Raw genomic sequence first — 288,358 nt, 5'->3', positions numbered from 1 at the left:
AAAATGGGGGGCAGAATTCCCCCTGGAGGAATATGTAGCCAGGTAAACCAGGCCATCACGCACACCATAACTGCACCAGTGTCACACGGAGAGGCAGAGAATTTATGACTTGAATGGGATTACAATAAGCCCAGGTGTAGCTTAATACTGGTGTCCACACCTTAATCTTTTACACCTCTGCTTCTGTCCCCCTGCATCTTATCTTTTAAAGCAGAGGAGGCATTTCATGCAGAGGGGTTCATTAATGCAGAGGAAGTAAAAACCTGATAGAAGTCTTTGCAAAAGGGAGAAAATAGAAGATCAATATCTTCTGCTCTGTCAAACCTGTGTGCATGTTAGATGTGTGGTCATTGTGGTGTATCTCTACCCTGCAGCTGGGAGTGTGTCTATCCAGACTGGATAGACAGACACAGGATGGGGAGGATAAGTAGGAGCTTTCCCTGGGCCAGAGCCTGTTGCAGTCACAACCCCTGTGCTCAGAGGATTGTAGGGATAGCATCTTGTGTATGTGTCCCCCCTACTACCATCACCACAAGGAGATAAGTTCTACCCTACTGCTATCCCAAAAGATGGTGACGTTTGCAAGCACATTCCCCTTGCACGGTGGGGACATTCCTTTAGGAACACACCTTCCATGAGGAACACTGCTTCCATGAGCTCCCTTATGGGGGCAGGGTCTGCACAATCCCTAATGCAAATCAGTGCCCCTCTGACAAAATGCAAGTCCATGCCCCTCTGAGTCTGAAGCTCAGAGCTCATCTGGCTCAATAAAAATAGTCAAAGTGAAAAAGCAGGAGGACAGTTTCCAGATTGTTTAGAATGTGGATCAACACCACTATCAGACCATATGGAGCTGTGCTCTTACACACACACTTCACCCATTCTGAAGTCTATTTCAAGCAACATTGTACGTCACCTGTCAGAGTAAATGCAGAGTCAAATTGATTCACTTGAAGGGATAAATATAGTACAAGTTTTGGGCACTATCCAGTTTAAATGACATTGGTTTGATTAGAGAGACAAGATGGGTGAGGTAATATCTTTTATTGGACCAACTTCTGTTGATGAGAGAGACACATGGTCACACGGCTAAAGATAACCAAGCTGATTGTGATGTGTAGGTATCCATATAAATCTATATGTTGGTGTCATAAATACAAAGGGAAGGGTAAACACCTTTAAAATCCCTCCTGGCCAGAGAAAAAACCCTTTCACCTGAAAAGGGTTAAGAAGCTAGGATAACCTCGCTAGCACCTGACCAAAATGACCAATGAGGAGACAAGATACTTTCAAAAACTTAGAGGGAGGGAGAAACAAAGGGTCTGTCTGTCTGTGTGATGCTTTTGCTGGGGACAGAACAGGAATGGAGTCTTAAAACTTAGTAAGTAATCTAGCTAGATATGCGTTAGATTATGATTTCTTTAAATGGCTGAGAAATTAGACTGTGCTGAACAGAATGAATATTCTTGTCTTTTTGTCTTTCATGTAACTTAAGGTTTTGCCTAGAGGGATTCTCTATGTTTTGAATCTAATTACCCTGTAAGGTATTTGCCATCCTGATTTTACAGAGGTGATTCTTTTTACCTTTTCTTATATTAAAATTCTTCTTGTAAGAAATTGAATGCTTTTTTCATTCTTCTTAAGATCCAAGGGTTTGGGTCTGTGGTCACCTATGCAAATTGATGAGGATTTTTATCAAGCCTTCCCCAGGCAAGGGGGTGCAAGGTTTTGGTGAGGATTTTGGGGGGAAAAGACATTTCCAACGGACGTTTGGTGGTGGCAGTGGAAGTCCAAGGGCAAAGGGTAAAATAGTTTGTACCTTGGGGAAGTTTTAACCTAAACTCGTAAAAGTAAGCTTAGGAGGTTTTCATGCAGGTCCCCACATCTGTACCCTAGAGTTCAGAGTGGGGAAGGAACCTTGATATGGTGGCAGAGTGGTGGGATCAACTTGAAATCATTTTGAGATTTTTTTGAACCAGAAGCACAGATTTGAAAAGGAAATTTTTTTTTCCTTTGGGCTGCTGGAAAGCAGGTTAAACTGAAAACAGTTAGAGGGTTTTTTTTCTCTGCTTGGGGGCCAGATCAGAGACAAAAGGGAATTGCCTTTTGTGAGCTGGAGTTTTCTCTACCTAAAGGCAGGATAGTTAACTTCCTGCAGGAAAATTCACAAGTCTTCATAGACCTCAAGTTTTTTTTTTCCCCCCCTAATCGCAACTAGAGGGATTTTCTGCCTATTTCCCTGGAGCCAAAGGTGTTAATTTTTTTTTTTTTAGGATTTCTCTGTAGGTTGACAATCTCTATCAGAGAATATAGGTATATTCAGCACAGCAAAATTTTACAAGCCAAGTTTTTTTTGTTTGTTTTTGTTTTGGTTTTGGTTTTCTGTCTAACTCTCGGGTGTAAAGTTAGTTAAAAGCAGAGAGGTTAGGATGGCAGACTCCACGGTTCAACAAAAGCTGGAATTAGCCAAATTTGAGGCTGATGAAAAACAAAAGGAACATGAAAGACAGATAGAAATCCTGCAGAGAGAAATGGAGGCAAAGGACAAAAACAGGGAGGCAGCGAAAGAGGCAGAACAACACCAAGCGGCTGCCCACAGGAGAGCAATGGAGGCCAAGGACAAAGAACTGGAGGAGAAGGACAAAGAACTGGAGGAGAAGGACAAAGAACTGGAGGAGAAGGAAAAAGAGAGGAAGCACGCACTGGAGATGGAGAAGGCAAAGGCTCAGCAGAATATTCCAACAAACCCTAGCAATCCTTCTCCAGGTACCACTTCCCATCCCAGAAAGTTCCCCACCTACAAGGCAGGCGATGATACTGAGGCCTTCTTAGAAAACTTCGAAAGGGCCTGCCTTGGGTACAGCATCTCTACAGACCAATACATGGTGGAGCTGAGGCCACAGCTCACTGGACCCTTAGCTGAGGTGGCGGCTGAAATGCCTAAGGAACGCATGAACCAGCATGAACTGTTTAAAACCAAGGTGAGTGTCAGAATGGGGCTAACCCCCGAGCATTCCCGTTGGCGGTTCAGAGCTCTAAGGTGGAAACCAGATGTGTCATTTACCCGACATGCCTACCACATTGTGAAACATTGGGATGCCTGGATATCAGGAGCAAGTGTTAAATCTCCAGCAGATTTGCCCTTCCTAATGCAAATAGAGCAATTCTTAGAGGGTGTTCCTGAGAAAATAGAAAGATCATCCTAGATGGGAAGCCCAAAAATGTAATTGAGGTGGGGGAGATTGGAGCCAAATGGGTGGAGGTGGCAGAGAAGAAAAAAACTGGTCGCAGTTGGAGCAGATACCAGAAGGAACAACCTCAGGCCACACCCTACTACTGGGAGCCACCCAAAGCCCCATCTACCCCCCCAAGGAACCCTCCAGCCACCTTATTGTCCCGCCACACCATTCTCCAGCAACCCACCTCACCCCAGTGACCCATCAGCTGGACGATGTTTTAAATGTAACAAGCTGGGGCATGTGAAGGCAAACTGCCCCAAGAACCCCAACAGATTACAGTTCATTGCACCGGAATCACACCAGAGGTCCTCAGGCCCAGATATCTCCCAGATACCCTTGGAGCGGAGGGAAACTGAGTGTGGGCGGGAAGAAGGTCACTGCATAGAGGGACACCAGAGCACAGGTGTCTACTATCCATGTTTCCTTAGTGGACCCCAATTTAATCAACCCAGAGATCCAAGGGACGATTCAGCCCTTCAAGTCCAACTCTTTCAATTTGCCTACATCCAAGTTGCCTGTCAAGTACAAGGGCTGGTCAGGAACGTGGACTTTTGCAGTTTATGATAATTATCCCATCCCCATGCTGTTGGGGGAAGACTTGGCCAATCATGTGAAGTCAGCCAAGAATGGTCTGAATGGTCACCCGCAGCCAGACTGAACCAGCCATCACACCTAGCACTGTTCATAGAATCATAGAATCATAGAATCATAGAATATCAGGGTTGGAAGGGACCCCAGAAGGTCATCTAGTCCAACCCCCTGCTCAAAGCAGGACCAAGTCCCAGTTAAATCATCCCAGCTAGGGCTTTGTCAAGCCTGACCTTAAAAACCTCTAAGGAAGGAGATTCTACCACCTCCCTAGGTAACGCATTCCAGTGTTTCACCACCCTCTTAGTGAAAAAGTTTTTCCTAATATCCAATCTAAACCTCCCCCATTGCAACTTGAGACCATTACTCCTCGTTCTGTCATCTGCTACCATTGAGAACAGTCTAGAGCCATCCTCTTTGAAACCCCCTTTCAGGTAGTTGAAAGCAGCTATCAAATCCCCCCTCATTCTTCTCTTCTGCAGACTAAACAATCCCAGCTCCCTCAGCCTCTCCTCATAAGTCATGTGCTCTAGACCCCTAATCATTTTCGTTGCCCTTCGTTGTACTCTTTCCAATTTATCCACATCCTTCCTGTAGTGTGGGGCCCAAAACTGGACACAGTACTCCAGATGAGGCCTCACCAGTGTCGAATAGAGGGGAACGATCACGTCCCTCGATCTGCTCGCTATGCCCCTACTTATACAACCCAAAATGCCATTGGCCTTCTTGGCAACAAGGGCACACTGCTGACTCATATCCAGCTTCTCGTCCACTGTCACCCCTAGGTCCTTTTCCGCAGAACTGCTGCCGAGCCATTCGGTCCCTAGTCTGTAGCGGTGCATTGGATTCTTCCATCCTAAGTGCAGGACCCTGCATTTATCCTTATTGAACCTCATTAGATTTCTTTTGGCCCAATCCTCCAATTTGTCTAGGTCCTTCTGTATCCTATCCCTCCCCTCCAGCGTATCTACCACTCCTCCCAGTTTGGTATCATCCGCAAATTTGCTGAGAGTGCAATCCACACCATCCTCCAGATCATTTATGAAGATATTGAACAAAACGGGCCCCAGGACCGACCCCTGGGGCACTCCACTTGACACCGGCTGCCAACTAGACATGTTCTGGAAACTTCTACCAGGACCCGGTCAGAGGTGATGGACCCGGACCCCAGGCCAATGTCTGCAACAGCAGTCGTCGATCCAGTCCCAGAGACCCAGACAGAGCCAGTCCCAGAACTGGAACTGGCAGAACAACCAGCACCAGGCCCATTGCCAGCACTGAATCCAGTACTTGCAACCCCAACCCCAGAGGGCCCCACCGAACCTGAACAGGCAGCAACTGATAATCCTACACAAGAGGCTCAGCTGGAGCCTGAACCCCAACATAGTGCACCAGCGGAGAGCAGTTCACAGTCAACAGAAACAGCTCCATCCCCTACATCGCTTCCAGAGGGACCAAGCATAGGTCCACAATCCAATGAGGAACTGATGTCTCCAGTATCAAGGGAACAGTTCCAGGCTGAACAGGAAGTAGATGAAAGCCTCCAGAGAGCTTGGACGGTGGCACGGAGAAACTCACCGCCTCTCAGCTCTTCTAATCGATCCAGGTTTGTTGTAGAAAGAGGACTTTTATACAAAGAAACTCTTTCTGGTGGACACCAGGAAGACTGGCATCCTCAGAGACAGTTGGTAGTTCCAACTAAGTAGCAGGTCAAGCTCTTGAGCTTAGCCAATGATCATCCTAGGGGCCATGCTGGGGTGAACAGGACCAAAGACCAGTTGGGGAGGTCATTCCAATGGGAGGGAATGGGCAAGGATGTTTCTACCCATGTCCGGTCTTGTGAGGTATGCCAAAAAGTGGGAAAAACCCAAGACCAGGTCAAAGACCCTCTCCAGCCACTCCCCATCATTGAAGTTCCATTTCAGCCAGTAGCTGTAGATATTCTGGGTCCCTTTCCAAAAAAAGAGGAAAGCTGAAATACTGACTTTCATGGATTTTGCCACCCGATCGCCGGAAGCAGGAGCTCTAAGCAACACCAGGGCTAAAAGTGTGTGCCAGGCATTAGCAGACATTTTTGACAGGGTAGGTTGGCCCTCTGACATCCTCACAGATGCAGGAACTAATTTCCTGGCAGGAACTATGGAGAAACTTTAGGAAGCTTATGGGGTAAATCACTTGGTTGCCACTCCTTACCACCATCAAACAAATGGCAAGGTAGAGAAGTTTAATGGAACTTTGGGGGCCATGATACGTAAATTCATAAATGAGCACTCCAATAATTGGGACCTAGTGTTGCAGCAGTTGCCCTTTGCCTACAGAGCTGTACCATATCCCAGTTTAGGGTTTTCACCGTTTGGACTTGTATATGGCCATGAGGTTAAGGGGCCATTACAGTCGGTGAAGCAGCAATGGAAGGGATTTACGCCTTCTCCAGGAACTAACATTCTGGACTTTGTAACCAACCTACAAAATACCCTCCGAACCTCTCTAGCCCTTGCTAAAGAAAACCTACAGGATGCTCAAAAAGAGCAAAAAGCATGGTATGATAAACATGCCAGAGAGCGTTCCTTCAAAGTAGGAGACCAGGTCATGGTCTTAAAGGCGCTCCAGGCCCATAAAATGGAAGCATCGTGGGAAGGGCCATTCACAGTCCAGGAGCGCCTGGGAGCTGTTAATTACCTCATAGCATTCCCCACCTCCAACCAAAAGCCTAAGGTATACCATATTAATTCTCTAAAGCCCTTTTATTCCAGAGAATTAAAAGTTTGTCAGTTTACAGCCCAGGGAGGAGATGACGCTGAGTGGCCTGAAGGTGTCTACTATGAAGGGAAAAGTGCTGGTGGCGTGGAAGAAGTGAACCTCTCCATGACCCTCGTATGCAGCGACAGCAGATCCAGGAGCTGTGCACTAGCTATGTGCCAATGTTCTCAGCCACCCCAGGGCTGACTGAACGGGCATACCACTCCATTGACACAGGTCATGCTCACCCAATTAAAGTCCAACCTTACCGGGTGTCTCCCCAAGGTAAAACTGCTATAGATCGGGAGATCCAGAATATGTTACAGATGGGTGTAATCCGTCCCTCCCACAGTGCATGGGCATCTCCAGTGGTTCTAGTTCCCAAACCAGATGGAGAGATACGTTTTTGCGTGGACTACTGTAAGCTAAATGCTGTAACTTGCCCAGACAACTATCCAGTGTCACGCACAGATGAACTATTAGAGAAACTGGGACGGGCCCAGTTCATCTCTACCTTGGACTTAGCCAAGGGATACTGGCAGGTACCGCTAGATGAATCCGCCAAGGGAAGGTCAGCCTTCACCACACACGTCAGGCTGTATGAATTTAATGTACTCCCCTTCGGGCTGCTGAATGCACCCGCCACCTTCCAAAGACTTGTAGATGGTCTCCTAGTGGGATTAGGAGAATATGCAGTCGCCTACCTTGACGATGTGGCCATATTTTCGGATTCCTGGGCAGAACACCTGGAACATCTACAAAAAGTCTTTGAGCGCATAAGGGAGGCAGGACTAACTGTTAAGGCTAAGAAGTGTCAAACAGCCTAAACAGAGCGACTTACCTTGGACACCAGGTGGGTCAAGGAACTATCAACCCCCTACAGGCCAAAGTGGATGCTATCCAAAAGTGGCCTGTCCCAAAGTCAAAGAAACAGGTTCAATCCTTCTTAGGCTTGGCCGGTTATTACAGACGATTTGTATCGCAATACAACCAAATTGCCGCCCCTCTGACAGACCTAACCAAAAAGAAACAGCCAAATGCCATTCAGTGGACCGAAGAGTGTCAGAAGGCCTTTAACCAACTTAAAGCGACACTCATGTCTGACCCTGTACTAAGGGCCCCAAACTTTGACAAACCATTCCTGGTAACCACAGATGCGTCTGAGCATGGTGTGGGAGCAGTTTTAATGCAGGAAGGACCTGATCAAGAATTCCATCCTCTAGTGTTTCTCAGCAAAAAACTGTCTGAGAGGGAAAGCAACTGGTTAGTCAGTGAAAAAGAATGTTACGCCATTGTCTACACTCTGGAAAAGCTACGCCCACATGTTTGGGGACGGTGTTTCCACATGCAAACCGACCATGCTGCACTACAGTGGCTTCATACAACCACAGGAAATAACAAAAAAACTTATTCGGTGGAGTTTAGCTCTCCAAGATTTTGATTTTGACATCCAACACATCTCAGGAGCTTCTAACAAAGTGGCTGATGCACTCTCCTGTGAAAGTTTCCCAGAATCAACTGGTTAAAATCATCCTTGAGATGTGGAAAATATTGTTAGTCTTTATATACTTGGTAGTATATTTAGAGGTGCATATGTCTTATTAACTCTGTTTTTTCCTAGAGCTCCAGGAAGAAATCCCAGCCAGTGTTTCACCCTAGCTGTGATTGGGGGGGGGCGTGTCATAAAAATAAAGGGAAGGGTAAACACCTTTAAAATCCCTCCTGGCCAGAGAAAAAACCCTTTCACCTGAAAAGGGTTAAGAAGCTAGGATAACCTCGCTGGCACCTGACCACAATGACCAATGAGGAGACAAGATACTTTCAAAGCTGGAGGGAGAGAGAAACAAAGGGTCTGTCTGTCTGTGTGATGCTTTTGCCGGGGACAGATCAGGAATGGAGTCTTAGAATTTAGTAAGTAATCTAGCTAGATATGCGTTAGATTATGATTTCTTTAAATGGCTGAGAAATTAGACTGTGCTCAATAGAATGAATATTCTTGTCTTTGTGTCTTTCTTGTAACTTAAGGTTTTGCCTAGAGGGATTCTCTATGTTTTGAATCTAATTACCCTGTAAGGTATTTACCATCCTGATTTTACAGAGGTGATTCTTTTTAGCTTTTCTTATATTAAAATTCTTCTTGTAAGAAATTGAATGCTTTTTCCATTGTTCTTAAGATCCAAGGGTTTGGGTCTGTGGTCACCTATGCAAATTGCTGAGGATTTTTATCAAGCCTTCCCCAGGCAGGGGGGTGCAAGGTTTTGGTGAGGATTTTGGGGGGAAAAGACGTTTCCAAACAACTCTTTCTCAAAAAATAAACCTGGACGTTTGGTGGTGGCAGTGGAAGTCCAAGGGCAAAGGGTAAAATAGTTTGTACCTTGGGGAAGTTTTAACCTAAGCTCGTAAAAGTAAGCTTAGGAGGTTTTCATGCAGGTCCCCACATCTGTACCCTAGAGTTCAGAGTGGGGAAGGAACCTTGACAACTGGTAATCCAAACTTCACAAAGAGGCAGATCCTACCACAAAAATACAGGAGACCAGCATACAGTGAAACCTACACCTTCCTGCTCCCTTGCCTAGCTGCATGCCCCTTGTCCACCTCAATCCTTTGGTCACTCTGTGTCTCCTGGAAACAGTTGCAGGGACCAGATATTCTATTTAAGCAGCCTTTACTGCACTGTCCCCTTCTGCACGTACTGGCCTACTTCCTTGATCACTTAGAACCTGATCCAAAGCACACTAGGCTCAATAGAGGATACTTTCCATTGGCATCTTTGGGCCGTGGATCAGGCCTATAGCAACCAATTTGCAGCAGAGGCAGGCCTTCTCCACAAAAAAGCAGAGGAGTCTGAGGGACATTGACATGGTTGCATTTTATTTTTAATGAATGTTTTCTTTTTAAAGTGCTGTAGGCTGCACAATGACCTTCATTTTCATACAAAGTAAGAGTTATCAATAAAAGATTCCAGTTAAAAATAGAAAATCATTTTTGAATCTAAAACCTGTTCAGTTTCTCAGCTTCTGAGCGCTTTTCAACTTATTAAAGGGCTATGTTGCAGCAGAATCATAATGTCACTGTTAGGAATTCATGCTTAGGAAAGGTCTACTGTCTTACTAATCTAGCAGTGTAAGTAGATGTAGCACTAGCAGACTTTGTTTTTCCATTTCCCATGGTGGATGCTAAGGTTCTCTGCTCAGAAAAAAAATAATCTAGCTCCAAATGCTTTGTGATGCCCTGAAGGTATTGGTCATTAACTTAAAATGTACACCTAGTACAAGAGGCTCTTGTCGGCTTTGTAATATATTCTGCTCGTCAGAGATCTCCAAGGGAAATGAGATCTGCCTCTGTGTTAGAAGTGAAATTTTTTGGCAGCTGGTATATGAATATTCCTTAAAAATTCACATCATTTTTCCACCTTGCTTCCATGTCTAGCTGAGGTAAAAATATCTCTTTTGTCCTAACTGGATCAATATCTCTGTCACCTTATTTAACACTGTCACAAGGTGAGTATATGCCTATGCTGAAAGGGAATAAATATATGAGGCTACTGAAGGAGGAGATTCAAATATTCACAAGCTATGTCTGCGACAGGGAATTGAAGCACTGGTAGTTGAACCAGTGGGATAGCACCACTTTAAGTATCAATGGTGCAGTGTTTCCACATTAAACCAAAACAGCATTTCTAAGTTTTGCCCTGCCATCAATACTAGTGCAGTATTACACCATTTCAGTTGCATTGGTAAATGTGAAGTAGTCTTTCTTCCCAAACCTTCCACCTTTCCTCTTGCTCACAGTTAGCCACTCTGCCTACCCCTCAGGCCTATAACTTGTGAGTAACCTTTGACTCCTCTCCCTCCTTTCCCCTTCCTCATTCACGTAGTCATTAAATCCTGCTAGTTCTTCCTCTAGATCTCTAGAACCTGCCTTTTACTCTCCACTGCAACCACCAAGTTCTTGTCCAGGTGCTGGTTATGTCTGTGGTAGTCCACATGAATCTCTTCCTGGACTCACACATTGCCCTTTCAACCCCCCTTCAATCTATCCCATTTTGTCCCAAAAATAAAACTCTTTTATCCCGCCTAGCACTCGGCCCACGTCGGTCCACTCCACAAATCCCTCCCCTGGCATTCCACAGACAGCTCAGCAAAAAACCTGTGCAGAGGTGGGTAAAATAAAAAAAAGCAAATAAAATATTAAGATGTAGAAGAACCGAGATTGAAACATAACACTGGAAATATATGCCATTCTCTTCATAGCATTCTGCACCTGGAAACCTGTGTGGACTTCCGAGCACCCTTTCCCAGGAAAGAAACAGCAAAAAATGGGAGAGGTATACAAAGAGGCAGTGAAAATTAGAGATTTGGAACTTCATTGTGGGAGGGAGTGAAAAAACTGGAGTTGTTTTTTGTTAGAGAGGAGACATAAGACGGGATATAATAATTAATTAGGGTCAATCTACCCTCTTTCACAATACAAGATCATGGGGACAGTCAAAAAACAGAAATAAAAGGAACATTGATAAAAGGAAATCCCTCTTCACACAATGTATAATCAGCTTCTGGAACTCACTGTCACAAGATATTACTGAGACAAAGAGCTTAGCAGGATGTTTATGACTAGCTATTTATATGGAGAATTAACATCCACAGTTACATTAGACAGCATTTAACCATTTTTAGATGGACTATAAACTCTCATGGCTTTAGGGCATAACTCAGCCTCTAATTTATATGCCTGAGGAAGAGACTCTCTAAAAACAGATTATATGCTAAATATCCTTAGAAGGATTTCCTGCACCTTCCTCTGCAATGCCGGTACCAGCCATTGTAAGAAAAAGAATACTGGATTAGAGGCACCACTGGCCTGTTTTGATGGGTCTACAATCTGAGATGCCCCCTTGTTGCATAGCATGCCACTGCAGCCCCTGCCTCAGTTTTCTGGAATTAATTCAGTCACAGAAAAGGTCTTTGAAACAATATTCCCCCTCTTGTGGGGATCTAATTTATTCAATATCATTCAGCTACCAAAAAGGCCTCTTTCTGCTCACTCCTCAGGTTTATGATTCATAGTCCCCTAACTTGGGACTGGTGGCTTTAAGTTCTGACTTCCTTGGCCCATAACTCACCCCTCAAGTTTAGGGTCTCACAGTCTTCCTTCTTGGACTTGTGTTTCAAATCCTGGCCTGTAGACCAGGACTATAAACCCCTCAAGTTTCACAGCCCCCTGCTTCGAGCTGTGTCCCAGCAGAGTTCTCCCTCTCAAGAGCACCTTCTGCAGCTCTCTCCCTGACTGGACTTGGAGCCTACTTTACAGTCACCCGCCTAGTTAACTGATAAGTCTCTTGATACTCCCCAGATATGTCTAATAACCCCAAAAACCTGTCTGCACTGGCTGGGAGAGACAAGAGCCTTGCCTCTTCACACTACAAGGTTCCTCGTCACAGACCTCCAAAGGAACAGTGGTCTGGAACAGTAACTTAAGAAAAAAATCCAAACAAAATTAACAGAGCTAGCCAGACTCATTGTTCTATCCCATGGTTTTTCATTGCATCCAATCACAAGTGCTGCTGACTATCTTGATTTTTATTACAAGTTTCACAATATTAAGTGTTTTTCTTAAGACTCCAGCTCTGGGAGACAAAGAATAGATGAGAATCTTCTGTAATTAAAAAGAGGTTTCTAAGTCTTTGTGTTTGTGGAGAACAGTTTGAAAGTGAACCATAAAGGCTCAAAGCCAGAAGGTAAATAAAAAGAAATATATATTTTTAGCCTATCTCATGATTCTGGGGGACATGACACAGGAATTTTTGGTTAATTGGGGTTGACAGTGTTGCAATTCTCCTCCCCTCATTTGCACATAGTTTATATAGGGCCTGATCTGCAAATATATACTCTTGAATATAATACTATTGATTATTATATTATATTATTATACAGCAGCAAGGTTTTACACCCAGTAGGAGCAGCTGAATGACTGAGCCCTAAAGGTATGTGTGATAGGTTGGGCTTCAGAAACCCCCTTGGGACTGCCACCTGATGTGCTGAGACTACCTCTGAGCCAGTTTTCTTTGCAGCTTGGGACTTCAGTACCCTGTCTTGTTGAATTAGACATGCTAGCCTGCTACAAACAGACTCAGGTCTGAACCACGTCTCCCAGAAGCTGCAGGCTTAACTGAAAACAGCTTAAGAAGTGCTCCTGTCTCTAGCACCCAGACACCCAGTTCCCAATGGGATCCAAATCCCAAATAAATTCATTTTACTGTGGATAAAGCTTACACAGGGTAAACTCAAATTGTTTGCCCTCTATAACACTAATAGAGATATGCACAGCTGTTTGCTCCCCTAGGTATTAATTCTTGCTCTGGGTTAATTAATAAGCAAAAAGTGATTTTATTAAATATAAAATATAAAAAGTAGGATTTAAGTGGTTCCAAGTAATAACAGACAGAACAAAGTGAATTACCAAGCAAAATAAAACAAAAACATGCAAGTCTAGGCCTAATACAGTAGGAAACTAAATGCAGGTCAATCTCACCCTCAGAGATGTTCCAATAAGTTTCTTTCACAGACTAGACTCCTTCCTAGTCTGGGTCCAACAAACACTCACACCCCCATTGTTACTGTCCTTTGTTCCAGTTTCTTTCAAGCTATCTTTTGAGCCAGCTGAAGACAAAATGGAAGGGTTTTCAAGGCCTTTTATATTCTCTCTCTAGTGTGCGGAAACCCCTTTGTTCTCCTGTGCAAGATTACAGCCACAAGATGGAGTCTCTAGCCACCTGGGCAAGTCACATGTCTATGAATGATTCAGCTTTTTTCAGGCCAACGCCATTTTTTACATATTAGTTTGAATGTTCCCAGAAAAGCTCAGATGTGGATTGGAGTCCCCCAAAGTCAATTGTTAGTTAAGTACTCTCAATTACTTGAATAACCCCTTCACACTATGTTGACCAAGTCTGCCTTATGTGCTTCCTACAGCAAACACTTTAAATACAAGCATAGAGCCAACGCTCATAACTTCAGATATAATAATACGTGCATACAAATAGGATGACTATATTCAGTAGATCATAACCTTTGCAAAGATATGTTACATGGCACATCTAGCATAAAACATATTCCAGTTATGTCATATTTACACTCATACGCATATTTCTATAAAGCATTATGGGGTGAAACGTCACAGTATGTTACACTGCAGCTGGGACTATGCTTCCCATTTTGGGTAGACAGACATACACTAGCTCTGCTCAAGCTAGCATGATAAAAATTGCAGTGTAGTCAGGGATACCATGGATGGCAACTCAGACTAGGTGCCTGAGTACAACACCCCAGATATACATTCCGGAGGTTAACCCAAGCCACCACCCATGTGTCTGCTGGCCACCTGCCTATTTATAGCACGCAAGCTTGTGCAGACCTAGTCAGTGTCTGTCTACCCAAGCTGAGAAGCAGCTCTCAGCTGCAGTGTAGGCTTTACCTCAAAATACATCAGTCTAACAACAGGAACCGATAAAGGCGGATCAAAGTTTGGCTCTTTGGATTTTTTTAATGCTATGTTTAGATCTCTCCAAGTACTAACAAATTTTCCCATTTCCATACCTACAGGCATAGGGAGCTTTTGTTGTTGTTGAAATTGATCTAATGACTTGGAAACCTCATTTGGACTGTATTTTAACGATTCTGTGTATTTAAGGGCCCATTAAAATGTTAAAATTGTCATAAAACTTGTGAACACATGGTTACCACCATTATTTTCAAATAAATACATTTATGAAACTTTGATTCACAATTGCTTTACTTAGCTTCTGACAAATACCATAAAGCATATACTGACTGGAGGTACACAAAGTACAATATGTCCACATTACAATAAAGGATTTATGTACCAAAGAAACAGTTTGTAATGGAGTTGTCTTACAAGGAAAGAAAACTGATTTATGGGATGGCTTCTTTCAAAAAGAAAAAAAAGGATAATTGACATTATTATACAGATGACAAGTTGAGTTACTAATCAGAGTTCGTATAGGGAAAAGATAGTACGGCAGTTTGAAGCCAAGGTTATGGTTGCAGAAAACTTGTAATTAAGTAGAATTATGAATTTCACACCTGACAGAGAAACATTTAGCTCTATTCTAGGTTTGATATTCTTAGCTCTGTTCATAGATAAAAATATACTTTAAAAAAATTAAATACATAGAATCCTTAATTTCTTTTCTATTAATAGAGATGAATTTCAACAACGAAGTTTGGATCAGCATAAATGCAAAATTCAGTGTTGTTTTTATCTGGGTATTTGGTTCCACCCATTAGAAATAATAGCAGGCCATGAAGTTGAATCTGAATTGCATGCTATTCCATGTTTATATTAGGGTTTGAAACAATAAGATCATACACTATCAAAACTAATATTTTGGGAGAATTGCCCTATAACAAGAACTGCTTACAGGGAAAAACAGTAAAAAGTTCACAGGAATTTTTTTTTGCGATTTTTACTAGTTTTTGAAATTTAAAAAAAAATCTGAAGTTTTCATTGTCATGAAACGTCAACCAGTTCTACAAGTGGCTGAAATTGCTGAAGTTTTTTGACAACTTTTTTTGAGAGGATTGACTGGGTTTCTTTGATTGTTTTGCCCCAGGGGGGGAGTAGGGAGTGTTTTTTTGTCAAAAACTCAAAATTTAGGAAAATTTTGTTCAGTTTTATTAATAACAAAAGAGTTGTCTTGCCTGGATAGAGAGGCATATTATAATCATGCTGCAGCCCAGGTTGACAGTCACAGTGTTAATGTCACTCAACAGGAATCATTTTTAAACCTGATCTGAACTTGAGTGGAATTTCATTACAAGTGAAAGGAAATTACTCCATATTCCATATGCTGCAGAGACTGAGCTTGCTACCAGTCTGTTTCCAGATGCAGTTAAAGATGATTATTGTAATGCTTTTTATGGTTTGAGTCCTGATCATCTTTAAGCCTATGTAAACTACAAGCAGAACTGCATCCAGGGAACCCAGTTACAAACAAGTTGTCTCTTGATCCACTGACAATGTGGTTTAATTTGTCAAATGATTCCAATCCTGTTTCTGACCCTGGCTAAATCCCAGGACTTTCAAACCTTTCCTTTTTTTCAAAAACCATTGGCTAAGAGACATTTTCACAACTCATTTAATCATGCTCCTTGTCAGCCAGGTCAAGGTCCTGCACCATCTGCAGCAGGGATCCTTTCAAGACATCTCACCCCATTCCAGTACAAGATCTCTTATTTAAACAAATTCAATTTATTTTATGCTACCCATTAATTTACACTTTGCTAGATTTTGGTGCTGAAGATATAATACTGCCTTACAGAAGTTGCCATGGGGAAGCTGGAGGTTTTGACAGTCGGGCTATTTGCACCTGGGAAGACATGAGCATTTGGTGTCTTTTGGAACCCGTGTGGCATTCAAAGCTTTACGTACTGCAGAGAAAGGGATACCTCATCTCTTTGTCTCCCCATTTCAGGAACAGGCAGAGGAGACTTAAAAGATCTGAAAGGGGTAGAATTGAATTCTATGTTTTCCACTGCAGCACAACTTGAGAGCAACTAGCAACTCCATCTCACCCTATCCTGTCTGCCACTAGCAACAATAAAGATGGCACTTTTGTTTGATGTTTCTTCTAAAATGATCACAGTAAATAATCATCACAGATAATGTCTACATTTCAAGTAGCATCAAGTAGCATTAGGTTTCTGAATTAATATAAACAGGTCCTCTTAGAGCTGTTGTTTCTGGTTGTATGCTGGACTAGGAATAGGATACTTTATTGCTATATTTTTTTTTCATATTTTCAAGGGGTAGAGAGAATTTTAAAGGAAAGCTTAGCTCCTGGAGCACAACCATAGAAGATTAGGGTTGGAAGAGGCTCAGGTGGCCATCTAATCCAACCGCCTGCTCAAAGCAGGACCAACACCAACTAAATCACCCCAGCCAGGGTTTTGTCAAGCTGTGCCTTAAAAACCTCTAAGGATGGAGATTCCATCACCTCCCTAAGTAACCCATTCCAGTGCTTCACCACACTCCTAGTGAAATACTGTTTCCTAATATCCAACCTAGACCTCACCCACTGCATCTTGAGACTATTGCACCTTGTTCTGTCATCTGCCACCACTGAGAGCAGCTGAGCTCCGTCCTTTTTGGAACCCCACTTCAGGTAGTTGAAGACTACTATCAAATTCCCCCTCACTCTTCTCTTCTGCAGACTAAACAAGCCCAATTCCCTCAGCCTCTCCTTGTAAGTCATGTGCCCCAGCTCCCTGATCATTTTTGTTGCCCTCTGCTGGACTCTCTCCAATTTGTCCACATCCTTTCTGTAGTGGGGGGCCCAAAACTGGATGCAATACTCCAGGTGTGGCCTCACCAATGCCGAATAGAGGGAAATAATCACTTCCCTCAATCTGCTGGCAATGTTCCTACTAATGCAGCCCAATATGCCGTTAGCCTTCTTGGCAACAAAGGCACACTGCTGACTCATATCCAGCTTCTCATCCACTGTAATCTCCAGGTCCTTTTCTGAAGAACTACTGCTTAGCCAGTTGGTCCCCAGCTTATAGCAGTGCATGGAATTCTTCTGTCCTAAGAGCAGGACCCTGCACTTGTCCTTGTTGAACCTCATCAGATTTCTTTTGGCCCAATCCTCCAATTTGTCTAGATCACTCTGGACATCTATCTCTACCCTCCAGGGAATCTACATCTCCCCCCAGCTTACTGTCATCTGTGACCTTGCTGACGGTGCAATCCATCCCATCGTCCAGGTCATTAATAAAGATGTTGAACAAAACGAGCCCCAGGACCGACCTCTGGGGAACTCCGCTTGATACCGGCTTCCAACTAGACATCGAGCTGCCAACTAGACATATATGTAGCCATACACTCATATTGCACACAAGGGCCTGCCCATGCAACTGACAGGCTAGAAAAGAGCAGTCTGTCTCTGAGGCCCTAGATGTCTATTTGCAACTGGACCTGGCACATCTGTAACTGCACCCATGTCCTGCAAACTTGACAATGATATCCTACCAAGAGTACACAGATTGTATTGATGAATACCACCATCTCTGTGGCTGGCTTTGTATTCTTCACCAGGCTGGATGGCACAGTAGATTTTTTTTTAAATCCACTAACTTCATGGTTCAGTGTTTCCTAATTGCTTCTGCACACACTATGACATGTCATCCCCTCTGCTGAAGCATAGAATATTGTAGAACTATTTTGGTATCTATTTAGTGGGTTACTTGACAGCTACAAAGTTAAGCAACTGTTTTGTTTTCTCATGAGCAAAAAGAGCTGTCAGGGTGAGATATCTGTCCTATTGTTTAAGTGACAAAGGATAGAATTTTGCTCTTTTGTGTGTGTGTGTGTGTGTGTGGGTGTGTGTGTGTGTGTGTGTGTGTGTGGTACCTCTTGATCAAGTCTTCTTTACAGGGTTTGCAAATCCCAAGTAGATATTAACAGCAGTGAGAGTCATGCCATATTGATTATCAAGAAATGTGTTGCAAAATATGGTATGGGATGAATTCTCTAAGGATTTCCCAGTTCTTGAAAATATGCCAACAAAGCTACTACAAGGACAACTTCTTGTGATGCTGTAGTAAGAGAAATATATGTTCCAACTGTTGTATCAACAGCTACCATGCTTATAAAGAAATACTTGTGAAGGCTGATTTCTAATACAAGTGTATAGTAAAAGAAACAATGCCTTTAGCAGCTCACCACATGATGCTGACACAGCCATAAGTGAGAACAGTAAGATCTAATGGGATATTTCTGATCATGTTAATAGAGGGGCGTAAACATATGACTACATGGAAGTGACACAAATTAGTAAACCCTAATTATTCCATATATGCTTATTGCTTCCTTAGATTTCATCATCTGATAATCTCTGACAATAACTAGTTTTTATCCATAGGTGGTTTGTACCAATTTCATTCTGATGGGTGCAAAAAACTTTACCATTTTCTTTTTATACTTAATTCCTCACATCTGTTTCTCTTTAGAATCTTTGTGCAATAAAATTGCCTGCAGAGTGTTTGCCTTGTATTCTCCCATACCCAGCATGTCCTCAGTCCTGGTACAACGGTTTAGGAAATACAATTAAACAAAGCTGACCTGTTCTCAAAAATATATTATTTCATTATGATACTGCCTATAGAGCCAAAGAATTTAACATATAAGGAGAGAAAAAAGGTATAAAAAAAGAAAAATGGAAACAGGTGAAAAGGAGAGTTGTTTGGTCCAAATAGTAGCAGTCTCTAACAGGGATGGCCAGAAACAAGAACTCCATTTCTTGAAAAATGTTGAGGTTTTACTACAGCTCACCAGAAAACAAGACTCAGACTTTAAGGACAGAAGAGACCATCATGATCATCTAGTCTGATCTCCTGCACATCCAGGCCATAGAATCTCAGCCACCCACTCCTGCAATAGGCCCACAACCTCTGTCTGAGCTACTGAAGTCCTCAAAGCTTCATTTAAAGACTTCAAATCACAGAGAATCCACCAAGAATTACAATTGCATAAAGATTTTTGAGGTTTCAATATTTGGCTTTGTTCCGCATTGGGACAAAGCTCAGACCTTTTAAACTTTTTCATGAAAAAAAGGACATGGAGGTGAGCAAATAGCCTACTGGTTAGGATACCTATCTAGAATGTAGAGGACCTGTGTTCAAGTCCCTGAGGCAACACTCTGGTTTTGATCACAAATTTCATCAACCAACATTTTGTCAAAACTGAAATGTTTCCTGAAATGTGTTGATTTTGACAAATTGACATTTTCTAAGAAAAAACATTTTGTTTCACCCCCGGTCTAGTCACTGCCAAGTGATTTGTAGGTATCAGGGCAGAGGGATTTAGGATGACAGTGTTGTAGTTTTCCAGATTTTTTATAGGGTGCTTCCCGATGCATAAGGGGCAGTGTTGGAGAAAGCATGAATGTGCCTCAGGGAAAGCTGAATTAATAGGCAATGAAGACTGGCATCATAATTGGTCTGGCATAATATGGTTTCCTTCAGATTGAAAATGACTCAGCATCTACAGCTCATTTGTTTGTGCATGAAGAAATCCCTTAAAAGCGAGAGAGTTTCCTTTGTATTTCTTACCTCCTTGTTTGTAATTTAAAATGAAACAGTTTGCTAATCTACCTTCACAGATGGGATGTCAAAACAGTCTCACAAGATCATTTTTAGACAACTCTCCTTGAAGTTTTCTGTTTTATCCAGTATATTAGAGAAACATAGTACTCTGTTCCTGACTGTTAGGAGATCTGAGGGACATAATGCACATCCAGGAAAACATTTAGAGCCATTGCACAAAAGTGACTATATTAATATTATGTATCTGTACTGTAGTAGCAATCAAAAGCATCAATCAGGATCTGGGCCCCATTGTGCTACAACTACACAAACTCATAGGAAGACGCAGACCCTGCCGCAATGAGCTTATAGCCTAACAGGAAACTACAACAACCCCTCTTTTTCCTCTCCCTCTTCCACCACTAGTTCCACCTTTGCCATAGTCTGACTCCGTTTCCCTACTTCTAATTACTCTTCCTCCCTTGCCTCCCTTCCCTCTATTTACAAACATAGTCTTGTTGTCTGAATGCTGTTTCTGAAAATAAAATATCTCCTTTGTAAGACCTATCACTAACTTCCATGCTGTCTGTAAAGTGCTATAATTTGCTACACATTCACACTGCCTAGAATTCTAGATCCAAATTCAGAAGTCTCCCTCTGCTTGGTGTTTGGAAAAGGATGTCAGCACTAAATCATTAAACTGACAATCCACTAAAGAAAATACTGCAATTTAAACAAGCAACTGAGCATCTTGTAGCGCTGATCCTGGGACAAAGGCCAGTTTTCTTCACTCCACCAGCTCTAAAGAGCCCTAGGATCACAGGTCCAACCTCTGAAGGAGCATCCCTGTATTGCAGATGTCTCATGTGGCAGAGAAGCAGCAACAGCTTCTTCCCCTTCTACTCAGCTGCTGGTGTAGGGGCTGTTAGCTGTAGGGAAAGGAGTATTTCAAAGGAAGGGAGTATAGCTGTTGCTCCCTTATGCTCAAGTGACCAGTGGAGACTATATGGCCTCTTAGGGCTGTCAGCAACTGGCACAGACAGTAGGCTACTGTAAACTGACTTAGAGGACTGAACTGGTTCAGACTGGCTCCAGGATGAGAAAATACAAAGGACACCTTTGCAACCCTTACTATATCAGCTGCCCCTCAGCCACAACTGAGAATCTGGCCCAGCACATTTATTCTAAGGACAAACAGACAATGTTTATCTAACATTCAAAATTACTCAAGTTACAATATTTGGATCCATTACCTTTACTGGGTGAATATTCATTTTTTTTTTACAATAGAATTAAAGCTCATACCAAACATGTAGTTTATCCAATAGGTTGTAATGGCTTCAAAGTGAAGTACAAAGTACAGTTTAACAGACTAAACAACACGCAGACTGATCAAATACATATAGCACAGGTATCAATATACAGTACATATGTATAATATGGGAAAATATTGCTTGTCAAAATACCTAAATACATATTTACACAAATCTAAATGGTGTTTGCCTAAGAGTTTGAAACAGCGCCCATATTACCACAGTATTTTTATATCGGTTTATGCCCAGAATTAATTTAAAAATACATACCCCAACACAACTAATAACGAAGTTGGTGATAAATTATTCCCAAACAAAAACCTTCATTAAAATGGAGTTAATGTTGGATTTCTTTTAATTTTACACACACACACACACACACACACACACACACACACACACACACACACACACACACACACACACAGAGTATAATTAAAAAGAACCCCCATTACTACCTTGTACCTTAAACTAAATGTTTGATTGTCTGGAAATTTAGATTCAAATTCCATAAACACTGTCCACATTCCAACCTTCCACACATATAGTACAGAATGTAACTACTTACTTCGTGAACTTTAGGTCTGTTCTCTTGCCAGGCAATATTCAGCACAGCCAATACCTCTGCTCTCCTTTTCCACCCCATGTAGATTTTTGAATGTTCTAAAGCAGTGGTTCCCAAACTTGTTCCACCGCTTGTGCAGGGAAAGCCTCTGGCAGGCCAGGCCAGGCCAGTTTGTTTACCTGCCGCATCCGCAGGTTCGGCCGATCGCAGCTCCCAGTGGCGGTTCGCTGCTCCAGGCCAATGGGAGCTGCTGGAAGCGGTGGCCAGTACATCCCTTGGCCCACACTGCTTGGCCAGTACGTCCCTTGGCCAGCAGCTCCCATTGGCCTGGAGCAGCAAACCGCAACTACTGGGAGCCACGATCGATAGCACCTGTGGACACGGCAGGTAAACAAACCGGCCTGGCCCACCAGGGGCTTTCCCTGCACAAGTGGCAGAACAAGTTTGGGAACCACTGCTCTAAAGTATATCAGCAGACACAAGCGGAAGAAGACAACCCTCTGTTTGTTCATTTTATAGGGCAGACGGGGTGCAGGCAGATCTCTGACGAAAATATGGAGTGTATTGTCTGCACTTCATAATGGGACGGTAATGTGTACATTGTATGGAAAGGTTTTAGAGTAGCAGCCGTGTTAGTCTGTATTCGCAAAAAGAAAAGGAGTACCTGTGGCACCTTAGAGACTAACAAATTTATTTGAGCATAAGCTTTCGTGAGCTACAGCTCACTTCATCAGATGCATTTGGTGGAAAATACAGAGGGGAGATTTATATACACACACAGAACATGAAACAATGGGTTTTATCATACACACTGTAAGGAGAGTGATCACTTAAGATGAGCCATCACCAGCAGCAGGGCGGGGAAAGGAGGAAAACCTTTCATGGTGACAAGCAAGGTAGGCTATTTCCAGCAGTTAACAAGAACATCTATTTCCCCATGTTATTTCTCCCCCCTCCCACCCCCCACTGTTCCTCAGATGTTCTTGTTAACTGCTGGAAATAGCCTACCTTGCTTGTCACTATGAAAGGTTTTCCTCCTTCCCCCCCCCCCCCCCCCCGCTGCTGGTGATGGCTCATCTTAAGTGATCACTCTCCTTACAGTGTGTATGATAAAACCCATTGTTTCATGTTCTCTGTGTGTGTATATAAATCTCCCCTCTGTATTTTCCACCAAATGCATCTGATGAAGTGAGCTGTAGCTCACGAAAGCTTATGCTCAAATAAATTTGTTAGTCTCTAAGGTGCCACAAGTACTCCTTTTCTTATTGTATGGAAAGTACAGTGACATCTGTAGCCTGTAGTATGATAGTGAATGGATAGAAGACATAATCTTTAGCCTTGTATGTAGAAAGTGAGTTGCAAGAAATCTCTAGAGCTTAGAAGTAGGTGTAGGCTAGTGGGTTGGAAGGTTGGGTCTCATTTTCATAAATGTTAGTTTATTCATATGTTGGTTTCTACTAAAATCTAAAGTTTCCACAGGGAAAGATCTGATCACCATGGGCAGAGGTAAAAGGGAGAGAATGGGTGGTCTTACACTATAGAGATCACCACACACAGTCTACCTCATGGAAATATGAATATATCAACAATCTAACCCAACCCTCATTCCAATTCTATCCCTAACACTAAAGCCAACAACTTTAACCCTCTGACTCAACTACCACCATCTTTAACTTCAACAACTCCAGGTCTGCCCTTAACTCTAATCAAACCCTATCCCAATCCCAATTATAATTATATCCATAAGTCTAAGTTTCAACCTAACCCAAACCCTGATACCATGTAGACACGAATGTTAAAATTATACCAACACTAAACTAACTTTACCTTTGCCATAACCCCTAACCCTAAGACTATCTAACCTTGGCCCTAAGTATTACAACTTTAGAAGCTTTTTACATCACTGACTACAAGTGAAAGTGCAATATGTGAGCTCTTCCCTTTCACCTCCAAGAAGTAGCAGAGAGGCCTCAGAATCCCCACCACCAGCACCACCACCACCTATTTTGAATAAAAGTGATGTGTGATCCATATGCAGGAAGCAGTCAGGGTAAAGATGCATAGATGGATGGACTGTGTTTGGAGTTCAACTCATAACAGGGTAGTGTGTGGGAAGATAAAGTGAGCTTTCTAGCCTGTATAGAAAGGGTCCGAAGAGTAGCTTGTGTTCTGAAGCTAATAGTGGACTGGTGGGTCAGGGAGGGTGCTATATCTGAATGCTATGTGGAGAGCAAGAAACAAGATATGATATATGGTGTGACAAAGTTCCAAGCCTGTAATTGTGGGTCCCATGTTTCCTGGAGGATCCAGGGGCCTCAGAAACTCACTACAGCCCCAATGTAACCTTTCTTTCACAGTGTAGTGGCCAGAGGCACAGCCTATTGAGTTAATTTCATCAAAGGCCAGTATGGGAGATCAAAAGGGGAAATACTCCACAGTCTTTGTTGCTCCGTAGTGCTCAGTAGGCACAGTTCACCATCCTGAATGGACCGAGTCTTGCTTCCCTTCTCAAGGGGATCTCTGTTGAATATGGGTGGGGGGGAGAACCCAGGCCCACCCTCTACTCTGGGTTCCAGCCCAGGGACCCTAAGGGTAGCAGCTGTTGGTGGCTTTCCCTCCACTGCTAAATACTGCTTTGATTCCTGGGCCACTTCCCCCATGGTCCCCTCTTCCTAGCTTCACCCTTACCTCAGGATACAGCAATACTTACTTACTCTTCCTCTTCCTCTTCCTCTTCCTCTTCCTCTTCCTCTTCCTCTTCCTCTTCCTCTTCCTCTTCCTCTTCCTCTTCCTCTTCCTCTTCCTCTTCCTCTTCCTCTTCCTCCTTTCACCTGGGCTCTCCCAAGGAGAACTGGAAAGGAGAGCTTTTAAGCAGTCTGAATGAGACCTTGATTGGTTTCACCTGTCTCCATTAGCCTAATGACCTTGATTGGTTAATTGACATCAGGTGTCTTGATTGGCCTGGAGTAGCCTTTGTTTGGCTATCCAGGGAACAGGGACCTGCTCATCCTGAGGCTGATATACCTGCCTTCCACCACTCTCTTATGGATATCAAGAGTATTAGGTGAAAAGGCAGGGTCTCCATTTTGAATATGGGAAGTAGGATAAGATACTGGTATGTATTTTAAAGAAGCCTTATTGAGGGCGCAGGAACAAACCATCTCGAAGTGCAGAAAGAATAGCAAATATGGCAGGTGACCAGCTTAGCTTAACAGTGAAATCTTTGGTGAGCTTAAACTCAAAAAGGAAGCTTACAAGAAGTGGAAATTTGGACAGATGACTAGGGAGAAGTATAACAATATTGCTAGAGCATGCAGGGGTGTAATCAGGAAGGCCAAGGCAAAATTGGAGTTGCAGCTAGCAAGGGATGTGAAAGAAAATAACAAGGGGGATTTCTACAGTCATGTTAGCAACAAGAAGAAGGTCAGGGAAAGTGTAGGACCCTTACTCAATGGGGGAGCCAACCTAGTGACAGATGATGTGGAAAAAGCTGAAGTACTCAAAGCTTTTTTTGCCTCGGTCTTCATAGACAATGTCAGCTCTCAGACTTCTGCACTGGACAACACAGCATGGGGAGGAGATGAGCAGCCCTCAGTGGTGAAAGAACAGGTTAAGGACTATTTAGAAAAGCTGGACGTGCACAAGTCCATGGGTCCAAATCTAATGCATCTGAGAGTGCTGAGGGAGTTGGCTGATGTGATTGGAGAATTATTGGCCATTATCTTTGAAAATTCGTGACAATTGAGGGAGGTCCTGGATGATTGGAAAAAGGCAAATATAGTGCCCATATTTTAAAAAGGGAAGAAAGACAACCTGGGGAACTAAAGACCAGTCAGCCTCACTGCAGTCCCTTGCAAAATCATGGAGCAGGTCCTCAAAGAATCCATTTTGAAGCACTTGAAGGAGAGGAAGGTGATCAGGAACAGTCAACATGGATTCACCAAGGGCAAGTCATGCCTGACCAACCTGATTGCCTTCTATGATGAGATAACTGGCTCTGTGGATATGGGGAAAGTGGTGGATGTGTTATATCTTGACTTTAGCAAAGCTTTTGATACGGTCTCCCATAGCATTCTTGCCAGCAAGTTAAAAAAGTATGGATTGGATGAATGGACTATAAAGTGGATAGAAAGCTGGCTAGATTGTCAGGCTCAATGGGTAGTGATCAACAGCTCGATGTCTAGTTGGAAGCTGGTATCAAGCAGAGTGCCCCAGGGGTCGGTCCTGGAACTGGGTTCATTCAACATCTTTATTAATGATCTGGACGATGGGGTAGATTGCACCCTCAGCAAGTTCACAGATGACACTAAGATGGGGGGAAAGGTAGATACGCTGGAGGGTAGAGATAGATGTTCAGAGTGACCTAGACAGATTGGAGGATTGGGCCAAAAGAAATCTGATGAGGTTCAACAAGAACAAGAGCAGAGTCCTGCACTTAGGACGGAAGAATCCCATGCACCACTACAGACTAGGGACTGAATGGCTAGGCAGCAGTTCTGCAGAAAAGGACCTGGGGATTACAGTAGACGAGAAACTGGATATGAGTCAGCAGTGTGCACTTGTTGTCAAGAAGGCTAACGGCATATTGGGCTGCATTAGTAGGAGCATTGCAAGCAGATTGAGGGAAGTGATTAATCCCCTCTATTCGGCACTGGTGAGGCCACATCTGGAGTATTGCATCCAGTTTTTGGTCCCCCATTACAGAAAGGATATGGACAAATTGGAGAGAGTCCAGCAGAGGGCAACGAAAATGATCGAGAGCTGGGGCACATGATTTACGAGGAGAGGCTGAGGGAATTGGGCTTATTTAGTCTGCAGAAGAGAAGAGTGAGGGGCAATTTGATAGCAGCCTTCAACTACCTGAAGTGGGGTCCAAAGAGGATGGAGCTCAGCTGTTCTCAGTGGTGGTAGATGACAGAACAAGGAACAATGGTCTCAAGATGCAGTGGGTGAGGTCTAGGTTGGATATTAGGAAACAGTATTTCACTAGGAGGATGGTGAAGCACTGGAATGGGTTACTTAGGGAGGTGATGGAATCTCCATCCTTAGAGGTTTTTAAGGCCAGGCTTGACAAAGCCGTGGCTGGGATGATTTAGTTGGTGTTGGTCCTGCTTTGAGTTGGGGATTGGACTAGATGACCTCCTTAGGTCCCTTCCAACCCTAATATTCTATGATTCTAGGATTAAACCCTTAATGAATGGGTGGACATGATGATGGTTAGTACTGTGCTCATTACATTGTGGCTGAATTCAGAGACCAGTATGTAGAGTGTGGTAAGAGATACTGGGTGTCAGTAGCCAGGTTTTGAAGATGGTTGCTAAGCAAGTATTCAGGATCAGAGCTAAAATTGTTTATAGAACCCTATATAGCCTGAATTTCAAATGTTTTGTTTTTTCTAACTATGAGGTGTGTTTTTGCCCTTTATATGTATATTTTAAGTCTTATTGCTTAGTTCAAATCTTTTATTTGAAAATTTCTTGCAAATATTTTTAATGAACCAAATTAATGCATTTCTATTTCCTCTTTTAATTTGAATTCCTCTTTCATTTTAATTTATTTATAATTTATTGTCATCGTCTGCTTTTGTGGCTGTGGAGCTTGTAAACACTGCATGAATGATGAAAAAACTTATAAATAGAACTGGGTGCAGTTTTTCAGATGAATACTATAATCGCCATTAAAATGCAGTTTGGGTCAACCCAAAGCTATTCACAAATTTGATATGAATTTGCCAAACAGTTTTGACCAAAAATATGTGGGGGCTTGGTCAGGCGGGACCAAGGCTATGTCAACTCTACTGCGGTAAGTCAACCTACGCTACGCAACTTCAGCTATGTGAATAATGTAGCTGGAGTCGACGTACCTTAGGTCGAGTTACCACAGGGTCTACATTGCAGGGGTCGATGGGAGAAACTTATCTTACTCTTCTCATCGAGGGTAGAGTATAGGGGTCAACTGAAGAGCAATCTGCTGTCGATTTGGTGGGTCTTCACTAGGCCCACTAAATCGACCGCCGGTTGATCGATCTCAGAGTGTGGATCTCAGAGTGTGGATCTGAGCGGCTGTAGTGTAGATGTAGCCTTAGATATCATTTTGGCAGTAGCAGCATGCCCTAACCACCAGATTATAGAGTCATTTTCACTCTTTCCCTGGTCAACGACTATGCATTGTCATTCAGAACGACAATCCATAGTTATATATAATGATCCACATTCAAGTCCCCACTCCAATAACTGTTTATAAAAAGTGGAACATCTTCAACAGGACTGATTTAGAGAGTCCTGCCCCAGAGCCCTGTACTAGTAGCCCAGTGGTTAAGGCCCCCTCCTGCAATTTGAAAGACCCAAATTCAAATCCCTTCTGTGCATCAGGCAGAAGGGGAAATTAAACCCACATCTCCCACATCCTTTGTGTGCTCTACTCACTGGGATATAGGTAATTAGGGAGGCCACTGCTATCTAGCCCTTACAAATGCTTGAAAAAAATCAGTGTTGGGTCAAACAAAACCAGATTTTTTTCCAGTTCAGTTCACAGGTTTTGGATTCAGTTTGACATGAACAGATTTTTCTTTTCTTTTCTTTTCTTTTTTTTTTTTTTTTGGAACTGCCACAAGCTGAAGAAATCAGTAATAATATTATAATAATATTAATCAGTGCCTCACAGAGCTCTGAAGTTCATCTTTTCATTGGGTCAAAATCTTCAGTCATTAGGCAAAACTCTCATTGATTTCATATTTTAAATATATGCAATGAACTGTTCACAAATAATTGGCAGACCAGGAATTCTTGGTAGAAATTCATGAACAATTTCAAACACGCACACACTATTCACAATTTGTGAATTGAAAGAAAATGAGATTTGTTAAATAAACTTAAAGATCGTTCATTCAGCCAGAGTTTAAATGATTGTTTTCCCTCAAAAAATCTGCCAAACACATGATTTTCAAAAGTGACTAGTGAACTTGGGTGCCCAATAAGACACCTTAACAAGGGCTAAATTTCAGCAGGTGGTTACCGAGCACCTTCTAAAAAAGGAATCTTTAGAGAGTATTTAGAATGGGTCAACCAAAAATGGAAGGACTCAATCACTAGTCACTTCTGAAAATCTTGGCTCTGTCAAGAACCCAAGTACTATGCGACTCCCATAATTCCTCTGCAGTATAACCTTGCACAGCAGCATTTTCCAGCTCTGCTATCTCACTTTGGCATTCCAAGAGTCTATTTTATATTTGTGACCTCAGTTTTGTTACTAAACAAATTGCACCAAAGATGAGTGATCTTAAATATATATGAAAATCCCCTCAACAAAATAACAGAGGTGAAAGCAAAAGTGGTATATAGGTATACAGTCATATGGTAGCATTACAGTTAAAGCTAGCATATTCTAGGCTTATAAAATTCAGTATCAACAAAGGGAATCTTGACAACATTATGTTATTAATATATTGTCATATACAATGACTCATCACTATTCCAAAATGTACATTGTAGTGTCACTTACTAAAGAGACTATCAGCTAGAAGTTGCTTTATTCAGTCTGACCATAACTTCAGTAATCATTCTTATTTTTATAAGCCAATGAGAATTGTGCAGACTGTTTTCTTCTGGGAGTACATTTTAGCATAACTGGTTATTTTACTGCTCACAGCGGACATTTTACCAGCCCACACACAAACCAGTATTTTCTGGAACAGGATGTCTTAATGTAAGGGATTGGGCTGCCTGATTCTCAGTCTGAGTTTATCTGAACTGTTTTAAAACTTGAATTTAAAGATGTGAAAAGCTTTTTAAAAGCAACTTAAATTCAGCATTCTAATAGGCTGAGTGTTTTAGGGAGTAACATGTATCAACAATACATTGCAGAGGGCAGCAACACAGGGCTTACCCCTGTGGCCTCAATCAGGTGCTGGAGGGAACATCTCTAGTGGATCAGAGTACTTTAATCTTCATCTTAATTTAATCTGCCAATGAGGGGTGTTAACCAGGAACAACTCTGTCTCCCCAGGTTCTTGATACCAAGCAGGGATTTTTAAAAGGCATCTCGTTCCATTGCCCCCTGCAGTCCCCATCACACCAGAACAGGGATCCATGGAGCTGTCATCCACCTGGACAACAGTGATTATCTCTACCTGCTCAGAATACCTCATGGCTGGGCCAACAGGCAGACAGACAGCTCCATCTAGTGTCTGCAGGATCTAAACTGGTCTCTAAATTTTCTTTGAGGAACATGGCATCCCCTTTTTTCAAGGAACTAATCAAACTAAGTTATTGCCTTTCTCAGTGACAAGATAACTGGCTCTGTGAATGAGGGGAAAGCAGTGGACGTGTTGTTCCTTGACTTTAGCAAAGCTTTTGACACGGTCTCCCACAGTATTCTTGCCAGCCATAAAGAATTATGGGCTGGATGAATGGACTATAAGGTGGACAGAAAGTTGGCTAGATTGTCGGGCTCAAAGGGTAGTGATCAATGGCTTCATGTCTAGTTGGCTGCCGGTATCAAGTGGAGTGCCCCAAGGGTCGGTCCTCGGGCCGGTTTTGTTCAATATCTTCATAAATGATTTGGAGGATGGTGTGGATTTCACCCTCAGCAAGTTTGCAGATGACACTAAACTGGGAGGAGAGGTAGATATGCTGGAGGGTAGGGATAGGATACAGAGGGCCCTAGACAAATTAGAGGATTGGTCCAAAAAAAATCTATGAGGTTCAACAAGGACAAGTGCAGAGTCCTGCACTTAGGATGGAAGAATCCCATGCACCACTACAGACTAGGGACTGAATGGCTAGGCAGCAGTTCTGCAGAAAAGGACCTAGGGGTTACAGTGGACGAGAAGCTGGGTATGAGTTAACAGTGTGCCCTTGTTGCCAAGAAGGCTAATGGCATTTTGGGATGTATAAGTAGGGGCATTTTCAGCAGATGGAGGGACGTGATCGTTCCTCTCTATTTGACATTGGTGAGGCCTCATCTGGAGTACTGTGTCCAGTTTTTGGCCCCACACTACAAGAAGGATGTGGAAAAATTGGAAAGAGTCCAGCGGAGGGCAACAAAAATGATTAGGGGACTGGAACAAATGACTTATGAGGAGAGGCTGAGGGAACTGGGATTGTTTAGTCTGCGGAAGAGAAGAATTAGGGGGGATTTGATAGCTGCTTTCAACTACCTCAAAGGGGGTTCCAAAGAGGATGGATCTAGACTGTTCTCAGTGGTAGCAGATGACAGAACAAGGAGTAATGGTCTCAAGTTGCAGTGGGGGAGGTTTAGGTTGGATATTAGGAAAACCTTTTTCACTAGGAGGGTGGTGAAACACTAAAATGTTACCTAGGGAGGTGATGGAATCTCCTTCCTTAGAAGTTTTTAAGGTCAGGATTGACAAAGCCCTGGCTGGGATGATTTAGTTGGGTATTGGTCCTGCTTTGAGCAGGGGGTTGGACTAGATGACCTCCTGAGGTCCCTTCCAACCTTGATATTCTATAATTCTATGATTCTATGATTCAAACAATCCTTAGTGTCCTCTGGAGCTATCAACACAGGGAGCATAGATGTTCCCTATACAGGTGAAAGTGAAATATTTAGGGTCTGATTCTCTGCTGCCTTGCACCTTGTGCAATGGTGTCATGTTACTCCTGGGCAAAATGAGCCACCAAATCAGAATGGTGGGTTTACCTTGCCAGGGGTAAATTGACTGTACAACAGGCAAGGAGGTAGAACTCAGGCGTCAAGAAATTTAGAAACAGGTTTCCATTTATTTAACGAATGACAGGTATAGGAGCTGTCCCCTCACTGCAAAGTAAAGCTCTCCAGTGCTGTTGAATACTACAATTCTAATGAGCTAATGAAAATGAAACATAGACTGTCGTGTGAAGAAGATTTGAGAATACAAAATCCTGTTTTATTATAACTCATACTCTGTACATTCATTACTTCTGTACTTTATTTGCCGAGTAAGAATAAAAAAATACTATAGCCTCATTGTAAAAAATACGATAGAACCTGCTGCATATTTCTGAACCTAAATGGTTATGCTTTTTAGACAGGTTAATTAAAAAGCATTATAATTATTATGCATCTCTAGTAATAAATTAGAAGCATTCTGAAAGTTCAGAAAAAGTAGTAATATTTATGGCATATGAATATTCAGGAAGGACAAGCAGGACAGAAAAGGTGGGGGAGTTGCATTGTATGTAAGAGAGCAGTATGACTGCTCAGAGCTCCAGTATGAAACTGCAGAAAAACCTGAGCATCTCTGGATTAAGTTTAGAAGTGTGAGCAACAAGGGTGATGTCGTGGTGGGAGTCTGCTATAGACCACCGAACCAGGGGGATGAGGTGGACAAGGCTTTCTTCTGGCAACTAACGGAAGTTACTAGATCGCAGGCCCTGGTTCTCATGGGAGACTTCAATCACCCTGATCTCTGCTGGGAGAGCAATACTGCGATGCACAGACAATCCAAGAAGTTTTTGGAAAGTGTAGGGGACAATTTCCTGGTGCAACTGCTGGAGGAACCAATTAGGGACAGAGCTCTTCTTGATCTGCTGCTCACAAACCGGGAAGAACTAGTAGGGGAGGCAAAAGTGGATGGGAACCTGGAAGGCAGTGACCATGAGATGGTCGAGTTCAGGATCCTGACACAAGGAAGAAAAGCGAGCAGCAGAATATGGGCCCTGGATTCAGAAAAGCAGACTTTGACTTCCTCAGGGAACTGATGGGCAGGATCCCCTGGGAGAATAACATGAGGGGGAAAGAAGTCCAGGAGAGCTGGCTGTTTTTTAAAAAATCCTTACTGAGGTTACAGTAGCAAGCCATCCCGATATGTAGAAAGAATAGTAAATATGGCAGGCGACCAGCTTGGCTTAACAGTGAAATCTTTGCTGATCTTAAACACAAAAAAGAAGCTTACAAGAAGTGGAAGACTGGACAAATGACCAGGGAGGAGTATAAAAATATTGCTCAGGCATGCAGGAGTGAAATCAGGAAGGCCAAATCACACTTGGAGTTGCAGCTAGCAAGAGATGTTAATAATAACAAGTATGGTTTCTTCAGGTATGTTAGGAACAAGAAGAAAGTCAAGGAAAGTGTGGGCCCCTTACTGAATGAGGGAGGCAACCTAGTGACAGAAGATGTGGAAAATGCTAATGTACTCAATGCTTTTTTTGCCTCTGTCTTCATGAACAAGGTCAGCTCCCAGACTGCTGCACTGGGCAGTACAGCATGGGGAGGAGCTGACCAGCCCTCTGTGGAGAAAGAAGTGGTTCGGGACTATTTAGAAAAGCTGGACGAGCACAAGTCCATGGGGCTGGATGCGCTGCATCCGAGAGTGCTAAAGGAGTTGGCGGATGTGATTGCAGAGCCATTGGTCATTATCTTTGAAAATTCATGACCATCGGGGGAGGTCCCAGACGACTGGGAAAAGGCTAATGTAGTACCCATCTTTTTACAAGGGAAGAAGGAGAATCCGGGGAACTACAGGCCAATCAGCCTGACCTCAGTCCCTGGAAAAACCATGGAGCAGGTCCTCAAGGATTCAATTCTGAAGCACTTAAAGGAAACGAAAGTGATCAGGAACAGTCAGCATGGATTCACCAAGGGCAACTCATGCCTGACTAATCTAATTGCCTTCTATGGTGAGATAACTGGCTCTGTGGATGAGGGGAAAGCAGTGGATGAGTTATTCCTTGACTTTAGCCAAGCTTTTGATACGGTCTCCCACAGTATTCTTGCCAGCAAGTATGGGCTGAATGAATGGCCTATAAGGTGAATAGAAAGCTGCCTGGATTGTCGGGCTCAGTAGGTAGTGATCAATGGCTCCATGTCTAATTGGCAGCCGGTATCAAACGGAGTGCCCCAGGGTCAGTCCTGGGGCTGGTTTTGTTCAATATCTTCATTAATGATCTGGAGGATGGCATGGACTGCTCTCTCAGCAAATCTGCTGATGACACTAAACTGGGTGGAGTCGTAGATATGCTGGAGGGTAGGGATAGAATACAGAGAGACCTAGACAAATTAGAGGACTGGGCCAAAAGAAATCTGATGAGGTTCAATAAGGACAAGTGCAGAGTCCTGCACTTAGGACGGAAGAATCCCATGCACCACTACAGACTAGGGACTGAATGGCTAGGCGGCATTTCTGCAGAAAAGGACCTGGGGTTATAGTGGATGAGAAGCTGGATATGAGTCAACAGTGTGTCCTTGTTGCCAAGAAGGCTAATGGCATTTTGGGATGTATAAGTAGGGGCATTGCCAGCAGATGGAGGGACGTGATCGTTCCCCTCTATTCGACATTGGTGAGGCCTCATCTGGAGTACTGTGTCCAGTTTTCAGCCCCACACTACAAGAAGGATGTGGAAAAATTGGAAAGAGTCCAGCATAGAGTCCAGGAGGGCAACAAAAATGATTAGGGGACTGGAACACATGACTTATGAGGAGAGGCTGAGGGAACTGGGATTGTTTAGTCTGCGGAAGAGAAGAATGAGGGGGGATTTGATAGCTGCTTTCAACTACCTGAAAGGGGGTTCCAAAGAGGATGGATTTAGACTGTTCTCTGTGATAGCAGATGACAGAACAAGGAGTAATGGTCTCAAGTTGCAGTGAGGGAGGTTAGGTTGGATATTAGGAAAAACTTGTTCACTAGGAGGGTGGTGAAGCACTGGAATGCATTACCTAGGGAGGTGGTGGAACCTCCTTCCTTTGAGGTTTTAAGGTCAGGCTTGACAAAGCCCTGGCTGGGATGATTTAGTTGAGGATTGGTCCTGCTTTGAGCAGGGGGATGATCCCCCTGAGGTCCCTTCCAAGCCTGATATTCTATGATTCTAACTACACTTGAACCTGAATATGGAATAAAGAGCATTTAAACAGCTGGAGTGAATTGTATACTTAAGAAACCGATACAAGCCTGATTAACTATTTTATGTTAGAATCTTAGAGTTATTGTAAAATATGCGTCCTTTTCTAGTTCTGATGTCTAATGAAATTCACATTTTGAGATATATTGGAGAATACTGGTGACCTACTTCAAACTCCTGTTTCTTGTTTTTCTGCTAAGTATTTCTAAAATTGAATATGTCAAGATGCTTCATAGTGATAATGAACAGGCTGAATAGATACATTCATTCACTGCTAGAAAAAAATCAATAATAGCAAAAAAAGTGTTTACTTACAGTACATTAATGAATTCTCAGTGCAAGCCAAAACAGACACATTATCATGATGCTGAGAATCTGAAAGCTCTGGCTTTGATTGCTGATTTCCAAAGTGTCAATGTGTGCTCTCAAGTGGGTTTATTTCTTTGTGAAAAAACACTACAGAAAACTGTTTAACAATAAAATCTGCCTCTTATATGAACATTATTATCAAATTCTCCAGTTATACTTGAAGGACGGATAGAAGTTCTACTTGCCATAAAACTCAACTATATATTGACAAATTAGATTAAGTGACAGGATCCAAGGTATAGCAAGAAATGGACCAGATTTTGAAAACCTATTTAACCCCATCAGGAGTTTCACATTATAATCTTCTGCCCTTTGACAGTTCAATTCAGTATGACATACAATAATGGTGAATGGGGAAATACTCTGAGTATGAGAATGATTTTTCCAGCAGACAGCAAAAACTACTAAAGGTCTTGAAGAAGAATACCAGTCTTTGGTCTATTACTGAAGTTATTACTGTAGGCCTGGTTGTGCACTGCAGTTTTACACTCATAAGTAGTTTCTGGATTAACATAGGAGATAACTCTGGATAAGGTTGATTTGCCGTGGCAAACTGTGTGTTAAAGTGAAATGGGTATAACGGATTTGTAATGGGAACAAGAGTACAGTACCCTAGAATCAGGGGTAACCTTCTCACACAGATTCTCCCTGCTACAATAGGAAGCTAAGAAACAGTTCTTCAGAAGCCTTCATTTCAAACAGGGAATGGATACAAACAATGATATACCATTTTAGTAAAAGTAACATGCCCTGCTGATAAGGAGCAGTGCTCTCACCTGATGACTGCACAAAGAAGCATTTTCTGTTTTCACATTGAAAGAGACCTGAGGCCCGATTCTAATCTCACCCAATAATAAGTATGAGCTACTCCACTGGTATCAGTAGAGCCACAGCAATGTAAATGCTGCCGAAAGTGAGGTAAGAATCAGGCCTCTGGTGTGCAAGAAGAATTTTCTTTATGTTTCAAAACAATTGCTATATAAGTCAGGTCTAGTGCACAGAAAAGTGCAAGATATACTTCACTAATAAAAATGGTTCAGTAAGTGGTGAGTCTTGCATGATTCCCTTCCATTGTGAAACCCACAGAAGGGCACTCTGGGGGAGGAAACCTCCAAGTATCCTCCTCAGCGTGCCATGCCTACCATCCCATCAGTGGGGTGTGGCGTATGGGCTTAGAAAAGACCACAGGGCTTTCCCTCATATCTGGATGTTCTCATGTCTGTGCAGCATCTCTCACTGCAGACAGACACCACTTCTATCCTCACCATTGTCCAATTCCACTGGAGTTGCACTGCCAGTGACCTCCTATGTCCACAATTGCCCCCCAAGATTCCCAAGGGAGAGGGGAGAGTAAGTAGAAAGGACTATGCAAAATGAGGCTGTTTTATCTTTTTCTGGATAAGCTCCATTCTTCCCTGGGGGAGCAGAGTAAAGGCAGAGACTGGGAGCAGCAGAGGGAAAAAAATCATTATGAAAGAAGTTTTCATTTTTTGCTTTTTCTCATTTATTAATCCACTGCACACTGAAAAAAGGGTTAGTGAAAGACTTGCGTTTTAAACTTTTTTTATTATTTAAAGTTGTGCTATCTGGGGCTGTTCTATTTAAGAACACTTCAATTTTACATTGTTAATACACAGTCAATTGTGTGTTAACATGTATTGAGGCAAACATTTCTGAGTTATGCAATATATAGCCTCTAAAAAAATGTATGGCCTGCCAAAGGGTTTTACAGGATTTTGTGGCCCTCTGCAATCTTGAAGTTGCCCATCTCTGCTACAGAGTGTGGTATAGGATCCTTGGGATCTGAAATCAGGGATATGGGGGTAGAAGAGGTCTGCATCCACAGCATTTAGGGAAGGGCGGGTATCACTATGAAGTCTGCTAAGCCCCATAAGAACAGCCATACTGGGTCAGACCAAAGGTCCATCTAGCCCAGTGTCCTGTCTTCTGACAGTGGCCAATGCCAGGTGCCCCAGAGGGATTAAACAGAACAGGTAATCATCAAGTGATCCATCCCGTCACCCATTCCCAGATAGCTCATGGACGGTCTCCTCTATGTGTGGATCTCGGGGGTCAGTATTCCTTCTAGAGTTAAGCCTAAACCAAAACGCCAGATCCAAACCCTGGATTCCCCCAGCATGTCACAGTGCTATGACCCACATGTGTTTGAGATCCACCACTGGAGCTGTTCCAGACTTACCCCAATGCAAAATCAGAACCAGGCTTAGCCTCACAGTTTCACATTAAAATTGTGTGTAATTATCACAGGTGCTACTACCATAGCACACCAAACCTCTAAGGTACCAGTAACGTGCCAGGAGTACCAGGGCTCAGAATCAAGCACTGAAGGAGCTTCCAGTACTAGGCCCTACAAGTACTGGCCCTAGTGGGTGGCAATAACAATGCAGACACGTGGCTAAATGAAGGGGTATTTTACCAGGGCTGTCAGGAAAGGGGAAGGTTGCAAATTCCTAAGGTGCATTGCAATTTAAGGTGATTGTGTTTGGTGCAATGTACAGCTGAAATTTAAGGTTAAACAATATCATTTTCTATTTGGGTCTTTACAGAAGGCTGTCCAGTAGGGTTGGGGGGTGCTATATTTGGCAAGCTGAAGCAGCAGTAAATTTTCCATCTATTTCTGCATCCCTCTCTAAGGTGCCACAAGTACTCCTTTTCTTTTTGCGGATACAGACTAACACGGCTGCTACTCTGAAACCTGCATCCCTCCTGTTTTTCTTTTTGCCACCATAATGGTGAAATTGTGGAAACCTAATTGGTTTCCATTTGCAAAAATATAATTTACAATAGAAAGGGAGGCTTGTCCAGTGGTTAGGGCACTATCCCAAAGTTCTGGAGACCTGGATTCAAGTTCTTGCTCTACTGCAGACTTCCTCTATGACCTTGAGCAAGTCTCAGTTCCCATTCTGCAAAATGGGGATAATAGCACTGCCCTACCTCACAGCAGTGTTGGTGAGGATAACTACATTAAAGATTGTGAGGTGCTCAGACCTGGTCATACAAGTACCTTAGAGAACTATTTTCCTGGAAAAGTTGTATTCTCTAAGTTACCAAAAACATGCAAAATTCAGTGGTGTATAATTCTATTATTAAGGTTCACAAACTAAGCAGGCATCTTCCCATGAAGCTTTATTCCCTAAACATTTTCTGACAAGTGGCTTAAAAGGCAGGGCAGATTACTACAATGCTGTTTACTAAACAAGGAAAAAGATTCTGAATTATGCGCTAGCTCAGAGCTGATGAGAATATGGTACTGTTGAAGTGTCAATGCTCAGAAGTATTTTTACAGGTAAAGCAGCACTGAATTTAAAAAAAAACAAAACCTTTGTCTTGTTATTGCGGATAGAGGATAGCAGAAGGAAGGAGTAAAGTTTCAAGCTATGAAACCTGTTGTTTCTAGTTGTAGCAGAGAAAGTTTCTGAATTATATTAGTGATATGGATTGAAACCCAGAGATAAGGGCCTCATTTTTCCCTCCCACTAGCAAGCAGAGAGGACATACATTGGGTGGGTCTGGAGACAGAGTGGTTCCAACTCTGCAGCATAATCAACCCTTTTCCCACACCTTGTGGAAGCTCCACAGCAGAAGCACTTTAGGAATCAGGATCCATGGGCTGTGACGGGATGGGCTGAGGAATGGTCACTACGAAGTACATTATCCCCAAGAGCCCACATGGATTCCCAGAGTGAAATAATACTGACTCCTTACGCTTTTTAATGCCATCTCCATGAGGTAGGGCGTATAATCCCAGCTTCACAGATGGGAAAGCTGAGGCAAAGTAAGGCTAAATCAAATATTTTCAAACCTGAATGCTGATAGTTGCTTAAATGGCACCTAACCAGAGTAGCCTAATTTTCAGAGATGCTACCCACCATTCCCACTGCAATCAATGAAGTTGTGGGTGCTCAGCAACTCTAGAAATCAGGCCACTTATTTGGGTGACTATATATGAATTTAAGTCCATAACTTTAGGCATCCACTGTGATACTCTGCATCCCAAAGCACCCCATATTTACCATGGTGATGTAATTATGATATTTTGTACAAAGTATGCCTTGTGAGGTATTATTCTAAAAGTCTTGATCTTCTAAACAATAATATCTCATTGGATTGTATGTGCTATCATTGTATGTGAAGTTACAAAATCTTGCTATGTGTGAGTTATTAAAGTATGATATGAGGTTGGAAACGCCCAAAACCAGCCTTTCAGGTACAACAATGGAGTAGCCAGTGTTAATTGCTGTCATCAACACCTATCCAGGGAAGAATCCACTAACACAAGAACTCTGTAAAGGACGTTTTCTCGGAGGGGGCACATAGGCAATGGAGAATGTTTGGTCAATGGGGATGGACTCCCCCATGTCATATGCATAAACTTTCCAGAAAGCTAGAAAAGACTATAAAAGGTGAGGAGTGACATCATCACTTGTCTTCACTCCCCTACAACTCAACACCTGAAAACTCTGGAAGGCAAAGGACTTTGAACGGGGGAGGGGAACACCAGGTTGCAAAGCAGATGCAGCCTGTGCCTCGAGAATCTGTAAGCCTGCTAGTATCATCAGTCAGGGTAAGATGTTGCTGATTCAAATCCTATCTAGTTTGTATGAGACTTAAATTGTGATTGTTTGATTTCCTAGGTAACCTACTTTGATCTCAGGTTTCAGAGTAGCAGCCGTGTTAGTCTGTATTCGCAAAAAGAAAAGGAGTACTTGTGGCACCTTAGAGACTAACAAATTTATTAGAGCATAAGCTTTCGTGAGCTACAGCTCACTTCATCGGATGCATCAGATGAAGTGAGCTGTAGCTCACGAAAGCTTATGCTCTAATAAATTTGTTAGTCTCTAAGGTGCCACAAGTACTCCTCTTCTTTCTACTTTGATCTGTTTGTTATCACTTAAAATCTATCTTTCTGTAGTTAATAAATCTGTTTTATGTTTTATCTTAACCAATGTGTTTTTGAGTGAAATGTTAGGGAATCTTAGCTCTGATAATGAAGGCTGTGCATATCTTCCCCATATTGAAGGGGGAGCAGACTAATTAATGAGCTTGCACCCTACAGATCACTATGCAGTGCAGGACGGTATAATTCTGAGTTTATATTCCAGTAGGGGAGCAAGGCTGGGGAGCCGGGAAACTGACTGATGCCTCCATCCCTGATCAATGGGTAATGCACTCAGATGGGTGTGTGGCACCGCCTGCTGTCATGCTGGGTGATAACTGGGCCTGGAGGGCTTTGTGTCATCAGCAGAGCAGAGTGAAAGGCCAACCCAGATGAATAGTTAGGGGGTATAGCTGCAACAGCTTCCAAGCTTCATGCCGGGGGAACATTCCATCACACCCACATTTGAATATTTTGACATAATTGACGTACCCAAGGTCACACAGAAAGCATATGAGGACTATAATCCAAGTCTGCTGGCTCCCAGTCCTATGCTTTAGCCACAAGTTCATGCTTCCTCTGAATGATTCCTACTGTGAGATGAATTAGAAGAAATGATTAGTCTGTATCCTTAAACCCATGCTCTCGTTGTTGTTTTTATTCTTATGCCAAGAGCCAATTCTAAAGAAGGAAAGGAAGACATTAGTAAGAGGGAACAACACATAAAAATTTGTTAAATTTTTATTTGCAAGTTATTATAATATGCAGAAAGGACATTTTTCTATAGTATCACCTTTCATTAATAAGGTGTTTTAATTCCTATTCTCTTCTGGGTTTGCTTGGAGACTATGTGTTTCTTTTTTATGTGTGTAATGCACTTATCTCTCATTGATGACTGTCTGACTTTTATGCTGCTGTAGGAAAATAATTTGATTAATGTAGACAGTGATAACTCCTTTGTTTCAGCCAATTAATGTTGTTTTGAAGGGGAGACACTGTTAGTTGGGACGTTATTTTTTTAAATGATCAGTACATAGTGTGCAAATGTATATGGATATAAAAATGTACACACTAGTTAAATCTCCACTGTTTGAGCTATAGGGGAACAAAACACTGGCTCTCATATTTTGCATTAATCAGGGAGTCTTTTATTCAGAGGAAAATGAATAACTATATTACTGGAATAAAACTGGTAGCTATACACCACTTAATAGCTTTATATTTAGGTGACATAATATTGTGTTTTATCTAATACAAACATTTCCCTACAATTATTATCTAAAGATTTGGGGAAAGTGTCTGGCTTTAAAATAAATTATGCCAAATCTCAAATGCTATAAATTAGCCAGAGACAAAGAAGTCACCCACTTTTTCTGGAGGGATAACAAATTCTATAAGGTACACAGGAATTCAAATCTCAGATACCAGATTAGGGTTGTCAACTCATTCTGTGAGAAGATTGGGTTCCATTTTTATACTATGACCCACCGGCCTGGTTAAAAGTTTAGGACTCCACAGAACCTTCAACCTACAGAGAAACTTGGACAGATGTCAGTGAGAGGGTCTCACCGAAATAAAGAATAACTATGCCCTTTACATAATAATTTAACCCAATCTGTGTTAGCATTAGTTAGCTATTGTTCAGTACCTGAGTGTCACAATCAGCACCACTCAGTGGGGATAACATGCTAATCATTAGGACCACTACTCTTTCTGCCATCTCTCATTCTCCTTACTCAGTTCTCCCCTCTTTCCAATCTTTTCCTCTGCCCTTTTTTCCCTGTAACAATTCCCAATTCGCATTCCTCATAGGCTTCATGCTCACCCCATCTCCATTCCCTCTGCTAAAATGATCACCCATGAATTAGTTAATGCTAACATTTTAAGTGCCATCATTATGCACTAGAGTCAACATCACAGAGACATCGATGTGTGCAGCTGGGCAGGGTATTTCACACCTCTCAGAGTTATTATCTGGTTGTTTGCAAATTCAAGAAGACAACGCTGCATTGGTTTACGCTCGTGCACATGTGGAAGGATATCTTTGCAACCATGAGAGCTAGAAACTTAATATTTTAAGATTCTGCAGTATCTGAGCATCCCTTGCAAGCCACCTAAATATATTGAGCAGGCAAGGTAACAGACATCTCTAGCATAAAGGATTTGTTTCTTATTTAAATGTCACACCTTTGCCTTCAGCAAATGAAGAGTTTTGGAGTGCTGGAGAAATATGCAATTTCTTAGTCAGGGAAAATACCAATGGTCAAAAGGAATATTTTACCTGGGATCTCTTTTTTTTAAAGTTTCTTATAATCATCCCAGACAAAACTTGAGCAAGTGTTAGAACATACATGGAATTACAAAAGACAAAGAGTGAGCGCAGCTACTTTATCAAGACCCACTCAGCACTATGGACAACCTGTCATGGTACTTATCCAAAGAGCCAGAAATAAGAAAATTGAAGTTATGTGAAAAGAGCTAGGTGGGAAACAGTTTTCTCATCCTATGAACACTTCAAAAGTTTGAACATTTTTCCCCATCTCGAATCATTACCAAAAAAAAAAATTATTCAGAATCTCAAAAATATTCATGAACCTAAAAAAAATTCAGTTTGTGTCAACGAAAATGTTTCATTTTGATAATTTCAAAACCTTTTGTTCTGATTTTGACTTTTCTTCTTTTTTAGCCTTTTTTGCACATTTGTGTAAATTTCACAATGAAAAATTTTCACAATGAAAAATTGCAAACCAGAAAACCATAATTTTTAATTTTGACTATTTCTAAACATTTTTCTCTACATTTTAAGTTCAAAAATTTGTTGAACTCAACTCTATTTCGTGATTAGTTTCAGCTTTTGACAAAAAAATTCATCCAAAAATTCCTGACCACCTCTAAATGTGAACATTTCTAAATCACCATTGAGTAATTAAAAATAAAATAAACAGAAATAGAGGTAAAATAATTTCCCATCACTAGTGACTCCTATTCTGAAAGAATTCAGACTAACTCAGATAATAAACTGGAAAATTTTAATGACCCACTATAAAAGGGTGCACACCACTTCCCTTTGGCTTCAGTGCCCTTGGCCCCACTCCTCAAAGACTCAGGGATGCTCCAAGCTGGTGCAACACCCATGCTCTTTATTTTGTGTCCGTTTCCCACCATTTACAGGCTATTTACATGGCTCGTCCCCACACCGGCCTGACGGTAGGCTCCTTCCTACCTCTGAGCCTGACCTTCCCCTCCTGGTCTCTATCCTGCTTCTTCCACTTCCTCCCAACCTTTTAGCTCCTGCTACTGAGGCTGGCAGATGTGGTCAGTTCCCAGGCAAGCACTGGCTATTTACCCAGCCCCAATCCATTCCCCCTGTGCCTAGTAGTGCCCTGCCACACACCTCCCCCTTAAGCAACCATCGGGAGGGGTCTGGTTCGGCCCCTTCTCCCCCTGCCCCCACAGTTACTTCGGGAAGGCCCACTACCCCCCACTGGAAGGTCCCAGGGGTCTTCCTCACGGGGTTTGTCCATCCCCCAGCCACAAAAGGCACACTGGGAAGGAGGTGGACTGCCTCACATATCTACAGCTACCCACTGGTCCTTGCACCAGTCGCAGCCTTTCAGGTGCTCTAACAGCTGCTTCCTCTTGTTCTCTGGACCTCACCCCAGCCACCCGGGGCCTCAGGCACAATTGTCTGGCCCAGGAAAGTCTGGCCCTCACCTCTTGGAGGTTCTACCTCCTGGCATTCCCTGGGGCTTTCCCCCCATTGTCCTCAGACCTCCTTCCCGCGGGTTTCGAAAGCGGGGCACTCCAATCCCTTGCTCTCTCCTGTCTTCACTTGGGCTTTGTTGTCTATGATTTTGCTTTGTCCTCGGGGACCTGGGTCCTCCCCCCTCACTGGGGCCAAGGGATGTAGGACTTTCCCCTCCCTTCAGTGGGATCTCCCCCTCTTCCTGCCGGACTGTCCCCTCCCATTGCCTCCTTTCCCCTTTGGGACGGGGTCCCAATCTGTCCCCAGGACAAAAAGGTATGGCAACTTCTCTACCACCCCTACCTGTTGCCAGGTAAACCAACCCCAGACCTCCAGGGACACCTGGGCCACAGGGCAGGGCCTCCAATCCCATAGATATTCTCGAGCCTCATTTGCATCCCAGGGAAAAATCATTATGGCTTCACCAACCCTCTTTAAATGAGGGTGCGGGCCGAGGCTGTGTCTACTAAGCCTCTCTGGGCTTAATTCCCTCCACTTTACATGGTACCAGTACATTCATCTGAGGCATAAAGGGTGAAATCCAGGTACTAGTTAGTGTTAAATTAATGGCAAAAATCCCATTGACCCTAGTCTAATAGGACAAGGATTTCACCCTAGGTCTTTCAACTTTTCTAGAAAAGGGTTTTATATAGGAAGCTAACTTGAATAACTCCTGATACTGTGGCCCTTACTCATGTTGAGTAGTATCTTATTCCACAAGTCATCCCATTGATTTCCGTGAAACTACTTGGGGAGTAAAGTACTATTAAATATGAACAAGGGTTATAGAATCTGTCTTACAAAAGCAATAGCTTCTAGACTGATAGGAAACAAAAGAATAATTAATGTATATCAGTATTTCTGATACTTCCTTGCTCGGGAAGTTGTCCATAATGATAGGATGGATAACAAGTTACACTGAGGAATAAGCTTTGATCTCAAGTATGATAAGAAAAAAATGCTTAATATACTATTCAATAGTACTTTATGTTGTATATGTGTAAACACAGGCATACATACACAAACTGGGTGGGGCTGTTAGAGCAGTGGTCCCCAAACTGTGGGGTGCGCCACAGTAGGGGGCATGGAGGAATGTTTGTGGAGGCGTTGCTGGACCTAGGCCAGCTCCCAAAGGGGGAAGGGAAGAAGCACCACTCAGCCCTGCTTTGCTCCTAGCTCTGCTCTACCTCTAGGACCAGCTGCAGCTCTTGGCCTCAGCCCCCAGCCCTGGCCTTGGCCCTGGGCTCTAAGCCTCAGGCCCTTGCTGTGGCCCTACTCCCAGCCCCAGATGCAGCTGTGGCCCCAGCTTCCAGTCCTAACAGGGCCCCAGCCACAGCTCTGGCCTTTGCCTCGGCCTCTGGCATCCAGCTCCGCTCCCAGCTGTGGCCCCAGCTCCCAACCCCAGTCATGGCTCCAATACCGGCCTGGCCCCTGACCGCAACTCCCAGGGGGCATGGACAGATTCCATTATGGTGGGTAAGGAGGGTGTGACAGAAAAAGTTTTGGAACCACTGTGTTAGAGAAACTGAAGGAAAGAACTGATTGGGACCTGCTCCAAAGCTCATTGAAACCAGTGGGAGAATTTACATTGACTTCAGTGGGCTATAAATAAGGTATGTTCAGGTATTAAAGAGAAGTAGGGTGCAATTTGTCACCAATATTTCAAATTGTTAGATATTTTATAACTAAATGATCTATTAATAATCCTTTAGGGGCTTCCTAGTAGAAATCGTCTAACTCAGGGAAATAGTTCTAGGCCCCTGTCAAGGTTCCTTCCCCACTCTGAACTCTAGGGTACAGATGTGGGGACCTGCATGAAAACCTCCTAAGCTTACTTTTACCAGCTTAGGTTAAAAACTTCCCAAAGTTACAAACTATTTTACCTTTTGCCCTTGGACTTCCACTGCCACCACCAAACGTTTAATTGGTTACTGGGAAAGAGTTGTTTGGAAACGTCTTTCCCCCCAAAATCCTCACCAAAACCTTGCACCGCCTTGCCTGGGGAAGGCTTGATAAAATCCTCACCAATTTGCATAGGTGACCACAGACCCAAACCCTTTGATCTTAAGAACAATGAAAAAAGCATTCAATTTCTTACAAGAAGAATTTTAATATAAGAAAAAGTAAAAAGAATCACCTCTGTAAAATCAGGATGGTAAATACCTTATAGGGTAATTAGATTCAAAACATAGAGAATCCCTCTAGGCAAAACCTTAAGTTACAAGAAAGACACAAAAACAAGAATATTCATTCTATTCAGCACAGTCTAATTTCGCAGCCATTTAAAGAAATCATAATCTAACGCATATCTAGCTAGATTACGTACTAAATTCTAAGACTCCATTCCTGTTCTGTCCCCAGCAAAAGCATCACACAGACAGACAGACCCTTTGTTTCTCCCTCCCTCTAAGTTTTTGAAAGTATCTTGTCTCCTCATTGGTCATTTTGGTTAGGTGCTAGCGAGGTTATCCTAGCTTCTTAACCCTTTACAGGTGAAAGGGTTTTTTCTCTGGCCAGGAGGGATTTTAAAGGTGTTTACCCTTCCCTTTATTTTTATGACAGCCCCAATCCAGCAAATCACTTAAGCATATGTATAACTTGGAGCTCACGGATAGCCCTATTAATTTCAACAATGGTATTGGTCCTTAAAGTTATACATGTGCTAACATGCTTTCTGGGATCAAGACCTTCCTCTCTGACCTGTTAGTAGTTACTAGATTCTTTTCTTTAGAAAAGAAAAAATTAATCCAAAATTAGAAGCGATGGCTCAAAAAACATGGAATGCTTCTGCTATGAAAAATTTATGTACCAAGTACTTATAAGCAAAATAGGCAAAGGGCAAATAGATACTCAAATATTTAGCTACCATTTACGTAGTATACTTTCCATTAAAAAAAAAACCCATTTGACAAGTTTCTTTGAAATCTGCTAATATTTATAAAGGTAGAAGTGTCTTTCAATTTTAAGAACATATCCAGAAATAATGTGCCATGGTTATGTGGGGAGGATCATCGTGTACAACATTTCTCTAAAGAAAAAGTGATATGTTCATTTTTGTGATAGTCTGTATTTTATCTCTGATGCCTGAATAATAGTGATTTATAAAACTGCTCAGACTTCTGAAATAAACAGTTATAAAATCATACATTTGGTTGTGTTCCTCTCCCTCCATATGTCAGATGTCTTCTAAGGCCCCAGTCCTATAAACATTTACGCACTTGAGTAATTTTACTAGTGTGAGTAGTCTCAATGAATAATTATGTGTGCGTGCCAAGGGTTCATCTACATGAGGAATCTGACCTGAAAAGCTATTCCAAAATAGCACCCTGTGTGGACATAAGTGTGACTTTATTCAAGAACAGAGTGTCCTCTCAGGGAGCTATCCTGGAATGGCTATTCAGGTCAAGTTCCCAAAGTGTTCACTGGATCAGGGCTCCTGGGGCCAGAGATAGCATAGCATCTTTGCATGTGTTTGTAAATTATCTTGCATAAAGGAATCCCAAATCTGATTATAATAGAAATATTAAATAATAATACTAGATGCAACCACATGAAATTTTAATCTGAAGGAAACAAATCAAGACCAACTTTTAAATGTAAACAAACAATATTCATTAAATGGTGTTTGATGTCAGTAACTTCCTAGCTCAAGATGCTGACTTGGGAAAGGTAACATATTTTTAAATGATTTTGAAGACAGAATCATTTGATTCTACCAAATATGAGTTATGCTCATAAATATGTTTATTTGAATTTATTGCACTGTACTCTAACAAAGGCAACTGCACATGGACAGCAGGAAAACAAAATTGTAAATTGTTAAATAAACCACAAGTGCAAGCAGAGCATCATCTGCTGACTAGTAGAAATGAAGCCAATTAAAATTCTGCTGATTTTCACAGGAATATCGTCTCATGTGACTGAACCCATAGAACATTTTTAAATGCAAATATTCATAATACATATATTAGAATACACAGTGAAATCCTCAGCATACAGTCCTACTAACATGGATATTACAGTTTAAAATAACTGGCCGATTTCATCAGAGAACATCCCTGTGTAAGGAAGAGATCCTGGTGGCATAAGACGGACAGAATGGCACTACACCATCCCCACCCTTTAGCAGCCCCAGCACAAGAAGACTAAATTCTGGACCTGAACTCAACACCTCTGCAAGGTCCAGCGATGCCTGGTTGAAAGCTTGATCCAGCAAGGTGCTGAGCATTGTGCACCCAACTCAGCAAAGCACATGCTTACCTTTAATCATGTGTGTAATCTGATGTCATGGGTACTATTTGCATGCTAAGTGCTTTGCTGGATCCGCTGTACAGTGTTCAGGTCCTTGCATGAGCAAGCCCAAGAAGAGCCCACAGGCTGCCAAGCCAGCTTAATAGACAGCTAAAGCTTTATTCTGCATACAGGAAAACAAAATCGGTAAGCAACATGATAACTTAATATTCTTCCAAGTTCCTCTAAATGTAAAACTTAGTTAATAGCAAAAGAAATTTACATAGAAAATATCTAAACCTTATCAAAATTTGCATTTGTTCTAACCACACATTTGAGCTACTGTATGTCATGTCAAGTTTTGTCAGCTGCACATCATCAGATAACCTACTCATTTCCAGAATAGAGATGTGACCAAGTTTCAAAACAAAGGCTTCTCTGAACAACAGGCATTAGCTGCTGACTCAAATAGAGCAAGAATTTGAGTGTCCCCAGCAAAGATTGCTCACACACAAAAAGTTCCAAAACCTGTTTTAAAAATTGCCAAAAATTATTATTTTGGGGTTATTTAAAAGTACAAAAAAGACAATCTTTATAAAATGCATTTCTCTAATCAGAATTCTGCAAAAAAGGTATCATATTTTAAAATGCTATGTCATATGGTGACAAATCTTGTCAGGTGATATCTGTCATGCGAATGCAAAGAGTTTTTACAGAGCACCAAAATTCACTGAGCTTGCTTTTCATGTTCTCTTTCATAACATCTTCTGTTACTTGTTTTTATTAAAAGTAAAAATTCCCAGTTAACTGTCCATTGTTCTTTCTCTCTCTCACACACACACATAAGGAACCATGGAAGGTGTAACATCAAGGGCTGTCTGGGATTTTACAATCATTGCTATCCTGCACACCATGGACACACAGAAAATCAGAACTGACATTTTAAAATGTGTATATTTCTTATTAGATACTTTGCTCCAAATACACTGATGCCTTGAGCAGAGAGGAAGAGAAAAGTCTCTTTTAGCTGCAACACTATTATGGCTTATGATATTCACACTTGAACAGGTCTGACATTCAATTTAGTAAGAGTATAGTGGTACAACTACAGTAGCCATTTTTAAAACCCTGTTGATATTCCCTCACCAAAGAGACAGTGTTACCTCAGTATTTCGCAATATTCTCTGTACTCTTCTGATAGACTATAGGAAATACCTTGATCACTGTAAAACAAAGTGGTCACATCATTACATTAACTAAGACAATCGGGAAGCTTTTAAGGATGACCTATGTACACACAACCCAGGACATTACAACAGATGTATCATCATCATCACAGCAAATCCTAAAGGAAAATAGCCTCCTTACAGATCAAGTGCCACTTGGATCACTCTCTGGTTAGGTCCTTAAGGTGGTCTGGCTGGATATTCAGTTTATGTCCATTCAGTTTATGATCTTCTTGTACCACCAAAGCTTTTGGTGACCACAAGATCACTGGCTGTGTAGCAACATTCCTTGGCAAACAAACTTCATAATTCTTTGGTCTTCCATCCTAATGATATGTCTGTACCAAGAAAGGTGCCAAAATCCATCCACTCCTGATGGAGGCAATTGCTAGGTCTGGCTATGAATAATCTTCAGTGTTGATCTTGTCCTGCTACTTAACATGTAACAGCTGACAAAGATGATGAGAATCAAAAACATCAATCTGCCACTCTTTGGCCTTCATTGTCTTTCACTGCCATACAGCAGAGATAATATAACAGTGGTATGTAGCAAGTTTGATGTCACAATATCCCCACAAAGTCACCAAAACATGGCACAGCTGCTGCTTTGTGAATGTCCACATCTTTCAAGGATCTTCCAGCACAATCAATCACACTTCCAAGTATCTGACAGTTGCCACCTGCTTGATGTCTCATCCAGACAGGTTAATACTAAACTGGTTGTAATCTGGAGCTGGAGGCTGCGTGATGGTAGTGCCAAATGACTCAATTTTGTTCAGATTAATAACCAGACCAATGCACGCTGCTTCTGGCATGACCCGATCAGCCATCAGCTGGAGACTGAGACAACAAGACAATATCATTGATGTATCTGAGATCTCACAGCAGAAGGTGTCCAGTTCAATGCCACCAAGAGCTGTCTCCTCAAGCTTATCCATCATCTAATCAATACAGATATTGAACAATGATGGTAACAGAACTCAGCTTGCTGTATTCCCACAGAAACAGGAAATCATGTTGCATATCTGCCATTGACTCAAACACAGCTTTCCATTCCATGATAGAACTCTTCTATCAATGACACTCTCTTCCCAGGGGCACCAAGTATCTTGTCAGATCCCTACAAACTTGCTCAATGCACTAAATCAAAGGCCTGATGGGAGACTATAAGAAGTACTGTATACAGAAGTGTAGAGGAAACATGATATCAAGTATGACAAAGTTCTGTTGGCAAATATGTCAATGAGAACCAGTGGTATGAAAAATCTTACTGTGAAACACCTTGTGTATGTGTGTATCACAACTGGGGCTGTCATTACATGCTGATATAACTCTACCCAATGTAATATATTGGAAAAGAGACAACTAAGGGGGGAAATGATTGAGGTCTATAAAATCATGACTGTTGTGAAGAAAGTAAACAAGGAAGCGTTATTTACTCCTTCTCATAACACAAGAACTGGGGGTCACCAAATGAAATTAATAGGCAGCAGGTTTAAAACAAACAAAAGGAAGTATTTTTTCACACAATGCACAGTCAACCTGTGGAAATCCTTGCCAGAGGATGTTATGAAGGCCAAGACTATAACAGGGTTCAAAAAAGAACTAGATAAGTTCATGGAGGATAGGTCCTTCAACGGCTATTAGCCAAGATGGGCAGGGATGCTGTCCCTAGCTTCTGTTTGCCAGAAGCTGGGAATGGGTGATAGGGGATGGATCCGTTGATGATTACCTATTCTGTTCATTCTGTCTGGGGCACCTGGCCTTGGCCACTGTCAGAAGACAGGATACTGGGCTATATGGACCTTTGGTCTGACCCAGTATGGCCGTTCTTATGTTCTTAATATACTGTTCAGATAATAAAATGTGGTATGATATAATTATTTCATACAGTTGTGAGTGGAAATTTTCAAATGAACAAAGGAAAAGTTTGGTACCTAGCTCCCACTGAAACCCGATGGATTGGGCACCTAGCTAACTCAAATTTTTGCCTTTGAAAATCCACTCCCAGAATGCATCATCACATTTTTGAGGAAAACTGGAATACCTGACAAGAATAGCCTGGGACCCAGTCTTCTCAGAGATTGCCTCTTCTCCTAGTTCCTGCTACAAAAGCGATGTGCCATGCTGTGTGTGTTCAAAGTGCCATGCATTAATCAAATATTAATAATGAATTAACCAACAGGTGCCAAAACACCACAATGATTACTTCATCAAGGACTTCTCTCCATCTGCCTTTCTGGGAAAGTTTTAATCAAACTGATCAACTTCCCCCAGTACTGTCTCTCGTAACAGGCTAACTCATAATGAAGAGCTAACAGATGTAATGTGGCAGTTCCACAGTCAGAAAATGAATGTGTTAAAACTTTTTATTTTTAATTATAGCTTTCAGGATACCACAAAAACTGAAGAAAAAAGAATCAGTGTTTTTCTTGCTTCTTATATCACACATGGAGTCTCAAAGTGAGACTTAAAAGAAAGAAAAATTGCAAATATTAAATGTGTGCATCCATTCTCTAAAGCCGCTTGTAATTCAGATATTTTCCAATCCCTGAAACTACAGGCAGTTCCCATTAGGTCTTGAGACAGATGGTAGCATGAAGAGGCAGGTAACATAAGATAAACAGCCATAACAGTCAGAACGCCACCTTGCAGCTTTGAAGACTCTTGCCACCCCAGCTCTTCTCATCAGTCACCTTGAGAAAAAGCAACAGTTAAAATATTTCTCTAGTTAATGAGAAAACTCTGCAGTGTTTCCAGAGGTCCCTTCTGAATGATCCAGTCCCTGCATTTTAATTTAGGTTTACAAGTTTCAGGTTTTAACAGAATGAACTATGCATAACAACACACTTCATAATACGAAATTGAAAGCCCTTGATACACTTGGTCTACTGAAGATTTTAATTCTAAATCCGGAACAAATAAAACCAAGTAAACACAGCAGGGCTTTAACCTCACTCTTCTAACATGCAATAATCTTATTTGGGAATGGGTTTTAGCACAGATATGGGAGAAGTTGTAACAACAAAATACATAAACTCTGACAGGAAAAGGAAGGTATTTACATTTCATTTTTCCATGTTTGTAATTAAACAATCCTTTTACAATTAACTGTGATTATCATCTAATCTACAGAAGACTCTTTCCATTACTGCATATAAACAGGGTTTTCACATTCCTTTGAAAACACTTATTGGAGTGTTAATTTGAAAATAATGGGCCATATTTTAAGGAGCAGACTGTAGCTCCTGCATAGCCATTAGGAGCTCATCAATGGACAAATTTTTGAGCCAGGAAAATCTACTGTCCCAGTTTGACATCTGGATCCTAGTCATAGTCTGAAGAGAACAAGAGACACTGCTGGGGGAAGGGGGGGGGATTCTGCGTGACTAGGCACCTGCAGAAAATGGCTGCCCCGCAGATTTCCTGTTTCCCTGCAGAAAATGGCAGGGAAGCCCCACGGGGGGGAATGCAGGGGTAGACCATGGGCGCAGTTTGGGGGGGCATTGCCCCCCTCCAAACAGAGGCGAGGCATGGGGGGATACACGGGATTACATGCCACTGCCCCCTCCCCCCATTCTGCAAGTGCAGACCTGCCCAGCTGAAGGAGGCTGTGTCTGGGCTCCGCTGACTGCAGCTGAACACCAGCTCCTGGGTCCTAGTGCCAGTCGGGCTCCCCTTCTGTGTGCAGGGAGCCTTCCTGTCTTCTGTTCCGTGCAACAGTGAGTGCCTGCGGTGGGGCTGGGTAAGGAGGGGTGGAAGAAATGCGGGAAGGGGGGGTGAGGGGAGAGGCAATGGGGAAGAAAGGGGAGGTGGAATAGAACGGGGGGGGGAATGTGGGAGTGAAGGGAGGGGGATGGAGAAGAAAAGGGGATTGGGGAATCATGGGGGGAAGCGAGAGCCCGGCATGTGGCATCCCCTCGGTAGCAGCTGGGGCTCCCCCATTAAGCAGACTCCTCTGATGAGCCCCACCCCCCCAGATCCCCTCCCCACTGATCCCCAACTAGCTGCACCTGGACCCCCACCCCATCAAGCCCCACTCCCCCAGCACCCAGACTCCCCTACTGAACGCCACACAGCCATCCTCTGCTGGCCCGAACCACCTGGACCAGGATCCCCTGCAGAGTCCCATTGCCCTGGAATCCCCCAACAAGCCTCTGTGCATCCAGATGCCCCACTGAGATGCCCGCACCCAGATTGACCCAAACAGAAACCTCTCACCCCACATCTGGATCCCCCCCCCACACTAAGCCCCTCCACACTTGGATCCTGCTGAGCTGAGCCTGCCCACCCACACCTGATGCACCTGGCGCAGAGGGCAGGGCCCCGGGGTGTTTCTGGGGCAGGTCCAGCCCCTGCACTGTGTCAGGGTCAGGTGCAGCCTCACTGCCGAATTCCTGTACCAGGGGCGGTGGGGGCTTCAGGGTGATCTCCCACCTCAATGCAGCCAGTGTCCTGTGCTCTCCACTGCCATGCTGGAGCCACATTTATTTTTTGACAAATAAAATTTGCAGAATTTTAAAATATTGTGCACATCATTTTTAATTTTTGGTTGCAGAATTTCCTCAGGAGTAAAAAGAGAGAAGCGGAGTATGAGCATTAAGACAGGTACATAGACATCAGAGGGTATCTGGTTAGCAATTCTCACTCTCTGAAGATAGTCCTCGTGGTTAAGCAATCTTTGGTAGCAGGATGGAACTTTTTGTAGTTAATGACCTGACATCTGAACAACTCGCTCTAGGAATTGGTGTGTAGTGCGTGTCATTTTACCTTTGTACGGCTGTTTCTTAAGTACTGCACCTGTAAATGGAAAGTGAGCTACTTCACCAGTCTGCACTGTCACTCCAAGTGCGTTAGATCAAGATGGCCATTGTTGCAACATGCTGTCTCACTGAGACTGTGTATCTCCTCTTTTCCTCCTCTGTTTCCTTTCATCTAAAGCAAGCTATCTACCCTGGGAGCTCCTTGTGGCTGGTTCCTGCTGGTCATTGTTTCTGTGGCTTCTCTGGCAGTTCTGGCTATTTCTTTGGAACCTAGATGCTCTCATCAGATAACCTTGTTTAGCAAAATCTCTGTGTGCCATTGGCTACTCTGCCTCTAGAGCAGCTGTCCTTCAATCATACTGGGCCTGATTCTCCATGGCTTTGCACTTTGTATAGTCACTCATACCTGGGCATAAAGAGTGTTCTTTATACCCACTTTACGCCAATGGAAATGACTAAGAGGCAGGGCTGGATTACCCAGTAGGAAGACTAAGCACATGCTTACGGCACCAGCAAAGCAGGAGGCACCAAAAAAAATGAGGTTTTTTTTTTAAACTTGTTAATTAAAAAAAAAAAGCATCGAAGTAGTCATCATGGGAAAAATCAGAACATTCCACTCCACTCCACTCCACACTCTTCCCCCGTTTTTATGTTCTCCTTTTATTACTTATCCCCACCTAAACCAGGGGGGCATCCTACTAACGTAGATCGAAATAATGTGAGGAAATCAGATCCTGTCATGTATTGCAATAAATTTGTTTTATTATTGATATATTCTTCAGAGTTATACGTACTTGATTCTTTTTTTCCCTTTCTTATATATATACTAAAATAGTGTACGTTGTGTAATTTGAAAAGGAGTACTTGTGGCACCTTAGAGACTAACAAATTTATTTGAGCATAAGCTTTCATGAGCTACAGCTCACTTCATCATCCGGATGATGAAGTGAGCTGTAGCTCATGAAAGCTTATGCTCAAATAAATTTGTTAGTCTCTAAGGTGCCACAAGTACTCCTTTTCTTTTTGCGAATACAGACTTACACGGCTGCTACTCTTAAACCTGTCGTGTAATTTGTTATCAAGGAATGCAAAAGAAGCTTTTAGAACAGAACAAATATGCCATATTCATACCATGTGCTGCACGCTCTCAATCTTGTTGGCCACAGTGCTGTTGATTGTTGTCCGGTGGCAGTATGTTTTTTTTCTCAACAGTCCAGTTACTTTATACATTTTTCTCTGCCTCAACACACCGATGGGCAGTTCTTAAAACATATTTGGGCAATGATCGTGTGTTGAAATCTCTTTCTAATACTCGCTGGGAGGCACATGCAGTGGCAACAAGTGCAGTTCTGGAGTCCTACTCAAAGATTGTGGATGCATTAGAAAGTATAGCTGAAGACAAAAGGGACAAAAGGAATCACAAAAGGGAGAAACAATACGAGAGGCAGAAAACATTGCAAACAATAAGCAAGAACTAGAGTTTGTATTCATGGTGACCATGTGGAATGAAATTTTACAACACTTTTATCACACAAGTCAAGCTCTCCAAGAAAAAGAATTGGATTTGAAAACATGTGCAGACCTCTGTCAATCATTAGCGGACCACTTACGCACTTTGAGGAATGATTTCAAAAGATTTGAAGACATATCAAAAGATATCTTGCCTGATAATAACTACAAAGAAGCCCAGTCCCACAAATGAAACAGGAAAAAACAAGCAAATGATAGCAGTGCAACAGAAACAGCATTGAATCCTAGAGACAAATTTCACATATCTACTTACTACGCTATAATTGATACACTTGAAGCTCATATGAAGAGGAGAGGTGAAGTGTACAAAGTAGTATCAAGTAGATTTTCTTTTCTAAACGATATGGACTTATCTGACGAACAATATTCACAAGGTTCCCAAAAGCTAGTTGATTCATACCCTGTTGACTTGAACATGAATCTCTGTGGAGAAGTATGGCAGTTCCACAGTTATATGCGCGCAAAGTTTAATGAAACAGGAAAAATGAAATTCAGTCACATTGTATTCCGTCTTTCAATATTGTGTCATGAAGATCAATGTGTATTTCCAAATGTAGAGATCGCACTATGTATTTTTCAAACATTGATGATTGCTAACTGGTCCGCAGAACGCTCTTTTTCTCAGCTGAAAAGAATGAAAAACCCTCAGAGAACAACAATGTGTCAGGACAGACTTGATTCACTTTCCCTATTGTGTATGGAAGCAGACATGCTTCATTGAGTCAGCTTCGATGAACTTATCCAGAATTTTGCAATCAGAAAATCTAGAAAGAAGCTATTTTAATTTCAGCATACATGTAAGTTTTGTGTCATTTTGAAAAATAAAATTTTATTTTACGGTATAGTATTGTTTTTATTTTTAATTACATATGGGGGGGCACCATAATCTTTTCACTGCTTAGGGCCTCTAAAGGTCTTAATCTGGCCCTGCTAAGAGGCAAGGGAATGGAGAATCAAGACCACTGTTCTGCAGCTTCCACTCTCCAAGTCTTAATCAAAGCATGCTGTAGTAGTTGTTCGAGTGATTTTTATTTGCTCTTTGAACTATTTCAAGATCAAGTACAGGAACAGATTTCCTATTTGTGTTTTCTGGCTACCTGTCATCCCTTCACACATGGGGTGCATGTCTTCAGACTGTCTTCCAAAGTTCACAAACATAGGGGAGTTCTGCTCTCTTACTCCTAATCCTGGAGCTCTTCTTTGTCTCTTTTTTAAATCATACCAAGATATCATCTGGCTCCAAATTAACCTGTTCATGAATTATATCGTCCTCACTCGGTTCTTTATATTCCAATGCAAGCTCTCTTACTCCTGTCTGTGACTGGGCGTCTGCCCCGCACTGGCCCTGATAGGGTTAAAACACAGCCTGGAGGGCTGCAAGGAAACACGCCCAAGGAAAGAGACTGACTTCCTAGAGGGCTGTAGAACTAGCACCGAGAACAGGGCTACTACAGCTTGCAGCCCTGAGGCCCTGGGAAGAGGGTGATGAAGCCAGAGGCAGGAGCCGAAGGTGCTGGAGCTGTGGGGAAATAGTCCAGGAAATTGAGACAGACTGGTGGAGAAAGAAAGGAGGGCCTGTTTTTACAGGGTTCCTGGGCTGGGACCCAGAGCATTGGGCAGGCCTGGGACCCCCAACACCACTCGCCACTGAATAAGCGGTCAGGCTATGGATTGCCAAGCCACTGTGAGAAGTGGCTAGACTGTTGTGGAAGGAGTCCCCTGGAAGTGGGGAACCTGGATTATGGCACAGCCCTCCAGCTGTGTCACGAAGCAGAGGCAATGAGACCAGATCTGCAGGCAGAGACAAGGATGGGGGAACCACCACCACCACCACACCTGCTGACCAGAGCTAATTCCCAAAACGGCCAGCAGGAGGCCTCAGTATGATGAATAATGCCATGACACTGTCCCTCTCTCTAACTTAAATGAATAACTACATTTCCAGCTTGTAGGCTTATTTACACCTAGGCACCCTGCACAGCACAAATTTCACCCATTGAAATCTAAATTCTCCTACCTTCATTCTCAACCTTGCAGTGCCTTTGTACCATTTGAGCAGATGCACTATTAGCTAAAAAGAACTGCAAGACTTTAGTGCAGATACTAAAATAAATGGGGAGGGGAAAAAAATCTGAGATTTGAAAATATATATCTAGCAAGCTGGTGATATACTGTATTAATGCACTGAAAACTGCAAAATATGTGACTTAAAAAACCCTGCAATGTGTTGTAATCAGAGAAAGAAAAAAAGGCAGCTCAAAAGTAATGCCCAACTGGCGCCCAGGGAACTGTGGGTGTAAAATTGATAAGTGTTTGAACACCATCTGCCAAGATATTAAAAATGCAATTCCAGACATAAAGGGAAGCATAACAAATTACAGAACCTTCTGAGAATAACTGTCCTGAAAGTCTAGTTTAAAAGCAGAAGAAAAAAATATTCACAAGTTGGGAAATGCATTTGATTGCTATAGATTGCGAGATTCCATTGCAAATGTGTATTTCTAAAAAATCAGTGCATGAATAAGAAAGCAAATTTCTATTTTTGAGAAGCACTATGATATTTGTTTTTTGAAATGCTGGTATTTGCCAGTAGGAGTAACTTATTATCATCTGATTAAAAAGAGTGGGGAACTCAGACATCATACAGTCAATATCCTGGTTTAGAAACGTGTTCAAGCAGCCACAACAAACTCTATTGGCCCCCTCCCTCAGGGGGTATGTTTCTATTCTGTACTTCATATAAATGGCCAGTGTACAGCACTGTAAGCACAACTGATTTGTATATGTCCCCTCCATACATTTTCTGATTCTTTTCTTCTTTTTATTTAAAATCCAGAAACATTCTAATTAGAGCCGTTGTCATGCGTGTGCTCAAAACAAAGGATAAAATGTAACTTGTACATCAAAGAGTCATAAGTAAAAAAACACCAATTGAGAGTCTTCCCTGCCTTGGGGTCACTTTGCATCACACCACCAACTCCAAGAAGCTCTTGAAGTTAGCATAGGCAGCCAAGAGAAATAAAACCAGCATAAGGAGATCTGCCAGTGGCATAAATCCCTCATAATAGCTCCTATATTGACCCCAGCAACTAAGCATAGGGGTGTGGCTGAGACGAAAAGGTTGCGGTCTGGGCTGCTCTGTGCCCAGCAAATTGGTGGCCACGGGACTGGTCTATGTCCAGATATGGGCTTAACGTGCAGCCAGGCAAGGACCAGGGAAGCACAAAGGTAGCTTACAGCCGCCTTTATACAGCCCACTGTCTTTGCTGAGTCATGCTGTACATTCAACAACCAGGATCCAAGCCAATATCATTATTAGGACTCTGTGTCTGTCACGGAGGTGGCGGAAGTCATGGATTCCATGACTTTCCACAACCTCTGACTTCTGCAGCAGCCAGTGTAGCTGAGATAAGAATTGCTATCCTTGATATTTCTAAGGTACAAAAAAATGAGAAGGAGGTATTTACCTTTCAATCTTCTTTATATAAAGTAGTGGAGGAAGAGAATGCGCACCACCCACTTTTAATCCAAGCTGTAGGTTAGCCACCTATAGCTCCTGCCTTTCACTTTGGAGAGTTCAAGAAAACATTGAGTTGTGTTTTAATGGTATTTTTATCCACCTTTCTCATCTCCAGCATGTGGTCACCCATTTACAGAACAGAATTACACAAGTTTCTGCATTAGTGTAAGACCAGACAGAAATCAGGAGAGAAATCATTTTTAAGGTGTCTTTTTAGGCTATGCTAACAAAGTAGCTTTGCAAGAAGCAATTGCTTGGAATGCCTGGAGCTTATAACAAACATGCATTGTGTGTCTGCACCCAACAGCCCTTTTACAAGAGCCAGTTGTAATCCCAGGGACCAAGTCTTTAACTCAGGTCCATCTGAACTGAGGAAAGAGATCAACATTTCATTGCATTGCAACTACAACAGCATGACAGAGCAAATTGCCCCTGGGAACAGAAGACCCCCATGGGCAGTTACGAAGGGCTTAAGATGGAAGCACATCAGTTATATTAAATCCCCTTCCCTAAAGCCTAATATAGCCCCATAGGAAAGGGGAGGAAAGCTGAGAAGAAACTAGCTATACAACGGACTCTATACAACAGAAGGAGAGACCTGGACATTCTTACCTTAGGGGAATGAGTTTCTAGTTGTCTAGAGCCAGCATTGCTTTTTTATGGCTAGACGACACATTTAGGAGTTATAGCCCTGATTTTTAAAGTATTTAGATATTGCTGTGCTCAGCATTGCAATGTCTAACTGATTTAGGAAATTAAGACTCATTTTCCAAAGTGCCTAAATCCCTTTTTGCAATGAGGCTGTCTTTTGTTTTGTGTTTATACAGCACCTATCACAATGGGGTCCTGGTCTGTGATCAGGGGACTTAGGTGCTATTATAATATATACTAGTTGTACATTGAATCCAAGTAGCTTGTGATCCTTGAAAACAAGCCTCCCTGTTGCAGTTATATGCTCTGTCATCTCCTCCCTATTATAAGCAGTAAATGCAGGATGGTTTTGCATCTAGCTGATATATCTACTTTCTGAAGTATTATTAAGGAGCTTCTCCTATTGTCTCCTTAATGAGTGATCCAGGAAGTAAGTTTGTTTCCACTCTTTTCCAGTCTGAGTGGAGCTGTATCAGCTGCAAAATGTAATTGCTCCTTGTAATATTATCTGGCATACATAGATCACCCTTAAAAAGTCAGTATCTACCTAACAGAGCTGTAGTTCACGAAAGCTTATGCTCTAATAAATTTGTTAGTCTCTAAAGTGCCACAAGTACTCCTTTTCTTTTTGCGAATACAGACTAACACGGCTGCTACTCTGAAACCTACCTAACAGTTATCACACAGAAGGATCTGAGATCACTTATTTCCTATTTTAAGAACATCGGGAAAACGTGATGGCTTAGGTAGCAGCGTGTTGTAATTGACAAACTTTGACTCTTTAATGGCAACCACTGCAGTTAGCTGCTATGAGATTTACTATTAAGTTGTATCTCATTGGTTTTGGCACAACACTTTTGACATGTAGTACCACCTGTATAACTCCTCTTCTCCATCTCTCCAACCCTCTCCAGACAATACCCACCAGTGTTAGCATCCCACTAGTTTCACTTATTCCCATTAGGTCCCACTTGTCATCATTTAGTGCCACTTACAGCGCATCTTGCTTATTGCCCCATCAGTCCTGCAAGTTTGTTTACACACCTCTTAATTTTTAACGTTCATCTTTCACTAAAGAACAGTTCCAACTTCTTCCCTTTAATTCACACTAGAACTATTTGCCAGGCATCCAAGCATTAAGAAAAACCTGCCCTTGAGTAAGTTTCTTTCCTAATTAAAAGCCTGTTGAATTAGACACAGCTGTTTTTGAACTTGGAGGCTGGTGTCCCCACTGCTTAAATGGAGATTATTGAGCCAAATCCTCAGCTGGTGTAAATTGTGTAGCTCCATTGAAGTTAATGAAGATTACAAATGCAAACAAATATTCTCATCAGAGAAGAGTAGCCCACGCTTTGTCAACTCTATACCAGCGTTTCTCAAATGCAGCCACTAGTGGATTTGTTTGTGGCCATGACAGCCTCCAAAGCATGGAGGAGAAGGGCAAAGCAGCGCCCCCTCCCTGCTGGTCCCAGCTGTTGCTCCTAAAGAGCAGTTACCAAGGGCAGCGATATGCGCTGCCTTAGAGTTTGTGCTGGCCAGAGGCAGTTCTTTTCAGTGGAGACAGCTGCAGTATTCAGTCCCCTGGGCAGCTCCCCTCACCTGCCCAGCCAGGGCATGGGGAGCCTGGGACCCCGCAGGTGGCTGGAGAGTTCCCAACCCACCGACTCTGGGGCAGGCTCTCATCATACCCCTAAAAAACAATAGATGCCTAAGGACCTTTGAAGATCCACTCCACAAACAATTAATAATAATATCTAGATAATAGTAATATCTTTCATCAGTGGATCTCAAAGTGCTTGTCAAAGCTCAGCATCATTTCTATTTTACAGTTGGAGAAACTGAGGCACAGAGGTGACCTGATAATCCAATTGCACATTCAAATTGTGTTCAAATGGCCAGGAAGATGCCTAACTGTGCACTAGCGCTTCCAATTACTCGATTGGTATGTGCAGCTGGGGTAACTGGGCATTCACATTAGTGGACCAATCCTTCAAACTCTCTACACTTGGATTTCCCATTGATTTTCATTGTAGTTTTGGGCATAAAAGCCTGGCAAGATCAGGTCCTAAGCATACAGTTGCACTCAGTTGCATAAATAGGGGAATCTCAAGTAGGAGCAGAGAGGTTATTTTACCTCTATATTTGGCAGTGGTATGACTGCTGCTGGAATACTGTGTCCAGGTTTGTTGCCCATAACTCAAGAAGGATGTTGGTAAATTGGAGAGGGCTCAGAGAAGAGCCACAAGGATCACAAAACCTGCCTTCTAGTGATAGATTCAAGGAGCTCAATCTGTTTATCTCAGCAAAGAGTAGATAAAGGAGTGGCTTGATTACAGTCTGTAAATATCTACATGAGGAACAACTATTTAATAATGGGCTTTTCAATCTAGCAGAGAAAGGTATAACATTAGCCATACAATAGCTGGAAGTTGAAGTGAGACAAATTCAAACTGGAAATAAGGGGTACATAGGTGCTGGAACTAGGGGTACATAGGTGCTGCTACATCCCTGGCTTGAAGTGGTTTCCAGCATATATAGGGTTTATAGTTTGGTTCAACGATTCTCAGCATCCCCACTATACAAATTGTTCCAGTACCCCGGAAGGTGTAAGTTAACCTTTGGAACAATTACCAAAGGTCATGGTGGAGTCTCCATCGCTGACAATTTTTCAAAAGAGATTTTTCTAAAAGATATGACCTAGGAATTATTTTGAGATGTGTTATGGCCTGTATTATACAGGAGGTAAAACTAGATGATCCCAATGGTCCCTTCTCGTCTTAGAATCTATGATATTCATGACTTTGCATGCAGTTATTTACTTGCCTTCTTAAGAATCTGTCCTCAGGTGTTTTGTTTTCATTCTTGTTTGGATTAAAAACTGTTCCCACGTTGGACATTGGCTGCCAGGAAAATGGCCATGGCGATGTGAGAAATCGTAGTTAAAATGTGTTGGGCACTGGTGGTGGTTCTGTTATATTTTTATTTTCATTTCTCTTTTACAGCAAGGATTTCAAAGGTTGTTTTGCCCCACGCTCAGGCCCTAACCCTGCAGTGAGATCCATGCAGGTGGATCCTCATGTCTATGTGGAGTCCCTTGGGTCCATTTGTGTGGCTCCAGTTGCAGGAATGGGACAGTATTTTTGAAAATGCGTAGTGTTGGCCTAACTCTTCTCCTACTGAAGTCAGTGGGAGCAAAGTTGGGGCAAATCTGAGCACCTTGAAAACCCCTTCCTTTATTGTTCTCTTCAGGTGACTTTAGGCCCATGTTAACCCATCTTTGCTCTGTTAGATAAATAACTCTTTGTTTCAAACATTACAAAACAAAGGAGTCCTCATTTGTAAATCTATCCTGTTACGTTATCACTACCACATTGATCTAAAATGGAAATTCTCTAAAACTAAATGCAAATTACAGATTAATACAGAGACTGATTCTTCATTGTGTTACTCCAGTTATACATCAGCACAGTTCCATTGAAATTGACTGAGTTACACCCATATAAAACAAGAGAAAAGCAGTGGTGAATCAGTCCCATAAAATATAAATTGTGTGCATGGGAGAAAGGCAATATTGTACTTTAAATTTTGGCTATTTGGCAATGAGTTCCTCTGAAACTATAGAGGGTGATTAATATTACATGATATTATACATAGCTCTTGTACAATACTTCTCATTAGTAGATCTCAAAGCACTTTACAGAAAAAGTGTATTGCGAAGTGTTTATATAGACAACTAATATTTATTTAAATGGAAGTCCTGCTAATTTCGGGCATGCCAAATGTGACATGAGATAGTTACTCTGCTATTGATATAAATCCTTCATTAGCCTATTGCTGTTTTTGCATAATTATGCATTTCATTTATAAAAATTATTTCATATAGACTACACCTGATGATCACCTTCTAAATATCTTGGTATTACTAATTTATTACAGAGTTTTATTTTTGTGCCAATAGAGGCAACCTTTCATTGGATTTAATACATAGATTGAGTAGTTATAATGTTAAGGATAGTATGTATATGTTGTTTAGTTCCCTTCATACATTTTCTGAACCAACACCCTTTTCCAACGTGTATATGTAAGTTTAAAGCCCACTATAGATTGTACTCAAAACTGCTAGGTAGACAAATGAGGATTTTTCCATCTAATTCTATCGAAAATGCCCCTCGGACATAATTAAATGTGCTCTCTCTCACTTGAAGCAAAATGAATAATTCATGGGGTTTAGGCATAATCAGGTTATGTGCTTTGTGAAATTCTCAGATGTGCAAAGGTTAATTCTTTTGTTTAAAAAAATAGCTCAGATGGTTCTATCCCCAACACAAAGATGCAGGTTGCCTAGGATACCATATTAAACAGGCAGAAAGGTTCAGGATGTGTAGACATCCCTTTACATGAAATCAAATACATTCCAATACTTATTTAATTCAATATGCTTATTTATATATAAAAAGACTTGTCTTTTATATAAAAATGCAGGTTGCCTAGGATACCATATTAAACAGGCAGAAAGGTTCAGGATGTGTAGACATCCCTTTACATGAAATCAAATACATTCCAATACTTATTTAATTCAATATGCTTATTTATATATAAAAAGACTTGTCTGATCAAGTCTTTTTTTAATTTTTCAGGAAAATAACAATACAAAAAGGGAGAGGAATGGGGAGACTAGAGCAGAATGAAGGTGAAGAAATGTAGCCACCCAAATAGACAGAGGGAGAAGAAAAGAGAAAAAGGTAAGACAAAGGAAAAAAGAATTAGATGCTTAGGAGGTATAAAGAAACCTTATGTAGACAAAGGTGAATTACACTGATCTGTCAGTACACATATATGTTACACATAAGGATTACAAGTTCTGATATCAATTTCCTTTTGCTGTGTATAGCCAGAAATGCCATCCAGATGTTTTCAAAATTCTGGAGTTTATTCTGCCATTTGTTGTAGGCTCGTCTCTCCTAAGCTGCCAGATCACACAGTTCAGTATATGAGCTCTCTCCATGTAGTGCTGCAGCAGCCACCTGTCACTGCAAAATCATTTCCTTGGCTATCAGAGAAGAATTGCCTCTCTTCCAAATCAAGTGGCCCTAGAGATCTAGATCCAGATTTTCAGCTGGAGTAAATCATATAGGGAGAAATTCTCTTCTGTTGCTCCAATCACTTTTGTGCTGCTCATGCCCTAATTGACCAGCAGAAAATTCCTCTGGCATAGGCATAGCCCCTACATCAATTGTTCCCTCATCCTGCTGTGGAGGGTTTGAGGGGGTGGGGTGAAGCATGCTGGCATTTGGCCAGCTCTTAAATGGTATATAGTTTCTTAGCGACTGTAATCAGTTGTCATAAATTAAAGCAGCCCCTATGCTGCTCTAATTTATGGCATCACCAGGGTAGTTTAAGAATCAGAGAGGCCTGTTATCTCCTCCACCTCCTTCTAGAACTGAATGTGTCTTGGCACAGCAGAGAGTCTTGAACATCTTTTGTTCCTTGCCTGTACTTATATCACTCTGCATTTGCTCTGTTTAAAATCTGTGACTCTGTAGCTCTTATTTACTCTAGAAAGCCTTTGGGGGCTAAAGTTTATATGAAGGAAGCAAAATAAATGTATTGTAGATAGTTGATGCATAAGAGTTGATTAGACTTACTCTCCTAATAAGAAAGTTTTCCAGAAGACACTCATCTAGTAACCTCCTATACTAGTGCTACTAGTGATTTAAGAGCATGAGTCCCATTGAAAAATGATTGGTTAAGCACCTGAGTGCTGATTCTTCTCCCATTAAAGTGAATGGGATGTGTGCCACTAAATTCAATGGGAGCTGCTGCAAGCTGTGAACATTTATTGTTTTATAATCTCAAAACTTCATTGCAAATATTTGGACTGAAGACAGAAAAAAACCCATCCTGCAACTGGATTTATGCGACTGGATCAGCAAGTATGGAGCTAACTGGGGCCCCAGTGAGGAAGAAAAAAAGCTATACCTTTTTTTAAAATTGAATTAAAATCCTTTTTGATTTGAGGGACTTTGCAAATGATTTTCCTTTTCCTACTAGTAAGCAGAATGAAGATGCACTAATGAATGGTATGATTCTGCACTCTTACTTTGAAAAAGTAGTATCTTGGGGATAACTCTTAGAGTAAAGCACTACCTAACGTGTAAGGATGGCAAAATCAGTAACAATTCTCAAAAGTAAAACTGTAGTCACTGGATTTGCTGGATTCTTGGAAATACATTTGCCTCCCAACATTTAGACACTGGGCTGGAAATGAGAGAAACTCCTGTGTAATGCTATGGGTTCAACCCTGCAAGGTGCTGGGTATCTTTAAATGTCCCCTGATTTAAATGGGCCCTATATTGTTCTCCTCATATTATTTATTTCTATCAGGTGTTATAGGATGCAAGTATCATTTAATTGCGTAACTGGAACTGTAAAGAGAGGCCATGATTGAGCACATGATTTTAGTCATCCACAATCTGACCAACAAGGAGGAACTGTTAGAGAATGTGAAGGTGAAAGGTAATTTGGGTGACAGTGATCACCCAAGGATTCTAAGGAAAGGAAGGATTGAGAGTAGCAGAATAAGGATAATGGACTTAAAAAATGCAGACTTTAACAAACTCAGAGAACGGATACGTAAGGTCCTTTGAGAAGAAAATCAAATGGAAAAGGGAGTTCAGGAGAGCTGACAGTTCCTCAAGGAGACAATATGCACAACTATGCAGAAAGGCACAACTGCAAACTATTCTGATATACACAGAAAGGACAGGAAGAATAGTAAAAGGCCAACATGGCTCCATCAGGAGCTCTTCTATGACCTGAAAATCAAAAGGGAATTCTACAAAAATGTGAACATGGTTAAATTGGTAAGGAGGAGTACAAAAGAACAGCACAAGTAATTAGGGACAAAATCAGAAAGGCTGAGGCAAAAAGTGAGTTATACATGGCAAGAGAAATAGGCAATAAGAAGAGATTCTATAAATACTTTAGGAGCAAGAGAAAAACAAAGGGAAGTGTAAGCACTCTACTTAGTGGAGAAGAAGAGCTAATAATGGATGGCAACAAGCAGGTTGAGCTGGTTAATGACTATTTTGTTTCAGTCTTCACTAAAATAGGTTAATGATGACAAGATACTCATCATAATTAATGACGACAACCAGGGGAAGGAATGCAAGTCAAAATAGAGAAAGGCCAGATTAAAGAATATTTAAATAAATTAGATGTATTCAAGTCAGCAGGGCCTGATTAAATTAATCCTAGAGTACATAAAGAACTAGCTGAAGCAATCTCAGAAATACAGGGAGGGGATGGGAGACTGGAGCTTCCCCTGGAGGGAATGGTCAGCCCTCCCCAACCTGAGATCCAGGTGCCAAGATGGAGAGATGCCCTTAACCCAGACTGAGTTCTAAGTGCAGAAGACAGGAATTTCTTCCTACAGATGAAGCCCTTGGAGGCGGAATAGAGGCGAGGCACTTGGAGGTGGAGGAGAGGAGAGAGGCTAAGCGCTCGGAGGTGGAAATGGAGGCGAAGCACTTAAAAGCAGAGACAGAGCTGTGGCACTTAGAGCTGGAAAGGGCTAAGCTGAGTCAGCCAGGTAGCCCTAACAGACCTCCTCCTCCAGGTACCACTCCCAATTCCAAAAAATTCCCCACATACAAGGTAGACAATGAAACAGAGGCCTTCTTAGAAAATTTTGAAAGGGCCTGCCTTGAGCACAACATCCCTACAGATCAATATATGGTGGAGCTGACAAAAGGCCAGAATTAGAATGGGACTAGCATCCGAGCTGCCCATCGGTGATTCAGAGCCCAAAGGTGGAACCCACACATGGCATTTCCCCGACACACCTACCACATAGTAAAAAATTGGGATGTCTGGATATCAGGAGCAAGTGTTTAAAACTCTGGAAGTTCTGTCTCTCTTAATGCAAATGGAGCAGTTCTTAGAGGGTGTTCCTGAGGAAATAGAAAGGTACATCCTAGATTAGAAGCCCAAAACTGTAATCCAGGTGGGGGAGATTGGAGCCAAATGGGTGGAGGTGATGGAGAAGAAGAAAGCTAGTAGCAGTTGTGGGGATTCCAGAAGGGGCAACCCGAGATGACACCCCACCATCGGGGTCAACCCAAGGCCCCACCTCACAAGGAGGAACCCTCCACACAGCCAGGGAGACCCCAGATGCCCTCTTGTCCCACCACCCTACTTTCCAACCACCCACCTCGCCCCAGCCCAGTCAGCTGGGCAGTGCTTTAAATGTAATGAGCTGGGGCATGTGAAGGCCAAGTGCGCCAAGAGCACCAGCTGACTGCAACTCATCACCCCAGGACCCCACCAAGAGCCTTCAAGCCCAGATGCCTCACAAATACCCCCAGAGCGAAGGGAAACTGTGAGTGTGGGTGGGAGGAAGATTAGTGCATGGAGAGACACTGGAGCACAGGTGTCAGCTATCTGCTAATCCTGGTGGACCCCAAATTCATCAACCTAGAGGCCCAAGTGAAAGTGCAATCCTTTAAGGACAACTCTTTTAACTTGCCTACAGCCAGGTTGCCTGTCCAGTACAAGGGCTGGTCAGGAATATGGACTTTTGCAGTCTATGATGATTATCCCTTCCCCATGCTGCTGGGAGAAGACTTATCCAACCGTATGAGGCTAACAAAAAGGGTGGGAATGGTCACCCGCAGCCAGGCTAAACAGGCCTCCACACTTAACTCCATTCCTGAGACTCCTAAAAGGACCCAGTCTGTGTCCCCTGATACTACAGGCCCGGGGACCCAGACAGAGGTGGTGGTGGAATCAGACCCCAGACCAGAGTCTATGGCAGCGGTTGTAAATCCAGTTCCTGGGACCCAGCCAGAACCAGCCCAAGGACTGGAACTGGCAAAGCAGTCAGCACCAGAGCCCATGCTTGCAAACCAACCAGAGTCAGGGGAGCCAGCACCAGAGGGCGCCACAGAGCCTACACCTGCAGCAGCAGCTAAACCAGCAAAAGAAGTTCAACCAGAGCCTGAAATACAACCCAGTGCACCAGTGGAGAGCAGTTCACAGTCAACGGAGACACCCCCATCACCTGCCTCGCTTCCAGTGGGACCAAGTCCAAGTCCACAACCCAGTGAGGAACTAATGTCTCCAGCATCAAGAGAGCAGTTCCAAGCAGAGCAGGAAGCAGATGAAAGCCTCAAGGGAGCTTGGACAGCGGCCAGAGCAATCCACTGCCTCTCAGCTTTTCTAATAGGTCCAGGTTTGTTGTAGAAAGAGGACTTTTTATACAAGGAAACCCTTTCTGGTGGGCACATGGAGGACTGGCATCCTCAAAGATAGTTGGCTGTTCCAACTAAGTACCGGGTAAAGCTCTTGAGCTTAGCCCACGATCACCCTAGTGGCCATGCTGAGGTGAATAGGACCAAAGACCGTTTGGGGAAGTCATTTCATTGGGAAGGAATGGGCAAGGATGTTTCTACCTATGTCTGGTCGTGTGAAGTGTGCCAGGGGGTGGGAAAGCCCCAAGACCAGGTCAAGGCCCATCTCTGGCCACTCCCCATAACTGAGATTCCATTTCAGCGAGTAGCTGTGGATAGTCTGGGTCATTTCCCTAAAAAGACACCCAGAGAAAAGCTGTACATAGTGATACTGACCTTCATGGATTTTGCCACCCGATGGCCAGAAGCAGTAGCTCGTAAAAAAAAAAAAAAAAAAAAAAGGTGGGGGCTAATACCATGAGCCAGGCATTGGAAGACGTTTTTGCCAGGGTAGGTTGGCCCTCTGACATCCTTATGGATTCGGGAACTAACTTCATGGCAGGGACTATGAAATGTTTTTGGGAAGCGCATGGGGTGAACCACTTGGCTGCCACCCCTTACCACCATCAAATGAATGGCCTAGTGGAGAAGTTTAATGGAATTTTGGCGGCCATGATATGTAAATTCATGAATACACACTCCAATGATTGGGACCTAGTGTTGCAGCAGTTTCTCTTTGCCTACAGGGCTGTACCACATCCCAGTTTGGGGTTTTCACCCTTTGAACTCGTTTATGGCCATGAAGTTAAGGGGCCATTACAGTTGGTGAAGCAGTGATGGGAGGGGGTTACATCTCCAGGAACTAACATTTTGACTTTGCAACCAACCTGCAAAACACCCTCAAGGACTCTCTGGCCCTTACTCGAGAAAACCTACAGGATGCTCAACAAGAGCAAAAGAGCATTCCTTCAGAGTAGGTGACCAAGTCATGGTCCTGAAAGTGCTCTAGGCCAATAAGATGGCAGTGTCATGGGAGGGGCCATTTATGGTCTGAGAATGCCTGGGAGCTGTTAATTACCTCATAACGTTCCCAGACCCTACCCTAAAACCTAAAGTATACTATGTTAATTCTCTAAAGCCCTTTTATACCCGAGAATCAAGGTTCTCCAGTTTACAGCCCAGGAGAGAGATTACACTAAGTGGCCTGAAGGAGTCTACTGTAAAGGAAAAAGCAATGCTAGCATAGAAGAGGTGAGCTTTTCCATAACCCTGGGGTGTAAGCAGCGACAGCAAATCCAGGAGCTGTGCACCAGCTTCGCACCAATGTTTTCAGCCACCCCAAGATGGACAAAATGGGTGTACCACTCCATTGACACAGGTGATGCTCGCCCAATTAGAGCCCAACCCTACTGGATGGCTCCTCAAGCCAAAACCGCGATAGAAAGGGAGATCAAAAACATGGGTGTAATCTGCCCTCTGAGAATGCATGGGCCTCTCCAGTGGTTCTGGTTCTGAAAGTAGATGGGAAAATCCACTTTTGTGTGGACTACCATAAGCTAAATGCTGTAATTTGCCCAGAGAACTATCCAATGCCATGCACTGATAAGCTATTGGAGAAACTGGGATGTGCCCGATTGATCTCCACCTTAGACTTAACTAAGGGGTACTGGCAAGTGCTGATAGATGATCCAGCCAAGGAAAGATCAGCCTTCATCACCCATGTAGTGCTGTATGCAGGGCCAGCTCCAGGCACCAGCAAAGGAAGCAGGTGCCTGGGGTGGCCAATAGAAAAGGGCAGGACTCTGGATCTTCAGCACGTCTGGGTCTTCGGCAGCAATTCGGCGGCGGGCCCTGAAGTCCCTCTCTTCCTCTTCAGTGGCACTTCGGCAGCAGCTCAACCAGGGCTTGAGTTGTTGTTTTTTTTCCTTTTCCGCTTGGGGCAGCAAAAAAACTGGAGCCAGCTGTATGAATTTAATGTGCTCCCTTTCGGACTGCAAAATGCACCCAGCACGTTCCAGAGGCTAGTAGGTAACCTTCTGGCTGGTTTTGGGGAATTTGCAGTCCCCTATCTTGATGATGTCGCCATATTCTCAGATTCATGGGCAGAACACCTGGAACACTTCCAAGTGGTCTTCCAGTGCATAAGGGAGACAGGATTAACCATTAAGGCCGAAAAATGTCAAATAGGCCTAAACAGGGTAACATACCTTGGACACCAGGTGGGTCAAGGAACTATCAACCCCCTACAGGCTAAAGTAAATGCTATCCAAAATTGCCCTGTCCCTAAGTCAAAGAAGTAGGTCTAATCCGTCTTGGGCTTGGCCGGGTATTACAGATGATTTGCACCACACTACAACCAAATTGCCACTCCTCTGACCAACCTAACCAGGAAAAAATAGCCAAATGCAGTTCAGTGGACTGAGAAGTGTCAGAAAGCCTTTAACCAGCTTAAGGGCCCCAGATTTCCACCAACCTTTCGTCATAACCACAGATGCATCTGAGTGTGGCATAGGAGCAGTTTTAATGCAGGAAGGACCAGATCAACAATTCCATCCTGTCGTGTTTCTCAGCAAAAAACTTTCTGAGAAGGAAAGCCATTGGTCAGTCTCAGAAAAAGAATGTTATGCCATCGTGTATGCTCTGGAGAAGCTATGCCCATACATTTGGGGATGGCATTTCCACCTGCAGACTGACCATGCTGAACTGAAGTGGCTTCACACACTAACAAAAAACTTCTTTGGTTGAGTTTATCTCTTCAAGACTTTGATTTTGAAATACAACACATTTCAGGAGCCTCTAACAAAGTGGTGGATGCACTCTCCCAGGAAGGTTTCCCTGAATCAGCCGAGTAAAAATGTCCCTGTATTCTAAATCATTGTAATCCTTAAAATGTGGAAAATACTGCTTAGTTCTTCATGTAATTAGTAGTAAAATCAGAGGTGCATGTAACTTATTAACTCTGTTTTCGTAAATCTCCAGGAAGAAATCCCAGCTGGTGTTAACCCGAACTGAACCAGGCTGGCCAACACAGTCTGTGATTTGAGGGGCATGTAATAAATGAAGGGGGGGAAGCTCCCTTTTATGGACCCAGCCAGCCAGTAATTATCAAATCCCTCTTAGTAGCTGTTCTCTAATTGCTCTACCTGTAAAGGGTTAAAAAGTCTCACTGCTACGCATAGGTAAAAGGAAGTGAGTGGGCACCTGGCCAAAAGAGTAGGTGGGAAGGCTAGAACTTTTAATAATTGAACAAAGACTCCCCTTTTGTCTGTCTGTCTGTTGTTCTTCCATGGAGAGGCAGACAGGGCAGCAACTATGCTGTAAGAAGCTTGGGGCCAGGTATGAAAAATCATCGGTATCGTACCTAGAAACTACTCATTTGAAATTCCAGATATGTAAATAGATTAGGAAATGTCTAGGAAGACACGATTTGTTTTAGCTCATTTTATTTCTTTATAGCCTGTGGACTCCTCTGTGCTAACCCCAGGTGCTTTTGTTTTGCTTGTAATCTTTAAGCTGGACCTCATGAAAGCTATTCTTGGTGCTTAATCCTTGTAATTGCTCTTTTAAAATCTAGCAATAGCCTGAGTTCTCAGATGTATTTTCTTTCTTTTTTTTATTAATAAAATTTACCTTTGATAAGAACAGAATTGGATTTTTGTGTCTTGAGCTTTGTGCACATGTTGTTTAATTAGTTGGTGGCAACAGCTGATTTCCCTTTTTTCTTTCTCAGCTCTTCCCTGGAGGGGGGTGAAAGGGCTTGAGGGTACCCCACAGGAAGGAATTCCCAAGTGTGCCTTCCTGAGCTCTCAGAGGGGTTCTGCACTTGGGTGGTTGCAGCATCTACCCATCCAAGGTCAGAGAAAAGCTGCAGTCTTGGAAGTTTAATACAAGCCTGGAGTGGCCAGTATTAATTTTTAAAATCCTTGTGTGCCCCCACCTTCTGCACTCGAAGTGCCAGAGTGGCAAATTAGCCTAACACCAATACTGTTAAAAGATTATAGCACCACACTATGGGCTGGTCCTGAGTGGGGCTGAGTATTTGTCAGTCTCACTGAAGTGAACAATTGCTATTCCTGTATTTTTGCTTGTATAAATGTTGACCTTGGTGAGACAATAGTTTGGCTCACAGCCTCTGAGAATCATATGATGTTAGGCAATTAATGCATTGTGCCTTCTGCTATACATTCCAGGAACTAGATCATTGAATTTTGTTGCATATCCTTTATATTGCAGCATTGCCTGTAGGCCTCAATCAGATCTGGCCCCCTTGGAGTAGGTGCTATATGACTGTTTAGCAAATGACAGTAGCTGCCCAAAGAGCTCACAGTCTAAAAGGCAAGAAATGACAAGTGAATTAAACAAACACGAGGGGCCAGGGAGAGAGGAAGGAGTGAGGATGATGGGACAACAAATAGATTCAAAATACTTTTTTATTTAAAAAGTATCATAACACTTTGAGGCACTGTGAAAATTAAAATTAAAGTAATTTTACAATGGATGAACAAGGCATACAGTAGGTGAATGAATTGCTGAAGGTCACCAACTGAATGTGTAGCAGAGTCAAGACTAGAACCCAGAAGTCCTAACTCCAGTCCCTTATGCTAACCCGTCACAATACCCTTCTGTTCAGTGACACCTAGAGAATGTGGAAATATTTGGAATTATTTTTAAAGAGCATGAACAATTTTTTCCATGTCTGTATGTTTGTGTCTAGATCTCCTATGTTACTTCTTCCCATAATTCCCCTGCAGAGCTGAGTGTGGTCCTTCAGAGTGTTTTTTCTCATTATTAATCATTTTCATATCTGAGCTGAAATATTATAGTTTAAGAGCCTGCTGCCTTACTGTTACTTACCACATTTTCATGAGTAACTGCATTTTTCTTCTGCCACAGCACTTGGTGATAATAAATAATATATAGAATACTTTGAGTTGTCAGGTATCCCAAAGCATTGTGAGAAATCGTTTACTGCTTTGTGTGTGCTCTATTATAGTTTTTTGTAGCAGAGGTGAAACAATAGGAAGGGCTGGAGAGCAAAACTTTATTTCCCATTACTTGTACATTGACTAACATTAGCATAATACTTTGAACAAAGGGTCGAAATTACAGCAAATAAAAATGCCATGTAATCAGTTAATGCAATCTTAGGCTGAGATGATAATAATTTGAAAGAATTCAAAGCCTCAAAATATTGCTTCCCTGCATTATCCTAGGCTTTCAAATCAGTAGACATGCACTACAAATGAGCACACAGGCAGGTAATTTCTTTTTAGCTTGCTCCTGGAGCGCAATGTTACATTTTCCTCTTTTATATCACATTCTTCTCTGTCGCGGAGGAGAAAGGATAGAGATTTTTGTAAAAACTTATGAAGCTTTAGTGTTACAGGGCAGGGGGAAGAATTATATGAACTTAAACTCCTCACTTGGAAGGGGGAAATAGATTGCAGTCTATTTCCCAACTTTTCAATTAGTAATTCAGAAAAGAATGTCAGAGTTACCACTGTTCCTAATTTTAGTGTATAGATTATGTCCAAAAAATACACTAAAAGAATATAAGGGTTGCGAAGTGGAGTACTCAATAGTTCAAAAATGCCAGAATTACTGATGCCCATGGAACCTTAATTTGACTTCCTTATAAGCATATGACAGTTCTTAGTTACATGATCATACTCTGATTTTTCCACAAGTCCTCTGACTTGTTCACTGAATGAGTATGTGATGGGCTATGTACCCCACAGTTAATGAAAGAGGTATACCAGAAACAGAGCAATTAGCAATTAGCCCACACCTGGATGTGGGCTGGGCCCCACTGAAGATGAAGCCCAACTGAGGGAGGAGCTGGGCGGTGAGCATTGAGGGAAGAGGCTGCAGGGAGAAAGGAAAAACACTGTTGTCCCTCTCTGTTTGGTAGAGAGTGAAGGAAAGGCCAATGTACAGTAAGCCTAGGGAGGAGATGTGTGTAAGGTCCTAAAGGAAAGCCAAGGTAGAAAGAAGTCCAAGAAGATGAGGAGTCTGAGGGAGCAGATTTAGATGCTTGCCCCAGCATCCCTGGACTGGAACCCACTAGAGGAAAGGCTGTGCTCCTCTGCTGGCCCACTGAAAACATGGTGTGGAAATACGTTGGTGCACGAGGGAGAAGGGCTGCTGAGTTTGGTGTTGGCACCCAAGGAGAAAGCCTTGGAAGTGTTGCTCCCCATAAGAGCACGAGGACAGTCCTTCAGGATCCAGGAAGGTGTGAAGAGTCTGGGTAGGGTCAAAGAGTTTTGTTTATCTGAGTTTAGTTTATTTGACTGTTTCCCTGGAAAGGGTGGGACTAAATGTGACCTGGCTAGAGGCTGAGTTACAAGAAGAGACAGACCACCACAGGGCTGGAGTGGCTGTTGGTAGGGGCAGTAGAGAAAGAGAGTGTGCTGTGCTGAGGCTGGCCGTGAGAGGCTGTGTCAGCAGTGAGTCTACTCATCTACAGAGTAGTTATTCAATATTTCCTATCCTCCTCATTCTGTCTGTGGTCCCAGGCCTCATTTATCTCACAGCATTCTCCCTATCGCATGAAAATAGATTAACTTCCCAGTGCCTATGATGTTCTGACTATAGACTCTGACTGCTCCACAAATATTAGTGAAGTTATGTTCACAACAACCCTGTGTGATTAGGTGGTGGTATTATTATTCCCATTTTACAGCTGGGAAACTGAGACACAGGAGGTTGGGATTCAGAAGGAGGACTAGAAGTCCACCCAGTGGACTTCTCAATCCAGTGTATAGGGAGTCTAGGCATTTAACTATGCATGGGGAGAGTTCGGCACCTAAAAATGGGATGTACGAAAGTCAGCACTCTGAGCAGGGAGCTGCCTACGCTAACTAGTAGGCAATGCTGAGGAGAGGGGTGTGGCCTAAAGCTCCCTTCCCTTTCAAAGGGATCTAGGTGCCTAACTCTAAATTTCCAGCTGCGAACCCTCTCATGCAGTTAGGTCCTTAGGCCATGTTAGTCCTTTTTCAAGAAAAACTGAGAAGGAGAAACCACCTCCCTTATAGCTCTCAGCACAATGGAGATCCGATGAAGTGAGCTGTAGCTCACGAAAGCTTATGCTCTAATAAATTTGTTAGTCTCTAAGGTGCCACAAGTACTCCTTTTCTTTTAGCACAATGGATGACACCCTCATCTAGCTCAATTCCCATATCTGCTTGCTGTGGAGAAGGAATTTGAACTTGGGGCTTCCACCTCTCCACTAAGCACGGGGCTATGTGGGTACTTTGGGGCAGAGCTCTCCCAAGATCTTTTAGTGAAGCTGTTCTGCTTTGTATAACTGTGTGTTGAGCCAGGGAGAGAAATAGAATGAATTTATAGTCCAGAAAAAAGTAGTGTATGATCATGTAACTAAAGACTATCATAACACACACCCACAAGGGAGTCAAATTAGAGATGCACTGCAACCCTATTTCTGGCATGTCCTAACTCGTGAGTGCTTTACTTTGCAACCTAGAAGTGCTTTTAACAGCTGTTTTTTATTCTGATGTAACTTTCTAACTTTTATATTTATTTTATTTTTATCACGTGAAATCATATTGACTTCCAGTTGAGGTAATCAGCTCTTTATATCTACAGTTCTTTATATCTACATCAGACCTCTGCCACTTGTGCTAATAGAGCAACTGGCAGCAGGAACAGGCTGGTTAGCCTCTGTGTAGACCATCCCGTAGAATAGGAGGAGGCACATAGTCTGCCAATAAAACAACAAGGAGTCCGGTGGCACCTTGAAGACTAACAGATTTATTTGGACATAAGCTTTCATGGGTAAAAAACCACGTCTTCAGATGCATGGAGTAAAAATTACAGATGCAGGCATCATATAATGACACATGAAGAGAAGGGAGTTACCTCACAAGTGGAGAACCAGTGTTGACAGGGCCAATTCCATCAGGGTGGATGTAGCCCACTCCCAATAATAGATGAGGAGGTGTCAATTCCAGGAGAGGCAAAGCTGCTTTTTTAATGAGCCAGGCACCCCCAGTCCCTATTCAAGCCCAAATTAATGGTATTAAATTTGCACATTAATTTTAGTTCTGCTGTTTCTCTTTGAAGTCTGTTTCTGACGTTTTTTTTGTCAAATATAGCTATTTTTAAATCTGTTATAGAATTTCCAGGAAGATTGAAGTGTTCTCCCACTGGCTTTTGTGTGTTACCATTCCTGATGTCCGATTTGTGTCCATTTATTCTTTTACATAGGGACTGTCCAGTTTGGCCAATGTACATGGCAGAGGGGCATTGCTGGCACATGATGGCATATATCACATTAGTAGACTTGCAGGTGAATGAACCTCTGATGGTGTGGCTGATGTGGTTGGGTCCTCTGATGGTGTCGCTAGAGTAGATATGGGAACAGAGTAGGCACTGGGTTTGTTACAGGGATTGGTTCCTGCGTTAGTGTTTTTGGTGTGTGGTAGCTGGTGAGTATTTGCTTCAGGTTGGCGGGGGCTGTCTGTAAGCGAGGACTGGCCTGCCTCACAAGGTCTATGAGAGTGAGGGATCATTTTCCAAGATAGGTTGTAGATCATTGATAATGTGCTGGAGAGGTTTTAGCTGGGGGCTGTATGTGATGGCCAGGGTGTTCTGTTATTTTCCTTGTTGGGACTGTCCTGTAGTAGGTGATTTCTGGGTACCCATCTCACTCTGTCATTTTGTTTCCTCACTTCCCCAGGTGGATATTGTAGTTTTAAGAATGCTTGATGAAGATCTTGTAGGTGTTTGTCTCTGTCTGAGGGATTGGAGCAAATTTGGTTGTATCTTAGGGCTTGGCTGTAGACAATGGATCGTGTGATGTGTCCTGGATGGAAGCTGGAGGCATGTAGGTAAGTATAGCGGTCAGTAGGTTTCCGGTATAGGGTTGTGTTTATGTGATCATCACTTATTTGCACTGTAGTGTCCAGGAAGTGGATCTCTTGTGTGGACTGGTCCAGGCTGAGGTTGATAGTGGGGTGGAAATAGAGGAATTCCACCTGTATTTCAACAAGGGCCTCCTTCCTGTGGGTCCATATGATGAAGCTGTCATCAATGTAGTGCAAGTAGAGGAGTGGCGCTAAGGCACCAGAGCTGAGGAAGCGTTGTTCTAAGTCAGCCATCAAAATGTTGGCATACTGTGGAGCCATGTGTGTACCCATAGCAGTGCCACTGACTTGAAGGTAAAAAGAAAAGGAGTACTTGTGGCACCTTAGAGACTAACAAATTTATTTGAGCATAAGCTTTTGTGAGCTGTAGCTCACGAAAGCTTATGCTCAAATAAATTTGTTAGTCTCTAAGGTGCCACAAGTACTCCTTTTCTTTTTGCGAATACAGACTAACACGGCTGCTACTCTGAAACCTGACTTGAAGGTATAAGTTGTCCCCAAATCTGAAATGGTTTTGGGTGAGGACAAAGTTCAGCCACCAGGTGTGCCATGGCCTCATCGGGGATACTGTTCTTGACAGCTTGTAGTCCATCCTTATGTGGAATATTGGTGTAAAGAGCTTCAACATCCATGGTGGCCAGGATTGTATTTTCAGGAAGATCACCAATGCATTGTAGTTTCCTCAGGAAGTCAGTGGTGTCTTGAAGATAGCTAGGAGTGCTGGTAGCGTAGGGTCTGAGAAGAGAGTCCAAATAGCCAGATAATCTTGCTATAAGAGTGCTGATGCCTGAGATGATGGGGCATCCAATAGGTGTCACAGCTATTTGTTAATGGTAGGGAACTCCCAGGTTCAATTCCAGGATCAGGAATGGAGTGTGTTCTAATGGTTATAGAACCTTGTACCCCAGCCTGCCCTTTCTCCTTCTCCTATCACTACACCCTGGGTCCTGCTTCTCTCCTTATCACTATCTGGTTCCTGCAACCTCCCCATCCATCCCCACCCCCAATTCCTCACCTCTCTGCATTCAAATCAGGCCTTTTTTCTCCTCTTTCTTGCAGCTTGGGTGCCAGCAGGGGGAATATTGAGTACAGGAGAGACAGCTTCTCTGCTCTCAGTTTCAGTGCCTAACACCGAAGTGGTCCCTGACTTCCACTAGGAGCAATTGCAAGTAAAGACCTGTTCCCTCCTTGTAGCCCTTCCACGAAGCATGAGTCGCTCTGTGGGGATTAGGCGCTCTGTGGGGATTGCTCAAGCAGAGACCAATTAGCATGTAGGAGCTGTGCAAAGGTGGTACTCTGTGCAGACGGAATCATAAGAGAATTTGTTGCCATACTCTAACAAGTCTCTACTGAGTATCTGCAAACTGAGGGTTTTTTACAAAGGCTTAAATTTGGACAGATTTTTATCAGATTATGCAACCAGGGGTGGGGTTGGGTCACTAGTGGTGGGCTGGAGAGTGAATTTGCCCTGGACTCACCTGTCAGAAGTGGCTCCTGTCCTGTGGTGCTACATTTGGCTCCTCACTCTAGGAGTTGTAACCCTGTACATGGAGTTGCAGCACCATTCAGGTTTGCCCTGGCTTCCCCTCTGTTGTGACTATATTTAATCTAGACCACATTTTTCTAGTTTGCTTTGAGACTGTCACATGAAAGTGTGCCAAAAGCCTTACTAAAATCAAGATATATCATATCTACAACTTCCTCCCTATTCTCTAGGCCAGTAACCCTGTCAAAGAAGAAAACTAGATTGGTTTGGCATTATCTGTTCTTGACAAATCCATGCTATTATTAAATCCCTATTATCCTCTAATTGCTTAATTTGTTCTGGAATCTTTCCAAGTATTGAAATTAGGTTGACTAGTGTATAATTCTGTGCGTTCTCTTGGTTCCCCTTTTAAAAGATAGATACTATATTTATTTCTCTCCAGTCCTCTGGGAACCCACCCATCCTCCATGAGTTCTCAAAGATAATTGCTGACATTTCTGCGATTGTTTCAGCTAGTTCCTTAAGTACGCCAGGGTGAAATTCATCAGACCCTACTGACTTAAATATTTAACATGTCCTTTCTCTAATCTGTCTTGCATTTCTAGATCCTGTTCATAATAATTGTGTTGAGTATTTGATCACAATTTACCTTTTTTAGTGAATGAAGACTGAAACACAATAGGCATTAATCACCTCAGCCTTCTTGATGCCATCCATTATTAGCTCCCCTTCCCCACTAAATAAAGGACTTACACTTTCTTTTGGTTTTCTCTTGCTCCTAATATATTTATAGAACATCTTCTTATTGCCTTTTGTGTCCCTTGCTAGAGGTAACTTGTTTTGTACCTTAGCCTTTCTGATTTTGTCCCTAAATGCTTGTGCTGTTCTTTTGTTTTCATCCTTAGCAATTTGTCCATGTTTCCACTTTTTGTAGGATTCCTTTTTAATTTGCATGTAATCAAAGATCTCCTGATGGAGCCATGTTGGTCTCTTACTATTTATCCTATCTTTTCTTAGCGGAGGGATAGTTTGCTGTTGTGTCTTTAATATTGTCTCTTTGAAAAACTGCCAGTTCTCCAGAACTCCTTTTTCACATAGTTTTTTTTTCCGTGGGACCTTACTTACCAGTTCTTCTTCAAGTAATGTCCCTATGGGTGTTCCACGGTAGGATGTGCATGCACCCACACACTCTTGATCGTTGATTTATGTCAGCAGTGTTTGTGGTCTGTCTGCAAACTATACAACCTTCTGTTCCAGACTGAGGGTATATAGAGACTAGCGAACCTGCTGCCACTCCAGTTCCTTCTCAGCCACGGGTGGCTTGAGATGGAGCAATTGCAGCATCTGCTGCTTCCTAGAAGCTTCTGCTGTTGCCTTTTGACTTTTATTTTTTTTTAATTTGTTTAAATTGTTTAATTTAATTTTGGCACACATTTATGCTTAAGACACCCCACCTCCCACCCCTCCACTCTCCAGCTGGGACCAGTTGCTTTACCCTTTTGCTCAGCAGCCTAGCTTCTGGGGTATGGCAAAGTTCCCAGGATTCAAAGCCTGCAAGACGTACCAGAAGCTTTTCCCACCAGAGTGACGGGCACTCCAGCTGTCTCCAGTGAAGACTCTTACGCCCCTGCCAAATGCAAGGTTTGCACAGGGTCTAAAAGCAGGTATCACAAGGAAAAAGAGGTGAGATTGAAGCTCCTCCTGATGGAGCACTCCCTAAGGTCCGTGGGAGCTGAGTCTCTCCCATTCCTCCTGAACTTTGGCCTCTTCCATTCAGCCCATCCCAGTGATGTAGGCTGCCTCAGAGATGAGGTGCTCTAAGAAAAAAAGACTCTAGAAGAAGGGGTCAGTCACCTTGTAGAGCTAACTCCACGGAGACCTCATGTCCTGAAATAGGTACCACTGAGGCTCTAAGAGACCCCAGCAACAAGGTGTCAGTACTGCCTATGAAGATATTCCGCCCTGATAAGTCTGCCAGTAAGCAGTGCCAAAGGCACCATCCACAGTATTGTCTACCTAGACTTCCAGGCATCTAGCTTATATTGCTCTGCTCTGCTCTGCATACTGACATCTTCTAGGGCTGATTGTTCCCTCTTTCTTCTTGGATCTTTATGGATAGCCAGCTGGATGTTCACCATCAGTTGACTTTGGAGGTTGGTCTGCTTGGTATACTGTCTCTTTTGTTTATTGGTCTATCTGCATTTTAACTATGGATTTAATCCCAGATGTTATACTGTTATCCCAATGCCACCTAATTAAGTAGTTGACCATTGTTTATATCATACTGTATCGTTATTTACAATTCTTGCTGGGCTTACAAGTCTTGCTGAGGCTTCTGTAAATCTCATTTTTTTTAAAGGTCCTTTGGCTGCTTTTAAAGGTCCACTCGATACTGCTGACAATGCTTTAAAGTCTGACCATTATTTCCCAGGAGGGGAACCAAATTCAAATCATAGAATCATAGAATATCAGGGTTGGAAGGGACCCCAGAAGGTCATCTAGTCCAACCCCCTGCTCAAAGCAGGACCAAGTCCCAGTTAAATCATCCCAGCTAGGGCTTTGTCAAGCCTGACCTTAAAAACCTCTAAGGAAGGAGATTCTACCACCTCCCTAGGTAACGCATTCCAGTGTTTCACCACCCTCTTAGTGAAAAAGTTTTTCCTAATATCCAATCTAAACCTCCCCCATTGCAACTTGAGACCATTACTCCTCGTTCTGTCATCTGCTACCATTGAGAACAGTCTAGAGCCATCCTCTTTGAAACCCCCTTTCAGGTAGTTGAAAGCAGCTATCAAATCCCCCCTCATTCTTCTCTTCTGCAGACTAAACAATCCCAGCTCCCTCAGCCTCTCCTCATAAGTCATGTGAAATGACCATTTCCAAACCCACTTTTATGGTTTTATTTGGGGTTAGTTTAAAAATGCTTTCTGGTATGGAAGCAGCTGAAAACTGCTAAAACTGCAATAATAACCTTGCTAATCTCAGGACACTTCTGTCATCTGGAGCAGAAGGGTAAAATTTTCAAAAACAGATTTTTAAAAAATTGAGACATAAGCTCCAATGACGTAGATACCTAAGTCCAGCATTCAGCTGCCACTGACATTCACAAAACCACTGCTAAGCTGCTGCCTAACCCTGTAGGTGCTTAAAGTCTCCTAGGTGCCTAAGTTTCTCCTGGTGTGCATGCGCAAAGCTTCCTAAATCCTGATCCCACCCCATCCCTAATGAGCTGCTTGGAGCCCTTGCTCATGCTTAGCCCCTGCTACTATTCTCAAAGTAGGCATTTTCTCACCTGTGGGACCCGATCTGGTAGCTGTGCTCAGAGCATGCCTCACCAGCACAAAAGACAGCGGGGGTGAGCAGGTCAGGCTAATAGTGTCTGTGTCCCACACAAAATACCCACTTGCCTAGTGGTTAAGGTATTCACCTGATATCTGGAAGGGCCAAAGTTGAATCCAGACTCTGCTTGCTTTGGAGTAGGGACTTCAACCTTTGTCTCCTACATTCCAGGAGTGTGCCCTAACCACCAGGCTATTGGGTCTGTTCAGGTGGGGCTTTTTCAATCTCTCCTGTTGAAGTTGTTTCATTATGTATAAATATTAATTGGAGCAGTGAGTTGAACCTGATGCTTCTACATGCTAGGTGAGTGTTCTAATCACTATGAGTCAGCCTCTTACTTTTTCTTTCTCTAGCCCAATGAATAATTAATACAAAGTGGAACAGCTCCAGCAGGAGAGATTTAAACCCCCATTCCCATTGTACCCAATAGCCTTGATGATTGGAGCATGTCCCTAGGATATGATAAGCGGAGTTCAAGTTTCTATGCTGAATCAAACAGAACAAGAATTTGAAAACCGGTCTCCCCTATGAGTGCAATAACCCCGTGGCTAGTGGCTATAACAGGGCATGGGGCTTCCTCTCTGCCTTTTTTTGCAAGAAAGCGCTGACCTTGACCAGGTGCCTAACTCCAGAAAAGGATTCGTGGCTTTTCATCCCAAGCATAGATAGACGCCTGATTGAAGGTGCCTAAGGTCCAGATCTGTGGGAATTAGGCACCTAAGTCCCACTAGGAGGCAAGCTAGTGACAGAGGATGTGGAAAAAGCTAATGTACTCAATGCTTTTTTTGCCTCTGTTTTCACTAACAAGGTCAGCTCCCAGACTGCTGTGCTGGGCAACACAAAATGGGGAAGAGATGGCCAGCCCTCTGTAGAGATAGAGGTGGTTAGGGACTATTTAGAAAAGCTGGACGTGCACAAGTCCATGGGGCCGGACGAATTGCATCCGAGAGTGCTGAAGGAATTGGCGGCTGTGATTGCAGAGCCCTTGGCCATTATCTTTGAAAACTCGTGGCGAACGGGGGAAGTCCCGGATGACTGGAAAAAGGCTAATGTAGTGCCCATCTTTAAAAAAGGGAAGAAGGAGGATCCTGGGAACTACAGGCCGGTCAGCCTCACCTCAGTCCCTGGAAAAATCATGGAGCAGGTCCTCAAAGAATCAATCCTGAAGCACTTAGAGGAGAGGAAAGTGATCAGGAACAGTCAGCATGGATTCACCAAGGGAAGGTCATGCCTGACTAATCTAATCGCCTTTTATGATGAGATTACTGGTTCTGTGGATGAAGGGAAAGCAGTGGATGTATTGTTTCTTGACTTTAGCAAAGCTTTTGACACGGTCTCCCACAGCATTCTTGTCAGCAAGTTAAGGAAGTATGGGCTGGATGAATGCACTATAAGGTGGGTAGAAAGCTGGCTAGATTGTCGGGCTCAACGGGTAGTGATCAATGGCTCCATGTCTAGTTGGCAGCCGGTGTCAAGTGGAGTGCCCCAGGGGTCGGTCCTGGGGCCCGTTTTGTTCAATATCTTCATAAATGATCTGGAGGATGGTGTGGATTGCACTCTCAGCAAATTTGCGGATGATACTAAACTGGGAGGAGTGGTAGATACGCTGGAGGGGAGGGATAGGATACAGAAGGACCTAGACAAATTGGAGGATTGGGCCAAAAGAAATCTAATGAGGTTCAATAAGGATAAATGCAGGGTCCTGCACTTAGGATGGAAGAATCCAATGCACCGCTACAGACTAGGGACCGAATGGCTCGGCAGCAGTTCTGCGGAAAAGGACCTAGGGGTGACAGTGGACGAGAAGCTGGATATGAGTCAGCAGTGTGCCCTTGTTGCCAAGAAGGCCAATGGCATTTTGGGATGTATAAGTAGGGGCATAGCGAGCAGATCGAGGGACGTGATCGTTCCCCTCTATTCGACACTGGTGAGGCCTCATCTGGAGTACTGTGTCCAGTTTTGGGCCCCACACTACAGGAAGGATGTGGATAAATTGGAAAGAGTACAACGAAGGGCAACGAAAATGATTAGGGGTCTAGAGCACATGACTTATGAGGAGAGGCTGAGGGAGCTGGGATTGTTTAGTCTGCAGAAGAGAAGAATGAGGGGGGATTTGATAGCTGCTTTCAACTACCTGAAAGGGGGTTTCAAAGAGGATGGCTCTAGACTGTTCTCAATGGTAGCAGATGACAGAACGAGGAGTAATGGTCTCAAGTTGCAATGGGGGAGGTTTAGATTGGATATTAGGAAAAACTTTTTCACTAAGAGGGTGGTGAAACACTGGAATGCGTTACCTAGGGAGGTGGTAGAATCTCCTTCCTTAGAGGTTTTTAAGGTCAGGCTTGACAAAGCCCTAGCTGGGATGATTTAACTGGGACTTGGTCCTGCTTTGAGCAGGGGGTTGGACTAGATGACCTTCTGGGGTCCCTTCCAACCCTGATATTCTATGATTCTATGATTCTATGATTCCCTCTGTAGACCTGGATTCTAAATCCTTCCCGTTTCCTTGACATTCACTGTTGGCTGGATTAGGTTGCTTCCTGCTCAGTTTGCTGGCTTGTGAGAATCCCTGTTAAGCACTCAACTCTCCCCACACACTGCACAAGGAGCTTGGGCGCCCAACTTGGGGCTGTGAATTCCAGGGAGTGACAGGGTGCCTGCAAGTTAGGCTGAATCTTGCAATGTAAAAGTGACTTAGGTGCTTTGGGAAGCTTTATCTGAAATCTCATGAATACAATTTGTCATATTTCAGTGCAATTGAACCTGAATTCTGAACCCTTTTGCCTGCACCTGCACTGAATCTGAACACCTCAACCTGCCGGTACTTCATATACTACTTCCTTGCCCTTTGAATGGGTCTCTGAATGGCAAAGTTTTAGGTGTGTTTTGGGGGTAGTACTATGTGGGGCTGTGCAGGAGATTTGGGTTCTCTTTCCCAGCCAGAATTTCTGGCTCCCCACTTCCACAACATTGTATTAGCTCCTGATTAAAGGACGTCATTGGGTCCAGAAGTCTCATCTCACTTGATTTTATACGACCTTTGAACCCAGACTGCCTGTAGCTTGTTTTAATCTTCCTTCAGTAAGTTTCAAAGATAATCCTAGTATGATTCTGAACATCAAAAAATATTCGTTGGGTGCATTTTATATTAAATAAAACATTTGTATGTGGCAATGTTCAGTTCCCCAGTATCTTATCCACGGAGGAAAGAGAGGATGGTTCATTGGGAGAATGAGTAAGACCATAGAAACAGGAAGAGATTTTGATAGCTTCAAAGTAAACATGTAAACAAAGTGTAAAGTGAATATAGCACTTTTCATAGTTTCCTTGCATTCTGTTTTACATGTTTGAATACTTGTTGGAAAAAATATTTTCTATGCAAAATGTCCTCCTACATGTTTATGTTTACAGTTTATTAAATATTGTAGCAGTAAGGACTTTACAGTTCTCTTTTACACTTACAATTTGATTTCCAGACAGTTGTGTGGAGGTACTGTAGGACTGATAACAGATGACTCTTTCAATTGGAATACAAATTTCTTTAGTCCATTTGCAGACTGCAATCCTTTTCATTAATATAACATTTTTCAACTTAGTAATATCATAGCTCAGAAATAAAACCTTTTGTTTTTCAGCAGCTGATAGATTTTTGGCCAGAGCTGGGACATATGTACGCAATGATATATAGCAAGGCGTGCAAGTAGAGATGATCAAATTTCGTAGGTCATCTGTGATCCAGATAAACACCAAGAAGAAAAAAAGATCTCTGTAGTATGCCTGGGATGGTTCCATTTAATTTCCACTAAGTCCATGTGGATCCTAGTGACATGAGAGAGGGAGAATCAATAGAATCAAAGATAAATGTAATACCATGGGACAACAACTAAAGACAGAGCCAATGCAAGCTAACTTCTTGGAAGTTACCAAGTATAGGTGAAGAACAGAGAAGGCTGCGACTAGAGACCACTCAATGGATTGGGATGGTATAGAACAGAGATTCTCACAACAAATCTTTTGGTGGCTTCAGAGTGCTGGCACCAACTCTTGCTGGTGGCCTCTCCTACAATTTTTCCTAAAATACTTAATTAACTGTAGGAAAAACAAATAAATAAGCACATATATGTAACCAAATCACTGTAATTCATGTATGTAGTAGGAAGGCAGTAGGAAGTAGAGCTTCCCATTCAGCGCATCCAGACTTCGTTCCTATTCTTGTGCTTGGAGTGTATCACAGAGCAGAAGCCCCTCACACTTGTGGGGAGCTGCCAAGCCCTGCAGCAGCCCAAAGCTGTGGTAGCCACAGCAACTGTAAACAGCCAATGCAGCCCCAGGTAGGGGAAGAGCCAACCTGTCTCTCTCTCCCTGCCTCCTGCAGCTCCGATGTGCCAATTCTATGTTTAAAAACTTCCCCTGTGCCTTTTTGCACACATGTCAGTTTTCAAAATCAGGCTAGGATTTTCAAAGCAGCATTAGGGAATCTGAAGACCAAATATACATGAAATTCAGTAGGAGCTGGGCACCTAGCTCTCAAGCTCTTTTGAATATCTCAGCTCTAATGACTGCAGTTCTATGATTCCAAAACACAATTTCACTCAGTGAAATTCATCTCAGCTTGGGAAACAAATGTTGTTCTATATTTGTTGCTAACCATAACTCTTGCCAGACCTCTGCATTCACTGAATGTCTGTGTTATCAGAAGGAAACAAAAATGTTAGGTTTCATTTTTAGGTTTCTGCTTGCCCTTTCAATGGCATCAGCAGAGCAGCTGTTTGTGTGTAAAGCTCACACACACATTTCTATAAATAGGATTTAGCTGGTATCCCCTGATGATTTTGAGCCAGATCAATACATGAAGAAAACTAGGATGCCTGAAACATAATGAAATGTTTAATATTCCCTCCACCAAGACTGGAAAAAATGAGTTAGTAACATGAATGACTATTAGATATGGGCCAAAGCTACAAAATTCAATCTGGGTAATGAATCCCCTACAAATTTTGGGGATGGGGCCCCATATTTAATAAATATATGAGGCAAAGATTTTTCTTATTGGTATAGATAAGACCACAATTTTAAGCATGGGAACCTGAAGCTTGGCAAAACTGAATCTTAAATCAAAGTGGCCTGAGGTCCAAAAGTGTTGCACACCCACAGATCCCAATGAAGTCAATGAGAATTTCAGGTGTTCAGCAACTTTAAAAAAATCATACCACTTTGCTTTAGGGCCTCAGTATTTAGGAGATTAATATTAGGCACCCAGGTTTGAACATTTTGGCCTAAGTAAACAGAGAGAAAATAATCCCCTCACAAGGGAAAATGAGAATGTAAAATGCAATGGAAAGAGGTGGCTTGATTTTCCTCTCATTTACCCTAGTGACTCCATGTGACAGAGTGCTGGGAATCAACAGCTAAGACAGCACTCTGATCACTTAAACACTAATTAATTCCCACAGGGTGGACTGACAGTATCCAATTAGCAGATTAGTATGGGCTGGGGAGGCCAGAGAGCTAATTAGCCCATTAACAGAAAGGGTAGAAGCAGGCACAGGAAAAAACACTGCTGGTGGTATACGGAGCCTTAATCAGACCATTTATTGGCTATGGCTGCCAAGTTTTTAGATCAGCATCAAAATCAGAACTTAAAAAAATTGATTTAAAACATGCCCAGGCACGACAAATTGTGTGCAGTTCATTTATTACAACACCTATATGTACAGTACAGATAGCTGCTAGTGACATGCCATTTACACTACGAATGAAACTACTGGACCTAACTTTCTAGACCAAAGTTAATTGGAACTGCAATGATGAAAGTACCAAAAAAATATAAGAGGATTGGTGGGAATTCAAGAGGTGAACTGTAGCACACAATGTGAGAACTCCACATGCTGTTTGAGTTAAAGTGTGGTTGAAGAAGTTGAAAGACAAGAAAGAGCTGAATTAGGTCAAAACTTTTAGTCTTGGGGAAATTATGGATGGAAAGTTGCATGTCGAAACATGTATTTAGAGTTATTCTATAAATTTAAAGGTAAAAAAGATACTAGGTATTAAAAAAGAAGTATGCTAGTATATAAATGAAAAGTGGAGTCGGTTTTGCCAAATATATAGAGATGGGTCCAAAAGAAAAAACAGGAAGACTAGGGACAGCATATTGTATACCAAAATTGAGAATTAGTACATCTAAGAGAATATCTGATTATGTAGCTGTCATGACAGCTGAACTAGTAGCAGTAATGCTAGCATTAAATTGAATCTGAGATGTCCACCCAGCAGTGACAGTCATTTTTTCAGATTCTATCTCAAGCCTTATGGTTATAAAAAAGGGTGTCTCAGAATGTAGAAGTCATTTAATCAATTAAATTGTATTTCTAATAACAGAGTTACTACAGATGAGGATACATGTCGCATTAGCTTGGATCCCAGTGCATTTGGGGATAACAGGGAATGAAATGACACGTAAAGCAGCTAAAAACACTGTGAGAAATGGAGGCTTTGATACAGAAATGCCCTTTTATTAACAAGAATTCAAAAGCCTTCTACAGATAGATTTAAAAGAGGAATGGCAAAAAAATTGATTTAACAGAAAAAAAGGAAGATTTTTTGAATTGTTCCCTAGAGTTGAGCATAACGACATACCTCATGGCCTGGAGAGGATTAATGAAGTGCTTTGTTTTAGAGTACTAACTGGCTTAAACAAAAACCTTTTTCAAATAACTAGCCACAAAGATGGACTCTGCACTCTGTAAGGTGGAAAAAACAATTGATCACCTTGATGGGAATGTAAGGGCTGTGATTAAAAAAAGGGAAAAGCTTTCTGAGGAATTCAAATGTCTTAAGGTAACAAAAATTACATTGAAATCATCAGGGCAAAAGGGTATTATTAAAAAGGCCTTGTTACATGTGAAAAGACACAGGGCAGAGCGAGAGGACATAAACCGCTACATATTGAGGAATTGTAGCTGGTGGCAGCTATAGACTATTCAGTCAAACCTACTTCAACACGAAAAAAAAAAAACAAGGCACAGGAAGGAAGTGATTGGGAGAGAGAGACTAGTGGACCCAGAACCCAGGCAGATCTCTGGGTGGAGAGCTCTCTTACCTCTCCTCTCCTCGGCAGAGGGCTGAGGAGAAACTCGTGCTGTAAATGATGTGTATATGGGTCAGTAGAAGTGATTGGATGAGCAATGGTCCATGGCGTTGTTTAAACTGAAAGGTCTCTGACTAGCCTGTGTAAACAAAGGAGAAGACAGGAGAGGGACTTTGCCCTACCGTACTCCAGTAGTCAGTAGATTTATACCAATATAAAGCAAATGTAAGAGAGAGGAGAATCAGACCCAGAGTGTGTACATCTGACTTCAAATCTGAAACAGATTAAAGTGTAAAAGGAGGAATAAATTCACAGAGGGGGCATGTTAGAGCTCAGCAGAAATAACCTTTGCAGTGGGGTCATATCTTACGCGGGGGTTAGGTTCTAAAGTCAGCGCAGAAGGCAAAAATCGCGTATAGTCAAAATTACCCTTGAAAATCCCTTAAATTGCCCATAAAGTACAGTATACCGGGTTGTATACACATGGTTTTGTGTATACAACCCTGTGCAGTAATATGTATAAATGTATATGTATACAGTAATGTATAGTATATAATAAAGAGTACATATGCAAAATATAATTTTACAGTACTGTATTTTTAATTACAGGCAGAGGTGAAAGTAAGCCAGTACGCCCCGGTACGGTGGTGTACCGGCAAGAGCCGGTGCGCCGTACCAGGCTGGATCAGCTTCCCCAGGCGCAATTTAAAGGGCCTGCGGCTCCCAGCAGTAGCTGGAGCCCCCAACCCTTTAAATTGCTTCCAGAGCCCCGCTGCCGGAGCCCTGGGGTAGCGGCAGTGTGGCTTGGGTGGCGATTTAAAGGGCCTGGGGCGGTAGTGGCAGCCGAGCCCTGGGCCCTTTAAATCGTCCCTGGAGTCCTGCTGCCACTTCCCCAGGGCTCCGGCGGCTCTGGGGGTTATTTAAAGGGTCCAAGGCGGTAGTGGCGGCCGGATCCCTGTCTCCGGAGCCCTGGGGAAGTGGCGGAGCTCCAGGGTCAATTTAAAGGGTTGGAGGATGGAGGAAGTATTGGGGGGGAAAAAGACGACTTCAACATCGTTATGCACAAACCGGAGTGCCGCAGGGTGGCCAGGAGCATTGTCTATGATCAGCATCACTTTAAAGTCAAGTCCTTTCTCTTTGAGGTACCGCTTGAGCTCCGGAATGAAAGGAACACTTGTTGAACCAATCCAGAAATAATGCTGCCGTCACCCAAGCCTTTTTATTTGTTTGCCAGAACACAGGCAGGAGATTTTTCTTCTTGTCTTTTAGGGCACAGGGATTTGCAGCCCTGTAGAGCAAGCCTGGCTTTATTAAATGCCCAGCCGCATTGCCACAAAACAACATAGTCACACGGTCTTTAGCTGCTTTGAAGCCAGGGGCTTGTCTTTCAGATTTCAAAATGTAAGTGCAGTTGGGCATTTTTTCCAGAAGAGCCCAGTCTCATCAGCATTAAAAATTTGTTCCAGAAGATAGCCCTTTTCTTCTATGATTTTCTTCAGTTGTTCCGGGTAGGCTTTTGCTGCCTCTTCATTAGCAGCTTCACCAGTAGTCTGCACATTTTTGAGGTTGAAGCAGTTCCTAAAACTGTTAAACCAAAACTGTGCATGCTATCAGCATATCCTACAAATATACAGATTGTTATTCTTAGGTAAAGAAAAGAAAGAGGGAGTTAATAGGTCTGTATTCCCCTCAAATACAGTTGCCCATCTGACTTTTTTTTTTTTGCTAAGCTTATAAACCAGAGAGAATAGAAACCATTTACCTCTGCCAGGAGCAGGAAGCAGTGGGAGTCTTGAGCAGGGAGGAACTGTAGGGTTTCTTTGCTGGCAGAAGCAGAAGCTTCGATTTCTTGTTGGCTGCTTTTCTATTCATCAATGTCGCTTCCTGACTGCCTAAGTATCTGACTGCTCAGGGTCAGAATTTGATTTTGTTGGGGAAAGTCAGCAGATTTTAGCTGACTTTAGCAGCATTATCTATCCCAGCCAGCTGTATCATGTTATCCACCCTGTAATTCAGCAGTGAATCTGCTTAGCCCTCATGCTGCATTCTGTTATGGAAGAGATCCTGACCCTCAGCTCTGTTTCAGTTACGGAATCCCATTTCCCAGGGCTTTGTTCAGTTTCTAAAGAGGCCAGCGTCCTCAAGAAAGAGCCCACAATGCACTGCTCTCGGGTTTGTTCTGTTCTGTGAGCTTAGAGCCCATTTCTTTCCTATGAATTTTTTTTCTGGACTTAGGAACTGCTTCCTCTAAATTTGGTCTCAAGGCAGTCAACATTTGGAGCCCCCACTCAACACAATGGCTGAAATCCTGGCTCAGTTGAAGTAAATGGCAAAACTCTCTTTGACCTTAATGGGGCTAGATTTTCCCTCAACTTCTCCTTGAGACTTAAGGGTTGGGGTGCACAAGATAGTGGGAAACAGAGTTGGTGCCCAGCCCTTATGCTACCAAGTGAGGTGTGAATGAAAGGCACTGTCAGTCTACTTTAAACACTGGAGAGTTTTGCTCTCCTATCCAAATGTTTGTGAGTGAGGATAGTTTCCCCATCCATTCCTCTGGGGGCTGCACAAGATTCACAAAATCTCTTCCTGAGGCTGTGGCTTTCTCCAGGGTAGAAACAGTGAGTTTAGGTGAGTCTGTGTGCTATTGTAGGGGACTTCTTCATGGGAAAGCAGGCCCATGAAAGAAGAGTGGGGAAATGGCATAGGCAGGAAGAGGAAAGGTAGGGGTGGAGAGGGGATGGGAAGATGTGTGGCAGGCTGTGGGCTTGGGAGAAGGGGTGGGGTGGGGCCTGGGGCAGAGCGAGGGCAGGGGCTTGGGGAAAGAGGATGGGTGGGGGCTGGGGCAGGGAGCGGGGTTAGCACCCCCGGACCTTGGAGGAAGCCAGTTCCTGTGATAGGCTGAGCAAGGATTGGAATGCTCCATAAGAAAATCCTCCTGAGAAAGGAGGATGCAGTCCATGGCACCCATGCTAGCGCTTGTTGCTTGTTGCTTTGCTTCTGTTTCCCACATGTTGGAAGCTAGAGCAGAAGAGCCTTTGCCTATCTGAGCAGAGACTAAGGCAACTGTGAGAACATGTGTAAACTAATCCATCACCAAATCCAGGTCAAAAATTAAGCTGTTGCTGAGCTCATGTGTGTCGGAAGTCAGCTAGGCAGGCCTCAGGAAGACAGCTGCTGAGGCTGTAAAAGCAAAAACTAAGAGTATGTCTACACTGCAAAGAAAAACCTGCAGCTGGCCTGTGCCAGCTGACTCAGGCTCATGGTGCTCAGGCTGGGGGGCTGGTTCATAGCTGTGTAGACTTCTGGGCTCAGGCTGGAGCCTGAACTCTGAGACCCTCCCACCCAGCAGGGTCCTAAAGCCCAAGGCCAGGCCTGAGCCCAGAAGTCCACTCAAAGATGAACCAGCATTTACAATGTTTGGACAACTGGGGAGGCAGGGTGGTTGTGATACTCCATGTGATACCCTGTATCCTATGTTCACCAATTTTATATGATTATTTGATATTTTGTACAAAGTATGCCTTGTGAGGTATCATTTGAAAACTCATAAACTGCTGAATATTATTATCCTATTGAAATGTATGTAACAACACTGCATGTTGTGAGATTTTGATATGTGAGTGTTACTGAAACATGTTGTAGTTCTGCGTAACGCCCACAAACCAATTTATCAGAGACAAAGACACCCTAGCATGCCAGCAAAGTGCTAAAGAGCCATTACCAGCTTAATCAGACATTCTCCAGCAGGAGGAGAGTTGCAAACAAGAAATTTACAATTCATTTGAACGGCAGTTTGCAGCTCATGTACACATGGAACCGCCTGCCCACATGACCCAGCAAGGATTTTTTCAGCACAAAGGGTTGAGGTATAAGAAGAGACAAAAATATGTCCCTAGCCACCTCTCTCTCCTTTCCACCTCTCTGCTCATGACAACAACAATTCTCAAAGAACTGAACAAAGAAGGGAGTGGTCCCAGGTTGGAAGGAGATGAAGCCTGTGAAATTTTACTACTGCTTACAGTGAGACCGATCCTTTGCTTTTAAATCTATTAGCTTGGGTAACATTTAGGAATTATCTTGTTTATCTTTTTATTTCTTTTGCAACCAGTCTTGACTTATATGCATGTATACTTGTAATCACTTAAAATCTATCTTTCTCTAGTTAATAAACTTGTTTTATTGTGTTTATCTAAATGTGTTCAATGTGTGTGTTTGAAGTGTTTAGGAAACCTCTACTTAGGACAAAAAGCCCAGTGCATAAATATTACCCATTGTTGGAATGCTGGACTATCTATCAGTTTATACTGTCCAGGAGATTACTGAGCAGTCTAAGATGAACATTTCTGGGAGCAAGGCTGGGACTGGGGAACTGTGGACGTAGTCCTGTATGTAATTCATTGATGGCTGGGCATAGCATTCATGTACTAAGTTGGGAGTGACCTTACATGCGGCTGGCTGTGAGTGAACAGAGCCTGGAGGGGTTTGCTGTTCACCAACAAAGCAGTGTAAAAGGTATCCCTGGCTGGAGAGCTAAAGGGACACAGCAGTCTGGATTGCACCCTGGGGAATGTCACAGTGGTCTAATGAGTAGGGCACTAGACCAGACTTCTGATGAACTGAGTTCTGTTCTGCCTGACCTGCTGTGTGACCCTGGATAAAAAAAGTCACTTAACCTCTGCTTTCACTCTCATGTTCTGTCTGTTTGGTTTATAGCTTCTTCTTGGATTATAACTTTCTCACTATAATAAAATAATAATAATACCTAGCTCTTCTATAGCACTTTGCATCAGCTGATGTTGAAGCATTTTACAAAGGGGTAGGTATTATTATCCCCACTTTACAGATGGGGACACAGAGGCACAGAGCAGTGAAGTGACTCATCAGTGGTCACCCAGCAGACCACTGACAGAGCCAGGAATAGAAGCCAATTCTCCTGAATCCCAGTCCAATGCTTTATCCATTAAATCAAATTGTCTCTGTGTTTTTACTGTGCCTAGTACAATTGGGCCTTAATATCAGTTGAGACTTACCTATAATGCAAATAAAAAATAACAATAAATGCTCTCCATGCAAACAGCTGCTTTGCTCTACTACACCTGATGTCCTATAAAGGACTAGAGGCAACACTTTCAGTCTTCAGTACCTAAAGCTATTGTAGACACACAAATCTACACTGAGGGTCTAACTGAGACTTTACCCCCATTGGTGAGCAGATACTCACCTGAATAATCCCATTGACTTCAATCACTGTTCACCAATGAGGGTAAAGAGATCACAATCCAGCCATTGGTTTCTCAATGAAATGGCCTCATTTTCAGAGTTGTTGAGTACCCACAGTTTCCAGTGAAACCAGTGGTTCTGAAAACCAGACCTTTTTTGTTATGGCATCTAATCATAAAGCCTAACTATAGGCACCTAAATGTGACCGTTTTGGCTTGAGTGAATACACACAATTCAGTAATTAGTTGCTTTATTCAGCGGTATATAAAATAAATTTAAACAAAAGTACAACTGTTAAAACCAGAAAGAGAATCTGAAACTTGCCTTCCTTTTTTTCTAATCTTTTTTTTTCATTACTCATGCCTTACATTTTATTTAAAATTAGAGTCTGCACTAATGCTTTCCCATAGATTGCCTTCTTGTAGTTTTTCCATTGCTAAACACGTTAAAAGGCTGGTATTTCATTTTAATACTTAATTGTGAAATATTAATGAGCCCTTGATGCATTCTTATGTAACTTCAGTATGTGGCTAGACCTTCTGCTTATAATCACAGCTATTTCAAACCGATCCATTGCAGAGGGTTGCGGGGGGGGGACAGTAAATGCATTATTTTCTGACATTAATTTCCTCACTAATATTGTGGGTCCCGAAATGAGACCAAAGATCAGTTTCAGACAGGCAGCCCCATCTACAAGTGCTACAGGTGAAAACAATTGCAGATGAATGTGGGCTGCTTTTAGGTTTATATCTCACACATTCCTTACTGATTGCAGCAATCCACAAGCTCTCAAAAACTGGGATAAGAGCTTTCAGATGCTAAGGCCAATACTGTAAGATTGGAAGTTGGCCTTGAGAGTTTCTTTGTAATGTTTCTTGGTCTTCCCCTAAAATGAGTTCCAATCTGCAATTCTCCATAAAAGACAGCCTTCAATATTCTACTGTTGGACATACGGACCACCTGGGTGTACAATCTCAGCTGTGCTCTCATATAAAAACTTCAATGCCTGTGATGTTGCTGCACTCAAGGACCTCAATGTTGGAACCGAATTATGCTCTTAAATTCCCATTATTCACCATAGACATTGTAGGTGGAATTGGTCCAGTTGGTTTTAAAATAACCCCATGCTTAAATGCTTTGCTGAATAGAGATGGAAGCATGCGCTGATATGTTTTTCTAAGTTGCAGCCATGGTGTTCATAGCTTTAGGCTTCGCCCTACAATCCTTCCAGTCTCAAAATTTCTATTGCAGTCAATGGGAGTCCCACATACAGGGGGTTTAGCTGATCAGGACCTAAAAGAGCCCTTGAGCAGCAAGTCAGGGTTTTCTCTTTAGGTGCAGCTGATAAAAGAGATTTTTTTAAAAGGAAAATTTCAAATGTTGCCTGATATTGTCGGATTTCTATTTCTGGTTTCAACATTCTAGGTAAGGTTGGCAATCGTGATTTGAAATAATAACCTATAACAGGAAGTCACATTTTGGAGCCTCCTCTATATTGAATCCAAACATCTTTCACCACCACATCATTTTCACCCCTTTATCATTTCCAGGGCTAAGTAATGCCACAGTTCTCTTGAAGGTAATTCACATGCTGCTCAGTTCATGTAGGTTTAATGAAATTTGAAACACAAACAGGGTGAAGTCCCCCCTTATACAGAGAACCAGCACAAGCTCTATGCACCACTCAAAACCATTTTTGAGGATTTATATAATATATGTGTAGTGATCACCATCTTGGATAATTCAAGCCTTTGAAACAGGACCTCCAGAGCTGAAAGCATGAACCTCTACAGTTCAAGCTAAAGAGCCAGCCAGGCTTTGTAGCCATAGCCTATAACAGATCCACATCATAAGAACATAAGAATGGCCATACTGGGTCAGACCAAAGGTCCATCGAGCCCAGTATCCTGTCTACCGACAGTGGCCAATGTCAGGTGCCCCAGAGGGAGTGAACTTAACAGGTAATGATTAAGTGATCTCTCTCCTGCCATCCAGCTCCACCCTCTGACAAACAGAGGCTAGGGACACCAATCCTTACCCATCCTGGCTAATAGCCATTAATGGACTTAACCTCCATGAATTTATCCAGTTCTCTCATCCTGTGCAGATTGTCAGACATAGCACACATTATCTCTGACCAGTAGGTTACACATGCAACTTGAAGAAGCCATTTGCACAGTGGTGAATTTCAGCCATGGAGAGGAGAGGAAATAGAGAGTTTAGCCTCTTTCTTCTCAGTGTTCCCATTCTTTATCCCCAATTACCCAGCAGAAGCAAAATACATCATTGTATCTGGTTGCATAGATTTTACTTCATTAGCCCAATAGCCCAGATTGCAGGCCCTAGGTTTCTGGAAAGATTTCACTTGGGTCTGTATCATGAAAGTGTAAATTGAAAAGCAACCCCTCTCTCCCATCATAGCAAAACAGTTGCTATCTTAACAAAATAATTTGATGATGGAACCTGTATTTACGTATATTGTGCAATATACTGTCAAATAATGCTTAATCTCCATGGTGTGCCTAATCAACCTTTCCTGTGGTGTGTGCTTGTTACCAATAGGAGGTTATCTGGCTCCCTCTGCTGTTAAAATATTTTGGATTTTTCCCCTTTTCATTCATATTTTATAAGGGAATTTTTTTCCAGTGTAGAACATACATTTATTAGTATTCTACTGGTCCACATAGTACCAAATATGGCCTTGAGCAGCCTGGATGCTATTGTATATTTATTGATTGTATATTTTCTTTCTGTTGGCAATTCCTGCTCCATTAAGTTAAAAAGCAAAAGCTTCCAGAAACACAGTGCCAGCAAATTTATGCATTAATTTGACAATCACTCCCTCCCCCAAATTCAGATCTTAAAGGCAGTCAAAACAAGTCAAGGTCTCAAGTCTTTTATATGACTCTGTACTTTGTAACTTAACTACTGTTGTGTGGTAGAAAATACAAGAATAGAATTTTCAAATTCACAATTCTGCTCTTAAGGACCTTGAAATCCTTTGTTTGCTATTGTCAGCAGGTATGCACAAAAACTTTGTTCTAACATCAATAAAAACCTTCAAAATTCATTTTCTTGCTGTCAATTTAGAAGCTTGATTAATTGCAGAGTAGCTCCAGAATCAGGCAACATGTTAGCATGCCGTTCAGACTAAAATATGTAGAACATCAGCCTATGGAATGTACGTACAATTCATTGATTCAGCAGTGATTAAGACTGGCTCCTTGCTATGGCTGTCAAGAATCCTGTGATTTCCTGAATTTAGAATACAGTAGACCCAAACACAGTCTCATTTTGCTAAATCCACAAATTTGATAGTTCTCATAAACGGTAGTCAGATGGACTAGCACGCACAACTGGACCTGTATGAAGCCCAGCAGAAGTCATATCCTTAGGGCATCTGTGTGCAGAATCAGAGCCTGAAACACTATGGCAAGAAACACTACAGAAAACCCTAGATACAAGTAGATTGGACAGAAAAAACTACAGCATCATACCACTTCTCAGCTAAGACTGAAATGCAGATAGTCATAGCAAGATCTCACACAATAAAGATTTTATAGAATAGACTACAGTACATTAATTATAATAAAAATACATTCAGCACTTATCAACTTGACACCTGGTCCCCTTTCTAGACTTGAAACCAAATATCAATACCTTAAATTTAAAAAAAGCCAAACTACCGTACAGTATTCTATAGTAAATCGACCAAAACATGGCAGTAACATTATTACGTGAGTGTAAGATACTAAAGAATATGTTGTTCTTCTTAGTATTTAATTGTATTGCAGTAGTACAGGAGGGATCACATACCCTTTGTGCTGTACTAATTCATAATTCAGACAACCTCTGCCCAAAGAGTTTACAATGCAAGCATAAGATGAAAGACAAGAAGTGGATGCAATAAAGAGACGAGGGAGCACAAGGTAACAGTGAGGCACTGATCAGTGAGATAAGCAGAGATGACAGTACACCAGCTGCCTAGCTATTAACTAGTGCTTTGAAGGCATCAAAGCAGAAGTGTATTTTAAGAAGAGGTTTGAAGGAGGACAGCATAGGAGCATTTTAGATTTTTATGGGGAGCTCCTCCAATTCATTGGGGGCAGTGTGGGAGAAAGAGCAAAGGTACCTGTGGGAAAATTTGATTAATGCATAACTAAGGTGAGCATCATTGGCAAAGCAGAGGCAGAGGTCAACAGCTCAATAGTGTTTAACAGTTGATAGGACTAAGCCATGAAAGTCTGTGAAAGTGAAGCCAAGTAGTTTCTGTTTGATGTGGTGAAGGGGGAGCAAGTAGACACAAATGGAGAAGTGATGTGGTTAGCCCAAGAAGACAATGTTGCAAGCATTTGACAGGTTTCAGAGTAGCAGCCGTGTTAGTCTGTATTCGCAAAAAGAAAAGGAGTACTTGTGGCACCTTAGAGACTAATACATTTGTTAGTCTCTAAGGTGCCACAAGTACTCCTTTTCTTTTTGCAAGCATTTGGTAACTATACTGAGCATAAGCAGTGGCAAATTATGTCTGCAGAGGCACATTTACAGCTGATCCAATTCATATGGAAGTTAATGGGAGTTTGCCCCGTGTTAGATAAGTAGAGCCCTGCAAATCTTAGAATCATAGAATATCAGGGTTGGAAGGGACCTCAGGAGGTCATCTAGTCCAACCCCCTGCTCAAAGCAGGACCAATCCCCAACTAAATCATCCCAGCCAGGGCTTTCTCAAGCCTGACCTTAAAAACTTCTAAGGAAGGAGAAGGTGGCTGCACCACCACCTCCCTAGGTAATGCATTCCAGTGTTTCACCATCCTCCTAGTGAAACAGTTTTTTCTAATATCCAGCCTAAACCTCCCCCACTGCAACTTGAGACCATTACTCCTCGTTCTGTCATCTGCTACCACTGAGAACAGTCTCAATACATCCTCTTTGGAACCCCCTTCAGGTAGTTGAAAGCAGCTATCAAATCCCTCCTCATTCTTCTCTTCCGCAGACTAAACAATCCCAGTTCCCTTAGCCTCTCCTCATAAGTCATGTGTTCCAGTCCCCTAATCATTTTTGTTGCCCTCTGCTGAACTCTCTCCAATTTGTCCACATCCTTTCTGTAGTGGGGGGCCCAAAACTGGATGCAATACTCCAGATGTGGCCTCACCAATGCCAAATAGAGGGGAATAATCACGTCCCTCGAGTTCCTGGCAATGCCCCTACTTATACATCCCAAAATGCCATTGGCCTTCTTGGCAACAAGGGCACACTGCTGACTCATATCCAGCTTCTTGTCCATTGTAACCCCTAGGTCCTTTTCTGCTGAACTCCTGCCTAGCCATTCGGTCCCTAGTCTGTAGCAGTGCATGGGATTCTTCTGTCCTAAGTGCAGGACTCTGCACTTGTCCTTGTTGAACCTCATCAGATTTCTGTTGGCCCAATCCTCTAATTTGTCTGCAAATATCCACTTTATATCCATGGATATCTGCAGACCTTGTTTGTGGATCAGGTGCAGATACAATTTTTTTTATCCATTCAGAACTCTATAGATAAGTTCCTTGAAGCTAGATGGCTTCCACAGCTATCTAGGGGTGAAATCCTCATACCTTGCACCAAGCCTGACTAAACAGACTTATGCACATATGGAAGAGTCCTTTAGAATTTAAGAATTATGAAACCAGAAGGGTTCTATAGAAATGTAATGCGGTTCTTTAGAAACTGCTTTGTTAACTTATCAATTCCTTATCTTTTCCTTAGATTACTTGAACCATTCTATAGAATTTATATAGCAGGGATATTGCTGCTGTGTAGAATTCTCTATTGAATTCTATAGGATGGTCCAAAGCACCTATCAAAAAGATATAATTTTCAGTTAAATTCTATAGGTTGTTTCCATAAGGGAAGGAGCCAGTCCATGAACACTATTTCAGTCTATAGGCTATAGTAATATTTATGATCCATTCTGCACCCCTCCCTTGAAGATTTGTGGCCTCTTTTAGGTGGTAGGATTTTCCCCCTCTATCTTAGCCTGATACTTGATGTGTTCTGTGACTGTTTAGTCATCAAAGGTCTTCTTTTACATTAGTTTCTCTGTTGTCAGATCAAGCCCTCAAAAGAGCAAGGAAATAACAAATCAGTAAAAAAGATTACAGTACCATTTCTTTTTTAAGGAATAGTGATTTTTGAAGCTAATTAGTCATTAATTTTCAATAATTTTCCAACAAGCCCTCAATTATATTACCAGTCAATAGCTGTTCTCAGCAAACTGCAGCCTTTCTTTTCCCTGATTAAATTTTGTTGAATGATACTTTTTCCATTAGAGAACAAAAAGAAAAGGAGTACTTGTGGCACCTTAGAGACTAACAAATTTATTAGAGCATAAGCTTTCGTGAGCTACAGCTCACTTCATCGGATGCATTTGTTTTCCACCAAATGTATCCGATGAAGTGAGCTGTAGCTCACGAAAGCTTATGCTCTAATAAATTTGTTAGTCTCTAAGGTGCCACAAGTACTCCTTTTCTTCTTGTCATTTGTCACTCATAAGCTCCATTTCCATCCCAAGATATAAAATGTGTACTTTCCCACCAGCAAATAATTATACAAAATGTAAAATATCTGAGAGGCAGGGAGATAAGACTCCAGCAATTTCAAAGAATGTGGTCCAGTTAAAGATCTTAGTGCCCTGATTTTGCCCTCATGTTCCAGATGATACAGATTGAACTAAGTAGGCAGACGCAGAGCAGGGAAGAGCTTTTTTTGTACTGTGCTCCTTCTACTCCCAAGGATTGTACAGATGTTTCAGCACAGAAACATCTGCATTTGACTTCATTTGATTAGAGCTCTGCAAGAATTAGGGGTAAAATGAGAGAAGTGAAGGAGGTACAGCAGAGAGCAGTCATTCTCCATGGCATGTTCCCTTGTGACTAAGTGAGACTTAATTATGCTGAAAAGCAGCATTACTCTATCTTTCTAGGTAATGTGTCTATACTGAGCTCATATCTGTGGCTTCAGGATTGATTTGGGTTAACCATGTCACTTAATTGATGTTAATCTTTGATTCCCTACCATCTATTTCATTTTTATTGTTAGTGTAGAAGCTGTGGCAGAGAAAAAAGTCTTGCATTTATGTCCTAAAGACTATAAGATTTCCATTCATTCTAATCTCCCGTGGAAGGACTGTGAGACAGCCACTGCAAAACTAAAGGTACAATCCTATCCCCATAGTGCATGAGGCCAAATCCACAGTCCTTACTTGGCCACAACTCCCAATGAAGTCAATGAGTAACACTTGAAGAATTAGCCCCCATGGGCTTGCCTCCTCTCTATGGGTCCAACTGAAGTTAATGAAGAGCCTCCCATTGAATTCAGTGGCGTAGGAGCCTAGAAGAAGTTACATATTTAACAGCCCCTGCACCCTAACAAGACCCCAGACTTCAGTTAAAATTCATAGTGTGCAACTTGAATGGCTACCAAGCCATTTCATTTTTATTACTGAACTAGTAACAGCACTTGTGTTCGTTTTTAAATGCGCTGCTGATGGCCTAACGACTTTTCCAGAGCAGGTCTGAAATGAAAAATACCATTGTCCATATTGATAACTAGGTAATAGTCACCCAAGATCTAAATAATCAGCTAGTGCCAGCAATGAGTCCTTGGAGGACAACAAATGAGAGAAAATGAAGATGCTAAACTCGTCAGGGCCTGATCAAGGCATCTCATCAGGGCCTGATCAAGGAACCTTGATATAGCATGACACAGGGCCCCTAGTGATTCTTCCCATTGCCATGCAACTTGGCCCCATGCCCACTTGGAATGGTGGCAGCGGGGGTCCCCCCACACACACTGCCCTCCCCTGCCAAACAAGCAGCTGCAGCTGGATGGCATCTCCCCTTCCCCCCAATTCTGCCTCCCAGGCGCAACAGCAGGGACTGCCTCCTCTCCGAACCAGCAGAGCTGGCCACAGGGATCCTCGTCCTAGGTCCAGTTAGGCAGGGGTTGCAACAGAGAAGCTCCCCATTAGTTATTCTAGTAGCCAGGGTATATCTGGTTGGGTGGATATTCCAGTCCTGCAGCACTCATTCCTCCTGCCACACAGCGACCACTGGGCCAGGGGAGGGCTGGTCGGTGCACTACAGAACAGTGAGCCCTGGAGTTAACACTCTAGTGGGATGCATGGGGCAGTTCCCCTCCCAGAGCTATTGTATCATTCTCTCTGCAGACCCAGGCAGCTGCATTGGTTACACTCTGGTCACATTGTCAAGCTTTTCTGTGATGGCTAGAAACTTATATATGGAAATACAAGTTGTGATTCTGATATAATCACATGACTTCAACGAGCTGGGGCCATGGGCATGGACCACTATTGCCCATGCCTTAACCCAGCCCTGGGGCTCTGGACAAGCCCATTTCTTTGTCCCTAAATATTCTGTTGACATGTTCAATTTGTTCAGCTTGGTGCATGGGCCAATGTCATTTGAATTTTTATACTTTTTTGTTTTTGCAGGCACAGAAATCAATCACATTTGACATCCCTGCTTCCAGCGCATAATGGAACTGCTACCAACACACTTTGAAAAGATACAATTTCTGCTGTAGAGGTTCTCCCCCTCCTCCTCCTCCTTCTTCTCCCCCCTCCACCCCCTTCCCAAGGCTGAATTATGTATAAAATATTTATGGTTACTCCTGTTGTAGTAAAACTGTTCTCATTGCAGTTTCCCTGCTAAGTAAAATTGCATTGTAAAAGGATGTGTCTGTAATTCTGAAGTTTCTGGTAGTTTGTGATGCAAATCATCTTTTTCAGTTAGTGAAGACTGTAAGAATAAAAGCACCAGCCAATTCTGAGGATCAATATTAATTTCAAGTGGAGTTGTTCTAAAGGAAATCAGTAGAAACAGATGTGACTTTTTATTGGCTCCACAGAGTTATCATTGTTTCTTGTGATTGGTGGGGGGGAAAGGGAGCTTGGGCTTTATTTGTATTTGCTGTCCATGGCTGCTTTTTTATGTAGCGTATATATTATGGTACATTTCTGTGCTTTTAGTTTCTGCATTGGTACTGCTTGGGTGCCTTTGTTGCTCTTTTAATAACGGGGAGGGGGGGAATCACACAGGAGAGTGAAGTGGTAGTGATACTGCCACATGATTATGCAGATTTGTACAAGCAACCTCAATTGTGGTATTTCCTAATATTTGAGTGCTTGATTTTGCAACCTTCAAGTTCTTTTAATTTAGGGTTCTTATTCTTGGGGCATTTCTTTTAACATAGTTTTTGCATGTGTTTTTAAAAAAGCAAACTGAAAATACAGAAATTCCATCTTTTGGCCTCATATTGACCTTTAGCTCCACTGCCCAAACTTCTGCCACTTAAGCTAATGGAAAAGGAGTACTTGTGGCACCTTAGAAACTAACAAATTTATTAGAGCATAAGTTCACAAAAGCTTCTGCTCTAATAAATTTGTTAGTCTCTAAGGTGCCACAAGTACTCCTTTTCTTTTTACGGATACAGGCTAACACGGCTGTTACTCTGAAACCTGTCATTAAACTAATGGAGTAACTGATAGCAGAAACAGGCAGTCATCTTCTGTGTAGCCCAGTAGTAAAGGGGGATGAGACGCATGTGTTGCCAGTAGGTTTTGCAGATATTTGCTGACAGCAGAGGACTGGTGAGACTTGGGAATCTTGGGTTCCATTCCAGGTTCTGGAATGGTGTGTGTGGTCTAGGGGGCACAGACTCTCATGCCTATCCCTCAAAGCATGACCCTTCTGCTCTGTCCCTCTCAATCTGTTCTTGTTTCAGATCTACCTCTTTCTCATCCCTGGCTCTTCATCTCAGTCCCATTGTCCTCATTTAGCCAGTGCCAGTCTCCACCCATCAGGCTTCTCATGCTAGTCTCAGTCTCCTTGCCCAGCAAGTCATAGTCTCACTCCTCTGGATTCCCATCACAGTCCCAGTCACCTAGCTCTACCATCTTCCAGAAGGGACCATCATGATCTTTTAATCTGAGCTGCATATTGCAGGCCACAGAACATCATCCTTCCCTCCTGTAGTAGGCCCATAACCTGTGCTAAGTTACTGAAGTCCTCAAATCTTAATGCAAAGACTTCAAGTCACAGAGAATCCACCACTTACTCTAGTTCAAACCAGCAAACCCATGCCCCGCCCTGCAGATAAAGGCAAACCTCCCCTAGGATCTTTGCTAATCTGACCTGGAGGAAAATTCGTTCCTGATCCCAAATATGGCAATCAGTTAGACCTTGAGTATGTGGGAAAGACATACCAGCCAGACACAGGGAAAAGAATATGCTGTAGTAACTCAGAGCTCTCCCCCACAAAAGTGTCCCATCTCTGGCCTTTGAAGATATTTGCTAATAGCAATTGTGGATGGGCCATATGCCATTGCAGGCAGTATCATCGTGCCATCCTCTCCATAATCTTATCAAGCTCAGTCTTAAAACAAGTTAAATTTTTGGCCCCACTACATCCCTTGGACTGCTGTTCAAGAACTTCACTCGTCTGATGGTTAGAAACCTTCATCTAATTTTAAACCTAAAATTATTAATGGCCAGTTTATATCAATTTGGTCTTGTGCCAGCATTGATCCTTAACTTAAATAACTCCTCTCTCACCTTGGTGTTTATCCCTCTGATGTATTTATAGAGAGCAATCATATCTCCCCTCATCCTTCATTTGGTTAGGTTAAACAAGCCAAGTTCTTTGAGTTTCCTCTTGTAAAATACATTTTCCATTCCTCTCATCATCGGTTGAATTAATCTTTCTTAAAGATGGGAGACCAGAACTCCACTCTGTATTCCAGATGAGGTCTCACCAGTGCCTTATATAATGGCAATAATACTTTATATCTACTGGAAATACCTTGCCTGATGCATCCTAGGATTGAATTAGCCTTTTTCATAGCTGCAATACATTGGTAGCTTATAGTCATCCTGTGATCATGTGATCAACAATACACCCAGATCTTTCTCCTCTTCTGTCACTTCCAACTGATAAATCCCCAGCTTATAGCAAAAATTCTTGGTGTCAGTCCCTAACTGCATGAGCTTGCACTTTGTACTATTAAATTTCATCCCATTTCTATTACTCCAGTTTTCAAGTTTTTCCAAATCTTGTATGATGGTCCAGTCCTCCTCCAAATCGGCAATACCTCTTAACTTTGTATCATTCACAAAAGTTATTAGCACACTCTCATTTTTGGTGTCAAGATCACTAATGAAAATGTTAAATAAGATTGGTGCTAAAATCAATCCTTGAGGAACTCCATTAGTAACCTCCCTCCACCCTGACAGTTCACTTTTCAACATGACTTGTTGTAGTCTCCCCTTTAAATAGTTCCTTGCCTATCTTTTGATTCTTGTATTAATCCCCATCTTCTCTATTTTCACTAATGATTTCCTGTGGTGAACTGTATCAAATTCTTTACTAGAATGCAGGTAGATTAGATCTACTGCATTTCCTTTGTCTGGAAAATCCCTGGTTCCTATTCCCAGTTTTTGTCCAGACAGGCCCAGTTCCTGCCCCGCCCCCTAGAACTCCTCATCAGATCTGCCGCCCTCCCCCCTTCCCAGGCCCCACTGGCTCTCAGTTCCAATCTCCTTGTCAAGACAGCCCCCATTCTACCTCAATGCCCAATCTATCTCCCACCACAACTCCCAGTCCCCTTCCACCAGAACCCCCAATCCCAATCCCCCCAGAAGACTCCTTGTCCCAGTGAAATCCCCTATCACTCCCATAAATCCAGCTTTTACCCCTCTGCATTCAACTCAAGCAACTTATTCCTCCAACCTGGCTGGGCCCAGCAGAGGGTCACTGAGAGCACAGCAGAGACAAACTGTCTAGACCAAGCCTGGCCCACAGCAACCCAGAGATACAATTGCATGGAAAATCCTGCTTAGTCCCAGGCTAGAGCATGCCCAATGCAGACAGAATCTTCAGAAAATTAAGCTGCTAAAATCTAAGGCGGCTCTATTGAGTATGTGCAAACTACCATTTGCAATGGCTTGTAACTTGGCCAAATTTGGGCAGATTTTCGTAGGGATGGCAAAAGGCTCATCCCTGACATAAAGACCATCCTTCTGCTACATTTCAAGACCCTGCTCCAAAGTATTGGGCACTAGAGATGTTCAAAGAAAAGGCCACCAGAATCTCACATGGGCAAAAAATATTTTTTCCTAACCTCATTCTTGAAAAAGCTAAACAATTCTGGTTAAAAAACAAACAAACAAAAAACAGCATGAGATAGACACATCATAAAAAATGTCAACCCAAATGGTTAAAGTTTGGCAAAATTAAAAGCAACTGAAAACAGGGGATTATAATGGGAAGTGTTGGAACAAACTTAATAATAGGTGGTGCTACAGGTCCTGCCTGTAATTACACAGGATTTTACTGTAGCAGAAGCCACAAATCTTATGTTGTATTAATAATCCAGATCATCACTCCTACATCCAGCCAGCCCAAAACCAGGAGGGGCATTTTCAGTGTTTAACACTTAGCAGTCAATCATACTATCTAGCTAGGTACATGCCCTATAAGCACCCAAGGCAGTACACCTCAGGTAGTTGTTTGTGTATACCCCTCCCACAGAAAACTCAGAAAGGTCACCATAAGCATGGGGCTAATTACAAAACCATATCTGGGAGGAGTTTCGTGTGGCAGCCGGTTTTAGGGACATTTTTTTAAATGTCCTTACAAAGCATGAATTTAATTGTTTATTTTTAAAATCTTTCCACCTGCCCATAGACCTAATGACAGGTTAAATTGACATAGTGAAATAAATAAATAACAATCTGTATGCCATCTATATATCATTAATTCCTCACAATAGTGGTATGATGGTGATCCTATGGCTTCCTGATAGCACATTATGGCTCTGTAGTTACAGAGTTAAGATACTAGGTAACACCCCACCCCTTTCTCTCAAATTTCACCCACCAAGGCCTCAGATACAACAAGGGAATATACGTAGCCACATGGATACGCAGAAAGATGAAGTGAAGTAATATTATAAATTTGTATTTAAACACCACTGATGTGCACATTGCAGACTGGGTGTTATTGTAAGTGAACACTTGGGGTTTCTTATCAGCCACTTTGTTCGCACATATGTGCACACTGGATGTGTTGTAACAATTCCCTGTAGTGACAACAGCTGTGTGGGCCAGTTTGAATAGAGACCAGTGCTGCTGCCAGTTGTTTGTTTCTGCTTTGACATCGTTCATTTGTAAAAAGATTGCTGGGGAGTTACTTATAATACACATTCCTTTTCTCAGTCCTCTTTTCAGTTTCCCAGTACTTCCAAACCCTCCTAAATTGTGGTGCTGTTTGCATGAAAAATGTGGCCTAATATTCTAGTCCCATTTCTTTCCTCAGGTTAGTGGTAATTTAACTATATTTTCCCTCTGTCTGCCCTGAGCATGTCACCATAGTCAGAGTAGAACAGAACCCTGTCAGAAGCAGATTGTACCTCACTTGTGCTTTGTGTTTTAGGAAACCAATATGTAGTTATCAGAATGGGTGGTCTCTCACATGCGTAAGATTCCCAGGTATATTTGCATAAGTATAGTGGACACATGCAAATCTTTGCAATAGCTTCAGATTAACTAATATGCCACAGATTAACACAATGGAGCCTGCAATGCACAAGATGTACAGAGACTTCGTAAACACAATAGAAGAAAGCACTGTATGCTGATGATTCAGAATTTGTGCTTTATTCTGTCAATATATTTCCACTGCATAATCACAAGTGAAATGATCTTGGAGGGGCAGTCTTGGTCTTTGGACAGTTACTTATATAATACATCTTGTATAGCAGCCTGTACAATGTTAGCTACATCAGCAGTAGCAATGTGACAAAAGCGTCCTTAGGTTGCCCCACTCATCTGCCAGCATTTCCACTCCATCTTGTCCTTCGGAGATAGTCGGTGAAACAGCAGGTCTTTTTATATGACAAACAATAGTCCAGCCCATTGCTGCCATGCCTGAATGTGCTTATTAGATGCTGCTCTGGTGAGTAACATGGTGATGACACTAGTTCTGACAACACCTGCAAGTCAGTTGGATAGTTATGTGTCTGTTTCCATTAACTGCTGTGTGCTACTGCTTTGTGAACTCAAGCCTATAGGTGCCAATAGTGCTTTGCAGGTTCAGCTGGAAGGTGGGATCATTTTGGCATCTGCTCCACAGTATGGTACTAGGAGGAGACTTAGCAATTTTCAGCCTGCACCCGCATCTGCTCTTGGCAATAGATTTTCCAGGAAGAGACGGCGGTGCAGGCTGAAAATTGCAAAGTCTCCTCCTAGTAATGTAGGGGGTAGATTTTCCAGGTCAGCAACGCTAAATGTGGTTATGGGACTGGTTTATGAAACTCCTGTAGCCATGCTACCTAGCAGAGGTGTGGCTTTTGTTTCAAGTTCTGGGCTGCCTTCCTGTGAGATAATCAGGGTCTTTTGATGGTGTATTGAGCATATTTTCTTAGACTCGATCTGTTGTATGCTGGCTGGGTTTATCACACTGCATTTTCTTACTTGTTATGTGCTAATATGAAGCCTAACTTTTCACAGCTGTAGTTGGAGATGGTGGCATGGAACATTCACCTCCTTGCTCCTGTGGCATGGCGTTTGCAGCACTGGGACTCAAGCTTTCTGCAACTGTCTACTTACACGCTCATGATGTGCCAATATATCTCCCTTGGGAACTGGGGCTGCGTTGTATGGCAGCTGTCTCACTCGTGACAAACTGTAGTAGCCTAGAGATGAGTAGCATGTACCAATGATTAATAAATTAACTCCCTTTTCTTTGGTTGGAGTGGAGGGAGTTCACTTTTACCACTGTTGCAAGCTAAACTCCTGACTAGCTCAGTCAGGGGGATGCTGTATTGGTACCTTACTTGTTGTAAAAGGTGAGTGCTACTGCTGCTGCTGTCACTGTCACCTATCTACTGCTCTTTGGATTTGTGACTCTGTGCAATTGGCCTGTACCAGCTACTGCTTGTCTGGCGGGTGGACTATGTAAGAACTCACTCTTACATGGACTTACAGTGAAGAATAAGCAGCAGGGAGTGGGCCATAAAGGTACTGCTCTGCCATCCCCGCTTTTTCTACAAAGAATGCCCTTTTTGAGCTGCTTGTGGAACAGCACAGTGGGTTCTGTCAGTTGTTCATATGTACAACTCTCCTTGGTAGTCCAGCAGTTATTCTGGTCAACCTTGCTTTAGGGTCCAAACAAAGTTTTTTTCCGGATTCAGTATCTAAAGACCATACATCACAAGAATCTGCCTGATGACACTGTTGAGCATTTTGAAATATTGACATTTCATCCCCCTTTGCCACTTCCCGTTCCAAAGAATGTGGTGCTCGGCAGTTTGGCACTGTCACAACAAACACATCTCATTTACAAGGTGCATCACTCTCACAGGAGCACTTGATTTAACTTCAAAATATCTAAAGGAGCAAGTTAAACATTGTCTGGTACAGTTTTTGGAAACAGAAACTTGGAACTGTCATGTATCCATCCATTCTGTAGTGGATCAAGTGGCGATGTATCTAGAAGATCCACAGCACTTTTCCACATACATGCCTGAATATGTGCTGGTTTTACATTTTCTATAAATGCTTCAGCTTTGGCATTGACATGATACATTTGCCAATTTTCCCTCTCCATGATTTCTGCCATGCTTCTGACATGCTGGCACAATTTAATTGTCTGTACCATACAACCAGGCTTTGATGCATTGATGTCACGCAGCAGAGAGAGGGAGTATCCTGCTTACAGAATCTTCAACACTGTGCCTTTGTCGAAGTCAAAACAGGAAGTTACTGTCTCACAGCCTGAGAGTGCATGGTCAGCTAACAGTCCTGATACAATACTCAAGTGTTGCTCTGAGGTAGTATAGATATCTAATACAGCACTCGGCTGGGCTGGGGGTTCCATAATCACTAAAGATGTTAGGCCCTGTTCAAGATAATGGTGCAAGAGTAAGACAAATATGTTAATGTCATCCAATAATACTGATATTCCCACCAGTTTCTCTTTTGCAATCATCACCATTTCTTATATAAGAATGCTGTCAGCTTCCTCATGCGACGTGGCCATATCTTCTCTGTTAATCAGAACACTTTCCTGCTTTATTTCAGCTGGCTTGTTGTCTCTCCCTGTGATGTCTAGCTTATGGTATAGAGTGTGTCGTTGGTGAAACTTCTTGTCTTTAATGAGCTCTTAACAAATGATATCATATCAACTGTTTCTTATTTTCAGTACACACCAAGACAACTTACTGTAGAGGTATCTGTGCACTTGTATCCAACTGATGCATTCTGGGTGCTTTTGTTACTTTGCTAGATCTTGTGACAGTCTTTGCGCTCATGTCTTTGTACCTGTCAAAGACAAGGTGGTAGGCATATCTGCTGCCAGCTTACGTTGAGTGTGTAGACTCTGAAATTGGTCAAAGTTCCTGATGATATTACTTGCTGGCCAAAGAACTGTGGAACTGTCAGTGACTGTACAGGTGACTTCTTGTGAAATATGTCTAGTTGACAACTCTGTCTGCAGCTGCTTTTTTAGGTTAGCCTTAGCCTTGGCAATCCTCATGTCACCAGTCATTGAACACTGATGTTCGTACAGGAGCCAATACATGTGATCAAATATGCTTGTCATCAACCTCTCATGAACTTGTTTGTAGGCCTATCGCTCTTGAATAGATAAGGTTAGAGTCAAATACCTTTGCTGGATCAACCTATATATGCTTTTTTTTTGTTGTTATTGTCAGTGTCTCTACTCTCCTTGGTATTGCATCATAGAACCCTGTGGGGCCAGCTACATTCAAATTCTTCCATTTGGCAATTCCAATTGTAAGTACATCATCCACACTGACTGATGGTACTGCCACTTTGCCACTGACAACATTTATTATTGCCTCTGGGTGCTTACTGGGAGGTCTAACAAATCAATACAATGGATAGAGAAGCCATTAGTAGGAAACCAGAGACATGCATCTGTAGTAATTCTTGACTTCATTTCTTCTTTGTGGATCTCTTGTATTGTGCCTGATAGGTATCATTTATATTTGCAATGTCTTCCACCATATATGCATATATGGAGGCTAAGGGCCCAAGTCTTGAGAGTTTCTGGTTTCAGAGTAATCCAAATGATAGCACCATGGCACACTTCATGAAGATAGTTTCAATGTACATGTCACTCCATATACCATTCCATATTTCTGGAACATAGAGCATGACATGCTCACCCTTGATGACCATTCTAAGACATTACCTGTCATGGATTCCAAGGATGAAGCTAATCCAGCTGAAGAAACGTATGGGAGCATCATAAGTGCTCATATTTCAAAATGCTCAGCAGTGACAAGGTATCATGAGACAGTTTCTTTGGATTCAGGGTCCTGAAATTCAGAATCTACCAGACTTTGGCCTTGACAAATGCATTTTTTTCTATTTTACATGCTAACGGAAATGGAAGGGGAGATAGGAGTCAGCCCAATTAGAAATGTAAGGTAACAGTTGGACTTGGGGGGGGGGGGCTCAAATCCTGAGATTTAGCTCTGTAAGCACTTTGGGAGGGAAAATACTATTAACAAACTAACCTCTATTTATTAATTCTTTTGCCAGAGTGATCTTCTGAATTAGTTCAAGAGGAACGTTCACATTATTTGATCAAAAGAGAAGAGAAGATCAAAAGAGAGGGAAGAACATCTTTGCCAGCAGGCTGGCTAACCTAGTGAGGAGGGCTTTAAACTAGGTTCACCGGGGGAAGGAGACCAAAGCCCTGAGGTAAGTGGGAAAGCGGGATACCGGGAGGAAGCACAGGCAGGAAGGTCTGTGAGGGGAGGGCTCCTGCCTCATACTGGGAATGAGGGGCGATCAACAGGTTATCTCAAGTGCTTATATACAAATGCACAAAGCCTTGGAAACAAGCAGGGAGAACTGGAGGTCCTGGTGATGTCAAGGAATTATGACGTGATTGGAATAACAGAGACTTGGTGGGATAACTCACATGACTGGAGTACAGTCATGGATGGTTATAAACTGTTCAGGAAGGACAGGCAGGGCAGAAAAGGTGGGGGAGTAGCACTGTATGTAAGGGAGCAGTATGACTGCTCAGAGCTCCGGTACGAAACTGTGGAAAAACCTGAGTGTCTCTGGATTAAGTTTAGAAGTGTGTGCAACAAGAGTGATGTCATGGTGGGAGTCTGCTATAGACCACCGGACCAGGGGGATGAGGTGGATGAGGCTTTCTTCCGGCAACTCACGGAAGCTACTAGATCGCATGCCCTGATTCTCATGGGTGACTTTAATTTTCCTGATATCTGCTGGGAGAGCAATACAGCGGTGCATAGACAATCCAGGAAGTTTTTGGAAAGCGTAGGGGACAATTTCCTGGTGCAAGTGTTAGGGGAGCCAACTAGGGGGAGCGCTTTTCTTGACCTGCTGCTCACAAACCGGGTAGAATTAGTGGGGGAAGCAAAAGTGGATGGGAATCTGGGAGGCAGTGACCATGAGTTGGTTGAGTTCAGGATCCTGACGCAGGGAAGAAAGGTAAGCAGCAGGATACGGACCCTGGACTTCAGGAAAGCAGACTTTGACTCCCTCAGGGAACAGATGGCCAGGATCCCCTGGGGGACTAACATGAAAGGGAAGGGAGTCCAGGAGAGCTGGCTGTATTTCAAGGAATCCCTGTTGAGGTTACAGGGACAAACCATCCCGATGAGTCGAAAGAATAGTAAATATGGCAGGCGACCAGCTTGGCTTAATGGTGAAATCCTAGCGGATCTTAAACATAAAAAAGAAGCTTACAAGAAGTGGAAGCTTGGACATATGACCAGGGAAGAGTATAAAAATATTGCTCGGGCATGTAGGAAAGATATCAGGAGGGCCAAATCGCACCTGGAGCTGCAGCTAGCAAGAGATGTCAAGAGTAACAAGAAGGGTTTCTTCAGGTATGTTGGCAACAAGAAGAAAGCCAAGGAAAGTGTGGGCCCCTTACTGAATGAGGGAGGCAAGCTAGTGACAGAGGATGTGGAAAAAGCTAATGTACTCAATGCTTTTTTTGCCTCTGTTTTCACTAACAAGGTCAGCTCCCAGACTGCTGTGCTGGGCAACACAAAATGGGGAAGAGATGGCCAGCCCTCTGTAGAGATAGAGGTGGTTAGGGACTATTTAGAAAAGCTGGACGTGCACAAGTCCATGGGGCCGGACGAATTGCATCCGAGAGTGCTGAAGGAATTGGCGGCTGTGATTGCAGAGCCCTTGGCCATTATCTTTGAAAACTCGTGGCGAACGGGGGAAGTCCCGGATGACTGGAAAAAGGCTAATGTAGTGCCCATCTTTAAAAAAGGGAAGAAGGAGGATCCTGGGAACTACAGGCCGGTCAGCCTCACCTCAGTCCCTGGAAAAATCATGGAGCAGGTCCTCAAAGAATCAATCCTGAAGCACTTAGAGGAGAGGAAAGTGATCAGGAACAGTCAGCATGGATTCACCAAGGGAAGGTCATGCCTGACTAATCTAATCGCCTTTTATGATGAGATTACTGGTTCTGTGGATGAAGGGAAAGCAGTGGATGTATTGTTTCTTGACTTTAGCAAAGCTTTTGACACGGTCTCCCACAGCATTCTTGTCAGCAAGTTAAGGAAGTATGGGCTGGATGAATGCACTATAAGGTGGGTAGAAAGCTGGCTAGATTGTCGGGCTCAACGGGTAGTGATCAATGGCTCCATGTCTAGTTGGCAGCCGGTGTCAAGTGGAGTGCCCCAGGGGTCGGTCCTGGGGCCCGTTTTGTTCAATATCTTCATAAATGATCTGGAGGATGGTGTGGATTGCACTCTCAGCAAATTTGCGGATGATACTAAACTGGGAGGAGTGGTAGATACGCTGGAGGGGAGGGATAGGATACAGAAGGACCTAGACAAATTGGAGGATTGGGCCAAAAGAAATCTAATGAGGTTCAATAAGGATAAATGCAGGGTCCTGCACTTAGGATGGAAGAATCCAATGCACCGCTACAGACTAGGGACCGAATGGCTCGGCAGCAGTTCTGCGGAAAAGGACCTAGGGGTGACAGTGGACGAGAAGCTGGATATGAGTCAGCAGTGTGCCCTTGTTGCCAAGAAGGCCAATGGCATTTTGGGTTGTATAAGTAGGGGCATAGCGAGCAGATCGAGGGACGTGATCGTTCCCCTCTATTCGACACTGGTGAGGCCTCATCTGGAGTACTGTGTCCAGTTTTGGGCCCCACACTACAGGAAGGATGTGGATAAATTGGAAAGAGTACAACGAAGGGCAACGAAAATGATTAGGGGTCTAGAGCACATGACTTATGAGGAGAGGCTGAGGGAGCTGGGATTGTTTAGTCTGCAGAAGAGAAGAATGAGGGGGGATTTGATAGCTGCTTTCAACCACCTGAAAGGGGGTTTCAAAGAGGATGGCTCTAGACTGTTCTCAATGGTAGCAGATGACAGAACGAGGAGTAATGGTCTCAAGTTGCAATGGGGGAGGTTTAGATTGGATATTAGGAAAAACTTTTTCACTAAGAGGGTGGTGAAACACTGGAATGCGTTACCTAGGGAGGTGGTAGAATCTCCTTCCTTAGAGGTTTTTAAGGTCAGGCTTGACAAAGCCCTAGCTGGGATGATTTAACTGGGACTTGGTCCTGCTTTGAGCAGGGGGTTGGACTAGATGACCTTCTGGGGTCCCTTCCAACCCTGATATTCTATGATTCTATGAAATATGAATATTAACCTCAGAATGTCATATTATTTATAGTTCTGAAATAATTGTCCTATAAGGTCACCACATATATCTTCTTCTCCACATACTTTGTCTTGTCAGAAGCAGAGTGAAAATTAGCATTTTTTTACTGACTCATGATGGGCTTTATCATTCAAAAGGTAAACCAGTGAGTAAAATGTTATGGTAACCCTTAACTGATAAGACAGACAAACACATATTATTCATGAATCTCATTGTTCCAATTGCAATTACCATCTGCTCCACTTCATCTATTAGGGGCATACGTGAAATACAAGCAAGGAAACAGAAAGTTTTGACTGGTGAGATCTGTACAATAATGCATTTGTGTTACACTGTTTTACCACTTTATCAAAGACACACCTGCACTCTACATTACTAAAAACACAGTCATTTTGACATTTGAAGGATACATTTGGCCTCTTCTGTTTTTAATTACCTGCTCTTTCACATTTAACAACCCTTTGAGTTTAAAACCAAAGATGATGAATTTCTGAAGCATAGGTTCTCCAGCTGTGTTCTTTGGTCCATGGTGGTCTCTGGAGCAACTATCGGGATCCACAATGAGATCGAGCTGGCTGGCAATCACCTCTGATTTCCAGCTGCTAAATTTCATTGAAAGACAGCTAAAAATACATAATATTTTATTATTACTTTTCCATATAAACAATTGCTGTAGTTGCCACTGGCCCTTATGTGATCACTTACAGGTGCAGAAAATGGGCTGCACAATTGTGAAAGGGAATGGACGTGATCCAGGAACCTGTTTCTATTAAGATGTGGTGCACACCTGTGTTCCCTCTAAGCTGCGTGGCTGTGCGGCTGCCCAGGAGTGAATCAAGTGCCGTGCACTTGATTAGCAGACTGGCACACAGCAGCATGTGTTCAGGTGTCTCTCCCCCCACTGCTCTGTAGCTGCATTGCTCCTGCCCTCTGCCTTGGAGCCCCTGGCCAGCTGCTCCTGAGACCCTCATGCTGGCTGTACAGAGCAGGGTATGGGGGAAAGGGGCACTGATGTCAGGGTGCTCCCCTCCCCCCTGCCCATGTACCCCATCTCCGCAGAGCGGGGCAGAGCAGGGTTCAGGAGCAGGAGAGCTCAGCAGCTGAGTTCTGAGCTTCCCGGTGGGTTCCTTAGAGAGACAGTGCACAGTCTCTCATAGGCTTCCCCAGCAGCCAGCACACACACACTGTCTCTGTGTTTCTCTATCTCTCTCACACACATACACTCTCTCTCTCACACACACACAGAGTCTGTCCCTCTCTCACACATACACACACAAACACAGTCTCTGTGTCTCACACATACACACACACACACCCATCTCTTTCACACTCACCTCCCAACACATACTTTTGTTGCTGTTGTTGTTACTTCTAGATAATTCCTGCAATGCACATATATTCTCTGTAATTTTATTCTTTCAAAGTGTTGTTATTTTGGTTTTTTGACTGGTCTATGCATTTCATAATTTTATTTCTCTCTCATGCTTAAATTTAATTCTTTGAGTAGTGAGTTCAGCAGTGGATGGGTGAGATTCTGTGGTCTGCATTGTGCAGGAGGTCGGACTAGATGATCATAATGGTCCCTTCTGACCTTAGTGTCTATGAATCTATGAATGTCTAACCTGTCCTGGCTAGAGTAATTATCCCTATGGTAACTTTTTATATATATATATTATATCTAGGGTTTTTGTTTCTACTGGTGGTGCACATTTGCACATTACCTTGATACTGGTGCACATAACAAAATTCATTCCGCATCTGGATGGAAAAAATTAGAAGGAACATTGGTGCACACTATGAACCTTTGAGAACCACACCTACAAAAATTACAATTGCAGGGAGACTAAATGAGACTGACCCAAAGGCAAGCATGTTGAAATCTGATAAGAACTCCAACATGGAAATTTTCTTCTTAAATTGTTTATTAAATGAGAGCAACGGTTTGATAACACATGGAAAATATAGGTGATACCAATTATTACAACGTTAGCATTGTATCCTAACAATGAACATATGCACTCTGATACAGCACAGTACACAGGCACATCTCTACCCAATGTTATCAAATTCCTCTCACTACAAACCTCATGTGGAAATAAAGGTGTCTAAGCTAATAAGATCTTTTGAAGGCAAGAAGGAACTTGAATTGACTGTTCTCACTCATGTGTATAGTTTGCATTTCCATTTATGAAGGCTGGCTAACTTTTCCAACCCGCAGTAATTTTTTTTTTAAATTTAAGCTATAATATCCACCATTGTTTGCATTCCTGACCATGGTCAACTCTAGATATGTGACATAGTTGGGACTTTGGTAACAGAAAAGCAGAAATGAGGATAGCCAGCAAGAACAGACATTCCATCTCCAGAAATATCCCAAACAGGGCCAGAACTCAAGTCTTACCAATCAGAACAGAGATTGTTGATGCTATGTAAATAAAGAAAAAATAAATACATTCAGCAGATTAAACTCCTCTTTGCAACCAGCAGATATGGGATCACTGAACAGGTAGGTGCTTAATCTCCTGATAAAAAAATTAGTAAGAAACTCCAAAATATGTTTTAGAGTAATTACTGGTAATAGGACAAATCACCACACTCATAGTGAACCTGAATTCCTTTTGTACTCTAATTTCTAAGAAACTAGAATAAATAGTCCATGAATCTGAACATGAAATTTGGGATTATTGCAGCATTTCAATTCTACTATAACATCATTCCAAATACCACTGTAGTATGTGCTGTTCAAACACTAATCTGAATATTGCTTTTTTCTTCTATCGAGTATGTGCATAAACCTGATCTGCATCTCCAAAGTACCAAAAATTTCATTTTCATGTCTTTAAAGTTGGGTTGGAGGAAGTATTGTTTTGCAAATAAAATACTATGTATAGTTTTATGGTAAAATGAATATTCTAAGACATTTTCATGGAAGGCAGAATAGAAGCAACTAATTATAGATTAATTAATTCATACAAATTAAAACAGATTATTGTCCATTATCACAAGGATCAGACCTACCTCAACAAGCACTTTCCTTTTGGACATTCAGTGATCTCAGATGTCTGGCTCATCTAGACCATTTCTCAACATGTAAATACAGAATACACACATAATTTGTAATTTTTTACTTTAAAACATATTTTGTTTGGCATGTATAGTATTTGTAATAGGATTTTTCACATTAATTTAGTGACTGACAGGGATAGCTATCTAGAAACTATGTTCACTGAACAGGTTCATTTTACCACATAAGAGGAAGGAATTTTCTTTTGAAAGAAAGAATACAAATGAAGGGACTAGAACAGATTTTTTTTTAAAGCTTTCCATGTAGTTGAGAACATCATAACTTGCAACATACTTCTAATTAAAAGGTAAACTGCAATGTGAAAAAACCCTTTACTAGAGTAGCAAATATGCAGATACAGTAGCTCTCCTGTGGAGTCTGCTAATTGACATTTATAACGTCTGCAACATTTGGGTCCAGACTCAGGCAGTTTGACTATCAAGCATCAGCACCACATGCTTCCCGTCTTGGTGTCTTCTGAATTGGAATGAGTTGGGCAAAATGTTCCTTCATCCAATTCACCCTGAACATCCACCAGTTCTGGAATGCCATTTATTCTCAATATATCTAAATACAGCAAATAGTCCTGTAGACAAGTGGGCAATGGCAATTTACGGATAAACTGGTCAGATCGTAGGTGTTCACTTTTTAAAATGGACCGGATCTCAAGACGACAAAGGTGAGCCAAGGAAGGGATAAAGGCTGTAAAATGAAAGAAACAAAAATCAAACTGAGGAAAAGAACTAAGGGATTAAACTATGTGCTTATATTTTTGCTTCTCTTAGGCAGCTTTCCTTTGATAAAAGAACATTAAATAAACCACTGACCAGATGATTAATCAGAGTTCTAATGTCTGAAGAAGCCTAGCAGTTTTAAAACCAGCATGTTAGAATGTCCCTGTATCGCCTGGATAAAAATACCTTAATCTTGATATATATGAAAACAAACTATTTCACCCTCTACTAAAAAGTTCCACTCAACTTGCCTAAACCACCAGTTGCTTGGACAGAGATTAGCAGACGTCATGGTACACACAGGGACTGACAAAATAAAATCAAGATGATGGAAAGTCAAAAATGGAAACACTAATTTCCTGTGGGGAGAAAAGAGTCAATATTGATGACAAAAGTTGTTGGTTCATGATAGTATGATTGCCATCTTTTCTTATCATTGTTCAGGCTATTACTAGTCAGCTTCTCCTTTAATGAACCAAGATTCACAATTACATTTTTGTACAACATACCTACGAGTTGTCTTAACCTGTTGTGTTGACTAATATGTTTTATTGTGAAATTAGAAATTATAAACCATCCGTGTGCAAACTCTCTCTCACACACACACACACACATATATGGATACAATATAGCTCATATGAATATCTATGTATCTCTATATACCCCTGGCTTGTGTCTCATCAGATTGCAGCCCAAGAGTCAAGTGTCAGAGTAGCAGCCGTGTTAGTCTGTATTCGCAAAAAAGAAAAGGAGTACTTGTGGCACCTTAGAGACTAACAAATTTATTTGAGCATAAGCTTTCGTGAGCTATGAAGTGAGCTGTAGCTCACGAAAGCTTATGCTCAAATAAATTTGTTAGTCTCTAAGGTGCCACAAGTACTCCTTTTCTAAGAGTCAAGTGGTGTACTAATGCAAAGAAAATACATTGCAATATGTTGTTACTATTTAATACAGATGCAGCAGTGGAATTTTGGTAGCATTTTACAGACAGTCCATTATGTCAGTGTGGGCAGCCATAAACCATGACACATATTGTTGGAGACCGCAAAATGACTCAACATCCTGGAGGTCTTTGCGCCTTGAACACTGTTTACAAGAATGCTGCGGCTTGGCTTGACCGGATTGCATACACCAAATAAATAAATAATACAGATGTTGGAATGCAGCTTTAAGCCTTCATATAATACATTAAGATTTTGTTTTACCTAAAATGTCGCTATAAGATCTGATTAATTAAGAATGACCAATCTGCTAAAAGGTGAATAAGCAGCAGTGTCCCCATAGACACTCCCGTATATTAAGGAATATCATGGCCTGGTACAAGCTCAATTTTTGTTTCAGACAGACACAAGAGGACAAAAATATGTCTGATTATATAAGAGAAAGGAGACAGTGAGACTTAACTGTGTTGAGTCTTCCATAATATAATTCTCTCCTTTCATCTCCTTCTCTCTCATCTTTCCCTTCTTATTTTATAGAAAAATTTGTTTTAAACTCACATTTCTCACTAACAATATCTTGGTCACAATCTTATAAAAATTCATGACTTTTATAAACTCTTACGGGTCTGATTCTCATTTTTACCAAGGCCTCTTTACCGCCAATCTGGCAGTGCAAAGTGGTATAATCATCTACAATAATTCTCCTGCTACGGTAATTTACCAATTTAAACCAAAGTTTAAACCAGAGCTGCAGTATCTAGACCAACCCATTTTTGAGTTATGATGAGCAAAAATGAAATAAATAGATGAGAAATATATCCATAAAGTCAGATTGTGTCATTTTTTGGATTCCCCAGTCTCTCAGATTTGCCTCAGACGCTCTAGAAAATGTTTGTCCTGGCACAACATAAAACCTCAAAAATGTTAGGTAGATTGATAAATTTGGGTGCAGTAAAAAGGGCCAAACGTGGTTTAAAATGGAAGGCTTCATTAAACCTTAAATGCCAAGTCTCCAGAATGGCATTAGGACTTGCTTACAGAACAAAGAGCACAGTTTGAATGGAATTTAAGGCAGATTTAAAAGCATAAAAAGAATCAGCATGCCATATTTTTTGCCAACAGTGCTCAATGGCAGAAAGGAAGAGGAGAAGCAATGGTTAGTGAAAGGTGTCACAATTCAAATGTTAGGAAAAGAGAGTCCGGATCAAGAGAACATGGTAGGAGTTTAAATGAGATGTGGTGGGGGGCGGGAAGGAATAAGAGAAAAGGAATCAAGATTAAAAGAGACATCTTCCATCTACTGAGTGAGCTAACAGCGGGGGGCAGGATATGGAGAAAAGAATGAAGGTTAATTAAATTAGCAATTATCCAAGTTCAGATATTGTTATACTAGCAGACCCATTCAAAAGCCAGGAAAAAACGATTTCTGATCAGAGTTTAACCTAACCTTTTCATTATTAAAAGATGGTATTTCGTTCTTCTGTTGGTCTATTTAGCAACTGACGATCACTGTATCTTCACGCTCCTTCCCACGCTCTCCCAATGGGTGATGTGTGGCTACGTGGTTTCCATAAGTAATTGGTGACCTTTATCTCAAGAGCAGGAGTGTGACAGAGCAACACAAACTTTTATAAAATACAAGAGTTCAGGTTTATCTGTGCTCTAACTGGAAAAAAACAAACTTGTATCTATGTTCCCTACTCCTGGGCTACTGTCACCTCAGAGTCCCTTTCCTCTCAGGCCACAATCTGTTGCCTCCCCAAGGGTTTAAAGTGGAATCTCCTGCCTTTGAGGTCCCCTTTTTGCTAAGAAAATATAATAAAAGACAGTAACATGAATAGCTAGAACAATGTCTTAACTTTAAAGTTGTTTTCTCTCTGTCCCCTGCCATTTCTTTATTGTCTTTTCTCTCAGGTTAATAGGAGTAAGGGTATATTTGTCAAGCCTTGTTGATGGCAAAAATCCTCTTTGGCCTTTCCCACAAAATGGGTTGGGGAAGTTCTTTCCCCTTCCCCATCCTCTGGCTTATGTGGACAGGGAAGCTGTGTGTTCTTTTCCTCCTCCTCAGGGCAGAGGGATGACCATATTATACATACCTGCCTGACCCCCAGGTTATGTACTCAAGTGGCTAACACAAGCCGCCACCCATACCACCATGGCCACAGAGATATTTTTAGCACACTATCTCAAGCAGAGCTAGTGTGTGTCTGTCTACCCACCCTGGGAAGTATGCTCCCAGCTGCAGTGTAGACATACCCTCAGAAAGGAGTGGACATCAGTTCTATTTTCCAGGAGAAGAGAGAGTCAGTCAGGAAACAAGAGGCCACAGAGGAATAGCTATTGGAGGTCACCCAGCAGCACTACTACTGTTCAGTGTCAGATTTCACCTGATCGCCAATGGAGTAGGTTGGCCCCACGATGCAGATTACAGCATTGGTGGAGAAATGTTGGTATGGCAACAACTGTCAAATTGGCTCAATGCAAGACCAGGTTTATATATCATTTATCAATGCACATAAAAACTATGCCAAAGGTCTGACATAAAACCAATACAAGCAAAGAAATTCAGAGTTAGGCTCTTGTTTCTTAGATATTGCAGCAGATATGAAGAAACCAGCAGATTTTAGCAAAATTGAAGAGTATGCTGTGAGTTAAAGATGAAGCAACTGGCTTAGCAACTGATTCTCCTTCAAAATGCCTTCTACAGATCCACACTTTTATGATGTGTGAGCCCTCCCCATCACAGTTTAGCAGATCACTGGTATTCTAGTGCCTCCAAACAATTTGAGAAAGGCTATTTAGCAACTGAGACGATTGAAAGGGGCACCACTGCACCAATTGCTCTCATTTCACCCTTATCTTACAAGGAATCTTAGTTTTATTCAATGACTTTTGAAAGGAATTAGGCTGTATATGCAGGGTTGTTATGATCTAGCTGGTATTCTTTAGGGTCAGATACCTCACTCCAGTAGGCCTAGTTACAGCTTCAATGGCATGCTTACTGTGCTTAGGACCAAAATTTGTAAAACTACCATATGAATTGCCAGTCAGGCATTACTCTCTTAAAATGCTCCCTTCAGAGGGCAGTTCTGCAATCATTGTTTAAATTAGGCCTCCTCTGCCCTCCTTCTTGGGTGGTTAATATTGGGTTTTGGTTTTCTATATCCCCTGTGATTGAGAATCTGCATAACAATTAGCAAAGGAGAAAGAAAAATTATTTTGCTGGTATCTGCTTTTCAGGTGCATTGCATCTGCAGATCCATCTACCTCACCCAATAATTTTTTTTAATTTAGTAGAAACAGCTGTGGATGGAGGCATGCCAAGGTTCCTTTTATAGCCTCCCTTTGTTTGTATCTGAAAAGGGGCATTTGCAAGGCCGCCAGCTCTACAACTTTATCACAAGTCTCAGAATATTTGGTGTTTTTCTTGAAGTCCCAACCTTGAAAATGTGAACTCTAAAGACTCAAAAGGCACAAAACAAATAAAATGAAATAAAATGTATTATTTTAATCTTGTGAGTTTTAAGACAATCTCATGAGTTTTGGGGAATCAGACTCATTGCTTTTGAATGCCTGGGGATGGCAATACATGTGTGGCTCCAATGAGCACTGCTCTTTTAGATGTTTTGAAGCTCACAACAGTAGGTGTGTATAAGCCAAGAATGTTGATTTGCAAGCAGCTATATACTATATTTTATTTATTTATGTACACACATACACACACAATAAATAAATACAGTTACTGGTGATTAATTTCTCTTTTATTTGCATACTATCTTAAAGTCAGACTACTGTTATTAACTGTATGTTATTTGAGTGCAATTTCTTTCTTTTTTATTTTTTGGAAAAGATATATGCCATTTCAATAGGATCCCAATTTCAATAGGAGCATTTTGGTTCTATTGTTGAGACTAACACATTTGCCGTGGCTTTTGGTTCTATGATTCTTAACCTGACAGATTAGCAGCTAAGGATTAATCTCACAGTAACTAAGGGACTGTTTTACCTTATGGGTTAATATACTTTGTAATGTGTCACTGAATACTCTGACCATTAAATACACATGTACTGTAATGCTTCATGCTCAAAATTCTTGGAACTTTTAATACTAAGTATTTACTAGAGATGTGCAATCGCCTCCTTCCTTTGTAAACAGCAGTATTAATTCTGGAATTCTACAACTGGCAAACACAAGGTCCTATAACCCTCTGAGTACAATACAGAATACTTAGCAGAAATATAGGATAATAGTACATATTTCAATGGGACAGAACAAAATACAAAAAATGGGGATTTTAGCACTTAAGAAAAATCTTTGGGATCAATCTCCATTGAGGAAGATCATCCACAGCACTCTAATACTTTAACCCAAGAGACAATAGTTTTCCCAATATAAACTCCATATCCTATCTATCTATAGTAATGTACTATAAATAATTTACTATAGAATACAGTAGAATGTACTAGAGAGTACAGTAGAACCTCAGAGTTACGGACACCTCAGGAATGGAGGTTGTTCATAACTCTGAAATGTTCGAAACTGAACAAAACATTATGGTTGTCCTTTCAAATGTTTACAGCTGAACATTGACTTAATACCACTTTACAGCTTTACTATGCAGAAGAAAAATGCTGCTTTTAACATCTTAATTTAAATGAAACAAGCACAAAAACAGTTTCCTTCCCTTGTCAAATCTTTTTTTTAAAACTTTCCCTTTTTTTAATGTAGTTTATGTTTAACACAGTAGTGTACTGAACAGTATTTTCTTTTTTTGGTCTCTGCTGCGTGATTGAATACTACCGGGTCCAAATGAGGTGTATGGTTGACTGGTCAGTTTGTAACTCTGGTGTTTCTAACTCTGAAGTTCTACTGTATTTATCTTTATTTCTTTCATTCTCAGCAATTCATTTACTCATATATTCGGACAAGTATACAATACTTAATGGTTATACAATGTGATGTTTGCCTTGGGTGCTTTCAATTTCATTTATTTCAGTCATCATGTTTATATGTTCCACAGTCTGTATATAGGTTGTAAAATGCCACTTTTACTTTGGCATGAAGCATACTTCTATTTCTTGGAGAATGCTACTACTAGTATAGTTTTATACTTAATACTATATATACACGTTGAAGATTGCCTCACAAACACCAGACACAAAACCAGACCTTTTAACTACAAAAGCAAAAAAGGTTGCCAGTTATATTGAAATTTTCCATGATCTTCCACCAACTTAAAGCACAGCACAGTCCAAAAGTCACATGGACTATAAAGAGACAAGTTCCATTTCATTTCTCCCTCTTTTTCATTTGACTTAAAAACATAGCCTCTTTCCCTAAAAAGCCTCAAGTCAAAAATAAGATGAACTTGTTGCAGGGACAGTGGAGAGCAGTGTAATAGCTGTGATAAATCAATATTCATTTAAGGTAAAACTTTCTGAAATGTAGCATCTTCAACGAAAAAAGTTAAAAAAAAGTTATTATTATGTCACCTTTCACCCTCATACCACATTGAACCAACTTTGCTGCTGCACACGAAGTGTTCTGTCCCAACAAACAGTCCCATCCAAAACAGCACAAAATATAGAATGCAGTAACATGGTATTTTCTAAAAGGGATGAGAGTTCCTTTTAGCCCTCATGGTGATGGGACCAAAAAAAAAAAAAAGAGAAACTAACCCTTTATCAGTCATTTTTTGAAAAATGTTACTTTTGAAAGCAGTGGCATTAAATTCTGAGGAGGCCGCTTGTCCCACTTTCTGACTGATAATAAGCACAGTTCTCACAACTATTAGAGGGAAATCAGAGATTTGGAAGACTGAGGGAGGAAGAGATAGAAAAAGAATATAGGAATTCCATGAATCCAGAACTGACCTGTACCAGCAAGTTAAAGAAGTATGGCCTGGATGAATGAACTATAAGGTGGATAGAAAGCTGGCTAGATCATCGAGCTCAACGGGTAGTGATCAATGGTTCCATGTCTAGTTGGCAGCTGGTATCAAGTGGAGTGCCCCAAGGGTCGGTCCTGGGGCCAGTTTTGTTCAATATCTTCATTAATGATCTGGAGGATGGCATGGATTGCACCCTCAGCAAGTTTGCAGATTCATAGATTCATAGATACTAAGGTCAGAAGGGACCATTCTGATCATCTAGTCCGACCTCCTGCACAACGCAGGCCACAGAATCTCACCCACCCACTCCTACGAAAAACCTCACCTATGCCTGAGCTATTGAAGTCCTCAAATCGTGGTTTAAAGACTTCAAGGAGCAGAGAATCCTCCCTCAACTGACCCGTACCCCATGCTACAGAGGAAGGCGAAAAACCTCCAGGGCCTCTTCCAATCTGCCCTGGAGGAAAATTCTTTCCCATCCCCAAATATGGCGATCAGCTAAACCCTGAGCATATGGACAAGATTCACCAGCCAGATACTACAGAAAATTCTTTCCTGGGTAACTCAGATCCCATCCATCTAATATCCCATCTCAGGGGATTAGGCCTATTTACCATGAATATTTAAAGATCAATTAATTACCAAAATCACATTATCCCATCATACCATCTCCTCCATAAACTTATCGAGTAGAATCTTAAAGCCAGATAGATCTTTTGCCCCCACTGCTTCCCTTGGAAGGCTATTCCAAAACTTCACTCCTCTGATGGTTAGAAACCTTCGGCTAATTTCAAATCTAAACTTCCTGGTGGCCAGTTTATACTTATTTGTTCTTGTGTCCACATTGGTGCTGAGCTTAAATAATTCCTCTCCCTCTCCTGTATTTATCCCTCTGATATATTTATAGAGAGCAATCATATCTCCCCTCAACCTTCTTTTAGTTAGGCTAAACAAGCCAAGCTCCTTAAGTCTCCTTTTATAAGACAAGTTTTCCATTCCTCGGATCATCCTAGTAGCCCTTCTCTGTACCTGCTCCAGTCTGAATTCATCCTTTTTAAACATGGGAGACCAGAACTGCACACAGATGACACTAAACTGGGAGGAGAGGTAGATATGCTGGCAGGTAGGGATAGGATATAGAGGGCCCTAGACAAATTAGAGGATTGGGCCGAAAGAAATCTGATGAGGTTCAACAAGGATAAGTGCAGAGTCCTGCACTTAGGACAGAAGAATCCCATGCACCGCTACAGACTAGGGACCGAATGGCTAGGCAGCAGTTCTGCAGAAAAGGACCTAGGTGTTACAGTGGATGAGAAGCTGGATATGAGTCAGCAGTGTGCTCTCATTGCCATGAAGGCCAATGGCATTTTGGGATGTATAAGTCGGGGCATTGCCAGCAGATCGAGGGACGTGATCGTTTCCCTCTATTCGACATTGGTGAGGCCTCATCTGGAGTAGTGTCCAGTTTTCGGCCACACTACAAGAAGGATGTAAAAAAATTGGAAAGTGTCCAGTGGAGGGCAACAAAAGCGATTAGGGGACTGGAACACATGACTTATGAGGAGAGGCTGAGGGAACTGAGATTGTTTAGTCTGCGGAAGAGAAGAATGAGGAGGGATTTGATAGCTGCTTTCAACTACCTGAAAGGGGGTTCCAAAGAGGATGTATTGACACTGTTCTCGGTGGTAGCAGATGACAGAATGAGGAGTAATGGTCTCAAGTTACAGTGTGGGAGGTTTAGGTTGGATATTAGGAAAAACTTTTTCACTAGGAGGGTGGTGAAGCACTGGAATGCATTACCTAGGGAGGTGGTGGAATCTCCTTCCTTTGAGGTTTTTACGGTCAGGCTTGACAAAGCCCTGGCTGGGATGATTTAGTTGGGGATTGGTCCTGCTTTGAGTAGGGGGTTGGACTAGATGACTTCCTGAGGTCCCTTCCAACCCTGATATTCTATGATTCTATGATCTTTTCCTCAGCTGCCCATTTAAAGAAAAAAAATCACTAAAGCACCTTATATTTTGCTATTTTCACATTACAATCTTGTTTTCAGTTTACACTTTCAGTTTTCCTTATGCAGACACTAAGCCCTTGTCTATACTACAGAGTTTTGTCGACAAAAGTTATGTTGATGATCAAAAAGCGCTATAATAATATTGCTATTTCATGTTCACACTACGCTCCTCATCTCAGCAGAGCTTGTCCACAGTTGGTGCTCTAGTATCAACAGTAAGAGCAGTGCACTGTGGGTAGCCATCCCACTGTTCTACTTGCCACCTTCTGCAGCTAGAACTTGTGCGACGGCGGAGTGGATCACAGCACATTATGGGTGCAGGCTCAATGTCCCATGATGCAGTTCTTTCTTTCCCAGCATTCTATGGGCTTTCGACTGCATTTTGCAGCATTTTTCATTGGCCCCCGTTTACTGTGCACCCGCTCTCTCTGTGTGAAAAGATGGATCCTGCACTGCTCTCTACTGTTGTGGTAACTGTCATTAACACATCATGGATGGTCATGCAGTATATCATGAGCTTCCAATCTGAACAGGTATCCGAGTTGCCTGACCTGCTGTGTGCTATGGAAAGAAACGACATCATATTACTTTTGGCATTGACAGAGCAGCTAAACACAGTGGACCATCGCTTTTAGGTTCAGGAAACAAGCACTGAGTGGTGGGATCGCATCATTATACAGGTCTGGGATGATGAACAGTGGCTGCAGAACTTTCAGATGTGGAAAGCAACCTTCCTTTGGAAAGTCACCCTAGTCCTGAGGTGCAAGGACACCAAAATGAGAGCAGCGCTCTCAGTGTGGAAGCATGCGGTAACTCCAGACTGGTACCAGTCAGTCATGTATCAGTTTAGAGTCAGGAAGTCGACCATTGGGGCTGCGTTAACGTAAGAGTGCAAAGTCATTAATTGCATCCTGCTACAAAGGACTGTGACTCTTGGCAATGTGTGTGAAACAGTGGACGGCTTTGTGGAAATGGGATTCCCTAACTGCAGTGGAGGTGAGAGATGGCATGCATATTCCAATTCTGTCGATAAAACTCTGCTGCAAAAAGCTCTATGCGTCTGGTTGAGGTGGTTTTATTTTGTTGCCAAAACAAGAGAGTTTTGTTGACAAAAGTAGCACTGTAGTGTGTATACCTCCACTGTTTTGTCGAGAAAAGCTGCCTTTTGTTGACAAAATTGTGTATTGTAGACAAGGCCTAAAGGTATGTCTACACTGCAGTGTAAACCCAAGCTGCAAACACAGGCTCAAGCCTAATCCTCCTTCCGTCCATACACAAATCTAAGCCAGGGTTTGTACTCAGGTCCTGGGACCCCATAGGGAAGAGGGGCCAAGCCTGAGTCAAGCTGGGACGCAGGGTTCAAGTCCTATCGTTTTGCAGGATAGATGCAGCTCCACTGGTCTCGTGCTCTAGGAGTCCACCAAAAATATTCCACAATCCCACAGGATGACTTTTTTTTGCCCTCTGGACAGTCAAGTTTGGCATACAGTCAAGTTTTTCCATGCTGTACCATGAACAAAGGGCTGGAATGGCCATATTATTGGGAGGACATTAGAAAGTCTGGGATATGGGTAGTTGGACTTGGGCCCACATAATGCAGCATAGATGCTGGAGCCCCAGGTTGAGACCCACGGTCCAACAATTCCTATCCTGGGGTTACAAATAAGTGTAGATGCTCAAGCCCTCAGTTAACAAACCCACGGTCTGCTAACTCAAGTTCTACTAACCCTGGGCTTACATTGCAATGTAGACATACCCTAAGAGTACAAATGCTGCCTGTACACCATATAGGGCAGGGGTTCTCAAACTAGGGGTTGGGACCCCTCAGGGGGTAGCAAGCTGTCAGCCTCCACCCCAAACCCTGCTTTGCCTCCAGCATTTATAATCGTGTTAAATATATTTTAAAAGTGTTTTTAATTTGGCAGGGGTGCACTCAGAGGTTTGCTAAGTGAAAGTTTGAGAACCAGTACAAAAGTTTGAGAACCACTGATACAGGGTATACATTGCAGTTAGACATCTGTGCTGGCCCATGCCAGCTGACTCAAGCTAAGGGACTTGGGCTAAGGCTGTTTAACTGCAGTGTATGTGTTTGGGTTCAGGCTGGAGCCTCGGGCTATAGGACCCTGCATGGTGGGAGGATCCTAAAGCCCAGGCTCCAGCCTGAACCCATAGGTCTACAGTGCAATTAAACAGCCCCTTAGCCCAAATCCCTTAGCCCGAGTCAGCTGGCACACGCCAGTCATGGGTTTTTAATTGCAGTGTAGACATACTCATAGAGATCCACTAAAGCATCAAAATAGGCCTGAAGTAGAAGTTAAGTTCTACATAGACCTGTACTATTCCTCTGCACTGGGGTGAATTTCACCTACAGTGATTTATGTTCTCAGTCTGGAGTGTTTGAAACAAACATATCAGAACTGAACTGTAATGACAGGTTCTTTTATATTTAGCACACATACTTCATTTTTAATTTCGGATATTAAATGTTTTGGGATTCTTAGAACCATTCAAGACCTACTAACATTCAAATGTCCAGTGTAACATGCCACATACGTGCAGGATGTACCTCAGCATGCCTGCTTTTCCTCTCTTTCTGACTAGAGCTGACTGAGAAGTAATAAAAAACAAACAAAAAAAATTGTGAGGTGCCTAGGATGATCTCACTCTCTCTGTCTCTGACTTTTCTCACTAGGCTTGATTATGCTGGCCCTGGGAAATCACTGTCTGAGGATGGTCTGCTTCTACCTTCTACAATTTGACTAAGACCACCAAGGAAGACTACCAAAAATTTAGGAGTTACTAACTGCCCCCATATTCTAGCTCCTAAATGAAACACATTTTAGTCTGCTAAATGTATAATCATTCTCGTACTTTTTCATACTAGGAAAACTTAAAATATATAAGAAACCATTTCATGCTTTTTCATATTTTTCTTAGTATGCTTGGTAATTATGAGTAATAACCTGTCTTTCTCCTAGCTGATCCTGCAGTGAAGTCCTAATGCTAAATTTAGGACATCACATTAATTTCTATAACAGACTGATGTTCTAAACAAAACACAGAATTAAAACTCCACCGAAGGATCAAGCAGGAGGAAGAAATGGACTGCAAAGAAATCAGCCTTTATTACAATATGAATATATTCACTAATAACTAAGGGAACACAGAAAAACTTCGATCAAGTACATTTCTTTATGTAAAGCCTTCTCCCACTCCAATAAGATATGCTGATTAGTATTAAATACACTACTCCAGGGAAAGTCTTATAAAATAAACATAAAAACAATCCTTTGCAGACATTATAACACCGCTTTAAAAAAGAATTCGTTTTACAATGAATCAATAGGAAAGAGTATTGCATAATTTTTCAGATAGATCAGTACTGCACAGCCCATTTGTTCTGACTGGCTTTTGGGAAGGGTGTGTGTCGCGAGAGATAATATTTGTGGAAATATATTTATTCATTTTTTGGTTGACTATATTTTAATTATAGGAGGAAAGAGAGGCTGCTGGATTTCTAGGTATTTATTAGAATATTTATATGGTTTGTATTTTTAATTACTGTCAAAAATGCTTAGATGAGTGGGTAGGCATTTTTGTATTGCGTGTATAAATCAAATTCAATAAACTAAGTTAGGGAAACATTGTCTAGAAAAAGTAATCAAGTAATATCCATCATCTCCCCTTAAATCTTCTAAGAGGCAGAACAAATCATTTTAGTAAGTTTCACTATTAACTTACACTTGGTGCCCTTACAATATATTTTACACCCACCCTCCAAAGGACATACCTACCTAATCTCTTGAACTAGCTACTAAGACTTTTCCATACCAATTGTCAAGCCAACTGACCTGTACAGGTTACTTAATAAGATCAAGGTTAACTAGTTTACAGTCCTCAAAATCTTTCCCAACAACAGGCTCTCTGAATTGCATTTCATACATATGTGTTATGATGCCATCCTGCTGCCTTTTCATGTTTAAGGGCACTTAAAACAGTATTTACCTTAGACAACTTTTTATTTAATCTGTATACCAGTAATTACATGGAGAGGATAATCCTGACTAAAAGTATCAGTTTGAAACATATTATGTATTTCACTTACTATACTGTTTATTTTATTAATTCAAATATGATCTTAGTTTAGGACAACTACTGGTTTCCCCAGGTACAAAAACACAATTTCTATCCAATTTAATTTTACATTCTGCAGTCTTCACATATTGTTCCAAAGAGCTACTTCCCTCTTAAATTCTGGAAATTGGTATGTGCAGAAATTAGCTGATTGGTTGTTTTACTTACCAAAATGGTTATGTGGAATCCAGGTGGAGGTTTCTTTGTAGTCAGAGAGATTTTGTTCTACAGCTGGAGGAAGCCTTTTCCAGTTAGTGAATTCCAGAGTGAAATTAAGGATGTCGTCATTCACAGAATAAATCCTATACAATAAAATACCGTATAACTTAGTCAACTATTGTACACACTACCTCAAAGATAATCTTGGAGGGGAGGAGGAAACATACTGAAAGATTTATATTTTTGAAACAAGTTCCTGGAAATCTACATCCTAAGCATAACAAAACATCAAAGGGAATTCTAAAATAACTTTGACAGCATAACACTTTACTAAAGCAATTATATCTTCCTCCATTACTTTTAGAATTAAGCTATACTAAAAAAGAAAGTATGCACTTTAAAATGTATTTGCCTTAGTAATAGGCAGTATTTTTCTCTGTAATAATTGCTTATTCCATCTCTATCTAGGTTTTTATAAGTTCTCTCAACACCAGGTGAATGAGTGTCTCACATTAATGCCTAGTCTTTCCATCACATATGGAAAAAATGTTTAATGGCTTATTTTAATTTAAAAAATAATCAAACCAAAATGTAAGGAATAAAAAAAACAGATTTGAGTTTTATGCACACACAGATTTTAGTCTCTAAATTTAAACTTGTTAGTCTCTAAGGTGCCACAAGTCCTCCTTTTCTTTTTGCAGATACAGACTAACACGGTGGCTACTCTGAAAACTGATTTTAGGGTGATTTATATCTCATTTCTCCAAGAAAATGTGTAAAAAATGGTAAACAATAGCCTTCACAGGATAAATGGGTTACACAGGAAGTCTAAAGAAGTTATTTTTTAAAAAAGGTATTTGAAATGTACTGAAATATAATACTTGCACTTTCACATAATAATTTCTATGCTATATATGTATTCTTCTATTTTCATCTGACTCAACCAATAGTATAAAACATAAAATGCTGTGAAACACACAAATGTACTGGGTGATTAAAATTAATAATAAAAAACCTCCTTGCCTGTTCTATTTTTTCTATTATTTCATTTTTCAGCATTAATTTAGTTCAGTTGTGACCAACAGAGTCGTTTTCATGCATTTATCTGAACACTACACAGGAGTGATGAATCTGATTGCATTGCTTTCTTTAATGCCATGGGGAGTTTGCTTACCACTTTTGATGCTCCCACTAAAATTTACTGTTACTGTAGTACACTGACCATTATATTGTACAGTTGTACAACCCTAAGCTAGTGACAGTTAATCAACCATATGCACAGATGACATTTACTTTCTATTACTCTGCCAGTATTTTCCAGGAGGAAAAAAAAACTAGCATTGCATTTAAAGTTGCAAAAATATATCAAATCTGTAGATTACACTGTAACAGACAGTTATTTTAACAAGAATATTTTTAAACAAGTTAAGTCAAGAAACATGTATAAAAGCACTTGTAGTTTAGCTGACAATTTTAAAAATTGTTACATACAATACAAATGGACAAGAAGAGTCACAAAAAATTAGGGCTTTTATAGTCTTTACTCTTGTAATCATGCACTGCTCTATATTTCTCATGGGTGACTTTAATTTTCCTGATATCTGCTGGGAGAGCAATACAGCGGTGCATAGACAATCCAGGAAGTTTTTGGAAAGCGTAGGGGACAATTTCCTGGTGCAAGTGCTAGGGGAGCCAACTAGGGGGAGCGCTTTTCTTGACCTGCTGCTCACAAACCGGGTAGAATTAGTGGGGGAAGCAAAAGTGGATGGGAATCTGGGAGGCAGTGACCATGAGTTGGTTGAGTTCAGGATCCTGACGCAGGGAAGAAAGGTAAGCAGCAGGATACGGACCCTGGACTTCAGGAAAGCAGACTTTGACTCCCTCAGGGAACAGATGGCCAGGATCCCCTGGGGGACTAACATGAAAGGGAAGGGAGTCCAGGAGAGCTGGCTGTATTTCAAGGAATCCCTGTTGAGGTTACAGGGACAAACCATCCCGATGAGTCGAAAGAATAGTAAATATGGCAGGCGACCAGCTTGGCTTAATGGTGAAATCCTAGCGGATCTTAAACATAAAAAAGAAGCTTACAAGAAGTGGAAGCTTGGACATATGACCAGGGAAGAGTATAAAAATATTGCTCGGGCATGTAGGAAAGATATCAGGAGGGCCAAATCGCACCTGGAGCTGCAGCTAGCAAGAGATGTCAAGAGTAACAAGAAGGGTTTCTTCAGGTATGTTGGCAACAAGAAGAAAGCCAAGGAAAGTGTGGGCCCCTTACTGAATGAGGGAGGCAAGCTAGTGACAGAGGATGTGGAAAAAGCTAATGTACTCAATGCTTTTTTTGCCTCTGTTTTCACTAACAAGGTCAGCTCCCAGACTGCTGTGCTGGGCAACACAAAATGGGGAAGAGATGGCCAGCCCTCTGTAGAGATAGAGGTGGTTAGGGACTATTTAGAAAAGCTGGACGTGCACAAGTCCATGGGGCCGGACGAATTGCATCCGAGAGTGCTGAAGGAATTGGCGGCTGTGATTGCAGAGCCCTTGGCCATTATCTTTGAAAACTCGTGGCGAACGGGGGAAGTCCCGGATGACTGGAAAAAGGCTAATGTAGTGCCCATCTTTAAAAAAGGGAAGAAGGAGGATCCTGGGAACTACAGGCCGGTCAGCCTCACCTCAGTCCCTGGAAAAATCATGGAGCAGGTCCTCAAAGAATCAATCCTGAAGCACTTAGAGGAGAGGAAAGTGATCAGGAACAGTCAGCATGGATTCACCAAGGGAAGGTCATGCCTGACTAATCTAATCGCCTTTTATGATGAGATTACTGGTTCTGTGGATGAAGGGAAAGCAGTGGATGTATTGTTTCTTGACTTTAGCAAAGCTTTTGACACGGTCTCCCACAGCATTCTTGTCAGCAAGTTAAGGAAGTATGGGCTGGATGAATGCACTATAAGGTGGGTAGAAAGCTGGCTAGATTGTCGGGCTCAACGGGTAGTGATCAATGGCTCCATGTCTAGTTGGCAGCCGGTGTCAAGTGGAGTGCCCCAGGGGTCGGTCCTGGGGCCCGTTTTGTTCAATATCTTCATAAATGATCTGGAGGATGGTGTGGATTGCACTCTCAGCAAATTTGCGGATGATACTAAACTGGGAGGAGTGGTAGATACGCTGGAGGGGAGGGATAGGATACAGAAGGACCTAGACAAATTGGAGGATTGGGCCAAAAGAAATCTAATGAGGTTCAATAAGGATAAATGCAGGGTCCTGCACTTAGGATGGAAGAATCCAATGCACCGCTACAGACTAGGGACCGAATGGCTCGGCAGCAGTTCTGCGGAAAAGGACCTAGGGGTGACAGTGGACGAGAAGCTGGATATGAGTCAGCAGTGTGCCCTTGTTGCCAAGAAGGCCAATGGCATTTTGGGTTGTATAAGTAGGGGCATAGCGAGCAGATCGAGGGACGTGATCGTTCCCCTCTATTCGACACTGGTGAGGCCTCATCTGGAGTACTGTGTCCAGTTTTGGGCCCCACACTACAGGAAGGATGTGGATAAATTGGAAAGAGTACAACGAAGGGCAACGAAAATGATTAGGGGTCTAGAGCACATGACTTATGAGGAGAGGCTGAGGGAGCTGGGATTGTTTAGTCTGCAGAAGAGAAGAATGAGGGGGGATTTGATAGCTGCTTTCAACTACCTGAAAGGGGGTTTCAAAGAGGATGGCTCTAGACTGTTCTCAATGGTAGCAGATGACAGAACGAGGAGTAATGGTCTCAAGTTGCAATGGGGGAGGTTTAGATTGGATATTAGGAAAAACTTTTTCACTAAGAGGGTGGTGAAACACTGGAATGCGTTACCTAGGGAGGTGGTAGAATCTCCTTCCTTAGAGGTTTTTAAGGTCAGGCTTGACAAAGCCCTAGCTGGGATGATTTAACTGGGACTTGGTCCTGCTTTGAGCAGGGGGTTGGACTAGATGACCTTCTGGGGTCCCTTCCAACCCTGATATTCTATGATTCTATGATTCTATGATTTGTAAGTACAGTGTAATCACAAATAACATTTATCACGTCAGACTTAAAATATGTTGCTTTAACTGCTGAGTATAAAATCAATGAATATAAAATTTCACTAAATCAAGAAAATCAGTCTAATGATGAAGTTAACATGTAAGCAGTATGACAAGTTCAACTATAATATCACAAAATTTAAAACAGATCAATGTTTAAAACTGAGTGGACACTAAAATTCAGCTCCTTCTATAAAATTAAAATTACAAGTAAATGGAATTCCCAGCAGGATATGCAAAGTTTTGTGAATATACCAAATCAGTGGATTCTGTCTAATCCATTATTTCTATTTCACGTGTTTGTATAGTTTCAAATTATTTTGTTACAAGGCATAGATATGGAAGTGCAGAGTCAAAGTTTCTGCATGACAACATGGAAAAAATGAAAAAATAATCAGAATAAAATATAAATATATTGACTCCTTTAAATACTAGAATAATTTCTATAATGCCTAATTAAACATAAAAGCAGTCAATCCAGTTATTTTTATCTGAAATGTATTAATCCATGCTTTGTATAAAACAACATAAAATTTATGGTACTAAGGCAAAAAATCAAGTGACAATGACAATCTGCAATTTTACCCACTTCCTTCTCCCCCTGCCACTGAATTTAATGCTAGCGGGATTCCCCCTCCCACACTGTTTAAATTCCCATTTCACCCAGAATTATCTGAGATTTTTCTTATACCATTGTTTTATTGCATTTACATACTTCATTTGATTTGTGGTGGGTAGCACACCATTTTCACAGGAGGAGGGAACTGATAGGGAAAAAAGCCTGTTCAGTGAAAAATACAGAGCAACCTATTCCCTGGAACAAAAAAAGCTCAAGCCTTGCTTTGGCTCTCTTCCCAGATAAGGGGAAAAGTTTCATAACATTGAACCCTGCCCGTCAGTGTGAACTTTTCACTCAAGACATTTGAAATCTCTCTCGGTCATGATCCTCAGTTAGATAACTGAATTATGATCAGTGCTTAAAGTGATCTGAAAAATGTGGAGAGGTCTGTCATCACCTCTACATCTGCCTGTGCTCCTAGCGAATAAATTCTGCCCTACAATCCCCAAATCAATCCTGCCCCCTCAATCTAGCCTCCTCCAGTCCCCATATCAATTGTGCCCCCATCTGTTCTGTCCCCATTACTCCTGCCCCCTCCAGCCTCACCTCTGTTCCTCCTGCAGCTCCTGGAGTTCTCCATCCCCTTCTCCCAGACTGGGCAGGCAGATGTACAGCAAGGTCACCTCTCCCTCTTACCAGGCTGGGTGTTGCTGGGAGGAAGTGGGAGGGAGGAGAGGAGCTGTCCAATAACTCACAGAGGGGCAAAAGGGAAGAGGGGCAGGGTCACACTGTGCAGCTGGTCTCTTCCTGTTCCCTGCTGTCCTATAAAAACAGTGTGGGCTCCTGACAGAAGGGGGCAGAGCATGGCCTGTTTCCTGCAGCAGCTCTGATTGGCTGCTATTTCCCAGGAGGTGGGCAAATGGGCAAAGCAGCAAATCAGAAGGTGTTTTCCCCCAGAGGTACTAAAATGTGCCACCCACCCTTCAGCAATCTGACTTGCTGATTAGATATTTTATTTCCTGGGTTTGAAACCCATTGTCACCAGGCACACTGTAAGCACTGGTTACGATGTGCTGCTCAGTGAAAGCATTTGTTAAACTACGTTAGTCATGAATTTGAAGATCAGTATTTAGTACACAACATCGAAAATACAAGGCAGTATTATCTTTCTTACCACAGTCTGCACAACAGATTCAGTGGATTAAATCCAGCCAACAATAGATATGGTAGCCATTCTTTGTTCTGTTCCTGCGCTTTAACAGCATATTTTGTAAACTCTAGTGAGCGCTCCCCAGAAGGCATTGGGCAGCCCACCTTCAAGAAGTGCCGAAACCAATAAAACTTTTTGTGATGCAGGCAGTATCCTAAATTAATCTCGAGTAGGTGGATCTCATACTTCAGCAGAATAGGAATTAAACCACAAAACCTACAATATCACACAGAAAACAAGACATTTGTTAAAATAATACTGAAAATACACTGCTAAAGTTACTATAGAAATCAGACTACAGAATCTTTTGTAACAAACCATTTTTACTATTGCAACAGTGATTGTTTCTAGAAAGCATCACCTTAAAACGTCACTCAAGTAATCTTTATTCCCCAAAAGAGATCAGTATTTAACTTTAAAACTTTTGCATTTTTGTTCCTGAAAATTTATTTAAAGAAGAAACTAAATTAAATTATACCAGCAATAATTTTTAGTTTAAGCAATGTTTGTGAAAGAGGCTGGATCAGCGCAGCATTGGAAAATTAGGGCCCTTCTAATTATCCAAAGGACAGCTGAAGCCAAGACAGCAGCAGGCCAAGCTTTCTCATACTTAAGAGACCTGCAAATCTGCAAATATCCGTTTTATAACCCCTGGCTGTGGATATCAGCGGACCGTGTTTGTGGATTGTGGATAGATGTGGTTCCAAATTTTATATCTAGAACCCTGCAAACCTGCAGATACCCGTGGATCATGTTTGTGGATCACAGATCGGATGCAGATACAATTTTTTTTTATCAATGCAAGGTTCTACCCATAATGTCCTGCCAATATGCTTCAAACCAGCTTTGTAAGGATCACCTAGATGTGGCAAGGTTGTTCTCTTCTCAATCCCTGGACTCTCTACTGAAACTAATAATTAATACCAATTTACTGGTGTCCATCTCTCCAACACCAAACAAGTACTGAACTGAGACTACCAATTCATTACACATTTTCACATATTCAGTCACCACTTGTTCATTCACACTTAAATTGCTAACCTAGAAGTGAAAGCCTGCATTGAAATACCAGTCCCATTTCCCAGTCTCCCATGTCTCTGTTATAAGAAGACAGGATACACACTTAATAACACTTCTCTTTAATATATTAAATGTATTCATTTTTATAGACAATGTACAACATTTTGATCAAAATGCTCCCCATTTCCTGGAATCCTGGAAATGTCTTGAAATTCACAGAATCATAGAAGTATAATGCTGGAAGGGACCTTGAGAGGTCATCTAGTCCATCCCCTGTGCTGAGGCAGGATTAAGTAGACCTAGACCATACTTGGCAGGTATTTGTCTAGCCTGTTTTTAAAAAAACTCCATTGACAGGGATTCCACAACCTCTTTGGGTAACCTGTTCCAATGCTTAACTATCCTTATAATTAGACAGTTTCTCTTAATATCTACTCTGAATCTTCTATGCTGCAAACTAAGGCAATTACTTCTCCTATACTCAGTGGACATGGAAATCAACTGATCAGCTTCCACTTTTACATATTTGAAAACTGCTTCCAGCCCCACCCCAACCTCAGCCTTCTCTTCTCTAGACTAAACATGCCCAATTCTTTCAATCTTTCCTCATAGGTCATATTTTCTAAACCTTTTTATCAATTCAGTTGTTCTCCCCTGGAATCTCTCCAATTTATGCATATCTTTCTTAAAGTGTGATGCCCAAAACTGGACACAGTACTCCAGCTGAGGCCTCACCAGTGCTGATTAAAGTAGAATAATTATCTCCCACATTTTACATACAACACTCCTGTTAAAAATCCCAGGTAACATTTGCTGTTTTCACTGCAGCATAACACTGTTGACTCGTATTCAATTTGTGATCCACTATTATAACCCCCAGACCCTTTTCTGCAATACTGCTACATAGCCAGTTATTTCCTATTTTGTATTTGTGCATTTGATTTTTTTTTCTTCCTAAGTGCAGTACTTTGCCTTTGTCTTTATTGAATTTCATCTTGTTGATTTCAGACCAAATCTCCAATTTATCAAGATCATTCTGAATTCTAATACTCTCCTCCAAAGTGCTAGCAACGGCTCTGAGCTTGGTGACATCCTCATATTTTATAGGCATACTCTTCACTCCATCATCCAAGTCATTAATTAAAATTTTGAATAGTACCAGATCCAAGACAGACCCCATAGGATCCCACTTGCTATGACCTCCCAGTTTGACAGTGAATCATTAATAATTATTCTTAGTATGGTTTTTCAACCAGTTGTGCACCCCCTGTTGGGATATGTAAGGGTTAACTAACAGACATGGAAAACCGCTGGTGTGCTGGCATGGTATCAGGGAGTAGGCACAGGCATGCACTATTCCTTCACTTAATAGATAAAGTGTTATCCCTTTCCCCTCCCTTCTCCTTGTTAAGAATTGGTAAGTGTTGCAGCTGCATAAGAAATGTGGGGATCTAAAGGATATCTTTTGGGTAAAGAAGTGTTATCTCCTCCTCTCTTCCTTTCCCAGCTACATAAGCGAACCCTGGGTCATAGCCCATTTCTCCCATCCCTGAGAACAGCAGATTAAGGGAATTTGTAGCAACAAATTACTGCAAATAAATGTATTTTCAAGGTAAAGACATGTGCATAATATGGGTAATGCTGTAATCAGTCAATAGGGATGGGTATAATCATAGTATGGGAATTCTATTACTTAATAAGGGGTTTTGGGGTGTTGTAGCGGATGTAGGCGTTTACATACTAACTTAAATAAAAAGACTGTGTTCTAACTAATCCAGGGCTTATTGGGTCCAGGGGAATAAGTATCTCAATAAAGAAGCCTGTACAAACATCCGTCTCTGGGTCAACCTGCTCCTTTTTCTTCCAACCTCTGGCATCACGAACAGGATCCCAGGGGAGAGTCGTGCCTGATCACCAGTCTCGCCATGGATTCAATGAGTAAGTTGAACTTGAATGGGCTCTTTACTGCAACCCCGGTTAAGCAGTTTATTAATAAACTGTTGGGAAGACGGCGGGGGGGGGGGGTCCTTATGTGGCTCCCTCCAGGGATTGTCAGGATACGCCAGCCATCCAGGGGTGGGTGGAAGCTGCCCTGGCATCCAGATGCTCCCAGGATAAGAAAAAGGCTGTTTTGTTGCAGGGTCTCTGTGAGAGTCTGTCAGGTATATGAAGTGAGCTGTAGCTCACGAAAGCTTATGCTCTAATAAATTTGTTAGTCTCTAAGGTGCCACAAGTACTCCTTTTCTTTTTGCAAATACAGACTAACACGGCTGCTACTCTGAAACCTGTCAGGTATATGGGAGGAGGTTACCCATTTTAGAAGCAAAGTGGAAACTCTGCAGCAAATTGCTGAGAACAGAACATGGTAAATCATCACAGTGTGCTGCCAGTCAGAATAGCTGAAAATCTATAGACGATTTTAATCGTCTTAAGTCAAAGAACCTGACCCTCAAGGGTCAAGTAGATGCCTTAAAGCAAACTTCTTGTTCCCTGGCCCCCATTTCTCTCTCTCTCTCTCTCTCTCTCTTTCTGCCCTCCCCCCACACATACACACTTTTGGTTTTCTGAAGTTTTAATAGACGGTACTTTAGATACTTCGTGAAAAGTATGTTTGGACAAAGCATGACAGAAGTCTGCTGCATTTCATTAAAAAAATTGTAAGTAAAACATCCACGGGTGACCATAGAAACAAATGTTTTACTGTCTTTTTAAATAATCCCAAGGTAAAGGAAGCACAGGGCAGGGCAGCTGTGTTGCAGAGATTATACTGGGTGGCTATGTCGTTACAAGCAAAATATATCACCTTAAAGAATTAAATGTACAAGTGAATTATTTAGAGTATAATTGAAAGAATAGTTACAAATAGCTTTATAAAATTAATACTATAAAGTCTGGGGGAAGCTTAAAGGAAAATAAATCGTTGGGAGTTATAAAAATGTTAAAAAGTAACAATTGTGGTGTTATAAAAAAAAAAGGTTCAGTTTACAAATAAACCCCTGTTATGTAAAGGTAAATATATGTGCAACTCAGTACAGTCACATTGGGTAAAATCCTGGTAGTTAATCAAATTATCCAGGGGGGTCAAGTGGCTACTACCACCACTCTGTTTTTGTCCCCAGGAACCTTTACAGCTATTCTAAGGGGAAATGGGCCCTTTTCCCACAGAAATGGTCTGTAAAGGACTGCTGCAGGCAGCAATCAGCCAGATACTCTGATCTATATTATTGGACTATTAGACAATTAATCAAAGTCACTACAGAAAATGTAAGGTGTTTCTGTTGGAACTCACTGGACTGTCTCTAGTTGTACAAGATGGAATGTAAGAGGTATTTCCAGTAGGGATAAGGAGGTTTTAGGACCATTATACAAGGCACTAGTGAGACCTCACCTGGAATACTGTGTGCAGTTCTGGTCTCCCATGTTTAAAAAGGATGAATTCAAACTGGAACAGGCACAGAGAAGGGCTACTAGGATGATCCGAGGAATGGAAAACTTGTCTTATGAAAGGAGACTCAAGGAGCTTGGCTTCTTTAGCCTAACTAAAAGAAGGTTGAGGGGAGATATGATTGCTCTCTATAAATATATCAGAGGGATAAATAACAGAGAGGGAGAGGAATTATTTAAGCTCAGTACCAGTGTGGACACAAGAACAAATGGGTATAAACTGGCCACCAGGAAGTTTAGATTTGAAATTAGACGAAGGTTTCTAACCATCAGAGGAGTGAAGTTTTGGAATAGCCTTCCAAGGGAAGCAGTGGGGGCAAAAGATCTATCTGGCTTTAAGATTCTACTCGGTAAGTTTATGGAGGAGATGGTATGATGGGATAATGTGATTTTGGTAATTAATTGATCTTTAAATATTCAGGGTAAATAGGCCTAATCCCCTGAGCTGGGATATTAGATGGGTGGGATCTGAGTTACCCAGGAAAGAATTTTCTGTAGTATCTGGCTGGTGAATCTTGTCCATATGCTCAGGGTTTAGCTGATCGCCATATTTGGGGTCAGGAAGGAATTTTCCTCCAGGGCAGATTGGAAGAGGCCCTGGAGGTTTTTCACCTTCCTCTGTAGCATGGGGCACGGGTCAGTTGAGGGAGGATTCTCTGCTCCTTGAAAGTCTTTAAACCACAATTTGAGGACTTCAATAGCTCAGACATAGGTGAGGTTTTTCATAGGAGTGGGTAGGTGAGATTCTGTGGCCTGCATTGTGCAGGAGGTCAGACTAGATGATCTGAATGGTCCCTTCTGACCTTAGTATCTATGAATCTATAACAAAAGCAGTGCAAGCAGTGTTAAGCAAAAGAGAATTTTTGTGTGTGAATCTTTTTGTATTATTACGTAATGTTTTAAGGACCTAACCAGCACTCATGGTTTATAAAATCCTGTTTGTAGGTTTAAAATAAATTGGTTTGGTTTTATTTTTTAAATTTTAAAAAACCCAATGACACTAAAATTCCATTTCAATCTCTCATTCAAAGATGCAACGCTGATAGACTCTTGTGCTAGACTTGGGCAGATAGTGTAATGTGGCTTTGGTATTTAGCATTTAACCCTTTGGATACTTCCATGGTTTTTATAAAGTATAATATCTTTTTAAATAAGAACCAAAAAATGTGTTCCTAGCTGGAGCAGCCAGAACTGGAAGAATGGAGAGAGATTCTGGATCTTTTTGGTAATAAATAGCAGCTAAAAACTGCAGAAGGAAAACAAAAAATTAAAAAATACTGTACCTCTGAAGGAAAGGCAAGGGTGAAATGTATAAGGGAGCAGTGTTAGAAACACTAAGCCTTGTGGTGGCTCTGGGTGATCAGACTGTCGCTGTGGTGGGGGTGAATGAGAACTCTGTGAGCACATGAGAGGCAGTTACCCCGGTGTAAAAGTTGATGTGGCTAATATAATGTAGAGTTGAATAGTGGAGGGGGTGTGCATTTTCCCAAAATATGTGCAGTGTATATTGTAGAAGGGGTAAAATGCAAACAAAACATGATATGTAATTAAAATCCTATTAGGGCTCCAAAAGGAGCCACAATAGGTTGTTTTTTTTTTCTTTTTCAGATGGCTGTGTGTTTTGAAAGCAGAAGTTAAAAGTGAAAAGTACTCAAAACGCTGGTGGAAATTAATTGTGTCCCTTTTAAGACAGAGCCTCTGAGCTGCTAATAGCTTTGAATCCAAAAGCAAGCCAGACAGTATCTGTGTAAATGCAAATCACCTAGCTAATAGGAGAAGAAAAGAACTGCCCACAAATGGCAGCACAAAGAAGCTGCAAATAAGAATTAAACCTGGTCTGTTGTACAAAAGGGTAAACTGAGGTACACAACCTCATGAATTTCACAAATGAACAGTGGAATAATTCACCCTTTCCCTTTAAGGGTAAAACCCTAGCCTGCCTATAAAATAAAACAAAAAAGTATTAAGGTAATTCTTCTGTTTTCCTGAAGTCAGCAAAAAAAATTGTAAAAAGAAAGGGGTACTTTTAAGCAATAATCTGTCCCCACCGAGGAGCTGGGAAATGTTTATTTTGTTTTTCAGATACTGTGGGCAAGTTGGCACCAGTGGAAGAACAACCCAGAACACCATGGGTGTACTGTCGCAATGAAGATTGTGTTGTGTGTTTCGTGTTGCTTGTCTTGTTATTACTGTTATTTTGGTAAATATTGTACAAGGAAAATTAATGCGTATAGCAGCAAAGATTAGTGCATGGTATAACGCGCCTGGAAAGCACGATCTGGCCCAACGGGGGGAATCAAGTGATGTACCACATTCCAGGAGAATACCATCCATTCCCAGCTCCTAAATGAAGGGTTCCTTACCTAGTCTTTGACCAGTTGGAGCTCAGCCTGCTGCTATTTAAAAACAAAAAATGGAGCATGGAAATGGGTTTATTACACGCAAATAAAAAGGCACAGAATGGGAGTTAAAAAGGAAAATGTATAAATTGTTACATGCATATTACAGGTGGACCTACAAAGGGGAAACCAAGGATTCCCTGGCCTGGAATGGAACAATCATTGTTGCTAATCACAATTGTCACTATTGTAAACCCTGCCCAGATCCCGCAATGTAAAGTAGCAAAAAAAGGAAACACGTGAACAGTTACACACCTAAGTGGTGGTAATGAAGCAAAGGAGAACTTTAAGGATTTACCAGTGGAAAACTACTACTATTCCCCCATGAGAATTTGGCAATGTTGGTATGTAGTGTATGAATTGAAGTGGGGATCCTAACCCGGTGAAGAATATCAAATTTATCAGAAAATATTGCATAGTATTCCTTAGAATATGTCATAATAAATGACAGTGGAAAACACAGTCATCTGGACACGTGGCTTGTCACGGAGGGCCCCCAAAACACATAACCCTCTGGTCTCCTGGGGTGTTTGGGTTATGGGGTTCCACAATTGGAGTGTGGTGTTACCATGTATAATCATAATGTTACCTCCATAAAGAATAATCCTTAGGCTTGCAGTTATGTACATACCAGACTGAGCATGAAGTCTCCCCTGGAACATTGGGAATATGACAGTTTAACTGCTTTGCAGAAGGTAACCCTACGGGTAATAAGGATGCCAAACTAAAGGATCCTGATATAAGCTGGCTGCAGCCTGCAGCTGGAAATACTTCCTTATGGGCGAACATGTGGAAGCCACTGTGGGAGTGGGTGCAATCAGAGCTCATCAATGTGTCCTTTCAGTCCATTACATGGATGAGTGGTACACCCACAGAATGGTGGGTGGACCGGGTACACTCCAACTGCAGCACATACACAGAAGGGTTGAAGCAACAATTTAATTAGTGGGTAAGAAAATACATATGGAATTGTTACTGCAGAAGGGATCTATAGGCAGTAGGAACCACAGGGTTGTGTTTATGGAATCTGGGGGACCATTGAATAACTAAGTAATTAATAAGCCAAAATATAAAACTTCAACAACAAATCAATGAACTACCGGCACAGCAACTGTCTGCAGTTGCAATGGAATGGAAAAGAGTGGCAAAAGTGAACTGAGGTTAACTCAATAAACAGGGAACCTTATGACATGGGTGGGGGACGGCTTCAAAAGGCTAACTTGGGAATAGAAGGTGTGTATGGAAATGCAAAATGCTCAGCTAAGGGGCTAACACCTGGGTAATAGTTGCAGTGGTACCTTGGAATGAGATGGCAATTAAGATATTTCCCATAAGCCCTATGGAAATAATAAGAAAGGGAGAAGTTCACTGGGAACCACTGGGGAATAAACAGAAAAAATGGGATCATGTAAAATGGACAATAATTCAATTAAGTAATTGTTTATCCCCCCAAAAAAATTTAAATGTGCCCCTCCCCAATGGCTATACAGAAGCAGACCCAATGGCCTGTGCCAGGGGTGAACAATTGGGTGTAATATATATGGGGTATGGAATGTTCTGCTAAAAGTATGCACAATTCTGTAATATAACACTTGGAAGTACAAGTGCACCAGCATCTGGCACAATTACACACATCCACATGCTGCCATTGGGAGTTTGGTGCATGAATGGATCTGTGGAACTCACTGCTGTGGACAATTGAACCAGTGCATTACCCAATTTCATGCCAAGTGGTCAAGCTGGTTTGAACAATACCACATTTCTCTGTAAATATTTAATGGACTCATGATATGGACAAGAGCACATGAACACTCCAGGGGCAGCTCCAGGCCAAGCAACGCTGAACGTAGGTCTTGGCAGCCCAGGAGGCCCTTTGAGGAATTAATGCCTTCCAATTGGTTACTAAACTGCCTGCTAATTGTGCTTGGACTAATGTTGCCTGTGCCCTTCGAACAGACCTAATGGACACTCATTCACTTCTTGGTCGTATTACTCATGTTGTAGGAATGTTATTCCTATTAATTGTAATATTAATCGTATTTATGGAGTGTTTAAAATTATGTGCTGCCTTAGCCTCTCCCCAAAGGCCATATTTGTAAATTCAGTGGCTTACCCCTTTTTATGACCTGCCTTCTCTCTCTCCTCATAGCATGATCAGTGGACCGAGGTATCAGGCTAGCTGGAGCCAGAATGCCCCACCATTCCGTGTGCGAGAAGGAGGGGCACCTGGGCCTTTCTTTGAAGAGAGTGGGGAAGTGTTGGGATATGTTAGGGTTAACTAACAGACATGGAAAACTGCTGGTGTGCTGGCATGGTATCAGGGAGTAGGCACAGGCATGCACTATTCCTTCACTTAATAGATAAAGTGTTATCCCTTTCCCCTCCCTTCTCCTTGTTAAGAATTAATAAGTGTTGCAACTGCATAAAAATGTGGGGATCTAAAGGATACCTTTGGGTAAAGAAGTGTTATCTCCTCCTCCCCTCCTTTGCCAGCTACATAAATGAGAACTGCTCATGGCCCCTTCCTCCCTCTCCTGAGAATTGCTGATTAAGGGAATTTGTAGCAACAATCACTGCAAAAAAATGAATGTTCAAGGTAAAAATGTGTATAATATGCATAATGCTGTAATCAGTCAATAGGGGTGTGTATAATCATAGTACTGGTGTTTCTATTACTTAATAATGGGTTTTGGGGTGTTGTAGCGGATGTAGGCATTTACATACTAACTTAAATAAAAAGAGTGTGCTGTAACTAATCCAGGTTTATTGGACAATTGGGACCAGGGGAACAAATATCGCAATAAAGAAGCCTGTACTCATATCCGCCTCTGGGTCAACCTGCTCCTTCTTTTAACACCCCCCTTACAGTAATTTCATCTAGACCATATTTCCCTAGTTTGCTTTAGAAATGTCATGCAGGACAGTGTCAAAAGCCTTACTAAAGTCCAGATAACTCATAGCTACTTCTTCCCTCCATCAACCAGGCCAGTTATCCTGTCAAAGAGGGAAATTATGTTGGTTTGGCATGATTTATTCTTGACTAATCCTTGCTGGCTATTACTTATCTTCTTATCCTCCAGGTTTGAACAAATTGATTGTTCAATAATTTTTTTCAGTGTCTTTCTGGGTATTGAAGTTAGAGTAATGCCATCAACCAGTTAGCCTCTCAACATTTTTCCTTAAGGTTTATATTTAGCATGATTTGTGTGAGACATTAAGTTAGCTCCCACCACAATTACAACCATTTTAAAAAGATCTTGCTTTTACTTTGAAAGTCTGCTATCCAGATATGTTTTGTGGGATGCAATAAAGAAGACAGTTGTGTTAGAATGCTGAAATGCTGTCACCCAAGATCTCATAACTAAGAGCCATTTCCTTCTATACTGGATTTTAATCAAGACTTTGCAGGCTAAAAGACCTGTGCATATATTCACAAGGTAATCTAATACAAATAGTCTATTCCTCTTACATAGCAATTTAGATACCTTTGATTCATTTAAAAGATAAAACGGTAAGATGAAAATCGTTACTTTTTCTTTGCCTTCATTGCAATTATCAGCAAGACATATTTTAAAATCTGTGTGATTAGTCTTTATTAATGATATTGTGATAATGAATGATGATATAACCAAACATTTGTGTGTTGGTTGCACCTATGGTCTTTTGTTAATAATTTGATTACAGAATGTTGCTTCTATGAGGCAATTTGGAATTTACATCTCTGCTTCCTGCCTCATTTGTAGCAACATTTTTGAGTACCATTAGCAGGGCTGATTCGTTTTCTAAAAACTGTATTTATTATACACTAAGAATAGGACAGAAGAGTGAAATGATGCTCATTGATTTTTAAAGACATGGTCTAAGAGGTATGCAGTGAAATTCAATACAATAAACCCTAGGCATTGCTTCACTGCAAACCTTATACATAATTTATAGGAGACATGGCAGAGCACATTCTGGCTATTATCCAGATGTATGATTTCACATGCGCAGTTCAGGATCTGCATGAGTTCCTGCCTCAAGCAATTCAAAATCATTTGCAGCCTGACCAGAGAAATATTAGCTATAATAGGCACAGTCATAGGGACATGGTTTCACTGTTTAAAAAAAAATTATGTCCCTGCTGATTTCCTCCCTTGAAATATGCCCTTTTAACTGAAGCAGAATAAATTTAAGCCAAATGTTGCTGCAGCATTTTCACTCAGGAAAATTACTGAACTGGCAGGTTATTTATTAAAATTCTGAACTGCTTCTAGATACATGGTGCATATTGAGAGATTCTTTTGAAGCAATTTTACAATATGCTTGGAGAGGGTTTTTTAAGAGTTTACTATCCCGTTGAAGAACGAATGTAACACTCAAGAATACTGATGATGAGAGAAATGCATGCACATTATAACTTTCACATATATACAGGGCTGGCTCTACAGTTTTTCCGGCCCCAAGCAGTGAAAAAAACTGCCGCCGGGACCAGCAAAGGGAAGAAGCTGCCGCCAAATTGCCACCGCGGCGGCCGGAACAGAGAATCTGCCGCCGAATTGCCACCGCGGCCAGAGGAACTGCTGACCCTTTCTAACTGCCGCCCCAAGCACTTGCTTGAAACGCTGGTGCCTGGAGCCGGCCCTGCATATATAATACACATACTGTACACTTAACATCATGAAAATTTTAATATTTGAGCATAATTTAGCTAAACATCAATCTGTACAGGATGCACACTCCAATACCAATATCAAACTGTCAGGGATAACAAATTCTAACATTACTGAAAGCTTCAGCATAGAACACTTTTGCCAGTTCCCTATGTATCAAAGGTTACAACCACTCCAGAGCCAACATCCTAAACAATAAGAGAACTTCCCAGGTAATCACCAAATTACCTCTTTCATAATATGAAACAACAAATGTGTCTTCTGTAGTGTGGATACAGCTCATCTGATAGTAGGAATCAGGAAATGATCATAGATAGCCATGTACTTTATACCTTAGTAATTTAGCAACTGAATAAACTCCTATTATTGAAGCACCGTACAAATAATTTGATTAATTTGATTTTGTCTTGCTTTAAATATCTGCTACATGGTACCTCATGAATGATCAAAATCACATTCAGTCATCATCATTATCTTTGCCTTAAAAAAATAACCAAAAGCAAAATAGCTCCATGGTAACTTTGGAATCAGCACTCAAGGAAGCAGAACCTTCCTTTAGCAAATGACAACAGCAGTAAATTAAAAAGAAACATTTAGAAGCTGCTTAAAAAACAGAGAGGTCTTTTCCTTAAGGGTCTGTATTTGAATTTGATTTGGGTAGATTGCTACATTTTGTTTATGCTGCTTTATGTAGGGGAAAAAAGGGTTTGTAATGTCATATTATAAAGGGACCTTACAACATATAATATATACAGCAGATTATGAAAATCTAACATTTAAAAATAAGGGGAAAGTGAAAGGGGAAAAGAGGACTGATTGGAAAAAAGCAGTAAGAGAAAAGCAGATGAAAGAAGGAAGCAAAGTAAGAGACAAAGAAGGAAGAAAGGAAAGGTAGACAAGAAAAAAAATCTCAAGGTATACAATCATCACACTAGTAACATGTCCATTCAGAGGAGCAAGGAGGTGTAAAGTGTCCGTTACTCTCCTACATGATCTATCGGTATCGCCATAGCAGCAAGAGTGGGCAGAACTTTGGACTTTATCTGACCAATGCTCTAGCCAGCACAGTTGAACCAGCATAGAAGGGGAAGTAATCTGTGTCACTTATAGGGTTGGCATAAATTACTTCCCACTCAGATCAAGGGGGGAATGGGAGATCAGATTGTGACTCAGAGTTTGTTCCTGGATCAGCACAACTGTGTGCTGTCCCTTACTCTGGATTTGTGGCAAAGCCACAATACAGCCCTAACTGAAAAACAAAATAAAGGAAATGCAAACTGAAAGGGATGACAAAAAAAATAGACAAATAAACAAAACAGCCTTAGGGGAAAGAGATTCTGGCACATGAAACACACTTTCTGCATAAAGAAAAGGAGTACTTGTGGCACCTTAGAGACTAACAAATTTATTAGAGCATAAGCTTTGTGAGCTGTAGCTCACGAAAGCTTATGCTCTAATAAATTTGTTAGTCTCTAAGGTGCCACAAGTACTCCTTTTCTTTTTGCGAATACAGACTAACACGGCTGCTACTCTGAAACTTTCTGCATAGAACACCAATTATACTGAACAGGTTTTAATATTCCCCAACTGCTAATCAGACAAGATGGTTTCACAGGAGACATTCTTCAAATTTACTATATGGAATTAGAAGGGTTTTTAAAATTCAGACATGGACCCTTAGAAGATTCTCTATGTGCTCAGAAAATTCCAAGTAATTAATGTGATCAAGTCAGGGTGGAGTGATTTAAATCAAGCCAATTTAAATCCATGGGTTTTTTTAATGGAGTGATCTAAATTGTAATTTAAACTAGATTGAGGCTTTGTAAAACTACTTTGAAAATCTATGCTATTGCAATTTTAGATTAAAATTTATAAGGAACAAAATTCCTGTATTCCCAACCCCCGAAGCATGTCAATACTGGTATGGTATCTTATTTGAATTTTACAAAACTGCCAGAAATGAAAAAAAAAAATTCAGGTCCTGATCCTGCAAATACTTCAACAGGCACATAACTTTACTCACATGAATAGTTCCATTGACTTATATGAGACTACTTATCTGCGTCTAGGTATTCATGTGCGTAAGCGTCTGCAGTACCAGAAGCTAACATTGCATCAAAAAAAAAATGAAGTTATTTAAACTTGCAATACATTAATAAAGATTTTATGAATTATTTTTATACACATAGTCTAATATTTTCAAACATAGCAGTCTAAAAATAGGGCTTCTCCACCAATATTTACTCCTGGGGGAATTCTGCATCACTGCCCGCACACACATAATTCATGTGCTGCACATAATTTTTTTTCCCCACTGAAAAAACTTCTGCTGGAAATTTGCTGCAGTTACGCCTTTTGCCCTATCAGGACAGGGCAAGAAATCAGAATGAGGAGATGAAAGCACTGAATGCACAAAATACAGACAGCACCAAAAAGTGGTGTTTTTTGGATCAACTAAGTGATGCATTTTTTAAAATTAGAGATAAGCCAAATTTTCTGATCCCATTACTTCCTTGACTTCAGTGGCACTGTGCCAGGAAATAATTTAACCCTGTGTTCAAGAGTCATTCTTCTGTTAGAATGTGATTTTTAAGTAGATCTAATTTAATAGCCTAAACAATTTCCCTTTAAAAAAAAGCACATGAGCCACACAACATTACTACGCATAATATTGCTGTGATATACAATACATAAAAAACAAGTTACAATTGCATTCTGTCAAAGTATTAAATTAAGAATACATGTAGTTATTGCAAAAATAATTTGTCCGTTTTTATCAAATATTATTCTCCAATATGTGCAAGTACTGAATAGCCCTCTCATTCTAAAGCCAAGTCAATATCAGATCCCCCATTAAGTTATCTGTATTTGGTATCCCAATTTAAATCTATCATACACATATACCTTTTGTAAAACGTAGCTCAGAATAACATGTGAAGCTCAGAGTTCCCAAGAAGTGTCTTGGGGGCTAATCCTGAACCATTATTTTCACTGGTATCTAGATTTGCTTCACTGTGTAATGCATTGTCTTTAAGGATAAGTTTTGGGAGGAGGGAATAGTAGACACAGAATAATGAGATAATTATCATGTTGATTTTATTGTTCAAAGATCCCACAAACCCAACTATATACAGAATTAGGTGGAAGAAGAGATTTACCAATTTTATTAATAAAATTAACACCTACAAAATAGTGAACTGAAGGGCAGAAGGGAGTCCTGCCCCATGAATATACTTTCAATATCAAGTAAATTAAAGTTAAAATGTGAGTAACAGTAGTTACATTTTACAATTTTTCCTCTGTTGTTTCAAATAACCATTTGTTAAGCACCAACAACATGTGTCATATGCACTGTACAGAACAAATGGGACACAGTGATCATGATCTCAAGGGATTTATAATCTCAGTATAAACTCTTTGGTAGTTCACAACACCTGTAACATACTGCTGCTTTCAGGGTATGGGACAATCTTGTCCCAGGAACACTGAGATTATTTTGGGGGGAAGCACTTGCCTAAAACGATTTTATGTTGCTTTGTTTTTACACAAAAGACTGGCATACAGAGAAAGTAAAATAGTATTTTCCAAAAACTTAATCGTACTGAAAAGAATCTAGCTAATTAAGAATCTGTTTGATTCAATTACAGCATCATGTCAGGTTTCAAGTTCCCAGAAGACAGAGATGGTTGATAAGGCCTTTTGAAAGCCAGGAAACTAGACTGCAATTATGTTCTACAATACTCCTTTTCAAAGAACAGAGCTTCCCAAAGGAGATTTTAGCAAGGTTCTTTAGCTCATGTATGTGACCCAGAGCTAGTACACTATAGAGGTACTTAAGGTTTACTCTGTAGTCTCAAGACTTCAGAAAGGGAAAAAAATGTATATATTTTAAAAAGTAAGCCTGAGATTAATAGCAGTATAGTTAACCTGTGACAAATGAAAAAACACAAGAGATATACATACTTCTTTTGGAAAACCATGCACATAGGTGATATGCAGCCAAAGATTAGGCACTTCTGAGCATCTGGGCTGTAGCCTTCTTTAAGTAACATTTCCAAGCACTCTTCATTACCACCATAAACTGCTGAATAAACAGGGCTCACTTTGTCTTTTCCTGTGTCACAGGTCCGATCAGTAACTGGTATTAGCAATCCCAATATGCTGTAACATTTAAAACTATGTTTATTGTGGAGTCTTTTCACATATATGGAAAAGTTACATGTTATTTTTCCCGCCTATTTTTCCCATGGGCATTATTGTTTAAAACAAAATCAGACCTGAAATTTAATCACATCCTTTTAATTAAATAAATATGTAAAAAAAAAGAACATTCATAATATCAGACATTTTGACATAAAAAATTTCTAATATGCTTAAGCATATGGAACTATTAGTATCATCAATGTAAAACTGTTTGCAAATTTAAACTGAAATTATTTTCTAAACATCTTTTATGATTTGTTATTCAAAATTAGCTGGAATTGATGTATTTGTAATAATATCTCAGATTCTCATTAGTTTTAGTCAGGGATTGGTTTACATAGGTAAATTGGTTTATATAGTACATTATAGTACATTGGTTTATATAGAGATATGCCTGTTCTTCAAAGTTTGGATCTAGATTTTTACAAAGTAGTAGGAGTGGGTGTTCAGATCTGGGGGTTTGGTTTAACAAACTGTAGACAAAGGGGATGTCTTGAATTCAGCCCCGTAGCGCTCAGTGAGGCATTGGATGTGGTGGGAGAATTTGGTGTCACGCCCTGTACTTTGAACCCATATCCTTCCTGATTAATGAAGATCAGTAAGGAAGTACTGGGTCCTTTGCAGATGGAGATTGTCAAAGCTTCTCTTAGAGAGAGCAGCCTGCCTGTTGCTTTGAAGGAAGTATTAACACCTTCTTTGCTCAAAGAGCCATGCCTTGACAATCTTGTCAATTCATCTTCCATTTTTGAGTAAGATAGTAGTTGTGGCGAGACATCTCTCACACTATCTAGATTCCTCTGAAATGTCTTTTCCCTTATCAGTTGGAACACAGAAACTTCACTGGTCATGTTGGTCAGTGATCTCCTGGCAATGGATGAAGATCAGGCTCCCATGCAGGTATTATTACATTCCACTGATTGTGAAATGCTGTTCACTCACCTGCAAACGTTGGTGGGAGAGGAGAGTTCTGCTCTTCTGTAGCTTTGTTTTCTCTTGCCTAGATTGCACCACATAATTATGGGCACTTGCTCCTCTTCCCAAAGGGCTCTCAAGTGCAGGTTACTGCAGTATGTCATGCTGACATCTCTCTTCCACACCCAAACCAGATGTATATGGGCGTGCAATGTTTTCAGTATACTGATGATAACCAAATGTATGCGTCTATCTCAGTGGTTTTCAAACTTTTTGTATCAGTGACCTTTCACACAGCAAGCCTCTGAATGTGACCCCCCCTTTACTTTAAAAACTGGGGGGGTAATTTAATTTAATGGGGGCTGGGAGCTGTCAGCCCCATGAAGCTGATAGCTCATGAGTCCCAAGTAACCACCCTGAGGGGTCACAACCCCGTTTGAGAACCCCTCATCTATGACACCCCAGACAATGAGGTTTCCTCAGCCAATGCTTTCTTGAGGTTGGAGAATGGATGAGAGTGAGCTGGCTGAAGCTCAGTCCAAATAAGGCTCAGGTGATTGCGGCTTGGGTGAAGCAGCTGGAGGACGTGGCAGAGGCAATATCAGCCCTTTTGACTGAGGGTTTCTGCCACTGTTCATCAGAGCATGACACTTGATGATGTTAGACCCCCCACAGAGACTGTTAGACAGCTATAACCAGGCTGGCTAGGAAGTTGCATCCTTTATTTCACAAATGAACCTTGTCACTGTTTTCCGTACTCCCCTTCCCCCTTTACTCCCCCAAGATGCACTCTACATGGGTCTACACCTTAAAATCATTCACAGACTGAAGCTGGTGCAGAGTGCAGCAGCTCATTTAGTGAGTGGGGCATCTCTGTGGAAACATCTGGCACCAGTGCTCTGGGAACTGCGCTGGCTCTTCAGGTGGAGTTTAAGGTGTTGATCATGAACTATAGAGCACTAAATGGCCTGGAAAATGAGAATGTGCCTCCTTCCCTGTAATATACAGCCAAAACTGTGCTCAGTGGACCCACTCTAGTTGGATCCCCCATTTATAAAAGAGATGGAGGCTACCAGCAGAGGGATCTCGGTGAGAACCTGGGGGTCTGAAACTTACTTCTCCCCCACCCTTGCTGTGAAATACCTCAAATTTGATGACCTACTCTACTGCAAAATCCCCCCCCCTTTTTTTTTTTTTTTGCTGTTTGGGAGTCAGGGGTGGAGCTATGTTCTTGGGTGGATTAAAGGGACTGTTCTGCTGCTTTGATTTACTGGCTCATTTAGTTATTCATTATTTGTAGATGATTATTTTTGCTGCTCTATGGTTATCATTTACAACTGTATTTCTCATTCAGGGCTCCTAAAGAGTTTTGGACAAGCATATTTTATCATTATTTACAGCTAAAACATAAAATAAACAAAATAGTAATATGCTTATCAGGTGAGCAGATTTCTGATCCTGCAGCCCCTCTCTCTGTAGGACATCCACTGACTTTAATGGGAGTTGGATCAGGCTCAGATGCAAAATGTCTGCTTACTGTACTTCAATGAGAGTTCCACATGGACAAGAGCTGCAGGGTCAGGCTTTGAAATTGTAATGTGAAGAGAATTAGAAATTCTAAACTAAAAAACGAGTCCATAACACATTATTTCCCGTCTATTTATAGTTGAAAATTCTCATTCTTGATTACCATTTAGTGAGCAGAATCGTTTATTAGATTTTTATATCACCTACTTGCTATGGCCCATTTGGGCTGCTGCATGAATAGGCAACTGCCATTCCTCCTCATTACAGTAGAGATTTGGATTGGCCCTTTTTGATAACAATAGTTCCACACACTCAGCATGGCCTTCCTGTGCAGCAATGAATAATGGAGTGGCTTTGTCCTTGGCTTGACAATTGACATTTGCACCTAACAGAATAAAACATATAATATGATGCCTGATTATCATAACAGAGCAAAAAAACAAAAGTGAATAAACAAATTACAGCATTAATTAGGCACTGGCTTTCACAAAATTGCTTCATTATTCAGAAGTTTTTCCACAGGCATTAAAGAAAAAACGGTTACCTACCTTTCGTAACTGTTGTTCTTTGAGATGTACTGCTCATGTCCATTCCATTGTAGGTGTGCATGCGCCCACAGGTGCAGTTGTCAGAGACTTTGGCCTTAATGGTACCTGTAGGGCCAGCTGTAGCACCCTCTGGAGTGCCGCACTCATGGCACTGTATATCAGGCACTGCCGGCCCTGCGCCCTCTCAGTTCCTTCTTGCCAACAGAAGGGCAGGAGGGCGGTAATGGAATGGAGACCCTCCAGGAGAGAAACAGGAGGAAGCAGGATGACATGCCATCATGTGATGAGCGAAGACCAACGTGCCTTGAAATGGCCACCAGGTGTACCAAGACCGAAAACAGCAACAGATCCTGGAGCTTAAGGTGCAGCAAATAGTCCAGGATGTCCTGCAGTGGGGCCTCTTCCGCACAAATGTGGTGACCAGAGGCTCAACATGAGAACCATTTCTACTTTGCCACGTAGCTAGCCCTGGTGGAGGGTTTCCTGCTGCCCAGCAGGACCTGCTGGACACCAGTGGAACACTGCCGATCTTTCCCACTTAGCCACACTGTAGCCAGGCGTCAAGTGCAGCGCCGCCAGGTTTGGCTGCAGTACACTGCCATGGTTCTGGGACAGCAGATCTGGCTGAAGACACAGCTGCAGTGGGGTGACTGCCGAAAGACTCAGCAACATGCCGAACCAGTGCTGATGAGGCCACACAGGGACTATGAGGATGACTGTCACTTTGTCTTGCTTCACCTTTAGCAGGACTTGATTAATGGTATCAGCAGGAAGGCATACATCAGAGTTCCCGACCACGGGATCAGGAAGGTGTCCAATAGGGAGCCCTTGTCTCTGCCCAGCAGAGAACAGAACACATGGCACTTCCTGTTCTGCTAGGACGCGAACAGGTCCACCCGGGGTGTCCCCTACTTGCAGAAGATTAGGCTGACCACCTCCGGATGGAGCGACCATTTGTGGTGAAAAGAGAAGGCCCTGCTGAGGCAATCTGCCAGGACGTTCTTGGTTCCGGGCAGGTGGGCAGCCACCAAATGAATGGCATGCCACACACAAAAGTCCCAGGGGCTGAGCGCTTTCTGACAAATGTCCAAGACCTGGCACCACCCTGCCTGCTGATCTAATACATTGTGGCACTATTGTCCATCAGGACCTGCACCACCATGCCTTCCAGGTGGGGCGAGAAAATCTGGCAGGCCAGGCGAACCGCTCTGAGCTCCCTGACATTGATGTGAAGGTTGTGGGTCGTAGGTCGTGCTGTCCCACAAGTTAAAATTATAGCAACCCAAGAGGGCCTGGCGGTTCAGCACCCAAAACTGGAGGCTGTCCATTGAATAAATTTTTCAACCAAACAAATCCAGCCTTTAGGCCTCCTTAGTTTTAGGGGTGGAACTGGTGAGCCCCGTTTGTCCCGCTCATTGGCCCCGCCACAACCAAACTATCCCAGTGACGGGTGGGTGTACAAGTACTCGAACCCCTCTCTGAAGATGAAGTACTTCCTTTCCGCCCTCTTAGAGGTGGGCAGGCAGGAGGACAGGGTTTGCCAGATGGTTTTGGGAATGTTCAGGACCCCCCACCGTGTACCGGGTGCACGATGCAGGCTGGGGCAGATGCTGAGAGCCCATTAAACAATGTGTCTGTCTGCTCCTGCATCTCTCCTCTGCCTTGAGGCCCAAGTTGGAAGCCACCCTGCGGAGCAGCGCCTGATGCTCCCTAAAACTGTCTGGCAGGCTAGCTCTGGAGGGGCCTGCCACTGCCTCATCTGGAGAGGAGGAGGTTAATTGGATGACCGGGGGTGGTCTGGTGGTGTCCTCACCCATCAGAGAAGGTGGCCTTGGGGGGAAGGAGGGGCACCAGCTCCTCATCCGCAGTGGCTGCCGAAGTGTCCTGTACCAAACCCTGTGCTATCGTCGTTGTAGGTGCCAACTTTGGCCTGTCTGACGCGGTGACTGAGGGCTGGCGGGAGTGGGGCAATGGCATGAGGAGAATGCCCAGACATTCCAATAAGGTCATTTTGGGTCAGCCACTGGCCCTGCTGCCAGATCAGCACCAATGCCGCGAATGCACCCTCCGGAGCCCAATCACAATGCTGTCTGAGTAAGGGACTGAAATGCGCCTCCGAGCCAGAGAAGTCGTCACCCTCCAGTGAACAAGGCGGGGCTGTGGAGGCTTGGGTCTGGCGGCTCACTGTCACCACCAGTGACCAGTGCTGAGAACGGTCCAACCGGTGCCAGGAGTAGGGCGAGTGGTGCCTTGCCGGGGAGTAACCTCGAGGTCTCAGCAATGGCAACCAACAACGCGACGAAGACTAGTGCTGGGGAGATCGACGCCTGGGCGAGCTCCAGCGCACAGACGGGGATCGGGAGCGTGGAGCTGATGACTCGTAGCGGTGAGCCGGAGACCTGGGTTGATGTGGAGATCAAGAACGTGGCAACCTAGGGCTCTGACTTGGCCCTGGGGACCGGTGGCACTCGCTTGTTTTGTGCGAGGCCTTGCTGGCGGGCTTGCCCTCGTGGGGAGCCTTAGCAGTTCCATTGCCACATGTGGTGCCAGCTGTGACAAAGGCGCTCTTAGCTCTCTAAGCGCTGGGGGCTCAGAGCGCATCGACTATGCTGTCGGCTTGGGCCCTCTACCACTCCCTGGAGTCGGTGGCAGGTCCTTTCGGGGAGAGGAACTCCCCGGGTGAGCCCTTTTGCGAGTCATTGCCAGACATAGGCCCATTACAAGAAAAGCAGGGCTTGAAACCCGGAGACTGGGGCATGCCCCACTTGGGGCAAAGTCCCTGCCGGGACACTAACTAAACACTTAACGGGTACTTAACAACTAACTAACAAATGATTAAACTATTTACACCTAGAAGCACAAGGCTAAGATAGAAGAGAAATCGCTGATCGCTTGTGAAGCAAGGGACAGAGGCGCTCCGACTGACCACCAGGGGCAGTAAGAAGGAACTGAAAGTGCGCAGGACCGGCGGCACCTGATATACCAACGCATGAGTGTGGCACTCCAGAGGGCACCATAGCAGGCCCTACAGGCACCACTAAGGCAAAAGTCTCCAACGACTGTGCATGTGGCCGCGCGCATACACCCACAATGGAATCCACATGACCAAGCACTCGAAGAAGAATCATATTTATTTTACTAACCTGCTACATGTTTTCAAATTGCCCATACACTAAAGTGATTAGAACTAAAGTTCTCAAAGTATTTTTGGTTTTCATTTAAATTTGACAGGAAGAAAACACTGTCAAATGCTAGTCCCTTAAAATTCTCCTTTAGGGTCACTTGAAACCCTGCTGAAGTTACAGAGTGAATGAATGATGTAAAGCATTAACATAAAGTTAATCACAAATACAGAAAAATATGTTTCAGAGTAGCAGCCGTGTTAGTCTGTATTCACAAAAAAAGAAAAGGAGTACTTGTGGCACCTTAGAGACTAACAAATTTATTTGAGCATAAGCTTTCGTGAGCTACAGCTCACTTCATCGGATGCATTCAGTGGAAAATATGCAATTCTCAGCACACTGCAAGTAATTAGTAACTAATAAATTAAACAAACTCTAAAATAACATTACACACTGGAGAGCTGAACCACTTTCTTCCATTCAAAGGAAGACATTCCGATCATTCAACATGCCAATAATCCTGCTATGCTGGCAGATTGTTGGGCTTGCACTCTGGTATAGCAGTGCATTATACATTGATAGTAGAAGATACTTAATAAACAGAACTATAAACCACAGAGGCATTACTTTTATTTACACCTTTACAGATGAACTTTACATTAGGTTTCTTACTCCTATTGTAAAATGAGAGAAATTACTTTGTATGAGATTGGGAAGTACTTGTCTCACTGTGCAGTAGAATAGGGCAATACCAGATAAATGATAGACATTGTGGAGAAATTGCAAATATTTAGTTAATATTTTGTTAGAAATTACTTTCTGGAGATAGTGCCCCACAAGTATTGAGATGCTAGAGTTATTGCCCTGTGTGTAATGTTTTGGCCAGGTTTAGGTTTAACAGTTTAATAGTAATGACTGTTTAATTTTCATTTGATTGTGTGGGAAGGTTAGTGAGAGCATACTATTCAGAGATGCACACCAAGGTCTGCTGGTCTGAGATTCTGAAGAAATTACTACTGTAATTTTAGGGCCAGATTGTGATACCCTTAATCACGCTGAGTAGTATATTGCTCCTGCAATAATCCATAGAAATGAATTGGACTTCTCATGTAGTAAAGCAGTGGTTCTCAAACTAGGGGCACCGCTTGTTCAGGGAGAGCCCCTGGCGGGTCAGGCCGGTTTGTTTATCTGCTGCATCCACAGGTTCGGCCGATCACAGCTCCCATTGGCCGCAGTTCGCCGCTCTAGGCCAATGGGGGCTGCAGGAAGGGCGGCCAGCACGTACTTTGGCCCACACCACTTTCTGCAACCCCCATTGGCCTGGAATGGCAAACCACGGCCAGTGGGAGCTGTGATCAGTCGAACCTGCAGACATGGCAGGTAAACAAACTGGCCCAGCCCGCCAGGGGCTTTCCCTGAACAAGCGGCACCCCTAGTTTGAGAATCACTGTACTAAAGGACTACTCAGTGTGATTAAGGGTTTCACAATCAGACCCTTAATCTTTACCTAGGTTAGGTCTTTACTTAGGCCTGGTCTAACTAAAAAGTCAGGTCGACCCCAACTAAGTCGGTCTGGGGTGTAAAAAAATCCTATCTCCCGGTGCACACAGAGCAAAGAGCAAAGTCAACCCAACAATTCTTCCATTGACCTATCTACTGCCTTTTGGTGAGGTGGATTACTTATGTCACTGTAGGATTTCAACAGTAGACAAGCACTATGTTTTATGTCCTGTTTCTTGGTCTGACTCAAGGGAAAGCAAGGCAAGATACCGGAATAGCAAGATTTAAGCATTTTGTGATAATTTCATATACCAGTTCATAGCTGATGTTTCACTAACATTATAAAAATATTACTAATGCTAAATGAAAGGTGGAAATTACCATGTGATATAAGTATTTGTAAACTCTCCAGCTTCCCATACTGAGCAGCAATGAACAGAGGTGTGATTCCAAAGTCATCCACACATTCCTTGTTTGCTCCTTTTTCAAGAAGCAATTTTATTATTTCAGTATGTCCCTGAAATAAATATATTTTTGTTTTGTTAGAAAAAAAAGCAGTGGAATTGATATAACCCTACTTTTTCATTCTTACTCTGTGTAGAAATCTAAAATATAGAGTACATTCAATATTCTATGGTATTCTGAAAGTCTGTGGCAGAATCATCAGATAGGTTTAATTTCATCTTGCACATTTACCCAGTCCAATAAATATAAATAGAACTAAATTAGCATATTAGAACTATAAGTCTGATAAATTTTTATGCTGGATAAAAAAAAAATTCAGAAGAGACCAGGTTGGCCTCATCTGATACACTTAATTTTTTGGGGAAGACTTTCATTGTATCTTATAGCAGATTTACTTCCCAAATGTTATATCTGATCTCTTCTTAAGTACATGCAGTACTTTTAATATTTAAATAATCATTGCAGCCCAACACCTTCTATAGCTCCTGTAGCATAGTATGACATATTCAGAATGATCATTAGCATTTAGACTGCCTTTTCTGCCCTAGTCTAACAATCATAAATCACCAGAGTAAGAAGCAAAAACTGTACAACCTGTCATTTTAAAAGGGTAAAACACATTATTTACATGGGAAATGAAATAATAAATTTATAGGTTACCTGAAAAGAAGCTTGGTGCAAAGAATTCCATCCAGACCAAGAATGGGATCCATTAATATTTGCTCCGTGTTGGAGTAAAAGCTTTATAATTTCTGGATGTCCATTTTCTACAGCTTCAAACAGAGTAGAAAAAATTACTCCTACCAAAGAGGCAGAATTGAAGGAACTGGTCAACTCAGTGGCTTAGTCATCAAATTTTCACCTCAATAGTCAGAATTGTTTTACAGCCCCACAACAGACATCACAGGTTTCAGAGTAGCAGCCGTGTTAGTCTGTATTCGCAAAAAGAAAAGGAGTACTTGTGGCACCTTAGAGACTAACAAATTTATTAGAGCATAAGCTTTCGTGAGCTACAGCTCACTTCATCGGATGCATTTGGTGGAAAAAACAGAGGAGAGATTTATATACACACACACAGAGAACATGAAACAATGGGTTTATCATACACACTGTAAGGAGAGTGATCACTTAAGATAAGCCATCACCAACAGCAGGGGGGGGGAAGGAGGAAAACCTTTCATGGTGACAAGCAGGTAGGCTAATTCCAGCAGTTAACAAGAATATCAGAGGAACAGTGGGGGGTGGGGTGGGAGGGAGAAATACCATGGGGAAATAGTTTTACTTTGTGTAATGACTCATCCATTCCCAGTCTCTATTCAAGCCTAAGTTAATTGTATCCAGTTTGCAAATTAATTCCAATTCAGCAGTCTCTCGTTGGAGTCTGTTTTTGAAGCTTTTTTGTTGAAGTATAGCCACTCTTAGGTCTGTGATCGAGTGACCAGAGAGATTGAAGTGTTCTCCAACTGGTTTTTGAATGTTATAATTCTTGACGTCTGATTTGTGTCCATTCATTCTTTTACGTAGAGACTGTCCAGTTTGGCCAATGTACATGGCAGAGGGGCATTGCTGGCACATGATGGCATATATCACATTGGTAGATGCGCAGGTGAACGAGCCTCTGATAGTGTGGCTGATGTGATTAGGCCCTATGATGGTATCCCCTGAATAGATATGTGGACAGAGTTGGCAACGGGCTTTGTTGCAAGGATAGGTTCCTGGGTTAGTGGTTCTGTTGTGTGGTGTGTGGTTGCTGGTGAGTATTTGCTTCAGATTGGGGGGCTGTCTGTAAGCAAGGACTGGTCTGTCTCCCAAGATCTGAGAGAGCGATGGCTCGTCCTTCAGGATAGGTTGTAGATCCTTGATGATGCGTTGGAGGGGTTTTAGTTGGGGGCTGAAGGTGATGGCTAGTGGCGTTCTGTTGTTTTCTTTGTTGGGCCTGTCCTGTAGTAGGTGACTTCTGGGTACTCTTCTGGCTCTGTCAATCTGTTTCTTCACTTCAGCAGGTGGGTACTGTAGTTGTAGGAATGCATGATAGAGATCTTGTAGGTGTTTGTCTCTGTCTGAGGGGTTGGAGCAAATGCGGTTATATCGTAGCGCTTGGCTGTAGACAATGGATCGAGTGGTATGATCTGGATGAAAGCTAGAGGCATGTAGGTAGGAATAGCGGTCAGTAGGTTTCCGATATAGGGTGGTGTTTATGTGACCATCGCTTATTAGCACCGTAGTGTCCAGGAAGTGGATCTCTTGTGTGGACTGGTCCAGGCTGAGGTTGATGGTGGGATGGAAATTGTTGAAATCATGGTGGAATTCCTCAAGAGCTTCTTTTACATGGGTCCAGATGATGAAGATGTCATCAATGTAGCGCAAGTAGAGTAGGGGCATTAGGGAACGAGAGCTGAGGAAGCGTTGTTCTAAGTCAGCCATAAAAATGTTGGCATACTGTGGGGCCATGCGGGTACCCATCGCAGTGCCGCTGATTTGAAGGTATACATTGTCACCAAATGTGAAATAGTTATGGGTCAGGACAAAGTCACAAAGTTCTGCCACCAGGTTAGCCGTGACAGTATCGGGGATACTGTTCCTGACGGCTTGTAGTCCATCTTTGTGTGGAATGTTGGTGTAGAGGGCTTCTACAACCATAGTGGCTAGGATGGTGTTTTTAGGAAGATCACCAATGGACTGTAGTTTCCTCAGGAAATCGGTGGTGTCTCGAAGATAGCTGGGAGTGCTGGTAACGAAGGGCCTGAGGAGGGAGTCTACATAGCCAGACAATCCTGCTGTCAGGGTGCCAATGCCTGAGATGATGGGGCGTCCAGGATTTCCAGGTTTATGGATCTTGGGTAGCAGATAGAATACCCCAGGTCCTGGCTCCAGGGGTGTGTCTGTGCGGATTTGTTCTTGTGCTTTTTCAGGGAGTTTCTTGAGCAAATGCTGTAGTTTCTTTTGGTAACTCTCAGTGGGATCAGAGGGTAATGGCTTGTAGAAAGTGGTGTTGGAGAGCTGCCTAGTAGCCTCTTGTTCATACTCTGACCTATTCATGATGACGACAGCACCTCCTTTGTCAGCCTTTTTGATTATGATGTCAGAGAGACATCAAAACTAATTCACTTTGAGTGACTGTGCAGCTTTGATTACAGATCTAAATCCAAACACACAAAACCTACTCTCTAAGGCTCTGCATATGAAACAGAAATTATATCCAGTGTTGCCTCTTTGTGAAGCAAAACATTTATAAGCTCCAAAATGGAGACACTTATAACCATCATTTAAGAATATGACAGTCACTACATGGATAATGGAGATAAAGTACTATCAATCTGATAATGTGGTTTCACAGGGAATAAAAGTTCCAATGTACAGCAAAACTAACATCTCTTTCTCCAGCAGGTGGAAATCTATGGAAACCATAATTAAGGAAACATCTACAAGTAACTTTAATTTCTCCTCTTCCTCAATAATTTTTAACTTAAAAACACAAAAAAAATTGTACATATGGAAGTTAAGTCCTTAGTCCACATTGGTGTAAAACTACATCAACCTCAGTGGACATACTCCTGATTACACTCTGTGATGAGAGATCACAATCAGCCACACTAGCCCTAGAGGCAACTTCGCATTTACCCTCACATTCAGCATGAGGACAAGAAAGTGAAACTAGAGTACGTGACGACTCTTACTAGTGTATCAATATTGCAGACACCGCTGAAAATGAAATACCCATAAAAAGAAAGTGATTGTTGATTACAGGAAAGAATAGAGTCAGGAGTTCTGGGTTCTACTTGTAGTTCTACCACCAATATACTCTGTAACCCACAGGTAAATTGAGGAACAAAGAGATTACATGATCTCTTATATGTAAAATAGGTATGATACAATCTTCAGTACATAATTTCTTGTAGAGTTCCTAAGCTTAGAAAATATTTGTAAAAATTTTAGAAGACTTATAAATCCTATAAAGTGCAAAGTGACAATATGTAAAATTCCATAGAGGACCTCATAGAATCACACTGAAAAAAACCTGAGTTTCTACAAAATGATTCTCAGTGTTACTTTCTTCTTAGGTCATGTTTACTAAATTTTCAATCCAATTTTATTTTTCCCATCTCTGTCTACAGCAAGGGTGGGCAAATTTTTTGGCCAAAGAGCCACATCTGGGTGGGGAAATTGCATGCAGGGCCATGAATGTAGGGCTGAGGCGGAGGGGTTGGGATGCAGGAGAGAGTGCCACAGTTCCCTGTTTCCGGCCAATGGGAGCTGCGGGGGGCGGTGCCTGAAGGCGAGGGCAGCGTGCGGAGCTGGATCCAGCCCATAGCTTGCCCACCCCGGTCTACAGTCAATTTAGCTTATTAAAATCAAGCTGCTTGGTATCTGTTTTATATATTTATTGCCAACACTTAATAGCAAAAATTATTTCAGAGTTCCAACTTGTTTTCAAGTTATCAAGCTGCAGTGTTGATATATGAAGCCACTAGTCAGTCATTAGTTTTTCTAGAGTTAGGCTGATATGAATTAGTTAGTGGGGATATGACAGAGGTCTATCAAATCATGACTGGTGAAAGTAAATAAGGAAGTGATATTTACTCCTTCTCATAACATAGGAGCTAGGGGTCACCAAATGAAACTAATAGGCAACAGGTTTAAAACAAAAAAAAAGGAAGTATTTTTTCACACAACCCACAGTCAACCTGTGGAACTCTTTGCCAAAGGATGTTGTGAAGTCCAAGACTATAACAGGGTTAAAAAAAGAACTAGATAAATTCATGGAGTCCATAATGGAGTCCATCAATGGCTATTAGCCAGGATGGGCAGGGCTGGTATCCCTTGCCTCTGTTTGCTAGAAGCTGGGAATGGGCGACAGGGGATGGATCACTTGATGATTACCTGTTCTGTTCATTCCCTCTGAAGCACCTGGCATTAGCCACTGTCAGAAGACAGGATACTGGGCTAGATGGACCTTTGGTCTGACCCAGTATGGCTGTTCTTCTGTAAAAGAGGTAGCTTGCATTATAATGAAAGCTTTGTCAAAGACAGGGGTCTTGCACTTCACAATGAAGCAAACTTGGGATGTGACAGAGGTAGTAAAGTTCCAAAACAAATCATAAATGCCCTACCTCTAATCCAAAATCACATAAAGACCATGAGCAGAAGTTCCTCAGCAGACCTCAGCTGACATGTTGGTGCACAGAAAGAGCTGCAAACTCTAAAACAGCTAAATGCCATACCACAGAAGATTTTATAGATTAAAACTAATTATTTGAATTGTAATCAGATGCAGATGGGAAGCCAATAAAATGGATGGCACACAGGCCTAATGTGCTCATGGCCGATGCACTGCGCTGTGAGCATGTTGCTACTGCATTCAGCATTAGCTAAAGTTTCCAAGTGGTCTTCAAGGATAACCCTAACTGTGAGACAATGAAGTAGCCCAAGCCTGAAAGTGATAGAGGCATGGATGACTCGTGAGATCTGCTTCAGTGAGGAAAGGCTGCAACACTTCAATCAACCACAGATTCAAAAAGCTGTATGAACCCCTTTTGCTAGTTGGGAATCCAAGAGAAATCTTGGGTTCAAATTACTCCAAGCTGTTTTGGCATGGATGGGATTAATTCCATGAATAAATGCAGCAGTTACAACCCTCACTAATTTCTCTAGATTACCAACCAACCAAATACATCTCTGTTTTAACCAGATTAATTATCAACCAACCCATTCTCATTTGACCCTATTTTGGGCAGATGTTACGGAAGCCAGGAAACTAAACAAACTGAATCTGATGAATAAGAAACCTAGAACTAAGTACCATCACCATAGAAACATTACTACAGACCAAAATGCCTCACAACCTTCTTCACCAGCTCTTATGCTCTTAGGAGGATGAACAACTTCCTGTTCTACCTCACATGTGAAGGACTAAGTCACTGATCATTTCCCTTACTCTAGTACCACTCTTTGCACCTGTCAGAAAGGAAGGACTGGGTCACTGAAATCACTCCAGGAAGATTCTTTGTCATACATTTTAAGTGTGCACATCCAATACAAAGTTTGTCTAAACCAGGGATCTCAAACTCAATTTACCTTAGGGCCAGTGCCCATCCTCAAATTTTCCCAGTGGGCCAACAATGTAACTGAAGATGGTGTTCAGAAAATGATAATATTGCATTTTTTATTTCAAATTTCTTAGAAATAATAAAACTGTCATACAACTTTATACAATTCTTCACCTGCCGGAGAGTTTTAGTGTTTGCCAGACACCTGGCAACACTTCAGTTCTGTCAGTTTGTTAATGTTTGGCCTCAGTGACTGAGCAGTTGAAACCTTCAGGATTGCAGCAAGGTGGGCATCAGATAGTTGTGTTCTGTATTTTGACTTGTTTATATACACTGTAGAAAAAAGTGACACTGCCTCCATGGCTGACTCTGCCTGGCAACTAATGATGCTGCCTCCATGGCTAACTCTGCCCGATGACTAGTGACGGTATCTCTCTCCCTCACTCCTAGCCAATGGAAGCTGCGGGGAGCGGCACCTGCAGCAGACAGAGTGGGCAGCGTGGCTGCATGCGTCTCTCCTCCATGGGCCGCAGCGGGGAGGTTCTCAAGCCACAGAAAGCCTGCGGGCCGGGACTTTGAGACCCCTGGTCCAAACCCTACAGGATACTTAAAACTTGACTTTGGTATAAAGAGTCTCTAACTAAAAAGGAGCATATTAACACTTGTATGCCTCTATATTAACTCAAACGTACCTTTTCAGAGACCTACTATTCACTAACCTTGGAATTAGCTGACAACATGCTAACCTAGAACCCCATTACCACTCCCATCAGACAAGTGGCTCACCTCAAGAAAAAATCACTGCAGACTGAAAATAGTCACTTATTTACTTATCCAGCCACCAATTTGTGCCACTATATGGAATAGTCACGTGTGTCTCACAGTTCACCTGCTGCTGAAAACAAGTTAGTAAACTACCCTTGTTTACAGTCAAAACTCCACTGCTCCGTGCACTTGTGAGGATACATTATCTTTCTCCTGAGGTTGGTTACAGCAGCTGGAAACATGATTGCCATTGGCCAGGTAAGACAGTAGGAACGCTACTGAGAGGTCTGTTTTACCAAATTTTGATATTGCATATAAAGTGTACTAACAGAAAACCAAAACTTCAGAGCACTTTCTTACACTATATTGAAATAAAATCTGTTTGGCTTTAAGAGCAAAATCGTTGAACTAGAAGGCAAAAACAGCAAAGTGAGAGGTTCTTCTCCATTTTTTTTTATATCCATATATCTCAGCTGTTCATTAAAATTGATGACATGTATTTCTCAGAGGCAAATCAGGAGAAGTTGTGATTCTGCCTCCTTGAATGGGTTGCACATTTTAACATTTTGGTAGAGATATGAGGTTATGCATTTCCAGCTGAGGGAAGCAGGAAAGAGCTTGGCCTCTGGAGCAAGCTGTTGATACTATCTTGTCTAAAATGTTTTTAAATCTTTGAAAAATTGAATAGGTGCAAAAGTTAAAGCAGCCCTGTGCACAGCTACTGCTTGCCCAGGCTATCACCATAAGTCTTGCTGTCTTTGGTGGCATTACAGAGGTCACATTCAGAGAGATGAATGGTTCTTGAATGTTTTCTCCTATACACAGTATTTCTTTTTTTATTTTCTTTATTTTTGATTTTTACCCTCTCCAACCCAATTCACTTGGACAATTCTAGATGCTAAAAACTTCCACTTATTCACATAGGAATTCTATTTAAAATAGAATAGCTACTCATATATCTACAGGGAGCAGGCCAGTGTATTGGCTACATCAGAGGACTTCACAGTGCCCTTTGTTCATATGAATCTGTCTTCTTCCCATCCTGCCTTTCTTACAAGCCAAAAAAGTTGCTCTACTCTCAATGACTGACCCCTACTTCAGAGTTGTTTAGACCATAGACAGACAGTTACACTTTACTTATGGTAATTTACACAATTATAGAAACATCTTAAATTGTGGAGTTCAACTGAAATTCTCTCTAATGGCATTTACAGCTCAAGGGGTATAGAGGTAGAATTTAAAAGGTGAGCTGAGAATATTTTCTTAACACGCCCAACTACATATATTGTTATGTTCTGAAAACCCTAAATAGATTGTATAAAGAAGTGCACTCTTCACTTCATTTCAGCCTCTGCAAAGCCACACCAGCGGACCCCTCTTTCAGCCGCCAGACCCTCGCACAATGCGTGGCTTAATTTCAGAGGCTTTGAAGAACCATGCTGGGGCATGGAACTGACTCATGATAGCTCAGGTAAGTGGTTTTTTTCCCTTGCATTATATAGTACAGTTTTATGGTGTCTTTCATATTATTTTTATACCCTTTGAAATATAAAACAACACAAAAAACACTTTGCAAACCACGCTATATAATAAACAATTACACTTATGTGAGCCACTGGGACAGCTATATTTTTCCCAACAAAGCACCACAGCAGATGCAATGTTAAGTGTGGCAGGAGCTGGCCAGCTTGACTTTGAGGATACTGAAATGAAAGACAAAGTCTGTTTAGAATTAATTACATGCCAAAGGCCTCCCTTATCTTAGCCATTCAGAACATAAAAATACATTTAGCTAATTTTGGTTACATATTTGCAAATTATATTTAAAGTAAGCATAATAGAGAATACAGGGAAGAACAAGTTGGTTGTCTGTCCACCTGAGGAACAATACCTTCCTTCTTTGTTCAACGTAGGTTCAAAGGACAATCTGCACTCAAAACAATACAAGAACAGTAGTGCTGCTTCTTGCCTGAGATCCTTGCCTATACCAGCAAATGTAGTGTCACCAACAAGTGAAACTAAACTGGTACTGAACAGTTTAAATGCAAATACACCAAGGACAAACCCTTTTCAGCTTAATTTCAGAAAGTGAGTTAGGTTGGTTTTAGCTGCAAATTCTGGGTTGGTTCTGAATTCCTTGGTTACTCTTTCAGTTAAATTATGTTCAGCACCATTTTTGTTGTACCCATTGCTGACAGGCTAATTTTGCTATGATAAGAAAAGTAATAACCAATAATAATATTAATAAAAGTGCTCCAACTATTGAGCTTGAAAAGAGTGAGACAGACTATAATAATGTGATCCTAGTCTTTCTCACTCGGTATGAATGCAGAATCCTTGCCACTTACTAAGAAACACTAGTAAAGTCTTTCCTGCTGGAAAAACAGCACTATTTTTCCCTGCAATTTGCAGCCTAACCTGAATAGAAAAAAGGTGCTAAGTAACAGAAAGGTGAGTCAAAGAAGAGGGTGACAAAGACAGAAGGAAAATAAATCAAAGGGTAATGTAAATATGATTGTAGACTACTTGCCTCAAAATGTTGCTCTCCTAACTTTTACTCACACAAAAAATTGCCTTTAGATCACTTAATGCAGAGGTAGGCAAACTATGGCCCGCAAGCCACATCTGGTCCACGGGACCGTCTTGCCTGGCCCTTGAGCTCCTGGGCAGGGAGGCTAGCCCCCCTCCCCTGCAGCCATGCGCCACACATGCAGCACGGCTTGCTCTGGCCAGGCGGTGGGGCTGTGAGCACCTGCTGCTCTGAGCTGCATGGTAAGGGGGCAGGGGAGTTGGATAAGGGGCATGGGGTCCCGGGGGGGCAGTTAGGGGACAGGGAGCAGGGGGTGGTTGGATGGAGTGGATGTTCGGGGGGGGCGGTCAGGGGACAGGGAGCATGGGGCGGTTGGATAGAGGGTGCAGTCCCAGAGGGCCTGACGGGGGCAGGGGTGTGGATAAGGGGCGGGGGGATAGTCAGGGGACAGGGAGCAGGGGGTTGGATAGGGGATGGTGTCCCGGGGGGCAGTTTAGGTTGGAGGGTCCAAGGAGGGGATGGTTGGGGACAAGGAGTGGGGGGGGAGGGTTGGATGGGTCTGGAGTTCTGAGGGGGCAGTCAGGGGAGGGGCAGATAGGGAGCGGGGTCCTGGCTGTTTGGGGAGGCACAGCCTTCCGTACCCAGCCCTCCATACACTTTCGCGCCCCTCGGGCCAAAATGTTTGCCCACCCCTGACTTAATGGGTTACTCTCCTACAAACCAATCTGCTCATCAATAGATCACCATAGTATTGAAAATAATGAATTTTGTAGGTTGTTTTTAAGAAATTTCCAAGCATCAATTTTTCTTAGATATAAGGTTACTTTGGAGATAAAGCACCCTGGCTACACTATTTATGGATTTTTATAATCGATGACACATCACTACATTTTGTACGATTAAGTATTTGTGGCAACATCCTAGCTAACTTTAATGCATTTTTGACAAAATAACCATGACCTGAAAATATATAATTTCTCTTTAACATTCATATTACTAACCAATGCTTGTGATACAGCAACAGAACTTAGAGATGAAAATGAAAAATTCTTACATGCTATTTTTATGGTTATTATTCAAACCCTATCTATCCTGAGTAGAAGCAAACAAAAAAAAGCAGAGTGCACCAGCCTGTTTTTAGAGAGCATGTTGAGGAACTTCTGGAGCAGCAAGTAGACAGGCTGCAGGCTATCTATCTACAAATTCACCTCTGCCTGCTAAGTGATAGCTATAATGGTTTCCTGAACCTATAAATCTCATGCCCTCTGTTGCAATGTTTTATGCCCTTTTATGCCATTTGTTAACAAATAACAACTTCATCTTCCCCCCTAGCTTCCCCATAGCTACTGCTGATGTCCCACCGCTTTCCCATTGGGAGGAGTCACCCCCTCATCTTTTCTTGTCCATCCCGCTCTCTTAGCCCAGATCACATCTCCTGAAGAAAAACTCATAAGAGGTGGTAGAGAAGGGCAGATAAACAGAGGGAAAACTCAGTTCCTATATATTGTTCTTCTCAAGGGGAGGAACTTGGGAACTCACAAGATGGACAAACTCAAGGCAACACAACTCTGTGACTCTATCACCATCCCTTTTTATACATCCCTATATTCAGGTGCCCTCTGCATACAACTAGATGAAATTCTGGCCCCAATGAATTGTGAGTTTAGCTACTGTCTTCTTGGAAACATGGATTTTAATGCCTCTAAATACTACGTAAACTATTCCCTTTCATTAGTACACATAAGCCTTGGAAAACCCTACTTATGATACACAAACTGATTCACTACTACTGGCTGAAGATCTTTTCCATATTTTTTTCTGGGCGTCAGCCACCAACACAAAGCAGAGCAATTCTGCTCATTTCCCTGCCCTAATGCTGAGTATAACCAATGAAACAAAAGTTGGAGAGCATCAGAGTTCTTTGGACCTTGCCTGTTCTTCAGCTTCTCTAGCTGGTTGTTACTTGGATTAGTGAAAGCTGCTCTGAGTCTATCATAATTACTTTGTAGATTTACAAACATAAGTAGGTGGACAAATAAATACATATCATTATCATATAAAAACAACATTGGAATATTAATTCTGTAAAACCACACAAGACTAGCGAGAAAACACACAGATGAGCTGAAAACGTAACAGCATATACTGTATTTTCCAATATCTAGAAAACAAAGTGCAATAATTATACTGCAAGAATGGTTTTCACACTAGATCACTGCTAAATAAATTATTTGTTTCCAATCAGTCATTTTCTGTATTCCTTCTGCAAATATTACTGGTATAAAGAGAGACTTCCCTCATTAAGCCATTGACAAAGGTGTGCTGATGGACAGATAATCACTACAGTGTCTGTGACACAGCTTACTTACCTATAAAATGGGTACAATACTTACCTATGCCTCAGGGCTGTGCTAGAGAAAAGAGTCTATAAAGATCGTATACACTGCAGAAGTGCAAGTTGTTATAGCTGTTCAATCATGGTAATTTTTAGGAAGAGCCATTGACTAGTCATTGTGAAGAGCACATTATCATAAAAATATAGTTAAAAGATGTCAAATCCCACCGGCAAAAGGGTTCCATAACCTGTAACACTTTTGTGATAAATAAAGGGTGGGAGGGGGTAGCTCCCTTTTATGGTCACCCAGCCAGCCAATTAGCTATAAAATCCCTCTTAGTAGTTGTTCTCTACTTGCTTTACCTGTAAAGGGTTAAAAAGTCTCCCTACATAGGTAAAAGGAGGGGAGTGGGCACCTGACCAAAAGAGCCAATGGGAAGGCTAGAACTTTTTAGACAGCCCTTTGTCTGTTCTGTTGTTGTTCTCGAGAAGCACAGAAAGGGCTGGAACTATGTTGTAAGAAGCTTGGAACCAGGTATGAAAAATCATCTGACTTGTACCTAGAAACTACTCACTTGAAACCCCCAGATATGCAAGTAGATCAGGAAATGTCTAGAAAGATGCGATTAGGTTTTTTTTATTATTATTTCTTTATGGCTTGTGGACTCCTCTGTGCTAACCCCAAATACTTTTGTTTTGCTTGTAACGTTTAAGCTGGATCTCAAGAAGGTTATTCTTGATGCTTAATTATTGTAATTTTTTTTTTAAATCTAGCAATTGCCTGAGTTTTCAAATGTATTTTCTTTCTTTTTGTTTTTAATAAAATTTACCTTTTTTTAGAACAGGATTGGATTTTGTGTCCTAAGAGCTTTGTACACATGTTGTTTAATTAGCCGGTGGCAACAGCTGATTTCGTTTGTTTTCTTTCTCAGCTCTTCCCCGGGGGTTGGGGGGTGAAAGGGCTTGAGGGTACCGCACAGGAAGGAATTCCCAAGTGTGCCTTTCTGGGTTCTCAAAGGGGTTTTTGCAGTTGGGTGGTGGCAGCATCTACCCATCCAAGGTCAGAGAGAAGCTGTAATCTTGGAAGTTTAATACAAGCCTGGAGTGGCCAGTATTAATTTTTAGAATCCTTGCGGGCCCCCACCTTCCGCACTCGAAGTGCCAGAGTGTAGAATCAGCCTTGACAACTTTAATGGCTCATATTAGTCAACAAAGAATTATACCTGTGCTGTGGTAACAGCAAATAGATTTGAACAATAGTTTGTCATATCAGAATTGAATTTTTGCTGTTTTTTTGAACTTAGGTGAGGGAGAAACTTCATTGTCTCAATGGAAATTCAAGCTCTCAGTACAAGTTCACTGGTCAGATTGTTTGTGCTTCACAATGTTGTTGAGGAGCTCCTATTCCCCATGCAATCCCAAGTTTGACTCAACTTAATTAAAGTTTCTCAATGAGTTTAGCTCAACAGTTTACCCATTGCATCTACTTCTCATATGCAGAAATCCCGAAGTGTCAAGGGTTCAGAGTCAGAAATTCTTTGAAAATCATGGAAGGCACAGAATTCAAATGAAGGACAGAATGAGAAAAATGAAGACTGTATAATGCAAGTATATAAGCATGCTGAGAAATGAGTCAAGCAATTTAACTTTACTTGATTGGACAAAGGGGAAGGAAGACACATAATAAGTTCTTCAGGAATTTGCCTGGACTGCCTGAAACTTTATCAATACCAAACTAACAACAAGAGATGCTCAAAGGTTAGAAGTCCTGGCAAACTCACTATAGAGATGGGAACTGCCTCCACCTCTTTCCCTTTGACTTGACCCTGAATTTGGGAACCCATGGTCCTGTCCTGGTGCATCATCACAGAGCAACAGAAGGGTCACAAGGACCAATTGCTGATGCTACTAACATGTAGGCCTCCGCTCCCACATACAGAAACCTCAGATCCTTGTGTGCCTAGCAAAACTTTTATCAGCCTCTAATGATTGGCTCTTTTGGAATTCACAGAAGGAACAGTTCCTCACATGTTCACAAATCACACCAAATACATACCCAATCCTCCTATGCTAATTGGTCCTTTAACTGACTCAGTTGCAGGGACTATAAAACCTGCCCATGCAATCCATCTAGAAGTTATGTTGGGGCAACTTAGCCTTGGTCTACACTAGGGAGTTACGTCGAATTTAGCCATGTTAGGTCAATTTTAAAATGAATGCGTCTACACAACCAACCCCGTTCCGTCGACCTAAAGGGCTCTTAAAATCTACTTCTGTACTCCCCCCTGGCGAGGGGAGTAGCGCTAAAATCAACCTTGCTGGGTTGAATTTGGGATAGTGTGGATGCAATTTGATGGTACTGGCCTCCGGGAGCACTCTGGGAGCTATCCCAGAGTGCTCCAATGTGACTGCTCTGGACAGCACTTTGAACTCAGATGCACTAGCCAGCTACCCAGGAAAAGCCCCAGGAAATTTTGAATTTCATTTCCTGTTTGGTCAGCATGGCGAGCTCAGCAGCACAGGTGACCACGCAGTCCCCCCAGAATCACAAATGAGCTGCAGCATGGACCAAAAGGGGGACACTGGATCTGATCACTGTATGGGGAGAAGAATCTGTGCAGGCTGAACTCCGATCAAAAAGAAGAAATGCAAATATATATGCCAAAATCGCACAGGGCATGGTGGAGAGAGGCTACAACACGGACACACAGCAGTGCCACATGAAAGTTAAGGAGCTCAGGCAAGCCTACCAAAAGACAAAGGAGGCATATGGTCGCTCCAGGTCAGAGCCCCATAAATGTCGCTTCTATGATCAGCTGCATTGCATTCTAGAGGGGGACTCTACCACTAGAATGGACACCTGCAAGGGGGTGTGTCTCACACAACAAGGAGGAGAATTTTGTGGATGAGGAAGAGGAAGAGGAGAATGCGCAGCAGGCACGTGGTGAATCTGTTCTCCCCGGCAGCCAGGACCTTTTCATCACCCTGGAGCCAATACCCTCCGAAGGTGAGATCCCTGGCTCTGAAGCCGGAGTAGGCAGCTCTGGTGAGTTCACATTTGTAATTACAGTACAGGGTTTAAAAGCAATAGTGTTAAATGTTTGATTTTCCCTGAAGTCTTGGGATGCATTCGCGGCCAGTACAGCTACTGGAAAAGTCTGTTAACGTGTCTGGGGATGGAGCGGGATTCCCCAGGGACATGTCCATGAAGCTCTCCTGGAGGCACTCTGAAAGCCTTTGCAGAAGGTTTCTGGGGAGGGCTGCCTTATTTCGTTCTCCACAGTAAGACACTTTACCACGCCAAGCCAGTAGCAAGCAGTTTGGAATCACTGCAGCACAAAGCATGGCAGCAAAAGGTCCTGGGTTTTGGTCGCATTCAAGCAACATTCGGTCTATATCTTTCTGTGTTAGCCTCAGGAGAGTGATATCATTCATGGTCACCTGGTTGAAATAGGGGAATTTTTGTAAGGGAACAGTAAAAGGACCCCATTCATGTTTGCGCTTGGCTAAAAGGGATCATCACAGAGAATAGCCATGTGGCGGGGGAAGGGGTGAAGGGATCATCCCAGAGAATAGCCATGCGGTGGGGTGGGGGGAGGTGTCTGCTGCACATCCACCCAAAAACCACAGCCCCTCCTTTTAAATGAGAAATCCAACCGGCATTGCTTGCTATGGGAAAGGAGGGCACTGCAGTTTGAAACTATTCCCACATGTTATGAAGGCATAAGAAGCCAACCCCGCATACCAAAAGGCTTACCATAGCTGCCTAGAAACCGAATTCTGTTGCCCAGCCGTGTGTGATGTGTCATCATACCGGCAGGTGCTCAATATAAAAGGCAAAATGCAACCTTGTACCTAAAGCACATGTGCTGTCTGCTGTGAATTGCTCGATTCACTGTGAAAGAGTCTCCCTTTTGTTCTCAGAAATGTATCATCTTAAATTTTACTCTCCCTTTTTATCCCCACACAGGTGCAAATGTTTCTATGCTCCCCCTATCATCTCCATCCCTGAGGTTATCGCAGATTAGAAGGCGAAAAAATGCACTCGCAATGACATGTTTTCCAAGCTCATGCTGTCCTCCAGCACTAATAGGGCACAGCTGAATGCATGGAAGCATTCAGTGGCAGAGGCCAGGAAAGCATTAAGTGACCGCGTTAAGCAGAGGCAGGAGGAGATGCTGAGGGTAATGGGGGAGCAAACGGACATGATGAGGCATCTGGTGGAGCTGCAGGAAAGTCAACAAGAGCACAGACCCCCTGCTGCATCCATTGTACAACCGCCTGCCCTCCTCCCCAAGTTACATAACCTCCTCACCCAGACGTCCAAGAACGCGGGGCGGGAGGCTCCAGGCACCCAGCCACTCCACTCCAGAGGATGGCCCAAGCAACAGAAGGCTGTAATTCAAACAGTTTTGATTTGTATGTGGCTACAATAAGAAATGTGGCCTTGTCCTTCCCTCCTCCCGCACCGCACCCCACCCCACCGGGGCTACCTTCTCAGTTATCTCACTTTTTTTTAATTAATAAAGAAAGAATGCATGGTTTCAAAACAATAATTACTTTATTTCCTTTGCCAGCTGTGATTGAAGTGGGGAGGGTGGTTAGCTTACAGGAAATTAAAATCAACAAAGGGGGTGGGTTTGCAGCAAGGAGAAACACACACAACTGTCTCACCGTAGCCTGCCCAGTCATGAAACTGGTTTTCAAAGCCTCTCTGATGCGCAGTGCACCTAGCTGTGCTCTTCTAATCGGCCTGGTATCTGGCTGCTCAAAATCGGCCACCTGGCAATTTGCCTCAACCTCCCACCCTGCCATAAACGTCTCCCCTCTACTCTCACAAATATTATGGAGCACACAGCAAGCAACAATAACAATGGGAATGTTGGTTGTACTGTGGTCTAACCTAGTCAGAAAACAGCACCAACGAGCTTTTAAATGTTCAAAGGCACATTCTACCACCATTCTGCACTTGCTCAGTCTATAGTTGAACTGTTCCTTACTACTGTCCAGGCTGCCTGTGTACGGCTTCATGAGCCATGGGAGCAAGGGGTAGGCTGGGTCCCCAAGGATAACTATTGGCATTTCAACATCCCCAATGGTAATTTTCTGGTCTGGGAAGTAAGTCCCTTCCTGCAGCTGCTCGAACTGCCAGAGTTCCTAAAGATGCGAGTGTCATGCACCTTTCCCAGCCATCCCACGGTGATGTCGGTGAAACGTCCCTTGTGATCCACCAATGCTTGCAGCACCATTGAGAAGTACCCCTTGCAGTTTACATACTAGTTGGCAAGGTGGTCCAGTGCCAAGATAGGGATATGCGTCCCGTCTATCGCCCCACCACAGTTAGGGAACCCCACTGCAGCAAAGGCATCCAGTATGACCTGCACATTTCCCGGAGTCTCTACCCTTGATAACAGAACATCAGTGATTGCACTGGCTACTTGGATCACAGCAATCACCCCAGTAGATTTGCCCACTCCAAATTGATTCCCAACTAACCGGTAGCAGTCAGGCATTGCAAGCTTCCACAGGGCTATTGCCACTCGCTTCTCAATTGTCAGGGCAGCTCTCATCTTGGTACTCCTGCAGTTCCGGGTGGGGGAAAGCAACTCACAAAGTTCAAGGAAAGTGGGCTTCCGCATGCAAAAGTTTTGCAGCCATTGGGAATCATCCCATACCTGCAACACTATGCAGTCCCACCAGTCTGTGCTTGTTTGCTGGGCCCAGAATCAACGTTCCACTGTATCAACCAGCCCCACTGTCGCCATGATGTCCCAATTGCCACAGCCAGTGCTTTCAGAAACATCTGTGTCCATGTCCTCTTCAGAATCATCCTCGTGCTGGTGTCTCTTAGCCAGGTTCTGCACATACTGCAGGATAATGCGCGAGGTATTTACAATGCTCACAACAGCAGCGGTGAGCTGAGCGGGCTCCATGTTTGCCATGCTATGGCGTGTGCACGGGTAACCCAGGAAAAAAGGCGCAAAACTATTGTCTACCATTGCTTTCACAGAGGGAGGGAGGGAGAGAGAGGAGACTGACGACATGTACCCAAAACCACTTGTGACAATGTTTTTGCCCCATCAGGCATTGGGAGCTTAACCCAGAATTCCAATGGGCAGTGGAGATTGCGGGAACTGTGGGATAGCTACCCACAGTGCACCGCTCCGTGAGTTGATGCTAGCCATGGTATTGAGGATGCACCGCCAACTTAATGCGCACAGTGGGGACATACACAATCGACTGTATAAAATCGATTTCTAAAGATCAACTTCTATAAAATCGACCTAATTTCATCATGTAGACATACTCTTAGTGAAGGAAAAACCTGACTGGAACTCATGAATGGATCAAACCAACGCAAACACAGAAACCAAGAACCCAACACAGATGTACAGCAGTAAACACCATACACAGAACCCAGAGATTAATATACCTTTTCTCTCCCTTGCCTTCCATTATGCAACTGGATATGAATGAGAATTTAACTATTTTATCTGAAAAGCTATAGGTTCGGCTTCCCCTTCTGAAGCTTTGTAAATAAAAAAACAAAGGCTGAAAAATTCTGTGCCCACTCATAAACACTGTTGAAACTTATATTTGTGGGCAGATATTCACTATGGGATTTTCAAAAGCACCTAAAGAAAATTTAATGGAAGTTGTTCCCCTAACTCCCGCATGCGCTTTTGAAAATTCCACCCTCAGTGGAGAAATGAACAATTTTGAAAATGCCTTTGACAATTAATATTAAAATGTATTTGCTCTTTGTATTTATATCTTTTATCCTTCTAACCCAGCACTGAACCAAAGAAGTATTTTAAAAATAACCCTTCAATTGAACTGCAGACATCATAGGTTTTTAATATACGACTGTAGTATACAAATAAACTAAAAAATCCATTGTATACTAAATAGTGGTTGGCTTCTGATAAGTTCAGCCATCTCCAATGTCACAATTGATCATACAATAATGAAACGTATTCCTAAACTGATTTAAATCCCCATATATCTAAAAATGCAGAATGGTATGCTGTACAGTAAAATCTTATGGGAGCAATCTCCTGTCCTGAAAATATCTCTAAATATACTAAGTACAATTCTGCTCCCCTTTATTCAACTGCCACCTTTCTCAGACAACAGATATTTGTCAGTCTCTCAAGTTTAAAAAAAATGATATGTGATCTAAGAAATATAACAAAGCAAAATTAACTAACACACAAAGAGATTTTGATCACATCACAAGAACTAAAGCTTCCACATCTCCAATTACCTTGATGCTGTAACTCCTTAATATGTGTAAAGTCTCCCTTTTCTGAACCCCACAGATACCTGTACTTTATCCAGCACCATATCTCACACATATGGATGTTAAACTGAAAATCTGTCAAAATGTTCAGGTTTTTTCAGTATCAAATAAAAAAGAAAACTGAAGAAAATAAAAATGATTTCTCTGTTTAGTCCACACAAGCAAACAAAGCATGTCTTGGAGAACACTGTTGAGAAAAATTCTTAGTGAGAATACCCCAAAGAGTGCAAAAAGCTAAAAAGATGCATTATATTCCAATTTTAAACTACAGGAAGCAGAATTTTAAATCAATATATCAGAAACATTGTCTCATCTACAATGCCAGGTTTTGATAAATATTGCTGAGAAAATACTATGGTCAGCAAGGTTGTAGTGAGAAGTGCTGTACTGTTTTGCAACAGTTTATCTTAATATTTGTAGAAAATCTATGATTTCTGTGGTGTAGGTACCAGTCATTGCAAATTTCATATATGTGCCATTTACTGTGCTCGGGTTTTATCCATATACGTAATAAGCACATAAAAATATTCACTACAGAATTCTAGGCACACTCAAGTTTTTGCATAGAGCAAACATCTAATGTGCAGTAGAGGTTACACATACTGACAAATACATATTTTTCTGAAGAAAACATCTACTTTATTTATCATTGTCAAAATGAATTGATTTTTTTTTCTTCAAAAGAACACACCTTAATGAAAGCTATTTTAATCCACTGCAGTATTTTTCTGGTCCTTTGGTTACACTGACATCTGGTGGCACTTAAAGAAAATTCTCAAAACTACAGGTTATTATAAGTTTAGTTATTATTTTATTCAGCTATTTCATGTCATTACCTCAGGTATCTTAATATGAATAGTCAGCACTTCTATTATAAAGGCCCTCTACTCAAGCTTTCATAATCTGCCAGTAAAATCTGCTCTGAGGTGAACCTTGACATACTACCACTTTGTCTAGGAATAATTTTTCCCCTATGTTTTTCCTATTTTTTAAAACTTTTGGCCACATTTGCATTACCTGGGTACCTCAAGGGCTGATAACAGGATACAGGCTCTGGCCTTTCTTGCCTTGGTCATTTGTTACCAGCTGCTCAGTACTATACATGAAAAATGCAGTACATTTTCTGATGGAAAAATATTCAAAAAAATCAAAGAAATGTAGGGCTGTAAGGGACATCGAGAAGGCATCAAGTCCAGCCCCCTGCACTGTGGCAGGACCAAGTAAACTTAGACAATCCATTTGTCCAACCTGTTTTTAGAAACTTCCAATTATAGGGATTCCATAGCCTACCTTGGAAGCCTATTCCAAGCTTAAATACCTTTAGTTAGAAAGTTTTTCCTAATATCTAACCTAAATCTCCCTCGCTGCAGATTAAGCCCATTACTTCTTGTCCTACCTTCAGTGGACCTGGAGAACAATTGATCCCCATCTTCTTTATAACAGCCACTGACATATTTGAAGACTTATCTGGTCCCTGCTCAGTCTTCCTTTCTTAAGACTCAACATGCCCAGTTTTTTTAACCCTTCCCTCATAGGTCAGGTTTTCTAAACCTTTTATCATTTTTGTTGCTGTCCTCTAGACTCTCTCCAATTTGTCCACATCTTCCTAAAGTGTGGATATCGTACTTGAGCTGAGACATCACCAGTGCCGAGCAGAGCGGGACAATTACTTCCTGGGTCTTACATACAACACTCCTGTGAATGTGAACACCCCAGAATGATATTAGTCTTTTTGCAGCTATATCATATTGCCATCCAATTACAACAGGAACTGGCTAGCATTGTTCTGGTAGCCTCAGCAATGAAGGGGAGAAACCGAATGGGAATGGAGACTGAAGTACTCTTTCAAACATAAATTAGTTCCCCCCATTCTTTACTATTCATTAGCGATCATCTAACAGCAGAGTTTCTGTGGGCATTTGTAAGTGGGAATTTGGGATTTTTTCCTCCCCTTTCTTCTTTACTAAGAATAGGGTCTAGGAAGAGAAGATAATGATGGCTCCCCAAGGAGGAGAGGAGAGGAGAGGAGGGAAAGAAGATGGTTGGATGAAGAAGCTGCTGGATGTTAATCATCCTTCAGGGGATATCTGATGGAAGCTACTTACGTATGAAATGTCATCTGATAGAGCTCATGGCAGAGAAGATTCAAGGATTAGAGATACAGTTAGAGACAACGACGGCATTCAGACGGGGATTTGAAAGTATGATGCAGCAGAGGAGATAGGAAGTGATACAGACTACTCAAGATTTGTGGAAACCTGCCAAACAAAAGGAACTAGAGGGCATTCTGCCAGAAGAGGAGGCTGATCCATGGAAGAATATAACCACAAGCACAAGGCAGAAGAGACCAGATAGTGGTGGTGAAATTAAATTGAGTAACAGGTTTGCTGAACTAAGGAATGAGGAGGAGAAACAGGCAAAAAATGGTGTGGTGAGGAAGAAAGGAATGGAAGCCAGTCCCTGCAAAAAAGAGGAAGAGATTATGAAAATAGACATGGACCAGAGCCTAAGGAAAAATAAGGATGATGTTCAGAAGACTGTGAGAGAGGACGTAAAACAGATTCATACCAACACCAGGAAGAGACAGGTCTATGTGATTGGGGCCTCCATATTCAGAAGAATGGCCTGTCACCAGAATAGATCAAGAGAACATAAGAATGTACTGTCTGCCAGGAGCAAAGATATGAGATGTGGACATAAGGCTACAGAGGATCCCGAAGGAAGTGACGAAAAATCCACTGACTGTGCTACCTGTCAGGACAAAAGATACTTCTAGATTCCCAATGGAATGGATCAAGGATGACTATGCTCAGCTGGGTGAGACACTTAAAGAAATGGAAGCTCAGGTGATTTTACTTCTGGTCCCTAGAGAAGGTGGATGAAGGCATGATGTGATAATGAAGATCAATAGATGGCTCAAAGATGGTGCTATGAGAAAGGTTCATCATATAATAATGTAACGTATTCCTAAACTGATTTAAATCCCCATATATCTAAAAATTCAGAATGGTATGCTGTACAGTATGCTGTACAACCACTGGGAGGCATTTTTGGAAAAAAGACATCTCAACTGATGGGCTCCACTTTGTAACCTGGGATATTAATCTTCTGGATCAAGGCTGGCATGACTGATAAGAAGAGATTCAAATTAGGAGATGAGGGGAGAAGGTTGGGAAAGACTCGTGAAATTGACACACCAGGCTTCAACACACAAGAAGAAGAAAAAATCAGCTAAATGAAGATTAGTTAGGGATAATGGAATATTACAAACCAGAAAACTGGGAGTCGCCTGAGGGAAGCATTTGAAATACTTGTACACAAATGCAAGGAATCTGGGCAACAGAATGGAGAAACCTGAACTCCTGGTACAGGAGGTCAAACCAGAAATTTTAGGGATTACAGAAATATGGTGAAATAGCATTCATGACTGGAATACAGATATTGAAGGGTATGCACTGTTTAGGAGAGATAGGAATAAAAGTAAAGTTAATGGGGTGTACATTAACAAAGCAGTAAACTGTAAAGAAATAAAAAGTGATAGTATGGACAAAACAGAATCACTTTGGGGAAGGACTGTAAAGGAGGTTCTGTTGGGAGAGTGCTACAGAGCCCCAGGATCAGACTCAGATGTGGACAGTGATCTCTTTACTATTCATATTATCAGAGAGTGAAATACTTTTGGGAATTGTGTCATAATGGGAGACTAACTTACTGCATAGAGACTGGAAAATAAATGCTACTAATACTTGTAGTACCCAGTTATTCTTGGGTGTAATAAATGAGTTTCTTCATCAAATTGTCACTGAATCAACAAGAGGTGATGCACTTTTAGACATGGTTTTAGTAAGTAGCAAGGATATGATAGAAGAGCTGATTGTAGAAAATGATCTTGGATCGAGAGACCATGAGTTGACTCAGTTTAAATTAAATGGAAGGATAATCAAAACCAGGTCGTCAAGGATGATTTTTTTATTTCAGAAGGACAAGCTTTGGGAAATTAAAGGAATTAGTTAAAGAAGTCAGCTGGACTGAGGAGCACATGTATTTAAATGAGGAGGAAGCTTTGAACTTCTTCAACTATATAAAAACTGAAATTTGCATCCCAAGAAAGGGGGGAAAGTTTATAGGGAAAGACTCCAGACCCAGCTGGATGAATAATCACCTTGACCAAGAGTAATTAGAGTAAGTAAGAGCCTATAGGAAATGGAAAAAGGGGTTGATCAGCAGAGAAATTTATATTGTGGAAGTTAGAAAATGTAGGAATAAAGTGAGAATTGCTACAAGTCAAGCTGAATTAGGTTTTGCCAAGGAAACTAAAATAAATAATAAAGAGGTTTTTTTAGTTATATAAATAAATAGAGTATAAGGAAGGATGAGGTTGGGCTGCTATGCAGTGTAACAAACAGCTGCAGGTTTAAAACAAACTAAAGGAAATACTTCATCACAAAACGTGCAGTCGACCTGTGAAACTCGTTGCCAGGGAATGTTTTGTGAAGGCCAAAAATCTAATGGCGTTCAACAAAGAATTAGGTAAGTTCAGGGAGGATAGGTCCATCACCAACTATTAGCCAAGATAGTCTGGGATGCAGTCCCACACTCTGGGTGTCCTTAGCCTCTGATTGCCAGAGGCTGGGAGTGGATGACTGTGGATGGATCACGCAGTGATTGTCTGTTCTGTTCATTCCCTCTGGGGCACCTGGCATTAGCCACTCTCAGAAGACAGTGTACTGGGCTAGATGGACCATTGGTCTGATCATTAGTATGGCCATTCTTATGTTCTTGTGTTGATGGGACAAAAGAGATTACACATAATCTAGGTATGGCCCAAAAACTAAATGAACACTTCACCTCAGTTTTCAGTAACAGTGATAATATGGAATATGTGCATGAAGGCAGTATGGAAATTAATGTCTAGATATGGAAACAATCACCCCTGAGGTGGAAGAAAAGCTTAAAGAATTTAATGCGCTCAGATCAGGACTAGGTAACTTCCAACCCAGAATACTGAGGAATTGAGATTGCTAGTCCAGTAGCAAGGATTTTTAATAAATTATCTATTCAAGAGTGGTATATATGTCTGCAGAATAGATTATGCCATACATATATTTTAAAAATGGGGGCAGGGGGGCAATGATAGACCTGTTAGTCTGGCCTCGATAGTATGCAACATTTTAGAGCAAATTGTGAAGGAAAAAATAATTAAATTCATATGATAAAAGGGGATGTAATGCAACATAGATTTACCAAAGTCACGCTAGACTAACCTGATTTCCTTCTTGAGGAAAGAACTGATTTTTTAGATAAGGAAAGTCAGTAGATCTAATATTTTTGGACTTCAGTAAAGCATTTGACACAGTGCATATGGGAAATTATTAATTAAATTAGGGAAGATTGGGATCAGTACAATAATTGTAAGGTGGATAAGGAATTGGCTAAAGGGGAGAAGGCAACAGGTTGTGCTGAAAGGTGAATTATCAGACTGGAGAGATCTTACTAAAGGAGTTCCTCAAGAATCAGTCTTGAGACCAACCTTAAGCAATATTTTTATTAATGACCTTTGCTTAAAAAGCAGGAGTGTGCTAATGAAATTTGCTGATGATACAAATTTGGGAGGCATTGTCAATACAAAGGAGGATCAGAATATTATACAGGAAGACCTGGATGACCTTGAAGACTGGAGTGGCAGAAATGGAATGAAATTCAATAGTACAAAGTCCAAGGTCCTGCACACTTCGGGTCTAATAATAAAAATTTCTGCTACAAGCTGGAAGCAACAGAGGAGAGAGCCATAGGTGGGTGGATCAATCACAGGATGACTGTGAGTCACCAGTGTGAAGTGACTCTTAAAAAGGCAAATGCAATCCTTGGATATATCAGACAAAGCATGTCCAGTAGAGATAAAGGACTGTTAATGCCATTGTCCAAGACCTCATTCAGAGTACTGTGAACAATTCTGTGGTCACCCATGTTCAAAAAAGATTAATTTACATGGGAACAGGTGCAGAGAAAAGCTACTAGGAAAATCAAGGGAATGTAGGGCCTCTCTTATGAGATGAGACTAGAAGAGCTTGTCTTGTTTAGTCTCACAAAAAGAAGGCTGAGAGGGGATATGATTGCTTTCTATAAATACATTAGGGGAAAAATACCAGAGAGGGTGAAGGGTATTTAAGCTAAAAAAGACAACGTTGACGCAAGAACAAATTCAAGCTGGAAATTAGAAGATTTCTAACCATCAGATGGGTGAAGTACTGGAACAGCCTCCCAATTGGAGTTGAGGGGGCAAACAATTTAAATTAGTTTTAACAGAGAGATGGATAAATGTATTAGTGCAATTACTTGTGATGGCGGGGGACAGGGCTCGACAGCCCTGGGATTCCCTTCCGATTTCTATCTAACATTCCTAAAGCTCAGGCTTCAGGGTTTCAACTGGCCACCACCAGCAGGCATCAGGATGGCATTTCCTCCCCGCCTTCCCAATGTATTTGTGGAGGTTTTTTCACTTCCTTCCTTTGAAACATCAGGGATGGCCATGACTGGAGAGGGGACACTGAATCAGGTGGGCAAGGGCTCTGAGGTGGCACCAAGCATTCTCTCTCTCTCAGAGGCTTGGCTAAATGATTCTTGCTCACATCACCAAGGTCTAACTGATCGTCATACGTAAGGTAAGGAAGGAATTCCTCCAGGTCAGATTGGCAGTGACCTTGGGGTTTTTTTGTCTTCCTATTTTTATGCAAATAATGACTTATTTATGCTGTTCTATATACTATACACTGAAAGGTAAGTACAATATTTATATTCCAATCCATTTATTTTATAATTTTATGCTAAAAAATGAGAAAGTAAGCAATCTTTCAGTAATAGCATGCTGTGACACTTTTATATTTTTAAGTCTGATTTTATAAGCAAGTAGTTTTTAAGTGAGGTGAAACTTGGGGGTATGCAAAACAAATCCGACTCCTGAAAGAGGTACAGTAGTCTGGAAAAGTTGAGAGCCATTGCTCTGCAATATGTGAGTGTAGATCAGGTGAGTTGGGTATATCTCCTTTAATCATTTCTCTGGCATTGCAGGGGCCTGGTGCACCTTGGTACCTCCTATTTTCTCCCTGTAGCACATAATAGTGTAGTTTTCTGTAGATCTCATTTATTTTGGTCTCATGTCCGTTGTTGAGTTTACTGTGCAGATGCTGGCTGGGGCAGTGGTGGCCTGTGATATATAGAAGGTCAGACTAGATGATCTAGTAATCTCTTCTGGCTTTAAATTCTATGACTCTATGAGTACATAAACAGAGGAATTTCAGTGTCCAATGCAACAGAGATGGCAACTCTCTAGCACATTATATACATAAACAAGTAAAAACTCAAAAGTTGTTCAGATGCATGTGTGCACTGGAATTATTTTGAAAGCATAATCTTGAAAAAGGAAAGTTTTAAAGAAAATAACTCTATAACATGGAATAAAAAAATGTGTGTGTTTTGAAGAGAAGAGAGATCTATTTTTAGTTCACAAGTGTTTTCATTAACATGCACAGTGAGTTTATTTAAGGAACATTGCATAAGGATTTTTGTGTGTCATTTTCATTGCCTGAGCCTCCACTATTTGGTGTGAGCCACATGAATTAATACTTATGCTCATATAGAGCCCCACTGATTTTAATGGGACTTTTGGCAGACATAAGGGTTCAGGAAAGGCTCTTTCCTAAATCAGTTCTATTTTATGATACAAATTTGCTTTTTCATATGTGGTACATATCATGTTTATTTACCAGTCCCTCCATTTTTGTGACAAATTAACTCAACAGGATATGCTTTGTGGTATCATAAAAGAATGCCTTTGAATGCTCATCAGTCTGATAGTAAACATATTGTGAATGACCAATAGAGTTTCTCTGTTGATTTAATTCTCCTTGGAATGTTAACGCACAAACTCCCCACATTTGGGCAGTCCCAGAATGAGTGCCTACAACTCCATGTCTCCAACAAATGGCTGTTCCATAGCTTTAATTTGTAATCTTGCAGTGGTCCAAAATAATCGGAGAGAGATTTTGAACTACATCCAAATCTAACCTTTTTTATTTTTTAATCTAGTCACTATGAAACCTCCAGCCTATCCTTTGGTCCAATTTAACATGCCTAGTCATTTATACTATTTTCATCATAGTATCAGAAGGCCTCAAAGATTTTTCCCCCCAATTTTTTTAAGTGAATAAGTGACTTACTTGTAAAAAAAAAAAAAAAAAAAAAAAAAAAAAAGAAAGAAATAGGCTTATAAATAGTCAATGCCTGGTGTACCCTGCATTTTGTCTTTTTAAAAAGGAAGCATTGAGAGGTGCCTGTTTCCATTAAGAAATTTACTCAGGACTTTCACATTATGTGCCCTAACAGCAGGTACTTCCTGGACCGAGTTTTCCTTAAGATCCCTTAAGCTCACAGTATTTTTCAAAACAGACCCCCTTCCCCTAGATATTTTGATTCCATTTTGCTTCATTAGGAAATTTTGCACACGTAGGTATAGTCAGACTAACATAATTAACAACTATGACTCCTACTGGGTTAAATACCTATTTTAAAAGCAAACTGATTATGATTAAGGTATACTCTGTTGGATAAATGCTCAACTACCTTTGTTTGAGTGGGTAAAGAGTATGCACAATGATACAGATATTTAATCAGGTCAGTAAAGTTCCTTTAAAAAGTCTAGATATAGATATAAATTTAATCTTTAACACATTTATCCCAAGTATGCAGACAATTTCACACAAAATTATGTTTAAACAACAGTTTGGTGACCTTAGCCGCCCTTGTTTGAACAACGCAAAGTTAAGGCAGATGCTTTTACATGTCGGTATGAGACCAAAAGAACAGCCATACTGGGTCAGACCAAAGGTCTATCTAATCCAGTATCCTGTCTTCCAACAGTGGCCAATGCCAGGTGCCCTAGAGGGTATGAACAGAACAGGTAATCATCAATTGATCCATTTCCTGACCAAGTATGAAGTTACTTAAACATATTATATAACTTTATATTTTCCTGAGTTCAATACAAGTACTCGCTTGCCAGACAATATTGTGTTTATTAAGTTCTAGTTTATTAAGATGTTATTGTAATCACTTCTCCATTTGCATGTATTCCTAAGAAATGCCTCAGAATACTAAATTATTTTTCTAATTAGTATGATAATAATATAGCCAAACGTACACAGGTTGTAACAGGGATGAAAAGCCTCAGCTTTCTGACAAGTTTAAAAACCTGGTTCCAGAATCAGCTAAGAGGCAATAAGGCTTTTAACTTATCCAACTCTAATAACCGGCCATAAAACAACAAATTAGACTTTAGAGGTCCTATTCTGGCAAATCTCCTGTAATTCAAGTTACACCCATTTTATCAGAGAAGAGTATTTGAGCATAGCGATAATTGATGCTGACTCACAAGTGATGAACAAACTTAACTCTTATTAAATTAATGTATGCACAACAAACCTGAAAAATATTCATCCTCCAAATCCAGTGAGAATTTACAATTTAGTGCACTGGCAATTTTTTACCCCAGAAGACCACTAAAACACTCTACAGGCTTACAAAGTCAAAAATAATCTTTAATATTTCAAAACACAGGAGCAAACCAAAGGAGTACTTGTGGCATCTAAGAGACTAACAAATTTATTTGAGCATGAGCTTCCGTGAGCTACAGCTCACTTCATCAGATGCATTCATCGGATGTAGCTCATGAAAGCTCATGCTCAAATAAATTTGTTAGTCTCTAAGGTGCCACAAGTACTCCTTTTCTTTTTGCGAATACAGACTGACACAGCTGCTACTCTGAAAGGAGCAAACCAATCATTTAACAAGAGTAAATGTTTATTTTTTCTGTGGTACTGACACTGCACATTGTTTACTAAAACCATAACCATCCACCAGTAAGTGCCAATTGAAAAAGAAAAAAAAATTTACTCCCTTCAATATGTGAACAGTTTGATTCTCTTACAAATGCAGAGAGAATTTATATGTATAACTACTTTCAAGAGATAATGAAATTTCCCTACAAGTGTGCATCATTTGAAGAATGGAACTCACAATTAACACAAGCAAAATAAAGAAACCAATGACATACAGAAAAGCAAAACAATAAAAGATGTCAGGAAAAAATGAAGTGTGAATAGATTATCGCTACTTGCAAATGTCAGATCTTCCACAATTTTCAATATTGATGAAAGTAGGCAAAAAAGAATCTCTGATTCAGTGGAAAACATATCCCAGACTGATTGAGGAATATAAATGAAACAAATATCTTCACGAAAAATAATTACAGTAATTCCTCACTTAACGGTGTAGTTATGTTCCTGAAAAATGCGACTTTAAGCGAAACGATGTTAAGCGAATCCAATTTCCCCATAAGAATTAATGTAAATGGGGGGGTTAGATTTCAAGGAAATTTTTTTTTTGCCAGACAGAAGACTATATATGTATATATAATATATACACATACACACACAGAGTCAGTATAAGTTTTAAACAAACAATTTAATACTGTACACAGCAATGATGATTGTGAAGCTTGGTTGAGGTGGTGGAGTCAGAGGGTGGGATATTTCCCAGGGAATGCCTTACTGCTAAATGATGAACTAGCAATTGGCTGAGCCCTCAAGGTTTAACTCGTTGTTAATGTAGCCTCACACTCTACAAGGCAGCAGGAATGGAGGGAGGGAAAATAGCATGGCAGACAGAGACAAAGACACACACCCTGTGTGTGAGAGAGAGAGATGTGCATTTTCCCTTTAAGTACGCTGACGCCACTCGTAAGTACACTACCTTGTTAAGTTAATCAGCAAAGCTGAGACCCCAGCCGCTGCTGCCAGGAAGCTCCCTCCGTCCTAAGCCCTGTCATGTGTCGCCCCCTGCTCTATGGAGATGGGGTAACTGTGGTGCAGGAGCAGGGGGAAGGGGGACACCCTGACATTAGCCCCCCTCTCCTTCCCCTTCCCCCCCGTCCCCCAGCAAGCAGGAGGCTCCGGAGAGCAGCTCCAAGGCAGAGGGCAGGAGCAGCACATGGCAGTGGGGGGAGGAACAGCTGAACTCCTGGCAATTGATAGCCTGCTGGGCGGCTGCTGCACAGGGAACTTAGGGGAGCGGGGAGCTGATAGGGGGGCTGCCGGTCCACCCTGGTTCCAAGCCCCCACCAGCGAGCTGCAACGGGATGCTCTTCCTGAAAGCAGTGGACAAAGCAGGCGGCTGCCAAATGACGTTATAAGGGAGCATTGCGCAACTTTAAATGAGCATCTTCCCTAATTGATCAGCAATGTAACAACAAAACAATGTTAACTGGGATGACTTTAAGTGAGGAGTTACTGTAGTAACAGTTGCTCAAGTTCATATTCCACCAACACAAACATAAAAAGCCAGGAAATCCCGCATTAATGGTCTGATCCTGTTCCCAACTTCAGTGGTGCAGGATCGAGCCCTGAGACTTCATCTATCCCTTGTAATTTATAGTCATGATTTCACCTTCTCCATGTTGCCACACCCACATCATAGCGTTAGTGCCTCCATCCTCCACTTCCACACAAAACATTCAACTTTTAACTGCGACAATGCTGAATGGTTTAAAATGGATGATTTACAATTGTTCAGAATGTTGAACTGGCGTTTGTGGAAGCAGCTGGTTAGTGTGTAGGACAATGGAGTTTTTTTTTAATTGAGAACTATATTTAAGTGTTGTGTTACAGTATGGTAAATGGAAAGAACTGTTTTAAGTGGAAATAGTCTGTAATAGTGTTTATCATTTTGGGAAGTTTCCATTTGTAATATTTCTAATTGTTTTATTTAGCTAATGCAAGTGAAGAAGTATGGAATGCTATGTTTTTTCAATAGCTGATGTTTGTGGTCAGAGTTAAGGTTGCATGTTACATGTGGAGACAGAAGAGGCATGTGAGTTGTGAATGTGAGTAATAACGTAATCCAAAAAGGGTGAAATCATGGTTGCAGATTGCAAGGAATGGCTGAAGACCCCTTCCTTAGGGATGGACTTTTTCCTAAATTTAGAAATAGCAAGATTATCAAATCTTCTGTGTTTTTCTGCAGGACTCTGTGGCAGACTGGAATAGGAACAGCTCTCAACTGAAGAAGTGAATTTGCAGAACCTTTCACAAAGAGAAATATTTCCTCCCAATTACTTATCAGGCATTTGAGTCAGGTAGTTTCAGAATAAAATAAAATAAAATAAAATATGTTTTTAAAAGGGCTGACTAAAAATCCATTCCCCTGTCAGTTGCTCAAGTTTTGCTCTCCTACTCCTATGAGCTCATAAGTTTTACTAGTCCTCTAGTCATCTGGCTTTGTGTATAGTATGGATTTTTTTTAGCAAAAATGTCCTGATATTGCTAACACCACAACTAATTTTGACAGTAGGAGCACTATCATAGACAAGGCTCCCGCAACCACTGATTCTTTAATACCATGTTGTTCAACTCAGCTTATGAAAGGTCTAATCAATAGGTTGCTTAAAAATGCTGGCAGCTGTACGGATTTTGGCTTGGAGTTGCACTGAAGTTAGCAATTTAAAGACAGGAAATTTTTGCCAACAACCCCAGCATAATCCAGAAATATCAGTATGCTAATAGTATAAACAAACATGCACACGTCTTCTAGGACTAAGAGTGGACAAACCTGAATTTCTAATGTAAGAGTAGGCAGGAATAAAACAAAGAAGACTTACATTTAAAAGTCATACAACTTCCAATCCTTGTTTATATTTCAAAGAAACAAAAAGAGATAAAATAAAAAGTTTTCCACTTTGTGGGTTTCCTTTAAAAAAATTGTTTGAAACAGATGCATTGAGATAGAAAAAGAGAAAAATTAAAGAAGTTTTCAGCAACGTTTGCATCTCAGAACCAAAGGCCCGCCACTATACAGGCCACAAAAAAATATGAAACTTGCAGGACAATGAAAGAATTGTGGGGTAATACCATGACTTTTTTGTACATATCCAGCATTGTCTGATTTTAAAAAAATATATACATCACCTAGGAATAGTGGAGTAGTTTCTTCATAAGTAACGTCATTAGTCTCAGCTCCTGCGTCCAAGAGAACACTGACGCTTTCCAAACATCCATGATTTGCAGAAAGATGTAATGCACACGTACCCTCAAATGTCTTTGATTTTATGTAGTTATCAGATGGAGCTAAGAATAAGGAGAATTAAAAAAGATTTTTCTAACATGAAATTCTAAAAAGGATAGTCACTTACCTTACAGGATTCCTGTGCCTTGACCCCCACCCAAGGGCACAAAGGGTGAAGCAGACTAACCATCCCTTAGTTCCTTCACCAAAACACAATCCAGACACAATCCAGATGGTATATGACTCCGTGGTAGCAGAGAACAAGGGTAGGTTGTACAATCCATGTAGAATCAATGCAGACAGTACCTCTCTAGAACCACAGTTAATGTAAGGTAAGTAACTGTTTCTTCTCTGAGTGATTGTCCACATGGATTTGACTTCTGATGACTAGCAAGACCTCATAGTCAGGAGGTTGGTATTAGAAGTCCTATTTAAACAATGACTGCAGGACAGCTTGGCCAAGGCAAGCATCAGATTTTTGAGGTTTCAATTAAGGAATAGTGTTGGCTGAAAATGTAAACTGCATCCCACATAGCTGCCCTGAAAATATAAGAAAGAGGGTTCCTTTCCAAAGAAGCTGCAGAAGCTGCCTGAGCCCTGGTGGAATTGATTCTAACTAGCATGGGTGGATCTAAACTACCTATCCCTCAGCATGATTTAATACAGACTAGGACAGGGGGTCTCAGCCTTTTTTGAATCAGCCCTCCCTCCCCCCAGCTTTATTTTTTTAAAACATGGGAGTCTTCCATCACCCTCATTTATAAAGTGGGATGTTCCAATGTAATCTAGGTCGAACTGGGGCCATTAATACATTGATCTCAGTAAAGGAATCAGTCCTTTGATTCTGCTGTCTAACCATGCACAGGCTAGGAAACCTGTTAAAAGCACATACATCTAAATATCTGCATTGTTTCTGGGCAGTAATTCTCAGTTTCAGCACCAGAGTGCGGGTGAGCACTGCGACCTTCTGTGTCAAGTCACAATGCCATCAGATGGAGGGACAGCCAGGCCGAATTTGGGTGAGTGGCATTGCAACCCAGGAGGTTAGTGGGAAAGCTCACTGCGTCCCTCTAGAAAGTCTGACACAAACACTGACGTACTCATCTAGACCAATGTTTCTCAATGACCGGTCTGTGGACCGGCGCCAGTCCCTAAGAACCCTCTGACCAGCAATCTAGTCACTGGTATCAAAAAGGTTGAGAAACACTGATCTAGACAATTTTGGATAGCTATTGTCTGTCTATTCACCCTATCTATGGCCTGCATTGTGCAGGAGGTCACACTAGATGATCAGAATGGTCCCGTCTGACCTTAGTATCTATGAAAAATCTGCAAATGCTACAAACAGCCTGGCAAATTCCTGAAGGGTCTTTTCTGTTGAAGTAATATAAGAGAGTACTAACCACATTAAGGGGTGCAGTTTGGCTTCCCCTTGGTTTGAGTGAGGCTTGGGAAAGACAAGCAGCAGGTGAATCACATAATTTAAATGACAATCTGAGACAACTTTTGGTAAGAATTTAGGGTGAGTCACTGTCTTTATGTAACAATGTAAGGAATGCTACCCATGAGGGCCTGAATTTCCTGTATATGTATAACAACTAAAAAGGCAGTTTTAATAGATAAATGGTACGAAAAGCAAGCTGCTCAGGGGTCAAAAGGGGTCCCCATTAAACCAACTAAAATTATACTGAGGTTCCAGGAAGGAGGGAGCTCCCAGACTGGAGGAAACATGAGTGAGGTCCTTGAAGAATCTAGCAACAGTAGGGTGGGAAATAGTAGTGTGTGACCCTGAATGAGAGGATGATGAGCTGATTTTGCTATTAATTGTACCCTTATGCAGCTGATGGATAGCCCTGAATGCTTTAGGGATAGCAGATAGTCCTGAACCATAGGAATCAAGGCTCCTAAGGGAGTCAAGTGGAGTTCTGCTGCCCAAATAGGGAACACCTCTTCCATTTAGTTCATAGGTCAGCCTAGCAAGTCTTTTCTGCTATGCACAAAATACAATGGTATTTACCATTTTTACCAAAAATTTCCCAGGTTTTACAAAAGTTATTAGGTTTTTACCAGTTTTCACACTAATTTTGAACCACACAAGTATATGAGAACACTGATTATGTTAAAAAAAAACCCAATATATTATACTAGGTAGATGTGTTTATGTTACTAATAAATTAGTCTAAATGTAAATGTGAAACTATTAAAGTAAGGCAATGTAGCAGAAGGTACACATGCACATGTGTGTATGTGTATTTCTAGGGTGACCAGATAGCAAGTGTGAAAAATCAGGATGGGGAGGCAATGGGGGGGGGAGGGGGTAATAGATTGCCTATACAAGACAAAGCCCCCAGTACTGGGACAGTCCCAATAATATCGTTACATCTGGTCACCCTATGGATGTCAGTGCTTGAGTCTTAAAAAAAAAAAAAAGGAAGTGCTGAAACTCCCCAGACCCTGCTCCAAAAGCAAAGATGGCAGACAGGTAACCTGGGCAGACCCCAGGGAAATCCCCTGGACCTGACTCCCAATTCTGAAGTTACCGAGCTGTCATCTCTCTTCCCAGAACGGGGAGCTAGGTCAGAAGTACTCTTATACTTTTCTCTGTTTGTTTGGGGGTTTTTTTCTGTCCTCCCATTCCCCCAGTATTAACCCTGATATTTGCATCCAGAAAACTGTTGAAATTAATTTTTACACCCATTTTCACCTGTTCTTTAGTTTTTATAATAAAGATCAATACATTTCCTGAAAATGAGGTCCTTGGCTATGCAGCAATATGTTCTGGACTTCAGCTGAACAGCTTCTTCCGATGGTAGTTAACCAGACAGCATCCACATTATCAAATGCAATGATGCTGGGTTCAGATGTAAGATCTGACCTCTATTCTGGGAGCTCACATCAGGTAGGACAGTTAGTGTTACTGGGGACTGACAGGCTCATTAGGTCAAAATACCAAAGTTGCCTGTAGTGCAAGTTAGGCCTAGTAGCATCATTAATGCTGTACATGTACACCAGAGTCCATGACAGAGGTGGGCAAACTACGGCCCGCAGGACCGTACTGCCCAGCCCTTGAGCTACTGGCCGGGGAGGCTAGTCCCTGGCCCTGCCGTCTCCCTTCCCCTGCAGCCTCAGCTCGCTGTGCCGCCAGTGCTCTGGGTAGCAGGGCTGCGAGCTCCTGCTGGGGGTATAGTGTATTAAATTGCTCCCGTAGGAATGTGCTACTTATGGAGCACCAGGACTGGCAGCCCTAAGTAGTACACTGTATGTAGCACATTCTTAAGGGGAGCAATTTAATACACTACACCCAGGTAGGGAAGGCTGTGCCTCCCCAAACAGTCTGGCCCCTGCCCCCTATTTGCCCCCTCCCACTTCCCGCCCCGACTGTGACCCTCAGAACCCCTGACCCTGACTGCTATGTTCAAAGACTAAGCCAAACCCCCACCTGCTCCTTGTCCCCGAACTAACACCCCCGGAACCTCTGCCCCTAAGCGCCCCCCCAGGACCCCACCTCCTATCCAATCCCCCCTGCTCCTGGTCCCGACTGCCCTGACCCCTACCACACCCCACTCCCTGAGACTCCCACGCTAATCCAACCACCCCTGTTCCCTGTCCCCTGACTGCCCCCCCGGGACTCCCTGCCCCTTATCCAACCTCCCCGCTCCCTTACCGTGCTGCTCAGAGCACCAGAACTGGCAGCTACAAGTAGCACATTCCTACGGGGAGCAATTTAATACCGTTTCGGAACCCTAATGTGGCCCTCAGACCAAAAAGTTTGCCCACCCCTGGTTCATGAGATAAGGAAAGCCTGGGCTCTAAACCCCACTTGAACAGAATGTTTGGCATTTCCTGTTCCATCTGAAGTAAACAGATCTATTCAGGCAACCTTCAATTTGGCATTTCCTAATTTATGAGTCTTGACTTTGCAATCTAAATAACATTCTTTTAACATGATTTTTGTATGTAATATAATAAGATAATTACTACTTCAGCACTGCAAACTCCACTTGGGATCTCAGAATTCGCTCAGCAGTGCTTAACAGTAGAGAAAAAAAAATTTCCAGAAAAGTAAGAATATATATTTCAAAGACACCCACAGAGCATGCCTACCCTTGAGCAGAAAGGTGCCATTTTCATCACATATTTTTTTCTCACCCTAACCACATTTAAATTCACAAAAGAAATCAGAAAGTGAATGAGGTTGGTTTATCTTATGTTACAGTATATTCTAGGGAAAGTAAGCAGGGAAAATAAAAATAACTTGCCTCATCTTGAATCAAGTTTTCCTTACCTGCATTAATTAACAGCTTCAGACATTCACTGGAGTTGTGAAATGCTGCTTCATGGATTGGCATCCACCCTCTGTTATCAGGAACATCAACGCTGTATCCCTGTTTAATTAGCTTCCTCAAATTTTTGACATTTCCTTCTCTAGCTGCAAGTCCAACACTGGAGCATCTGTCTGAATAGGCCTCTGTGAAATCCATCCTTCCACAGCTCACTCTGAGAATAGAGGGCAAAAAAGTTACTATTAGTCCAGCAAGTCTATAATTACAACAGACAACATATTCTTAAAATCCAAGCCAAGATTGTCAGGCCTGCCCAGTTTAATTCATCTAACGGGGACTCCCTTTTTGGGTTAATTTTAGGCAGTATTTATACTATTGCCATCCTGTGAGGTAAAATTTTGCTTTGTGTTTCAGTGACATTTAAAGTCTCTCTTAAAATTGTTTTGAAACTGGTGTATCCTGACACCATCCCTAGATAATACGTACTTTGCACTTATTCTTGAATGAAAGATACCATTTCTCAAACGCTTTACAAATTACTATTTTTGAACGCTCAAGACATACTTCATATTAACAAGTAAAGACACAATCCTTGGGCCAAAAGAATCTACAAACCTTTGGCCTGATCCTGCAACTAGAGGTGCACAGACAGACCATTCTACCCATGTAGCATCTTACAGATTTCAGTCAGGCTCTGCATGAATCTGATTGGAGAATCAAGGCAGACATGAAACAGGTGATACAGGGAAAATAGGTGAGGGTAAGGCAGGATGGTCAAGTGGCTAGGGTGCTAGCCTAAGGCCAGGTCTACACTATCCGCCGGATTGGCAGGTAGCGATCGATCTATCAGGGGTCGATTTATTGCATCTAGTCTAGACGTGATAAATCGATCTCCCAATAAACTGATCTCCGAGCACACTCCCGTTGACTCCTATACTCCACCACGAGAGGCACAAGCAGAGTCGATGGGGGAGCGGAAGCAGTCAACTCACCACCATGAAGACGCTGCAGTAAGTAGATCTAAGTACGTTGACTTCAGCTACGCTATTCTCGTAGCTGAAGTTGCGTATCTTAGATCGATCCCCCCCAATGTAGACCAAGCTTTAGACTTCAAAAATCTAGATTCAATTCCCTGCTCTGCCACAGACCTCCCATGTGACCTAGGGCAAATCATTTAGGGCTTTTCTTCACTGCAGGCTAAATATGGCTGCTGTGATCGATGCAGCGGGCATTGATTTAGCCTGTCTGGTGAAGACACGATAAGTCAATTGGCGAGTTCTCTCCCATGGACTTCAGTACTCCACCTTCCCAAAAGACAGAAGCTATATCGATGGGAGAATGTCATGTAGACACCTCTGTAAGTCAATTTAAACTATGTCACTTTAAGTTACGTAACTTAACTAGCGTAACTTAGATCAACTTATCTCATTAGTGTAGACCAGACCTTAATCTCAGTATACTACCGTACTTCGCTGCCTCAGAGGGGTATTGTGAGGATGAATATATTATAGACAGCGAGGTGTTCATGCCCAGATTTTTAAAAGGTAGTTAAGGCATGCTCTGCTCATCACTGCAAAGCTTAAAGTGATTGAAGCTATGTCTACGCTACTGCGGTAAGTTGACCTAAGTTACACAACTCCAGCTATATGAATAATGTAGCTGGAGTCAATGTAGCTTAGGTCAACTTACCACAGGGTCCAAACTACACTGGGTCAACAGGAGACACTCTCCCGTTGACTTACCTTACTCTTATCAGTCGGGGTAACCCTCCAACTCACAGAGGCCCTCCCATGCTGGTGCTCCCTGCGCAGTGGTAGATGCAGTGCCGGCTGCAAACTCAGTACCAGGTTCAGTGCTGGGTACAGCGACAGCCACAGCACTGGCCTCAATGCCAGCCCAGGAGCGAGGCTCCGAACCCTTTGAAGGTTCCCTCTATGACGCACTCTATATGCACCATCTGTCCGAGGTGACCAAAAGGGATCTGGAGCTTGGCCCCTGGGCTTGATGAAATGCCCATGGGGTCCAGAATAGCCACTGAGCGGGTACCTGCCAATGTGGTGCCAGGGCATCATCGGCAGATATTGCATCTCGTTTTGCCTGGAGCGACGAGATCGGTGCCATCTGCGTCTGAAGACGTATGATTCCGGCTCTGACTCTGAGACGAGTCTGACCTTGGACTCCATGGCAGTGCTGTGCAGGATGGTGCCAGCGATCGGTGCCGAGGAGAGGGCAACTGGTGCCGCAGCATGGCCGGTTTGCCCTTGGAAAGTCTCGCTCCCCCTGCACGGTGCTGGTGCTGCCGGTTCCAGCACTGTTGGTGCTGCTTGAACTAGGAAGTGCTGAGTTGCCATGTCTATGAGGTTCCTGGCAGCCTCGAATGTGTCAGGAGTGAATGGCATGTCCAACTCCTTCATTTGGCTCTCCCATCCCAGGAGGTCCAATGGGACCGGACTCAATGGTTCCGCCTGGGCTGCCAGAGTCAACAATACCGACTGTTCCTGAGCAGAAGCTGAGTGTCCCAACATGGACGCACTCCTCGGGCACCATCGCGTTCCACTGATCAGACCGTCAGCAAGCGCCCCCTTTCGGCTCTTCTCTGCTTCTTACGTGACACTGGTGATTAAGATCGGTGCCAAGAGGTCGCCGAACTCAACTTCAGTGCTGGAGAGTGGTGATGCCATGGGTCTCTGGACGCCAAGTCCTTTACCAGCTCTGCAGCCTCCCTTACTGAGACCAATACACTGCACACCTAAGTGCTGGGCTTGGACCCTGATGCAGTCTGAGCTGGCTGCGGACAGACAGCTGACTCCATAAGGGGAATCTGAAATCTAAAGTCTCTCTTCTTCTTAGTCCTTGGGTGGAAGCTCCTGCAGATCTTGCACTTGTAGGCCTGGTGGGCTTCCCCCAAGCATTCTAAGCAGGAGTCATGAGGATCTCCCCTGGGCATAGGCTTCTGGCATGACCCACAAGGTTTAAAGCCTTGAGACTGAGGCATGCCCCAGTCCCCGGAAGGGAGTGGGGGGGGAAAAGCAGGGGAGTAACTCCCAACAGAAACCTAGTCTATGAACTAACTAAAACATTAGAAAAACTATACTAAGTAGAACTATATACAAGAATAAATGTTCACTATGAGAAGCACTTGAGCGAAGCAGGAGAATGAAGTAGCTCCAACGACTGTCACTAGCGGTAAGGAACTGAAGAGGCGGCAGGTCAGCAGGAACCTATATACATCACCATAAGGGCATCACTCCAGGGGGCTCCACAGTCAACCTGAAAGGTACCACTAGTGGAAAAACCTTCCAACGATCGTGCAGGTGGCACGCACACACCTACTTGGAATTGACATGAGCAATCACTTGAAGAAGAAAAGGAGGTGACTTGGCAAATAAATTTTGAGAAGAGGTTTAAAGGAAACACGGAAGAATGCACAGAAGGGGGCATGACAGAAAAAAAACACAAGGTTGTTGAAGTTGGCATCACTAGGGTACATTGATTGCTTAAGTCTTGCAACACTGATGTGAGTAATTATATCCATTTTCATCACCCCCCAGAGCTCAGACTTCATTAAAAGAATGGGTACATCTCCATAGTGCAGTTGATCACTGTGGCATGTTCACCAATATTAACATGGAGTGGTCCGGAAAGGTCCATGACACTAGAATCTTTCAAAACTCACATTTATTTTATTTAAGGAAAAAGTTGCTGCAGGATCTCTATGGACCTTAATAGTATTCTGATTCCCCCCAGCAATCTTGGAGACTTAGCTTATTTTTCTAATCCCCTGATTTATACATAAAGCTTTTTACTGGACACTTGAACAAGAGAAAGGACCAGTTCTACTATATACCCTGAGTAACTGAAGAATGACAATGGACTGTGAATTTGGAGATCTGAAAGGGAGATGGCACTATCTCAGGTTGAGGCTGAAGACAGCTGAGCAATATATATCCTATGTGACAACTGCTTGCTATGGTCTGCACAACATCTGTGAGAGCCTCGCTGATGGGTGGGAGGTGGATGTCCAGACACTTTCATGACTGATATTACAAATAGCTAAGAGGCTCCCACTGCAAACTGCAGCAAATAGTCCAGGGCACAGGGTCAGGGACACCCTATGCACCTATTTTGAGGCTAGGAGCTGAATTATAGCATGGTTTCATTACTGTGTGTGTAGGGATTTAATTAAACAGATGTTTATTTTGCTTTTTAAATGCTTTGTGGTACTTTTTTGGAAGAGTATTTTGTTACATGTACTGTACATGTGGTATTTTATGAACCTTTATTGAACTTTTGTCAAAAATAACCATTACTGAACATCAAGCAATGCAAACAGAAACATTAATTGAACAAAACTGCATTTTAAGCCATTGCAACATGAACCACAACGTAAAACAGTGAAAACAATGCAAAACATTGCAAACTTTATGCAATATTATGGTGCAGATATGCACCACATTATAAAAAAGTTCTGTGCTACACTTGTCACAAACATCTGAATGTGCAGGATTTCTGCATGGTGCTTTGCCTTGGGTTGTGGATAGTGTGCAAAGAAACTATCATTTGTCATTGTAAGGGTGAAGGAGGGTTCCCAGAACGCACTGTTTCCAGACTCCTGTGGTATGATGGGGAGAGGGGAAATGCCCGTGGCTTGAGTTTTGGGAAGAGTACTGCTGCTCCCAGTACCCGTTATTCTCCATGGGTTGCAGAACATGTGTGCTGGGATTGTGGTGCTGTAGCAGAACATTGTGCCAACATGTTTTCAGTCAAGACAGTCTGGTTTTGCATGTGCTCCAGGAGCTGTCTCAGCATCTCTCCCTCTCTATGCATGTTTTTTGCCTTCCTCTCGGCCAGCCAGGAGAACCTCTGTCTCTCTGAAAGAAGAATTTCCCACTATTCCTCTGTCTTCTTATCCCACTTCTGGGATGCTGTCACAAAGTCCCCAAACATTTTGCCTTTGTTCTTCCCTTTTCTGATTAATCAGGTGTTCTGCAGTTGACAATGATCCTATCCTTGGGGGCCATAATGTGTCAGATGCAGAAGCAGGTGGAGCTGAGAAACAGAACAAGTAGTAATTGAAGCGATTCAAGTCTCCATGGCAACAATTATAAAATCTTCTTTCTCCTCAGTTCTGGAATGCTATTTCAAGTCTCTTCCCAGTCTGGGAAATAAGTGTTTCACTTGAATTTCCCTTTGCACAGGAGCCTTGCTTGTGATTGGCTAAGGTGGGCAGCAGAGTTTCAGGGGTTTGGACTGATGGTTTGCAGAGGCAAGGAATCTAGGGGTGGGCAGAAGGATTTGGAGTTCTACACGGGCTGAGGAAGACAGGGGCTGGGATGTTTGTAGGGACCAGCTTTGTCTGCCCGTCCACTTCTGCAGGCAGTCCTAACATTGGACAATGCAACCTTAATACAGAGGCAGATACGAGGCTTTTTGAAAAAGGGGATGAGCAAACCAGAAATCTATGCAGTGATTTAATTCACCCCCAGAAATGCTGCAGGACTGGAAGAGGTAGGCTACCCACAGAAGTAATCCTGAGAAGGGTGTGTTACTTTGCAATGTTTCTGCCAATATACAGTATTATCTTTGCCTTAAATTCTGTTTAAAATCACCTGCCAACATGCACAAAGTGTACTGCTAAATACAGTTCTGCTGTAATTGTTAACAATGCTGATGGTCTGATTACAGCTAGCCAAGTGCCTATGCATCTCTATGCATTTATTGTCTTCCATTTTATACCTCATAAAATGCTACAACAGCTGAAAGCTCAGGGCATTGATCAAACTCTGAAACAAAGAATTTTTTATGCTGCATTATTTTTCTGTAACTGACATATCAATAAACGAGCCTGCATTATATGCTGCGTTTTTTTGTTTGGTTGTTTTTTTTAACCCCTAGGTTAACCAGGGCAGGAAGCCTGGGAGACGATGGCAGTTGACCGGGAGACGGAGCACGAGGGAGACGAAGTGGCAGATGTCTGTGAGAAATGAAAATATCAGGGATATAATCCCTACAGAGCTGGAATTCCCTGGCATAGCTACCATATTGAGTAAAAGGGAAGTGGGGATGAGAAGCTGAGCTCTCATCCACCCAGACTGGTGGCTTCCATTGGGCACTTGGAACAAAAATATGTTAAAATGACCGATACATTTTTATTGTAATATAGCACTTAATACTTACAGGCAGAGGTCCCCTCCTCAGAACTGTCAGTCTGGTGTCTGCCTGGGTATCAGAAGTCTGTTCCTCCAGGTCCGGCTTGGAGTCTTGCATGGGAAAGAAATCCTAGCTTTCAGGGAATCCTCCACTTCAGAGTACTAGTCAAGATTCTCCTTGGCGTACTCCACAACATATTGAGCTTCAATGGTGGCTTAGATGGTAAAAATCCTATCCAGGTCCTCAAAATAGGGGCAGGTTGTTGGAGCACTGCCAAAGGTCCTCGTTCTAACCTTGGTATTTTTTAATAATTCTGACAGAGCTTCTTCCCTTTATTGCAGCATTGAGCCAAGTCCAAGGAGTGACCCCAGTTGGTCATTTGGTTAGCTATATACTTGAATATTTTCTTATTACAGTGGCTACTATTAAAGGAGGACTGCACCAGTTCCTTTCCCCAGATCACAAGAAAATCCATGACCTCTGCATGGCTCCCCACAGGCACACAAGGCATGGCTGCTATAGCACTGCTGTAATGCTCCAGGAGCATGTAATCACAAACAGAGCGTTCCTGGCTGCACACCAGCATTTAAATAAGGAGGTAACATCTGGTAATCATGACCCCTGAGCAGCAGAGGGCACACCCGTGAACAGACAGTTCAGTCCTGGTGTAAAACAATGCAGTGTCCTACCAGTGGGAGGACTGAAAAATTAACCTGAAGTACTGATGCATCCACATAAACTCCATATTAATTACACACAATATTCCACATGGAAATTCATTTTGGAATGAATTAAAGTGGATTATCCAGTTTGCACCAACTAACCAGTTAATTCAAAAGAATTGTGTTGTGTGGATGCAGTCCATTTTAATTTGAAAAAATGCCAGTTAGTCTGAAATAAACCCATTGCGTGGACAAACCCTAAAACACCATCTGAACCCAGCAGCTTGTCTACACTATGCTTTCCAATGTTGCTAACAGCAATGGAACTGAACTGGCATTAGCAAGAGTGGGACATTTTTGCAAAGTTTCCCTAATGTACACAACATCATGATGAGTCAACAGCAGAACTGAGTCATTATTCCCAATTACTCTGATGATCTAACCACTAAATTACACTGCTTATTTAAATAAGTACATTGCCACTAAACCTTATTTAAATTTGTATATAATGTCTCATTTGGAAAGGACTCCAGCACATCTGTTCCTTTTTTTAGAAACACACACAATGCACAGACATTTCTGCTGCTGGAGTGGAAAATGAAGGGACAGCATACTGCACATGATAACAGAGAGAAAATTTTAATGAACACATCAAGGCAAAACTCTACTCTTACAAGACCCCGTGCCACTTTTTAAGTCCGTGCACAGCACCTCAAACAAGTAAGTAATTTTAAAAGTGTCTTGTCCAAAAACGTACATGCAGACAGTAAACTTAATGGAACTTAGCTTAGAATAAGGACCTGCAAACTTGATATTTAAACCACTGCTGAAAGCTGTCCCACCAGTTAAAGTAGGGTAGTCAAGAGGCAGACTGCGGACCAAAGCTGGACCACCAGACACTTTTGAATGGACCCCAAAATCTTTTTATTAATTATCATCATTTTTTATGATGTTCTCTGTAGTATGGACCTCGACCATACTTTGACCAAGAAATTTGGACGTTGACATAAAATAATTGACTACCCAAGTTTAAGAAATCCCAACTACTGCACCCCTGGATGCATGTGTTAGTAACATTTTCTACATCAAGAGAGAGGAAAGGCGGGCTTTAAATGGGTACCAAGATGCAGGGCCTCCCAAGGAGTCCGGCAGAGGGGCAGAAGGAAAAGCGGTGAAATCCCTTATTTGTTATGCCATATAGCCTACAACCTAGAAAACAACCGTCTTACGTGCAGGCGACAGAAAATAGCTGTAGGGAAGGCACTGCATTGACTCGTCATTCCGTACCCAGCCTTGCAGCGCCGCCTCTCCACTCTCCTCCCGCCCCTTTGGAAGCACGCGGGGGAGGGGGCTCGGCACCCAGAGGGACGCTGGGAGTTGTAGTCCATTTCAGCACCAGCCGGGCTGCCAGTGGCGTGGCCGCTGCCCGTGGCCTCAGGCCCGGGAGCGAGCGCGGGGGGGCGCCCGCCCGCGCCGGGGCAGGGCTGGGACGCCGGCAGGCGAGAGGCGCCAGGGGCCCCAGGCACTACAAGCCCCATGGTGCTTTGCCGGGCGGCGCTGTGCGACACGCAGCGCCCCGGAGCCGCTCTGCCCTTAGTCTGGGGGAAGCGCAGCAGAGACCGGCAGGGGCGGCTGCCGGCCGGCGGGACGTAGGCAGGGCGAGAACCATGTGGGTGTTCGGTTACGGCTCCCTCATCTGGAAGGTGGATTTCCCCTACGAGGAAAAGATGGTCGGGTACATCACGGGCTACAGCAGGAGGTTCTGGCAGGGCAGCACCGACCACCGCGGGGTGCCGGGCAAGGTGAGCGCTGGGCGCAGGGAGCGTGTCCTGCCGGTGCCCCGACGGGGGAGGGAAGCACCCACCGTCCGCCCGCAGGGGGCAGGAGAGGGGAAGTGCCCGTGGCAGCTGCTATTCGCCCTCCCCGTTCCCGATATTTAATCAGCTGCGGAGGGGGGAACGCTGTGCTGACCAGCGGCCCATCCAAAGCAGGGAGCACTGAGCTGACCCCCGTGAGCTGATACAGAAATGAACCCAGATCCCACCGCTGAACCCCTCCACATACCCCCAATACAGGTACGGGCCGCTCTTCAGCTCCCCACCTTATATACAGATCCCTAACCTTTGCCTCCCCTCCTCCCAACGATCCCTAGGTTCAGTTCAGGCATTCTCCCCCACTAGAATACATCCCCCGCCTATACACACACACACAAATTCCTGCATGCAATCCCCCCAACACGCACCCACATACCCCCAACGGATTCCCTCTCCCTCCCTCCCCCCACAGCCACACAGGTCCTTCTCACACACACACCCCAAGTCCTCTCTGCACCAAAGGACACGTCCACAATTCGACTATTCTCTCATGTACAAGCAGGTCCCACTCACACACCCAATCAAACTCCTCCCTCACACAGGTCCCATCTCCATTCCACTACACACTCACATAATTTCAAAACTTCATAGTTTTAAAATATTCTCTAAAAGTAAATACAAAGCAACCCTCTACTTTTCCCCTGCCTTCCAAATACATCATATTTAATATCAGTTTCATAAATATAGCTTTACAGTCCTCCACCCCTACATCAATACAAACCACCACCCCTTGTACCTTCCTACATCATCTTCATAATCAAAGTTACTGGGTAATCTTTTGCACTATCAGCTGGAGAATCACACTAGTCTGAACATTTTGTACCTACTAGTAGTTACATGTAACAAGTAATAGCTTTCTGTTAGACACTAACAGAACAAATAACATCTCTATTCCTCCCTTCCCCCCACCCCGTTTATTTTGTGTATTTGTCAGCATTCTATGCAGTTAGTTTCACCCTTTCCCCCGATAGTCATTAAGGCCCCAATCTAACAAAAGCTGATCTGCCGGGTATACCCTATGCAGAGCAACAACACTGAACACAATGGAAGTCTGCTTTGGCACAGGGGGGCAGAAACAGCTTGCAAGACAGAGGCCTCACGGTTCAATATTGCCAACATTTACAAGTGAGTAGTTAGTTGTGTGCTTAAGTCCTTTTGATTTAATGGAACTTCTCACAGAATTGCTCAGGTGTTTGCATATTTAGGGCCTCAGTCAGTTTCAACCTTGCCAAAAAGATCCTTATATAATCTAAAACAGGAGTTGAAACTCTTTATTTTTAAAGGTTTCAGAGTAGCAGCCGTGTTAGTCTGTATCCGCAAAAAGAAAAGGAGTACTTGTGGCATCTTAGACACTAACAAATTTATTTGAGCATAAGCTTTCGTGAGCTACAGCTCATTTCATCGGATGCATGCAGTAGAAAATACAGTGGGGAGATTTTATATACACAGAGAACATGAAACAATGGGTGTTACCATACACACTGTAACAAGGGTGATCAGGTAAGGTGAGCTATTACCAGCAGAAGAGAGAAAAAAAAACCTTTTGTAGTGATAATCAAGGTGGGCCATTTCCAGCAGTTGACAAGAACGTGTGAGGAACAGTGGGGGGGGGGGAGGGAAATAAACATGGGGAAAAAGTTTTACTTTGTGTAATGACATATTCGCTCCCAGTCTTTATTCAAGCCTCAGTTAATTGTGTCCACTTTGCAAATTAATTCCAATTCAGTGGTCTCTCGTTGGAGTCTGTTTTTGAAGTTTTTTTGTTGAAGTTTTTTTAGGTCTGTAATCGAGTGACCAAAGAGACTGAAGTGTTCTCCGGCTGGTTTTTGAATATTATAATTCTTGACGTCTGATTGTGTCCATTTATTCTTTTACGTAGAGACTGTCCAGTTTGGCCAATGTACATGGCAGAGGGGCATTGCTGGCACATGATGGCATATATCACATTGGTAGATGTGCAGGTGAACGAGCCTCTGATAGTGTGGCTGATGTGATTAGGTCCTATGATGATGTCCCCTGAATATGTGGACACAGTTGGCAACGGGCTTTGTTGCAAGGATAGGTTCCTGGGTTAGTGTTTTTATTGTGTGGTTGCTGGTGAGTATTTGCTTCAGGTTGGGGGACTGTCTGTAAGCAAGGACTGGCCTGTCTCCCAAGATCTGTGAGAGTGATGGGTCGTCCTTCAGGATAGGTTGTAGATCCTTGATGATGCATTGGAGAGGTTTTAGTTAGGGGCTGAAGGTGATGGCTAGTGGCGTTTTGTTATTTTCTTTGTTGGGCCTGTCCTGTAGTAGATAACTTCTGGGTACTTTTCTGGTTCTGGTTGCATCCAATGAAGTGAGCTGTAGCTCACGAAAGCTTATGCTCAAATAAATTCGTTAGTCTCTAAGGTGCCACAAGTACTCCTTTTCTTTTTGTGGATACAGACTAACATGGCTGCTACTCTGAAACCTGTCTTCTGGTTCTGTCAGTCTGTTTCTTCACTTCAGCAGGCGGGTATTGTAGTTATAAGAACGCTTGATAGAGATCTTGTAGGTGTTTGTCTCTGTCTGGGGAGTTTATTCCCCCCTCCCCCCACTGTTCCTCACACGTTCTTGTCAACTGCTGGAAATGGCCCACCTTGATTATAACTACAAAAGGTTTTTTTTTCTCTCCTGCTGGTAATAGCTAACCTTACCTGATCACTCTTGTTACAGTGTGTATAGTAACACCCATTGTTTCATGTTCTCTGTGTATATAAAATCTCCCCACTGTATTTTCTACTGCATGCATCCAATGAAGTGAGCTGTAGCTCACAAAAGCTTATACTCAAATAAATTTGTTAATCTCTAAGGTGCCACAAGTACTCCTTTTCTTTTTAAAGGAATGTTTTTAAAAGACTTTCAGAATATATTAAAAAATGCTTTAAAAAACTGGAATTTTTTTAAATTGCTTAATTTCAAAAAATTGAGTTGGCAGTATCTCTTTAAAGAAGGAAGGAGGTCAGGGAGCAGTGTAATAAATGTTCAAACTGTTTATTTTATTAGTCTATTGAAATACAAAAGTAAACTTTTGAAAAGTAAAATGGGTTCATTCTTATGGCATTGTTCAAAGAAGCACAGTATTCTTTTATTTGTGTAATTGGTGAATAATTACCAAGAACAGCTTTGATATTCATACGATTAAAAGTACAGTGTTATGATCTTCTGCATAGCTAGAAATTTTAAATTATTGGTTCTGATTTTGTATTAGAGAAATCTTGTGCTACAGTAATAGTCAGACCTCAGAAATCCCAAAACCAAAGAACTCAGCATATGCAAACTTTCAAAACTAGAAAATGCCCCTATATTTCCAATACAATACTTAGGGCTTGTCTATACTTAAGCGCTGCACTGGCCCAGCTGCACCACTATAGCGCTTATTGAAGACGCTACCTACACTGACTGGAGAGCTTCTCCCACTCGCGTAGATACTCTACTTCCCCGAGAGGGATAGCTATATAGATGGGAGAAGCCTTCCCCCACATCAATGTAGTGCTATCTACACCAGGGAGTTAAGGTTGGTATAACTGTGTTGCTCAGGGGCGTGGATTAGTTATATCAACATAAATTGGTAGTGTAGAGCAAGACTCAGATCCTGTAGTGCTAGTTTTGTAGCTCCCAAACTAAATCCATTCTGCTGCTTTCAACTTAAGTTCATTTCTCACCTCAAGCACTGATGCAATTACTTGGAATTACTGATCCAATATATTATATACCAATACTATTTCTCATTTGGCATGAAATAAGTAAATTGATCTTTCCTTGATCCACTTCTAAGGGCTTGTCTACACTACCGTGCGGGGTCAATCTAAGATGCACAATTTCAGCTACGTGAGTAGCATAGCTGAAGTCAACGTACTTAGATATACTTACTGCCGTGTCTTCACTGCGGTAAGGTGACAGCTGACGCTCTCCCGTCAGCTCCACTTGCGCTCCCCGTTCTGATGGAGTACCGGAGTTGACAGGAGAGCACTCTGAGGTCGATTTATCACATCTAGTATCCAGCGGGTACTAAATCTGAGTAGTATCAGAGTAGCTGAAGGACTTCACAATGTGAAAAGAGCTTCTAAAGAAAGCTGGCAAAGCTCCAAAATTAATATTTTCCTGTTACATGTGGATTCAATTACACTGGCTCACCACTTGTGTAAACCATCCCATTACCATCACCACTGCCATCACTATTCCCTGGAGGAACCTACGTTCTATATAATTTTAACACCACACTAAAATTCAGTGTATTTCTTATACTTTTATTAATTTTTATATTAAAGGATTAGTGCTCGGAGGCCCCAATTAGGACCAGGACCTCACCATCCTGGGGATTATACAAACATACTCTTAAGACAGTTCCTGCCCCTTGGAGCTTATAGTCTAAGATCCTTATCTGCAACTGCCTCAGTACAGATGGACTCCCTTGTGCCTACGTGGAGCCTCACTGACTTTGGTGGCATCCATCTACATTTCCAGGAACTGGGTATAAGTAGGGACAAGATGCAACAAGAACAAAATGGAGGAGGGAAAAGAAGACCAGGGTGATAGTACCAAATTTGAGACAAATACATTTGAATTTGGTCTGTTTATATAATTAAGTTTATCGTAAGCCAACATAGGGACCAATACAAGTTGATTATTATCAACATTATTTGTTATATGCTGGTAACACCCAAAGATCCCAGGGGAGAATGAGGTCCCATTGTGTTGGGCACTGTGCTACCATGTAGGGAGAAACTTATTTTAAATTAATGTAGAAGTGCAAGGAAATAGTTTAAGTGATCGATTAAAACGGGAGTACCTAGAGGAGGCTGATGTTGTTAATTTTTATTGTGTTTATACTGATCCTTTCAGTACTTTTTCAAAACTTAAGAAAACCTGTCTACCTTGCACATACAACCAAATACATTCTAAGAATAAGTCATGCCTTCTGCTTCAAAATACTCTAGTTTCCTTTCATAAGTATTAAGTGTGACTTCCAACTTATGATTGTATGATGCCAACAATGTACTAGGTGCTAACTGTTCCTTGTAGTTCAGAGACTCTTACGGCCTTAAAGTCATTTTTTTGTAGTTAAATCGTAGACTTTCACATTATAGGACATCTTTTAAGCAATGCAAGACTTCTAAGATAGCAATGGCAGCAGGAATAACCAAAAAGAGTTAATTTCAGTAGTTGAAACAAATCCCAAACGATAATGTGCATCTAGCAAAATAGCCAGGAGAAAATAAATCTCATTTTTGTTGAATCTTAAAAGGGGGGAAGTATGAATCTTAAATAGGACGCTAAAGCAAAGCAGAGATGTGCGCAAACTACTTCATTCTGTGTGGGCTTTATCATTTTTAGCCTGTTGATAAAAGTAAAAGAGGAGAGATTTTATCCTATTTTTTTTAATCTGGTGTTAAAAAAAAAACGCCACAGAATTATGAAGTTAAAAACAATTTCCAGTTGTAAGTATCCTTTCCAATTTCCTGTGGACAGGTGTATTTTTCAAGCCACAGGAAAGAGCATAATATAGTTTTACTGCATTTTGAAATCCTGCATCGCTCTCACTGCACAAGGGCTATCACCCTTATATAATTCTAAATAGCTCAACAAATGCTAAGGAAACAATAGGTTACAGAAACATCCAGCAGATTAGGGGAATGACATTGATGGGACAGGGCTATGTTATTTACAGTTGCATATGTGGCTAATTAGTTAGTCATCAGAAATACTTAACTGATCATTAACATACTGGACCTGATGTATGAAAATGGGCCAAATATTCAAGTTTCCCTAATTTATGAAAGAAAAATGGTAAATGCTAATTCTATTTAATTAAAATACACTTTTCTGTTGGTTTCAGAGTAGCAGCCATGTTAGTCTCTAAAGTGCCACAAGTACTCCTTTTCTTTTTGCAAATACAGACTAACAAATTTATTTGAGCATAAGCTTTCGTGAGCTACAGATGAAGTGAGCTGTAGCTCACGAAAGCTTATGCTCAAATAAATTTGTTAGTCTCTAAGGTGCCACAAGTACTCCTTTACTTTTCTGTTGTTCACTGAGGTTTTTCCCCCCCAAAGCAGTCACCTCATTTACACATCATTGGCAACTCCAAGCTAAAAATGGAGACTGACTTTGAAAGAGAGCAGCTCTAGTGAAGACGTAAGAATTATACAAACTGAAAAAGGAAATGCTGCATTTTCAAAAGGAGGATGCACAGGTTCATGCAACCATGGATCAGCAATAATTAATTTATACAACATTTTTATGTCAAACTTTTATTTCTTTTTTAACACCAAGACAATCCTATCATTGGATCAAAATAATGATCCGTATTTTATTTCTGAAGAGCTTTTTCAGATTACTAGGACCCTTATCAACCCAGGATGAACTTCTGGAATGCCAATAAAGACCTACAAACGGATTGACAGGAAACATCAAGTACAATCTTCCCCTGCATTTGCTGGAAGACCTCTTAGGCCTGGTCTACACAGAGGTTTTGTATCCGTATAACTATAGGTTATTGGTGTACTTCTTTACTAGACTAGTTATGTGGATGCACTTTTAGTGGTATAAATGTGCCTTTTACTGATTATGGCTTTATTCTCCTTCCTGTACTGGAATAAGCCATACCAGTAAGAAGATAGTTATATTAGTATAACTGTGTCATGCTACTGGGTTTGTACTTCTTTAATTATACCAACATAATGAAATTGCTGAAACTTTTGTGTTGAGCACTCATAGTTTTGTTAATGCTCATGCAGCTGAACTGATGCTAACACAGGTGGAATTTTCTGTTAAAATTCCCGCATATAGAGAGACAAGCATTTTCCAGGACCGACAAGATCTAAATTTTTAATGTAAAACCACGCAGAGAAAAACCCTTTTGGACCTCCTTTATACACCACAAAGCAGCAAAATCAGCACATGCCCAATTTCTTTGTTTTGCAGGGCAACTTTAAAGAAGTCCATAGCTGTAATTTACTTTAGACTAGATTGTGCCCTGATCTACCATGGTTGTGCAGAGGAGTGTGCAAAGTGGGTTCTAGTGGGTGTGCATGAAGAATCCTATAAAAGAGCTGTGGCAGATTCCTCTCTCACTTGTGTTTTCCTGCACAAGTAGGGAGCACCGGGGAACTGTTCCTTAGAGGAGAGTCTTTGAGACACCATGCCTCCTACGACTACTCCTGGGGCAAAGCAGATTACACAATGATCGCAGCTCACGGCTGGAGCTAGAAGCCTAATCTAATCCTAGATGAGCTGGTGCTTTAAAGAAAAAAATGAGTTAAGAATGTAAAGTCAGTCTGGATTTTGTTTTACTCTGAATTTCTTTGATTGTTAGCTTGTCAGATTGATGACACTTTAGTCTGCGGCTTATTATAAAATTGAGCTAATACACAATATACATTATCTAGGTTTTATAAATTTTGAAGTTTTATCACTTGCAACCAGCAACCAACTACACGAATGTATCACAGCGCCCTCTGTGTGACTTTATTATTATTGCTCTGAAAGCCACTCTGCTGCTAATACAAGATGTTATAACTTTATTTTTAACATGCACTAAGCAAATGCAGAGTCAGGTGTCCCATATACTGGATCCAGTTTGTCTGTGGCTACTGGGAGCTGCGGAAGGCTGTGCCTGCAGACGGTCAATTTAAACGCTATCTCGCAGCCCGCTACTGGATTACTCTGATGGGCCGCAGGTTGCCCACCACTGAATTAAAATCCAAAGAATTACACCAGGGACAAATTTATTCACTGTGTGTAAATTGCAAGTGAAGCCAATCCTTCAACACTATTATTCCATTTCAAATTATAGCAGTGAAATACTAGCCTACAAGTTGAAAAACCTACTGAAAATACTTGCTGCTACAACATTCCATAGTCAGTACAACAAAGAACACATAATGAGCATTTTTATGTACAACAATGACTGCAAGCTTTTTTGTACAAAACTCGGCTTAACATAATGATGACCTTGTATTCATACTTTAACTGCTCGACTTACCTTATTGTAATAATGTAGTTAAACAATAGTTAAAAATGCAATGCTTGCTATTACTGCCATAATATATAGTATGTAGGATGCTATATTGGAAAGATATTCCTTGTTAACACTGCACATGAAAGCAAATTTTAAAATGTAAATTATTATTATTATTATTATTACCATCTTGCAAAACACATTGCATTAAGTAAACTAGCTCCATTACATTTTAAGATGCTGATTTGATTAGTCTGAGAGTCTTAAATGAGAGTGGCCAGTACATTAGCAGGCATTAATGTGATGTTCACTGACATTTGATTGAGTACTTCTGTACCAGAAAACAAGACAGTGGTTTGCTACCTCATATCCTTCCCCAGAAAGAGATATGAATGTATAATTTTTTTTGTGAAAATAGAAATGTCAGTTATTTGTGTAAAATTCAGAAAACACAAAGTTATGAAAAATAGTATCTTGCAGCACTCTTCAAAGCAATTAAAACATGTTCCCTGTCACTGAAAAATAGTTCACGTGTTGGGATTACTGATGACGAAAAGAGTGATTGTTGGAAGAGGTGGGTTTGGAGGAGCAAACTAGTCAGGAAGACATCTGAAGTATAAGAGGCAGTGTAGATGGAAGTATGCTGTCAAGCTGGAAAAAAGGAGATGAAGGAAGCTGTAGGGATGAAAGGAGTGGGGAAGGGTCAAAATTTAGGGCCTTGCAGAGGAGTTAACATCTGTTTTTTCTGGAGAATTACTGAATCCTCAAACACAATGTGCGTTATACTTTTGCAATGCATCAACAATTTGTAAACTATTTCCACCTGTACACACCTCTAAAAGTTATTTTTTATAAGCCTTATTCACATAAAAGCGTATATATTTTTAAGGTCATAGGGTTATAAATATTAAGTATGGTCACTATGGCTTATCGCTGGAATCCTTGGAATGGCTTTATAATCTAGTAACACATCGGACGCTTAATTATCGTGCATGCTGAAGACTAGGATAGACAGAAACACAGCTGCTTTCTGAGACACCTCTTCAGACTTCTGTGCCTCAGCTGCTTCAAGGCCTCTTTCATGAGAAGAGACAAAATTCAATGCTACTAATAGTTCAAATTCCATGCTTTGGATATACTTCCTATACTATGGTGGAACATGAAATAACTTCTTTTTCCATGCCTTTGTTGAAGACCACAGAAATTACACTAAGCATGTTTAATAATAAATATTATCTAGGGGTTGAAAGTACAAGCTTGGGAGTCAAGGGTTCTACTTCTAGCTCTGCCATAGACTTGCTGTTTTCTTTGTGCCTCAGTTTTCTTATCTGTAAAATTCTCATGTTCCAGAGGGTGTGATTATCTGGCAGACTGTCTTCATGGACTGCACGGTGTTCTCATATTTGCAATGCATATATGATATGAGAATTCAGTATGCCAACTAAAGTGTGTGGGATTAAGCACCATCAAAGGTCTACAGCCAAATGTCATCTTTTCCACTGATCAAATACTCCTTTTGACTTTTGATCCATAAACATTCGAAGATTATAGAGATGCATATTGTGCAGCACTACTGTGGCACTATGGCAGCTTTTGTGTTGTGCCTGATTGGGACTGGTCAGCCAGTTGTTGGGCAGCTAACCAAACATACGGGTGGAAGGTAGTTTGGGGGCAGGATTCCCATCAAGGAATGTCAGAGTGTCCATCTTTTGAGAGTTTGCATGCATGTAATTGAAGATTGTGACAAAATTCAGACCTAGGTTAAATGCTCCATCCTACTCTGCTCTACAGAATACAAAAAGACAAGGATCTGACTTAACAGTTGGCATGTGGACGAAGAGAATCCAAAGTCTTGTTTTTTAATTTAAAAAAATTATCAGAAGTGATAAATTGCTCCCATTCTGTCTAATCCCTCTCCATAACTATTCTTTTGTTGGGACTCCTCCCTTTGGTATCTGCTCCCCTACTCTATATCCTCTTTTACTATTCATCTTCCCTGTAATCCTCATGGCATGTTTCAGCTCATCTTCATTCTTCTTTTGGCTCCCCTATCCCATTTTGCCAGACAAATAATATTTACTGGTAAATGTTTGCAGTTACTTTAAAATTATAGTGAATCCCACTTGCTGAGTAGCACTGTGGGGGAGATCAACACAAATAAAGTGAAAAAAGCTGTTCTCCAGATTGCCAAGTACTCTTAACATCCTGTGCTAAAAGTGCTGTATCGGAGTCTGGATTTTTCACGCTCAGAAATGGGCTGCTAATAATATGTCAAGTCTGCTCTATTTTGAGTTTACAACCAGGGCCTGTATGGTATTCATTGTAGGATCAGGGCATAAGTTCATAAAAACATTTTGGACATAAATTTGACAAATTATAAACAAAGAAGGATACTGTTGATCATTACTTTTAGCAAATTTGATTTTTTTTAAAGGACCAACAAGTTAAAGAGCAAAGTATAAAGAGTGATTTTTGAGACCATTACATTTCATATAGAAAGAGACATACCCTAATCCTGCAAGAGAATCGTGTGTGATACAGCATGGCCAGAGGGCAGCAGGAGAGTGTTAGAAGAGAGTAGTTTGGAGGAGTTGAAGCAGAATGGATTGGAGTTGGAGCAGAGAGCAGTTTGGAGGGAAACAGAGGAGAGTTTGGAGAAGTGCTGCAGTGGGCTAAGAAGACCAAGACCCTAGGTAAAAGGACACTGGTTTGTGCAGAGGGAGGGCAGGAAGCCCCTCAAGCTGAAGGGCAGGAGAGGGAAGTAGTCCAGGGGAAGGAACTGCTAGTTCAGGCAGTTTACCTCTATCCCTAGGGCCCCTGGGCTGGGACCCAGAGGAGAGGACGGGCCCAGGTCCCTCCCTCTCCACTCCCCTCCTCTAGGACACTAGTGTGGCAGTTAATACCCCAGTTCAGGGGCGAGAAACAGTGCCCTGAACCCTCCCCAGAAAAAGCACGAGACCCATCAATTTGCCATATGTGACTGGGTCCCTACCTGGGCAGAACCTCATTTGTCAATGGGACTCTACATAATTCTTTTGACAAGATTGGGGTCCAAAGTCCTTATTTATGTTTCAAAAATGGTTGTTTTACATGCACTGGCATTTCTATGAAACATGTATATTTAACAGTGAATATTTAAAGGGACATCAACATCATCACACTTTGCAAATGGTTTACTATTACAAGTCACACCTGTCACTACAACTGAAAGATCAGAGTATTTTTCCTCAATTTGGTAGTTTTATTGTGTGCATTTGACATCTTGTCAGCTTGTGTTTATTCTGTATAGTCACTTAGTATTGTCCATTCCCCCTATTGTATGGTTCTTTCAGTGATAAGAGAGAAAGAAACAAATGATGGCTGAGCCTTAATTGTCAAGGTGAATCAGGCAAAGGTCTGGTATCTGGATTTTATTTTTTTTTCTTTTAATTAACTACACATGATGATGTCCTTTTTAAAGAAACAGTTTTTAAGTTGTTAATGCTCTCACAAATTGCTATCATGCTTTTAACATTGAGGAGAATTTAAAAAAGGTGGATTTGGAGAAACTCCTAAATTATCACACACTTCCTTATAAGCAGTTTTGTTGTAGCTATGTTGGTCCCAGGATATTTGAAAGACAAAGTAGGTGAGGTAATCTCTCTTATTGGACCAACTTCCGTTGGAAAGAGAGAGAAGCTTACAGAGAGCTCTTCTTCAGATCTGGGAAATGTATTCAAGAGTGTCCCTGCTCAATACAAGATGGGACAAATTACTTAGCATAAGTAGTTAACACCTATTTCAAGGGACCATTCAAGGTGAAGAGACACTGAATATAAACACTGTTGTAATAAGCCATAAATCCAATCTCTAACCCACTAACTCCCCCTCCCCATCTTTTCTTTTCTGACTTTCCCTACTATGACTGGATAGGTGGTAACTGGCAGGGTGGATTTGATTTAAATACATTTTGATTTAAATCACTAATCAGGAAGACTATTTTAATAATGGTTTTCTACATAAAAGTGCATTCTTGTTGGTTGTTAAAACCTTAATATAACCATATTCTTCACAATTCAGAGATGTAGGTTTTCATTTTTAGAAGGTACACACATTTTAAAACAGTGATTTATTTTGAAAACTTTTCAGATTTGTTTTACAGCTATATCAGAAAATGATTGATTGGTTATTTCATTTACCAAAGGTAATTGAAGCAGATATTTATGAAGTCATTGGGAGGTTGAACTACACCTCTACTCCGATATAACGCTGTCCTTGGGAGCCAAAAAATCTTACTGCATTATAGGTGAAACTGCGTTATATCGAACTTGCTTTGATCCACTGGAGCGCACAGCCTCAGGGGCCCCCCCCCCCGCAATGCTTTACCGCGTTATATCTGAATTCATGTTATATCGGGGTTGAGGTGTATCTCCAATTCAACAGGTTAATCATTAATATTTAGAGGATTTTCTTACCATGCTGTATTAGGAGAAGAACATGACCAGACAGACATTTAAATTGTTTTATTTAACTAAAACAACAACGTTAAGTATTCTGGATTTTTTTTCTTCAACAGCAAACATATAATAATTTAACAAAACAAGCATATGTCCCTCACTTCTCACATTTATCTCCAAAATTCTTTTCCTTGTCCAGATCTATTCTGCCCCCAACAATCTTCTATTCATTGAACTTTTTGAAACTGCACTTTTAGAGAGAGGTAAGGGATTGACTCTGTGTACACAAATTTGCAGAGGGACAATATAGTTGAGGTCGGTTATTTCTCCCCCTATATATTTATTTTAAAACATTTTTGCTGTTAACAAGCATGTTACCTCTGGAGACACAAATCCATAGTTTGAGAACTGCAAAACTAAGCATCTCTGATGGTATTTTCTAGACTGAGCACTGAGTCCTCTTGGGTAGATAGAAATATTAACCTAAATAATCTATACAGAAGCCTGTGGAACCCCATAAGACTGGGTCCCTAATCCATGAACTATTGTAACTCATTTACAAAACTTTTTCTTAAACATTACATGAATATATTGTCTCATACTATAGAATTTATAATCCCGATTCCATGATATCATGTATCTTAATTAAAACTATCTTTAGATAGGTTTTTTCCTCAAAAAGCATTTTATCAAAAACAATCATTGATTTTTATCCACCCTGGTACCTAACCGCTTCACTGCAGACCTCACTGTTGTCATCCATATCTCATGTCACTTCCAGGCCAAGGACTGCTATGCGTGGGATTACCCTTCAAATTTACCCGGAAACTCCAGCTAGTGCAGAACATGGCTGCACACCTGGAGTGAGGTGGGCTCAAACAGTGGTCTTTAGTATCTGCACTGGAATTGCTCTCAGAAGTGAAGAGGCCCTTGAAGCTATGAATGGCTGAGAATCTGGTTATGAAAGGCCATCTCCAAACTATACCCTGTTGCAGCCATTAAGATCAGCTGGGAGATTCCTGTGTCCTGGAGATTTACTCCCTAGGAGCAGTGCCAGAACTTTCTCAGTTGAAGTTCACGCTAAGTTTGCCCTCATCTAGTAAGCCTCAGGGTACAACACAAGACATTTACATATATTGTTTCTGATTCTTTTTATAGTGAAAGCTGTTCTATCCATCATGTTGGGGGAATTGGGGTGCCAGTAAGTGAAAAATGCCAGTTAACAAAGAGGGAGGGAATTTGGGTACAGGAGGGGGCTCGGGATAAATGGGAGCTGCAGGGGCACCGCCTGCAGGCAGAGGTAGTGTGCAGAGCCTCCTACTGCCCCTCCGCCTTCGAGCAGCCGGGACACATTGCCGCTTGCAGGGAGCCACCTGAGGTGAGCACCCCCCAGATCCAGCACCCTGAGTGCCCTCCCATGCCCTAACCCCCTGCCCCAAGCCACCTCCCACACTCTGAACACCTTGTGGCCATTCCTTTGCCTAGGAGCAGCAGGGACATGTCACTGCTTCTGGGAAGCCACGTGGAGTCAGATAGGGAACTGGCTGGCCCCATGTCAACTGGACTATAAACCAGATGTTCTATGATGATTAGAAATGCTGGTTTATAGAGTTTTCCTGTTGGTACAGGGACGGATAACACAGCTTCTACTGTAACTTTCTTATTTCTGACTGATTGTTTACATCAATATAGGAAGTAAATATTTAATGCGGTCAGTCATGAGTAGTTTTATGTAAGATAGGCACTCTTCACAACAATTAAAATATTCTGCACCTCCTGTAGATAAACTCATTCCTCTGCCATCACTTTCCTACCTGAAGAGTATGCATCAGGATGAGTGGGCATGCATTTTAGTACCTGTTTCCATTTATGCTTCTCTGCCAAAGCTTAATAAACTGACATACTCAAAGCACTACTGCAAGGACTAAAGAAGAGGTTCCAGTTTGCTATTTGTCTATCTTGATAGATCCACAAAGCAACATATATGGAAACTGAGGTGCTGAAACATGTGATCACTCAGGTATACAAAAAAAGGAAATGAGATAAGCTGTTGGATAGAAAAAAACAGAAAAGAATACAAACTAGATACAGGTTTCAGAGTAGCAGCCGTGTTAGTCTGTATCCGCAAAAAGAAAAGAATTATTTGTGGCACCTTAGAGACTAACCAATTTATTTGAGCATAAGCTTTCGTGAGCTACAGCTCACTTCATCGGATGCACCTAGATACAGTTAGGAATACAGAAGAGATACCAATTATTTAAAAAAAAAATTACTTTACATAACAGAGAACCCAATTTTTTTTAAAATACATAAGAATAAAGCAAAACTTTCAGAATTATTTTTAGACAGACATGAACAATTCCCTCAGAGAAAAAAAGTCTTATATAGTCATACCTATATGAAAAATGGCCAACCTTGGGTTCATACAGATTGTTAATATACATTTTAAAGAAACTGATAGGCCCCCTCGTGTGCTTAATGTGGCATTAAAAGGGTAGTTAAAAACATCCCTCTGTATGAAAGTATGCAATAGCTGTCATTCCCAAGCTTGGAAAGGGAATCAGTAGCATGCCCATCACATAGGCCAATATTCTTTATTCAACTAGCAAGTAAAGATCTTAGTCTGTTTTCTTATATACTTTCGCTAAATAAAAAATTGCTAAACAATGGACAGATTCTTCCACTCTTACTCATGTTGAATAGTGCTTTATACCTTCAGAAGTCCTTGTGATTCCTACAAGAGACCATAGAGCGAGTGAGTGGCAGAATCTAGCCCTAACATTACTGGGATACATGAGCATAAAACTGTTACAGATTGACCACCAAGAAGTACGAAAACACTGTATTGAAAACAGTAGAATGTCAGAATCTAAGAGATGTCTGGCCACAGCTACGTATCCCAAAGTCCATCTACCCACCTGGGATTAGTAAAAGTTAAAAATTTAGAATAAAACATACAGGGAATTTAGCTTTTTACTGTCTCTTATAATCCTACACAGAGAAATTTATAATCTGAACTCAAAGAATAGGGAGTTTAAAAAAATATGGGAGGAGATTTTTAAAAATTCTCAGCTTTTGAAGATATACAAAATATATAGATTTTGAATTACATTTGTTTTTAATTTTTGTATAACAGTCCTCTACCATTTTTTCAATATTTGCAGATTAAACTACATAGTTCAGCATTCTCAGATTGAATAGGCCTAAAGAAAATTCACAAAACCTGAACTCAGCTTTGGGAAAAGTATGACCTAGAAAAATAAGCTCTCATACAGACAGAATTTTAAATGGACCAGACCCTGTATACAAGTATACTTTTAGGAAAAAGAATGAGAGAGAAAGGCAGACACACAGAACTCAGGAGAAATAATAGAAAATATTTTTATAAGACTATTTCTACAACATAACTTAATTGTTGTTTAATACAAAACCTGATGTTGGTTTTTTATTTGTATCAGCTGCATCTTAAAACAGTGAAAATAAAAATATATCTAATACCTCCACTGACATGAGAGTGGGAAAGTAGGTTTCCCCACCTCCAATATCTGGGGTGCCCACTCATTCAAAAAATATTGACAGAAGAAACTCAACAAATAAAAGATATGCTAGTCAAATATCCTTTAGTTATTTTACTGGGGCTACTATTACATATCACTGAAATTAGCTGCCACTCATTGATGAATTATTGTTTGGTGACACCCTTAATGAAAGTCCTCTATCCTTGTGATTTTAGAAGTAATAGAAAACTTGATCCACTAGACAAACAAGAAGAGAAAATGACGATAATACTGAGAAGTCTAGCTTCTGTTTGGATAGAAAGCATTCACTGCTACCAAACTGAAGCATCAACACAACTTTGAGTAGTAAACACTTTGAACGAGGACTTGAAATAGAAGAGATTTTTGGGTTCTCAATCATCATGGTAGAAGTGGACTGCTGGCAGATATACTTAGATGAGAGAAAAAGGAAAGCCCAATGTTTGGACTAGATTACCCAAAAGATTCAAATACGTGAAAGTAATGGATTGAAGCGGAAGTGAATGCAACTAATGAATACTGTAAAAAAGAGTCACATAGCATATTGCCAAAAAGAAAGTCAAACTAGGAGGAAGGAAGAAATGGGCCTGTTGGACTTTGTTGTTATTGTTTGTTTCTTGCTTTTGTCTAACTCCAGAGTGTGATGGTGTTAAATGGGAACAGCTTTTTAGTACTACAGTATTAAAATACAGTAAATTAAACAGTCTTCCCCAGAACAGAAAGCAAAGCAATCAGAGTTGAGATATTACAGTACACATAAAAAATATCAACATTTTCTGAGTGAGAATCAAGGACAGTCAGCCAGAAGTCAGATTATCTTGCTTTGGCCTATACAAGCTAGGCTCTTTACATGTTCAAAGTCTGAGCACTATATTATATGTAAATGTACTGGTACAGGAGCAAAGTTATATACTTTTCAATTCTACTAATTTTCTCTATAAGAATTCATGTTTTCCCCCCCTTTCACAATATTCACTCAGAAGAACAGGTCAGAGCTCATCCCTGTTGAGTTAAATTTTATTTTAGGGCCAACTTACAACAAAGAAACTCTACTCCTAGATGGACGTGCGACTCCCCTTTGACTTCAATGCAATAAAGATGTGTCTGCCTAAAAACCTGCACCCTCCAAAGAGAGGTACTGTCAGATAAAGGCTGGAGTTTAAGTATAATGTCTTAAACTGATGTTACTGCAAAGACTCCAATAGGGATTGTTATCCTTATCCTCTCCCTAGAAAAGAACTCCTCTAGTATTATAAACCATTAAGGCCAAAATCTGCTTTCAGGTGTATGGCACAGCTCCGACGAACATCAGCAGGAATGACCAGTATTTAAGTGAATGTAGAACTTGGCCCCATCATTCACACTTACTGGGAATATCAGAAACTCACTCTTCATCTTTATAGTCTACCACTGAATTTAAAGTTTTAACTTATTTTGTGTCTTTTCCCCCTGGACTGCTTGGTAACTGAAGGGACAAATGCAAGTCATGCAAGTGAAAAATCTGAAAATGTTAGAAAACGGGATGTGATTAACAAAAAAACACAAACATGCATTAAATCCATTATGAGGCAGTAGTGAGTGATTTCATGTACCCAGAATGTGTTCTTATTGGTTTCAGAGTAGCAGCCGTGTTAGTCTGTATTCGCAAAAAGAAAAGGAGTACTTGTGGCACCTTAGAGACTAACAAATTTATTTGAGCATATGCTTTAGTGAGCTACAGCTTCCAATGAAGTGAGCTGTAGATCACAAAAGCTTATGCTCAAATAAATTTGTTAGTCTCTAAGGTGCCACAAGTACTCCTTTTCTTTTTTGTTCTTATTGGGACATGCTTGGTTGTTTTTTTGTTGTTTGTTTGTTTGCTGGAAAATGGTAAGATGATTAAAAACAAGCAGAAATCAACAATAGAAAATTTTCATAGACCAGTTCATTTAATTCTTTATGCCAGTTAAGTAATTTTTTGGCATAAACCCTTATTGAAAATTGATGTGTGGGAAAGGAATTACATATTAGTTTCTCACAGACTTGAGCTGGCAACATATATAAATTCAGACTAAAATCTAAGAGGCTGAAAATGTCTTACATACATAATTTTTTGGAAAAGCAGTAAGAGCATAATTCTACATCAGTGAAGTCAAGATTGCCATTGTCTTCTAAATGGCAGCAGGAGTTGCTCTACACAGTATACTCAAAAGTAAGGAGCTCAAAATTGTTTGTCTACACCAACCTTAACTTTATTTCTGTGTTGCTACCACTTCCACTTAAAAGCTAAAGTTTTATTTACCACCAATTAACTCCCATATTGTTTTCTAATACAGATCACTTCATCACACATATATATAATGTGTGTGTATACACACATATACACACGCTAGAGCCCCAATCATCTAAAGGGATAGATTTCAATGAGACTCTTTGTTTGGTTCTCTGTCCATTTTAAAAAAAACTGTTCACTTTTGCTAATGATTTGACAAAAAAAAAAGCTTTTCACTGAACTAGCGATTATTTCTTTTCATTTTAGCCTGGAAGAGTTGTGACTCTTGTTGAAGATCCTGAGGTATAGTACTTCTTTTTTGTATGTATTATTTAGTCTAAGCATATAGAATGTCCTACTGCCTTCAGAACTTCAGGGCTCTATGAATCTGCATTTTCTTATCTTTAGTGTGTAGATAAATAACTTGATTGATTTTTCTTGCTTTCAAAACATTCTTAAAATCCAAATGTTATACAAAATGGTACATATAATGGCTTTCAACTGATCTAGTTTAGCTATTTAGACTAAAAGCAACTAGAAGTGCTTTTGGCTTTATGATTATAAAAGGCAGAGTTTTAAGTATCTTCCTGAATGCCCAAATTAACTGCCTTGTTTAAACAAAGAGAGTTTTGCTACTGTCAAATTTATACAACCTGGAAGCTATTACCAGTTTGAGACAGTGTTCTGATGGAACATCCCATAAAATAGCTTCCCTAAATACAATCTGGCCTGTGTCAAGATTAAGCCACAGTAACTCTTGCTTAAACTCTTTGATTCAAAGATGAACTGATGAATATTGTGAGCTTAAACAAAAGCTCCTTTTTGGGAATGGTTAGAGGCCTGATTCTACTAGTCTTACTACAGATGGGCAAGCCCCTTTTCCATGAAAAGTCCCATTGAAATATTTGCAGAATAAAACACATGGAAGAATGGCAGACTTGGGCCTTAAATCTGTCCATGTAAAAGAAAATCTACATTTTTTTTCTGATTTATAAAATAGCAAAAAGTGTTGTTTTTATTTTGGGGGAGATAAGGGAGGGGTTTTGCCCACATATCTGGTCTTGTCAGATTTTGACAAGGAAACGTGCTTTTATTATAGCCTAGTCTGAGAGTTCTTGCTCACCATTAGTCATCCCACTGAAGGACTCCAATGACTCCCAGTCGGACTACCCACATGAGCTAGGGCAACAGACTGTGCTTTTATATAGCACGACTAGATTCATTTAGCTCTTTTAGCATGTCATCTTTATAATGTCTATAGTTCATATAGTTGGTTTGTATGCATTCAAGCCATTTGTGTTAACTGCAATATGAAACCATATTAATCATTTGAGTGTTATTCGTTTGTCCCTTCACACACATGACCTTAATGCAAACTGTCTAGCCTGGATCATTCTCAGACTTACACAGTGCATGAATTATGAATCTGGGTGTTATAAGGGTAGGCTGTGTTTCCTTCTCTCTCTTCCAGATTTAAATTTAAGGCAGGAGTCCTTTTCTACAACCCATTCCTGCAGGATACTGAGTGTCCTCATCTCCCACTGATATCAACCAAACGAGATCAGCACATCACAGGATCAGGCCCTTAGTTTGGAACTAATTGGTGTGACATGGAGTTAGAGGCAATTCTCAACTGATGCACTGTGCTGTCATTGTGGCCCTCCGTTGAAAAGAACTGGGTAGAGTAAATGCTATTTCATAATTAAGAAGTTCTAACACCACATCAAGTCTTGTGTGGTCATATCCTCTCCCATCCTTTTCTTGAAGCAATACATCATCTTGTAATCAAACAATGTAATAGGACAATCTTATGAGACAACACAAAATAACGTTTATTGCAGAAGTGCAGAGCGTATTGTCCCCCTGTAGTAGGTTCACTTAGGAGCCAACATGCCTAGAGGGCAGACCATGGCTCAACAGCACCCAAAGTCCTTGTGGGGCCTTGCTGGGCAATCTCAGGGACTGGCAGCCAAGTTACAGCCCATCTTTCTTCAGGTTCCCCCGGTCAGACAAGGGGAGAAGACAGAGAACGAGGACCTGGGCCCTCCCTCTCCACCAAGTTCAGGCCCAAGCGGGAAGCCATGAGGAGTATCTCAGTCCCCTCTAGGGAGATGGTCCAGGGGAAGCTGGTCTGGGGTATTTCCTATCTCCCCTATTCTCTCCTCAGTTTGGGGTGAGGTCACAGCACTCTGCTTCCCTCCCAATGGAAAGTTGCTCAAACAGTCAATTATTCATATAATCAGTAGGGGTTTCCCAACTCCCTTCCCAGTGTCCAATGATTCCCCTTTGTCGGGGGGGAAGGGGGAGAAAGGTCTAGCCTCTTGGGCCTTACAGACAGTCCAAACCTTCCCCTGTGGATTCCTCCGTCTCTGGCTAAAGAGGAACTGGCTTCCTTCCTGCAGGCAGCCTCTTCACTCCGCCCCTGCTTGACTGCAAGAGTCCCCTTTTAAGCAGATCCTCCAATTGGAGCATTCTCTGCAGCTCTTGAGGGGCAGGACCTTTTTGGGCTAGCACTGCTCCGTCACTCTCTCACAGATAGTGAGGATCCTATAAACCCATCACCTCCTCAGTTGTGTAACTTTACTGTTCATTTCCTCTCTCTGGGGGTAGAATTTTACATTTATTAGTAACATCCCCCATCTTAAATTTACAAAGAAATTTTTAAATCCCCAAACATCCCGCATCCTAAATTTGCAAAGAAGCTTCCACGCAAGAAAACGTGAATCTCTGCAGGATGCAAAGGTGCATGAGTGTTTAAGTTCAGCCATTTAGAACACCACCATAAGCACAAAGAGTCTTGCATTAAGCTATACCTAGCATGAATCATAACTGCTTGAAGACTGACAGAGGCCTCATCATTGTGAACCATCTGGAAGTGACCATCAAAGGTCTACTTTTAGAACCATTTTAGTCTGTCAAAAGACCTATGAATAGGGGATGATCTTGCATACACTTTTTTGCAGTTGTTATATGACAACTCTTCGGTTTTGTATCAAGATACCAAAATCAGAGCAATGGTCTTAGAATGGGAACAAAATCTCAAAAGATGATTTAAATAATAGTTAGTTTGCCAAACTTTTCTCCCACCTAACAGCTCTATTCAGCCTGCTGACCCACTGAAGCTTCCTGAGCCTTCCGAGCTATGTAAACCTAAAGGCTGCTCCTTTTTCAATAAGGATTTCCCTCTGATATGATAATGCAGGTTTTGGCTTTAGCACTGCTGCCGGAAAAATATGGCTCCAGGGATAAATTGAATATGCAGATGGGATTGTGGGTAAAGCCTAAGAGGCTAGATGGGGATGGAGATGGCAGGCAGATTCTTACCTAGCTTCCTGATAAATGTCAGTCAGTCATGAAGGAAATGTTAGAAGAGACGGAGCAATACTCAATTAGGGAGGGAAAACAAGGGTCCAAACTTAAGGTTTTCCACAAACCCAAATTGGAATCAGTGTGCAGAGGGAGAAATAGTAAGAGTCACCACTCCTCTTATTAGGCAAGTAATCTGGGTAAGTAAAAAAAAAAACAAGAGTCCACTGGTATATTCCCTCAGACATCCTGGAGTTTTGTTTATTTTAGATTGGGGAGGAAGAAGGATTCTCAAGTACAACTGAATTTGGAACAGAGAGGACACTAAGCTAGTGAACAGTGGTGTGAGAAGAGGCAGGGAGCTCATTTAAATACATTCCTTGCAAAGAGCTGAGGTAGTTTTCATTTTTAGGTTGTACGTGCCAGCCTAGTTGTCACAGGTGGGCTAGGGTGAACATGGTGTGTAGCCAGTGTACATAATGTACAGGGGCTTGGGCACCTTGGAGGGAGTTTGTCTGAACAGGGCTCATCCCTGACATAACTATGAAGATTCACTGTACTTTTAATTATTATTCAGCGAGGCAAAATACTTGTAACATTGACATTTCCCTGAAATGGTAACAATGAACAGAGGTAAATGTAACCGTAATCATAAACTTCAACTGTTTTTTGTAGCTGACAAAACAAGCACAATGCAGTACAATGTGACTTTCTGTATCTTTCTGGTAAGTTTTTTTTTTTTCCCCACACTACAGTACAGTTGGATACCATTATGTTATACACACACTCACCCATATAAGCAAAGAATGGTTATGTTTGTTCTTGCTGTATTTGTATTGTTAAACCAACTTATTTGTGATTGCAGGAGTCCCAGAGCAAACCATCAGATTATTTTTTTAATCTTGATTTAGATACAACCTTAAGTTATTTTGAGACTATCAACTGATTCAATAGTTGGTTTGTTTATAATTAAATTGAGCTCAAATGGCTGATACAAGAGTGAATGAAAGGTGAAGAGGTAACTTTAATTTGAAAATGCTGTTTTGAAGAACTGCTTTAACTCTCTCCCTTTATAGTTCATTGAAAATTATTTTAAAAAGGGAAAATAACCAGGGGTAGGAGTTAGAATGCTTCCCTTGAAACTGTCATATTGCTTCCTCCTTTTGACATCTGAACCAATGCTCCTCTAAATCCAATACCAAACCCATGAACTGTTTTGCCCATAACAGTTGTACAACATCCTTGTTTCTGCAACAAGACTTATATTCTCATTGTTTTAGCATCAGTATGCATTAGCAGTAGAGGTAACCCACAGCTCAAGAGGAGACTTGCATGTAGAAGCAAACAGAAACTTCTCTTGCAACCAAAAACTCTTAGAGCTTATCCACATATGAAAACAATCTGGAAGGGATAAAACAGAAAACAGTAGTTTCCTCTGGTTCATCATGGACTGCATGGTTGAACAAGATGCAGTCCTAGGGGAAGGAAATAAAATACAGTTCATTGTGATAAGTAACTGTCACATATGTGTAGTAGTTGCTTTTTCTAACTCAAGTATTTTTAATATTTTGTTGTACACAATATGGTCAAACAACTGAAAAATAAGTAACTTCTAGGGGCTGAAGTCCCCCAAAATAGCTTAAAGCAGCGGCCAATTTAGAATGATACATAAATTTATTACTTTGTTTTGTAGTTAATTCAATACCAAGGATTTTTATACCAACTTCATGTCAACAATGGATTGCTCTTGCATTGTCCTATGAAGGGTAGGTTAAATTTGAGGCTATTTCTGAATTAATTCAAAAACAAATAACTTCCTTCTAGTAAGAAACAATATCATTGCCTTAATGAGTATCCTAGAAATCACCACTTCTTTTTTCTGCCTACTGGAAAGTTGCAGGAGAAGACAGGTGGACAGGGAATGTAACAAAAAATTAAGGCCTCATCTAAAAATCACTGCTAAGCACTGGTGGCATGGTCACTGTAGGTATACACATTTCACTGGGCTTAGTCACTAGGATTTCTCTTCTTGTTTGAAAATATATAAGGGAGGGAAAGATTACTATCTCTAAGCCAAACTAAAATTAAAGTTCTGGGAATTGTAGCTTTGAAGACAAACCATTAGGGTGGGACAGAAAACAAGAATCCTGTTTTGTGAAGAACTGAGGATTCAAACTTGTTTTTGTTTCTCATTGGAACAAATCCTAGGCCTTTCAAAAAAAAAATTTTTCAAAAAGAGAAGGAGACCACCCTAAAATAACTAAGAGCCTAGTGATTAGTGCACCCACTTGGGATGAGGGAGAGCCAAGTTCAAGTCTCTACTCTGCCTGATTCAAACCAGGGACTTGAACTTGAGTCTCCCACATCCCAGGTGAGTGCCCTAAGCAAGAAAGTGTTGGCTGTTCTGGGCTCAGGTTTCTGTCTTTGACCAGAAATTACACCCTGGACCTGCGCAACCTTCAGGTTTTGTTTGGTTTTTAAAGAGATTCATTAAAACCATAACTTCTAGTGAAAATGTATCAGCATTTTCTGACCAAAAAACATTTCCTCCGAAAATTCCCACCTAACTCTGACACATGGCTAAACATCTAGATTCTTAAGATGTTTTAATGCCATTTCTGCTAACAGTGTTGTTGGGTGCTCTGAGATATAGGGTTTAGTTCTGAGAAAAGTACCCCTGGGGGAATTCTGCACCAAAAATGTTTTAAAAATTCTGCACACGCTATTTTCAAATTCTGCAAAATTCTGCATTTTTTTGTCAAAATAACCATATAGTCACACCAGTTTCAATTATTTTTGGTCATTTATTTCAAAATACCTGTCAGCAAGTATGTCTGTAATAATACAGACAACAAAAAAGGTTCAGAAATAGTTTTTTGACAAACAGATTCTTTACTAGGCATATTAATACAGAACTTTAAGTAATAATTCATTTAAACTACAATACAGAACCATATTTCCCACACACTGCAGAAGCAGTGCAAAGGCTGGGGGGAAGCCAGGGGTAACGGAGGAGCTGAGGAAGAGGGAAATAATTGTTGGGAAGGAGCCTGGATGTGAACTTGGAGGGTTGTTGGATGTGGGTGGGAGAAGTATGGAACAGGTTTGGGGTTGTTGGTTTTTTTTTTGTGTGGGAGGGGAAAGGGGGCAACTGTTAGGGAGCTTCCCCCATGGAGAACCTAGCCTCCCCCATTCAGACACCCCATCCCCGTCCCCATGTGTATCTGTGCCCTACTCAGCCACCCCATCCCCGTCACCATGTGGCCCTGTGCCTATACTCCCATTCAGGCCCTGCCCCAGTCTGTCCTCCCTGACTAGCCCTTATGAGTCCCTGTCTGACCCCCCAGCATCCCACACTGTCTGCCTCCCCATAGCCCCTGTCTCCTGACCTGGCCCTATAGGTGCTGTGAAGAAGGCTCTCTCTCTTCCCTACAGGCAGTCTCACCACAGCACCCTCTTGTGGGCAAAAGGGGGGAACTGCAGTAACTTTTCAGCAGATGCTTTCTTCTTGCAAAAAATTAAAAATGTGTGGTTCGTTAATTATGTGCGTGTACAGTGGTGCAGAATTTCCCTAGTAGCAGAAAATAAAGCCAAAACTTTAAGATAGCCTTCTCTCTTTGAATTCTACACATGGGTGGTACATATAAATTAAAAAACACAAATCCTTTAAAATATAGGTATCAGAATAAAGCAATATTCAAAGTTTTAGAAATGAAGATTGTCACCTCAAAGGAATAATCTAGTGAAAATTACTTTTAAATCTACTTCTCCATCTAAGGAATTTATTTTTTAATCTATTTGTGTGAGATTGTGAAAACTCATTTTGTATTCCCTCTGCTGATGCTTTAGCAAACATTATTTAAACAGAAATGAACCTGCGTGTTTAGTGCTCTAAATTCAGATGCAACAACTAGACAACATTAGCAGAAATAAATTGCACCAAATTTCCTTTATTTCTAAAACTAAGCCCAATATCTGTAATAGGGTGCAGAAAGAATTTGGCATAATTAACGTCAACTGAGAGTTCTTAAACAAGAACCACCATTTTGATTTCAGCTCTTTTCCTAAATAAAGGACGGAGAGGACGACGGGGGAAAACTATTTGTAGAAAGGGCTCTACCAAAAAAAAGTGTGTTTTAAATTAAGTTTATTGCTAGTATCCTTTCAGTGTTTAGATTTACCTTTCTGGTTGTGTTCTTCAACAGGGTTGTGTATGGGGTGTTGCTTATAGATTGCCCGCAGGACAAGAAGTTGAAGTAAAGGCATACCTCGACTTCAGAGAGAAAGGAGGCTACAGGACTACAACTGTCATTTTCTATCCAAAAGATCCCTCAATAAAACCATTTAATGTGTTGTTATATATTGGAACTTGTGATAATCCTAACTACCTTGGTCCAGCACCTCTAGAAGACATTGCTGAACAGATTTTTAATGCAGTTGGTCCTAGTGGAAGAAACACGGAATACTTGTTTGAACTTGCCAATTCCATCAGGAATCTTGTACCAGAAGATGTGGATGAGCATCTCTTCTCTCTAGAGAAACTAGTAAAGGAACTCTTGGAAAGAAACCAAAACCTCAACTGCATATAAAAATCATTTAATAGTTTCAAATAAGCTTCTCTTTTCATCTTCAGAATTACGGTTTCATTGCACAACGGGTATATGATTTGGAGGCATGTTTATCTGTACTACACTATCTTATTTATTTTAATGTTGCATTCAAGACACTGTAGTTAAGGGTCACTAGAAGATTCCATTGTAAAACCATATTTTCAGGAGTTTATAACAATGGGGGGCAGAAGTGTTTCAGGTTTGAATTTGGTATACAAGATTTTAGCCAAAGAGCATATTTTTCTTTTTCAAAATTTGAAGAAAATCAACTTTGGCCCTTTATTTTTTGAGGGAAATTTTAATTTTTTGGTGATTTCAGGTTTAAGTTGTTCTAAAAAAAAAAAAAAAAGTTATCTTTAAACTACCTTTAGGACCAAGTCCTGCACTCAGACAAAATTCCCATTGATTGAAGTGGTAGTTCTCTCTGAGTCAAGACTCCAGGATTAGGTCCTTAATACAGCTAAAAGCTAAATGTTAAGTATCTACTCTACATGTACAGTAAGTACATGGCAAAAATTTATCATATAAAGGTTCAACTCCATTAGAACTAAGCTATTCCATTGAATCAATAGTTTTACTCTTGGTGTATCAGTTTGTCATTAGACACAATGGGCAAACAATTGTGTTATCAAAGAAATTACTCTTTCCCTTGATGCATTAGGTTATTCATGGTGTCAAATCCTTAGAAACAAAAATACGGTATATTGACACAAATAAGCCATACCATATCAGTGCCTCATTTATTTTAAAATTACTGTAAACAAAAATAAACCTAAACGGTTAAAGTAACTGAGGATATGACTTGAATCCACAATATAGCAAGAATGTTCTGAAACTCCCATCTTTAATAACTGTTTGCCTTCACATGCCTATATAAATCCCCTTGAAAATCAAGGAGATTTTTCCAACTTTTGAGGGCAGAATTTGGCCTAACTATTGCAATACAAAGGCATAAGGAGTTTCTGTCCCAGCTATGAATCTTCTTGCTTCTCAGAGTTTAAGTTATTTTCTTTAATCCCTTAAAGCATATTTTTGTATTTTAATATATAAAAGATCCTCTTTGAAATGTAATGTAGTACCACATCATACAGCAAGAGTATTTATATATGTTCAGTAATCACATGAAAACAGGTCTTATTTTCCATCAGTAATAGCATAAATATTACATGATTTATGTTTGTACACACAGGTAGTCTTTTCCTCTTTTCTTTCAGTTTTATATTTGTAGCTGGCCAAAAAAAAAGTTAAGTCATCAAAATGACTGACTGTTATAATTTATACTTTACCACCTATAGAAAACAAATTGTAAACTGAATGTTACAAAAACAACATTCAAGTCAGGCACCTACATAAATACGCTGCAGTACATAAAACGCATTCAAAACAGTTGATTTAAAACATGAAACAAAGAGCTTTTGCATTTAAGACCAGGATTGTAATTTTTGTCACCATATTTCTGGCATCTATCAAAGGAATGTAGATCTAGGAAGCACAAGTCTACCTGTTAATAGCTTTTGAAAATTTAACAGGAGAACAAAGTAGAGGTTAATATTATTAGTACATAAGATATCAAACTTGATGGACCAGTCTAATCAGATGAACGGGGATTTGCCTCATATATATATTGAGGACCTATTCTCCCATTAATACTTCAGTTCTTTGCTAACTTATGAGAAATAGATCCTGTTGGTTTCAAAGGTCTTTATTCTCCATTATGTTACATTGATGCAAGATTGATGTAACAGAGCAGAGAATCAGGCCCAGAAAATTCCACTAGACAGTAAGGCTAAATATAGGGTCAGAATATTCAGACTTCAGTGGCTAATGTTAGCCAACTAAATAAAAAATGACTAAATTTTAAAAGGTGATAAGAACAGGCATCTCCACTAACACCAGTGGGTTTCAGGCTCTGAAAAATCCAGTCACTTACGGTGCCTGAATATGGATTTAGGATTTTAGGCATCAAAGTTTGAAAATGTTTGCCTACATCAATATATCAAGATCCTTTAAAAAAAATTATTCCCTTTGACATGGAGAATAAATACTCACTAAATGTTAATTGTATACTTTAATGTTCCAGAAACGTTATTATAGCACCCTTTAAGGAGTATGTAAACACTGCAAAGGGATACTGATTGTTGTTTTCAAAAAGGCCAGCATTTCCTTTCCTGTGCATACCTGGGCTTTGAATACACGGCTGTAAATTTAAAGCGTACATCAGATGGAGTTGTAAAATCTATGTATTTTCATTAATTTCTCTCTCTCCTGTCAAAGGCTTATTTTTGTTTGTCATGAGATGGTGGGGGAAATGTATAAACCCCTTTATCAGTTCAAGAACTCCCTAATCACATCAATGATGATACTCTTAAATATTATGCTTATTTAAGCACTAGTGTCGGGGCATTGGGATTCTGTATGGCTCTAAGTTTGGTAATTTAATTTTATTCATATCCAAAACACTGTTGGTTCAATCTCTTTTCCAGATTCATAATAGTTGCAATAATACCTGTAATGATACATTCCATTTTGTGCATATAACTTCAGTACAATAAAATGCATCGCATATTTATTTAACGGTGTTAGAGAGAGATTTTCAGAAATTTTACTTTCATATTTAAGAACAGACTCCATCATGAAGGACATTTTCAAAATACCTGAATATTATGACAACAAATGCCTTGGTTATGATACTTCCTTCCTTTTGTAAAGCATTTTGAGATCTGCGGATAGAAAGAGCCATATAAGAGCATTATGATGTTCACAGAAAACAGTCAGATTAGCAATGTCAACATACCAGTTAAAGTACTGGAGTTAAAGCTCTCTTTTCCCTTTGATGCATGGGAGTTAGATACAATAAATTTAGGGAAGACGACACACTCAATTCTATACCTCATGATTGTTCTCAAAACAAGGTCCATTACATGGAGCTGAATATGCCATCAGATCAGTTCTTTACCACAAGCTATTTTATATAGATTTTTTCCTTTTGGTTGGTGTTGTGTCTAATTTTTGTGATAAAGTTAGAGATTTGAATCCTATCCTAAATATGTTTGCATTTAAAAAACACCACCACTAATCTACCTCTAAACTTCTTTCCAAAACAATGACTGAGGAGACAGCAAAAAGGTCCAAGTGTTAGATTTTGACTCCCTTGCACCACAAGTTCAAATCCCAAAATGGTCACCTAAACCCTTCATCCCTGTGAAACTGATGAAACCAATACTGTGCAGTTTGTGTAGAACAGTCTTATCTGATGTGCATGCTCCTTTTGTAAGAGGAGCTTGCCCTGCTATTGGTCAAGACCATCCCCTAGTGTTGTACTTGTGGATCTCTAAAATAAAAGGTGCTATATAAATGCAAGTTATTTTGTAAAAATTTAAATGAGCACGGGAACTGCAATGACAACAGAACTCATTTATTTGTGCTGCAAAGTGAAGTAAAGTTAGAAGGCAGCGTGTTATACAACAGTAAGCCTTTTTTATGCCTGAAATCCTTTGATATGATCATTAAAAATGCTCCACTGGATATAAAGACAGTTATTAAAATGTTTAATTACAGAACTAGATGACTCTGCAATCTAAATCTTTAACCTGAAACTGCAATGTTGTATTTTTTCCATCTTCTCAGACTCTTAGTAACTTTTAACAGAGAGGTGCCTCACATCTACCTTTACTGTTGTTTACTTTACACCAGAAAATTTTTACAAGTCAATTGGAGCAATTTGCCCTGCTTGTTATGAGAAAAATATGAAAAAGCAGAAAAGATCTGCAGTTATGAGATTCTTTATACTTCACTAATAAATTCATTTTCTTGATTTCTTCTTTCAACTTTTTCCCTGCCTCACGTTTCCTGCAGATAAAAGCTAGGTGAGCACATAAATGCAGAGACAGTGAAGTCATTAGGTTTCAGAGTGGTAGTGGCTGTGTTAGTCTGTATCGGCAAAAACAACAAGGAGTTCTTGTGGCACCCTACATACCAACAAATTTATTTGGGCATAAGTTTAGAGATTAACATTTAGCATAAGCTTATACCCAAATAAATTTGTTAGTCTCTAAGGTGCCACAAGGACTCCTCGTTGTTTTTGCTGAAGTCATTAGGTTCCTCCATTTACTCAAGATCATACTGCCTTCCACACACAAGTACAACACACCCACACCCCTTGAGGATAGTAGGAATTATTTATATGAACCATTATTATTACTAATTATCTGTATTATCAGAGCATCTAGGAGCCCAAGTCAGTGAAAGCAGAATAAAAGAGACAGTAGATGAATACTACAAGGAAACAGTGTGATAACTAGTGATCTCAAAACACCAGTGGCCTAAGCATTGCCATGATGCCTACAAAAATCTTGACAAAGAGTTTAAGGACGGGTTTGAAGGAGAACAACGAAGTGGCTTAGCAAATGTTTGTAGGGCGTTCATCCCACACGAGGGGCAGCACAGAAGCACAAAACATGAAGATGCTTCTTTGAAAACTTAAGTGGGCAATGGAGGTTGTCATCATGGGCAACTGTAAGCAGGAGTCAAGTTCTTAATACTAAATGAGACAGGATAGGTAGGCTGTGAAGGGCCTGGAATGCAAAGACAAATTTTGATGCAATAGAGAAGACTGAACCAGTGGAGGGTTGCAAAAAGAGAGGTGATGTAGCCCAAGTGTGAGTACAGAAGCATTCTGAACGGATGTGAGTGGGGCAAGATTGCATTTGTCAAGGCCAGAGAAAAGTAAGTAGCAGTAACTGAGGTGCAAGATGATGGGAGCCCAGACAAGAATTTTAGCTGCATGGATGGACAGGAAAGGCCATATCTTAGAGATGTTATGCAGAAAGAATCTGTAAGACTTCGACATCAGCTGGGTGTGCTCTAAAAAGGCCCTAAAAAGAAGTCCCAGTCGAAGAACACCCAGGTTACAAGCCTGAGTGACAGGTAGGATGGTGGTGTTGTCCAAGAAGGGCTTGCAGGGGATGGGGGGGGGAGGGAAGATATTAAGAGCTCTGTTTTAGCCACATTGAGCTTGAGCTAACAGCTACGCATCCAAAGAAGATAGAGAAACAGGCTGAGACTTTAGCTTGGCCAGAAGCTGACAAGTCTGGAGCAGGTAGGTAGTTCTGTAAGTACTCTGCATAGAAATAGTAGTTGAATTTGTGTTTTCAGATGAGGTTAACAAACAAACCAGATGTGGGGAGAGAAGAGATGGGGACCAAGGACAGGGCTATGTGGCAAGATGAGGAGGAATCCCCCAAAGAACATAATGAAGGAGCAATCAAAGTGGCCCTTAAAATTCTTTACACACACACACACACACACACACACACAACTAGATATTCAGTCATCATTTAAGCTTAAGGGTATTATGCAAGAGGCAGTTACTAACGTTGGAAAGATTAAACTTTTTAAGGGCAAGAATGAAGAAAATCTGGAAAGCAGCAGTGGTTTATTAAGGGGGGGGGAGAGAAATTTTTTATAACAACTTCAGTGCCCATGTATCCTTTCCTCAACTCTTCCCATATTCTCGTTTTTATTCCCTGTATTTTCTCTTATTTTAAGTGTATATAAAGGCTCTTACTAGCTAACTAGTAGTAGCAGCTAACAATCTGATGAAGGTCTGTTTTAGGTAGGGTTGACTAACAGTCTAGTTTGTCCATGCAGAAGAATGTAGTGTTCAATATTCTTTATCACCCATAAAAATGCAGAAGCTCAGAACAAATGAAATTAGCATACTCAAACATTTTTCTCATTAGAAGCATAGAACTATGCGCTCTGAGAATTGAGAGATGTAGCACCGCAACCAGTAGAACTGTTGGCATAAATCTTAAAAGGTGGCACTCCCACTATCAGTCCTACAGATGTACACTTCAAATCTAAACAAAGTAGGTTGCTCTCCCTTGCAAATGTATTACATATTGAAAAAGTTAACCTGATATATGAAAGGATGAATGGTATTCTTCTGAACTTTACTTAAAATAGCATGAACAATTTCCTGTCTTTGTGTAGTAAAGAACCCCCTAGGTCAATATTACCTTGCTTTAAAAGCTAGAGCATCACAGCCCAAAAATAGTCATGACATGCTGTCCTCCAGTACCAATAGCTGATAACACTGTCATTCAGTACAACATCACATCATCAATTTAATGAAATCAGATCTGCATCCCCTCCAATTCCATCCATCCCTTCTTAACTTTTGGTGAAAAACTGACATAGCCAGTAGCTGGGTCTCATAAAGCAAGAGGCAGAGAAGGGATGCTGAGAACTTAAATGCAGCAGCTCCCCCCCAGGACCGTTTGCTTAGTGCTTTCTGTTTTGTCTGATAATGTAGGTGTATGCTTGCATGACTGGGCATTCCACTCACAGTGCTGCAGGGTCCCAGATATGTGAACAGAACAGTGAGCCACTTGTAGGATCCTGCAGCTCCTGAGCCACAAGCTAGGATTGTCACAGCTTTAACAGTAACAGGTTGTGTTACTCAAATATCTTAGCTCCTGAAATTGTGACACAGTAATTATGATTTCCTGAGGTACATTTTAACTGTTTGTAAATCCCGATCATCCAAAACAGAACAAAATATGCATTTCTGTAATGTAAGTGACTGTAGATGAGTGACAGGGCCAAAATTTCAAAACAGGTAGAAGTCCTCATGAAAAAATGTACACACAATTATGCCACCTATGCCTATGTGGATATACAATTAGAGCAAGGAATTTGAATACCCTATTGTTGGAAAGGAAGCATGTGCATGTATTTTTGTCTGCAGACTTCAGGTCTTTTTAGAAATGTAGCCCTTAAACAGTCACTGTAAATATTTTTTTAATACATTTTTCAAAATTCACTTCGAAAAATTTCCCACTCATTCTAAATTCCCATTTATGAAATACACAACTCTACTGCATCTTTCTTTCCCTCAAGAGAAGTGAGTGCTACAAAACAATTATATTTATTAATTTAATCTCTACTAGCCGATTTCTTCGGACTCTAGATGACTTCCTTTCTCATTTTCCTTTATTGTCAGATATTCTATTGGTTAACCTGTTTATGTGCATCTTCCATCTAAACACTGACCCTTCCTAATTTTGAGGTTCTTAATGCTGTTTCCCTTTCAGTTTAACTCTAAGTTCAAGTTGAGTTAGTCTCTCTCGAAGACTACGTGCTCATCTACTCACAAAAGCTGCACAGCTCTAACTACATGGATGTAAAAAGAAAAGGAGTACTTCTGGCACCTTAGCGACTAACAAATTTCTTAGTCGCTAAGGTGCCACAAGTACTCCTTTTCTTTTTGCAAATACAGACTTACACAGCTGCTACTCTGATACATGGATGTAGTTAAAGTGTGTGAAGTGAACGCAGTTATATTGAGATAAATGTACTTATACCATTACTCCTTATTTTCATATGGGAAGGAAAATAAGCTATACTGATATAAGGCATCTTTATATCAGTTTAACTGAGTCCATACTAGGATTTGTACCAATATCACTATTTTGGTAAAAATTCACACCTGTATCTGAAATATTTATACTAGTATAACTTTCAAGTTCAGACCAGACCTGACTGCTAATGAGGTGTAAAATTTTTCCATTAACATTGGGGAAACATTTTGCACTTATTTTGCACTGGTGTAAATGATTGTGCAGGGCAATGATGAACAAGACACTAGTCAGATCATAAGAGGCAATATATCCAGTATTTTTATTTTGTTTCTATAGTAACAATGCACAAATACAAAATTCCCTTTTTAAAAACAAAGGACTCTTGCTAGAATATACCAAGAGAAAATTTAACGTCAGCAACACCTCCTGTAACAAATTGTCAGAACTACATGGGATCATTCTCTAAGCAAGAAATAAGAATCCTGAATGTTGACCGAATTGGAAGAGATTTTACATTACAATAAGTCAAGTAAGGGACTAAAAACTTTAGGCTGGGGATGCGCAAGAGTCCAGTCTATGGACCTGTGAATTTCAGGCCAGCATAGCTGTGAGAATCATATAGGAACGTTACTGCATTCTCCCTCAGGTATTCCCAGTGACGTGCACAAAACAATGTTATATTCTCAGAGAAAATTGGGGCCTTGGCTGCATTTACAGCTGCTGCTGTTGTTGTACAAGAGAGATGGAATATAAAGTGGGAGGGCTATGGGTGGAAATCATAGCCCTCAGACCAGGTTGTCATTGCCCTGGGTTGGGAAGAATCCTCATCATATACCCTTGGAGATGATTCAGGAAAAACTCATGCCTGGATAGCTCAGTGAATTGGATGTATTGACAGATCTTTTCAACACTATCAAAAGTCTGTAATAAGATTTGTAATAAGTACAAGTTTCCACATGACAGTTGTTTGGTGCATTACACAAATCAGATATATCATGTTTCCAGTAGACAGCTATCCACATAGCTAAAAATTAACCTCATAATGCCTATCATTGCTGGCCAGTTCTGCACACAGGCTAAAAATCAAACAGAAATGGAAATTGAACTACAGTGGTCTTAGAACAGAGCTGAGGAAGATAATCAAGGTTGAATGAGGAAAAACACTCTAATTGCTCATGATCTATATGTTCTGTGGTTAGAGGACTTTGGTTTCCAGTATTGGCAGGCTGGCATCTTGTAGAAGGGAGGTATACACTTTTTAAAAGTTTGACTTTTAGCAAGCAAGAAAGGGTTCATAATGTTAGAGAGGTCAGAAGAGGGACTGAGGCCTCCTTCCTGTATAATTTTTCTGTTTTTCTACCCTCATTCTTTTCCATGAAAATACCTTTAAGAGTTTACCGCCTCTTGCTTATTCCTCACCTAAGGTCATGATCCTCTGCATATGACATTAATCACCTTCACAGCAACTGGCTGTGATGTGTTTCATTTAGTGGGCTGTTTTCCTCTTTCCTCCTCTCTATAGGCATTCCCCAATGCTCTGTCCTTGACCACTTCCGCTTCTACGAGCATAGCTTTGACTATCATCTTATGCAAGTGACTCACCAGACTACCTCTCTATCCCACCTTCCTCTATTCACCCTAGCATCTCATCTTGATATCTCCTCATTCATATACAGTCCAACAGCGAAAACTCAACATAGCCGAAACAGCCACCTTCCACCATCCCTTCTCCCCCTCTAAACACTGTGGAAATCATCATCTTTGTTCTAGTTGTTCATAACCATAATCTGCACAATACCTTTGCATCAACTCTCTCTCTAGATCCACACATTCAGGCCATATTTAAATCTTGCTGCTTCTTTCTATATAGCATCTCTAAGATCTGGCCTTTCCCCTCTTTCCGCACAGCTAAAACTCTGATTCAAATCCTCATCATTTTGCAACCAGACTACTATAACCTCTTCCATTTGCAGTCTGACTCCCCTCAAACTTGCTCCCGTCAAGTCCATTCAAAATCTGCTGCTAAAATCATCTTCCTGGCTCCTCAACCTGACATCAACCCCCTCTTTAGATCTTTCCCCTTGCTTCCCCTTTAGTTCCACATCAAACACAGGCTTCTTTTCTGTACTTTTAAAGCCTTTCACAACCTAGGGCTTGCCTACACTAAAAAGTACACCAGTATAGGTAAAGCAGTACAATCCCCTTAGTGTGGATGCAGTTATATCAGTAAAAAGTTGCTAGAGCAGGGGTGGGAAAACTATGGCCAAGGGGCCACATCTGGCCTTTCAGATGTTTTAATCTGGCCCTTAAGGTCCCACCAGGGAGCAGGGTGGCGAGCTTGCCCCGCTCCACATGTACCTTGGCTCCTGGAAGCAGTGGCATGTCCCCGCTCGAGCTCCTATGCGTACGGGCAGCCAGGGAGCTCCTCATAGATACTAAGGTCAGAAGGGACCGTTCTGATCATCAAGTCCGACCTCCTGCACAACACAAGCCACAGAATCTCACCCACCCACTCCTACAAAAAACCTCACCTATGTCTGAGCTATTGAAGTCCTTAAATCATGGTTTAAAGACTTCAAGGAGCAGATAATCCTCCCTCAAGTGACCCACGCCCCATGCTACAGAGGAAGGCGAAAAGGCTCCAGGGCCTCTTCCAATCTGCCCTGGAGGAAAATTCCTTCCCGACCCCAAATATGGTGATCAGCTAAACCCTGAGCATATGGACAAGATTCACCAGCCAGATACTACAGAAAATTCTTTCCTGGGTAACGCAGATCTCATCCATCTAATATCCAATCTCAGGGGATTAGGCCTATTTACCACAAATATTTAAAGATCAATTAATTACCAAAATCACATTATCCCATCATACCATCTCCTCCATAACTTATCGAGTAGAATCTTAAAACCAGATAGATCTTTTGCCCCCACTGCTTCCCTTGGAAGGCTATTCAAAACTTCACTCCTCTGATGGTTAGAAACCTTCATCTAATTTCAAGTCTAAACTTCCTGGTGGCCAGTTTATACCCATTTGTTCTTGTGTCCACATTGGTGCTGAGCTGAAATAATTCCTCTCCCTCTCCTGTATTTATCCCTCTGATATATTTATAGAGAGCAATCATATCTCCCCTCAACCTTCTTTTAGTTAGGCTAAACAAGCCAAGCTCCTTAAGTCTCCTTTCATAAGACAAGTTTTCCATTCCTCGGATCATCCTAGTAGCCCTTCTCTGTACCTGCTCCAGTTTGAATTCATCCTTCTTAAACATGGGAGACCAGAACTGCACCCAGTATTCCAGGTGAGGTCTCACCAGTGCCTTGTATAATGGTACTAAAACCTCCTTATCCCTACTGGAAATGCCTCTCCTGGTGCATCCCAAAACCCATATAGCTTTTTTCACAGCCATATCACATTGGCAGCTCATAGTCATCCTATGATCAACCAATACTCCAAGGTCCTTCTCCTCTTCCGTTACTTCTAATTGATGCGTCCCCAGCTTATAACTAAAATTCTTGTTATAAATCCCTAAATGCATAACCTTACACTTCTCACTATTAAATTTCATCCTATTACTATTACTCCAGTTTACAAGATCATCCAGATCCTCCTGTATAATATCCCGATCCTTCTCTGAATTGGCAATACCTCCACCCAGCTTTGTATCATCTGCAAATTTTATTAGCACACTCCCACTTTTTGTGCCAAGGTCAGCAATAAAAAGATTAAATAAGATTGGTCCCAAAACTGATCCCTGAGGAACTCCACTGGTAACCTCTCTCCAGCCTGACAGTTCGCCTTTCAGTAGGACCCGTTGCAATCTCCCCTTTAACCAATTCCTTATCCACCTTTTGATGTTCATATTGATCCCCATCTTTTCCAATTTAACTAATACTTCCCCATGTGGCACGGTATCAAACGCCTTACTGAAATCTAGGTAAATTAGATCCACTGCGTTTCCTTTATCTAAAAAATCTGTTACTTTCTCAAAGAAGGAGATCAGGTTGGTTTGACACGATCTACCTTTTGTAAAACCATGTTGCATTTTGTCCCATTTACCATTGACTTCATTGTCCTTAACTAATTTCTCCTTCAAAATTTTTTCCAGGACCTTGCATACTACAGATGTCTAACTGGCCTGTAGTTACCCGGATCGCTTTTTTTTCCTTCCTTAAAAATAGGAACTATATTAGCAATTCTCCAATCATTCAGTACAACTCCTGAGTTTACAGATTCATTAAAAATTCTTGCTAATGGGCTTGCAATTTCAGGTACCAATTTCATGCTACCCTTGCCCAAGTGCCACCCCCACCAGTTGGAGGAGGGACATGCTGCTGCTTCCGGGAGCTGCTTGAGGTAAGCACCACCCAGATCCTGCACCCCTGACCCACTCCCGTCATCTGAACCCCTCAGTCCCAGCCCGGAGCACTCTTCTGCACTCCCAACTCTCAACTCCAGCCCCACCCCAGAGCCTGCACCCCCAGCTGGAACCCTCACTCCCTCCTGCACTCCAACCCCCAATTTTGTGAGCATTCATGGCTCGCCATACAATTTCCATACCCAGATGTGGCCCTCAGGTCAAAAAGCTTGCCCACCCCTGTGCTAGAGAGATAGAGAGATTATGCACACATGCTATTCCTCTGTGGGAATGGAATAAAATATAGCAGTATAAATCACCTTTATAATAGCATAATTGCATCTACACTAGAGTTTTTTCAGGTATAGATATTTCTGTAAAAAAGTCACACCCCAATCAAAATAATTATATTGTAAATCTTAAGTGCAGACCAGGCCTTAGTCCTACCTTACCTAGTTGTTCTAACAACTTATTGAAAAAAATCTACCTCTGACTTTGCTCCAATGTTCCCAGTCTTGAATAGTAAAAGCTGAATAATTGGTGGAGAACACCTTTGTACTTTCTCCCATGCCACTCCTTATGCAGGGGAAGAGTATATTATAAGCCATAAAGCTTATATCTTCCTTAAGGCTCGTCACTGCCATGACTCCTTCCAGACATATGATGAGATCTTACTCTCTTCCCCTTCTTTTCTTTTCCTATTTCCTTATTCTTCCAACTTCTTCACTCCTGTCCTCATCCTACCTCTATCTCCAATTAAAGCTATTTTTAGAAAGTGTATCTAATAAAACTCTGCCGATTCTTCATCACATTCATTTAATTGCATGTTATATCCCTATCACTTATGCTCCACTTGTTCTGTATCTTTTAAACTATAAGACCTCTAAGGCAAGATTTCTCTCTTATCTAGTGTCTAGGACAACAGGGCCCCTATCCTGAGTGGAGCCTCTGGGTGATATCATAATATTTAGTACTAACAACAGTGTAATAGAAAATGGAGATATAGATTAATTCTCAGTGTCAAACCAGCAGAGACAGGACAGAATGCTAAAGCAAGGCAGACTAGCCCTCAATGGAAGTGCCTGTAATACTGAAATTCTGCTTGCAACAATCAAATACATTACTGAATAGTACTGAAGACCAGAGTCTACCTAAAGAGAGAATATAAGACACCTTCCTTCTTCCCTCTCTCCCCGCCTAACTATATTAATGTCATTAAAAAGCAAGTTGCAATGTGGGTGGCTGGGTAGGTGGAGTGAAAAGGAGTAATCAACAATGCAGACAGGCTTCAGTCTCCATCACTGTTCAATGGCAAGTATGAAATGACCAGTACAATACATGCTATGGTGTTGCATCAAATAGGAAGTACTGAAAAAGTTTGTATATCTTATTCCAAAGAAAGTGTGCAATTCATTAGAAGCAAGCCAGGTACACCTTAACATGTTTATTTGGGGTGCTGGGTGCACGCCAATAAATATTTCAATTCTAATTTTTTAAAGAAATGTATTTCTACTACACAAATCTGTAAAAAACATGACATGATAAAAATCTATTTAATTAAATCTGCACAGCTCTCAGAAAATATCTTTTATACTTTTAGATATAAACAATAAGGTAAGCTTAACAAATATTTACCATATAACAGCCAAATACTCAACAGAACACTCTTCTCCCCTGCAGAACAATATAATTTAGTACTTTACTATGTATTTATATAGCCCCCCTCACAATAGCATGCTTCATCACGCTGATGTAAACCAGAAGTAACACAATTGATATTCTGATCACACATCAGCTTTACATTTATGTAACACTCTGGATAAGGCCCACTGTTTGGTCATTAACCACTGTTACTAACATTATGAGTAAACATTCTTACTGAGGTAGCAGCTGGGGGTCAAAGGCAGACCCCACACTCTGCTTCAGAGTATTCTCATAAAAGACAGGTTCCACCAAGAGTCCATTGTTCAGCACAGGGCTTAAAAACAACCTCTATTATCTCTTTATCTGCTTAAGTAAAACAGAGTACCTATCTGTTTTGACACTTATCTAGTCTTCATTAGTTAACATATGACACTTCCACAGCCAGAGAATCGCTGGGGATTACCTGTAACAATGGGCAGCAAAAAACAATCTACGTTATTTTATTTTACTCCATTTGCTTAACATAAGGCTTCTATAAAGAACTAAAAGTCACCCACAAGCCGAAAGAAAGTTTCCAATCCCCACCCACCCCCAGCCACATACCTGGAAACAAACTTTGGAACCAATCCTGTGAGGTGCTGGACTCCCACTGACTTCAGTGAGGATGAGGACACGCAGCTTCTTCCAGGCGAAGGACCAACTCTCACTACCTGTGTGTGCCAGAGAAGTTACACTTGCAATCCGTCCAATGGGCGGCCCGCTGACAGACCGACTAGAGACGATCTGTCTGCACCCTGGTGCCAGCCCTGCCCGCTTGCCAGCTCTCCTGCAGCCAGCTGAAAAGAACTTGGTCACATGAAGACCCAGAGGCAGAAAAGCGTTTCTGAGCATAACCAGGGGAGCGTGACAATGAACCACACAGAGGGCCCGATCCCCCGACCTGGCCGCGGGTGCCTTCCCCGCCGCCAGCGCAAAGCGGGGCGGCGATCTGAGCCGGCTCAGCAGAGCCTTATCCTCCGGGCGGCTGCAAGACGGACCGCGGGCGGGCGGGCAGGCAGGGAGGGAGGGAGTTCGGGGCCACCCCGCGCACCCGGCCCCAGCCACCTGGCTGCAAGTGAAACTCAACCCGCGAAGAGAGAGCCCCTCCCTGCGCATGGCCACCGCGACGCCGCCTCTCGGGACCGCCCCACCAGGCGCTGTTTGCCCCAGGCTCGCAGCGGCCTTCGCTCTGCGAGCGGGACCGGTTCCAGGGATACTTCTGTACAGCGCCGAGCACCGGGGCCCGAGCCAGGAGGGGGCGGGGAGAGGCGTGGGAGGCTCCCAGCCAGGCGCTGGGGAACCAGAACCCAGGGACCGCCCGGCCCGGTACCACCAGAAGCTCCAGGCCGCAACAGGACAAACCCCGACGCCTCTTACCGTGTCTGACGGGTGGCCTCACTCCGGAAACGAGAATCTGCTGGGGGGCAGATCTCCGTGACCCGGATGTTGATGTGCACTAGGCCCGCCCCGGAAATGGCGTTGCGCGCTCCACCGGAAGCAGACGTGGCCGGTGTTTGCTGACGGTTGTGACTGGGTGGCTGCTGGCTCTCTCCCGATCGGTCCCCACAGCCCCCCGCCGGGCGGGATGAGGCGGTGCCGGCTGGGCCCCGCGGCGCTGCTGGCGCTGCTGGGCGGGGTCCTGGCGGGGGCTGGAGGCGGCGGCGGCGGCGGCCGAGCCCTCCCGCAGCTCAGCGACGACGTCCCCTTCAGGGTGAACTGGCCCGGCACCGCCTTCAGCCTGGTCAGTGCGGGAGCGCCCGGGCGGGCGGGGAGAGCTCCGTGGGCGGGGAGACCCCTGGGGGCATTCCGTCGGTGGGAGCCCCGGCGGGGCGGGGGAGTCGCACCGTGTGGTGAGGGTCAGAAGCGTGACTAGATACATATTTTAAATCCACAAATCTGCTCGTGCATCTTTAGTTAAAGTCTTATTCTCTGACAAGGACCCGGGTTTGTTTCGTTAGCTCCGATGCCTTTGTCAGTGCGGTGGGAGAAGGCGCTGGATTATGCATTGCACATCGTCCCCATAGCTGCTCACGCCATTCGATGTAAGGAACCTTCCGGCGTGGATTGCATCCGCTCGAGAGAAATCCCAGGCTGATTTTGCATGATTGTAGTTGGGAAAATCATCTTCATTTGTAAACTGAGTACATTTGCAGTGACAGTCATTGAGATACAAAGATGTGACCGCAACATGCCGTACCTTTTTCAGTGTTAGAAGCAGCCTGGGATTCGGATGTGCATTTAAAAGAAGGGAAAAGTATGTTAATCTACTCTATGCTCCTGTTGTTTTATTACAGACTTCGTTTGGAAGTGGGGTTGGGGCCCATTGTATTAAACTCTGTTCAAGCAAAGGAAGCTGCTGCATCTACCTTGAAGATTTTATAGTCTAGGTAAAACAAGGAAAGGGTAGAGAAAAGAGGCACAGCATAGCCCATCATCAACCTAGTCATTTGGAAGTTATGTCTTGCAAGTTCTCTTATTTTTATGGAACAGGGGAAAGGAGAGGGAACGAGTAAATAGGATGAAAGAAAAAAGTGGGTAGAGGAACATGGGGGTAGGGAGAGTTTAGACAGACAGAGGAGGAAAAAAAGTTAAGACAAAGATCAGAAGACAAACTCACTGCAAATGGTAAAAAGCAGTCTGCTGACATCCCTAGGACCTGAGAAGATAAAGGGAACTCCTTTAATAAACTGCTTTATACGTAGGACTAGGAATATATTTGAGATTTTATAGCCTTTTCAAAAAAAATCCATCTTCATGGGATTTGTTTTTGTTTTACTTTTAGCCAACAACTGGTGTTTTGTACAAAGAAGATAATTACATCATTATGACAACTGTAGATAAAGAAAAATATAAATGTATACTTCCACTGATAGCAAACGGAGATGAGGTAAGCTTAAATCAAGTTGTTGCAATTATAGATTGTTAGTGACACATCTGTAACATTAAATAGTTTTCTTCCTTTTTAAAACAAAATTTCTCTGCAAAATGTTTCACAGTTTGGCAGTTCTATGATTAAACGTGTTCATTATAGACAATATGGTAGTTCTGTTCTTAGTGGATTTGGTGTGAACCAGTCCTGACGTCCTTAATTAGGCAAAATGATTGGTGGGTTGGCTAGTTTCAGTTATGTGCCTTAATTCCAGAGCCAGAGATTCTTATACCATCTTCATCGCTAATATCTGAGCACCTTCCACTAGTGCAGGGGTGGGCAAACTTTTGGCCTGAGGGCCCCATCTGGGTATAGAAATTGTATGGCAAGCCATGAATGCTCACAAAATTGGGGTTGCTGTGGGAGGAGGTACAGGCTCTGGGCTGGGCATGCAGATTCCAGGGTGGGGCCAGAAATAAGGAGTTCAGGGTGCAGGAGGGGGCTCCAGGCTGCGGGGGGGAACTGCATGAGGATTCAAGCTGGGGGTGCAGGCTCTGGGGTGGGGCTGAGGATGAGCGGTTTGGGGGTGCTCCGGGCAGGCGGGGACCGAGGGGTTCGGAGCATGGGGGGGATCAGGGCAGGGGCAAAGTGTTGGGGCTTGGGGAGGTGTCTCAGGGATGCAGGCTCCGGGTGGCGCTTACCTCAAGCGGCTCCCAGAAGCAGTGGCATGTTCCCCTTCTAGCTCCTAGGCAGAGGCAGGGCCAGGCCTCACAGGTTCTTTGAGAACCACTGTGATAGGGCATTTATTTGTGTTTTTATTATACACACAGCTCTGTATTTGTATTTGGAGAAGGCAGGTCAAAATGCACCTTGCATTTGCAATGGAACCTGCAATGGTGAAGCTGGTGATGGTCCTTAGTTCCAGGAGTTCATTTCACAGTCTTGGAGCAAGAAAACTTGGAAAACCTCTATGTTCTGCACAGATTAGCTTATCCTTATGATAGAAAGTTCTGTTGTGCCTGAGGAGTGGAGCTGTTGAGCAAGGTCTTCATCCTGAAGCTTTAGGCGATCTTTTAGAAATTCTAGGCCCAAACCATTTAGTGACTTTAACTTGGGATGTTATAGTATGAGAAGCCAAGGTAGAGAGTAGAAAGACAGGTTTCATGTGCTTGCAGTAGCCAATGTTGGTGGAGAGATGCGCTGTCCACTGGCATCACCTCTTGTTTGGGTAACTAATAACACTGGATTTAAGTAAGGCTAAGATTTTTGTCATGGTTGTTTTTAGTAAACAGGTCACGGGCAATAAACAAAAATTCATGAAAGCCATGACCTGTCTGACTTGCTGCTGTGGCTCCGTGGTTTCCCATGCCACCGTGGTGGCTGGGAGCTGCAGGGTTCTTTCCCCCTCTCTCTCCCCTTCTCCTGCGAGGCTGTCCCCAGTCACTGGAACCCTGAGGAGGCTGTCTCCTGTCCCTGGAAATCTGCAGGGAGACCCTGAAGAGGCTGTTGCTGGAACCCTGCCGGGGCCCTGCTGGCTGCCAGCTCCAGTACCATAACTCCAGGGACTGAAGCAGAAAATGTCACAGAGGTCTCTGGAAATCATGGATTCCATGACTTCCATGACCTCCGTGACACAAGTGTAGCCTTAGTTATAAGTGGTATTTAAAGCAGATTGAAATAGGAAGAAGCACTCTTGGAACAAGAGTCACGGAGGAGCAGGAAACTGTGGAAGAAAGCTATTTATATCCGCTAAGGACAGTAGCGGGAAGCTGTTCTTCCCCCTTGCTTTAACCCAATAGTGCCCAAATTTTTCCTGTCGTGCCCCCCTGCCTTATCAGTAATGGAATATGTCTGTGCCCTCCCTTCATTACTGCACAGCCAAGGCTTCCTCAGCAGAGGAGCTTGGGCTTAAGGCAGAGCTGGGGGCAGAAGTTGGGATGGGGGAGGAGGTGGGGCTAGAAGCGGAGCTGGCATGAGGGCAGAGCTGGCCTGGGGGCGGAGTGGAGCTGTAGCTGCAGGTGGAGCTGGGCTAGGGTTGGACTGGAACTGCAATTGGGATTGGAGCTGGGATGGGGGTAGAGCGGAGCTGGTTGCTGCTCCCTCCCTGCCCCCTGTGTGGGCTGGTCCAGGCCCTGCCACATGCCCCCCAAACATTCGGGTGTGCACCTCACAGTTTGGGGAGCACTGCTTTAACCACTGGTTATAGCCACAGAGGTTCTAACTAATACTACGGCTACTCCGTTACTGGGTTTTTCCCTGGGCAGTGATGGATGACTGGGTAGGAGCAAAGCACTGTACTGCCAGAGTTTTCAGAATATCTCATCTTCTCCCATAAAAGTAACTATGGGAAGTTTCTCCCCTCCCTCGAAAGAGGGGATGTGGTTTCTTCACAGGAGAGGCAGTAGCACAAGAGTAGGCCAGGAGGGGGCAGATAGAGGAGAAGCAGCAGTGGGGACAGGCAAGCTACATAACTTCATATTCACCTCACTTCCTGTTGAAGATATCCTTCTGCAGCTACTTCATGTAAAATAGTAGGTGTCTGCTTGAGCCTGTGCAGCCAGCTGTGGGATCAGCTTGTGTACAAGTTTAGCTTCTCTTCTGTGGCTCTTGGCTCACTCACAAGATTCTGCTACCCAGCCCCATGGCTCTATCAGGTGAGTCAGAGCACCATGTAGCATTCAGGTATGTGGAGAAGGGAAGCAAAAATGGAGAGAGCAACAATAAAATAGAAAAGGAAAATATGACAAAAAGAGATGGAAAAGACCATGAGAGAGAGAGAAAGAGAGGATGGGGAGAAGGCCACAACTATGCTAGAATGTGGTATGCAGGGAGGAACTATAGGAGTCTGTCCATCTACAAATCCACTGCAGGGAAAGAAAGAGGTGACTTGAAAACAGGTTGAAAACCAGGTCGGGTTGGAGTCTCACAGACCTAGAACTTTGCATTAGAGAATATTGCCTTAATTGTCCACAACCTTTGAATTTGCAATATGATGTCCATTATAAGTGCTGCTGACACTTCTGCTCTCCTCTGCACCTTGTACTTCCTCTTTGTCAGACTTTTTTATTTGGATACTACTATTGTAGAAGTATTTGCTAGTTCTAACAGACAGTACAATGGAAATCTCTTTAATGTATGTGTGCGTGTGTTAGTGGCACACATCACAAATCATTTTTCACTGAATCTTTCTTCTGCATTTTTTTAAAATTAGATTGATTTTTGTTCTGTGAAAAACTGGTGACAGCTACCTTTTAAGTGTACGTTTGCAATACAAATATTGAATTAGGAAACAGGTGTTAAATGTTTTCAGTGCTATAGAAATTATTCACACCTCAATTTGAATGCTTGTATCTTATTTTTCTCGTCAGCAAGTTGAACTCTAGTACTTCTAAAAATACAAAAAAGCCATATTTCTACATTTTGTGTTCCAAATCTGTAATTCCTGGATTTGTTTGGTTCGATGGATTTATTTATGACTCTTATACTTTTCTTCAGTGTCCCTTCCTAATAACTAAAATTTAAAGTTTCTTTTAATCACCACACAGCATGTTATTGGAGACAAAGATTATCTTAACCTTTGCAAGTGATTTTTTTCCTTATTCAAATGGAAGGATCTGACTATTGTACATTTAATTTTAATATTGCATATATAGCTAAAAGTGTAAAACTTTTTTGTTCTAGGAAGAAGAAAAGGATTATAAAGGGCCTAGTCCAGGAGAATTGTTGGAACCTCTTTTCAAACAAAGTAGTTGTTCATATAGAGTATGTTCTTTCCGTTTTCACTCTAATTTGTAAATTACCAGAATAAACTATCTATATTTCAACCTATTTACAGTTGACTACAATAAAAATTAAAATATGTATGCAATTCCATTTAGCAGTTAAAGCAGGCATGTTTTGTAAACTTCATTAGCGTTAATATTTAATATTAAGTATTGCTGAAAAAATTGCATTCTAAATACTTAAATAATTGTAGATAAGGTGATTATACAAACAATTTGTCATCGTACTTCCAGTATGCAAACCATAATACAGGACAGCTTGTGGGTACAAGGCCTGCCATGAATGTATAACAAGGCTAAAAGAGAAGTGCCTCCTGAGACCCCAGAAGTTTGCCTCTCAAACGTAACTTTACTACGTTAAAAAAAGTTGCTACATTTTTAAAAGTGGCCAGTGAAACCTGACAAGTGTAATTAGACTAGATTCTCTCACCATCAAAGCCTTAGGTATCCAGAATTCTTTCACAGAATGAAATTCATCCAAGTACCAAAGTCCCTCCATACTACCTTATCTCTGCATTTATCCTGGGTTCAGTGGCCACAAAGCAGGGGAGGGATAACCCCTTGGACTGTGTGGAGGTTAACTAATACTTGCCCCCGGCAAGCTAGCACTGAGGATGGACCAGGAAGAGTACATTCCATATCCATTATTGTTCAGATCCAGTGGCCCAACACCTCCACACACGTGGTATGGGATGGGGAGTGGGCTGCAACTAATAATTCAACATATAGTCCATAGTAGTGGCCATAGCAGGTCTGTGCTGCGGCCTCACAATCTGGCTCTGGGTTGATGGGGATGTATTTGGCTCTCATCTACATAAAAAATGATACACTACATCAGCAAAAAAACCACAGTAATTTCACCCATTATGCATATTTGAAACACAGTTAATATCTCTGGAATGCTGAGAAAACTCACTGCAGTTTTTTTGTTACTTGAGGGTTCCATCATCCTGAGGGGTTGATTTTGCTACTCATCTGTCAAAATTAAGTCCTAAAATTTTGGAAAATGTTGATTGCCAGACTCATGTTGCTGAGTAAAACATGAATATTTTTTTAGATTGAATCTTACTGGACTTACGAAGTCTGCCATGGAAAATACATTCGTCAGTACCATGAAGAGAAAGAAACTGGCCAGGTATGTTTGTACAAGCTTACGAAACCCAAACAAAAAATAGAAGAATTTAGGACTGTCACTTTGATGCTGAAGTTACCACAAATTAATTCTGACAGGAATGAACAGAAAGCACAGTTGAAGTTTATGTGGGGAAAGTTAGCTTTAACAAACAAAACTATAATTGTATTTGTTTTTGGTCCTAGAAAATAAACATTCAAGAGTACTACCTTGGGAACATGCTGATAAAGAGTCCATTATCAGACCCAGGTTTGTCTCTGTTTTTTGTTTGTGGGGTTTTTGCTAATGCTGATGATGTATACATTCTGATATTATTTGTTGTTTTCACAAAAATATGTTAGAATTTATGCATGGAAAAACGTCCAATGTGCTTTCCAGTGGAACAGAGAAGTAGAACACAGTGGAATGCTACTTCTCGTGACTCCATTGTTTTGTGGTAATTTCCTCTTGGCACCTCATCTTCCCCCCCATCCTATTAGTTCAGCCAGACCACCTACAAGAAATCTGCCAACTAATTATGGCTAGGTAGAAGGGCAATTGGGGATAGAACATATATACACAATATTAAAAATGAACCTGTGTGCCAGTCTTTGTCCTAATCCCTCTTCTTGTATGCTGTAGCCTGTTAACCCAGTTTTTGACTGTTTTTTTGTGTTTAAAATTCTAAGTAATTCAGGGCAGAGACTGTCTTATATGTACAGTACCTGGCAGATTTTGGCTAAAATTTAGTAAAACTTGCATCATCTCTGGAGATGGATCGGGACCTTAGAAATGTTAACATCCTTTTTTGAGTTATTCTGTCCTTTTCCATTAGGTGACAATATTATTTTTTTCTGTGCTTCATATGGAGTTGAAATTCCTTGGCTCACCTTATACTTGTGCATTAACACAATTGATGCCAGCATAGTCTTGAGTAGGGTACGAAAGAATCCCAAAACATTGTGGTGTCACTCCCCAGGTGTGCTAAAGCAAGCTTGGTGCAGCTCAAGGGGGGATGTCACGGTGGCCTGAAGTCTCCTTTCTCATCTCACTAGCAATTATGCTGATCCTGTCTCTGGCACTGGTTAGAGAACCATAAAGCTGTTGAGACCTGTACCAACTTGTAGTCCCCAACTGGGGAAAAATAAACAAGTGATCATTGGCATGCAGTACACTCTAGCCCTGCTTCCAACATGCTCCCTAAGCACAGAGAGTGGGGAAAGGCAGGAGATGTAAGTGTAGTCTGCTGTGCCAGCAAAAAGAATTCCTTCATTATGAAGGAAGTGGTCAGTTGCTCCTTTAGGGCACCAGTAAGGTCACTTGGCACTGTTCTAGCATAAAGTGACCTTACCACAGAGCAGAACCTGGCTTGTCTTGAATTTCCAAACATAAGAGACTTTTTTTGTTTAACGGGACACTAACTTTGAAACTAATCATTTTAAAAAGAGTTTACTCTGCTTGCTCCAGTCCCCTTACCAGTGTCTTCATTTTACACCTGCATTTTCTTCTTGCCCCTACTTCTACAGACAGGTGAGATTGAGTAGAGAAACTGACTGTACACAAAGTGCTGTGAAATACAAAGTATACAAAAAATCTTTGAACCAATATTATTTAAGTTAATCCATTTAAAAAGAAAAAAATCCTAAGTGACAGACATATCAACATAAGTAAAAATTTAAGATTAAGGGAAGATTTGACACATTAAATTATAAGTTTTATAGTACTTTAGAACAAACATTTGCCTTGTAATATTTGACAACGTTATTCTAATATACAAGCATATTTCAGTGAAAACCAGTATTAAGCAAATTATAATTGTGTAAGGAAACTTTGCTTAGTCTCACATTGAAAATGTCAGTATGGTACATCAGGGCTGGTGTGCTGAGAGGAAATGGCTTTATTACTAAAACTGAATCTCTTACCTAGCATAACTTTGTATATAAATTCATATCTTTATTATTTTATATATATTTTAAAGATCTTTACACTTCTCTCATTCTTATATTATTCTGTAGATCAAGACGAAAAGGAAAATCTGAAAGAGGCAAGTGTAAAATGTTGCTTTCGCTTTTGCCATATCAACAATGGAGGCAACCTAAATGTAGATATGATTAAATGTTCAGTTCACTAATCCAGGCGTGAGTAGAAAATAAGCTCTTTTCCCTTTTTTGATCACTGGTCCAGTTTTGGAGAAGCTTACTTGTTTTCTTCCACCAATGAGTTTCTTGCCCTGTCCCGTCCCAAGACACTGGACGTAAAGGCTAGGATGACAGTTAGTTTATTTTTTAAAAGAATCACTTTCCACATTCTTGTTGAAGTGCTAAGTTTTATTTAAAAAAAAACAAAAAACCCTTAGTAACACCACAGATCTTAAATTTAAGACAGATCCATGGTATGTGAGAACCTATGAACTCTTGCATTACAAAGTGGGTAGCACTTATTTCTCTGCTTATCCAAGGACTCCCTACCCCAGTTCTATCCATCTATTGTTGAAGGCTGCCTGGGATTTTACATTATCTTATTAACCGTTATTGTTCCTAACCTTTACCCATTCACTCATTGGTTTTGCCTGATTATACATTAAGATTCCTATCTCTCTATTTTCTTCTACCTGTGAAGTTCCTGGCCACTAACAACCAAACTCTACCTCTTGGCAAAAGGAGGAAGAAAATCCCTAAATGAAAATATGATTAAAACATTATTGAAACATGGAGTCTAATGAGCTGTAGTGTTGCCATTACAGAGAAGTGAAACAGCTCTACTACATTTTCTAATTAACTTTTTTCTTTCACCCAGATTCCTACAAAGAACATAGAAGGGCAGATGACCCCGTACTATCCTGTAGGAATGGGAAATGGTACACCTTGTATTTTGAGACAAAACCTGCCCAGATCAAGTACAGTGATGTATATCTGTCATCCTGAAGCTAAACATGAGATCCTATCAGTAGCAGAAGTTACTACATGTGAATATGAAGTGGTCATATTGACACCTCTGTTATGCAACCATCCTAAATATAGGTACAGTTTCCAAATTTCAGCTAACATTTTGGCTCTAGTGATCCTTTTGTACATATGGGTCCAAATTTTTAGTCAGCTGTCTTTTGTGTGTGCAAAAATTATGGCCAGTTGTGGTTCCTTGTGCAAAACTGGACACACTTTCTTTTACCCTTGCATATGCTTAACATGCTTGCAAATACTTCATTGCCAACTCTTGCAGTTTTTATTGAGCATCACAATATTTGGAGTATTTCTTAAAGCTCCAACTATTGGAGTTAAGACATCACATGACAGCCTCAGGGTTTGGTGTTTTTTTAAAGGTAAATTTCCAGCCATTATGGTTGCAAAGAAAGGTTTAGAAATGTGAAGTGACTGCAGCCTGAGGGTTCAGAAGGCAAGGAAAAAGAGTCCAACATTAGTTTTCAATAAATAAATAAATAAATAAAACCACTTTCTTCACACTCGGCAAAACAAACAAAGATTTATTATGCTAATCATGACTTTTTGGTGCCTCACTTATGATATTTGAATGCTTTTGGTTGACAGTACTGCAAAATACCATATGTACATGTGCCGGTCACCTATTTGTGTATACATGAGGGAACTTAGGTTACTGCTTCCATGTTCAATTGACTTCTGTTCACTTAACTTTAGAAATCATGTCCCATCTTTTGCACATGCGTACTTTATGTACACGCAGGGTGACCAGATGTCCCAATTTTATAGGAACAGTCCCGATTTTTGGGTCTTTTTCTTATAGGCTTTTATTACCCTCCCCCACACACATACCCTATCCCGATTTTTCACATTTGCTGTCTGGTCACCCTGTGTACACCTGACAGAGAGGGCAGCTTTAGAACTGGGGCTTCATTCTATTGCACTGACGTTAGTTATTTGCAGACTTTTATCCTATTCAGATGATCTAAAAGCTTTATTAAAAAGTGTTAAGATCTCTTATCAGTGTCTATAGATTTAATCATAGCTTACACTTTAAAAACAAATATTCATTGCTTCCACCTTCACCTCTTTGTCAAGACCTGAGTTTAGGGTTCTGTGTTCACCCTCCAAGAGCTGATGGTTGAGAGACTGTAAAACACAAGTAAGATTTTTTTTAGGGATGTGTTATGTCAACAATCTGTGCTGGCAAAACAGAATCCTGAACTCAGGTCTCGGCAAGTACGGTTAAATAATGGATGAATTGATCACGTTTTTGAACAACCCATTTCCATTTAAATAGCAACATGTTCTGAGATGTGTAGAGAGATAGATGGTAATTTGTAACCTATTTTAGAATATCTAGATTGATATAAAAGTAGTCTCTTATGTAACAACATCCATCATGCACTATGCAAACATAGTTGCAGAATACCATGAATAAGTAGTAACACTGTCAAATCATTATTTACCAACCAATTTTCTAATTTAAATGGAGCATTTGACTTTCTATGCAAGAGAAGCAGTGCTATAGTTTAGTTTGAATTCCAGCTCTTATTTTAAACCCATCCAGGCCTCTTCGCTTGTTCTTAACTTCCTCCAGTTCGTTGAAGATTGAAATTTTTCCAGACTGGGTCTGTATCTAAAGGTGAATTTGGGATTTTTTTTTCTTGAAGAGGCTGAATAAAATTGGCTCACCCACTTCTGTATTACTCAAATATAGAAAATGCTCAAATTTAAAGAAACTTTACTCTCAACTAACTCAGAAAGGGATGAAGTTAGAAATTTCAGACTGGACCTGGCTTGAAGAAAATGTTCAGTAGTTGAGCGTTGAAAGTCTGAAGTTCAGCTCACAGGCAAATTTAATGTTCACTGCACTCAGAGTTTAGTTCAGCGGCATCCTTTAGCTAAAGTGATAAGGAGTTAATAGGTTATTCCAATCTCTAGCAGAAATTTCCAGTGTGTGCAAGTGTATTGCAGCATACATTAATAAAGTAATTCCAATTAGAGTACCAGACCTCAATTAATAATGGCTGCATTCATAAGCTATTGAGCCAGATAGCTCAAGATCAAGGAAATTAGAAGCACTGTTTGGTGGATAACTCAGATTTTCTTGCCTTAACTTAGTATTTTCAAAATTAATTAAGGAAAAAAATTTTCTGTGAATCATTAAGGCTGAGAAATTAATCACTCCACAGTCAGGAAATAGAAGAAATAAGATTGAATACTTAACATTTATTCTGTTCTTGAGGAGGATGCTTTACAATGTAGCTTCTTCATATGAGCAAAATTGTGACTTGCCCCGTGCACCTGTTCCGGGGAGAAAGGGAACATAAGGTACCTTGCTCCTGTGCATCAGCTACACTTATTGCTGCAGATTACTGTACAGTGGGGGAGAACAGCCTCTATAAGGCTTCTACTCTCTCCCCTCCCCCCATCCTGTAAAGGTGAGCAGGCAGAGGTGAGGAGTGGGTTGTGGCTTGACTTCACCTCCCAGTACACCAGCTAACACAGCTGTGAGCTGTTGTGGAAGTAATTTGTGCCAGATGAAGGGCTAGTGCAGACTATTTCTCCCCTTCCTCTAGCCCTGCCTAGAGTAAGGTTAGAACCAGGAACTGTGAATTGGTCATAAATTGGCCCCTCATCTGCTTCTGGTGCAGCAGAACTATCTAACAAAGCTTACCTGGGGCTAGTGGTAAATCCACATCTAGTCCTACATCTGTCAAATAGTTTAATGTCAGTGTATTGTACTACCCCATCAAACAGCAGTGCTGTACAGCTACTGGTGTATAACTGTAGTTTTCTCTCTGATGCAAATGCTTACGTTCTTGCTGGGGGTAGGTGGCATAATTGCATAATTTCTGCAGTTATAATATGCAAATTCCTTATCTAGCTAATAATAGCTGACATGTTCTGAGGGGGAAGGATTTACTTAATGATTGTACAGCATACAATTATCTCAGTGGCTGACCAGTGAATGTATAGATTGTTCTACTTTCATTGCTATAATTCTTCTGATCTTGATTCACTGTTAAGAATTTTCAAACTTTATTTAAGGATTAGCTCTGCCCACCTCACCCGCCTCCATTCAAGTGACAAATTAGAAATACTTCAAATATTACATGAGAATATTAAAACTGCCCAGAAGAAAGAAAAGCGGGCTAGAAAATTGCTTGTTCATTTTTGGTTTTGGTTTTTAATCCCACTAACTCCCGTTTCTGTTTCCTCTCTCCCATCATTTATGTTCAGCCCCAAAACCTTTACTACCAGCTAGGTGAGGAGAGCTTCTTGGTCATGAGTGAGAATACTGGATGTCTTGAAAATGCATCTAAAACAAAACACACATTCTCCCAATTCAGTCATGCTATTAACTAGCAAAGGCACGAGTAGCACACCCAAAATGCTGCTCAATCCCTGCTCAGAACAGCCTACAGGTGGGAATATTAAAAATACATTTTTCTTTCCTGTAGTGGCCTTCACGTTGCTCTCAAAGTGGCTCAGGACAGTACTTCAGCCATGAATCCTTTCTCTCCCTAGCCATTCTCATATCTTTACTGCTTAGTAGTGCAACTGAAGTTGGGGAGTAAGAGCACTCTTTTTAGTTCTAAATATAATTTAATAATTTAATATACACCATTCTTATTGTTGGCACAATCTGTCCTTATCCCTAAGCATGTGAATGTGTTTCGGGGGGTGGGGTAGAGCATGCCTGACAGATGGGAGGGAAAGGTGAAAAGAAATATATAATTGCATTTAGTTGCTTGATGGTTCTAGTTGATCTAGTAGCACTATACTCAAACTCTTCAGCCTTCAGGCATGGAGTTTATTTAATCTAGAACATAGTCACTTATTAATCAGGAAGCAATTCCAGTTATCTTAAATACAAACTGAAATTTGTTACACATCTTTCTATACAGTAAACATTATTATTGTATAAGAAACTCTGATTGTCCAGAAAACCAGTTCCCTTTTTCAAAAGCACATGTAAATCTATGAAATTGCTAGAAGTGTATATACAAAACAGATGAGTATAAAGTAATGCAAAATTGTAGGAAACAATAATTTGATATTTTTTGCAAATGCATCAATCACTAACATACTGCTATTCAATAGTATTGTAAAAATATTTCCACTTATATTTAGTACTTCTAAATTTTTATTCAGGCTTTCCGGATGCTTTGAAGAAGCCTTAATTTGTATGAAATAAGGAAAGAGTGGTGATATTGTGACTTCTGAAACTACCCCTTGTAGTTGTCGATATTCCAATGCCTTTTAGACTAGCATTGCTCAGGAGTTTTTATAGTTTCATTTTTAAGCAGGGTCCCAAGTAGCCACTCCCACATGGATTTCCACCAAGGAATTTACACTGCTACTTTGTGAAGATTGTGTTGTTGAAGATAAATGCCCTAGAACATTATGAACAAGATTAGTGATCTATGTAATTCTCCTAGGTTTAACTAGAGTATGGGGTGAACTCTTTATTAAAATGTGTTTGTTATATGTCTGTGTGTTGGCCATGTGAAGGTTCAGTTTACAAGATAATTTATAATTTAATAATACCAAAGTAATTAATGAAATATTCAGTGACAAATTTAAATGAGTAACACGTGTTATCTGTGTACTATATGAAAGGTTGTGTAAGAGTCCAGTTTGCATTCAGTTGTATTTGATGAAAATAATGACATGTTATGTATAAGAATGCTGAGTTAAGGCTGAGCATTTAATCTTAACTTTTGGAATTTCCTGACTTTTGAGTGCTTGTTTTTTCAGCCTTAAAGTTGATTAACTGTGCATGGAAAAATTGTCTTTTTGCAAGTAAGATGTTATATAATCTGAGGAAAACTAAAACAGGGTAGATTGCATTGACTAATTACTTGGTGGGTTTCTTAATAAAGCAGTTTTTAAGGTACCTGAGTATTAAACGTTATGACGCAGTGAACTTTTATTTTCTTTACACTCCTACAACTGAAATTTCTGTTTATAGCAACAACAGTTTAAAAAAAAAATAAAAAAAAATCCTGATCTGACATATTGCATGCAAAGTTTAACCCTGGAGTGTTAATATATTAGTTTTTTAAATTGAGACCAAATGTGTGTGTGCTGGCATATCTTTATGTATAGTGAGAATAAGTGTAACAAGAAAACAGGTGATGTATCTATAACTTGTTTGGACAGGTTCAGGGCTTCTCCAGTGAATGACATATTTTGCCAGTCACTGCCAGGATCCCCACTTAAACCCCATAATCTGGAACAGCTGGAGCAACAGCAAGAAATGCTGAAGATGCCTTTTAGAAGGGTTAAGGAGGTAGGAGTTTTGTAATTTTAAACTGGAAAGTATAGCTTTTTAATTTTCCTTACTACAGTACTTGTAGCCTTAAATTTACAGTAACTGTTTCTATCCCTGATTGTCACTCTGCATGATTATATTGATCTTTCAAGTAGCCTGTGGCAAATCAGCAGGAATTGTCAATAGCTGCTGTCATATTTAAAAAAAAAAAAACCTTTTGGTCAAAGTTAGGGCTACTTGTCTATAACCCCCAAATCTCCCATTACTTTTTTGACCTCTGTTCTTTCAGCTATTCTTAGATGCAAGTGTTTCACACACAAAGCAGTGAAATAAATGGCTGACCTATTAAGTTCTTGCACATTTATTAGCTGCTTGTCTCATTTTATATTTATTCTAATATTTTTCAACACGCAGTTAACTACTATGTGTTTAGTAGAGGATATAAACACATTGTGGGGAGGGATAGCTCAGTGGCCTGAACATTGGCCTGCTAAACCCAGGGTTGTGATTGAGTTCAATCCTTGAGGGGGCCATTTAGGGATCTGGGGCAAAAATTGGGGATTGGTCCTGCTTTGAGCAGGGGGTTGGACTAGATGACCTCATGAGGTCCCTTCCAACCCTGATACACTTTGATACGTAGACTCTAAATATGTCTGAATTTTAATTTCAGGAAGAAATACATTCAACAAAAGAAGAGAAATTTTCCTCCATCCATAAGCCAGTTGCTGTTGGATCCCAACAGTTGCTAACTGTTGGAACAACACACATCTCCAAATTGACTGATGACCAACTCATAAAGGAGTTTCTTAGTGGTTCTTACTGCTTCCATGGGGTGAGAAATAAACTGTGTACAATAGCACTTATTAAATGCATATTTGTTTTACATTTCAATTCCCCTTTGTGGTCTTGGATAGCTGAAAAATTTCTGTTGACTCAGACCTGCTGTGTTTCTTACATCAGTGTTTTACTCACAGTAATTTACCAGTTCTAGAGCTTGACCTGAAGGTTTTATCTTCACTAAATTCAAAAGTTAACATAATGTTTTGTTTTTGTTATTTCCAGTCTGAAACTCTAGTAGAGTAATTCTACCAAATGTGATGCTTCTGTAAGATGAACTGAAAGACTGTGTTGTGCCTGATAAGATGATGAGTATATTCTTTGAAGACCACAATAAAAGTCATTTCATATCTTTCAAGTGGATAGCCAGAATGCCATCTCTGATCCTCAAAAGGTTTCCGAACAGACCTTAGTCTTTTTGTCTTGTCCACTTGGATAAAAATATAAAGTTAAATGCCGTACTTAATAAGAATTTGTCCACCTTCTGAAAGCCATAGTTTAGTACTGATTTGGTAAATGTTGTAATGATGTTCTTAGTTGCTAAATTATTACTTTAACAGAATTGAAATAAGAAATATTTATAGAAAGTGAAACAAGAGTCTTCAGTAATCTTACTAAAGGATCTCTTTAGCATTCCAAATTAAGTCCAAATGAAGTTCAGTCTTCTGTAGTGAAGCATAGATGGTGAGATAAGTGGGTGTGGAATGTATTAAGAGGGAAGTCTTCAACACTGCTTTTGAAGAATGAAATATGTTAGAGATTGGAAGGAAAGGTAGGAATTTAAAGCTGAAAGAGAACTTTCTCTCTCTCTTTTGATTCTCCCCAGTAAAATAGGAAATAATGAGTAGCCAGTTTTGGAAAAGAGGGCAGGAAGACAAAGAAAATTGGGAGGGTAGGTAGCAGAGAGAGGGAGTCTGTGACTACTGCTACTTCTGAAAGAGGAGGAAATACAAAAGAGATTCAGGAAAAAGACTGAAGGAACACACTGTATTGGGTACTTAGTGTTCCAGGAGTTCATATGTAGATGGTGCTGTTGGTGGCAAATCTATATAAAGCAATGATGCTCCATATTCTGAAGCTACAATAGGATAGATGAGAAAAGAATGTATTTCACATTATTTGAACTCTATTCCCATTTCTTTTTCCAGGGTGTAGGTTGGTGGAAGTATGAATTCTGCTATGGCAAATATGTACATCAGTATCATGAGGTATGTTAAATAGCAATTGGTCTTCTGCCATTACATGGCTAACAGTTGCTTTCATGAATGTGCTCCTGAGCTGGGGCAATAGAAATCCACTGGTAAAGAAACTGAAAGTTGCATCTTTCTGCAGACTTTGTTCCATTCCTTACTATTTAACTGTCAATATAAGTGACGTTGTGACAGATGCCTTAGAATGAGTGAAAATAGTCCTTCTGATACGAAGGTTGGCTTTGCAGTACCAATTGATGTATTTTTGTCTTGCAGACTTAAATTGAAATTCATTTTAGTATACAAACTTGGAAGTACGACTGTTTTAATGCCAAAATTAGCCATTTAATTACTGGTCATAATACCAGAAATGTCAAGCTCATACAGTCCTCCATTGTACCTGTCACATGATCCATTTACATGAAAGGACAGACTATAGGAATCAAGCTATAGGCTTAACATTCTCTTATTTTGACTACCTAACTGAGATGGTTGTTACTATTTCCCCACCTCCTTATTAGTTTCAAAAATATTAGACTCCTTTGGTACATCTTATAGGATTTTCAGTGTTTTTTCTATAAAACTTGGTTTACCCCACACTTACGCTTTAAATAAATTTGTGAATGACAAGAGTGTGGGTGTAGAGATTCCATGCTGCTTCAGGGAGCATTAACTTGCGTGCAGATGTCCACCATGCATAGGGGATGTAGTATGTCACTTGATACTGACTCCTTCCTCTTTTAACTCAAGGAAACCCTTCTGCTGGGGGAGGGAAGAGCACTATTCCCTTATGTCCCTTCCCTTCCCCTGAGCTGAGTCCGCATCAGTCATGAAAACAGAGGGGATCGTTTTGTCCTAGATGTTTGTACAGATCTCTTTTTTTGAAAGTGACAATATTTTTGAGATGGTGCGAGTCCAAGCAGAATTCCTTTCTCTTTTGTCCCCAGTTCACTTGCTGTGCAGCATGGTTTCCTTGTATTTCTTAGCTCTGGTTGGAGCCCTTAGTGTTCATTCTCATCTTCTCTAGTAGTAATGGAACTTAGATGGCTGCTTTTTAAGATGCTTTCTAGTATCAGCATAAATTTTTGGGCCAGTGTATAAGATATATAATCTCTACCTGAACTATTTGCTGTGGGTTGTTTGGGAGAGATAGTCCGTGAGAAATGTGCAATAAGTATGGTAAATCTGACCAAAAGAGAGGAATTTAGCCTGTAATTTACAAACAAGCCATAGGAAATGTTCTTTTCACCATATCCCCATTCAATATACTAATATATATAAAACTTTTTAGGGCTTGTGCACACAAACAGTTTCTGGCAAGCTTAGGTGTGATTCTACTCCACATTAGCCTGCTGCATACTAGCTGTCCATACGGAGCCTGCTGATGCGCATCAAGAGTTCAGTAGTACACTTTGATCTAGTCCCGTTTCAAAGCAGACTAGGCTATGTCTACACTTAAAATGCTACAGCTATGCTGCTGTAGTGCTTCAGGGTAGACTTTTATTACAATGAGGTTCTCCCATTGCTCTGGTAAATCAATCTCCCTAAAAGGCAGAAGCTAGCTCAACAGAATTCTTCCATCAATCTAGCACTTTCTACATGGATACTTAGGTCAGATTTTTCATACCCCTGAGCGATGTAGCTGGGTCAATCTAATTTTCTAGTGTAGACGAGCCCCTAGATCAAAACTCACTAACTGTTAATGCATCTCAGCAGGATCCATGTGGACAGTTAGCATGCAGTAGGCTAATGTGGAGTAGATTCTCAGCATAGCTTGCCATAAACTAAATGTTTGTGTAGAACAAGCCCATAGGCTATGTATTTTAACCAGGCAAAACTCCTGACTTCAGTGGGAGAAATTTTATGTCAAGCTGGCACAATTTCAGTTTATGCAATGAAATGCAGGCACCGCCATTAATCAACATCAGAAGTGGTCAAAACTAAAAGTCTCTTGCTATAGGACAACTCTTCTGGATGTTGAGGCATACTTGTAAGCTATTATAGGTAAAAGCGGCAAAGAGTCCTGTGACACCTTATAGACTAACAGGCATATTGGCGCATAAGCTTTTGTGGGTGGATACCCACTTCATCGGATGCATGCAGTGCTCCAATATGTCTGTTAGTCTGTAAGGTGCCACAGGACTCTTTGCCGCTTTTACAGATCCAGACTAACACGACTACCCCTCTGATATTGTAGGTAAGTAAATGGTGCTCGCATAGCTTTTCCTGATTGCAGTAGCAATGTGATGTAGCCAACAATTAGCTGATAAAAGATTTTCGGATTATTAAAAATTTGGCTCCCTAATACTTCTCATCTTTAAAGTCTTCTCATCTTTAAAATCTTCTCATCTCTGCAGCAAGCTCATTAAAGTTTATGATACGAGATTTTTATCATCGTTTGGTCTTATTTTAGGATAAGGAAAGTGGCAAAACTTCTGTAGTTGTTGGTACCTGGAGCAAAGAAGAACACATTGAATGGGCCAGGAAGAATGTTGCTAGAGCTTATCATCTCCAAGAAGATGGTATGCAGACAGTTAGGTAAGGGTACAGTCAATTAGATTTTTGACTGGATAAACCTTAGATAATATGTTGAAAAGATGAACTTGTTTGAATTGTTGTTCAAACACCATTTAGGTACTGAGAAACGGTGCTTAGCATGCTGGTTTTAAAGTTAATATTTCTCGTATTGAGTGCTTAGAGCCAGTAATGATTAAAGCAATCAAGTCCCTTCCATCAGAACCACTCTGGTCATGTCATCTGAGTGCTAGAATTGGCTTCATATTTATTGCTGTAGAGGAAGGGAAATGGAGAGGTTTAAAGCTATAAGCTAAGGACTTGTCTGCATGACCCCGCAGTTTGAACTATGGATATGTGTTAACACAAACCTAGGTATCCACCCAGGGAAGCTACAGCACGGCAGGCTACTGAATACTGCAGTTCACACCCCCATAGTCCAAACTGCAGGGCCATGTATATTATAGTCTAATCAATACACTAAACTATTGGAGTATGTTGAATAAGACGCTCATTTCACTTAAAATACAAAAGAAGCTATTTATAATTCAACATCTGCCTCTTGGGTGTGATGCAAGGATAATAGTATTGTTAATCACAGTTGTATCTGCTTCTATAGAAGTAGACAGATTTAAATGCAACTTTTCAGTGTTTTCTTCCCTTTTTCTGTTTCCTCATGTATATTTAAGTTTCTTGCATTTGAGGGGGCGGGAGTGTTTGAAAGGTCTGATTACTCAACTCATAGCTTGCTTTTGGTATTTAAGGTGATAACGTTGTCGGAGTGTTCAAATTCTTGTCTAATTTCAAACCTTTCTGGCAGAGTGGTATCTCATTTCTATGGTAATGGAGATGTTTGTGACTTAACTGACAAGCCAAGGCAGGTGACTGTGAAGTTGAAGTAAGTTACAGTCTTAAGTAAACCATCTAGTCATACATTTTTGTCTCTTTACCCACTACCAGAGTTCTGTGCTTTTTAGAAGACTTACTCAAATCATTCCTATTTTTAGGTGTAAAGAATCTGATTCCCCTCATGCTGTAACAGTATACATGCTGGAGCCTCACTCCTGTCAATACATTCTTGGGGTATGTAAATATATACGCTTGAATTCACTCAGCTCACAGTCCCTTTCTGGCTAATAGGATTTCTCAAGGCGCAGGACTTCAGTTAGAGAAATTGTGCATATTCAGTTTTGACATGGCCTTTTTAACTTGCATCTGCCAGAGATTTAAAGCTACACTAAACAGATTTTTACTTAACAAAACCAGAGTTTCTGCTGCATAGGTTGATGACTCCACCACTACCACTGGAAGCACTACAGAAATCTGTGCTTTTTGTTCCTTGTTGCTGTTGTAGGATTAGTGATGTAGTCAACCATTGCAGTGAAACATAGAACCCTAACTTATGTCATAGTTGGTAAGCACAGGACCAGATTTTCAGATATTTGAAAACAAAATGTGTTTATTTGTAAAGGTGGTGTCTGCACATAATAGCTTGAGCTCTTAAACTGATCTTATTTTAATACATTGTAGGTAACCTTCAATAATGCATTCAGAAGAAAAAATAGTTCTAAATCATAAACATATTAAGCCTGGAAAAAACTACATCTCAGTTACTTTTTCATTTACTGTGTGAGACATTCAGCATATTATTAAGCTAGTGGGATTTTCATACTTCCAGCCTCTAAATGAAAACTGATTTGATTTGATCAGGCCTCTGACAAATATGGCTCAATATTGTTTTTCTGAAAATACCAGTTAGGCTCATTTTGGTTGAATGAGTGCACTCTTTGGTATGATGGAAGATAGCCTAAAGTTAGAGATGGAGATCTAGTTCCCTTAGGACATTTTAAGTGTATCTCTATTAGAATTTTTTTCATGAGATAGAATTCAACTAACATCAGAGTACAAGAGTTGGTGCTCAAATTATTATTTAAAATGAAAATTAAATTACAATAACTCAGTCATCTAGAATTTTCTCTAAAGTAATCTATTTTTAAGCAATTGTAACAAATTTCAATTTCTTAATGAACTGGAAATAACCTCTTATAGTATCTGGACAGAATACTGTGGTCCATTGTGACCATGCCTACATTTGTTCAAATTCTAGATTGTGATCCTCCTGTTGCACATCAACAAAAACTTTTTCAAATTTTAAATCATTTGTGTATGCTGTGGTTGCTGAAACATCTCTAATTGTGCAAAGTGAATTTACTCAGAATCCTACAAGAGTTCTTAAATCCATTAAATGGTGACTGGCTTTTAATTGCAAAGCAGCCAAGCATCTTTAAAAAGGAACCTATGAAGTAACATAGTCTTAATTAGATTTATATTCAGGTGTTTAAATGTTATGTAGATCAAAGAGAGCCAGTAGCCACTAGTTTTGTGAACCCCACTAAACAAGCAGAGTACTTCTAATATAGTGGAGCGTACCTTGGGAGTGGGGTGCTGAGGAATGTTCAGCAGGCATGGCGGAGTCTGGGCCAGCCCACCCAGAGGAGGGAGGGAGCGCCACCCAGCCCTGCTCTGCCTCCGGCTCCCAGCCGAGGCCCTGTCCTCAGCCCCTGACCACGGCCCCACTCCCAGCCCCGGCTGTAGTCCCGGCTCCCAGGGGTGTGTGGACAGATTACATTATGGGTAAGTGAGGGCATGACATGAAAAGTTTGGGAGCCAATGTCTAATAGCAGTGGAGCTGATGAGTAATATCAGTCTGAACTGTGCTGACACTATCAGTTATTCTTAGGGTTTTCAGTTTTAAGTTTAACCTGATAAAACGACCTTGGAGCTACATATTCAGTTTAGTTTTTGAGAGCAATTGCAAGTACACTAATTCACACTGTGACAGGGCCCTTGGGGTGCAGCATGGGACTGTGGGACTATTGTGCCCCCTTAACTCTCCAGCGTGGGCTGTCTCTCATAATGCTTTGCTAGTGACAAGCAGCAAACCACTCCAGGTGCTGTTATCACTCAGTACAACCGCGTGTGAAGCCCCATGCCCAGCTAGATTGCATGAATGCTCCCACAGCCACTCATGAATCATACAGAGAAAGGCACCAGCTAAATCCTCTCAGCCTGGTACTGCAGGACTATACCATCTTGCACTGCTCAAGCTGAGCAGTGCAAATTTATTAATTGGTTCACCACTTCATCAATGGAAAATGAATACACACCAGCCTTTGTAAACCTTAGCAAGCACCCTTACCAAACACTTCAGGCAAACTCACTGGTAAAGATAAACAGTTAAACAAATGTAATGACTACAAAAGATAGATTTTAAGTGATTATAAGGGATAGGCAAAAAGAGTTCGTTACCAAAAGAAACGAAAATATAAGCGCGCAGTCTAAACTCTCAACCCTATTAGACTGGGCAAATCTACATTAAGCAGTTTTTCTCACCCCACTGGATATTGCAGTCCTTAATATACAGATTTGTACCTTAAACCTTGCCAGTCTCCTCTGTTGGAGTCTTCAGTCTTCTTCTGAGTGTCTTTGTTGGGTCAGGAGAAAGGCCAACCATAGGGCCCCTGTGTTCTGTTTTATACCCTCAGTCCCATGTGTTGGAGAACACAAGTCCAGGCATGTCTGGGGGACATTGCCGAGTCCCCAGGCAAGGTTGAGCAATTCCCCTGGTGTGGCTTTATGCCAGTGAGTCATTGAATTGTAGCTCCTCTGCTGAACATGGTGATGTCTGTACAACGGCACCCACCCTGGAGTTGTTTACCTCCCTTGTCATTTTCTCTGGAGAGCTAATATCTGGGCGCCTCACAAAACCACAGCCTATTTTAGTGACAACCGTACAACACATTCTCATAACTACATATGCATTAATGATGTACGTATTTAGATATTTTACATATTTCACCAGATCATAACCTTTCCCCTGATACCTCACATGGCCTGCTTTATATGCAAAGCAATATAAATTCTATATAACAATTCTATATAAATGAGGAATTTGAGGGTTATAGGATGCTCCCCCAAGTTATAGAATGTCTCACACACTTGCCTTGTGTTTCTCAAGAGAAGGGAGGGTGAGTTATGGTAGTTGCCTGTAACTGTTTTCAGACCTGCATAGATCACCACTTGAGCCATGAACTAAAAGTATTAAAGCTTTTTAGAACCTTCTGATCCCAGAATGGAATGCTCTGCATTCTAGATGTGTCAAATGTGGGGTCAGATGCTATTTGCTCAGGAGAAACGTAGAATTTTGCTATTACCAGATCTCCTATCAAGCCATCACCCTCTCTTTAGCCAATTCTTTAACTCACAGGTTAGTAAGTAACTTTCAAAAAGTCATTCCTACCAGTGGATATCAGTGTGTTCTGTCTTGTGTGGGTCTCAGATGTTAAGTTCTTGAAGGCAGACTCCTTTTGTGAACTCTTGCACTGAATACCTAATTGGTGCTAAGCGAATCGTGGTCCCTTTGTCAATCTGCATTTGTTTTGGGAAAGTAAGGCTACTTTGATTTCATTACTATAAATAAAGAACTACAATTACAGATTTCACAAATACAAATAACTATCCCAAAGAGTTACAAAAACAGTGATGCTTAAATCAGACAGTATGCCCAAGTTACTTTCTTATGTATTTTCTTTTGTAAACACTTGACAATGTTGTGTTTCAAAGTACCTAACATTTGGTGGGGGGTTTTTTTGTTTTTGTTCAGGTGGAATCTCCAGTCATCTGTAAGATCTTGGATACAGCGGATGAAAATGGGCTCCTTTCGGTGCCCAATTAAAAGAATAATCCAGTCTGTGAATCAGATTCATAGAAAGCCAAGAGATACTTGCCAGCCAACCTTTCCACCAGAAATATATATATATATATATATATTAGAAGGAGGGACTCATGAACCACTTTGTGTATATCTATGTGTATATAAGAGATGGATAAACTTTTAAAGATTAAAATATTGTCTTGCACCTTTAATTTTAACTGAGTATTGAAAGTTCTACATAGATGTTGTAGGACATCTTCCTCTGTAAGGTGTAAAGCATCAACTTAAATAAAAAAAACCCCTCAAATGAGCAAGGTCCCACTCCAAGAGTTCAACAGCTGATCTTTAAAGAGAAGAGACTAAAAACTGGCATCTTGCCTCAGGGTTTCTACAGCCTCTAATAACTAAGCACCAGTGGTTTTGTCCTGTTGCAATGTGAAAAAGGAAAATACAACTTTAGCACCTATGTTGCCTCAGTTTTTAACAGTTGAACTGCATTTTTATCATAGTCCTTTTCCGTGTTATCTTTTCCTCCAACTTTTATGCCAGCCTTCATTAATTTTTTCAGCCTGGGCTGCCCTCCAGGATCTGTTTCTGCTTTTACAACTACCTATTGCAAAGCATTTCTGCTGAGGTGGGTAAGTATTATTCCCTATTTTACAGATGGGGAAACTGAGCCACCACAATTGAGATATCCGGAGACATAGAAAGTCTGTGACAAAGCACTAAACAGAACATAGTCTTCTAATCTCTGCTTGTATGACTTTAAACTGGGGGTAATACTCCTCTCCTGGTCATCATTCCGATATGTATGGGGACTTTAAGGATTATCATTGCACTAACCTTTCGACCCTCTTACTGGAGGATACAAAATGGCAGCCACATCATTTGTTCTGTCATTCCTAAAGCATCATTTAGACTTTTGGGGGGGTCACCTGAATTATTAAAGTGAGTGTGTGGCAACTTCATGTTTAATTATGAATTTCTAAAGTAAATTGAAATAGGCTAAATACTCAAAAGCCACTAACTTAGAACTAGGTATTAGAAGTACGTTATGACTGAACTGTTGACTTTCATAGAAATATAGGACTGGAAGGAACTTCAGTATGTCATCTAGTTTAGTCCCATATACTGAGACAGGACTAAGTAGGCCATCCCTGTTTGTCTAACCTGTTCTTAAACCTCCCATCACAGAAATTCCACAACCTCCCTAGGTAATTTGTTCCAGTGCTTAACTACCCTTACGCTTAGGATGTTTTTGCTAATGTCTAAACTAAATCTCCCTTTTTGCAATTTAGGTCCATTACTTCTTGCCCTGTCCTTAGTGGATAGGGAGAGCAATTTATCACCCTCCTTTTTATAACCTTTTACTTAGACTTATGTTCCCCCTCAATCTTCTCTTTTCCAGACTAAACAAACCCATTTTTTTCAATTTTTCCTTGTATGTTATGTTTTCTAGATATTGAATAATTTTTTTGCTCTCCTTTGGACTTTCTCCAATTAATCCACATTTTTCCCAAAGTGTGGTGCCCATAACTGGACACAGTATTCCAGTTGAGGCCTTATCAATGCTGAGTAGAGTGGAAGAATTGTGTCTGGTGTCTTGCTTACAACACTCCTGCTCAGATATCCCAGAATGATGTTCACTTTTTTGCAACAGCATTACATTGTTGACACACATTTAATTTGAGATCTGCTATAAGCCCCACTTACTTCCAATTTTGTATTTGTGCGGTTGATTATTTCTTCTTAGGTACAGTACTTTGCATTTGTCCTTATTGAACTTCATCCGTTTATTTCAGACCATGTCTCCAGTTTGTCAAGATCATTCTGATCCTGTCCTCTAAAGCACTTGCAACCCCTCCCATCTTGGTATCAGCTGCAAACTTTATATTCTCTATGCCATTATCCAAATCATTTATGAAGATATTAATTAGAACAGTACCAAGACAGATCTCTTGCAGGACCCCACTCGATATGCCCTTCACTTTGACTGTGAACTATTTTAATAACATACTCTGAGTATGATTTTTCTAAACAGTCGTTCACCAACCTTACAGTAGGTTTGGCTAGGCTAGATTTCCCTAGATTGCTTTTGAGAAGGTCTTGTGAGACAGTATCTAAAGCCTGACTAAAGTCAAGATATCGCATCTACTGTTCTCCTCTCCCTCCTCCCCCCCCCCAAATCCACAAGGCTTGTTGTCCTGTCAAAGCAGGATATTAGGTTGGTTTGACATGATTTGTTCTTGACAAATTCATGTTGAATATTACTTATCACCTTACAAATTGATTGCACCATTATCTTTTTGGGTACTGAAGTTAAGCTGACTAGTCTATAATTCCCTGGGTTGTCTATATTCCCCTTTTTATAGATAGGTACTCTGTTTACCCTTTTTCCATCTTTTGGGATCTCACATCCGCCATGAATTCTCAAGGATAACTGCTCATGCCCAAGAGATCTTTTCAGACAGCTCCTTAAGTATTTTAGGGGCTTTGGATCAGCTAGCTTATAATAAGCTGTTAAACTAAAAAGCTGTTTCTGCTTTTGGGAGTTTTACTTGTAACAGATCTGTTTCTTGCAGGAATTAAATTAGGTACAGGATTTAAATGAAGAATCCATAAAATAGATGGCACAGCTTGTAAGTAGCTACCCATAGTGCTGGTCTGCCAAACACCCCAAGGTTAGGAGAAAGCTGCAAATATTTATACATTGCTAACAGATCACTAAAAATGAGGCATTAGAGTGAAAGGATACAGCAGATTTTCATATGGAATCACTAGAGTAGTAATTTGATGCAGCTGTAAGCTTCTGAGACCTTTGAATTTATATTATTGGTAGAGGAGGGGATTAAAGTATTTTTGCAACAATGTTCATGGAAACTTTCATATCCCAGCCCAAAATCCACTACTACACCTTTTGAACAGAATAATGAAGAAAAAACTAAGCTGTTTTAGTCATGCAATTATTTATTGAGGGGAGGGAGGAAGGAGGAGCACTCCCTCTCCTATGAGCTAGTACAATTTTGCTAGGCTGTATTAAAGTGAATTTAGTGCCTGTGGAATACGCTGTGCTGACATAACTAGAAATGAAGTAATCCATCAGTAACAGTATTTGCTTTCTAACAGGCCCCTGCCCACGTGCCTCAGTGTTGACAGAGACCACTTCTAGGCCTAAATGAACAATTTTGGCTCTTTGCCTATGCAGTCATTGCGTCTGCAGTGAGACTGCCAACAAATGTGCCCACACTAATTGTAGCATTTTTTTGGACAGGGCAAAATTGATAAAACATTGCAATATAAACAAAGCATTTTCCAAACACTTTCAATGAGCCGAGCCAACCCCCCTCCCTCAACTGACTTTAAAATATTAATTGTGACATAGTACTTCTGATTGTTGATCTTAACTGCTAAAGCACTCAGATCCAAAAAAGAGAAATTGGTATTTATTGAGTAAACACCAGAAAACACTGGCAATTGTTACTTGTATCTAAGGGCTTGTCTATACTGAACAGTAATGTAATGGTGGTGTGACTTCTAAAGCACCCAGAGTTGCGTGTTAATTAGCCCATGTAGTGCTCATGAGCAGGGTCTAAAGGTTCCTAGTGTGCTTTAATATAATGACAGTTGAGTTGGTACTTTGTTAAAGCACACTAGGGAACTGTACTCATTACAGTGTGTATATATATAAAGAGAGCCTTGGAAAAACTCAAGATTGTTTGATGTGTACATGAAGCCAAAAATAAACTGAAAAATTAAATTTATAAACCCAAACAAGTAGAATCCCTAGACATAGTTTAAAATAATATGCTCTAGTGTGCAAACATGAGCAATTTCAGGTTTGGGTGGTTCTGACAGACTGAGCAGAATTGACCAGCATTTCTCAATAGTTCAAATAAAGCACCCCCATGCTGCTTCTTTCCTACAGAATTGTGCAAAGTGTATTTTGAGTTTATCATGTGCATTACATTATTGAAACTTGCCTTTTCTTTAATGCCTGATCAGTGGCACTCTACCCTGTAATAAATGAAGCAGAACTAATGGGCTGGTTTCCTTATGGAATATCATGAGAACAACTAATTTTGCCACATCCCAGATGTCTGCAGTTTTCTAAAGATGGAAAAAGTAGTATGTGGACCTGTGTCCAGCTTAGATGTCACTTCAGTTTTGAGTCCTTTCTCTTTGTCACAGCCTTGTGCTTTGTGACCCATCTGGGATGGGTGCTGCAGGCTCCCTTCTCCATCAATCACAATGTTACTAGAGAGAATGGTAGAAAAATAGTTTCGCCCAGATGAGAAGAGGGTTTTTGAAGTTATTTTATGTCATCTTCATAAAAAGTAGATGGAGCAGAAAACGTCACATCACAAATGCTGTACAAAAGCCACAGGGGGGTTAAAGAAGGGAAACACTTGTTTTACAAGTAATCTAATAAATAGCGATTTAAAAAAAAATTTGCACAAACTGCTGCTGTTAAAACAAGAGAGAAGAATATTATAAAGAAATACTGTATGCCGTTTAGATGAGAGATTAACGTAATCTCATAAATGGTCATAGTACTCTTTAGCTCGGTTCTTACCAGTGACTCCTACATCCATTACCTAGACTCTATTTTACTGTTGCTATCCAATTCCATTCACATGCACCCACATTTGTGTATGACATCCAGAAGTAGACACTACCCTGACTTATGAGAAGCTGCTTTGTCTGTCAAGGCTAATTCCCCACTCTGGCACTTCGAGTGCGGAAGGTGGGGCCTGCAAGGATTCTAAAAATGTATACTGGCTACTCTGGGCTTGTATTAAACTCCCAAGGTTACAGCTTTTCTCTGACCTTAGATGCGTAGATGTTCCCATCACCAAGTGCAGAACCCTTTGAGAGCCCAGGAAGGCACACTTGGGAATTCCTTCCTGTGGGATACCCCCAATCTCTTTCACTCCCCCTCCAGCTGAGAAAGACCAAAAAAAAGTAAATCAGCTAATTAAACAACATGTGCACAAACTTCTTAAGACACAGAAATCCAATTCTGTTCTTAAAAAATAAATTTTATTAATAAAAGAAAGAAAGAAAATGCATCTGGGAACTCAAGCTATTGCTAGATTTTAAAGAACAATTACAAGGATTAAGCACCAAGAATAGCTTTCTTGAGGTCCAGCTTAAAGATTACAAGCAAAACAAAAGCATCTGAGGTTAGCACAGGGAAATCCACAAACCATAACAAAATAAAAGGGATAAACCTAATCACGTCTTCCTAGACATTTCCTGATCTACTTACATATCTGGGGGTTTAAATGAGTAGTTTCTAGGTATGATACTGATGATTTTTTCATACGTGGCCCCAAGCTTCTTACAGCATAGCTGCTACCCTGTCCACCTCACCCCAGGAGAACAACAAAAGACAGACAAAAGGGGAGTCTTTGTTCAATTTTTAAAAGTTCTAGCCTTCCCATTGGCTCTTTTGGCCAGGTGCCCACTCACTTCCTTTTACCTATGCATACCAGTGAGACTTTTTAACCCTTTACAGTTAGAGCAATTAGAGAACAGCTACTAAGGGATTTTTCGCTACTGGCTGGCTGGGTGTCCATAAAAGGGAGCTACCCTCCGCCGTTTCATTTATCACAATGTCATACCACTTTATCAGTAAACCCAGCCTCAAAGGACCCAGGAGGTTCAGCCCAGTGTAAGGGTGGCATAAAATGTGTAGAGAGGTTTATACACCTCTCCCCTTCCCTACTGCCAGTGTTGAAGAAAAAGAGGATGTGGGCAGGATGCCAGGCCAACCCTGGGTTACATTTTTGGCCCCTTGTGGGATGTACAGGACAGTATAAATTAGATCAGTCAAATATCCATTTAGACACAAATAAGTAGCCTGATTTTTCAGAAGCACCAACAAATGCAACTGTAGGGAAAGGGTACTGCAGATACAGAGCAGGCCCCTATTATTTAGACACCTGAGAATGGATTTAGGAGCCTAACTTTAGGCACCCAGGTTTGAAAGCCTTAGGCCATAGTAAATGCACCAACAAACAGTGCTAGGTACACACAGTGGCCAGTCTCAAATGCAAGTCTGCCAATAGATGTACCTTATAAGGGATACTGTTATGTACTTCCTATTAAACTGCATACCCATTCTTAAGGAACAGTAAGTACTTTACCAAACAAATTCTGTCAACAGGTGAATAAACTAATTTCCCATTTGCACGTGTCTCTTAGAGGAAGAGAATTAGATTCCAACAAAAGCCTTTACCAGTCATCAGTGAGAGAAGTGAGCCTTCCTGAAAGTGTAGCACCAGCTAGCTGCTTAAGGATCTCCCGCCCTCTTGGAATTAAACCCAAGGGACAGAGGATGCCAGAACAGTCATAGGTGAACTTTGAGAGTCTCCTCTAGAAGGCTTTCTTTGGGGGACCCACAGCAAAGGATATGGATCTGTAGGGAACAAAAGCTGCAGTCCCATATAGTGCCACAGTGGCAACAGTGCAGCAGTAGCTGTTTCACATGCACATACAGTATAGTTGCTGTTGGCTCGTCTCTCCCGGGGTGGGGAGGAAAATTGCTCATATGCAGGGATGGAACGAGTTAGCGTTCCTTGGAGTAACTAACTCCCATGTAGCTTGCTGTTCAGATAGACATTGGGCTCTGAAAGGAGCATACTACTGAAGGCAAAGGCTTCTTTGACCCTGTGCCAGGAACTCCCTCTCCCACGCTCTGGGCCCACATTGCCACTGATGTGGGGCAAAGGGGCATCCTGAGGGGCGGAGGAAGCAAGCATCAGGGTCATATAGGTCCACTAGCATCTGCTCCTCTTGAATTCTCTTAGCAGAGAGGACTATATAGCCCTAAGGTATTAAGGGTATTGAAATCTCAGCCTTATTGAGATTTTTTTTTTGTTTTAAGTATATTTAAAAATAAATGAGGAAGAGAAAATATTTTGTGGTACTGAATGTCAGACTGAAAAGCTGCAGCAAGTCTATTGTTGCCATGTTCAAAGACTAGCTGTGCTATCTCGCAAATAAATTTCTATTAAAGCAAAACAGAGGATTTGAGAAGGAGAAACAGTTTACCTTAGATATTTCAAAAAGAACCTAATAATAAAGATATGAATTATTGTAGCCCACAAATCATAAAATTCACACAGGTGGTTGCATTTGCCATCAGCCCATAAAGCAATTAACCAACGTATTAAAATCCTTAGGGTTGAATCAGTAAGTGATGGAGTTCTCTTATTCAATATCAATTAGTTCAGTTGAATTATGCTCATCTCTTGCCATATCCTGTTCATTGAATGGCTGACTAAATACTTCTATAGGAAATTCCAGTTTCAAAGGAATCCTACGATTCTTGTCATGTCTTTACATACATTGACTCAAAGGTCATTGAATTACTACACCAGGGATTTCACAGGCAGAAGAAGAAAGGGCAACTGATATCCAAAGGCTAATTTAATTTAAATGATTGTTACCATCCATGAATCCAATTAACTGCAAGAGGGGACCAAAAAGTTACTCAGATATTTATGCATAAGCAAGACAAGGTGGGTAAAGTAATAGCTTTTATTTGACCAACTTCAGTTGGTGAGAAGGACAAGTTTTCACAGAGCTCGTCTTCAGGTCTGGAAAACGTAATCAAAGTGTCACAGTTAAATACAACATGGAACAGATTGTTTAGCACAAGTAGTTAACACATATTTCAAGGAACCATTCAAGATGAAACAGCCGATTCATACCCTCTGGTCACAGGGAGGAAAGAGGGAAGGGAAGCAGTAAAGGGAAAGGATTAGTAGGTTATAGATTGTTGGAATAAACCATAAATCCACTGTCTTTGTTCAGTCCATTATTTTTGGCATCTAGCAGAGTTATGAATTCAAGATCCCAGGCTCAGCTTTTGAAAGTGTTTCATGGATTTCCTTGGAGGATGAGGGCAGATAGGTCACCACCACTGTATAAACGGTCAGAGCACCACTTAGCCTGCGCAATATTGACATTGTCCAAACAAAATCCTGTGGTTCATGACATCAGGGATGACTGTCCTTGGCATGTTCCACTTTGATAGTTAAGTGGAGGTAAAGCAGAGTAGGGAGTCAAGAGGAAAAAAAAGTTATTTGCCATAACTCCGGAGGTCAAGCATTGTATTTCCTGTTCTAGCCCGGTCAGAAGTGCAGAATTGATTTCAGGATTGGACAAGGAAATACACCCATTTGTACACCTCCACATCTAGTTCAACTGAACCCTGATCCAAGCCTCTCTTGGTAGAGAAAGTCTTTTTGAAGTTTTATAAGCTCCTGAAGGATTGGGGCAAGCCTATCCAGATCTGAGAAGGCTTTGTACAGGTCCACCTCATCTCCTGGATATTACCAAGCCCCAGAGAGTTATCTTGGTTCCTACCCAGATTTACCTTTAAAAAAAAATTGAGCCACCACAAAGGAATTTGAAGTCTTTTCTTCTCTCCTCTACTAAAATTAAAAGCATCCTCTTAAAAGGACTGAACTAATCCAGGAGCTTCAAGTGGCTAGTAACTATCTTTAAAACATCTAGCTCAGATTCTCAGATGCTGCATCCCCCTGCCCACATTATATCACATCACAAAGCAGAGTCGGTACCTAAAATCAGCACTGTCAACTACAGCAGGATTGCCCTTAGATAGGAGGATTCTCTGGCAGCCCAGAGACAATGTAGTGGCAATTAGGTCCTACTGTGCTCAAAGCTACCCTCTGCTTGTCTGATCCCTGGCTACAGTATTTATTACAAATTTATTATTATATTATTATAAATTACAGTATAGCCAATCCAGGATAGAGAGAGTACAAAAAGCACCTTTTCTCCACAGTTGCTCTCCCTTAACCAAGGCTCTACTCCCTTCAACCAGTGTTACCACACAAACAAAAACGTGCTCTTAGAGGAAAATAATGAAAAAATGGAACAGCTGTTCTAGGTATTGATTCAAATGATTGGCTCTGTGCTGTGAGCCAAAACTTTATGTTGTCAGCCATGCTGTTGTCACACATTTAAGGACTACTTTGTAGTGTGCTGGTGTTCTTCCGCTGTCCCTGAAACAAAAAGTAGTTCTCAAAAAAGGCTGGGTATATCATACAGTCAATACACAACACACACAGTGGAAATATTATCTCAGCAGAGGATGTTGGCATACACATCACAATACTCATCTTCACACTAATCATATAAAATATTACTTTCAATTTAATTACTTTCATAATATGCTTCACTCTCTCAGTAGGATCTGCTAGAATGTGGTCCATCCAACTCTTGTACTGATGCAGCTTCAAGAAGCAGAGCTGCAATTTGAAGGATAGCCTCAACGAGCTCAGAACAGATCTGTGCAGAGAAAGAATAAATGACCACCACCAAAAAGCAGCGACTAATTGCAGGGTCCTGGTGGAGGAGGGATGACTGCAGTGGAAGCAGAATGATGGGGAATTTGTGCTGGAGAATTTGAATTGCTTTAGGAGAAGTGACAGGAGACTGGAAGCAAGTTAAAGCTTTCCCATGGCGGGGATGACTGCAGAGCAAATGGGAAGTAGTCCTGGAATTGTCAGTGTAAGTGGCAGGACTAGACATGAGTAATTCCCATTGATTTCACTGGGAGCTTTTAGTCTCCTGCACCTGGAGAATGAGTCCCCTGAGTTCAAAGAGAAGAGCAGAGCTAGTGACAAAATCTACCTTGTATGTGGTTTGTCTCACTATTGATTTCTTGTCTGGGTGAGACTGGATGTAAACAGAGAGGACATCTGTCAAAGCAGCACTACTGCTAATAGGAACACATCATGTCATTTCTTCTGTTTGAAATTCTCTTATTACCATGATTTATTATTTACTTTGTGGTAGCTCCTAAAGTGTTCTAGGTGCTGTGCACTCATGTAGAAAGAGTTGGCCCCTATCCCAAAGACCTTATCATTTAAAAAGACAAAAAAAACAAGTGGAGGTTGTTAATAACCATGCATGGTGCTTTACAGCATGACGCTGCCCCAAGGCACGTACACAGAAAAACTTAAGAATGGCCCTACTGGGTCAGACCAAAGGTCCATCTAGCCCAGTATTCTGTCTTCTGACACTGGCCAGTGCCAGGTGCCCCAGAGGGAATGAACAGAACAGATCTATCCCCTGTCGCTAATTCCCAGCTTCTGGCAAACAGAGGCTAGGGACACCCTTTCTGCAATTCCTGCCTAATAGCCATTGATGGACCAATCCTCCATAAACTTATCTAGTGCCCTCAGGTGACCAACTGTCATCCCCACCCCATACATTCCTTTGCAAATTTGAAAATCCTCTTCCTGTTTGCTTGGTGATGCGTGCAGTGGGTTCAGTGCATCTTTCCGGGTGGCCATGCGTGCTCCACGCACCAGGCGATCCCCCGCTTGGAGCAATGCCGAGTTGCTAGACCTCATCAGCATTTGGAGAGAGAAGGCTGTGCAGTCCCAGCTGTGCTCCAGCCATAGGAATTATGATACCTATGGACAGATTTCACGATGCATAATAGAAAGGGGCCAAGACTGAGACATATTGCAGTGCAGGGGAAAAGTAAAGGAGCTGTGGAACACCTACCACAAGGTGTGGGAGGCAAACCGCCACTCTGGTGCTGTGCCTACAAGCTGCTGGTTCTACAAAGAGCTGGACGCAATACTCGGTGGCGACCCCACTGCAAAGGCCCCTGTGGATACTTCGTTGGCTTGAGTGCCAGTCGAGAGTGAGCCGAGCCAGGAGGAGGAAATCTTGGATGAAGAGGGAGATGGGGACCCAGAGGCAGGGAATGACTCGGAGGCCAGAGATGCATGCAGCCAGGAGCTCTTTTCTACCCTGGAGGAGCCTAGCCAGTCACAACAGTCAGATCTTGACAAAGCGCAAGCAGGAGAGGAGGCCCCTGGTAAGTGGATCTGATTTGGGGAATTGCTGAAGTGAGTTGTTGTAGGCAGGAGGGTTGCAGAAAGCAGGCTTGTCTCCCATCACATGCCCAGTCTGAGTGGTGGAACAGGCTGCTGATAGACTCCCTCACTTCATGGGACTCTCCCTCAGAGATCTCCAGGAAACTCTCGTGGAGACACTGGGCAATCTACTGCCACAGGTTCCTCACCAGAGTTGCTTTGTTTCTTGCCCATTAATGGTAACTTTCTCATGCCACTTTGCCATCACGGAGAGTCGGGGGGACCATTGCTGCACACAGGCAAGCTACACAGGGGCCAGGCCAGAAGCCGCAGGCTTGAAGAAGACCCTCCTTTGATTCCCTGCTCAACCTCAGCAGTGAGATATCTTCCACAACGATCACATCCTGTGGAAAGTGTGGGGACAGGAATGATTCTCAAACACACACACCCCTCTGCTCCCTACAGTGCTGGCTCTCCCCAAGAGCCATATGCCCAGTGTACAGCAGGGTCCAGGAAGAGTGGTTTACCCTGCCCCTGCAGCTACTCGCCATTTTGGGGGTCTTGTGGCTCATGTGTGCTTGCCTGGGGTCAGTCAGTTAGTGACAGGTGTGTGAGTACTAGCTGTGTTTTAAAGCACTGAATCAGTTTCGTCTGTGTTACAAACAATACTGCTTCTGTAAAATGTTGCATTTAAACTTCACAGAGATGATCTTGGGAGCCCAGCCTTCCTCTTTGTTATCAGCGGCAGAACGGCTGCGCAGAATTAGAAAGTGGCCAAGAAGAACTAAGGAGGACTTTCTCTGTGAGGTTATGATGCACTCCGCCGCCGAGAAACAGGAATTGAAGGAGTGGAGGGACAGCAAGAAGAGGGACCGAAAGGAGAATGCGTCACGCCAGAAAGAAGCCATGGAATGGCTCTTAAATGTTATGGAGCACCAAGTGGACATGCTCCAGGTGATACTAGCTCTTCAATCAGAGCAGCTCCGTGCCCGTCCTCCCCTGCAGCTGTATCAAAACTCTTTCCCATGCAACCCCCCCCCCACCGCCACCACACTGTTATCAACCTCCTGGCTCCACTCTCTACCCGCAGCATTCCACTCCTCCCCCATCACAGTCCAGCACTGTGGACTCCCACTACCACTGACTCAACACCCATCCCTCTGCAGTTTGGCCCTGCTGAAGTACAGCACCTGCTGCATTGTACTCCAAAAGAGAAGGTTGGGTATGATCCCTGGACATACACAAATCTGTATCCATCCCGAGACCCCTCCTCCTCTTGAGACCTTCCCTTTTCCCATCCCCCTCCCTGCTGATGAATTTTTTCATTTGACTCTCTCCTCTGGTTGTTGTCTTTTAATAAAATAATTATGTTGGTTTGAAAGCAATGTTTATTCTATTAAGTGAAAGCAAAAAGAGCACTGCAAAGCAACAAACAATTATGTTAAGCCCCCTTCTTGCATCTTATGCACCCATCACCTCCTAGCATTATCAGCACTGCAAACCTGAGCACAGCAACAAATATTAGTGGCTTTCAGCTTCAAATTGCTGCCTGATCCTTATGGCCCTGCGCCCCTCTAATAGCCCTGGTCTCTGGCTGTTCAAACTCAGCCTCCAGGTGCTGAGCCTCTGCAATCCAGCCCTCAGTGAAGCTTTCACCCTTCCCTACACAAATATTATGGAGGTAAAGCATGTGGCTATAAGCATAGGAATATTGTCATCGGCAAGGTTGTCATCAGCTTCCCATACAGGCATCACCAGCGGGTTTTTAACTGGCCATATGCACACTCAACAGTCATTCTGCATGTGCTCAGCCTGTTGTTGAACCACTACTTGCTGCTGTCAAGTTGCCCTGTGTATGGCTTCATAAGCCATGACATTAAGGGATAGGCTGGATCTCCCAGGATCACAATGGGCATTTCAACTTCCCCTCTGGTGATCTTCTGGTCCAGGAAGAAAGTCTCTGCTTACAACTTCTTGAACAGGCCAGTGTTCAGAAAGATGTGTGGTTCATGCACCTTTCCGGACCAGCCAGCATTAATGTCTGTGAAATGACCACAGTGATCCACAAGTGCCTGTAAAACCACTGAGAAATACGCCTTGCGATTAATGTACTTGGTGGCTAGGTGGTCGGGTGCCAGAATTGGAATGTACGTGCCATCTATTGCCCCTCCGCAGTTAGAGAAGCCCATTTGTGCAGAGCCATCCACAATGTCATGCACGTTGCCCAGAGTCATGGTCCTTCGGAGCAGGATGTGACTAATGGCCCTGCACACTTCCATCAACACAAGTCCAACGGTCAACTTTCCCACTCCAAACTGATTAGTGAATGATCAGTAGCAGTCTGGAGTAGCCAGCTTCCACAGTGCAATCACCATGTGCTTCTCCAGCAACAGGGCAGCTCTCATTCTCGTGTCCTTGCACCACAGGGCTGGGGCAAGCTCATCACACAGTCCCATTAATGTGGATTTCCTCATGCAAAAGTTCTGTAGCCACTGCTCATCATCCCAGATGTGCATAACGATGAGATCCCACCACTCAGTGCTTGTTTCCCAAGCCCAAAAGCAGCGTTCCACTGCAGTCAGCACCTCCGTGAATGCCACAAGCAATCTCATGTCGTAGCTACTACGCGTGGTGAGATTAATATCACACCCTTCTTGCCTTTGTAGTTTAAGGAACAACTCCACTGCCACTCGTGACATGTTGGTCAGAGCGAGCAGCATACTGGTCAGCAGTTTGGGATCCATTCCTGCTGCCTGAAAGAGGCAGGGCATGCAGTACACAGACCGTTGAAAGATGGCACCAAATGTGGATGTAAATACAGGGATTGCTGGGATGCGAAACAATGCATCATGGGGCATTGGGATAGGACCCAGGATGCCCTGTGACCTTCTGCCCCCGTCTTCCCACAAGTCTTAGCAACAGAAGAGAAAGAGATGCTCTGTGGGATAGCTGCCCAGAATGCACCACTCTGAATACCACTGCAAGTGTCACAAGTGTGAACATGCAATTGCGCAGGCAGCTGTCAGTGTGAATACACAACAGCAGTTGCCCTTCTGCGCAAGCTGAGTGGCGCTATAGCTGCCGGCACTGTAACTTTGCCTGTGTAAACATGCCCTAAGACTCTGATCCTACCAAGATTTACACACATTTAACATTAAGCATGAGCAGTCCCACTGAGTTCCTGATTAAGCATATGCATAACTTTTGCAGTGTTGCCAACTCTCACAATTTTATTACAAGTCTCTTGGTATGCAGGGGGTTTCAAAGCCCAGCTCTGGGAGCCATTTCATTTCAGAAGATTCTCAGCTTCCATTAAAAAAGAGTAAATTGCTAGCCCTCGCAGTTATGGAGAAAAGTCTGGAAACATCACCTTAAAGGCATACAATCCAGAAGACAAATAAAAAAGTTCCCCAAATTTTAAAATCCTATGATTTTTAAACCAGTCTCCAGATTCTGGGGACCTGACTCATGCTTTCTGAATGCTTGGGATTAACAATGCAGCATAAGTGTTTGAAAGTTCTGGGCCTAAAACAGTCACAATGCAGCAAGAGATAATAAACAGAGGGTGGGCCATTCATGGCTGAGGACAGGTCAGTGGTCTGTTCCAGCAGGTCCTATGCCTAACATGTATCTTCGTTCTACATTATGGCATAGTAACAGCACAGCAATCAGCTGCTCTGAGACATTTTCTAAAACAGCATAGAATGAGGACATTAAGGGTACATCAAATAACTTCCCCTTCCAACCCCCTTCAAAGCTTTGTTTAATTATTAATACTCAAATCAATGAGCCATGATTGGAGAGTAAGAAGGGAAAAACACAACAGAGACTCTTTATAGGGAAGAGGGGGAAATACAGCAGCTCTCAGTTAGGAAATAGTCATGTTAGGGTTGGTTACTTGGCCTTGCCAAAGGACCAGCCCCAGAAAGGCATGCTGGGGAAAAATTACTATGCAAGAGCTACCCCTGCCCTCTTTGGTGGTGCCCAGAGGGCAGAAGAGGCATAGAGGCTGCTGGGAAATCCCCCCCCCCCCATATAGTGGCTCCGTTCTGCTGGTGTAGAGGTGGCAGGATCACTTTGTGACAGCATATGTGCCGACGTCTAATGGTGCCGGTGGGTACTCGACCCCCCTCTGCCGCCGGCCCCACCCCGACTCCACCCCTGCTTCGCCCCTGCCCGCCCCATTCCAACCCCTTCCCCCAAAGTCCCCACCCCAACTCTGCCCCCTCCATGCCCCTATTCGACTCCTTCCCCAAATCCCAGCTCTGGCCCCGTCTCTTCCCCGCCTCCTCCCCTGAGTGCGCCACATTCCTGCTCCTCCCCCCTCCCTCCTGGAGCTTGCTACAGCTGTTTGGCAGCAGCAAACACTGGGAGGTAGGTGGAGAAGTGAGGATGCGGTGTGCTCAAGGAAGGAGGCGGAGGAGGAGGTGAGGTGGGGGGCCGGGGCAGGGAGCTTGGCTGCCGGTGGGTGCAGAGCACCCACTGATTTTTCCCTGTGGGTGCTCCAGCCCCAGAGCATCCACGGAGTTGGCGCCTACGCATGACAGCCCCATGTCAGAGGGAGGGGCATTGACAAGAGTGCAGCTGTGATCTGGCTAGTCTTCTGTGGGCCCCAGCCAGCCTGGGCAAGCAGAGCAGAAATCAGGGCTTGTGCTGATTCCAGGGGCCAGGTGGCCCCTCTCTCCCTCCTCCTTCTCCCAACCCCACTCCCATCTCAGCAAGGGCAGAGCTAGGCAGGCTCCAGCTTCCCCTCACAGTCAGGGCATGACACACCCCAGACCTGAGCAGGGTTGTCCCTGTGGGTCGGTCAGAGGTGGGTGGGCAGTGTAAGGGGCTGAGCTCTAAGAGAGACACTGAACTCACTAACACAGGTAACATTTAGGCCAGGGACAGCAATAGATTCATGACCCTTTCCTCTGGCTCCTCAGCCCACAGGTGGAGTTTGGGGGCGGCATGAGTGTGCAATGTAAGGACAGAAGAGTGCTGCTCCCAGCTTGCACCTCTGAGGTAGAAAGTCAGAATTTTGTTTAAACAGAGTGATTAACAGGTGATTAAGATAAGAAAGGGTCGTTAGAATGATTCCTAAAGTTAAATGATCTGTTCCAAGCTTGGTGAACTGCAAAAAGTAAGTAGCCTAAATGATAGAAAGTAATTGTAGATTTTTCTACAATTGTTTCAATTGTTGTAGTCAAGGGGTGGTAACAAAGTTACTAATATCTTTCTTTGAGAAGATAACTGACTTTTTTAGACAAAAGAAATGCAGTAGATCTAATCTACCAGGATATCTGTAAGGCATTTGATAGAGTTCCCCATGGGAAATTATGAGTTAAACTGGAGAAGATGGGGATTAATATGAGAACTGAAAGGTGGATAAGGAGCTGGTTAAAGGTGAGACTACATCAGGCGATACTGAAGGGTGAACTGACAGAATAGAGGGAGGTTACTAGTGGAGTTCCTCAGGGATCAGTCTTGGGATCACTGTTAATTAACATTTTTATTGCTGACCTTGACACAAAAAGTGGGAGTGTGCTAATAAAATTTGCAGATGACACAAAGTAGGGAGTTATTACCAATATGGAAGGGAACTGGAATACTATACAAGAAGGTCAGGAAGACCTTGTAAACTGGAGTTATAGAAATGGGATGAAATTTAATAGTGCAAAGTGCAAGGTGATGCATTTAGCGACTAACAACAAGAATTTTTGCTATAAGCTGGGAATTTATCAGTTGGAAGTGACAGAAGAGGAGAAAGAGCTGGGTTGACAGCTCATAGTCATCCTGTGATCAATGTGATGC

At 41.7% G+C, this 288,358-nt stretch overlaps 3 protein-coding genes and 2 long non-coding RNA genes across 15 annotated transcripts; 4 read left to right on the top strand and 1 right to left on the bottom strand.

The window, feature by feature from the left end:
- The first annotated feature begins 46,942 nt into the window (after positions 1-46,942).
- Positions 46,943-103,385, top strand: LOC119852793. The gene is made up of 3 exons (XR_006280312.1): positions 46,943-52,572; positions 63,952-64,056; positions 103,047-103,385. It is a non-coding gene; the product is annotated as an uncharacterized LOC119852793 (long non-coding RNA).
- Positions 103,386-117,224: 13,839 nt separating this feature from the next.
- On the bottom strand, positions 117,225-247,973 carry ASB3 (ankyrin repeat and SOCS box containing 3). 6 transcript variants are annotated; one of them, XM_043511908.1, is made up of 12 exons: positions 247,835-247,972; positions 247,022-247,128; positions 246,808-246,881; positions 198,253-198,464; positions 193,871-194,029; positions 162,535-162,647; positions 161,791-161,926; positions 156,447-156,624; positions 153,561-153,758; positions 138,047-138,298; positions 132,264-132,397; positions 117,225-119,086 (listed from the first exon to the last, which is right to left on the bottom strand). In XM_043511908.1, exons 4-12 carry the CDS (start codon positions 198,446-198,448, stop codon positions 118,830-118,832), a joined length of 1,623 nt encoding a protein of 540 aa, XP_043367843.1. In that variant the 5' UTR covers positions 198,449-198,464; positions 246,808-246,881; positions 247,022-247,128; positions 247,835-247,972; the 3' UTR covers positions 117,225-118,829. The 6 variants fall into 6 exon arrangements, with proteins under 6 accessions (XP_043367843.1, XP_038250475.1, XP_043367844.1 ...); XM_043511911.1 differs by lacking the exon at positions 117,225-119,086 and adding an exon at positions 119,370-119,477 and having other exon boundaries at positions 247,835-247,973; XM_038394547.2 differs by lacking the exon at positions 246,808-246,881.
- LOC122459545 lies at positions 140,404-145,549 on the top strand. The gene is made up of 3 exons (XR_006280311.1): positions 140,404-140,714; positions 140,989-141,040; positions 144,629-145,549. It is a non-coding gene; the product is annotated as an uncharacterized LOC122459545 (long non-coding RNA).
- On the top strand, positions 206,459-235,627 carry CHAC2 (ChaC glutathione specific gamma-glutamylcyclotransferase 2). 6 transcript variants are annotated; one of them, XR_005291834.2, is made up of 5 exons: positions 206,726-206,864; positions 207,961-208,061; positions 213,282-213,428; positions 225,410-225,445; positions 230,142-235,627. XR_005291834.2 is itself a non-coding variant. In XM_038394561.2 (3 exons), the coding sequence occupies exons 1-3, from the start codon at positions 206,730-206,732 to the stop codon at positions 233,035-233,037; spliced, it is 555 nt and encodes a 184-aa protein (XP_038250489.1). In that variant the 5' UTR covers positions 206,459-206,729; the 3' UTR covers positions 233,038-235,627. The 6 variants fall into 6 exon arrangements, 1 of the variants encoding a protein (XP_038250489.1); XR_005291833.2 differs by having other exon boundaries at positions 232,654-232,808; XR_006280310.1 differs by lacking the exon at positions 230,142-235,627 and adding an exon at positions 226,614-230,135.
- ERLEC1 (endoplasmic reticulum lectin 1) lies at positions 247,916-271,887 on the top strand. The gene is given in 15 exon segments (XM_038394555.2): positions 247,916-247,972; positions 247,974-248,198; positions 249,240-249,344; positions 253,008-253,088; positions 254,166-254,243; positions 254,426-254,489; positions 256,235-256,263; positions 257,016-257,239; positions 262,328-262,457; positions 263,110-263,271; positions 264,425-264,484; positions 266,880-267,004; positions 267,801-267,878; positions 267,988-268,063; positions 271,644-271,887. Coding segments are annotated over 15 exon segments (1,551 nt in total). The 5' UTR covers positions 247,916-247,930; the 3' UTR covers positions 271,716-271,887.
- The last annotated feature ends 16,471 nt before the right edge of the window (positions 271,888-288,358 follow it).

Source organism: Dermochelys coriacea, chromosome 3, assembly GCF_009764565.3.
Source record: "Dermochelys coriacea isolate rDerCor1 chromosome 3, rDerCor1.pri.v4, whole genome shotgun sequence".
Classification (NCBI taxonomy): domain Eukaryota; kingdom Metazoa; phylum Chordata; order Testudines; family Dermochelyidae; genus Dermochelys; species Dermochelys coriacea.
The sequence above is the reverse complement of the archived record's forward strand: the minus strand, read 5'-3'. Positions and strand labels throughout refer to the sequence as shown.

Coding starts and splice junctions, on each gene's coding strand:
- CHAC2 (XM_038394561.2), top strand. CDS start 206,730: ATGTGGGTGTTCGGTTACGGCTCCCTCATCTGGAAGGTGGATTTCCCC. Junction 206,865..225,409: donor ACCGCGGGGTGCCGGGCAAG/GTGAGCGCTGGG, acceptor TTTTCATTTTAG/CCTGGAAGAGTTGTGACTCT. Junction 225,446..232,653: donor CTCTTGTTGAAGATCCTGAG/GTATAGTACTTC, acceptor GTTCTTCAACAG/GGTTGTGTATGGGGTGTTGC.
- ASB3 (XM_043511908.1), bottom strand. CDS start 198,448: ATGGATTTCACAGAGGCCTATTCAGACAGATGCTCCAGTGTTGGACTT. Junction 156,625..161,790: donor ACAAATACTTATATCACATG/GTAATTTCCACC, acceptor TTATTCTGTTAG/GTGCAAATGTCAATTGTCAA. Junction 132,398..138,046: donor AATCTGTTGTGCAGACTGTG/GTAAGAAAGATA, acceptor TTTATTGTATAG/GATTTATTCTGTGAATGACG.